The sequence below is a fragment of the Lonchura striata genome, chromosome 24, assembly GCF_050655825.1.
Source record: "Lonchura striata isolate lonStrDom1 chromosome 24, ASM5065582v1, whole genome shotgun sequence".
NCBI classification, from domain to species: domain Eukaryota; kingdom Metazoa; phylum Chordata; class Aves; order Passeriformes; family Estrildidae; genus Lonchura; species Lonchura striata.
In genome coordinates, this window is record NC_140726.1 from 4354853 (window position 1) to 4601985 (window position 247133).

At 46.9% G+C, this 247133-nt stretch overlaps 3 protein-coding genes and 1 long non-coding RNA gene across 13 annotated transcripts; 2 read left to right on the top strand and 2 right to left on the bottom strand.

Annotated features, from left to right (window-relative positions):
• Window positions 1-15750: 15750 nt before the first annotated feature.
• ATP12A (ATPase H+/K+ transporting non-gastric alpha2 subunit) lies at window positions 15751-37497 on the bottom strand. Its single transcript, XM_085560393.1, has 23 exons — window positions 37356-37497; window positions 35489-35635; window positions 34069-34128; window positions 33098-33301; window positions 32439-32552; window positions 31771-31905; window positions 31143-31260; window positions 30351-30619; window positions 29440-29638; window positions 28906-29015; window positions 28052-28186; window positions 27597-27789; window positions 27220-27395; window positions 26044-26180; window positions 25254-25404; window positions 23036-23204; window positions 22305-22459; window positions 21335-21458; window positions 20890-21035; window positions 20190-20323; window positions 17065-17166; window positions 16436-16527; window positions 15751-16229 (listed from the first exon to the last, which is right to left on the bottom strand). The coding sequence occupies exons 1-23, from the start codon at window positions 37362-37364 to the stop codon at window positions 16201-16203; spliced, it is 3108 nt and encodes a 1035-aa protein (XP_085416519.1). The 5' UTR covers window positions 37365-37497; the 3' UTR covers window positions 15751-16200.
• On the top strand, window positions 21001-42901 carry LOC110468197 (uncharacterized). The gene is made up of 4 exons (XR_002465042.4): window positions 21001-21120; window positions 21277-21344; window positions 22190-40388; window positions 40580-42901. It is a non-coding gene; the product is annotated as an uncharacterized LOC110468197 (long non-coding RNA).
• A 22166-nt stretch (window positions 42902-65067) lies between these two features.
• On the top strand, window positions 65068-74155 carry SCN3B (sodium voltage-gated channel beta subunit 3). Its single transcript, XM_021525829.4, has 6 exons — window positions 65068-65332; window positions 66733-66896; window positions 68533-68758; window positions 70275-70413; window positions 71412-71508; window positions 71938-74155. Exons 1-5 carry the CDS (start codon window positions 65278-65280, stop codon window positions 71473-71475), a joined length of 648 nt encoding a protein of 215 aa, XP_021381504.1. The 5' UTR covers window positions 65068-65277; the 3' UTR covers window positions 71476-71508; window positions 71938-74155.
• A 3-nt stretch (window positions 74156-74158) lies between these two features.
• GRAMD1B (GRAM domain containing 1B) lies at window positions 74159-186217 on the bottom strand. Of its 10 annotated transcripts, none has more exons than XM_085560395.1 (20): window positions 185234-186216; window positions 171034-171108; window positions 118514-118724; window positions 110928-110948; window positions 101663-101747; window positions 99143-99246; window positions 98223-98318; window positions 97822-97902; window positions 95270-95385; window positions 93285-93441; window positions 92533-92722; window positions 91479-91622; window positions 89857-89975; window positions 88400-88542; window positions 87704-87807; window positions 86704-86907; window positions 86466-86556; window positions 83090-83197; window positions 81306-81423; window positions 74159-80425 (listed from the first exon to the last, which is right to left on the bottom strand). In XM_085560395.1, exons 1-20 carry the CDS (start codon window positions 185593-185595, stop codon window positions 80336-80338), a joined length of 2619 nt encoding a protein of 872 aa, XP_085416521.1. In that variant the 5' UTR covers window positions 185596-186216; the 3' UTR covers window positions 74159-80335. The 10 variants fall into 10 exon arrangements, with proteins under 10 accessions (XP_085416521.1, XP_085416520.1, XP_085416525.1 ...); XM_085560394.1 differs by having other exon boundaries at window positions 171034-171111; window positions 185234-186214; XM_085560399.1 differs by lacking the exons at window positions 171034-171108; window positions 185234-186216 and adding exons at window positions 154674-154717; window positions 160144-160312.
• Window positions 186218-247133: the final 60916 nt, after the last annotated feature.

Sequence of the window (247133 nt, forward strand, 5' to 3'; positions counted from 1 at the left end):
GAGTGGCACCTGTGCCACAGAGAGCTCCTGGTGCTGCTGGTGGCACCTGGGCTGCCCCCGGGTATTCCAGATAAAGAGTTTTAAATGCTGGGGGAAGAAAATCTTGGAACTGACCTCGGAGCCTGGCTGGGTCATTCCGTGGTGATACCCTGAATTTGTTGGGTAGAGCCCTGAGACAGCCTCATTCCTGAAATCCTGGTCTCAGTGTGTAGATACCAACCTGAACAGGGAGACAGAAACAGCAATAGTTTCTCACAGTAGCTTGTGAGCATTTTTAAAGAGTTATAAAAATGGAAAAACTTATTAGAATAATAAGTAATTATACAGGTAGTGTTTTTATACAAGTAATGTTTTTATTATACAAGTAGTGTTCTCACCTATTTTTTTTCAGAAGGCTGAAGGATGGTTTTATTAAAACTATACTATAACAATTAATTGTTATAGTACATTAATGTTGTATAATACATACTAAACGATAAAATTGTTATAGTACATTAATTATTCTACATTAATATATTATTTTAAGATATACTATTTTATTTTGCATATATACTTCTTACTTGTTTAACTTCTTACTCACAAACTCACGATTGACTGCCAAGAGTCTGAGACACAGCTGGGTCTGATTCTCACAGTAGCTTGTGAGAATTTTTAAAGAGTTATAAAAATGCAATAACTTATTAGTCTAAACAATATACAAGTAGTGTTTTTTCAGCTTTTTTCAGAAGGCGGAAGGATAGTTTTACTAAAACTATACTATAACACATTAATCTATTATTTTAAGGGATACTGTTTTATTTTGCATACATACTTCTTACTTATTTAACTTCTATCTCACAAACTTGCTGAGTGAGAGTCTGAGACACAGCTGGGTCTGATTGGTTATTGAACTTAAACAACTTTTCCTAGAATCTAATCAAGCAATCACTTCAGGTAAATAATCTCTATACTAAATTCCACATGGGGAAAACCAAGGAGCAGAGATAAAGATTGTTTTCTGTTCTTGTCTCTATGCTTCTCCTGAGAGACAGAATTGTGTCTCTCTGTCCAGAGAATGTGAATGTCACAGTGCAGCAGGAAAGCACTCTGGAGGCGGGAATACTCCTGTATTAAGCTACCTGATAAATTAATATATTAAAATATTAGGCTACCTGATAAATTCCCCGTGATGCTCACAGGCACAGGGCCTGCCTGGCAAATCACACTTTGGCACAAGAACGAGCTGCAGCACTGAGCTAACTCATCTTTCACACAGTAATTCTATTTCTGGCACTGTTGAAGTGTTCAATTAACAGGTTCATAGTGCTTTTATCTTTTACTCCACCTGCTTCTCTAATTCACTTTATAACCCCTGAGATAACTCCTATCTTCACGTGATGGACCCTGGCCCAGCACTCACAGACCTGTTGATTCATCAGTCCTGCTGATTTGCTGTGCTGAGCACTTGGATATCTACCATGATTAGAAACGTGTGTAAAACTGTAAAAGCTACAGATAGACCTTACTTCCTCAAGGTTTCTCCTGAAAAAATAAAACAGGTTGTAAAACCTCATTATCAAGGGCAGAGATTTTCTCTCTGCACCACCCAGGGGCTCGTTGATCTCAGAAATACTCACAAGCAATTTTAAAGTTGCTGCGCTTGGTTTTATGCAGCTTTTTTTGTTGCTGTAAATAGTTCTAATGGAACAAAAACATGACCAAATGTATTTTTTCACTGTGGTACCCAAATAAGCCAAGGGCTGTTGGGATTTCCCAATAAGATTCACTTGCTGGTGGTCACGGAGTGAGAATTCCCTGTGTTTATGTGAAAATTATGTGAGAATCTTGATTTTAGCTGTTCATGTCCTGAGAAATTGGTGTCCATATTTGGTACAAGGAGAAGAAATTAAGCAGGACAAAATCTTGTCTTAAAATAAATCAGGTTTCCAGTCCAGTCATTAGAAGAACTGGAAGAAACACAAACTAAGGAAGAAGAAACTTGGTTTTCCTTGTTGCCTTGTGCTGTTTGGGAGTATTAAACCCTGAATAAGACAGACCTGGAAATTCCATTTTTATCCACCACAAGCAACGGGCCTCGACTCCCAATCTCCCCCTCACCCATCTGCCAGCCAGTGCAAGTTCTGACAAATCAAAGCCCAAAAATACCTCCAAATCTGCTCCCTGGGAGGAATCTGCTGCATCCATCGCTGCTCCTCCAGTGCCGCAGAGCGAGCAGCCCTTCCTCCCACCCTTCCCAACCCACACCTCTGGGAGCCAGATGGGCAGAAAAGCTGCCAATAAACCCATTTCTTGGCAAGGCAAACACAGATAAGGTGCAGAAGGTTCTCCTCGTGCCCAGCTCTTCCTGAATTCCCCTGGACAGCCCAAAGGGTTTGGGGCTGACCTTTGCCAGCGGCGCCAGGGAGGTGCGAGCTGATAACGGGGCTGTGGTCAACAAGGAAGTCAACGTGTGGTGTGTGGGTCAAAGGCCTCCAGGAACCCAGGTCAGGCCCTTTGCTTCCCCAAATCCTGGAGCACCAAACTGCCCAGGATGGGTAGATTTTTTGTAGAGAGGCTGGTCTTACCTGTCCTCAAGGAGGATGTACTCTGGTGGGATGTGTGGCTCCCCCAGGCTCCTCCATCGTGGCTTCCAGCTCTTCAGGGGGCTCGTTTTGGGGCCAGCAGGCTGGAACACGATGGCCAGGGTGCTCAGCAGCAGCACGAGGAAGCCCAGGGTGAAGAGGATGGCTGGGGAACACAGGAGGGAGGGAGAGAGGAGAGAAACACCAAAAAACCCATCCAGCACCTTTCTTGCTCACTTCACTTCTGCTTCTTCTGGGAGAAGCTGGGGCAGGTGGATGAGGAGCAAAATGTTTTCAGAACTGAAGGATCCTGTTTGTAACTTTTATAGATAAAATATGTATCATTATATATTACTATTATATATGTTATATATAAAATCTATTAAAATATATAAAAATACACGTAAAAATATGTCCAGGATGCAGGTGTGAGGTGAAGGGCAGGAAGGGAGAGTGGCCACAGCCCTCGATAGCCTGGGCTGGCAGAGGGGAATGTGCTCAGCAAAGATGTCAGGGAGGGATGGAAGGGAAAAGGGACAGGAGGTGGGAATTGCAGCTAAAAACAGACATGGCTCTCTCTTAGGATTAGAGTTAGGGTTAGGGTTAGGTTTTGGTTAGGATTAGGGTTAAGTTTGGCTTGTGGTTAAGTTTGGGTTAGGGTTAGGTTTGATTTAGAGTTAGGGTTCAGGTTAGAGTTAGGTTTGGTTAAGGGTTAGGGGTCATTTTGGGTTAGGGTTAAATTTGGTTTGGAGTTAAGTTTGGATTAAGGTTAGGTTTGGGTTAGGGCTAGTGTTAGATTTGTGTTATGGTTAGGGTTTGTTTTGGGCTAGGGTTAGTTTTGGTTTAAGGTTAGGTTTGGATTAGGGTTAGGGCTAGGGTTAGGTTTGTGTAATGGTTAGGGTTAGGTTTGGGTTAGGGTTAGTGTTAGGGTTAAGTTTGGTTTGGGGTTACAGTTATGGTTAGGGTTTTGTTTGGGTTAGGGTTAGGTCTGGGTTATGGTTAAGGGCTAGTTTCAGGGTTAGGTTTGGTGTAGGGATAGGGTTAGCTTTGGGATAGGATTAGGGTTAAGTTTAGTTGGGGGCTAAATTTAGGTTACAGTTAGGTTTAGTTTAGAATTAGTGTTTGGGTTAGGGTCAGGTTTGGCTTAGGGTTAATTTTGGGTTAAGGCTAATGTTAGGTTTGTGTTATGGTTAGGGTTAGGTTTGGGTTAGGGTTAGTTTTGGGTTAGGGTTAGCTTTGGATTAACGTTAGGGCTAGTGTTAGGTTTGTGTTACGGTTAGGGTTATGTTTGGGTTATGATTAAGGGCTAGTTTTAGGGTTAGGTTTGTTTCAGGTTTAGGTTTGTGTTAGGATGAGGATTAGGTTTATATGCCCAAGGAGGGATCAAGGGACAAAGAGGCAGAAGTTGGGAATTCAAGTTTAAAGTAAACATGGGTCTCTCTTAGGCTTAGGTTTAGGATTAGATGTCCATGTAGGGATCTCAGGCATAAAGGACAGAATTTGCAAATTTTTAGTAGAAGACCATGACTCTCTCTTATTAAGTGCTGCTGGGAAGTTGGATTTGCTCCACCTGCATGAAATTTTAATATCCTTTGCTATAAAGGTCCTGACCTGTGCAGGGTTTTTGGGTCTTGTCAGAGGAGGCAGAGTTTATTTTTCGTCCTGTAGCCAAAGGAGGGTTGCGTGCTGATTAAACAGTCCTTGACCTCGTTCCTGGGCTAATAATTTGAAATTTAAGATGTAAATGTTATTTGGATCCAGATTTAGTCCATCAGCAAATGTCTCCCATCAATGATTTACCACCCTATGGAGCTTTCCTGCAGTGTTTTTATCTGTGTATTTTAGGTCAGCAGTAAGTAAGAAGGAGCAAGACTTTGTAGTGTCATAAATCCTTTGCTTACCTTGGCTTCTTCACCTGCCCTTAGCAAACTGCAGCTTCAAACCCCTTAGCCAAGCTCAGAAATAAAGTGTTTGGGCAGGGAATTACTTCTCGTGGGTTTTATTCTTTTGTACCCCCCTTTTTTTTTTTTTTTTTTTTTTTTTTTCCTTTTTTTTTTTCTTCCTGACATGTTCACCTTCTGCACTGGGAGGGAATTTGAGGCTGGCTTGAGGAGATCCTGCTCTCAAGGAGAAATTCACCTTGTGGAGGGATTTAATCTCAGAACAAGCCGGACCCAGCAGCTCCTTCCCCTCCGAGTTATTCTTCAACCTCCCTGGGAGGTGCTGGGGGGAAGGAAAGAGCACTGACAAGAAATCCCAGTTGCAGCTGGGCACTGGGAGGTTGGCCTTGGGAACGTTCTGTGTGCTCAGGGGGGGAATGAACTTTCCTCCAAAGCAGCTCAGACCTGACAGAAACACGGGGTAATTGAAACCTAACCTGGAAGAGCTGGTTTGGACCCTTGGGAATTTAGTGCAAAATTCCTTTCAGCCACGATGAAGGGACTGGTTCTGGCCAGGGCTGTGCTGCTCCCAGCTTGGTGAAGATTTAAAGCACAGAGAGGTCCCCAGCTTCCCCAGAATGACTGAGTTGGACACCCAAAATGCAATAATAATTTAACATCATTGCACTTCTGACCTCACCCCTGCACCTGAGCAGGGGGAAGCTGCTCCAAGCTGCTGCTCTCCCTGGTTCTGCTGCTAAAGCTGCTCATGGTTGTGCTATGGGAGCATCTGGAACTGGTGAAAACTGGTGATGCCTTTTTAGGCTACCTAAAAACAGAGGCGAGGCTAAATTAAGAGAATAAAATTATTTATTGAAGGGCCTTCAGGTACATTTAGGGCCGACAAAACCCACCCAAAAATGGACAATGGGTCACGAGTTTTCATACATTTATAAATTTGGTCCATTTGTATATTGGGGGTGAATCTGCCAATTCCAGCTTCAGATAATCAAGTCATTGACCCCAAATTTGCTCCCCCAACTCCCTTTTGTTTCCATTTCTGGCCTGAGGCAGTGAGGGGTCCTTGATTGCCAGGCCTGGAGAGGAATTGTTGTGTCTGTCCTAAATGGGGAAGCAGCAGCTCACAGTGGATATGGAGTTTAGAGTTCTACACTAAAGAACTGCAGGTTACAAATAGGTGGGAAATAGAAAAGCTAAAATCCTAAGGCACCAGCCTCACTGCAGGAGCTGCAGCTGGGAGCTGGGAAGCTGCTCCTGGCTCCTCTCCCTGGTTCTGCTGCTAGAGCTGTCCATGCCTGTGCTGTGGAAGCATCTGGAACTGGTGGGAAACTGGAGCTGAGGTTGCTCGGGCTGTTGGCACAAGTTCACACCTGGTTTGGAGGTGAACAGAGCCAGGTTTACAGCATTACGTCACTGGGGCTCCAGGCCTGGACTGGGGCAGGCATGCTGGAGCTGCTCAGATGAAAGGCTCCCTCATCATCAGGGTCCTGCCAGCACACCCAGTGAACTCTGTCTTTGTGTGACAGCACTGTAACTCATTAAAAAAAAAAGCTGGTTTAGCCCTTCAGGTAACAGGCACCTCCTTTATCTACCAGGCAGACACACATCAATTTTCCTGCTGTAAAATCCCAGTCTGGACTTCAGTTATTGCCTGTTACAATCCCATAGGAAATGACATTTAAAGTGCACTTTGCTCTTAAGTCACTCATTCAGGATGACTTCATTTGTGGGGGAAAAATAAAACACTGCATGGGGGAAAAGATAGTTTTACTGGGTAGATTGGGGTTGCTACGGACAGTGAAAATGGTGGAAATGATCAATTTAGATCTAAGGGAAGCTCCTAAATGGCTGAAATTTAGGAATTGGCAGTTTTAGACTGGAATAATCTGAAAGGATGTCAGTGCAGTGTCATTTTTGTGCTTAGTGTTTTTTGGTTAAAGCAATGACCTGGCTCTCATGCTCCTTGTGACCAGGGGAGTCTGCAGAAGCTTTTGCTGTCTCCAGTTTGCTTTCTGCAAGGTTTTGATGTGATCTCTGCGTTCTGGTGCCCTGCTCCTCCTGGCCCAGCCTGCTTTGGCTTTACCCTGCTCAGTGCTGTGCTCACGTTTCTCATCTCACACACACTGAAATCCTCACCGAGCAGCCTCGTCTGTAAAAATAAAAGGAGAAGGCTGCAGGCATCTTCAAAAATAGCTCTCTGTGTGGTTTTGCTCCTCGTTCTGCCACAGAAGCAGTGCTGCTGCCAGCCCTCCCTGCAGGCAGAGCAGGACCCAGCTCAGGCTCAGCTGCAAAGCTCTGCTGGGAGCTTAACCCAGCTTTAACTCTCCCCTTCCCCTCCTCTCTGGCTGCACTTTTTCCCCCCAGGAGAAGGAAGGGCAGCTTCTGGAGGCTATTGGGCTTTCTGCTTTATTTCCCTGCTGAGGAGCTGAATTATTCCCTCACAATATTCTGATTTTTATTTGTGCAGCACTTCTGCTGCGCTGTTCCACAAGCATTTGCTCCCACCCCTCTGGAATCCTCCCTCTGTCCCCCTTTCTCCCATCCCTACAGCTGCCAGGACCCTGCTAAATGCATTTTAGACTTTATTTAGGATTCACACTTCAGGACTGTTGCTGTGTAAGTGCTCACTCTGATTTACAAAAAGAAAATCAGAAAATCATTGAGATTTTGAGTTTACCCCTGGGTAAGCTTCACTGCTCCACCAGAAATCCTGCTCTGGGAGAGGGGAGCAGGATTGACAAACCTCTCAGGAAATAATTGAGATTTTGAATTTACCCCTGGGTAAGCTTCACTGCTCCACCAGAAATCCTGCTCCGGGAGAGGGGAGCAGCCTCACAGGGCTTCAGGCCTGGCCAGGGTAAGAATTTCTGCTTTAGAAGCAAGACTTGCATGGAACAATGTGGTTTTTCCTGTAATTTCTCAGTTGCACACCCCCAAAAGTTGTCTTTTTTTTTTTTTTTTTTTTCCAGTTTTACAAGAGTGGTGGCTGGAGAAGCTCAGGGTTGGAATGGCTGAAGAAATCAGAGCTTGGAAAAATAAATAATGCAACCACTTCCAATATTTTTATTGTCAAGATAAGGAGATTAGGATGTTTCTTGCCTGCTGGCAGAATAAAATACTGATAAAATACTTTTGATTTGATCCCCCTGAGCCTGGAATGAGATTGGCTTTTTGATCTAACAGTGGGGTTCCACCATAATCTATAAAAGGGCAGTTAGAGGGTTTATTGGGGTGAAATTTGTAGGGAAAGGCTCAGCAATAAGCTGAGCTGTGTGTGGAGCTGAAGGCCCTGCTATTTCTGTCATCAGAGCTATTTCCAAATCTATTTTTCTTGGTGCTACACAAGGCCCAGTTCAGCTGGGTGTCCCCAGGTGTGGTGCCAGCACCTGGGTTTGGTGCCTGGCAGAGCAGAGATTTCACAGCTGCCCAAGCCACTTCCTTTGGCAGAGGAATCTGTCACCATTTTTAGAATTTTTTTTATCTTTCCTGCTTATTTTGCACCTCACTACACATTCTTTGTCCTGAAGAATATTTATTCCATTAATATTTTTTTCCATTCCCCTTGACATCAGGAAAAGCTTCCCCTTTAGGGCTGGTGAGTCTCGCTGGTGAAGAATTCTGATTTTGGCCTTGCAGGCAGCTCCAGGGGGCCGTGTTCTTGCAGGGAATTAAACAGAATTAGAGGGGAATTTGCTCATTGTCCATCTCTCTGCTGCTCTTTGGGAATGGCTCTGGTGTCCTGCCCCCTCCTCCAGGGAGGTTTTTGTAGCTTTATAAAATTCCTAGTTAACCTGGAAGGTTTAGGAGGATAAATACTGAAATATATCTGCTCCAAAGGGTGCTTATTTAGGGAAAAAAGGCACAGGAGCCTTTCAGAGTGAGGGGGTGGGAGACACAGGCATGTCCTGGCTGGGATGGGCAGGACAGGCCACTCAAACTGGGCACAGCCTCTTAAACCTGCAGCAGTTGTGCTCCCAAACTCCCCCTCAGAGATACCTGGCTGTTTTTCAAGATCCTTCTGCTTTTTTTCAGACAAAAAAAAACCAAAAACAAACAAACAAAAAAAAAAACCACATTATTTTTCTTGTTCATTTTAGATTTCTGCTTGTAATTTTCATGAAACGGAAGAAATCAGTCTTCCAAATCTTTGCAAGAAAACAAGTCACCACCTGCTGCAATTCATTTTCCAATGAAAAGGGTTTTAGTTAAAAAGTTAAAAACCACAATGGTGTTTTAGAGTAGGTTGTCAAATAAAAGACACGGTTCTAGACTGGTTTTTTCTAGGGTTTTCTAGAAAAAATCATGTTTGTCCTTAAGTGCAACTTATTGTATTGCTGTCCTGGGCATTCTCCTTGAAATTCTTAGGAAAACATCCCAAGGGTTTTTAGCAGCACCAAACCAGCTGAAGTTGATTCCAGCTGAGCTCTATTTCCTAAACAGCATTTGAGAAATGTGAGCAATTAAATGAGCTTTGAAGATATCATCTCTCAGCTTACAGGAGGAAACTGCTGCTGTGGGGATGTGGGGTAAAATCTGCTGGGGTAAAACACCTGCAGTTTCTCTGTTCTTTTGGGTTTCATTCATGCTTTGCACCTTCAGATTGAAATTCATTTTCAAGGGTTCCTGAGGGGTTTTCTGCTGAGGAGTTGGAGGCAGCTCAGTGGTGCTCTGAGCAAGAAACTGAGTGTTATTACAAATGTAAACTTGCTGCTGCCTGGAATTCGATGGGTCGGGTGATTAGGGGGTGTGCAGAGCTGCCAGAAAATACCTGTTCCCAGGGAGGTCCTTCCTGCTGGTGGGTCTGAGCCAGTTTTTCACTCATTGCAAAAGGATATTTTGGGAAAAGTTCATGAACAGACCTAGCTTGAGCAGGTGAAAAGATTTCTGAATTATAAGCAAAGACAGCAACAGAATTTTTAGATTTTCAGTCCTTCCAGCTGTTGTTTCAGTAAACTGTAACAACGAGCAGTAATTTTAACTCTTACAGTCAGTATCCCTGTAGTAATTCAACCAAAACCTATCTAGGCTAAGCCTAAAATTCAAGTTATGGCTTCGTATCCTTGCTTGCTCTTTTTTGTAACTTTTTCTACCTTCAGACTTTGCAGCTGATTTTAATTTATCTGCTCTTTCTGTTTCCAAGGCCTGCTTTCCCATCTTGCTGAAAATCTCCTTACCTTTATTTCCTACAGGATAGGGAATGACTGAGGAGGGGTTTTCCCTCAGAGAAAGCCTCTGGGATCAGGAGAAATTAATGGAGTCAGTTTGGGAGGAGCTGTCAAAGGACAGGGCTGGAGCAGCTCAGTGGGGTCTCTGTAATGCTAAAGAAATTCCTGACAAGGTGTGAAGGCCCAAGAGTGACAAAATAATCCATTTTTTTCCATTGAATATTTTCTGTCTCCTCACAGTTTGGTGTGAGTTGACTTTGCTGCACTCAGAGAAGGGGCTGCCCTCAGGAGTGGCCATCCCAGTGACCTCTTGAATGTGAGGAATAAATCCAGGCTGTGAGCTGGGTGTGACTTTTCAGCATCCCCATGATCAGTTCTATTTCCAGTGGCTGCTGACACCGCAGTGAGAACAGCTGTCTGCAGATGTTCGCATGAGAATGTGAATTTCTGTGTTTTCCTTCCTCTCCTGGCAGAGATGAACACGGGCCAGGAGTGTCCTGGTGTCTTCCAAAGAGATTTCCAAAAAAAAAAAAAAAAAAAAAAAGTTTTCCATGTGTAATTTGGCTGCAGTTTTTATTTGGAAAGGTGAACTCCTCCCCACAAGTTCATGACTTTACAGAATACAAATCCTCTCTGTGCTCCTGTAGCTCTTGCTGAAGTCTCAACATGACAAATTCTTCCAGTTCTTCATCTCTTCAATCCTATCCCATGGTTAAAAATGCAACCCAGGCAATTCCCAGTTTCCAGGGATTTTCAGTGTCCCACAGCAGGATGATTTCCAGGGAAGGGAATGTGCTCTGCAGATGTCACTGAGAGTCTCCACACCACACTGAGATCCCTCACATGGCTCTGCTGCTGCTGCCAAAATCAGATTGGGGTTTGATCTCAGGGAAATGCAGCCCTGGCACACAAAAACAGGAATTCATCCCTCCCACTGCCCTGGTAGAGAACAGGAATTATTCTGGTGGAGCTTGCCTCACTCAGGATAAACAGCTCTGCCTCGATCAGAATCCCTGTGTTAGGAGGAAAACCTAAAATCCCACTAACTCCAGCATGAAGTCTTGCTATCAGTTTTGATTTCTGAGGCTCAAGAGACAGAGCAGCCAGCACAATTCACCACCCTACACAGAATTTTACAGCTGCACTGCACAAAGCTTTGGCCTCAAATTCTCCCTTTCACTGTTGTAGTTGAGATGGAGACAACACAAAGCAACACTCCATTTTCAGAAAGCTTCAAACCTGTTTTTATTACAGCATGCACGCTTTTTAGACATTCTTTAAAAACTCATAAATTTGCACTTATTGGTCAAGAAAGACAAACAAAGTGCTCATTGGAATAGGCAGGTGCAGGTTTATCTTATTTATCCTTCTTTCTTTCTTGGTTTCTGTGTCAACTTTCTATTCTTGGTAGGGAATTCTTTCAGGGTTGAATGTGGATCCTCTTCTCAAACTTCTTCTGGCTCACAGAAGTGGCTGTAAACCCTCTTCCACATTTCCCCTTTTATCTAAGCCAGCTCTCCCTTTTCCCCTGGCTGCAGGAATTGCCGGTGACACCGAGGTGAAAGGGGAAAGTGCTGGGATTTTTTTGGAGCTGGGAGGGGGAGAGCTGGTTCGGACTGGGGGAAACTGTGCCAGGAAAATGTTGTTCAGCAGCAGGAGGTGAAGGGAAGCTGGGGAGCTCAGGGCAATCAGCAGGGACATCAGACCTGCCCAGTCTGGCTGAGGCTGGAGCGAGAAAGGGTTTTGTGCTCAGCAGAGATTTCTCAGTTTATGAGGTGGGGAGTTAACTCTTGGTTTGCTTGGAGTGCAATTGTAGCAGGGAAAAAAAAAATAATAACCAACAAAAAAACTCCACTCTGCGTGGAGGGTTCAAAATCTGCTGCACTTCTTGGCACATCTTAAAAATAAATTATTGCTTTCACGTGGCTGAGAGCAATGTCTGCTCCTGCTGAGGCTGCAGAACTGATCTGAGGAGTTTACAAGTAAGAGATGAGTGGAGGAATTGCATCTCCTGTTTGGTGTTTATCACAGAAGTATTTCTCATGATTCATTTGTTCATATATGTTTCCCCATCTTTCAAATTATGATGATAATAATAATAAAATGTATCTATCTGGTAGTAAAAAAAACTCATCTAAGGTTGAATGTTCTGTGTGAGGCTGAATGAAAAAGCCAAACATAAACCTGACCTGGAAAACAAATTCTCTTCCTTCCCAGCTAGCATATAAGGAGCTTGCCAGCTCAGTTATTCAGATTTTGGATTATAATGTGTTTATTCTGCCCAGATTTGGAATTTAACTAAACCTCTCTAAGATTTCTGATCTGGGAGGCACCAGGACGTGAAGATGCCACGGTGAGCATCTTTAACCTGCTCACAAACAGGAGGCAAAGCAGATTAAAGGGAATAAATGATGCAGCACTAAGTGTGAGAATTGATTTGTGATGCTGCTGCTTAAAAACCCCTCCTGAGGCTGGGGGGAAGGTGCCTTTGTACCCTCCCTTGTTATTTGTATTTGACTTTGCAACTGGATTTTATCATCTTCTCTGCACTTCTCCTCATTTAACCTGAACCTTGCAGTGCTCCCTGAGTTTATGGGGTTAAAATTGGGTTCTTGCATCAGGTCCTAAACCCTCCTGCTCTAATCAGGTGTCAACACTGGGCAGGGAGGTCCTGCTGCTGCTCCCTGTTTGTGCTGCCATGCAATGACCTGTCCTGCCCTGGGCTGTAATTCCCAGCCCCGCTGGTTCCAGCAGCCCCACGGACAAGTGCAGGGCTCATTCTTCCCCTGCCTCTGGCCTGGTTTCCTCCTGTAACTCTGGAAAGTTCCTTTTTGAACATTTTCCTTCTGTAACTCTGGAAAGTTCCTTTTTGAACATTTTCCTTCTGTAACTCTGGAAAGTTCCTTTCTCTCCTTTTTCCTTCTGTAACTCCAGCAAGTTCCTTTTTGAACATTTTCCTTCTGTAGCTCTAGAAAGTTCCTTTTTGTCCAGGCTCCTTTTGTAATGCTGGAAAGTTCATTTCTGTCCTTTTTCCTTCTGTAACTCTGGAGTGTTCCTTTATTTACATTTTCTTCTGTAACTCTGGAAAGTTCCTTTCTGTCCATTTTCCTTCTGTAACTCTGGAAAGTTCCTTTTTGAACATTTTCCTTCTGTAACTCTGGAAAGTTCCTTTCTGTCCATTTTCCTTCTGTAATTATGGGAAGTCTCTGAGATTTAGAAACAGCCAATCTGTCTTTAGGCGTTCACGGGCTCTGCCCTTGTTGAAAATGATGTCAATATTCTGATTTCTTTGCAAACCTCTCATCTGGGCTTTCTGCTCAGGCGTGGATCGGGTAAAACAGATGGCAAAGAACATTTTGTCATCTCGGGGAGATATTGGTGTGATTGAGTCACAGGCACAGAGCTCTGGAGCTCTCAGGGTGAATAAAGATCTCTCTCAGCCTTTGAAGAGAGCTGTGACAAAGAAATCTTTGAAGCACAAAGAAGCATCTGTTGTCAATCCTTGTTAAAAACAAAACTGACCCTACAGGTACAAACTATTTCAGGAGCATTTCCTGGGTTAGATGGAGGTGTTTGCTCCAGATAATAGCTGCCTTTGATTACTATTTTTAAATTTTTTTTTCTTTTTTTTTTTTTTGCTCTTACTGATCTTTTGGGTGACTTTTCCCCCCTGGAATGGTTACAGGTATGGGAAATGGGAGTTCCTCCCCATCAGCCTTGCACAGAGGGGACATGGAGACCCTCATTTGGCAGCTCCCAGTTCCATCACAGGAGGCAGAATTCCTTTGCTCTCCTCTCGGGAGCATATGTTGGTGTTTAAATGGATTGATCCCATCTGGCTTTTAAGTTTTCTTCTCAAAATTTCATTTATTTCCCCCTCTTCTGCTGCTGAGTTTTTTCCAGCTTCCTGTTTCTTTATTTGATTTTTTTTCAAACCCAGAGCAGCCAAAGTTCCCTCTGATGATGCATTTCCCAGGGAGTGAATGGTTTGTTGAATTTAAAAGAGTATTCCTGGAAATACAACCATGAAGCCAGATTATTTCCAGAGTTACAGCTGGAACTGTGTCCCTTGGCCCTGAAATCCTGGGAAATCCCTTTCCTGTGGCTCTGTGGTTTTGTCCTGCTGTGTTGGGAGATCCTGAAGACAGAACCTCCTGAGTATATTGGGTTTTTATTTCAGTCTTGGCAGCAAAATCTGTTGGCTGTTGGTGCAGCCAGCAGTGCTGAGGTTTTCTCCAGGTGACAACGAGAGGCAGGAAGAAAACCAGGAGCCAAAACCCCCCTGTCCTTGTCCAGGGATGTGTTTATGAGGTGGTTACTGCCAGGAGATAAAGCACTACACCACAAGGTCCTTTTTGTAGTAATTCTTTGTAGATTTGGTCTCCAGCCAGCAGGGAAAAAACAGATTTTTACTCTAGAAATGATTTTGCAGAGCAGCCACTGTGCTTTTAATCTTGGATATTCCACACAACCTCTCCAGGGGTATTCCAGAAAACCTTCCCAGGGGTATTCCAGAAAACCTTCCCAAGGGTATTCCAGAAAACATCTCCAGGCATCTTTCCCATGGGTTGTTTCAAGGAAACATGGGTGGATTTTTTTGTTTTAGAAATAAATAATATATAAAATATAATAATAGATAATAAAAATAAAGAAATACTATATAATATATTATCATATACAATCCTTCTTCTCCTTCTTTCTTCTCCTTTCTTCTCCTTCTCCTTCTTCTCCTTCTTTTTCTCCTTCTTTCTTCTTCTTCTTTCTTCTCCTTCTTCCTTCTTCTTTTTCTCCTTCTTCTTCTCCTTCTTTCTTCTTCTTCTTTCTTCTCCTTCTCCTTCTTCTTCTTCTCCTTCATCTTCTCCTTCTTCTCCTTCTTCTTCTCCTCCTTCTTCTCCTTCTTCTCCTATCTCTCTTTCTTCTCCTTCTTCTTCTCCTCCTTCTCCTTCTTCTTCTTCTTCTCCTTCTTCTCCTTTCTCTCCTTCTTCTCCTTCTCCTTCTTTCTCTCCTTCTCCTTCTCATTATGTATTTTGTTTTAAAAGTAAACCAAAAGCAGCTGCATCCTCTCCCAGCAAATTCTCCCCTCACACTGAATTTCCTCTTCTCCTTTCCTCTTCCTGCCTCTCTTGGAAGGGGAATTTTGGCCAAGCCACAAGTGCTGGAAGTCAGCTCGTGTTGCAGCTTCTCTCCTATCTCTGCTATCGTTGAAACAAGATAAAATAAATCAGCGCTGGCTGCTGGCGGGTGCCGAGGTGTGAAATGAGTCAGGCTGGCACCTGTGCCCTGCTGCTCCAGGATTGCATCACCAGCGATAAAAGCACATTTATCTGCAATTTGGGCCCGCCCCGTGTTTACCGGTTCATTTTCTGCCGCTCTTCCTCCTCCCTTGGCAATTCCTCTTCCTTTTGTCTCTCTGGGAAAAGCGCTGATTCCCGGGATAATTAATAATTAATGCCCAGCCAGGCACAATGTGAGGGGAAGAAGGTCACAAAATGCAAAGTGTCTCCTAGCAGGGAAGGGAGCAGCTTTAGATTGGAAATTTAAACTTTAAATTTCCATTTTATCTAAATTTCAATTTATTAAATTTTAGATTTTATTTTAAAGTCCATAAATGTAAATTTAGATTGATGGGAATGGCTTTAGATTGGAAAACATTCCTCATTGTCCCATCCCTCAGCTCTTCCCTTGGATTTTCTCTCTGTTGCAACAGTTCTCCTGCTCCATTTCTTTTGCAAAACTTATCTAAACTTGTATTTAAAATAGAAAAGGCAATATAATTTTATTTTTGCTTGAAAATTGGGAAATCTTTTGTCTAAACAAGAAGTGGGACCTACTGGTTCCTGCAGAAGTGACCTTTCGAAAATAACTTTACCTGTGCCTAACTAATTCTAAATTCTAATACCTATTTTCCCCTGGAGATTGTCACCTTTGGGAAGTGAGCATTGAATTTGGGGTCTCAAATTGTTCAAATGTGGTTGTGCCTTGATTTTCAAGACACTTTTATCTGAATGGGGTCAAGTGTTGTTTGGTCTGATAATGGGGGTAAAAAAAGCAAGGCTGCTCTTCTTTCCTCTATGATCCGTTTCTCTCAGTCTTTATTAAAAAAAACTAAGACAGAGAACAGTTTTCTGGAAAAAAAAAATGTTTTATTATCAAATTATTCCTATACAGCACAATTACCCGTGGCAAGGTAAAACAGATCTAGGTGTGCACTCCCTTGGAATTCAGTTCTACCAGCACAAAAATCAACAGACAACTCCTTCAGTGCAAATTAATGCCTTGGATTGTGTGGAATTCCTGTCTTCGTGTTGTTTTCCTCTCTGACTTCTCTCCAACTCCATCTTTGAACGAGGGAAAGTCGTAGCAGTTACAAAAATAGGTAGTATTTCAATTTCTAGGCTTTACAGTACAGTGGGAGGTAATTTCTCAGCCTCTAAAGTCCTTATTTCTTCATAGAATCCATGAAATCTCTTCACCCCAGCACGGGATGGATCCATGCTCGATATTGCACAGACAGGACTCGAAAGCAGCAGAGGCTGGGCCAGGTGGGGAAGGAGCTCTCCTGTGTCAGACTCCTCAGTAATACATGTTCTTGTCCCACCAACCTGCAGGAGAAGGGAGGGGATAATAATTTAAAAAAAGAAACACAAAAACTTGGTTATTTTTCCTCAAAAAGGAAAATGGTTGGAGAAAAACGATTCATTTTCCAGCAGTCACCTGCGAGTGGCAGCTGAGGTGGGGGTGGAAGGGTGGGAAAAGACACACGAAATGAAAATATTCCATTAAAATTCAGTTAGAGCAGGGCACTCACTTCCTGGGTGTCTCCTGATGAGCAGCTTTCGGATTTCATCGTAGACCCAAATCAGGATGGCAAAAGGCACAGCCACAAACCAGTACTGGAACCTGGGAGTGGGGACAAAAGGTCTCGCTCAGAAACACCTGAAAACATCTCAGCTGCACTCCTGGGGTCTCTGTGCTGTTCCATGTCACTGAAACAAATCCTGGGCCTCTTTCCATTTTCCTAATTAATCTCTCAAATTGATGAAGAGCATGTAAAACCTCCCAGTTTTAAGTGGTCACTGAATTAATTAATTCCAGGTCCTATTCAGAAGGAAATTTTGCCTGGTGTTATCACAGCAATAAATCACCTGACTGGTCTATTTAAAAGAAAAGTTAAATGCTGGCTGTGCTCATCAAAACCTTGGAGATGCTGGAAGAAATATTTAAATGTTGGTTTTGCACAAGTGGGTTTTTGGATCCTCAGTAGGAAATCCAGTAGGAGAATGTGGAAATTATGGCAATAATGGCCTTTTTGGCCAAGAAATAGTGATGAATATAATGATTTTTAATAATATTTATCCTGCAGTGGTGCTGCACGGGCTCCTGCTCCCTTTTGTGCCCACGAGGAGGGCAGGGGAGCTCAGTGGCACCAGAGCTCACCTGAGTGGAGTGAAGTTCAGGGCTGTAACGTGTCCAAGGCCATAGGTGAGAATCAAAGCAATTCCTATCTGGGAAAATATCCCCACCCAGATCACTTTGTTCCTGCAGGAAAAGCAGAGAGGACCAGTTAAATCCCTGTGAGAGAGTTGAATTAACCTCAAAATTAAACCCCTGTGACAGAATTAACCCCACAGTTAAACCCCTGTGAGGATTAAATTAACCCCAGAGTTAAAACCCTTTTGAGAGAGTTAACCCCAGAGTTAACCCACTGTGAGGGTTAAATTAACCCCAGAATTAAACCCTGGGAGAGTGTTAAATTAACCCCAGAGTTAACCCCCTGTGAGAGGGTTAAATTAATCTCAGAGTTAAACCCCTGTGAGAATTAAATTCACCCCAGAGTCAAACCCATGTGAGAGTTGAAGTAACCCCAGAGTTAAACCTCTCTGAGAGGGTTAAATTATAAATAATATTATGTAATAATAAATTAGACCCATGTGAGAGAGTTAACCTCAGAGTTAAACCCCTGTGACAAAGTGGACTTAACCCCTCTGAGAGGGTTAAATTAACCCCAGAGTTGAAGCCCTGTGACAGAACTGAGTTAACCCCCTGAGAGAGGGTTAAATTACCCCAGAATAAAACCCTGTGAGGGTTAAATTAACCCCAGAGTTAGCCCTCTGTGAAAGGGTTAAATTAACCCCAGAGTTAAACCCCTGCGAGGGTTAAATTAACCTCAGAGTTAAACCCCCGTGAGAGGGTTAAATTATAAATAATATTATATAATAATAAATTAGACCCGTGTGAGAGATTTGAAGCTAACCTCAGAGTCAAGCGCCTGTGACGGAGTTGATTTAACCCCTGTGAGAGGGTTAAATTAACCCCAGAGAGTTCAATTAACCCCAGAGTTAAACCCCTGTGACAGAACTGAGTTAACCCCCTGTGAGAGGGTTAAATAAACCCCATAGTTAACCCCCTGTGAGAGGGTTAAATAAACCCCAGAATAAAACCCCTGTGAGAGGGTTAAATTAACCCCAGAGTTAAATTAACCCCAGAGAGCTAAATTAACCCCACAGTTAAACCCCTGTGACAGAAGTGAGTTAACCCCCTGTGAGAGGGTTAAATTACCCCAGAATAAAACCCCTGTGAGAGGGTTAAATTAACCCCAGAGTTAAGCCCCTGTGAGAGGGTTAAATTAACCCCAGAGTTAACCCCCTGTGAGAGGGTTAAATCACCCCAGAATAAAACCCTTGTGAGAGGGTTAAATAACCCTCAGAATTAACCCCTGTGAGAAGGTTAAATTAACCCCAGTGTTAACCCCCTGTGAGAGGGTTAAATTACCCCAGAATAAAACCCCTGTGAGAGGGTTAAATTAACCCCAGTGTTAACCCCCTGTGAGAGGGTTAAATAAACCCCAGAGTTAAGCCCCTGTGAGAGGGTTAAATTAACCCCAGTGTTAACCCCCTGTGAGAGGGTTAAATTACCCCAGAATAAAACCCCTGTGAGAGGGTTAAATTAACCCCAGAGTTAGCCCTCTGTGAGAGGGTTAAATCACCCCAGAATAAAACCCTTGTGAGAGGGTTAAATTAACCCCAGAATAAAACCCTTGTGAGAGGGTTAAATAACCCCCAGAATTAACCCCTGTGAGAAGGTTAAATTAACCCCAGTGTTAACCCCCTGTGAGAGGGTTAAATTACCCCAGAATAAAACCCCTGTGAGAGGGTTAAATTGACCCCAGAGTTAAGCCCCTGTGAGAGGGTTAAATCACCCCAGAGTTAAATTAACCCCAGAGTTAACCCCCTGTGTGCCTGCAGATGCTCCTGGATCCCTGCAATCCCTGCCCTGGGCAAGCTCTGCAGGCACAGGGCTGGGCTGGGCACCTCTGTCCCGCACCCCGAGTGCTGCTGCCTCTCCTGGCAGCATTCCCAGCCCAAATCCAGCTGCGGGAGACTCCCAGCAGCAGCTCCTGAAGGCTTGTGCTGCTCTGGGACTGTGCTCGGGGTGACTCAGGTGTTAATGCAAGGAGGAAGAACACATAGGTGTAGGCCCTGTAGCTGCAGATAAAGGATGGAAAATAAATTGCCCTGCTATCAGAAAGGCTGGGAGGCAATGCCAGCTCTGCTGCTGGCCTCTGGCCCAGCTGATATTTGGAATTCTCCTGGGACTGGAGGTTTGCAGAGGGCGGCCAGCACTGTCTGGGGCAGTTTGGCCAGCTGGTATCTCCCTTCCCAGAGCCTCAAGTTATCTCAGGGAAGTCCAGACTTGCTATCTCTTGATAAGGAGTTCAGAAAGTAATCTGGAAGAGAAACTCCCATTTTCTGCTCGTAAACATTTTAAAGAATGGAAAGTCAGTTTTAAGCTGGTGCATTTTCAGAATAACCAGCACAATGTCTTTAAAGAAAATCCCTATCCTGAAGTAGAAAATGGGCTGAGGGGAGGTGTAATAAAATATTTGCCTGAGATTTGTGATTGTTTAAGGCCAGGCTTAATCGTTGTGCAAAGACTGAAAGTGAGAGGGCCAAATCACTGAGCTCACCTGCTTCTGGAGGGAGCAAGAGGCTAACTTGAACTGCAGGTTTAGATTAGATAGGAAAAAATCCTGTCCTCAGAGGGGAATTCTCCCCAGGTGAGGCCGTGGCACAGGGAAGCTGAGAAGCTGTGGCTGCCCCTGGATCCCTGGCAGTGCCCACGGCCAGGCTGGAGCAGCCTGGGTTGGTGGAAGGAGTCCCTGCCCATGGCAGGGCTGGGATGAGATGGGTGTGGGACTTAGATTCAGTTAAAGAAAGAGACTGAGAATTTTTAGCTAGGCAAAAGCTTAGGAAAGAGCTGGATAAGAATGTAAATAATTCTTTATCTCTCTTGTTTTTCACATTGTTTATAGTTGAGTTCTATCACTGTGCATCAAGCACTTTGCACCAATGGTGTGGGTTGTTTTCACTTCAAAACCAATAAATTTGGTCCTCACGAAGCTCTGTATAAAAGAGCAGTGTATTTTGAATAAACCAGAGATTTACTCTCACAGCCTTCTGAGTCAGAGTCCCTTCATTCCCGTCCTGCCTTGACAGCCACAGATGGGCTTTAAGGTCTCTTCAACCCAAACCATTGTGGGATTGCACCTCTGCAAAACTCACCTGAAGAGGCCCTGGCGGAAAATGGAATTTCTGCGCGTTTTCCTGATGATCAGATCAGCCACCTGCTGGATGGTGATGCTGACAAAGAAGGCAGTGTAGCCAGTCCACTGCAGGTATATGCGCTGGTAGTGGGTCTGCAGAGCCAAGGAAACACCAAAATCTTTTTAAATCAGACCCTCCCACCTCCCCAGGATGTTCAAACCTCCGTGGGAGGCTTCGTTTCAGCGCCCAAGGTGTGAACGCGGGGTTACTCCAGATTTAGACACAGAATGATCAGATTTGGGCCCAGCTTTGTTCCAGGACTGAGTCACAAGGTGCAGCACGAGGGGTGTTTATATGGATTTATCAGTGCCTCCTGTGCCTTGTGATTCTGCAGGGGAGGCAGGGGGAGGCTGCAAGGACTCGGCAGAGGTGCTGCTCACCAGCAGGGCTGGGAGAGGATGGTGAGGATTGATTTTTAACCATCAAAACCAGAGAGGAAGGTGCGTCTGCAGAGGGTGTGAGCGAGAAGGAGGCAAATGGTGGAAGAATGAATGAAAGAGCAGAGGCTGATTGAAAGAGCTGTGTGGTAGGAAGCCCCCAAGAGTCTCTCCTGTGAGAACATGGGATGAAAAACTAATTCTATTTGCATTCCCTATGCCTTTATTTTGGGGAATGTTTGAGCAAGCAGGTGGGCAGGGAATTTTCAGGGCTGCCTTACCCATTGCTGTCCGTAGGAATCCTCGAAGTCATTGATGGCATTGCTCTCCCAGTTCACTCTCACTCCCAGCAGCGTGGAGGGCAGGAACCCCTGCTCAGCATAGACGGTGAAATAGGTGACGAAGGCCCCCACTGACTGCATGATTCCTGCAGAAACAAAGGGGCAGGAATGAGGAAAAACCGAAATTAAGGAGCGCTGGCGGATGTGCTGGATGCATGAAACATGCTGAAGGTAATTTGAGAGTGTTGCTGCTGTGAATTTCGTGCCCTCTGTAGATAAAAAACTCATTTTATTGCCGAATAACGAGCAACAGGAGGGGGCTGGTGGGTTTGCAGAGGAAGGGGTTGAGTTTCATCTCCTAAATTTAGTTTTTTTTTTTTTTTTAAGTGAATCAGCTTGAGTCTTGCTTTGCTGACACGAGAGAGCGTTGGGGAGGCCAACCCACCGATCTGCAGGTAGGAGTAGACAGCCAGCTGCTGGTTCACCAGCCGGTCTCTCCTCTTGTTCCGAGGCCTCCTGTTCATGATGTCGCTCTCGGCTTTCTCGTACGCCAACGCCACCGAGGGGATCTGCAAGAGAAACAAACCCTCAGGGGCTGGGGCAGCATTTCCCTGATTCCCGGGGGTTTCGCAGCAATCTGCAGCTCCCAAGTGGTTCTCATGAATGGTGGCAGGACTGCAGGAAAGAGAGGAGGATCTGTGCAGATTCCTAATAAATTAATTCCTATTAGTTAATTAATTCTTATTAATGTGTAAAGGGTTTGGGGGAAGGCTGAAACTTGCATGGATCTGGTGATCAATACAAAAGGCAAGAGGAGGTTAATGATAATTGAATATTTCAATTAAAATTAAAGGGTCTTCCAGGCCCCTTGGGCTGGGCTGGATGTAATCCCTCTGATCTCTTGATTAAAACATAAGATATTCTAATTGTATTACATTATATTATGTTATATTGTATTGTATTATATTGTATTATATGATATTATATTATATGATATTATATTATATTTTATATTACATTACATTGTATTGTATTGTGTTGTGTTGTGTTGTATTGTATTTTGTTGTATTGTATTGTATTGTATTGTATTGTATTGTATTGTATTGTATTATTATTATATATTATTATTATTATTATTATTATTATTATTATTATTATTATACATAATTGTTCACTGCTGATTTTAGCCTGCATCAGATGTCTTTGCTTTCTGCTCCCCCCCTGCAGGATGTTGTTGTTTTCTACTCTTCTTTCCCTCTACCTGGCTGCTTTTAATCCCTTTTTTCGCTGCCTGTCTCAGCTGCAGGATAAAGCCTCAAAATCCCCTGGATTTTTTCCTGGGTGTGCCTCCACCCCCAGCCCCTCTCCCTGGCAGGATATTCCAGCAGGAAATGCCTTTGAAGCTCCCAACTCACGATGTCCGTGCCCAGGTCGATGAAGAGGATGGTGATGGTGCCAATGGGCATTGGGATGCTGGCAATGATGTAGATGAGGAAGGGGCAGAGCTCAGCAATGTTCTTGGTCAGGGTGTAGGCAATGGTTTTCTTCAGGTTGTCAAAAATCAGGCGGCCTGGGGGAAGAGAAAATTCTTCTGTTAAAGGGAATTTTTATCAGAAAAAATGTTTAAATTTAACTAAATGAAATGGAAACATTTACTGCTTATTTCTACTTTCCTTGTGTGTTTCATCATTTGGTTCTGTTGGGGTTTTTTTAAGCTCCCCTCCCTTAGAGCCTTATGAAAACTCAAGTGTAATAAAACATTTCTTTTGGTGAGGAAGTTGGAGGGGAAAATCCCATTCCCCAAAATGCTGTGGTTGTGATGGAAACACAACTCTTTACATGTGGGCTGAGTGCTCCTGTCTTAGGTGGAGAACAGAAAAGGTGGAAAAAAGAATTTGTATCTTTGTGAGGCTTTGGAAAGAGTCAGGAAGTGCTTTTATCTGAAGCTTGATCAAACAGAGATAGCAAATCTTTATTATGTGTGAGACAGGGAGATTATTTCCTTATTCTCTGATTGTCATGTAGAAATAGAATTCATTCCCAGCTTTCCCAAATATCAAATCCACAAATCCAGAAAGAGAAGAGGGGAGGGCAGGATCAAGGGGCAGCTTCCAGCTCAAAAAGTGGGAAACAACATTTTCTTTACCTTCCTCCACTCCTGTGACAATGGAAGCAAAGTTATCATCCAGCAGGACCATATCAGCTGCATTTTTGGCTGCATCAGAGCCAGCAATCCCCATAGCAATCCCAATATCAGCTTTTTTTAGGGCAGGGGAGTCATTGACTCCATCTCCAGTCACGGCAACCACAGCTCCCTGGAAGACACAAAAGCATCCAGATGTGGGTTTGGAAGGAGAGGTGAATGCTGCCATCATCAATCCTTACATTTCTAACAGGAAAATATCAGCAATCCCAATATCAACAATCCCAATATCAGCTTTTTTTAGGGCAGGAGAGTCACTGACTCCATCTCCAGTCATGGCAACCACATCTCCCTGGAAGACACAAAAGCATCCAGATGTGGGTTTGGGAGGAGAAGTGAATGCTGCCATCATCAGTCTTTATATTTCTAACAGAAAATTGCTGATAGGAAGTTCTGAATCCTCCCTGTGTCAAACACAGCCAGGGATCAGGAGGGTGGTGGGCAGGGCTAGGAGAGCAATCTCAGAGTTTTGTGTGCTTCCCCTTACAGTAGAGACCTGGAAAATTCAGGGATGTGATTCACTTCATCCCGAAGAGTAGACATCTCAATTAGATGCATTTCAAATGCCATTAATCTGATAGTTTGGTATAAAGAGGATTTAAGATTTGGATGTCTGCTCTATGTACGTGCTCCATCCCTGTCTGAGCAGAGCCAGGCTCACCTCTGACATCTGGGGGAGGTTTGATTAACACAAAATATCCTGCTTTTTTTAATGAAGTGCTACAGAAACAGCCAGGCTTCATCTGATTCATAAATTATGTAACTGTTGAGTTAGAGCCCGTCCTCATCCTATCCCAACAGCTTCTGGCCAGCCTGTCTGTGCTAGAATTTCTCTACTAATCCAAAAGATGAAAAACTCTGATTATCCAACCCAGCTTCTTTGTTATCTTCCTGAACATCTCCTGCAGCTCCAGGCTCTGCTCTGGCTGATGCAGAAGTTTCTGGCTTGGTTCAAGGCAGGGTGTTCAGAGTGGGGGCAAAGCCTGGCAAACTGATGAATCAAATGCTGAATTTCCTGTCCCTGGGGGGATTGAGCACAGTGTCACTACCTATAAATAATGCCATGTTCAGAAAGGCTTATAAGCTCTGAGTACTAAACATAGCTGGAGACTGGCTGGGGGAGGGTGTTCCTTTCCATCCCTAAAGAGCCAAATCTGCCAGGAGTGTGGGAGTCTGAGCAGTGCAGAACACGTTTACCCACCGTGTGCCTAACAGAGACCATTCAAAAAATAAAAACCGCACCAAATTGAGAAGTTTTATATCTTTTTTTTTTACTCTCTAGAGAGCCCTCCAGGCTTAAACCCAAAGAGCTGATAATGCTGATTGAGAAGCTCAGTGCTGGCACGACTACAAAAATAAAATAATATCTTGTGTCACATCTTCCTCTCTACAAAGTCCAGGCACAGCACTAGTGTGGCTTTAATTCACAAAATCTACTTGGAAGGTGTCATTTTTGAGTCGAGATTCTTTTGACAGCAATTTTCATCTTTGAGCTCTGTATTTTTTTTTCCTCCTGTGCTGGCTGCACTCCAGGCTGCTTTACATAATATTGTCCATGGATGGGACAAACTCTCCTTAAATCCTGCTGCCTGATTTACAGCCCTGGGAAGTAACACAGATAAGACTTGGTGGTACATAAATCATGTTCTGGCATTCTGTGGGGTTCATGCCTCAGAATCACAAATAATCTAGGCTGGAAAAGAGCTGTGAGTTCAGCTGTTCACCCAGCACTGCCACTAACCTGTTCCACTCCCAAACATTCCTGTGGGCAGGAGGACATGGCTCTTGAGTGGCCACAAGAGATAAGAGGAGAGGATGTGGCAGCAGCAGTGCTTTTATCTGGGTTTAAAGAATTCCTGGGGGAATTCTCCTTCCCAGACAGGGCACAAGAGGCTTTTTGTGTTTCTCAGAGTGACAGGGACAATCCATGCTCTGGCTACAGCTCCAAACCCAGGCAAAGCTCATTTTGTCACCAGGAGCTGTGTCTGCAGCAGGAATTTGAGCGCCTTGGATCGAGTCCAGGCAGCGTTTGTGGCAATCTGTTAGATAATGTTCTGGCATGGGGGAAAAGAGTATAAACAGAGCTTAGGGAGGGCTGGGAATTGGCTCCCAGCCTCTCAGCCCTGGTGGCTCTGTGGGACCTTTGCCACGCCTGCCTCACCTGCCTCTGGCAGCCCTCCACGATGATCAGCTTCTGCTGGGGCGAGGTGCGCGCGAAGACGATCTCGGAGTGCTCGCGCAGGATCGTGTCCAGCTGCTCCGAGCTCATGTCCTTCAGCTCCATCCCGTTCACCACGGCTGCCGTGGCTTCCCTGCAACAGCCACGGGCAAGGCGGGGGAGTTTTCAGATTGGAAGGGTGAAAATGGTGCACTCGTGGGACGGGCGTGCAGCTGGATGGCAGGAAAGCGGCAAATTGAGTTAATTGCAGAGGCGTTCGTTGTTAATCAGCGGGAGCTGAATGAAAGGCAGAAATCCAGAGTGGATCACAGTCGCCTCTGGATACAGAGGGGTCTCATTAAAGCTTCAGAAAATGCATTTTGAAGAGGCCTCTCACTGGGAGGAGCAGGGGAAGACATCACTTCTGCAAAGAGCCTTTATCCTTCCCTTGTGATGTTATTTTTTCCCCATTTAAAGGATGAAGGAGGAATTTGCGCTGATGGTCCAAACTGGGTCGTGTGATGCTGAATTTTGCTCTGTGTGTGTGTGTGTGTGTGCATTTAGTCAAACAGTGACAGTGACTTCCACATGATCTGCAAAGTATAATTCGCCAGATTTTCTTCACGGGCAGCACAGATGAAAACCACTGAGTGGACACATTTAGGTGGAGATGACTCAGGAGTGGGAATGCGTCATAAAAAAAGCAGAAAGAAGCGGGGATGTAGAATAAAAGCATTGTGGAAGGAGCAGGGAAATGAAGCCCTGGGTGCTGCCAGGCTCTGCTGGCCCTCACCTCCTGTTGACCTGCTCCACGGGGATGTTGAGGCGCTTGGCAATGTCCTCCACGGTCTCGCTGGTGGCTGAGATAATGCCCACGCTCTTGGCGATGGCCTTGGCCGTGATGGGATGGTCGCCAGTGACCATAATGACCTGAGAAAGGGACAAGTGAGTGCCAAATGGTGGAGGGAGATAAGGGGCAACATCAGGTTTTGAGGAGCAGGAAGCACTTTGGGATCAGAGCAGCGCTGTGCACACAGCAAGGGGAGATTAGGGGCGGTAATTGCCCAGCTCTGTATCAACATCTGGGCTCTGCCTCTCTTACTGAGCTGCTTTATCAGGGCTCTGAAGGAAGAACTCGTCACAGGCAGCCAGATTAGAATAATGCAGAATAAAGGAGCCCTTATATAAGGATCTATATTAGGTATGTTCAGTGGAGAGGGTTTGTTGGAATATTGCATCTTAAAATGGATCCTTGTGACTGAGGTGTCCTGACAGATAAGCACAGCCTTTTCTTGAAGAAAAATTGCCAGATCTGTCTTCAGGCTAGGGAAAATTTCATCAGGGTTGGGGTTTGCGATTCATCTCATCTAAGATATGTAATTCCAAATATGATTTTCCTTGATTTAGATAGGTTTCACCTCTCCTTAGGGCTGAAAGTTTACTTGTGGGTCCCCAGGGAGTGAAATTAGGAGAATGGGCTGAAAGTTTATTTATGGGTCCCCAGGGAGTGAAATTAGGGGAATTACTGCTTCAAGTTCCACTTGAATAACATTGAGATTAATGATTCTTTTGGCTAAATGTCCAAAGCAATGCCCTGATGCCTTCTCTAGAATTGTTTCTATCACTCTGTTTCCCAGCAAGTAATTCCAGCAGGTGTGGGTTCTGTATTCTAGAAATGGATCTGATGAGACAGTATCTGAGCTTTTTCAAATTTGGATTTCCAGGTTTGAGGGTTTTGTGCAGTTCCTATAGTTTGATTCCCACTTAAATGAAAATGTTGTCTCTGGGGACTTTCTAAATTGAAATTATAGGATGGTCTTAACTAAAGTTAATATTTTTGGTAGTTGTTGCTAGAAAGATAATTAATGGCAATGTGGCACAAGATCTTAAATTTTAAATAATACCTAAAATAATTCTAATTAGTCTTTCTGGAGTGGACCCACTGTGTTTTTCTCTGTAAAATCCTTACCTTGATGCCAGCACTGCGGCACTTGGAGACGGCGTCAGGCACCGTGGAACGAGGTGGGTCAATCATGGACAGGAGCCCCACAAAGCACAGGTTGGAGCTTGGGAAGTTCATGGAATCTGTGTCAAACTGGAAGGTCTCTGGAAACTCCTTCTCAGGCAGGTACAAGTGGCAGAAACCTGAAAAGATATTTAGGTTGGTGTGATGGGCAGGAAAATGTGGGAGAAAGAGGAGAGGCTCTGCTCTTGCCCATGGAACTCCAGGATTTAACCATTTCTCCAGGCATGCTGGATGTGCCAAGACTTTAAACTCCATTTCACAGGTTTTACAGCTGGATTTTGCCCCATTTTCATTTTTCCCCCATTTTCCCAGGCACTCACCCAGCACTCTTTCCCCCATGCCCCCCAGCTCCATGTAGGCTGTCTGGAAAGCTTCTGCCTTCTCACTGTCCAGAGGCTCTTCCTTGCCATTGATCATGATGGTGCTGCACCTCTCCAAAATCCTCTCTGGGGCACCTTTCATCACCAGCAGGAAGCGTTTGTCCTGGGGGTCGTCGGTCTCGTGGATGGAGAGCTGTGCCACAAACAGGAGAGGTTGGAAGAGCTCAAATTGTCCTCATTTGCTTCTAGTTCTCCATGGGATTAATTCTCTTTTCCATGAAGAAATCATCATTTCCATCAAATGGAATGAACTGTATCTATTATAACTTGACTTTCCTGTTGTTGAATTACCCCATTAAGGCTTCCAGCTCACCCATTGTTGCAACAGGCCCAGTGATAGAAACAATCTGGCATGATTTCCAAAAAAAAAAAAAAAAAAAAAAAAAGAAACACACCTGGAATTTGTTGGTAGAGTTGAAAGGGATTTCAGCCACTTTCTTGTTCTGTGCTCTAATGCTCATCACATCCCCCAGAATGACCTCAGAGAATTTCAGCAGAGCTGTCTCAGAGGCATCTCCAGCCACCACCCTCTGTGGGCACAAAGGAAGAAAACATTTTACTTTTGTGTTTCCACAATTCCATGACATGCCACGCACTTCACAACAAGGAATCTACATTTTTATGTTCAAGTTGTCCCGGAAAAATATTGAAGTAGAATTTGGGGGTGTCTGCTTTGCTCTTAGAGTTAGAGCTGAGCCACAGCAAACACAGGCAAAGAGCATTTTTGCTGCTCTAAAGCGGATTTGGGGTCACACTCAGGTCACTACAGGTGAGCTGAGGCACAAATGCAAATTAATTTGGGGATGGCATTGATGAGTAAACAGCAGGTTTGTCCTGGTAGTCCAGTCAGTAGAATTTACTACCTTCAAGCAGTCATGTGGAAAGACATCAATTAAGGTATGTTTACCTTTGCTACAATAAATTAACAGTGCAGTAATTACTGTTCCTGCTAGTTGTCTTGCCTTTTTCCTGGCAGGCACAGCTGGGTTTGGACAGTGCACAGGGGTTCTTGGGGCTGTCCTGTGCAGGACCAGGAGTTGGGATTGTGGATCTCCTCCAATTCAGGATAATCTGCATTTTTATGCTCTTGGCTGTGTGGGTTTTTTTATCCTGTGTTAAATTTTGTGAGCGTGCAGCAGTAAAACCACTGTCAGTAGGAACTTAGAAGGCTGGCATGGTAAAATGGAGATTTTTGAGAAAATGGCTTTTTCAGAGGAAGGGAAATAAGCTGGTGTGAAGTCAGCAGTACCTTCATGATGGGGAGGTTTTCCTGTCCTGGCCGGAATTCTGCCCGGTTGCAGAGAGTGACAATTTTTGATAATGCTGTCCATGAAGGGGAACTTTGATCAAAGGGCTGGGCTGAGAGAAGCAAAGCACACATTGCATCCTTTAGCACATTGCATGACACAAGTAAAATCTTAACCGTGAATAAACAGAACTGACTTATTTGCAGAAAAAAAATATTCTTTTGACTGCTTCCTTTATGGAAAAAAAAAATTGATATAAATTTTCCCTCTGGTAGTGCTGGCAAAGAGGTTTGGATTATTTTTGTTTGCTTAATTCCTACTAAATTTACTCTTGACAAAAGGTTCTGGAGTAGAACCTCCTTCAGGTTTACTTCCTGTGATTGTAATTCAATATTAATTATTTTTTCACATCTCCACATGGCTAAGGAGGGATTTCCATGTGTAGAAGGAAGACAGGTCTGATTTAGCCACCAAAAGTCAGCATCCTAGGATGGATCCAGGTGTCCCCCTTCCCACACCCCCATTTTCCCATTTACTTGTCTGATCTTCGCTGGTGTCGGCCGAGTAGATCTGGTTGTCAAACCAGAGGTGGGCAACAGTCATCCTGTTCTGGGTGAGGGTGCCTGTCTTGTCGGAGCAGATGATGGAGGTGGAGCCCAGGGTTTCCACGGCCTCCAGGTTCTTCACCAAGCAGTTCTTCTTGGCCATGCGCTTGGCCGTGAGGGACAGGCTCACCTGGCAGGAGGGAAGGGGTCCAGTTCTCACCAAGGTGTGCTTACACACAGGTTGTGTTCTCCTGGTAGATCTTTTGTGGGGTTTGATGTGTGTTTGGTTGGGGGTTTTAAGAGAATATTTAAAATCTGTCATTTTTGTTGGCTGCAGTGCATTTTTTTCCTCCCTTTTTAAATTTAGAATCTGAGGTTTGGCTGTAACTAGCACAGGTAGATTTGCTGCTGATAGGAACCTGCTGCCTGCCTCTAGAAATAAGGATGTCTTATCAGTTAAGAGGTTATTTGAGATGCAAGAACCTACAACGGGCAGGGAGCTGCTGGTCACCAGCTCCGTGACTGCAATGATTCCCTTCATTGTTTGCTGCTGGGGTGCTTTGGAGCCAGCAGTGCTTATCAGGTGTGCTGCTCCTTAGGCAGGGATTTTAGTGCTGGAAAATTGGTAATAAGTGGAGTTTTCACGTGACTTTCAGGGTACAATGTCCCCACTTCCAAGTGGGAGTGGGTGGTGGGGAAATGCGTCACGTCATTGTACTCGGCAGCCATCGAGGCAGAGCAGCACTTGAACTTAAACCCCAGCTGGGTTTAAGATGAATGACTCAGTTACACCAGAATTCCCAAATGAAGGGTTTATCCTTGGAATAAGAACCCCCACCCCTCTTCAAACCCAACCCAGCCAGAGCTGGAGAGGCAAGCAGAGAACCCCAGCACAGACTCACCGTCACCGTGGCCAGCAGCCCCTCGGGCACATTCGCCACGATGATGCCGATGAGGAAGATGATGGAGTCCAGGATCTTGTAGCGCATGGAAACGGAGATGATGAAGAAGAGGACCCCGATGGAGATGGCCACTCCTGCCACCAGGTACACGAAGTGCTCGATCTCGATGGCGATGGGCGTCTTCTCGTTGCCCACGCCCGAGGCAAGGGAGGCGATGCGGCCGATGATGGTGCGGTCCCCGGTGTTGATGACAATGCCGGTGGCAGTGCCTGCAGGGACAAAAACTGTCACCTCCAGGGCACACAAACACTCAGAGGCAGTTGCAGCCTGACATTCCAGCAGGTATTGATGGAAAAACTGCAAGGAAACTGCCGTCAGTTCAAATCCAAATCAATCCATCGATTGGTGCACCCATAACCACGCTGCGTGTAGGAACAAATGCTAAACGTGACCATCCCCAAGGTCACGCTTTAATCTGCTCAGATCAAAATTCATGTGGGCAATTAAACCTTTCTGAAGTTCCTCAAAGCAGAATGGCTCAAATGGGTTAGCAGGACCAAGCAGCACCTCTGCAGGTGCTTTTATGGGGGCCCTTCTCTCTGCACACTGATAAATAATAAAAATTAGAAATGTTCAATTACCCTGAAGCTGCTGAATAGAGGTCAAAGCCTAAATAGAAAAAAGATAATAGGAGGTAAAGGTGTGCACACAGGATGATAAACGTGGCTGGAGCCAGTGGAGAAACAGAAAAAGAGGATGAAATGGGATTTCCATGTTCCAGGATCAGCTCACCTTCCACACAGGTGGTGGAGTAGAAGGCAATGTTCTTGGTCTCCAGGGGGTTCTCGTGGGTGAAGTCACAGGAGCGGGACTGTGGCTCTGACTCCCCTGTGAGTGAAGAATTGTCCACCTTTAATGAAACGGAGACATGCCCAGATTAAAGTCAGCAGTACACAGGGGTGTCCAGCCCGGGAGGTGAGGTGGCAGCTTCATTCATAATATGTGACATCAACATCACCCAGTGCTGCTTCTCTGAGCTGCTGCTGCCCTGACAGAACCTATTTCTGTGGGAATTCAGGTCAGCCAATGCTGGGTGTCTGTCGGTGGGACTTTCAGCAGCAGCCTGAAAAATCCCACAGTTTTGAGGATCTGCCTCCAGTGAAAACTCTCAGTCGTGTATTGATGCATCTGGCAAAGAGCAGAGCCAGAACATGGCATGGACTTCTTGGATGTCCAGGGGGGAGGTGTCAGTCCTAGAGGAGCTCAGCATCACATTCAGGCTTCTGCTCTCTGACTTCATTACTTATGTCCAATCAAAGCTCTAATAACCCATATTTGCTGTGTAGAAATTTTTCCTATGTAACAAACCTCTCCAAACTCTGTTTTCCTTCTTTCCTTTGCTCTTCCAATCCCTGTTTACCTTGCAGCCCTGAGTGAAGATGAGGCGAATGTCTGCAGGGATCCTGTCCCCACCCTTGATCTCCACGATGTCCCCAACCACCAGCTGGTCTGCTGGCAGCTCCTTCTTCTCGGCATCCCTGAGGACAACAGCTTGCTGGAAGAGAGAAATGGAACAAAAATTAGGTTTGTGCCACCTTCTACACTGAGATCCTCCCCTCTCTGTCCTGGGAAAGAGCCAGAGCAGGCTGATGGAGAGGAAATGGGAGCGGATTTGGCATCCAGCTGGACTGCTCAGGCTGGAATTTGGGGGATGTGAGATGGGAAGTGGCCTTGGAGGTGGGGAAATGCCTTCCAGGGATGTGCTCGCATCAGGTCTGTGGGTAAAAGCAGTGGGCTGCAAAATGTGGAAGCCAGCAAACTTCCTCTTTTTTACAGGTTTTACAATTCTTTACACCCTTTTCACAGTTAACCCTTTTTACAGGTTCATACTGGGCACTGAGGGAAAACAAGGATGTGCATCCTACAATTGACAGGTCCATGAAAGCAACCACTGTGTGCTTTTTAGCAATGGTTTGTGATTCAGGATGTTTATCTGGGTCTTTTGCCAATAGATAAATTCAAGTTGGGCTTGCTGGGCTTTCCTCCTGCATTATTGTGATTAATTTTTGCCTCAGTTTTGGTTCTCACCTGTGGGATCATCTTGCTGAAGCTGGCCATGATGTTTGTGCTTTTGGCTTCTTGATAATAAGCAAAGATGCCAGTGAGGATGACAACCAGAGCCAGGACTACTCCGAGGTAGAGCTGATCAACAAAAGATATAATTGGGTTAATTTAAGACAAGTTTTCAGCAATTTCTCTGTTAGAATGAATCAGTTCTGTGTTGCTTTAAAATGAAGTTTTGGCCAGGTTAAGAAAAGGATTCCTGGTGTTGGTCTGCAAATGATCAATTAAAGCTTGTTTGTGTGTGTGAATAATGAAAGGTTTTGATAGTTTTAATAATCTAAAATCCTTCTCTAAACTGATGCAATCCTGAACAAATTACAGTGCAACAAACAAATTAAAAAAATAAAATCAGAGTTTAACTCAATTGGGAACTAGTCAGAGACTCTTAATCTCTGACTGAAGTCAGAGTCTAAAGTCTTTAGACATTTTACTGCTCTCAGAATTCTCAGGAATTGTGATTATGCCCAGAGGTTATCAAAACCTTTGCCCAGGCACTCTTTAAGCGAGTGGTGTGGCGGTGTTTGTTTGTTATCAGAAGTGGTGAGAACGAGAGGCCTCCTTGCAGTCCCTGTGTAGGATTTAAATCCCCGCGAGCGTGGCGGAGTGGGAGCTCATCCACTCACGTTGTCGAAGGCTGAATCCACCCCCTGCGCCAGCTGGATGCCGAAGGAGATCCAGGAGAAGCCAGCCCCGATCCACAGGAGGATGGAGAAGCCCCCGATCATCTGCTTGAGGAACTTCACGATTTCAGGGGTGGCTTTGGGAGGAGTGAGCGCGTTGGGGCCGTCCCGGGCCAAAATCTCTGCTGCTCTTGCGCTCGAGAGACCCTGCAGGAGGAGGTGACACGTTTACAGTGAAATCACACACAGATTTTTACCCCGTGCTGCTGCCTCCTTCAAGGCTGCTTGTGTCACCAACCAGCTGCAACTCTGATTTCCAAACCTGATTTCAGGGCGGCTGCTATCAGTTATCTGCTTATTTCTTATTTCTTCTGGAGCACTGAATTTGGGGCCACATCAGGAGTTTCCATTCCGTTGGTTATCAATCAAATATACCTGGACTAAGTGTTTGGAAAGCCGGGGGCAAACTGACATTCTTTTGCTGCTGTTTCTGGATTTCCACAAGGTGTTTGTAGCTCAGGAGGTTCTTGAAATTCTTCTCTGGGCTCTGGCCACGTTCAGTGCTTTGATATTCAAATGTCAGGTGTTAAAGGGATTCAGGTGTAGTTTCTCAACTCTAGATTTTCCTTCAAAATCAGCTCAATCCATGCAGTCTTGGCTATAAATGGTTACCGTGAAAAGTGAATTGTGGTGAAATCAAAAGATCAGATAACAGCTTTAGAAAAAATGAGGTCCTGGTGCAAAACCCTGAGGTCCCATTTTTGATTTCAAAGCAGCAGCTCAGCTTTCTTCAGACTCGAGAGAAACTCCACTTTAAATCCAGGGCAGTGCTCCTTGGCTTGCTGGTTTAGGCTTTACTGGGAGCATCAATGCAGGCACCCCCACACATCTAAAAATGAAATTCCTGCTCCTGGGGAGCTCTGGGGAGGCCAGAGGCACTGAGGCAGTTCCTTAAGGGAGCCCTATGCACTTACTTTGTCAATGCTGGTACCGTACTTCATCTCCAGCTCCGAGGGGCTGAGCCTGTGGTCATCCTGCATCCCAAGAGAGACAGAAAAGGACAGTCAGCAGGGCATCAGACTGCTGGAATTTTTATTTCCAAACTGCCTAGATCTGGCAACATGGATGAGGTTGCTTGTAGGACACCTCACTTTCATTAATTAGACAAATCTGCATATCGATAAGCAAAATATCTTCCACTGGAAGATGAGATTTTTTTTTCTCCTTTTGATTTGCAGAGTGCTTTTGTAAATAGCTCCCTCCTCCAGCAAATCTGTCACAAGAACAGGGTGGTGTGTTCATGTTTCTGCTGCTTGCCACGGGGGGCTGAGCTTCTTTTGGCTAAATCATTTCTGCCTGCATGCTGCAGGGCTCAGAGTGTGTGTGACAGCAACCTCTGCCCTTGATTGCCAGGGTAGGGAATGTGAATTATCCTCCTCAGTCTGGTGGAAAGAGGCAACAGGTTCTAAGCACAGTTAAAAAGGGTGTGGGAGAGGGAAATCTCAAAGCTCTTCTCCTTGGCCTCAGTGACACCTCTGTGGTATCACTGGCCTAATTATATCTTGTGCTGAAGTGGCATTTAGAAGCCAAGAATTTGAGAGATCTCCCAATTGTTTTCTCAGAGTGATTCATGGGTACTTGGGTGAGTCAATTCTCCTGTCTGTGCTTTGGTTTCTCTTTAGAAACACGGGAGTGGAGTTACATCCCCCAGTGGCAAAGACAACACAGAGAGAGATATTTACCTTTACCTGCTGCCTGGCAGATCTCGGAAACGTGCTGGGGGAATGGATAGGAGAATCATGGAATCAATACCTTATTTTGGTGTTCTTTGAGCTTTGAAATGCCATCCAGCCTGTAAATAGCCTCTCCTCTGAGCTGCTCTCACAGCAATCCCAAAAAGAGGTCAGCATAATTAGCCTCATGTTCCAGATTGGGAAACTGGAATGCGTGGAGAGGAAGCAACATTTCCAAGAGCAGGTCAGTGGAGAGCCAGGAGGAAAACACAAAGTTCTTGAAGGCCAGAGCAGTTGGTTTGGGTAAAAACCCTCTGTGTTTCAGGCTCAGAGCTGCACTCAGCTCTGGAATCTCTGGAGCACAATGCCAAGGTCCTGCCCATCCCTCTGACTCCTGGCTGGCTGTGCAAGTTGTCAGGAAATTCTGATGGCAGTGACTCCATCTGGGGAATGGCTCCTTTTTGGGCAGATAATGTTCTGTACCATTGCTGCCTTAATTATACCAGATTCATCCTCTCATTTGAGGTATTAATCTTGCACAGGGCTTTGCTGGCACACTCCAGGAGTGTGAGGAAGCAAATCCTTCCCTGTGCCAGGATTTTCAGTGCAGGACACTCCCTGGATTTCACGGAATGTGTAATGGAAGCTCAGCAACACTCACCAGGTCCAGTTCTTTCTTAAGATCTTCTGCCTTCTTTTTCTTCTTGTTGCCTTTTTGGTCTTTGTGCTTCTCCTCTTCATCTTCGATCTCTGTTTTATGTAGATCTTTTGTGCCATAGATCTCAACTGAGTAAACATCGGACCTTTTCTGTAAAAGACCACAAAAAAGTCAAAATTTTGCAGATCTACTTTTTCAGAAAAATTTATAAATTTCTACTGTCACTTTCTCCTGGCTACTTCAGGTGTTTTTTCCTGTCTTATCCAGACATGCATGATGTTTGTGTGACTGTGACTGTGGTCAGGACTTCATCAGGTGCAAATTACAGGGATTGCTTTAAAGATGTGCAACACTTCCAGCAGTTTATTATCTGAAACAAGTGTAGGAAACTACTGTCCATTACCTCAGCAGTGAAAATTACTAATTTATTTATCAGCTCCAAGAAGAGATCAGTGGAAAAGCAAAATATTCATGAAAGGAAAGGGGAGGGGGGAAATTATCCATTGAGAACTTGCTTGTTCCTGGAGCTTTTCAGATCCATAACTTCACAATTCAAATTTTAATTACAATCAACACTTACAAATACATATTTTCACTGAATCAAAGTGAGGAATGGAGGCAAGCACCAGACTGAATGCCAAGGAGGAGCCGCTCTGTTCCTGCTCACACGGAGCTCAGACCTGGCAGGGATTTAGCCAACAATTCACTTCTTTTTGGCAGTGGAATATTGGGCACAGGGAGCTGTTGACCCAGGGAGGCTGCTGCACCTCAGGGAATGTTTTGCTTTCCGTGATAACTCGGGCACTGTGCTGTTTCCAAAGGCTGGGTTAACTCTGCAGTGTGCAGGGCAAACTTCCCTCCCGTGCTGCTGATTAATCATAACGTTCCAGCTCCCAGATTATCCTGGAAGCAACATGCCAGACCTTGGGAGAGCCACTGGGTGACCCCATTCCAGAGGTTTCCTTCTGGATTAAACCCCAGGAGTTCAGGAGAGCCCCCCTGGATGTTCCCTGATGGGACAAAGCACAAAGGGGCTCTGCCAGTGCCTGGCTTCCTGAGAGATCTCACAGCAATGAGGGGAGATCTCTCCATAACATAAAGAAAGCTCAAATAATGGAAGCAGCAAGAAAAAAACAATCATAATTGGGGGGTCTTATTATTTAACACTGTTCTGAACTCATAACATCCTATCCTCAGCTTTCCTGTAACTAGAGGAGTATTTAAATCTTGACATTGTCTCTTGATGAGGGGAAAGCAAAGAGCTGCTGAGCAGTTTGAGGACTTTAAAGACTGAAATATTATTCCTAAACACTTGATTTTGCTTGGTGATGCACATCCCAGAGACAGGGAACGCCTGTTATAAGTTCTGAATTTTTCCCTGCCATGGTGAAGATTCACAGTCTGTTTTATCTATTGGGATTTTTTCACCTTCCTCCTCCTCCTCTTCTTCCTCCTCCTCCTCCTCCTTCTTCTCCTCTCTTTAACTCTCCAACCCAAAAAATCTGTTCAGCTTTTCAAATCCCCATAGAGCACAGAAACCAGGAGAGAAAGGCAACACCTCTCTGCTGGGAGAATTTAGCAGATGGAAGAGAAAAATAAAGAAAATCGATGAATTTAGTAAAATCTGTTGCTCACTTATAAGCATGACCTATGTTAACCTTTAACCTTCAGAGTTTCATAAAATCTCCAGCTTTGGCTCAGATTTTTGGCTCAGCCAGTCCAAGAATTCTTCCCAAGAATGCAAACTGTTAATGCCCAAGAGCGTCTGGTGTTAATTCAAATTTTAACTTAGCCACTACTTAAAGAATAGATTCACAAGATAAAACATAAGAAGAAGCACCAGGGGCAGTTCCTTGGGCACTGTACCCACCTTGACCATCTTGGTGAGTTTATTCCTTTCCTGACGGAGGGAAGCAGCCAAGCCAAAGCCTCTGGATCAAAAGCCAAAATCTCTGGATGACAAGCCCAAGCCCAGCTGGGTAGTGTGGTGGCTCAGAGCAGTCCTGGAGTGCAGAAGCTCCCCGAGGTGGTGGGTCCCTCTCCTGTGGCCAGCAGATGTTAGCTGGACTGCTGCTCCCACCTCGGCATCCTTCAGGCAGGACCAGCTCCCTGTCCCAAGGCTGTGGAGAAAGAGCTCTGCTTGCTGCTGCTTTATAAATCAGCATCTTGGACTGCCACTCCACCCCTCCCCTTCCAGGTCCAGCCCATCTTCTGTTTCACCTGGAGTAGGTGGAAAAATACCACAGTAATGGCCATGTGGGTTTCAGGTCAGATAGGTTCTAATTATTCCTTTGTAGTGTTTGCTCACAAGTAGGGAACAGGTGTATTATTCATCTTGCTGGAAGCAAAGAGTTTCCTCCAGAGACTTTCCAGCTCCAGGCTCCCCTCGGGATCCTGGGCTAGAGGAGGGCTCTGCACCTTCTGTCTCACCTGCCCAGGTGATGTTCTCTTTGCCTGAGGCCCCTCCAAGTTGAATTCCTTCCTCATTTGGCTGCTGGCAGGGATTTAGTGGAGTGGTGCCCTTTGAAGTGTCATAGCTTGGACTTCACTCTGAATCCTTGCCTTGTATTTTGTGTGTTTTCCACCTTCCTGCTGAGCTGGGAGAAGTGAACTTCCTGGTGCTTGCCCAGCAGGGCACTTACCTGAACAGTTCTTGGTTTGTCTTGCACCAATTACCAGCTTCCAGGTAGGAGTGGTAATGAGATTTGTGACACTTTTGGAGCACTCATTAAGTCCATCACTTAGGAGTAAAGCTGCTTCTTCACCTCTGAGGCTGATGAAAAGCTGAGTGAAATGCAGGGAATGCTCTTCTGGAGTTTAACATTATTTGGGGAAAACTTTTCTGTCATCCATCTAAATGTGCTGAGCAACAATATTTGGTTTTAATATTATAACCTTTACTCTTCGCTGTTAATAGTCTTTAATTCTAAGTAATCCATAAACTAAATCCACTGGAGATACTGTGTGGTGCCACCAGTGAATGACTCAAATTGTGGTCACAGATATGACGTGTTGATGGAGATAATCAATGCCAGCTTTATCAAAACACAGATAGAAGCTGTTAGTGGAGGGGAAAATCCAAGGACATCATCATTACCTCAACAAGAGCAGGACTAATTTATACTCAAATGAAGTTCACAGGAATTTGAGTTCAATCAGACCTCCTCAAGCTGCTCCCACTTCACAGTTTATGTGTGTTGGTCTTTTTCCACAGCATTCTTTCAGCCTGGAACGTTGCGCAAGGTGCACGAGTGGGTCTGGAAAGGTTTCGGGTTCAGTTTCTGCTGCTTGATGTGTTCAGAGCTAGGTTTTGTCTTGGAATATCAACCTTTCCCTACGTCTGAGAGTGCTGGAGGTTTCCCAAGGTGAGCAAGGGCAGGGATGAATTGGTTGTATCCAGGGAATCTGTGTTGTGTGATACCCAGCATTGAGATCCTCCCCTCTGTCCTGGGAAAGAGCCAGAGCAGGCTGATGGAGAGGAAATGGGAGCAGATTTGGCATCCAGCTGGACTGCTCAGGCTGGAATTTGGGGGATGTGAGATGGGAAGTGGCCTTGGAGGTGGGGAAATGCCTTCCAGGGATGTGTTCGCATGACATCAGGTCTGTGGGTAAAAGCAGTGCGCTGCAAAATGTGGAAGCCAGCACACTTCTTCTTCTTTACAGGTTTTACAATTCTTTACACCCTTTTCACAGTTAACCCTTTTTACAGCTTCATACTGGGCACTGAGATCTCTAACCCAGTGCTAGAGGGAAAACAAGGATGTGCATCCTACAATTGACAGGTCCATGAAAGCAACCACCGTGTGCTTTTTAGCAATGGTTTGTGAATCAGGACGTTTATCTGGGTCATTTGAGCAGTTTTTGCATTTGACTTCTATAAACCGTGAAGGATTTTGCCTGGGGGCGAACGTAATGCAAATGAACGAAGTGTTTGGCAACAAAGCACGAGGTAACCCTGCTCCTCACCGGGTGCTCACCCTGGCACATCTGCCTGCCCAGGGATGTGCTCTGAGGCCAAGGAGCTGAGCTGGGAAAGTCTCTGCGGGCACTTCCGTGGCTCAGGATTTACAGAGGCTTTGCTGCTGGCAAGCCACCTGTGTGGAGCTGCCAAGTTCAAAGGACAAATTTGAAGTTAAAGCGCTGTGGCCAAAATTCTATTCAGCTGAAGGGCTTTTTCTTGGCCAGTGACAAAGGAAGGATGAGGAGCGCTGTAATAAAAGACAAATCTTGTTTTTCGTGAGCCAGCACACGGTGGTTGGACAGCTGGAATCCTCCTTGTTAGCTGGGTTCACTTGTCACGGCAAAATTTGTGCTTTGTCACTTGGCTGTGCTGAAAAGGTTGCAGGAACAGAGCCCAGATGTGAACTCAGGCTGAATTTCTGTGCAAGGGTTGCTCCAAAACCAAATCCTGCTCCGTGCTCTGCAAGACGTGGCATGTCCTGAGAGGAACATACCTGAGGCTGGGATTGTCACGTGTGCTCCTGGTGTGTCACAACAGTCACAGCTGGGCCCTGTGAGGGGGGAGAATGAGACAGTGTTCTGCTGGTTCCTAAAGATCAGTCTAGAAAAATAACGTGGCCCTTCTGGATTATTATGTCTCATATTTATGCACTGGAATTAAGACCTATTTGGATCCTATGTGAAAAAAAAAGACAGCCAGGAGAATGTTTGGATGTTTTTAGCACAGTGAGGCCACATTTCTTAACTCATAGCCGCTGCTCCCAGTGCTCAGATTGTCAAATTCCTTCAGGTTTCGAAGTAAAAGTGTGAATGTTTGTAAAGCATTTTGGGGTAAGGAGAATGCAGTGTCTCTGCCTGATGAGCTTTACTGTGTTGTCTACATGTCTTGGATGAAGCAGGACGAGCATGAGCGGCGGAAGGACCTGAAGCCGCAAAGAGGGAGGTAAATCGATGCCAAGTTTTGCTAAATTTTGCTTAAATTCTCGCAAGTTTGTTTAAATTTGCTTCAATTTGCTTTTCTCGGGGGTGGTGCGGGCTGGCTGCACTTCCCGGGCATGCCGGGAGAGGGCGCACGACTCGCTGCGCTCAGCGCTTCCCTCGCTAATTCCTGCAAAAATTCCCCAAATTCCCCAGAAATGAGCCCGAATCCGCCTCGGTGTCCCGGCACATCCCCGCCACCTGCCCCGCAGTGCCGCCCGAACACGGGAGGGACGTGGAGCTGTGGCAGCGAGGCCAGAGGAGGCTGCGGGATGAGGAGAAGTTGAAGATTATTCAGCTTTTTCCTGCAGAAGAGACCAGGGGTGGCTCCATTGTGACCTTGGTGTGCATGAAGTGACCCAGCGAGAGAAATTCTGGAGTGACAGGACAAAGGCGAGTGGCTTCAAACTGACACGGAGAAGGTTTCGATGGGATGTTGCGAAGAAATTCTTCCCTGTGAGGTTGACACAGGGAAGCCGTGGCGTTCCCTGAATCCCTGGAAATGTCCAAGGCCAGGTTGGATGGGGTTTGGAGAACCTTGGGAAGGTGTCCCTGCTATGGGACTGGATGGGATTTAAGATTATTTCCAACCCAAAGCATCCTGGGGTTCTGTGATTCTACAGAGAAAGGATTTGTCGGGTTTGTTTGGGGTTTGTTTGATTGATTTCCCTCCCTCAATGCCAAGGATAAAACCGACCCTGAACTCTCCAGTCAGACAAGTGGAAGGCGCTGAGAGTTTATTCTGCGTCCATCCCCTACCCAGGAGAGAATTTCTGAGGGTTCCTTGTTTTTCTGCTGAGTGCAGAGCAGAAATCCCCCTTCCCTCTAAGAGCCAAGTGCTAAATCTTCCCTGTTTTTGTCCTTAATTTAACCCAAAGATGATAAACCGTAACTCGGAGGCCACAAGTCATGAGCCAAGCACCTGTAAAAACCTCCCAGGAGCCAAATTAAGGCAAAGCTTAAGTGGTATTTGGACAGTGGTAATTTGGGCATTGGCTGTAAACCACTCCTTGTCTGAGCATTCACCTCCCAGCCATGAAAATCTCAATTTCTCTGCTTTTTTCCCCCTCATTTCTCTATTCTTGTTATCAAAGACGAGTAGGAAATGCTGAGGAGCAAAGGTTTAATTCCCAGCTTCCAGGCTGGCATTTTGAAATGCTGAGCTGTGCCATAACCTCACTGTAAATGCCATGATGACTTGGTGTCCCTGCAGCCCTGGCACAGCCACCACAGCTTTGGGTCATTTCAGGGCAAGGTTGGGATTTCCCTGAAGGATTTGGCTTTTCCCTCGGCCTTTTCAAGCCCACAAAGAGATGGCACAGGTGGAATTCAGCATTTCATGTCTATATATTTCCATGGATTTCTTCCCATTATTATTATTATTATTATTATTATTATTATTATTATTATTCCCATTATTCCCATTATTCCCATTATTCCTCTTATTCCCATTATTATTATTATCCATGGATTTCTTCCCATTGCTATTATTCTGTTTATTCTTCACATTATTATTATTATTATCCATGGATTTCTTCCCATTTTTATTATTCTTCCTCTAATTCTTCCCGTCCCCTGAAGAAGAGCTGATGAATCCTGGGGAAGGTGACTGGATTTTCACCTCTAGCCCTTGTTTGCTCAGGGTTTCTGAGTTTCTCCAGCAATATTTCCACTTTTTCACGTTGAAGGCTGCTCATTTCAAACACTTTCATGTGGGCCATCAAAAAGTCATGGCTGTCTTTAATTTAATTTAATCTGCCTGCCCAAAGGGAGTTCAAAACATCAGACTTTGCACAATTCTTCTTAGAGGGAATATCACTGAGAGTCAATTTTCTGTTGATGTTTTCTGTCTGTGAAGAAGAAAAACAAATCATGAGCGAGTCACAGCATCCAGGACTATTTCAGTCTTCTTAATATTTTCTCTTCCTGCTTCCTCATGCTCCTAAATATAAACCATTGCGGGATTCACATTGCTTTAAAAAACATAAAGAAAATTGATTTTCCTCCTTGTAACTTCCTGGAGCTGTCAGGAGCAGCCAGGACTGGAAATTGGTGCAACAGCAGAGAACTTTCTTTAAACATGGCGATAGTCCCAACATTCCATGATTTATAGGAATTTGTATATTTATTTATTAAAAACATCTATTAAATTATTAAATATTATATATTTATTTCTAAAATATGTATTATTAAAATATAATATAGTAGATATGTACATTTATTATTAAATATGTTATATTATATATATTCATATATTAAATTATATAAAATATTAAAAATACATATAACAGATAATATGGATAGTGTTATATATTATATATAATATATCATGACCATTTATATTATATAATGTAAAATATATAATATGTAATGTAAAATATATAATATATTGTAAAATATATAATATATAATGTATTATGTATTATATGTAATACATAATATATAATGTATTATATATAATATATAATATATGATGTATTATATATTCTATATGGTGTATTTTATATTATATTATATTATATTATATTATATTATATTATATTATATTATATTACATTAATTATTTTTTTTTCCTTTTAAAATATTATCTGATGGGCAGGATAAGGAGCTCAGAGTGTTTTGAGCTTGCAATCAGAATCTGCTGCTCCAGCACAAACCCTGCCTCATTCCTGCCAGGCATCTCAGCCCGGAGGGTGGCAGAGGCAGGAATTCTTTGGGATGCCAGCAGGAAAATGGGATGGTTAAAGGAGGGATGTGAGCTTGAGCCGCTGTGCAGCTAAAGCTGGACGCACAGGAAGAAAAATGGGATTTTTTCAGGGGTGTGTTGACCCCAAAGCTCCTCTGCAAAGCCATGGGAGGAAGTGGGCAGGCTCGTAAAAGCCCTGGAATGTGGGATGTGTCCTGAGGCACCCCAACATCCCGGAATCCGGGAATCCTCGGGGTCACAGGGACCTTGGAGCGGGTCCCCTTGGGGTGCAGGGGCACCCCTGTCCCAGCTGCTCCCAGCCCTGCTGCTGCCCAGGGACCACAGAAACACATGCCAGCCTCTGCCAGGGCCAATTGTTCACCAAAACATCGCTTGGGTGGCCAAGAACTACTCCTGATTTCATGTGGGACCAACCCGGGTGTTGTTTGGCAGAGATTTGCTAAAAAAATCTCAGTTCTGTGGCTCTTTTGGGGATGGAAAGCAAACCAGTGCAGCAGTGTGACTGCACAAAGAAATCACAAAAAAATCTAACCATACCAGGCATTGTTTTGGCAAAGATTTGCTATAAAATCTCAGTTCTGTGGCTTTTTGGGGGTGTTTTTGTATGAAAAGCAAATCAGTGCAGCAATGTGACTGCACAAACAAATCACAAAACAATCAAACCAAACCAAACATTATTTGGTCAAAGATTTGCTATAAAATCTCAGTTCTGTGGCTTTTTGGGGATGGAAAACAAACCAGTGCAACAGTGTGATTGCACAAAGAAATCACAAAAAAATCTAACCAAACCAGGCATTGTTTGGCAAAGATTTGCTATAAAATCTCGGTTCTGTAGCACTTTTGGGGTGTATTGGGGATGGAAAGCAGGTCAGTGTATCAATGTGACTTCACAAACAAATCACACAACAATCTAACTAAACCAAGCATTATTTAGCAGAGATTTGCTATAAAATCTCAGCTCTGTGGCTTTTTAAGGATGGGAAGCAAACCAGTGCAACAGTGTGACTGCACAAAGAAATCACACAACAATCTAACCAAAGCAAGCATTATTTGGCAAAGATTTGTTAGAAAATCTTGGTTCTGTGTCTTTTTTGGGGTTTTTTTGGGATGGAAAGCAGGTCAGTGTATCAATGTGACTTCACAAACAAAAAAATCACACAACAATCTAACCAAACTGAGCATTATTTGCAAATATTTGCTATAAAATCTCAGTTCTGTGGCTTTTTGGGGGTGTTTTGGGAAGGAAAAAAACCAGTGCAGCAGTGTGACTGCAGAAACAAATCACAAAACAATCTCACCAAACCAATCATTATTTGGGCAAAGATTTGTTAGAAAATCTCGGTTCTGTGGCTCTTTGGGGGTGTTTTTGTATGGAAGGCATATCAGTGCCACAATGTGACTGCACAAACAATTTCCAAAACAATTAACCAAACCGAGCATTATTTGGCAAATATTTTCTATAAAATCTCAGTTCCGTGGCTTTTTGGGGGTGTTCTGGGATGGAAAGCAAACCAGTGCAGCAGTGTGACTGCACAAACAAATCACACAACAACATTTGGACAAAGATTTGCTATAAAATCTCGTTTCTGTGGCTCTTTGGGGGTGTTTTTGGGATGGAAAGCAGGTCAGTGTATCAGTGTGACTGCACAAACAATTTCCAGCTGCTTCAGCAGGACAAGACTGGCAGGATAATTCCCCCTGGAAGGTGGCTGAGGTGCCACAGCCAGATGTTTACCAGCTGCGTGACCTGGAAAGGGATTAAACCTGACTCAGTTGGATGTGGGTCACCCCAGCCCCGTCCCCTTCCATGTCCTGCCGTGTCACCCCGCTGAACTTGTCACTTTGTCAGGCCACAGGTGGCCAGGGTTTCAGCTGGGAATGCCAAAATCCTGGCTCACAGCTTGCAACAGCTGCTGGCAGAGCCAGGCAGGGCTTTAGTCACGGCTTGCAGAGGCTGGGACTGGCCCGGCTCGTGGCTCTCAGGAGCTGCCAGTGCTGGCACAGCCTCACCTCGGCCACCCCCAGCCCTGGCACTGCCAGCTTTGCAGGAGGAAGCGAAGTGAAAATGCCAGGAATTGAGCAGGGTGTTGAGAAGTGTGGGTTTCAGGGGCTCAGTGGGAGAAGGAAGTGAGCCACGTTGAGGAATGATGGGTTTAAAGCTATTTTTGTGGGTTTGCGTTCCCAGAAAAGTGTGTGGATTCTGTGGAGCTGCTCCCGGAGCAGGCAGAGCGGAAAGCATCTATGGAAGCATTTCAAGAGAAAGCTGTTTCCCCCTTTTCCTTATTTTCCTATTTTTATTGTGTTTTTCTCATTTCCATGCATTATCATCACAGTGGAATTCTGTTGGCTGCTTCCAAGGAAAGTAAGGAAAACATTCTCTCACTCCCTTCATACATTCTGAGAAGGTATTTCAGACAATGTGTATTTTATTTTTCATTTGTATTTCCTCCTGCAATCCCACCCTCTGGAAATTCTATCCTCTAGAAATTACATTGTCACTGCAATGGTCATGTTTGTGCTTTTGAGCAAAATTCAAAGAAGGCTCCTGGGGTCAGAGAAAATGGTCTTGAAATAGTTCAAGGTGTTGCACAACTGGGCTGGGATCTGAGCTTGCAAACAGCATTTTCCCTGTGGAATTTGAGGATCACGTGGGTTTGTTGCACAGCCCAGTGTGAAATCCTACCTGCACTTGCACTTGGCCTGCTGCAGAAAATACTTGGGGTCAAGAAAAACTTGTTTCATGTCTGCCAAAGCCGTGGAGGGGCTGGGAGCTGTCAGAGCACCCCGAGGTGCCACAGCATCCTTCCACCCCGTGCCTCGCTCAGGTGCTGCACTCTGGGGTGGGACATCAGCAGCTGAAGGTAAAATGAGGATGTGGAGAAAGGACTGGTGCTGTGAGAGTGAGAAATTCACAGGGAAAATCCTCCCCTGCCTCTGGAAGGCCAAACATTTCACTATGGAGGTTTGGGGTGCTGTGGGTCCCTAAGGCAGAGCTGAAGGGATCCATTCCCTTGGAATGCCATTCCCTGGTGTGGGAACACAGGGCTTCCCTCTGGCTGCCCTGGGACCCTGCAGGGTCAGGAACCCCCCTGGACAGAGCCCTCAGAGACAGTTTGTGATCTCTGGCCATGGAAAAGAGTTTTCAATCTTACAGGATCAATTACCAGCTCTGAGTGTTTGATATCAGTAATAATTAAGTGTGGCACAGGTGCAAAAGTAAAATGTTAGGATTCTAGATGAGGGGTCCAAAGGGGACAAGATGGAGGAAATTGGGTGTGCCTTGTCCTTTTTCTCCTTCTTCATGCCCTCCATGTCTCACTGTGGTGTTGGCATTTTTCTGTTGGTTCAGGCTGGGGACACACTGTCCAACGTAGGTGACAGATATTGGCACGTTCTTGTAAATGCAGCCCAGGGAGTTTCTGGTATTGAATGTTTGTCACATCCCACTGAGGGCAGAGCCCCACACGCTGCCCTGCAGGACAGAGCTGGGCAGGGCAGCAGAACATGTGAGAGATCAACAGAATAAACAACCTGGAAACCAGCACAGACCAATTCTGGCTTCTGCTTTGGCAGGGGGCTGACAGACAGAGACTTTCTACAATCTCAGAATCATCAATACCCCAGATTCCTACACCCTGGAGTGCCAGCTGCTCCCGAGGCCCTGGGAGGTGGCAGAGGTGCCCCAGGCAGGGTTTGCCCTGGCTGTGAAGAGAGGAAGAGCCTCCAGCTGTGCCCAGCAGTGCCAACCTCAGCTGGCCCCATCCCTGGGCAGTTTGCACCTCCCACGTTCAACCTTGAGGCCCCTCGTGCTGCAGGAAAATCCAAACTCACCTTTGCCCTCCTTTCCTCCTGGGAAAATGGCTTTACACCAGGCACTGCTGAGAACCAGTCCAACCACCTGAATAAAGTCACTTCAGTAGGAAATACATAAATCTGCAGGACTGGGGCTTGGCTAGCAGTGAATTCCCTGATTTTCAGTCTGCCTGGCTTTGGAAGTGGCTCGGGATCACGTGGATAATGTTTTGTAAAGGTCTTCTACCCACAAAGGATGCAGAATTTTTAGCTGCAGGATGTGCCTTGGTGTTTCCTAGCCTTGTTTTAGTGAAGCATTTTGTGTTGGGCAGCCCTGAAATGTTAAATAGAAAAGGTTAGCTGGGTTTAGATTTTCTCCCTGCAGCTCTTGTTTTGTACATCTCATCTGTGGGATCTGTTTTTACTCTGCTCAGTTGGGGAGGGTCACAGGTTTTTTTGTCATGGTTAAAAAAAGCATTTTAAAATGCCCTTAGTGAGTGAGAAGTAACATCTGTGTTAGGATTGGGGTTCTTTTCATCAGTAAATCAAGGAGGAATTGGCAGAGGAAGTTGGGAGCATCATCTCCACTCTGCAGGCAGAGGAAGGAGAGGCAGTGACCTGTGCAGAATTAGCCAGAAAATCTGGTTGGGAATTGTGTCCTCTCCCTGTGTGACCCTCAGCCAAGGGTCCCAGTGCAAGGAGGAGCCCTGACTCTCCTCCCTGCCTCTTTTCTGTGTCTTTTCCAGCTTAATTTGCCAAAGAGCTGCAGAACACGGGTACAGAACTGCTGGGATGGGGTGCAGCTCTTCTGATTTAACTCTGCACTCGTCACCCAGGTTGTCTTTGTAGCCAAGAGGAAGAAAGCAGCAGGGCAGGCAGAGAGGAGATGAAAATCACCCTGTGGAGCATCCCAGGCAGCCAGCTCCTGTCCTGAGGAACAAATGCACAGGGGTGGGTCCAGATGCCATGTTTTCAATATTAAAACAAGTTTTGGGTTGGTTGGTGTGTTCAGACGTGTCTGAGCCAGCCCCAGGCAGGAGCACGCAGCTCCTTGGCCTCCCTGGGAACACATTTTCCTGGGGATTGAGTTTGTGCTGGTCACACTGCTTTGCTGCAGGAATGCTTGCAGTCAATGCTGACTTTTAGTGGAAGAGGATCTGGCAAATCCCATCAAGTTTTGCTCCAAGTGGCAAATATTTTGAGTGCATCAGGGCTGAGATGATTTGTGGAAAAGCTAAGGATGAATGAAAAGCTCCCTGTGTGTCACCAAATCCATCTCGTGTGTGAGGTTTTGTGATGAGTAAGTGACTCTGTTGGGAGCTGGCAGCCAAAATAGAATCGCAGGCTGGTTTGGGATAGAAGGGATCTTAAAAATAATCTCATCCCACCCCCTTCCACAATCCCAGGCTGCTCCAGCCTGGCCTTGGACACTTCCAGGGATGGAGCAGCCACAGCTTCAGGGAGGAATTTCTTTGGAATATCCAACCTAAAGCTGCCCTCTTTTGAGGAGAGGGAAAACAAAGAGAGTCCTTTTGGTGGTGGGTCTGACCCAAGTGGTTCCCAGTGTGCAGGAGGCTGTTCCTCCCCTGGAACAAACTGCTCCATGGCTTTGGAGGTGGTAGAGAGGAGTCAAAAGAGAACCAAATTACAGGAGGTGCTCTGAGCTTAATAAAGTGAAGGACTGTGAGGTGCAAAAGAAGTTTATGTTGTTGATAACCCTGAGAAAATATGGAAAAAGCAGGGGGTAACTGAGTTATCCTGTCAAATGAGCTTTGTTGTGTTTCCCTTGCAGAGCTCCACGCAGCACTGGGCTGCTGCAGTGTCCAACCTGGATGAATTTGGGATGCCAGTGTGGATGATTATTGAGAGTCTCTGCCTGCAGACCCTTCCCAGGGCAGTGTGAGGGTTCTGGGGGTCACAGGGCAGGGATGGAGCTGCAAGCAGCAGGGTCCCAGCGGCCGTGCCGGGGTTAATCCTCAGGAATTGGTGTGTGCACAGCACTCTGCAGATGGGAAAGCAGTGCTGAAATGCAAATGATGAAAGGCTGGCTCCAGCCTGCTCTGGAGCTGGCCCTCTCTGCTGATGAGGCAGGCAGGCTCTTGGGGTGAGTGGAAAATACAGGGTTGGATGAATCTGTGACTGGATGGGCTCAGCCCCTTCCAGAGCAGCTGAGCTCAGGAAACTGCGGAGAGGAAGGTGCAGCATTCTGGGATCTGATTGCACAGAGTGCCCTAAAAACCACGGAAAGAGCCATGGTTAATCCTGTGTGAGCTCTTGTGCCACCCGGGTTGGAATGTTTGAGTTTTCACCCTTGGTGCTGACATCCATTTAATTCTGGGGATGGGCACAGCTCATTCACTGACCCAGGGATTTATTTGGCATGAACCATGCTCTTCTCACCAATAACAAACTCCATCTTTAGCTCCTTGGGATTGTTTTAAACTGCAGAGCAGCACAGAGAGTGCAGTGGGATGACTAAAAAATATATAAAATGTGTGTTGTTATTATTATTATTATTTCTCTCTCCTATGAAAACTGTAATCACAGCAAATCAAAATACATGAGGTAGTGCTCTCCTCCTTGGAAAGGAAGTCAGATACTTTGATATTTCATGTGCACAGAATAATACTTTCAATTTATCTGTTGCGGAACCCTGAAAATTTACCCTGCTTGGCACTGGCTTCCCAACATGTAGGAGTTTAGGCTGCAGATTACTCTTTAACATAATGTATTTTAATATTAATAATTCCAGAAGTTTCTGGGCATCCATTCAAGAGACCAGCTCCTTGGAACAATGTCTGGTTTTATTAGGTTATTGCAGAAAATCAGCATTGCATTCAGATCTTGCTGTCTTGCAGCATCACCCTGAAGGAATTTATTCAGCTACTGAAGTGATACTACAAAATGAGCATAATTTTACCACCATGTGAAACCAACCAGCAGAAAGGAGGAATTATATGCAATGCTAGCAGGAAACAAAGGCTGCAACACAGCAGTGAAACAATTTTGCAAAGTTCAGAAAAGGAAAATTGCATCATGAAGAAAATCAGGCTTAATTAATTACCAATCCTGTGGGAAATGTCTTGTACTCTGAGAAGTAATTCTGGGTATTTTTTCTCATCAGGATGATGAATGGGCTGGTTCTGCCTAAGGGAGCGTGTTTAAGCACAAGGTAAGCACTAAAAATGAAAGCTCTGTCTTTCTGCAGCTGCCTTTTGTGAAATTGGCTTCTCTGAGGGAGAAGCAGAAATTAGGGTGGCTCCAAAGGAAGCTGGGCCAGTGAAATCCAGCAGTTTCATTTTTTTCCATCAGAGAGGGACAGATTATCCCTGGAGAAATCCCTGGCTTATGCCAAATCACCTCAGCTACCTCAGGCACTTGATTGTGGGCTCAAATTAGGAGCCAGGAGCTTTCCAGTCTCCAGAATGTGGCAGCAGCCTTTGGGTTCACACAAACCCCAAGTGAGGGGGAATGAGATGGAAACCATCTCCTTCAACCCTTGAATTCATGGGTTTCTTTTCTGTGGCAGCAGCAGCCTTTAGGTTCACACAAACTCCTTAGTGAGGGAGAATGAGATGGAAACCATCTCCTGCAACCCTTGAATTCATGGGTTTCTTTTCTGTGGCAGCAGCAGCCTTTAGGTTCACACAAACCCCTCAGCCAGGGAGAATGAGATGGAAACCATCTCCTGCAACCCTTAAATTCATGGGTTTCTTTTCTGTGGCAGCAGGTGGCTCCTGAAGCCCTGTCAGGTCCAGGGTTGTGGACCAGCAGGTGATTTTTGCCTGCTTGGCTTCCTCTGGGGGTGACTCAGAGGCTGAAGAGTTTCAGCCCAGTTTCTATTTTAAGTTGCTCCACCTTGTTGGTTCCTCCTGAGAGGGGCTGGATCTCGTAGCTGATATCACTGACATCTCCAGTGATAATCTGGGTGTCAGCAGGGTAAAAATCCCCAGCTTGGGCTGCAGCAAGTGGATAAAGGCTGAGCAGGGCCCAGCTCCTGGGGGACAGTGACTCCATTTCCCCAATTCCCACCTTTTTGGGGGGTGTTCTCCTGCTGCACTCCTGACATAATTTCTCTTTTTCAATTTTAAAGAGTTAAAATTGTTCAATTTTAACTGGACTGTTAACACTTTGCAGCTGGAAGAGAAATCACATGCAGGTGCTGTGACCCTACAAATGCTGCTGTGAGTTCAGAGATACATTTGCAGCCACGGCAAGCCTGAATATGGATTTAATTTTGTGCATTTTCCCTGGATTTTTTTGCTCCAGCAAAAGCCTGGCTGTGGCACTGGGTGTGCTGTACAGGAGAGGGAGCTTTCACTTTTGGGTGTTACATCCCTGGTTGTGATGGATTCCTTTGGTTTTGTGAGTGTGTGGGGTTTGTTGCATTACAGAGCTTGTTTAGGGAGATAATCCACTTATCAGGCCAAGAACACCTTCTCTCCCTAGCAGACAACAAATTAGTTCTTCCCTTTCTGAGGGAGATAAAAAGGGATATCCTAACCCAGAGGAACAGGGCTGTGGCATGGGGCTGACAGGACCAGAAACAAAAGGAGAGGAAGAAAAAAGAAAAAACACATTTGTTGAAGAATAGCTGCAAAATCTGAGTGATTTACTGCAGCAACTCATTCATCAGGGAATTTGGCCTTGCCTCACTCTAATCTAAATTGAATCTAATTTAGATTCCAAGCAAGGGATGGGAATCCTTTCCTGAACCAAAACAAGCTTTGCCACCTCCTACCTATTCATTACTCATTCCTTAATTTGTTTGGGTTTGTTATGTAGGGCATTCAGGAAGAATAGCTTAAAGCTGTGACTGCTGGGCTGGCTCTGGTGCTATAATCTTCTGCTTTGCTGCACATGGGGTTGATTTTTGATTCAGTTCTGATGCAGGGTTGGTTCCATGCCTCTGCCTGGGGCCCCCAGGAAGTGGGGTGTGAACATCTTCCTTTTTTTCCTGAGGGCTGAACTGCCTGGGAGAGAACACTGCAGCCTGGGGCTCCAACAGTTCCTGGTTTTTCATTAAAAACCAGCTCTGCTGATGCAGAACCACCCATCAGAGCCAGCAGGCAGAGCCCTCCTGGAAGGAGGGGCTGGAGGATGGTTCTCTCCACCTTTTGGGTGTCCTGCCTTCTGACCTACTTGCAGTTCTTGCTTTATAAGTCAATAAACACAAAACTTGGCCTCCCAGTCCGTGCCTGTCTGGGAATGGCATCATCCCTTCCCAGGGCTGCCAGCGCCTGCGCTGGGGCTCAGGGCAGTGACCAGGCCTCCTTCAGGACTCCCTTGCTGCTCCAAATGTGTGCCACAGTTTGTTCTGAGCCTGTTTCCTGGGGACAGATGAGATTGGGGCATTTTTTGGGCATTGATTCCAGCAGAGGCTTCTGTAACCTGGAGGAGGTCAGGGCTGCCTTGGAGCATGGCACAGAGCACGGTGCTGCCTCCTAATTTTTGAATCCCATGCCTGATTCTTTGCTTCTCTGTGTCTTCCCTCCCTCCTTCCTGGGAATTCATCTCAGTTCTGAGGTGTTTGCCTCCCTGGGAACACTCTGCTGCCTGCAGGGATCTCCTGTGACCCTGTGGGGATGTGCTCCATGGTCTGGTCACTGTCTCAGTGCCATAAATCCTCTCACACCCACAGACATCATTCCCATTAGACTAATTTGACTCCTGCTGACTTGGGCTGTGCAGGCTGTTAAACCCCAAGGATAAAGGTGTGGATTGCAAATTCAACACCTGGGAAAAACCCTGCCTGCAAGCAGTGAGGAAGTGGGAAAACGGGAAAAATGAGCAGCACAACCAGGGTGTGAGAGTGGCTTGGATTTGGGGTTATCAGGAGAATTTGCTGGAAGAAAAAGCAAATTATCAATTTCCCCGCTGATAGGAAGGGTTGGAAAGCCCCAGTGGAGCAGAGCATGCATGTTCTGTGTGTGCAGCCCTGGCTGGCAGGCGGCTGTGCCCTCTCTGCCCTGCTGCCCCTCTCCGTGCCCAATTCCAAGCTGCCTCCTCAGGGACAGCATTCCCAGGCAGGGGGGTGATAGAGCTCAGGGAGCTGCTGGTGGGAATGCTGCTGCTTCCTCCCCACTTCCTACAGCTCCAAAACAAGAACCTCCAGCACACGTGAGCAGCTCCAGGCAAAGGCTGGGGAGCTCTGTTGTGTTTGCAGGAGGAAATTCCAGTGGAAGCCAAGGCTGGCTTTGACCTCATTAGAGGCAACCAAACACCTCCTTTGCCAAGAAGCTTTTCTTGTTGCCGAGGTGAGTGCTGGGGTCTGCTGCTGCACTTCTCCAGGCACTTCTCCAGAGCAGGAATTCTGTCTTCTCCCCCAGCCTGCTTTAGTCACGTCTCTCTCTCCTGCTTTTTTCCCTTCTGAAGTTTCCTCCCAGCAGCTGCTCGGCTCTTGGATGCAGTTTGGCACATCCAATCTGCCGTTTGGAGCTGAAAGGAATTTGCATTTTGGTGTTCAGGGAGATTTTTCAGGCGTGTAGAGCCCCCCCGTGAAATATGAGTTGGTGGAATCGAAACCGAATTATGTTTTTCAAATTCTTAATAATTACGTTGAAGGGATCAGCATAAATTATTATTATTTTAAGAAAGTGGGTTTAAATTAGCTCTAAACCAGCTGGAGATAAGGAATTATGAACTAGCAATGTTATCCTGCAGCTGGGGAGTTTTCCTGCTCTGATTAATTACTAGTTAACTAAGGCAGGTACTTCCCATGGTTCAATCTGAGATCTGCTGGGTCAGGCAGGGCTGGGGTTTGGGTTGGCCCTTCCAAGTGATCTGAGCTCTTGTTTTTTCCTGGGACAGACTTTCCATGGGATCAGGAAATGCTGCCACTGCCAGAGTGAGCAGATCCATTTGGTGGCAATGTCAATGCTTGGAGCAAAACCAGGACAGGACCAGGAGGCAGCTGCTCCTCACAGCTTTGTCCTGTATGGACCTCCTGAGGCAGCATTTTGGCTTTGAGACTAAAATAACCCACAGGAGGATCTATATTCTGCTGGAAATGCTCCTGGCTGCAGTAGGTCTTCCTGAAAACCTCAGCCTGTGTTTGGAGTCATGCCTTGGATTCCCAGATCTCCCTGAAATCTTCAGCCTGTGGAATCATGCTGTGGATTCCCAGATCTTCCTGAAAAGCCTCAACCTGTGTTTGGAGTCATGCCATGGATTTTAAGATCTCCCTGAAATCCTCAACCTGTTTTTGGAATCATGCCGTGGATTTCCAGATCTCCCTGAAATCTTCAGCCTGTGGAATCATGCTGTGGATTCCCGGATCTTCCTGAAAAGCCTCAACCTGTTTTTGGAATCATGCCGTGGATTTCCAGATCTCCCTGAAATCCTCAGCCTGTTTGGGATCATGCCATGGATTCCCAGGTTTGGGGTCAGCCTTGCTGCATTCCATGCTGAGTCTGAGTCACAGAAGATCTTTCAAGCTGCCTGATGAGCATTTTTTGCTGGCAAACACTAAATTAGCAGGACATGGAGCCAACTTATAGAGAATTGTGGTTATTTTCATATTTAATAATTTGCAAATCATGAAATGCAGGTGATTTGATGCCCCAGGAAGGAAAAATGCATGGGAAGAGAACAAAAACCACAATGAAACTTACTGCCAAGAGGAAAGCTGATTTTAGTGCTGGAACCCAGTCAGTCAAGGCCTCTCTGAAGTCAAAAAGACAAAAGTTTTCAGTGCTCTAAAGCACTAAAGTGCTCCCTGCTGTGTGCTGGCTCCTGTCTGCCCCGGGAGTGTGTTAGGAGGTGGGGAAGAGCCCGTAAAGCTCTGCCTAGAAAGGGAAATGAGGTGAGGAGGTTTTGCTGAGCAAGATGAATGATGAAGGCGAAAGACTGACATTGCTAAAGCAGCCCTGGCGTGGTCATGGGGCAGCAATGAAGGAATGGGGGTCACTGTGGGGGCGGAGGTGCCATAAACTGGTCATTACAGCAGGAAACGGGAAGCGCAGGGCCCTCACCCCAAGCTTGGGTTTAATGTGTGGCCTTGAGCAAATCACCTCACCTTGATTTACCCCTGCTCCCACTCCTCCTCCTGGCAGGGAGGGTTTGACACTCTGTGCCTTCAGGAGATAAAGGGCTTGATTATTTTATGGATGGATGTGCACCCAGTGCCCGGAGGAGCAGCAGTGACCCTCCTTGTGTGCGTTGTCTCTGTAGCTCAAATTCAATATTTATAGAACCCAGAGGAGCTGGGAAAGGAAAATTGTCACCCTGCCCTTTAAAAAGTTTTAAAGGCCTTCTAAAAGTTTTCCATACATTCTGATGTTTACATATTTCTACTAGAGTTTCTCACACACTGTCAGGTAAATCATGATTGTTTTGCATTCTTCTTTGTGCGAAGAGAAAATGAATAAACTGTTAAGTTAACCAGTGTGGCTGAAGAAGTAACAATTTCTTCCTCCAATACACAGTCACTTTTAGAATTCTGTATCTTATGAGGTTAGAAATAAACTTCCTCTCTTTTCCCTCTTTTACATCTAGCATGAATGTGTGAGTTATTTTGTATCACAGTGCAACAGAAAATCATCTTTAATACTCTTAATACTTAATACTCTTTATTCCAGCTGAGGAGCTCTGGCATTTTAGAGGAAGGACATTTTTCTGCAAATTGAGATGAGCTTCCAGCTTTTCTTGAGGATGTGTGAATTTTCCTTGCTGCTGCCTCAGAAATGGCTTCATCCTTGTGCCTTCAGAGCGTGCACTAATGTGCTTGATTGCCTGAGTTCTCACAGAAACAGCCAGCGCTGATATTTATTTGTGTGCTGTTGCCCTGAGGTGCTGGGAAAGGGTGGTGATGCCTTTGGTGCGGAAGAAAAAGGCTTTTTTTAGAGCACCTCATTTCTTGGAAAGTGATGTGTCCATTGCTTGTCTGATTTGCATCGGGATGGGAGGGAGGAGGAGGAAGGACTTTTGTCCAGGGGCAGGGAGTTGCCCTCTGTGGTGGAGAACCTGGATATGAGGTGCAGGAGATGAGAACCTGATCCGTGCCAGACAAACAGATCACACTCCATTTTTGCTCAGCTGGCTGAGCACGTCTGTGAGGGCTCCCTTTATGGTTCATTGCTTGGCTCTTTTTGAAATGAAATTTCTGGCGTAAAGCTTATGTATTTTATAGAACACGTCGGGTTTTTTCTCTCCCTTCCAAAGGCTTTGCTCAAACATATTTGTGACAAAAAAGTGGACACTCCTCCATGGTTTTCTCAGCACCCCTGAGGGTTTGGAGCTCTGCCTCCCTCAGCCTCCCTGTGCAGAAAAGCCTGATAACATAAAATATTATCTTCTATTTTATGGGGTTTTCCAATGAAAACTGTTCTTCCAGACATCTTTGTCATCGAGGATTGTTTGCACTGAGTGAAGAAAGGTGAATTAGGTGCTGTAGATGTGCTGTGAGCATCCTGAGTGCAGGAATGGCCAGAATTCAATAAATAACTCCTGTCCTGCTGTGTGGAAGAGGCTTTACAGCGATTTCTGTGAGCCAGAGAGAAGATTGAGAAGAGGATCCACGTTTAGCCCTGAAAGAATTCTTTACCAAGGTCCTTGACATAGAAACCAAGAAAGAAAGAAGGATAAATAAGAGATAAATAAGAGATAATTAAGAGAAACCTGCAGCTGCCTATTCCAACGAGCACTTTGTTTCCATTTCCTGACCAATGAATTAAGTGTAAACTGAAGAGTTTTGTAAGAATGTCTAAAAAGCGTGCATGCTGTAATAAAAACAGGTTTGAAACCTTCTGAAAATGCAGTGATGCTCTGTGTTGTCCCCATCTGAACTACGACACTGCTGGGCTGTGTGTGCAGTGCCATTGGAATGGGAATGGCTGTGCTTTGTGGGTCACACCAGTGACCTCTCACCTCCTCCTGGGCTTTTCTGGCCCTCTGGATGCTCCCAAGTTTCCCATTTTTATATGAAAATGTCTGGCTCCCTGTCACGGCTCAGCTGTTATCACTGGCTGGTTGTACCTGCACAAGGATCCGTTGGCGCCGAATAAAAGAAATAAGGAAATGGGGAAATAATTTGAATAAAACAAATAAGGAAGAAAAAGAGATTAGAGCCCAAATGGTTTCCATTTTGATAATTCCCAGAATGAAAGAATCACAAGGTTTGAAGAGACCTTTAAGATTCAAATGTATGCATTAGAATAAAGAAAATAGGAAAGTAGCAGAAAAAATTTCACTGTTCTCTCAGGACAGCAAAAACAAAACCTCATTTTTTTCCCCATTAGTAGGAATTTTTGCTCATAATAAAAACCTTCTGAGAGCACGGTGCTGATACTCTGCATTTCTCTGTGTGTGAGGGTGATCAGGTGTGACCCTCACGGGTGTCCCTTTATTCTGGAGCACCTCCAGCACCAGAAGAAAACTCAGTTTTTCCAAAGTACCACCCAAAAAGGTGCTTTTGCTGTTGTTAAATTTGGGGCAGGGCAGGCAATCAGAGCACCATTAGGGCCTGGAATGCTCCTGGATCCCTTGATTCATCCCCCACACATGGCTGGCAGCTGGCACCAATTTTTAGTCCTGGCCTAAGGAGAGGCTGGGCTGGTTCCAGCAGCCTCGGTGACCTGCAGAGATTTCTGTGTGCTCCCTGTGCTCCGGGGATGCTCTGCTGGAGGAATTGAGTTATTCCCGAGAAAACCATTCCTGCGGGAGGCTGAGGAGGAGCAAGGAGCAGGGCAAGCACGTGGAGCGGGGCAGGGTTGGTAGCGGGTGCCAGGGTTCAGCTGGAGAGGAATTTCTGCATCCCTCATGCTTTTGTTGTGCCATAGAAATCTAATCCTGAAGGTTGCTCAGAGATGATGATGATGCATCGCTCAGGCCCTTTATGGGCAGATGCTTTTAGGATGTGTCAGAGCTGCTCTGTCGCAGAAGTTTCTTGGCTTTGCTAAACCAAGAACTCAAATCTTTGACCTGAGAGGGGACAATTTCCATTTGCTCACTTACATATTAATTACTGCAGCTGATTATTTGCCATGTAGATTTGCACCCTCAATGGTTTTTTTGGTATTTTTTTGAGAGAATTGATGTATTCACAGCAACTGGGGATGCAGGCATGCAGGATGCTCAGCTGCTGGTAGATAAATTAGAGTTTTCCTAGAGAAGCGATTTCCAGCTGAGCATCTCAGCCACTAAATCCTGGGATTTAGAAAGGCTGCGCTGCGCATTTAGGGGTGTGTAGAGTTTCTGTGGGTGCTGGGGATCCCTGGGGTGAGCCCGGAGCCGCGGCTGGGTGCGGGCGTGGAGCGCAGCCCGGCCCCGGGGGCACAGCGCTATCTGCCGGGAATGCGGCAGCGCTGCCGGCCGCCAGCATCCCCTGCCCTGCCAGTGCTTCTCCTGACCCCCGCGGGGCAGCTGGGAGGCGCTGGGATTTGTTTTGAGTTATTAAAGAAATATGGATTTATTCTGAGTTTATATTGGAATTTATTTCTGAGTTATTAAAGAAATATGGATATTGATCTAGTACCGATATCCAGCTGTGATGGACAGAATCTCTCTAACAGTTTAAAGTTAGACAGTGTGTGTTTATTGAGTGTTGGATCGCTCCCAAATCCACACCGCAGCTTCCAGGTGATTACAGAGCCCTTTTATCCATACAAGTGTTGAATACCCAAAATACAAATCCATATTCATCATTTTGGTACATCCCATTCCTCCCTTCCTCTGCTGATCACTCCAAAAGCCATTCAGCATGCGTGGTTTGTTCCTTGGAATGGGTCGGTGTCCCTTCCATGGGGAGGGGTCCCAAAATGAGGAAGTCAATGAAGTCTTCCTCCTTCTGACCTTTCCACCTTTTCAATGCCAATATGACAAATGAACTCTTGGTAGAACTCCCATTCCTTGTCTCCAGTTGGTTTCAGAACAGAGGAGGCCACAATTGTCTGATGTTCCTAAAAGCAATTTATCAGTTTATATTCTTCATTATAAACCCAGCTAACTCAACATTGTGCTGACAAGCAATCAATTATGAGTTAACTACTAACTCTTAACTTCATCAAGGCCTACTCATTTATTTTAATTAACTAGTGAGGCTTATCACTAACTCAAATCTTAGCTCTTCTAAAATCTCTAAATTCCTTAAAGTTTGTTTCAATTCCATTTTCAGTCTCATGAGAAGGGTGATACAATACAGGTGTTATAATTCACATTATCACAATCAGAAGCTGACTATTTCCAATACACAATAAACAGACTGTAGCAGAACACCCAGCCAGGAGGAGGTGCCTGCTTAGATGCTGAAGTGTCAGCAAGGAACTCCCTTTGGAAAATTAGTGTTTTGGGGAAAGAAAATGAGATTTTACAGATTCAAAGCTCTGGGTAGCTTCTGCTGTTTTACACAGCAGCTTTAAGTATGACCAGGGAGATGCTCTTCACTGACAGAAAAAAGAAGACCTTTCAGTTCTGTCGTATGTAAGCTGGAAACTGTTTCCTCCTTCCTCGTCCTCCTTCTTCCTCCTCTTCTCTGGTGTCTAATTTATTTCAAATGTATTAATTTATTACAAATGTATTTGTCATTTTCGGTGAAAGAGGCTGACAATGTGCTACGAGGAGGACAAAGCTGGGAGCCCCCAGATGGAGGGTGCAAAACAGCCAAAATCCCCAAAAGTTTCTGTTTCACAATGGGGGACTGGACTGTGCAAAGCAATAAGGAGCATCCTACCAAAAATCTCCATTGCGACGTCTCCTGGTCTTTTTAAGGGATGTGGGAATGATTTATGTCCATGTTTACTGACAGCTGGGAGCAGATTCAGCTTTATTTCCTTTATTCATGGTTAAGGAAAAGCAGCAGCTAAGGTAAGACAGCGACATTTGCTGAACATTTCCTCCACAAAAACACAATCCACGCACGGAGCTGGAATAATTGATGCACTTGTGCGTTTTACAAGCAGCGCGAATCCCAAAATTAAATGAGCAGATGTGAATGAATATGTGTGGCAAGCTGACACACTAATGGCTTTCCATCCAGGGCTGAGGTGAACGAGCTGAGGAGAGGCCTAAAAGCAAATCTGAAAGTGCCACCTCATTAGGCTGGGATGGGGAAAGCAGCCCTTCACTTCCAGCACACAAAGGCTTCCCTCCGTGCCTGATTTTCTTGGCATCCAGTCCCAGGAAACAAAGCCCAAAAGCACCTGGAGCAACACCAGGACGTAGAATTTCCAGCATGTATACAATAACACACCTCTAAATATGGCCTGGGTTAAAGGTCTTGGTGGGGGGTAAAAGAAAAAATAAAATTTGCTGATTGAATTGCTGGCCACAGCGTGCTGGCAGCGTGCAGGAATGTGCTCCGTGCTTGTGCACAGGGAGGGGGGAATTTTCAGCCCAGCCTTCGGAGCGTGGCTGCTCTTCCAAGGAATCCCTGACCCTGCCAGCGCCCTGTGCATGCGCAGCTCTGCCTGCCAGGAGGCTGCTCCTCGCTTGAGAAAGCGTTTCCCTGGCTCTGGAAGGCAGGGAGAGCTCTGGGAATGCTCTGGGAATGCTCACAGGCAGGGCAGGCTGCTGGCAGGGGCAGCCACTTCTTGCTGCTGGCTGAAATCCAGCCCTCCTGGTTCCGAGTGCTGATGGAAAAGCAGAGCCAAGGATAAGGAGAGGAGGTTGGACACACCAGGGCTGTGCCTGGGAGAGGAGGATGGCAAAGGAACTGTGACTTGTGGGCCCTGGGGGGAAGCAGGGAGAGCAGTAAATCAAGGACAAGCTCAATCTGTGCCTAACAGAGAGAGGTCCTGCAGGGTGCGTGTGACAGAAACCACGGATTTGCTCAGGATGGAGCAGAGTTTTTGGGAATCATGGGGATATTCACACTGTTGCACTCCATGGGGAGGTAGATTGGCAAAAAAAAAATGATGCAATGCTGGGTTTTGGCTTTTTTTTCTGCCTCTGTCAAGGTTGGGATGGAAGTGCTCAAGATGGTATTTCATGTTCAGACTCAGGTGTTTATTATTTCTTATTTATATCACAGTCTTACCAGTCCTGAGTTCTACAGCATTCTACTAACAAGCTACAAAATGGCTCACTACCCTTCTCTACAAGGCCTTTTAAGGCCAAAATATCCAATTAAGAAATTACAACTAAATGATTTTCACTTTTAACCCAAAGCTCTCGGTATCCAGGATCCAAAAGAGCAGCACAAATGCAGGTGTGACTTTTGTTGGGCACCAGAGGCACTCTGGGGACCTGCATCTAAAGGCGTTCATGAGGATCCATCCACCCCTGGAATTTGGCTGGGAAGGGGCTGGGTGCACCTGGAAACTGCAGATCGAGTCCTCAGCATTGGAGCTGTGCATCAGCTGGAAATGAAGGTGCAGAGGTGTGTGAAGAGCAAAGCTGGAGCTGCCTCCAGTTTAGAGCGTTCAGAGGATCCAGGTGTTGGCAGGTACGCAGGGAACTCACTTTAAACCTCAAGTGTGAAAAGAGAAAACTGAACGAGCCTTTCTAAGCCCCCAGGCACCCTGTGAAAGCAACCAGAGAGAGAGAGCAGCCCTCCCTTGCTGGGATTTGTGCAGCACGGGTGTTGGAGCGCGTGGGAAGGGCGCCTACATCTATTCAACCCAGCATCTCTCAGCTGGCATCCATCATCCTGGGGGCTCCTCTGCACAGCCCTGCTCGCTCCATCCTGGCTGGAGGCTGCTGGGGGGAGCAGGGTGAGGGGCACAAAGGGGGTCCCTCCCTTTGGGGGCTGCAGGGCAGGCTGTGGGAGCAGCTGATGCCGGCGGTGGCTCTGCCGTGTCCCCTGGCTGATGTGATGGGGATGGCAGAGGAAGCCAGACACGCAGGGCTCTGTGCCCACTGCCCTGTCCCAGCCTCAGGGACCATGACAGAGAGGGATTAGTGGGGGCAGGGTGCTGAAATTATTTTTATCTCCTTGTCTTGTTGTGCCTGTGCACAAGTGCCAGCCTTTTCAGCCTTTTTTTCTCCTTTTTTTTTCCTCCTGTGAAGCATTAACTGGGTGGGTTGCCATAGCAACCCCCACATGATAAGTTGGGCTTCTTCTTGCAGAGATTTCTCCCTCAGCAGTCAAGATTTCTCTCTCTCTCAGCATTGCATCCCTTTCCAGTGCCCTAAAGGCCATCCCTGCCCTGCAGCCAGCTCACTGCAGGCACAGGGCTGGGGCAGGGCAGGAAGGAGCAGCTTCTGCATCGTCCTGGCGTGGGATGGGGCTGGAAGGATCCCTGCTCCCCATCCCTTGTGCAGGGCTCAGAATTGAAACCAGATTTGAGTGTGACATCCCGATTCTTTGTGAGTTTTCCTCATGAGGGCAGGGAGGTGTTTGCTGCTTGTCCTGGAGAGATTCCCAGCTAAACCCAGATTGTGGCAAGAGTGAAACGATGTTATCCTTTCATTCAGCCTCTCTGAGCGAGCCCAGAGGGGTTTGCTTTGAAAGCAAAACCCAGCACAGCTTGTGGCAGGTTAGGAATCTGGGTGGACTAGAGATGTTTATTGCAAATCACCTTGGATCTTGTGTGTGGTAGGCTCGAGGTGAAGAATAAACTTCTCCAGAGCTAGGGAAGAGGGTATGACCACCCTGACATGTAATTTTTCATCTCAAAATCCACCCAAATCCAAGGCCAGTTTCACCAGAGGTTTTTCTTCACCTCAGGGCCCCATTTCCCTTCTTTAAATAGCAGCTACAACGCTCGTCTGGAATGAAGTAATTGAGGTTGGTACGTGAGTGATTCTGAGGGAAAACTCATTACTTTTTCAGGATGTTTGTTTGCCAATATCATTTGAATTGTTTGGCAGGCAGGCTCTGGGGTGCCTGGGGTTAGAGGAGAAAAGGCTTCTGCTTCTACCCGAGGAGCAGCAGGCGGGAGCAGAAGGGGCTGGGGGTCACTCAGTGACTCTGACTGAGTCAGTTTGGTTGAGCTGCTGCTTCCTCTTAATCCTCTTGGCCCCTGAGTCTCGTCCCTGGCAGGATTCTCTGTAATAGATGTAATTAGAGTGGCAGCAGCACAAACAGCCCTGCTGATCCCTGCTCTGCGCTCTGCCAGGGCACCTGCCTGCCTGGGAATAGCTCTGATTTCCATGCTGCTCTGTGAAACAGGTGGTTGTCAAAGGAGACAGCCAGGGACGTTTTCCAGCAGCTCCTGGGGCTATAAAAAACCCACCCCCAGCACTCATCTGCTCTGCACACGGTGGATTGTTCCAGAAGGGTTAGGAGCAAATCCTTGTGGCTTAACCTGCCCTTCCCCTTGTGATGTTGTGATGATAACAAGGGGACAAAAGAAATGGCTTGATGTCCTTCATGCAGCTCTGGGTATCGCATTTGCTGTTTTGCCTTCCCAGGGAGGAAATCAGATTTTAAGATTTGTATATCCATGCTGGATGACTTCTAAGGGGGGACGGGATGATGGCATCAGCAACCTGCAAGGTGCTGCTCTCCCTGGTCACACCTGGTGCCTGCAGGTATACATGAAATGGGTTTATTTTCTTCTGGTGGGCTGCTGGAAGAGTGCACAGGAAGCCAAAGAAATTCGGGAGCAAGAGGGAACAGTGAGGACAACCTGACAGCCAGCACGTGGCTTTGGCCAGTCCCTGCTGGGATACTTCAGGCTGTAAAGATTTCGGGAATCCCAGTCAGCTGTGGGCTGGACCAGGGCAGAGCAACGAGTGCAGTCAGCACAGAGAAGCAGAAGGAGGCACCAGGAGGGTGTCCTTAGCTGGGAATTGCTTGGAGCAGCCCCAGGAGCCTGGGCAGGCTGACGTGCAGGCAGCTGCTGTGTGTGGCCGCTGGCAGATGATGAATGCAGCCTGCTGACACAAACACAATTAGGTGATGTCTAGGAAAAGTGTTGGCTTTGTTCTGTGCCTGCTTCGCTCCAGCAGTGCAAGGACCTGATCCCACATGATTTCATCCCCAGGAGGCCACAGAGCTGGGGCAGTGGCCACCAGCAGCAGCGTGTGCCCAGCTGAGAGCCTGAGTACAGCTGGAGCTGGATTTTCTGCTGCCTGCAAACATCTCTGGGTGGGTCTGGCCACCTGCACGCTGAGTTTTGGCACTGCCAGTCACTCCTGTGTCATTCTCATGCTCAGGTTTAATTCAATAGATTGTGCTGTGTGTGGAGCTGCAGAAAAGAGAACATGTAGCAAATGTTTCATTTCCCCCTCTCTGTCCACTGTGACCTTCAAAGCTGGAGGAACCCTCCAGGGCACGGTGGCTCCCATCCAAGGAGAGAAAGCCCAGCCTGCTGCTGGCATTAAATTCCCTGGAATCAGGCAGGAACATGAGGCGAGAGGATTTCCCAGTATTTCCCACTGTGACCTTCAGAGCCCTGCAACTGTTAGTATTAAACCTATTAGCAGCAGAGGCCGTCCTGTGACCCCGCAGGGATAACTCCCCCCATTTCCCCCCCACCCTTTGGCTTTTTTTGGAGGCAGGACAGTGATGCTGATCTGTAGAGACTGGACAAGGAGCGAGGGGTACCAATGGAAAGAGGGGAAATTCAGATTTTGGGAAGGAAAGCTTTGCTGTGGGGGCGGTGACAGGGCATCCAGGGAGGTGGTGGCTGCCCTGGACGTGCTCGAAGGTTGGATGTGGCTCGGTGGGAGCTGTCCCCACACATGGCAGGGGGTGGGACCGGCTGAGCTCTAAGGTCCATTCCAACGCCTTAACACCCCGCGATTATGTGATATCCTCCGTGTGGTGTCTGCAGCCAAGCTGGGCGCTGCCCGCGGGACCACCGGAGCCCCGGGCTGCTTGCGCTGAGCCGGGAGGAGCCGGGCGCGCCCGGGGCCGGGGGAGGCGGCCGCGCATGTGCCGGCCGTGCCCCCCGCCCGGGCTCCTCCAGCATCCTGGGCATCCTCCTCCTCGGCATCCTTCTCCTCGGCATCCTCCTCCTCGGCATCCTCCTCCTCGGCATCCTCCCCGCCGGGCGCTGCGCTCCGCCGCCCGCGCAACAAAAGCGCCGCGACCGCGCCCCGCGGAGCCGCTCCCGGTGCGGGGCACCTGCTGCTGCTGCTGATCCACCGCTGCTGCTGCTGCTGATCCACCGCTGCTGCTGCTGCTGCTGCTGCTGCTGCTGCTGCTGCTGCTCCACCGCTGCTGCTCCACCGCTGCTGCTCCACCGCTGCTGATCCACCGCTGCTGCTCCGCCGCTGCTGCTCCGCTGCTGCTCCGCCGCTGCTCCCGCTCCGCTCCGCCCGCGCCCTGCGCAGCGCCGGCCGCGCCCGCGGAGCCGCGGAGCCGCGGAGCTGTCCGGGCTCGGTCCGTGCGGCTCGGGGCTCGGGCTCGGGCTCTGTCCGCGGTGCTGCCGCCCCCGCGGCCGGCGCAGCCCCCGGACCGCGCCCGCCCGGCATCCTGTTGCGCCGGGAGCGGGGGCAGAGCATCCTGCCGAGGAGCCCGGGCGGAACAATGGCTGCGCTGCCGCGGCTGCTCTGCGCGGCCGCGCTCGCCCTGCTGCTCTGGGGTAGGTGCTGCCATCCCCTCTCCCACCCGCTGCAAAGAAAGGAGGATGCTCCCTTCGCGCCTGCCCTCCGAGTCGGGCTTTTGTTGTCGGGAGAAGGGAATTAACCCTCGTGCGGAGTCGGTGTGGGTGTGAGGGACTGAAAACACCTCAGCGCCGAGCACAAAGCATGTGCTGGTCCCTTACTGTTTGCTGCTGGTCTGGGGTTTGCAGCGTAATTCGACATCGAGTTGCCTCGGGGAGGGTGTGCAGCCCATTAAGAGGTGTTTTAGTGCCGCTTTCCCGTGCAGTCTGTGTAAACTGGAGTTAATCAATCGATTGCAGCTGCAGTTTGATTCCTGCCACGAGCAGAGGTTGGGTGGTTTTGCGACATTCGATGTGCGTGTGCCTTCAGCCCTGTGTGTGGGTGCCTGTCTGTGTGCACAGATCTCGTTTCTCAGAGTAAAGCAGGATCCAGGAGCTTTCCCTTATTTCTCCCTGGAAGCTGCTGCTGTCCGTGGAGCTGGTAGTACGGGAGAATTGGAACCAGGCTGCTTCCAGGAATAGTCCCGGGAGAATATGTTGCTTGAGAGAGTGGGTTAATGGTGCCTCAGAGGCTGGGGAGGAGGGAGCAGCCAGCAAAGTCAGCGTCTGGGCTCTGGAGACAGCCTTGGACAGACAGAGCCCGGGATTGTTCAGCCCAGGGGACAAATGTCAGCAGGGATTTGCTCGGAGATGTGGTGCTGAAGCGATCCCTTTCTGCTCGAGCGTGTGGCTTCACATGCAACGATTTCTGTCCTCTTTGCAAGAGCAGGATTTGAGAGTTGCCAGCCTTAGCACAGCTCTGATTGGAAGCGTTTTGAGCAGGAATGCCTGGGAAATCAATAACTCCTCCTGCTGCCAAATTCACTCCCGTCCAAGCCCCTCGGTTCCCAGTAGTGCCCAGGGAGCCCAGGGATAGGAAGGGTGCTGGACCCTCCCAGTTTTGCTGAATTAAAGCATCCAGACCTTCCAACTTAGCACAAAGAGCGAGCTGTTCCTCCACTCTGGAATTCTGGGCTTCTCCTCATCCCAGACTGTAATTGCTGCTCTAACAGGAGCATGCCCAGCATGCATGGGAGGCAATGAACAATGCCTTTATAGTGGCATTAATTACCAGAGAAAGATGAAACCTGTGGCAAAGCAGATGCTGGAGAGGTGAATCTGTGTGAAGAGATCACCCTCTGTTAATTATTCTGAATTATTAATATCTCAGGAGAAGGAAGCTTGGTAAAATTTGACATTTGAGACTTAATCTGTTATCAGACAGCGCTAGTAGCAAATCAAGCCATTTTCCATTAGGGACATTAATGCCAAGATGTGAATAAGTGATGCTTCTCTAATTCTGTCTTAATGCTTCTTTGTCTGCTTCTCCTCTCCCGCAGCGGGATTTTGTTCCTCCGTGTGTGTGGAAGTCCCATCTGAGACAGAGGCTGTCCAAGGCACGGACATGAAGCTGCTCTGCATCTCCTGCATGAAGAGGGAAGAGGTGACGGCCAGCACGGTGGTGGAATGGTTCTACAGGCCCAACGGGGGAAAGGATGAGCCTGTATGTACCACTGGGAGCTGAGTCCTTTCCCTTTCTTTCCTTGCTTATCCCATTTCCACACCCGGGCACAGCACGAACTCCTGGCAGGAAAAGCTGGAATCAGTTGTTGAATTCCAGCATTTAGATTGTAGATTAATCAATGCCAGTTTCCAGTCCCATTCCCTCAATACCTCAAGCCCAGTATCTGAGGATGTTAAATAAGATTGACACTTGGCACCCTTGTCCGAATCAGTTCTGAATCCCAAAGCTGTTCTTTTGGAGGTGAAATAAATCTGCAGGGCAGGATTTACTTCTTTTTGCCTCAGAGAAAGCAGTGTTATCCCATCTCCAGGAGGATCTCTGGGAGTTGCTTTGGATCCCTGTCAGGAAAAGGTAAAATTGATTTTCAGAGTGAATCAAAATGGAAATTGGACAGATGAGGAGCAGCTGCAATTCAAGAGAGAATGGTGAAATGGGAACTAGATAAAGGCTGAGTGCACGCTTCTTTCTAGCTATTTTATCTGAGTCTGAAGCATTAAATCAATGGCTATGATTGAGCAGGGCCACACAGGATGACAAATATTCTCCTGTCTGAGAACTAAAGGGACCAGGCTAAGGAATGAGAGATGGGAATTCACTTCCAGGGTCCCAGGGGATCCATTTGCCAGTGGCAACCCGAAGAACACCAACCAAAGTGAGCTGGGGTGAGCAGGGTCACGATGGGGACTGTGGTCAGCCAGAATGTCACACTGTCATATTTGCTCTGCAGCACTTCCATCTCAGCTCAATACCCCAGGGCTTCCCAAAATGGGCTGTTGGTCTTCCCTGAGGATATTCTGTGGTTCTTTCCTCAGGTGATCTGACACAGGCACATTGCTAGGCATGAAGAATCCCAGCTTTCTGTTCCACTGCTGATTTTTTGTGCCCACGTGCATCTGCGTTTTGCTGTGCCTTAGCTTTTCTCCCTCTCTGGTGGAGATACTGGATTCCTGATCACTCATTTTCCTGTCTTTTGTAAAGTCACCTGATACTTTGAGGCAAAGGATGATGGAACATGAATAGCTGCTGTTACCAAGGGAGCTCAGAACATCCCTGAGTGTAGCTGGAGGGGGATGCTGCCCCTGCTTGGTGCCGTGGTGCTGTCCGAGGCAGAGATTAACCAGCACATCCCTTTCTATTTCCTCACAGATCGATATATGCATCTATCTATGTATCTATGTATCTATGTATCTATGTATCTATCTATCTATCTATCTATCTATATATGTATGTATGTATGTATGTATCTATCTATCTATCTATCTATCTATCTATTTCTCTATCTCTCTATCTATCATCTATCAATCTATCTATATGTCTGTCTATCTCTCTATCTATCCCTCTATCTATCCCTCTATCTATCTATTATCTATCATCTATCTATCTATCTATCTATCTATCTATCTATCTATCTCTCTATCACCTATCTCTCTATCTCTCTATCTTTCTCTATCTCTATCTCTCTCTATTTCTCTCTTTATCTATCTCTCTCTCTTTATCTATCTCTATCACCTATCTATCTCTCTATCTATCATCTATCTCTCTATGTCTCTATCTCTCTATCTATCCATCTATTCCACACAGATCTCTATATCTATTTCTCTTCATTTCCTCACAGATCTACGAGTACAGGAAAACAAACCACGAATTCCCGAGCCGCTTCAGCGGGCGGATACAGTGGAACGGGAGCAAAGACATGCAGGACGTGTCCATCACCGTGGTGAACGTGACCCTGAACGATTCGGGCATCTACACCTGCAACATCACCCGCGAGTTCGAGTTCGAGATCCACCGGCCGCTCTTCCAGAGCTCCAGGGTGATCCACCTCACCGTGGTGGAGGAGGGTAGGAGGTGTTCTGTGCCGTCACTGGCCGCGGGTGTCACCCGGGGATGGAGTTTGTCACTGCGCTGCCGGAGAGGGCTCTGAATATGGCAGTGACAAACACTGCTCAGGAGGTGTCCTAGTTTCGGGCAAATTTGGGGAAAACCCTCTGGAAGGAGCCCCCAGAAAACAAACCCCACGGCCCCTCCCCACCCACCTGGTTCGGGAAAAACTTCTCTGAGAGAAGTGGAAAAGAACCTGTTTATTTAACAAACAAAGCACTCCCCAGCACCAAAAAAAGTAACACCAGATGACAACAAAACTCTTCCACCACTCTGAGGAGATGAACAAATCCAGAAAGTCTCTCCTGGGAGTGAGCACTGGGGATTGCTCTGGGCACTGGGGATGGCTGCTGCAGATCACAGAGTGCAGGCTCTGGGTGTTCCTTGGTGTTTCCAGGTCCCAGTCCGGAGCAGGTTGGAGTGATATTCAGGAAAGGGAAAGGAAAGAAAACAGTCCAGGGAAAGAATTGGACTGCTTAGCTAAACTAACTAGGAAGCAAAAGCAAAAGCAGAAGCAAGTAAAGCAAAGCAAGCCAGCCAGCACTGGCCTCTTCTAGACAGCAGATCATGGGGGGAGGTGAGCCAGCTGATAACAAGGCAAAACAAACCTTCACTTTCAGAGTCAGTTCTGAGAGCACAGAACAGAATATCAAACATAACCAGAACACACGACTGGAGATACAAACACCATAACATCACCCTAGGACAGGAGGAAAAACCTGTGGCTTGTTTGATGGCTGGAGGCTCTTTCTGGGCCCAGGCTGGTTGTGTGTGAGTGTGGGGAGGCGCGGTGAGCCGGGCACAGCTGGGCACAGCTGGGCACAGCTGGGCAGGGAGGAGCAGAGGTTTCCAGCTCCTCCCGCGGCGGCGCTGGATGTTCCAGCAATGCCTTTCCCAGGGAGCCGCAGCGTTTCCTTGCTGCTGCCCGCTCCCTCCTGGAACAACGACTCATTCTCCATTTTGATACCCATCTCCTGCTTCTCCTCCTTCCCTTGTGGTGCTCCTGAGTCCTTCTGTTCCTCTGGGTGTTGCTGGGCTCGGTGCTGAAATCCCGGCATGTTACAGCCAGCACAGGGGATTGCGCTGCTCTCTCCGGAGCGGCCCGGGAGTTCATCCCTTTGTTCTGCCCCTTCCCCTCCCTCTCCCCCACCAGCACCTCGGGGTTTGATCCTTTCCAAAGCACTGGCGGCACAGCAGAGCCGAGTAACACCAGCGAGTGGGACACGGGGAGGAACCAGGGGTGAAGATGAGCTAGGTGAGCAAGCCGTGAGGGTGTGGGGGTGGCACAGACGGGGCTGTGCGTGTTGGATCCCTCTGGGATCCCTGCCGCTTGCAGGTCCCTCTCGTTTGCCCCCTCACAGCCTAAAGGCACCTGGAGATTCTGACAAGGAAGGATGACACAAGGGTGGGGAAAAAAAAAAAAAAATCCTTGGAGCTGCATGGAAATGATCAGAGGTTATTTCACTTTATTCGCAGCTGGAGAAGACTTCACCTCTGTCATCTCAGAAATTATGATGTATATTCTGCTGGTCTTCCTCACGCTGTGGCTGCTGATTGAGATGATCTATTGCTACAGGAAGGTCTCCAAGGCAGAGGAAGCTGCCCAGGAAAACGCGTAAGTGTGGAACCCCTGGAGGTGAGATCTGTCCTGAGCTCTCAAATGTGTATAGACCCGTGCTAGTACAGGAGAATCAGGTCTAAAATTGGTGATTCTTTCTTCCTGATGGTTGAATAAATAATGTAATACTAATTCCTTCTGCCTGACCTCACGTACTGTAAAACCCCAAGGAACTGGTTCTGTACCAGCAGCAATCTGTGCCTGTGGGGTGTCCACAACATGGAACATACCCTGTGCAGTTTGCCAGAAATCCTCAATAATGTTGACAAAGTGAGTAGTGATTAAAACAGGCTGGAAGACTGCAGGAAGACTGAACTTTGCTATGGCATGGGCTGGTTGGCGTTTCACACAGAATCACAGAATAATGAGGTTGGAAGAGACCTCTAAGATCAAGTCCAACCCATGCCCTGACACCTCAATAGACTATAGCACCAAGTGCCATATCCAGTCTTTTTTTAAACATATCCAGAGATGGTGATTCCACCACCTCCCTGGGAAGACAATTCCAGTGCTTTATTATTCTTTCAGTGAAAATTTTTTTCCTAATATTCAACCTGCACCTTCCATGACATAGCTTGAGACTGTGTCCTCATGTTCTATCAGTTTGCTCTGTCCAAACTCCTTGCAGTGTTCAGGAGCACCAAGACTGTGCCCCCTTGCACCACACACCAGGTAGGGAGTGAAAAGTATTCCAGGTTTGGCCCATGTGGAGATGCTCTCCTAGAAGGTCTGGTTTCATCCTGCCCCATTCTCACCTTTCCACACATTTGGCTAGGGTTAGAGCACTCTTTGTCCATGGGAAGGCTGGGCTGGGTGTGTAGGATTGTGGAGCAGGGAAGACTCGGTCTTTGCTCCTGCCTATGCCAGAGTTTCCCTCTGTGAGCATCTACAGGTGATGTTTGTTACCTCAGAGATGCTTCCAGGCGTTCAGCAAAGGTGACTTTACCCAAACTGGGCTTTACATTGTGTGCTTTCCTCCTTCCCTCTAACCACAGGACAGACTATCTGGCAATTCCATCGGAAAACAAGGAGAACTGTGCTGTGCCTGTGGAGGAGTAGCAGAGGGGAGGCAGCGGAGTGAACGGCACCAAGGTGGGTCATGAAGAAGTGGTGACTCCTTGTGTCTGTCCACCCCTCACTTCCTTGTGCCGGGGCTGGAGACTCCTGGAGCGTGGCAGAGCTCCTCTGGAGCTTCCCCAGCAACCTTAGAAGCCATACGGGTGTCTTTAGGTGTGGGGTGTACTGGTATTGTTTGAACCCCCAAACCAACAGGATGTATTTATGCCTCATTTACCTACTGCTGTGGAATTGGGAATCTTCACTTTCCCCTGCACACGGGGCCTGTGCCATGAGGACTCTGAGGGCTCTATCTCCAAAGGAAACACGTTTTAGGAAGGAGTTTGTGTGCTACAGATTAAAATCTGGATCTTTCACCCTCAGTTCACCTCCCGTCAGTTCCTGTGCTAACTCTGTTGCCCTCCTCGCTCCTGTGAGCTCCAAGAGGAATTGTCTCCCTTGCAGGGGCTCTGAAGGCAGGAGGACCACGCCACGCCAGCCAGCTTTGAGGGGAGCTCTGCGCCGTCGGGAGGAACACGGGGAAGTGTAAATTCTCTTCCACTGGCCTTGGACTCTGTACAGCCTTGACTCTGGTCCTGTGACCCACCTGAGCTGCCAGCCCGGTGCTGAAGGACTCCTCTGTGGAAGCATGCTGAGCAAATGGCACAGGGTGTGGGCAGCACAGCTCCTTCCCCAATTTCAGTTCCACCGTCACCTCAATGGCTTTGTAAATGTTTCCTGTCACTTCTTAGCTGCTCTCACCACCACCTTGATTTGCTAAATATGCTACTTCTCCACTGCAGAGGTTAAGGGTACATATGGCACGTTGCTCTGAGCTGCAGGACTGTGAACAAGGATCTCTTAGGGGGTTAATCCACCACATACTGCGGCCCAAGCAGTTTTCTTGGTGTTAAAACAGGAAGAATGTAATTAATTAATGAAATCACTCTGAATTTTAGGCTGTCCATGCACAAGCAGAGTAGGGTGAGGACTGTAATGCACTAAAATTAGATATGTATAGTAGGAAGCACAGATCCCTGTGCCACATTCACACTTTCTTCTGGAGGGAATTGAGAATACAGATCCTGAAGTATTCCTGCTTTGGGAAGCAGGATGATGTAAGTATAAGAATCCCCTGTATCCCCCTCATTTATCAAGTGTCAAACTCCTCATCCCCTTCCACCCGCCTGGCACAGCAGGTTTGCTCCTGGAGTACACAGTGGCAGGAGGAACCTGCAGCAGGACAAGGCAGGGGATCCACCTTTTTCTGGGAAACCCCAAAAAGGAAGGCAGCCTCATGCTGGTAGGCAGGAGAAATAAATAGGATGCAAAGCCCTCACAGCTTAGCAAAATGGTTGTAGTTTTATAACTGTGATGGTTCTCTGGTGCTGTAGCAGCACCATCTAGAGGGATAGACAGAAACCACCCACTGTTCCCAGTTAATCCTAATTCTCTCTTGAGGTAATTAATCACCAGTATAAATAGTCTGGATTTATCCTAAATGATCTGGTGCCAAGGAATCACCCTGGAAATTCCATCTTTCCTATGCAAACATAGCTTTTCTGAGGGTTAAGCAGAATAAAAATTGTTTTCTGCCCTTCAATGCAGATCAGTTGAGCTCAACAGCTGGGATTGGAAGGGGGGGAAAAGCAGAACCATTGGCCAGGGTGGGATTGTGCTGTAAAACCAGGTGGGGAAGGTTTGGGTTTGTTGCATGGCAGAGTTGTGACATCCCTGCTGCAATGGAGCCTGTGCTGCTTTGCCAGAGTTGACGAATTCTGCCCCACTTTTAAGTAGTTCCAACGTGCTCGTGACTCCAGGCATGCTCCCCACCCACGGAATCCCCTCTGCTTTGTTCTGCTGCTTTTTATGTGCTCGCTAAAATCACGGAAATTACCCCATTTGTAATTCAGGCTCAGGCCAGATTTCCAACTGGCACTTGTTCAAAACCCTTTTTTTAGAGTGGGTGTCGACTTTAGCCAAGTACTCCAGTGCTGTCTTGGTAGTAGGACTGCTCCCAAAGCCAGCCAAGCCTGGCAAGGGGAGCACATTTTCCAGATGAAGTCTGGGCACCAGTTCCCAAAAAACCCAATATCCAAAAAGGATTTCCAGAAGAATATCCAAGCATCTCCTCTTTGAATTCAGCTGGATGTCATCTTTCTCCCTATGCCAGTTTGCCTGGCAGAATCTTGAACTCAACAGAGGGACTGGGGTATAACTCTGGGGTTTCCAGCACTGAGCCCATGGTGAATTTTAGGACACCTCTCTCCCACTCCAGCTTTGCTCCTCAGTTCCTGTGAACCACAGACAACCCTCTGGTGTCATACTGTTAAATCAAAACAGGAGTGAACCCAAGAAGTTCTTGAGAGCTACCTCAGGTGGTAAAAAAGGGCCATCCCCTTGTCCTGCACCTCCCTGTATCCCACAGACATCTTCTGGATGCTCTTTTTTTTTGGATAAACCTTTCATTTTCCCAGTTCCTGCAGACAGAGGTGACCATTGCCACATAGTGTTCCAAGCAGGAGGTGCAAAGTTCTGTTGAAGAATCTCGCAGGGAAAAAAAGTATAAAAATTTAAAAATTGGTGATTTTTCAAGAGACGGTCCTGGCAAAGACTCTGTGTATGTTTAGAATGAGAGAGGAGACTCTGCAATAGGCAGGATAATAAAAAGAACAAAGAGCCACGCTGGTTGTTGGATAGATTTTTTAATTGATACCGTACTTCCATGGTACTAACTACTTACACGGAGTTTGGCTGCAGAGCCTGTACAATTCCTACATTCCAGCACGTACGTTCCAGTATCGTTTTCAACCACGGGTTGTTTTTTTTTTTGTGTTGTTGTTTTTGTTTTTTTTTTATTTTTGCGCACAGCGCAAAGTTTCTGACAGTTGGGACAACTCCTAAAACAAACCCACAATCCTTCCCCCACCCACCCCAGAGTCACCTCAGCCATCAGCTCCCTGCTCCCTGGGCTCTGGAGGGGATTCCAGCAGGGAAGCCTCTGGTGGTCGCAGGCTGAGGAGAGCAGAGCCTCCTTGATCATCACTTGTGCACAGGAATCGCGGGACACGGCTGGGGACAACACGGCCCGGGGTTTTAGCAGCTTTCTCCAGCCCTGGAGCACGTGGTGGGAGATGGAATCCCACTGCAATGGTGATGCCCCAGAGGTGCCACGGCCACGCCAGGCTGCTCGTGGGAGGTTGTGATGCTGCCACTGCTCTGCTGCTCTTCCCCCCCTCCGCGTCCAGCCCAGAGCCAGGTCGGTGCTTCCATCCCTGCTCTCCAAGGGCCATTTCCCAGGAGGTGGGGATGTGGAGATGAGGATGACGTGCATGGCACAGGCTCCACCTCCCTGCTGGATGGAGCTGTAACAGCTGCTCTCCCACATCCTAATTCCACCGGGCAGCTCCAGGAGCTGAGCTGCACATCGGGGTTCATTCCCTCCCTACTCGCGGGGTCAGGGTCAGGGAAGGTGGCCTTGAACATTAGCAATGGAATTGGCCTAAATGAGTGAGGTAACAGAAACGGCCAGAGGAGGAACCCCCCCGAGCCATGTGCAAATATAATTCCTTCAGCAGAAGGAAGTCCTTTTCCCTACTGAAAAACAAAATAAAATAAAACACATTCACTTGAAGAGCATACAGACTGCGGGAGGGGAAGGCAGGCAGGGACAGCACCAGGTCAGACCATCTATGACACAGGTAATGATTGTCCAGCAGCAGAGGGGGCAGGGGACAGGGAAAAGCCAGAGCAAGCACTGCAAAACGTGTGGGAGAGGAGGAGGGTATGGCATGCCACGGATCCGTGCTAAGAGAAGCCCATGCTGCCTGCCTAGACCAGGGAATGGCCTTGAGCACAGCCACCCAAGACACGAGAGCATTTGGCCAGTGTGCACATCCAGAAAAAGAGAGGTTTTATGGCACAGAGAGACTCGTGCTGGAGAGACTGCAAAGCACAGAGATCAGAGCGTGCCTGGTGGGAGACAGGCTGGAAAATCAGCACAGGAACCACCCTGGCACAGGTGTTCTGTGAGTCAGAGACCAGAGAGCACAGGAACCACCCTGGCACATGTGTCCTGTGAGCCACAGAGATCAGAGAGTGTCCAGTGGGGAACAGGATGGAAAATAAGCACAGGAACCACCCTGGCACAGGTGTTCTGTGAGCCACAGAGATCAGAGTGTGTCCAGTGGGGAACAGGATGGAAAATAAGCACAGGAACCACCCTGGCACAGGTGTTCTGTGAGCCACAGAGATCAGAGTGTGTCCAGTGGGGAACAGGATGGAAAATAAGCACAGGAACCACCCTGGCACAGGTGTTCTGTGAGCCACAGAGATCAGAGTGTGTCCAGTGGGGAACAGGATGGAAAATAAGCACAGGAACCACCCTGGCACAGGTGTTCTGTGAGCCACTTCCCTCGGGGGCTTTGGTTCCAGAGTCTCTGTTCTGAGCTGTGTTTTAAGCAAGCCCCTGGCAGGTATTTTTGGTGGTGCTGAGACTGAAAAGACGAAGCCAGAGTCCAGGGGGCTGTGCCATGGACCGTGCCAGTGGCAGCCTGGCAGAGATCCGTGGGCAGAGCCCCTTGGAGCTGAGCAGGCAGTGCAGAAAGCACTGATCTGTCAAGAACTGGGGGTGGCAGCAGCTGCCTGGGCAGGCAGGACAGAGCTGCCCCCCCTGAGGCAGGCACTGCTGCTTTAAACAGTGATTTTAAGGCTGGTTTTCTGTGTAAGGTGGAACCAGGCAGCTCCAGCTGTAAATCAGGAGTTTGTTTCTGTGCTCCTGGGGAGAGCAGCTGCTGCAGCACACCAAAGCAGGTCCTAAAGGTCTCAAGTACCCTGACCAAAAGTGTCTCCAGCCACTCTCTGGAAAAGAAACTTCTACCTTCCTGCATAAAGGTAAGAATGAACTCCTATGTGACTACAGGACAGTGTTGAGGAGCCAAGGAGGCTGAAAAGTCTGTCCTTATCTACACCCAGGTGAGCTGCTGAAGCTGTCTGATAAGGATTAGCATTCCTAGAGGGGATCTCCCAATACCTGCCCTGTTATCTCAGAGGCAGTTTTGTGCCTTCAGGGCTCTAAATCCAGCAAAGCCTTGTGCTTTGAAACCTTTCCTCTCCCAGCCCAGGGTCATAGTGCACTAGAGACGTTTCCTGTGCCTGAGGTTTCTGTTTTTAAGATCAGAAGCATCCAAGCAGGGTCAGGTGTCACCCAGCAGACAGGGACAGCTGTAAATGCAGCCTCTGTGTCACACAGGCAGCTCAGGGGACATCGTGTGCCTCTCTTCTCCCAGAGGACTCAGGGAGGCAGGAAGGGGTCAGACAGAAGTTAGTATCAGTCAGTATGAGTTCATGGCACAGTTTTGTCACTGAAGAGTGCCTGGAGTGCAGAGCACCCAAAAAAGGTCATTATCCTGTTAACCACAGCTAACTCCTCCCCACTGCAAGTGCCTCTCTATCTCTGTTTCCCTATTTACCATCTGGAGTGTGCAGGCCCAGCAGTGCCCCTGCCTCGGGCAGCTCACCACCTGGAAAAACCTGGTTTTTGGTCCTTCAGAGACTTCACAGGCAGGTGCTGCTGTAGAAAACTCTGGTATCTGCTCAGGGAATGCTTCTTTGCACAGCAGTTATCCAGAACTCAAATCCACTCATCCCAGCTGCCAGAACTCTAAGATAAACTAAGCTAAGGTGTGTATTTATCAGGGGTGAGGTTGTGCAAGGTCAGATCAGTGAGGATGTCACAAACTGGTGGATCAGAGCCTCCTGCTCCCCCTTCTCCCTCTTCCCAATAGGAAGCATCTTCCTTGGCAGGAATTAGCCTACAAGCTGTTGGCATTACTTTTGCGTGCTTGGCTGGAGAAATGCCTTTTAAAAAATAAAAATATTTTTAAAAATCCCTGTTTTTGTGGTTGTTCAGATCCCGCAAATCAAAGCCCAGCAGATGTGCAGGTGGAAGGGTCAGACTGGGAGGGGAAATGCACCTGCTGTGGGAAGAATCCAGGGGGATTTCTGATGAGTGAGCAAGGGGAGAAGCAAAACCCTGCTGGGGGAAGCCAGGCTTGGCTGTGAGTGCTGTTCCCTCTGTAACATTATTCAGGCCTCTCACTCCTAGAAAGTGTTACTGATCCCTCCAGGAAATGTAATCCAAAATTGACTCCAGAAGGAACTAACCTGTCAGCTGGGACTGCTCAGGGGCAGCTGATTCCTATCCCAGCTCACCAGAGGAAGTGAAAACCCTCCAAGGTTTTCTTTAAACCCTCACCCTCAGTGCCTTAAGACTTTACTTTTCCCCTTTTTCTACTACTGTGAGAGATGAAGAGGCAAAACAAGATTGTGAATCCCATCCCAACTCCAACCCAGACTGGCTGCTGAGTGGGAAAAAGAAATAACTAGGAAAAAAACCAAAGGCCTCAAAGGGAAACCTCCCTCAGTGTGAAGGGCACTGCAGCACCAGGTTCTGCCCTTGTGCTCTTCCTGAGGGATTTCACATTGCTGAGTGTCAGGATAGGTGTCAAACAGGTTAAAACCCCACTTTAATGTGCAGGTAGGACAAATTTCAGTGCCTGGCCTGGTCTGATTTAACAGAGCTTGTGCAGCTCTGTCCCTGGGGCCCAGCCTGAGGGAACATCAGCTGGGAATCTGCACAGCAGAAAGGACTCAGGATGACAAAAAGGGCTCCTTGCCTCCCTAACAGAGAGGATGTGAGCAACAAACACTGATCAGCAGCATTTATCTGTGACCCTCTCTGAATTCTCTGTCTCCAGGTGGAGGAGACCCCACATCCCAGCTCCTCTTTCCTGGCAGGGTGGATCCCAGGGCTCCCTCTGGGTCGTCCTGCTTGCTGCTTGAAATTAAATTCTAGAAGAGGGGCATTCCAGCAGCAGCAGGGGAATTCTGTGTGCTTAGTAATTGTGGGAGTGACTGAAAGGGGAAAGGGGACTCTGGGACAGTCTGGCAAGTCACAGTGGGGAAAATGAGCCCCAGAAAGGCCTTCCCAGGCCCTAGCACCTCAATTCATGGTACAGCAGCCATTTCAGCAGCCTCCCTGGAAGAAAGTCAGGGAGCAGTACAGTAGTCAGCAGCATTAAATTAAATAAATAGTCATAAATAGCCTTTACTCTCTGGTTTTCCCCAACTGGACTTTGCTTTCACAGTCTGGAATGTTTTGGTAGCCTGGCTCCATCCATGCTCCTGCACAGGTGAGGCATGTGGAAAAATCAGCAAGTTATTCCTGCATCCAGTGCCTCTCCCTGGTTGGAAAGTGGGAGCTTAGAGGGTTTTCCTCAGGCTGCACTGAGGATATTCTGTGCTACAGAATGGTGTGAGACCAATTATTGATCCTGGAGGAGCTACAACTGCACCATTTCCAAACTGGGAACGTGCAGCTGCCTCCCTCCTGCCAGTCAGAAGGTGGAAAAACGCCAGTGCTGGACAAAGTGGGACTGACATTCCCTAACCCACCTGGCTGGGGAAGAGACCAAAGCCTTTATTAAACACCTGAAGGAGCAGCCTGCTTCCCCACCCCAGGCCCCGTGGAGTTTGTGCATTGCACAGCACAAGCTGCTCCTCTTCCCCATCTGGCTGCTACTGGAGTTTGGAATTATCCCCCAGAAAAAGTGAAAATGCACACTGGCTTTTTTTTAGTGCAGCTCTACCAGCTGGCTGCCTCCCAGGGCTGCAGAACCCAGCTGATGGAGACACCCCTCAGGTGCTCACAGCAGCTCTGTCCTGCCACCCTCGGATGGGCCCTTTTTCCTTTCCTCCCTGTGACCTCTCCTGGATTTTTGGAAGCCTTGTTGCTCCACAGATGCAGTCATGTAAATAACCACAGTGATGGCTCTTGCTGCATAGATACAATTATGGAATTTATCCCAGGCAAGGAAAGGAAGCTGTTGTTTTTCCCCCTGTTCCCTCCCAGGTTCTGGGACAAGAGCTGGGTGAACAAACAGGAGAGAGATTTGCTGAGCTGGGTAATGGGAACGCTTGCAAATCAACCCTAATTTTGGTTTTGTGTTGAAATTTGGGTCCTCCCACCGTAGTGATTCCAGCACCGATGCAGACCTGCAGCACAGGGGTGGCTCAGTGGCAGGGGCCCAAGCACAGAGAAAGCAGAGGACAGGGCAAGGGGACACTGTCACAGGTGCCACTCACCTGGGAGGCAGACACTGCCCTGGCTCTCACTGCAGCACAGGGGGTTTGTGGAAGGGATTGCAGCTCTGTGCTTTGCTCTCTGAGCCAGCCTGGCCACCCTGACAGCAAACTCCTGCTCCCAGGAGAGGCTGCCAGGGGGATCTGCCCTCCACAGAGCCCCAGCAGCTCCCCCTCCTCTCCAAAGCAGTTTTGCAAGGGATTGACAGCGACTGCCAAACCTCTGTGCCCCAAAGGCAGCACGGTGAGGGAGGTGACAGTGTCCCCTGTGGGACAGCAACAGAGTGAAGCAGGGATCTCCATGCAGGGAGGGGATGGGGACGGGCAGGGGGGGCACTCACGCTGATGCTTCCCTTTGAGACAACAGAAACAGACCAGACAGACAGACAGACAGACAGACAGGAATATTACAGAGGAGCAGTGCACGAGCCCAGGGAGCAGAGCTGGGCACGGCCCTGAGCACACCTCAGTGCTGGGAGAGCACAGCCCTCCCACACACACACCCCCCACACTCCCAGAGACCCTCCAGTTCAGCCAGTGTTGGAGGTCGCTCCTTCCCCTCTTTAGGCTTTTTTTCTTTTTTTTTTCTCTTAAAATCTGTATATAATATATATATTTATATCTGTATATATATATATATATATATATATTTATATATATATTTATATATCCTATTTACACATATTGCACACCGTCCTCTGGCCTCCTGCATTCCTGCCTGTTAATGGAAACGTTTCCTTTTCTCCTCTGGATCTGACCCGAAGTCCCGGGACCCGATGCCATTCTGGAGATTTATTAGAGAATCCTTCATCTGCAAGACAAGAGATTTCTCCACTGTGGTGCTACCCTAGAGGAGAGAACTTGGGGATTTCCTTTTTCCCTGTATAAATCCATAATAACTGTGTATTGATATCATAATTGTGGTTTTGGGCATGGAGAGTCAGGGCTGGGATGCACAAATGGGGACTGGGAATGTGGGGCACCATTCTCCAGGAGAAGGGGTGAGCAGAGTCCAGGGTAAGAATAAACACCTGTGTGACCAGCAGGACAGTGCTGAGCAGCCAGGAAGGCTGAAGTCTGTCCTTATCTACACCCAGGTGACCTGCTGAAACTGTCTGATAAGGACATGGATTAATATTCCCTACGTTTTCTCTCCTTAGGGGAAAACAGCTCCTATTTAGGGCCTTTTGAGGGAGCAACTTTCATTTCTGGCCTGTGCTCTCAGCAGCCCTGTGTGCTTTTTGGGAAGCACAACCTGAAATTCCTGGACATATGAGGGAGCAGCTCTCATTTCTGGTCTGTGCTCTCAACAGCCCTGTGTGCTTTTTGGGGAGCACATCCTGAAATTCCTGGCTTTTGTGTCCCCTTCCTCCCTGAAAGCTGCATGTAAATCCAGGGTTCAGCTCAAACCAGTTTGTTCTCCAAACTGGGATGACAGATTAAATACCGAATGTGCCAGTATGAGGTTTTTGGCCCTGTAGAGTTCTCTCCTTGATGTGCATGGACCCCTCTGATGGGAGAGAGCAGCCGTGGCCCTTGTGGTACCCACCAGCAGCAGGAGATGGATCTAAGGGAGCTGGCACACCTGAGGGGCTGTGGTGGCAGCAGGAGATGCTGAAGGATGGGGAGCAGGACTGGGAGGACACAGTGACACCCAGGTCACAGCCCTGCCTGCAGCTCTGCAGTCTCACCTGGTCCAGGAGCATCACGGAGGATTTGATGATCTCACGCCACTTCTGCAGCTCTGAGTCGTGGTACTTCTGCTGGGACTCCAGCAACTGGGCCCACTCTGTCTGAGACTGGGGTAACCTGCCACAGAAACACAGGCAGGAGTCATAAAAACACAGTTTGTACAGAGATTTCCCTTTCACAGAATCACCAGGTTGGAAGAGACCTTCAAGATCATTGAGTACAACCCAGCCCCAACCCCTCAGCTCAACCCTGGCACCCAGTGCCACATCCAGGCTGGTTTTAAACACACCCAGGGATGGTGACTCCACCACCTCCCCAGGCAGGCATTGCAGAACTTTATCACCTTTCTGTAAAAAAACTTTTCCTAATATCCAGCCTGTATTTCCCTTGGTGCAGCTTAAGGCTGTGTCCTGTCATTCTGTCAGTTCCTGGAGAAAGAGCCCAACCCCACCTGAGCACAGCCACCTTCCAGGGAGTTCAGAGTGTGACAAGGTCACCCCTGAGTCTCCTTTTCTCCAGGCTGAGCACCCCCAGCTCCCTCAGGGGTTCCTCACAGGGTTTGTGTTCCCAGCCCCTCTCCAGCCTCCTGGATATGCTCGAGTGTCCCAAGGTTCTTCCCAAACTGAGGGGCCAGAGCTGGGCACAGCACTCGAGGTGTGCCCCCACCAGTGGGACAGTGACCTCCCTGCTCCTGCTGGCTACACCATTCCTGGTCCAGGCCAGGAGCCACTGGCCTTCTTGGCCACCAGGGCACACTGCTGGCTCATGTTCACTGCCCTCAGGTCCCTTTCTGCCTTTATTGTGAGCAATAGCTGCTCTGGCTCTGTTTTCCAAGCCTTTCCCTTCAGGCCCATTTAAACCCCTGAAGCAGAATTGAGGGGAGGGAAATCAGGACAGATGGAAGCATTCCAGGTGCTTGGATGGATTCATGTGCTTCCACAGCAGTCGTGGCTGCAGCAAAAAAAATTACCCACGTGGAGCCACCCACAGAATTCCAGCACTTGCACATCACACTGTGCAACCAGATATAAGTTCTGCACTTAAATACTATTGTAGTAGTCTAAAAATCGCCAAGAGCACCACAGAAAGATAAAATCACCTAAAGTATCTATAATCACTTAAAGTATCTATCTGTGTAGAAGGGCTGCTATAGGGAACATAGTAATTCCCTTTCCCAATGAGGAAAAATGACATGAATAGGGCAAAAAATTCCAAGACAGTGGTAGCACATGGCTATGAATGCTTGAAGTGTAGCAAGGGAGCAACTGGGACTCCAAAAAAGGGACACAAGGGGACAAAAACACCTCAGAAAAGTGGATGTAGGATGTTCTCAGCCTCTAAAAATAGACCAGAGATCATTCAGGCAGCACATGTGCATGCACACCTTCCAAAACACAAACCTGACAGACCGTGTGTCCCAGCCCCAAATTCTCCTCTGATACAAAGGGACTATTCTAAGGTGCTGCTTCCCATACAGGGAAAATTTTGGCCATCAAAGGAGGGGAAGTGACCTCCTCAACCCAAAATTGCTGAACATTTATTCACAGAGCATCCTCTGGCCATCAAAGGAGGGGAAGTGACCTCCTCAACCCAAAATTGCTGAACATTTATTCACAGAGCATCCTCTGTTGCCTTCACTCTGCTCTTCAGCTGCAGGGGAGATGCACACAGCCCTTCAGCTTCACCTGTTTTACCCAAAAGTGAGAGCCCAGAGCTCTGGTGTGACAGGAACGCCTCTGACACCCAGGAAAACCAAGGAGAGCCCCAGCAGGTGTGGCTGTACCTCTCCTGCAGCCTCAGGCCCTGCCACGCCGTCAGCGTCTGCGTGGTGTACTCCAACATCCAGAGCTTGTAGAACAGCATCATGTTGAGAATGACCAGCAGCACCAGACTGCAAGGAAAGCAAGGGAAGAGCCACTTCAGGAGCATCCCCCAGCCCACTGCTTGCCAGGAGCACCTGGGACAACACCCAGGACTTCAGGAAGGTGCCTGAGGCCCAGTCCATGCTGTGAGTGGGGATTTCATCCGAGTGAGCAACCAAAACTTCACCTCGTGGAGGAAATGTGTGAGCCAGGAGGACAGACAGACAGAACAGGCTGGGTGAGTGGATGTGCTGAATGCAGAGAAAGGGAGGGAAATGGGAGAGTAAAGAGGTAAAAAAAGAGAGAGACAGTACCTGAAACAGATCCTAATGGGAGCAGGGAAGAGAAAAGACGGAGCAGCTGCAGGTTAGAAACGGACCAACACAAACTGGGCTGGAGAGGAGGCTCAGGCAGTGCAGAGGTACGGGGGAAAGGAGCAGAGGGAAGAGAGGCAGGAGGGACAGACAGGGATCCGTGAGCCTGCACTGCTGGTGAAGTTCCCTCAGCACAGCCGAGCTCCTGGGGACAGCGGGTGGCTGTGCAGGCACTGACACACACACACACAGACACACACACACAGTGCTCACACCCAGCTTCTCCCATTCCCAGTGAGCACTGACACACACACAACACACACACACACACACACACACAGTGCTCACACCCAGCTTCTCCCATTCCCAGTGAGCACTGACACACACACACACACACAGACACACAGTGCTCACACCCAGCTTCTCCCATTCCCAGTGAGCACTGACACACACACACACACAGTGCTCACACCCAGCTTCTCCCATTCCCAGTGAGCACTGACACACACACAGTGCTCACATCCAGCCTTCCCCATTCCCAGTGAGGCACTGACACTGACACACACACACACACACAGTGCTCACACCCAGCCTTCTCCCCTTCCCCACTCCCAGTGAGGCACTGGCACACACAGTGCTCAAATCATGGCACTGACACACACACAATGCTCACATCCTCCCCACTCCCAGTGAACACTGACACACACATAAAGTGCTCACATCCAACCTTTCCCACTCCCAGTGAGCACTGACACAAACACAGTGCTCACATCTCCCCTTCCCCACTCCCAGTGAGGCTCTGACACACACACACACACACACACACACACACTGCTCACATCCTCCCCATTCCCACCCCAGCACTGGGAACACACCCCAGCCATGCCCTGCCCGGCTCCTCTCACCCCCACCATGCAGAGGGGCATTTCTGCTCCTCCCCAGGAAGAGATTCCAAAATGCCAGGCTGGTGCCTGGCTCTGAATAGTGCAGTTATTTTGCTGGAAGAATGGCCCACTATGACCAGCTCAGTCAGGAGGATGGCAAGTGGCCAGAGGAATATTCTGGCAACATCACAGAGGGCTCTGTGACCCAAGTGAAGCTGTCAGGAGAGGCTGGCACAAAGCTTTGGTACCTTTGTGCTGTGTTCTCATCATGACAGTACCTTACACCACCTCATTCATCACTGGCTGGGTGCTGCTGCAAATCTCAGTGTCTGTGCCCCCTCTGGGACCAGGGAACACAGAAAGGAGCTCACCTTGAGCTGTCATTTCAGCCCTGAAATCCCAGCTTCTCCCCACCTCTCTAAAAGCTGAGAGGAGCTTAAGGAAAAGCTGAACCCAGGTCAGAAAAGCCTGGATTACTGCTTTAGGCTGTTCTGCTCCACAGCACTGCCCAGTGAGCACTGCAGCACTAAGTGAAGCCTGCTGTCAGCCCAAGGGCAGAGAATAGTAAAAACAGTGACCTCTGGTATTAAACTAAACCACAGGGATGTGAGGGGCCCATTCCCAGCTCTGGGAATGGAGAACACATCCCACCCATCCTGAAAGGTGTGGCAGGAAAGACCCAAACCAAACAGATCCTACTGCTGAGCTGATGAAATCACTCCAATCCCCTGTGCTTCAGCTGTTTCTGTACTCATTGTGCAGAAATCTCATCTCTCACGGGTCCAGCTGCCTTCTGGCTGTGCCTCTTATCAAAATCGCTGCCCAGAACCAGAATGGAAAAGTTTTGCCTGACTAGATGTGACAGAATCCTCACAGACACTGAGCCCTGTTGGGGCAGCCCAGTGACTCCCAGAGAGCTTTGCACAGTCATTGTCCATAATAGCAGCTGGTGTGTCAGCAATTAAATTCCTTGTTTTAAATTACCCGCACACACAGAGCTTCTACATGTCATTAGCATCTGTAAACTGTATCCCTGACATAAAAAAAAAAAAAAATTAAAAATAAAATGCTTATACTTGTTGGATTTCTTCTCTTGTAATTATTGAGTCCTCTCTTCTTGCACAGCTGCCTCTGTCCTGATTGTCACTGTCCCAGCCAGGTCCCAGACCTGCCTTTAGGACTCCCAGAACTGACCTGCAAAGCCCATGTTTGGCTAAAACAAGGGCAAAACCGAGGGGAAGGGAGAGAAGGGAGCACGGTGTTGGAACTCAAAATGTCCCTCAGACATTTTTGGAGATTTTGGGTCCAGATCAGAAGCATTTGAGACCCTGGCAGGCAGCTGGAAACAGCTGTGATTTTGGGTTTGAGCCATGGAATGATTTAACAACCTTGCAGGAAGAACAAGAAGTCACGAAAGTTTAGATATTAGAGTAGAAGTAGTGACAAAGTAGGGGGAGGAATTTTTGAGTGCTGTACAGGGGGGTTTTGGTTTTGTAATTGGGGGTCAGAGGTTTTAAGATGGATTTGGGATCTGGGCCTGCCCTGTCCTCCCTCTTTCTTCTTCCTTGCCTCCATGTTCTTGGTGATGTTGGCACTCACAGATTGGTTTAGAGTAGAAAATCACCATTTAATATAGGTAATAGGCATTGGGGAAAAACTGTAACCATGTAACATGTAATGTACCATATAAAAGATAGAAAATCACCATTTAATATAGGTAATAGGCATTGGGGAAAAACTGTAACCATGTAACACGTAATGTACCATATAAAAGACAGCAGCAGCCCTGGGTGGGAGAGAAGAAGCAGTCGGGGTCAGAGAGGATGTCAGGGTGTGTGTGTGCCTCTGCCTGAGCTCTGAGCAAACCACAGCAGCCCAGAAGAAAATCTTTTAGATAACTTGCAATAAACTGCCTTGAGACCCAACAACAGAGACTGCTGAGCCTTTCTTTGGAAGCTCAGGTTGGAGGAGGGAGTTTTCCAACCCACGGAACCCCTGAACCAGGCCGGGGTTCCGTCAGCACAGAACTCCAGGAGCACAGATAAACCAAAGGTATTTAACGCTGGCTGAGAAGGAAAACAGGAAAAATCATCACTTACACAAAGCTGATGACAAGGAGCAGCTTGGAGACACTCTGAAGGTGGAAGCCACTGGGGCTCTCCTCCGGGATGTGCCGTGTCTGAGTGGAACCTGAGGAGATGGGATGCATTTGGGATGGGAAACAGGGAAGAGCCACCCCTGCTGTTCTACCCACCCCTCCAGCTCACCCCAACAACCCCAGCACTGCCCCTCTGTGACAGCACCCCCGTCTGTCACCATCCCCAGGGCCCTGCTCACCTGCCACGTGCTTGATTCGATGGGCAACCTCCTCGTCCGTGGGGGTGGTCACGGGGCTGAGCACCTCCTCCAGGTGTGGCACCCTCAGGTGGGCGTGGGCGCGTTTCCGCCGCCGCACCGTGGATTGCTTGCTCACCTTCTCTTTGGGGGATTGTCTGTGCACCTCAGCCAGGTACGTGCTCTCTGTTTTGGTCAGCTCGCTCTCTGCAGCACCAAGGGGGAGCATTAGAAGTGTGGCTTTGCAGGGAGAGAAAGGTTGAACCCCTCTGCTGTGATGACTTAGTTTATTTGAGTTAATATTTTAGTTATTATTTATTTTAGTTAATGTTTTTGTTATTCTTTATTTTATATTTGCCATCTATTTGTAATCCTGCAATTCTTTAGTGTAGAACTCTAAACTCCATATCCAGTGTGAGCTGCTGCTTCCCCATTTGGGCAGACACAACAATTCCTCTCCAGGCCTGGCAGTCAAGGACACCTCACTGCCTCAGGCCAGAAATGGAAACAAAACTGAGTTTGGGGAGAGCAATCCTGGGGTCAATGACTTCATTAGCTGAAGCTGTAATTGGCAGATTCACCCCCAAAATGCAAATGGACCAAACTCGTAAAAGTGTGAAAACCCGTGACCAGTTGTCCATTTTTGGGTGTAGTCCTGGAGGGCTTCATCTACCCTAAAGGTACCTGAAGGCCCTTCAATAAATAGAACTGCTTTTTATTCTCTTCATTTTGTCTGGCCTCTGTTTTTAGGCAGCCCCAAAAAAGGCATCAGCTGGGCCAAAGCAGCTGGCAGGGTCTGAGAGATTTGTGTTCCACATTCCTTGCACCTTTTACCAAAATTTGACCCCAAAGTGCCTGACAGGGAGCAGGATTTGATGCCCTGATTAATTCCAGCAGGTAATTTACTCCAGCTGTGGTAGCCCCTTTTGTAAACCACCCCAAGGCTGAATCATGCTGCCCACTCGCAGGGAAACATGAGTGCCACTGTCACTGCTACTCTTACCCAAGTGACGGAAATAATCTTCCAGGCCACTCCAAAAATTCTTCTCAATGAAGGATTTCACCAGCCCCCAAGGCTGTTTCCTGTAGCGCAATTCTGTGGAAACCCTGTGAGGAGGAGAAGGTCAGTTATATTCCCCTGGTTTTGCTTCCTGGGGGTGATGTCAATTCACCACCTTTGTCAGTGTAAATCCAGGAAATAATCATGTACACTGTTATTTCTGGAATGCTCTCAGCCCTTCATGCTTCCAGAGGAGAAGCACTGCTGGAAAAGTCCTTCCAAAGGCAGGAAGAGCCCCTCCCAAGAGTGCTGCAGGGCCATTTGGCAGACATTTAGATTATCATTATTGAAGTCACACAGAGTCACATGGATATAACTTTGCCCAGTACCCAATTCCTCTGCTTAGTCCTAGCAAGTTCATCCTGTGTCTATCACAGTCTGCAGATAACAAGCTCTGCAAACCCCTGCATCTAAGAGAGAGGCAAGAAAAATCTGTAAATCCTCTCCCTTATGCAGCTGTAACTCGTCTGCACTGACATCAACCCCGCAGGTGAAAATCCTGCCCCTATTCTTGGTGACAGGAATGTCCCAGCAACAGGACAACGAAAAAACCCCCTCAACCCCTCCTAACACACCCAAACAGCAAAACCCCTTCCCAAAAGTGCTTTTTGCCCATCATTCCCTCTCCAGGAGAGGTACCTGAGTCGGCTTTTGTTTCTGGCGACACGAGTCAACGTGTAGCGGTTAATGGTGTAGAAATAATCGTGGTAGGGGACGTCGTGAGTTAGCACCTCTGCATCTATGACATAGCACTCGCTCTCCTGGCTGGCTTTGTACATTGTCTGCAGGAAAAACAGCATGCAAGGCAGCTCTGAGTGTGGTCAGGAGGCTGCTCGGAGAGATTGGCACCTCCAGCAGCACTTGGCAAACAGGAGACACCCCCACACCCCAGCCCTGCCTCTGCAGCTCTGCTGTGAGCAGCTCACCCCGAAGGGAAGGCAGAGGAAAACAAGGGTTTCACCCAGATGCTTCTCGTGGGCACATTTTAAAAAGGGCATTCAGCTGCTGCCTCCAGGATTTTGTAACAGAGGTGTTACACACAGTGCCATGTGGGGACTGGCTCACTGGGACCTCTCTTCTGGTGTCTGCCTTGTCATGGACTCACCTGAGGTTTGAGCAAAAGTTCTAGCTAATACATTTTCTGGCATAAATGATTCTGTGATTCTAAACACCATAAAAGCACATGGCTTTCTTGTTTGAAGTGCTCCTGGTGTGTTTTTCCCTTTGCTCCAGAGCAAAGCTCGCCCAGAGGACAGACAGACACAGCTCAGCACAGATCCCTGGACAAAGCATGGCTTTTGCTGCAGGCTGCTCCCACTCAGCTCTGCAGTGAGGACACACAGGGGGTGATTTGGTGCTTGAGCCAAACCAGAATTACATAAGCCATGGTTTGTTAGCTGAGAGTGTGCTGTTCCCTTTGCTCATCCCGTTCTTCTCCCTTTTCCTTTCTGCTCCCTTCACCTTTCCTTCTCTGCAGCCCCTCTCCTCACAAGTCCCACCTTGCTGCTGGCATCCTCCTCTCTGAAATGTGGTGCTCAGACCCCTTTTCCTGGCTCTCTCTTAGCAATCCCTAAAGCTCACTCTCAGTATTTACCCTTGGCCACTTGAACACATCTCTGGACATGGAAAGAGGCTTTTCCTCCCTGCTAGATACAGCCAGCCTGGCCCCTCCCAGTGCACTGAAGATCTTCCCTTTTGTATCTTTTTAAATAGATCATCTCACTGTCCTCACCACAATAAAAAATCCACAACACCCTGTAGGGTGTGAGAAGGACAGGTCAGGCAGTAGCTGACTTCCTTGAGTAATATCTGCTGGGCTGAGCACAGCTCAAAAAAACACCAGTTTGGGTGAGAAAAACACTGCCTTGTTCACAAACTCAGCTGCTTTTGGTGGGAAATTTGTGCTGCTTTCATTGCAACCCAAATTTCACTGCTGGCTTAACTATTCATGGCTGCAGTGATACTGGGCAGCAAGTTAAACCAAGGAAATGTGAACAGGAAAATGGGCAGGGATAATGAAAACATGCTCAGGACAAGAAAATAACTCTCAGAGAAGTTTCTACCAAGCGTCCCAGCCCTGCTCCACTGTCACCTACCTGAGTCTCAGTGACTGTGGCAGTTTTGGGGGCCAGAGGGTTGGTGAGGGTGATGGTGTACAGGATCACTCTGGTCTGATTGCCGTTTTCCTCCTTCTTCCAGGGGTGAAAGATAATATCTGAGAGGACAAAACAACACTGCAGTCAAGTAACTGGGGAGGGATCTCTGGTCAGTCCCCTGGGGAAAGGCACAGCCACATAACCAAGCTGGGGATGGGGTTTCCTTCCCCTTGGGGAGCCTGGCTGCTCTAGAGCTCAGCTGAGTGTGAAATAAACAGTTCCTTTGCTAAATGTAAATATTTTCACCTCTTTCAAGGGCAGGGAAATGGGGAGAGCCTGGGGATTTATCTCCCTTAGCAAATATACAGTTACAGGGAAAGGACTATGACATGCCAAAGGATTCTCTCTGCAGCTCTGTCCATGTCAGGTGTGGAGCTTTTCCCTCAGACTGTTAACCCTTGAACAGAAGATCAGGCCTTACGTGATGATAAAATATTAAGAAAATCAGCTTTTTCCATAAAAACGCTCTTCCAGCTGTTGGAAAATGAAACCAGATGGGCACACAGTCCTGCTGCTTTTGGCTACCACCAGCACAGGCCATGTTATCCCAAAATCTGCTCAGAATGTCATCCAAACAGGCAAAATTGTACCTCCGATGTTGGAACTCAAAATGCCCCTCAGAAACTTTTGGAGGTTCCAGGCCCAGGTCAGAAGCACTTGAGACCCTGGCAGGCAGCTGCAAACAGCTGTGATTTGGGGTTTGAAACATGGAATGAGTTACCAACTTTGTAGGAAGAACAAGAAGTCACAAAAATTTAGATATTAAGTAGAAGTAGTCATAAAGTTGAGGGAAGAATTTTTGAGTGCTGTACAGGGGGGTTTTGGTTTTGTACATGGGGGTCAGAGGTTTTAAAATGGATTTGGGATTTGGGCCTGCCCTGTCCTCCCTCTTTCTCCTTCCTCACCTCCATGTTCTTGGTGATGTTGGCACTCACAGATTGGTTTAGAGTAGAAAATCACCATTTAATATAGGTAATAGGCATTGGGAAAACTGTAACCATGTAATACGTAATGTACCATATAAAAGATAGAAAAGCACCATTTAATATAGGTAATAGGCATTGGGAAAACTGTAACCATGTAACACGTAATGTACCATATAAAAGATAGAAAATCACCATTTAATATAGGTAATAGGCATTGGGAAAACTGTACCCATGTAACACGTAATGTACCATATAAAAGATAGAAAATCACCATTTAATATAGGTAATAGGCATTGGGTAAAACTGTGAACATGTAACACGTAATGTACCATATAAAAGACAGCAGCAGCCCTGGCGGGGAGAGAAGAAGCAGTCGGGGTCAGAGAGGATGTCAGGGTGTGTGTGTGCCTCTGCCTGAGCTGTGAGCAAACCACAGCAGCCCAAGGAGAAAATCTTTGAGATAACTTGCAATAAACTGCCTTGAGACCCAACAACAGAGACTGCTGAGCCTTTCTTTGGAAGCACAGGTTGGAGGAGAGACTTTTCCACCACACGGAACCCCTGAACCAGGCCAGGGTTCTGTCACTCCAAGGCAGAGCCCTTCCCCTGCAGCCCTGGGCAGCTCCAGCAGCTCACCAGAGAAGCGGCGCTGCTCCATGAAGTCCCTCTGGAACTGGGAGTCAGTGAAGAGCAGGTCGTAGAGCTTGTCCACGCTGAAGTTGAACACCTCGTTCACGTACTGGCGGCCGTTCAGGTCCTCGTAAAAGGCTTGGACTTCCCCTGTGGGGAAAGAGAGACTCAAGGTCCAGCCATGACCCTCCAGGTGATGAAAAATGTGCTTCCACAGCACCAATATTTCAGAAGAAATCTAAAGGAGGGAGTTCAACTGATGCCTCAGGTTTAACTTTTATACTTTTCACATTCTGTGCTGCTTCAGTGTGTGGGTCTGGGTTTCACATGAGGGGATGCTGAGCTCTCTTCACATAGCAGAGACAAAACAATTCCTGCTCCAGCTGGGCACCAAGGACAAATGATCCAAACCTCAGCCCAGGAGCACAAACACCGTGGGCTGGAGAGAGAAAAACAAGCAGGATGGGACTGATGGGCTGAAGCTGGAATGGGACAATGAACTCCAAGGTGCCAATGGAGCAGAACTGATCCCAGGGAGAGCCCCGGGAGCGCTCGTGCATTTTGGGACCATTTTGGTTCATTTTGGGACCATTTTGGTTCATCTTGAGCTCATTTTGGGACCATTTTGGTTCACCTTGGGTTCATTTTGGGACCATTTGGGTTCATCTTGGGTGCAGCCCTGGCTGGGCTCTGGTGCTGCCCAAGGTGGATCCATGGAGGAGATCCTTTGAATAAATCCCTGCTTTATTCTTTAGCTCTGCCCAGCTCTGTTCTAGGCCAGCCTTCATAAGGCAACAGAACTCTTTTCTTGCACTAACCCCAGGGCAAGAATCTGGGACATAAGAAGGGACAATTAATTACACTGCTTATTTTAGGGACACCCTAAATTTTTTAGGCACATCCTGAAATGTAAACACATTTACTTTCTGCAGCCCACAATGGGAATTCTTTGCATCTGCAGGGTCCAGAAAAGATTTCAGTAGGCACCACTCCATCCCCTGACAGGGAAGGAAGGGATAAGGCAGGAATAGCCCTGATGGAGTGGCCTTTGCCCACGTACCTTCATCGTGGGTGTCTGAGGAGTCACTGAGCTCTGTGGGAATGTCTTCGTTGTCATTGAAGTCCAGGGAGGGGGAGTTCACAGGGCCAATGATGTCGATCTTCTCTCCCATGATGTTGGCAATGCCAAGGTCTTTCTCCACAGGACTCTCTGCCACTGCCTCCTCCTCTTCTGGGAGCACTCCATCGAACTGCAGCAAGGACAGGGCACAACAAGGGCAAGATCAGCACCTGGAAATGGGCTTTATTTCAAAATACCTCACATCTGCGAGCCAATTTCTGAATATTCCTTGAGACATCTGGAAATTAAATAGAGAGAGGAGGACATTTGCCATACATTGTTTGTAAAACCTCCTCTCAAAAAAATCAGTGTTGAAGCTCTGGACACCACCAGGATTTTTGCTCAGACAAGCACAATATTGTCTAATACTGGGTTTGTTCCTGAACAAGCTAAAAGAACCTGAGGTAATATCTAAACAAGGTCTGCTTTGCCATAATACCAGGAGGGTACACACTGTTTTCCAGGGAATAACTGAAGGCAGGGAAGGAATTATAACCCTTTTATATCCAAAACTTTTCATGCAGAAGTATAGAAAGGAAAATGCTCTCACTGCTGAGAGTCCCAGTGACAAAATCACTGACCAAGGACTGAAATCAGCAGGAGCTGGAGGATGAACAAACCTCATACGACCCACGGGGTGTTGGATTTCAGGGAAAACAAATTCCTGCTGCCAGGAGAGGGAGAAAACTCACCGAGGCTGGGGCTTCACTGCTGCCCGTGGAGGTCAGGGTGCTGGCAGTGACAGATTTCTTTGGCAGCTGAGGGCTGGCTTCTGGCTTGGCCTCCATGCTGCTCTTGGAGGAGCTGTCGTTGACTTCATTCTCCTCCACGGGGATTTCTTCGCAGTAGCTGGGACGCCACAGAGAACACAGGTTTTTATGGTTACCCCTCTCACAACAGCTACAGCTGCACACACAGAGCAAGTGAGAATGTTTCTATGAAGTTTCCAGGCTTCCAGAAGCAGGAATGGCTCAGTGCTGAAGAGAGCAAGCCCCAGTTTTTTGGGTGTTTATACAGGGACTGACAAGCATCAGCATTTTTTGGCCGTGCAACACTGCCTGGCCTTGTGACCAGTGGGGTGCTTTGGCATTTCTAGAATTGCTCAGCTGGCTCAGCAGCCATTTCAGTCCCTCCCAGTGTGCCTTAAGTTTCAGCTTTTATATTTTTCAGATTCTGTGCTGCTTTAGTTTGTAAGTCTGAGCTTCACATGAGGAGATGCTGAGCTCTGTGCACAGAGCAGGGACACAAAACAATTCCTGCTCCAGCTGGGCACCAAGGACAAATGATCCAAACCTCAGCCCAGGAGCACAAACAGCGTGGGCTGGAGAGAGAAAAACAAGCAGGATGGGACTGATGGGCTGAAGCTGGAATGGGACAATGAACTCCAAGGTGCCAATGGAGCAGAACTGATCCCAGGGAGAGCCCCCGGGAGCGCTCGTGCATTTTGGGACCATCTTGGGACCATTTTGGGACCATTTTGGGTTCATTTTGGGACCATTTTGGGTCATCTTGGGTGCAGCCCTGGCTGGGCTCTGGTGCTGCCCAAGGTGCATCCATGGAGGAGATGCTTTTTATAAATTCCTGCTTTATTCTTCAGCTCTGTCCAGCCTCTGTCATTAGTATAGATTAATATAATCTAAGACGATATAATAATGCAATTGGTCAGCCTTCTGCAATCATGAAGTTAATGTTAATTATTAGTAGCTAATGCTAATTATTAAACATAATATAAGATGATATAATAAAGCAATTGGTCGGCCTTCTACAATCAGGGAGTCAATGCTAATTATTAGTAGTAAATGCAAATTATTAAATATAATATAAGATGATATAATAAAGCAATTGGTCAGCCTTCTGCAATCATGAAGTCAATGCTAATTATTAAATATAATATAAGATGATATAATAAAGCAATTGGTCAGCCTTCTGCAATCATGGAGCTAATGCTTATTATGACATAATAAAGCAATTGGTCAGCCTTCTACAATCAGGGAGTCAATGCTGATTATTACTAGTTAATGCTAATTATTAAATAGAATAGAGGATGATAGAATAAAGCAATTGGTCAGCCTTCCGCAATCATGGAATCAATGCTAATTATTACTAGTTAATGCTAACTATTAAATATAAGACGATATAATAAAGCAATTGGTCATCCTTCTGCAATCATGGAGTCAATGCTAATTATTACTAGTTAATGCTAACTATTAAATATAAGATAATACAATAAAGCAATTGGTCAGCCCTCTGCAATCATGGATGCAATGCTAATTATTACTAGTTAATGCTAACTATTAAATATAATATAAGATGATACAATAAAGCAATTGGTCAGCCCTCTGCAATCAGGGAGTCAATGCTAATTATTACTAGTTAATGCTAACTATTAAATATAATATAAGATGATACAATAAAGCAATTGGTCAGCCCTCTGCAATCAGGGAGTCACAATGCTAATTATGATACAATAAAGCAATTGGCCATCCCTCTGCAATCAGGGAGTCACAATGTTAATTATGATACAATAAAGCAATTGGTCATCCCTCTGCAATCAGGGAGTCAATGCTAATTATGATACAATAAAGCAATTGGTTATCCCTCTGCAATCAGGGAATCAAGGCTAATTATCCCCCAGCTGGGGTCCGTGGCCCCCTGCCCCGCAGAGCCCCGCACTCACCCCATGGTGTTGAAGTCGTCGTCGGGGGGCACGTAGTCCTCGTCGTCGCTGGTCAGCCCCAGCTCGTTGCCGTAGCACTGGTGCACGAAGTGCCAGAGCTCCTTGGGGCACAGGGGCTGGCGGGACACAGGTCAGCGGGAGAGGTTTCAGTGCCAGAGCACACCGGGAAAGGGGATTCACTGCCGGGAGCAGCGGCTGTGCCCTGAACCCCCGGGGAGTGAGGGGCTGAGAGCCCAGGGCAGAGCCCTGCTGTGGGAGTTCATTTTATTTTATGGAATTCACTGTTATTTAATTATTAGAAATTGAGGGGAGAGCCCCACTGTGGGCAGGCTCAGAGAAATCCTATTTTATGGGGTTCACTATTATTTAATTATTATAAATTGAGGGGAGAGCTCCGCTGCGGGCAGGCTCAGAGAAATCCCATCTTATGGAGTTCACTATTATTTATTATAAATTGGGGGGAGAGCCCTGCTATGGGCAGGCTTGGTGAAATCCCATTTTATGGAGTTTACTATTATTTATTATTATAAATTAAGTATTATATAATATAATATAAGAATCAAAAGGAGTTTGTGTCAGCAGACACCCCTGTGAAACATAAAAAAAAAAAAAAGTAAAATAAAAAGAAAATCAATTATCAAAACCATAGAAAAAAAGCCCAGATTTTAGGGATGCAGGTCAGTGATCACCACATGACTGTGACATGGGGCTCTGAAAAATGGGGCAGGAAAACTTGTGATTTAAAAATGTGGTACAGGGATGAAAGGGGATTTTTACCCCGAAGAAACTTATGACCAACAACAAAGATTTTTTGGTAATGAGGGGGAAACAAACCCAGTGAACTTTTTCTGAGTTGCTGGCTTGAATTTCCTCCCGTAGTAACTGCATGGGATAAGGCAGGAATTTTTGAATTTTTTAATCTAGCTCCCCACAGGAGCAGCCAAAAGCATCAGGGGGGGAAAAAAAGCCTTGTGACTGTTCCACCTCCTTCCCACACACATCAACGCACATCCACGTGTGATCAGGAAAACTGCCCATGGTAAGGTGATCCTTTTCCTCCTAAATCCCAGCCCAGTTTTTGGGACAGGGTTGAAATGTAAATTTTAAGGAATTTAAAGATTTTAGAGGAGCTAAGATTTGAGTTAAAGATAAGCCTCACTAGAGTTAATTAAAATAAATGAGTAGGCCCTGATGAAGTTAAGAGTTAGTAGTTAACTCATAAGTGATTGCTTGTCAGCACAATGTTGAGTTAGCTGGGTTTATAATGAAGAATACACAAACTGACAAAGAGCTTTTAGGAACATCAGACAATTGTGGCCTCCTCTGTTCTGAAACCAACTGGAGACAAGGAATGGGAGTTCTACCAAGAGTTCATTTGTCATATTGGCATTGAAAAGGTGGAAAGGTCAGAAGGAGGAAGACTTCATTGACTTCCTCATTTTGGGACTCCTCCCCATGGAAGGGACACCGACCCATTCCAAGGAACAAACCACGCATGCTGAATGGCTTTTGGAGTGATCAGCAGAGGAAGGGAGGAATGGGATGTACCAAAATGATGAATATGGATTTGTATTTTGGGTATTCAACACTTGGATGGATAAAAGGGCTCTGTAATCACCTGGAAGCTGCGGTGTGGATTTGGGAGTGATCCCACACACAATAAACACACACTTTCTAACTTTAAACTGTTAGAGAGTTTCTGTCTGTCACAGCTGGATATCGGCACTAGATCAATATCCAGATTTTTTAATAAATCAGGGTATTCCCAGCGCTTCATTCCTCCAGCAGGGTCTGAATTCCAGCCTGGACACCCCGAAATGCTGGGAGCACTGCAACATCAGGTTTAGTGCTGCAGGGAGGCCAGAAATCCTCTCCCCACTGTGGAACAGATACTCGGATCAAATCCAGGATTTACAGGGCCTCTGGCACAACAGGAGCAGATTTATTTTAAAATCCAGCCCTCACCCAGGGCACCCTGCACCCACAACTGGTCTCCCTTGGATTTGGGATGCCCTGAGCACTCATTTTCTGTCTGGACCTCCACACTCCTGGAGCACAGATTTACTGAGATCTCTGTCTGCACAGTGAGTTATTCCTGCTGCTTTTTGAACCACTTTCTTGAGGGCTGCATCACTGTGGAATTACAAGAATTAAAAAAAAAAAAATTCCCTCCTGAGACCCTGATTCCTCAGCAGAGGCAGAGTGGCACCTACTGTGTGTGATTTACCCCAGAAAATCGGTGATTTCCCCCAGAAAATTGGTGATCAACCCCAAAAACAGGTGATTTACCCCAGAAAAGGGGTGATTAACACCAGGAAAAAAAAAAAAATCCTTGCAAAAAGAGGGAATTGCATATGCAGTCAAGAGCCTGCTCTGCCTAAACACTTGTGTTTAATGTCCCTACTGCCCAAAACCACTTGTTTAATGTCCCTACTGCCCAAAAACACTTGTGTTTGCTGTCCCTAGGTGTTTTTTCAGTCAGAAGTGATGCTCCTGCCCACATCCATCCCCAGCCTTCCATCCCACCCCAGCTCTGAGCTTTCTCTCTGTACCTTGTCAAGCAGAGCATTCTGCCAGAGTCTGAACATCATCATGTACGTCCTGTCTCGAGCCCCAAAGGAAGTAAAAAAGTGCTGGATGGGGAGAGAGGGAGAGAAAAATCAGCTCAGGAAAAGCCACAAAACAGGAGAAAAACACAACAAGGCTGTTTGGGGTCACTTTCCAGCTGGAGTGAGCCGTCCATCCAGCACAGAGTGAAGCTCTCACTAGGGAGTGAGCACTGGAACAGCTCTGTTAGAGATGTGCTGCTGTAAAACCTGGATATTTCCCCTGGCCCCACACCCCCCATCTGAGCTCCAGCCTCAGCCCAGCTCAGCACAAGCCCTTTTCCCATTTTGGAAGAATCCCTCACACTCTGAGTGCCCTGCCAGCCACACAGGGGTGGCCTCAGTACCTTTTCAGTGTCAGTGCAAACTTGGATGGCATTGGGAATGAGCCGTGCTGTCTTCTCCTTGGTCATGGAGCAGATGTCCTTCAAGCGAACTGTCAGCTGCACCAGGCAGGGAAAAACACCAGGAAAGGGAGAAATTCATGAGAAAGGCAGCAGAAGAGCCAATGTGAGCACAGGCCCAGGGTGAGCAGCAGTGGGAGAGCCTCACCAGTGTCTCCCAGCAGGGAAAAACACCAGGAAAGGCAGAAATTTATGAAAAAAACAGCAGAAGAGCCTTTCCAAAGCCAATGTGAGCACAACCCCAACATCAGCAGCAGTGAGAGAGCCTCACCAGTGTCTCCCAGCAGGGAAAAAAACCAGGAAAGTGAGAAATTCATGAGAAAGGTAGCAGAAGAATCTTCCAAAGCTACTGCGAGCACAGCCCCAAAAACAGCAACAGTGAGAGAGCTTCACAAGTGTCTCCCAGCAGGGAAAAACACCAGGAAAGGGAGAAATTCATGAGAAAGGCAGCAGAAGAGCCAATGTGAGCACAGCCCCAGGGTGAGCAGCAGTGGCAGAGCCTCACCAGTGTCTCCCAGCATGGAGAAACACCAGGAAAGTGAGAAATTGATGAGAAAGGCAGCAGAAGAGCCCTTCCAAAGCAAATGTGAGCACCGCCCCAAAATCAGCAACAGTGAGAGAGCTTCACAAGTGTCTCCCAGCAGGGAAAAACACCAGGAAAATGATAAATTCATGAGAAAGGCAGCAGAAGAGCCAATGTGAGCACAGCCCCAGGGTAAGCAGCAGTGGCAGAGCCTCACCAGTGTCTCCCAGCAGGGAAAAACACCAGGAAAGGCAGAAATTTTTAAAAAAGACAGCAGAAGAGCCTTTCCCAAGCCAATGTGAGCACAGCCCCAGGGTGAGCAGCAGTGGCAGAGCCTCACCAGTGTCTCCCAGCGGAAGATGTTGCTGTAGAAGCAGATCCAGTTCTCGGAGAGGTAGAGGCGGCCCTGCAGGAGAATGTCTCGCTGGAGGGCACATGAGTAATCTGTGGGAGGACAGCACGTGGTCAGTGAGGAGCAGAAAAGCCACACGGTGCCACTGATGCCTTAAGGTTTTTGTGGTTTTCAAATCCTGTGGTGCATTAGTGCATGACTCTAAACTCCATATAAAGTGTAGTTAACTCTTCATGTTTTCGTCACACAAAACAACTCCTCTGGGCCTGAAACTCAAGGACACCCTACAGCCTCAGGTCCCAAAAAGTATAAAGTGGAATTTAGTATATAAAGTATAAAATGGGGTTTAGTGGAGCAGCAGACATTAAATAGAGGCACAGCAAAAGAAAAAAGATTTGGGAAGGGAAGAAAACTGGGGGAATATGACTTCATTACCTGAAGCTGTAATTGGACAATTAACCCCTGATATGCAAATGGACTAAACTTATAATTGTCTGAAAAATTCGTGACCATTTTGGATGTAGCCCCTTGGGGGGGCTTTGACTGCCTTTAATGTACCTGAAGGCCCTTCATTAAATATATCCACTTAATAAATATATGCTTTAAACTTTGTCTGGCCTCTGTTTCCAGGAAAGCCCAAAAAAAGGCATCAGGAGAGCCTAAAGGTGAGGATGAGCATCAAGAGAAATTAACTCTGCAAGGCAAAGGCAGGGCCAGCAGGAGCTGAGCCCCAGCTGCTGCCTGTCCACTGGGCTGTTTCCTCCAAGGGCTTGTCCCAGGCAACCTCTGTCCCTGACTGATGGTCCTGCCTTATCAGCTGCTCACCCTGCAGCATCCCACGTGCTATTTCCAGGCTTCATCTGTCTTTTCCTTTCTGTCTCTCAGTGGCAGTGTGCATTTTCCCCCCAGTTTAAGCAGTGTGGGGCACAGGAAGGGATCACCAGTCCTGTCAGACACAGGAGCAGAGGCATCTCTGTGGCAGGCACATTCTTCTGTCTCTCAGGATTTTTTCATAGAGGAGCACAGAGGAAAGAAAGAGAAAACAATTTCTATTTCTGCTCCTTGTTTTTCCTATGTGGAATGTGTGTGGAGAATTGTTTACCTGGGGTGATGCTTGGTTGGATTCTGGTGAGGATTGTTTGAGCCTGGTGGCCAATCCAACCCACCTGGGGCTGGGCTCTCAGAGAGGGCCACGAGTTGGGAGTTAGATATGGTAATTAGAAAAAGTAGGTTTGTAGTTTTAGTATCTCCTTTAAATAGTATATTAATGCATTATAGCATAGTTATAATAAAGAAATCATTCAGCATTCTGAGCTGGAGTCAGACATCAGCATTTCTTCCCCCCAGGTTCCCCTGCATTTCCAATCCACCTCACCAGCTGTGCAGTGAGGTTTGGGAAGGGCAGTCATGGGTGAGCAGGAGTGTTGGGAAAAGGGAGAAGAAAAAGGGAGGAAAAGATCACATCATCCCCCCACCGAATGACAAAAACCCATCAGAAAATGCAAAACCCATTGGAAATGGGGCTCTGCCTGTGCTCTAGGCTTGTGTCAGTGGCAATGTCTGGACATGAAAGGAGTGAAGGATTTCTCTTTACATACTAACTGTGGTTCTGCTGGGAGATAAACCCAGCCCTGAGAGATAAAAGAAACAACAGGAAGGATCTCATTGATGAATGAATGAAAAGAATGAGAGGGATTTGTTTTTCCAAACAAACTGTGGGGCTGCTGATAAATAAAATTGGACACTGAGAGATGAAAGAAACAATGGGAAGAGCCATAAATTCCATAGGAATTCCACTGATGGACACAAGGAAAAGACAAAATAAAAAGGGGGGTACACATTAGAAAGGGGTTTGTAGTAGGGAAGTCTGAACCTCTCAAGTAACTCAGCTAATGGGGAAGAAAGGGAAATGTGGCTGGGAAAATGGGATAAAAAGGAGGCTGCGTCCTCTAAAAATTGGAGAGACCCCAAGGCAAATGCCCCATGGCCTCTCCCTTTATTCCAATAAAGTTACAGGACTCCTCTGTCTCCTTTTTGGACATAAATCCCTGGTGTTTGTGGATGGATTTCCCGTCCAAGAACTAAAACCTGGCTGGATATGTGCTGCTCTCCTCCCCAAAGCTCCTCAGGGGCTGCCCTTACCTGTCACTATTGGACACGAAATGAGTACACAGAAATTTGCTAAGTTTGAAAGAGAAAAAGACCCAGTTTTATTCAAACATCTGGTATTTATAGAATTCCAAAGGTGACTATGGATTAGAGGATGGAATTACCACTTCTTTAACTACACTGGTCTAAAGACCAATCGATCATTTCTCTTTACCCACAGAGAAATATGTAAACTATTCTATTTAGAAATATGTAAACTATTCTATTTATACATGAAATAGTGTGGGAACTCTGACTCTCAAACATGTAAACATTATTAGAAGGCTAAAGAAATTTTATGAGCACTTAAAAACTTTCAAAAGCAAACGTAACACTTTTAGAAATCAGGGCAACACTCACCTACGATGAGGCGCTCCGTGTCCGGGAGCTGCTTGAAGAGTTTCCTGAAATCCTCGTTCCGCTGCTTGTACGTGGGGCTCAGCACCTGCCAAAAAATAAAGGGGCTGGTGAGGAGAGGGGCAGCCAGGACAGCTGGGACAGGAGTGGGGGAAGCAGGGCCACCTCAGGGACACCAGGAGAAGGGGGGCAGAGGCGTTGAGGAGCTCCCATCACAGCCCAGCGATGGGAGGGTTTGGGTTTTTAGGGCAGGGAGTGAGAGGAAGAGGAGAACCTGGCTTGGGAGAGCCAAGTCCAGGCTGGAAAAGCTGCAGCAGAGAGGAATTCTCTGTCCAAGGTAGGACGTGTGCTCTGCGTGCAGCTACCCCAGGAAATAGGAGATTCATCCCAGAAAATGGGGGGTTTACCCCAGATAATGGGGGATTCAGCACAGAAAACAAGTGATTCGGCACAGAAAATGGGGGATTTATCCCAGAAAATGGGGGACTCAGCAGAGAAAAGGGGTGATGTATCCCAGAAAATGGGGTATTTACTCCAGAAAATGGGGCATTCAGCACAGAAAATGGGGAATTCAGCACAGAAAGTGGAGGATTTGCTCCAGAAAACAGGGGATTCACTCCAGAAAACAGGATGCAGCACAGAAAATGGATTTACCCCAGAAAACAGATGATTCAGCACAGAAAATAGGTGACTTATCCCGATAAACGGGTGATTTATCCCAGAAAATGGCTGATTCACCCCAGAAAATGGGATATTTGCCCCAGAAAACAGGGAATTTATCCCAGAAAAGAGGATTCGGCACAGAAAATAGATTTACCCCAGAAAACAAGTGATTCAGCACAGAAAATAAGTGATTTACCCCAAAAAACGGGGGATTTACCCCAGAAAACAGGGAATTCATCCCAGAAAAGAGGATTCAGCACAGAAAATAGATTTACCCCAGAAAACAAGTGATTCAGCACAGAAAATAAGTGATTTACCCCAGAAAATGGGGGATTTGCCCCATAAAACAGGGGATTCACCCCAGAAAAGAGGATTCATCGCAGAAAATAGATTTACCCCAGAAAACAAGTGATTCAGCACAGAAAATAAGTGATTTACCCCAGAAAATGGGGGATTTACCCCAGAAAACAGGATTCAGCACAGAAAATAGATTTATCCCAAAAAACGGGTGGTTCAGCCCAGAAAATGGGAGATTCAGCACAGAAAAAGGGGGATTCATCAGAGAAAATGGGCGATTTACCCCAGGAAACAGGTAGCTCAGCCCAGAAAAGGGGGATTCACTCTAGAAAATGGGGGGTTTGCCCCAGAAAATGAGTACTCAGGCCTGCCAGAGGAGTTTGAGCAACCACTGTCACCGAGAGCTCAGGGTTCCCCCTGCCCACCCCTCTCCTTCACTTCTCAAAAGGCTTCTCAGTTCTCAAAATCCTCCAGAAAGGCTCTCCCGGGTCCTGACCCGTGTCCTGCCCTTGTTTTGTGCCCTGGCCTCAGGGAAGGGCTCAGGGAAAACGGGGCTGGAGGGACATCGGGCTCCTCTCTGGGGTTTATGGTGACAGCCCACACCTCCTACAGCTGCTCCCGACAGCCACAATTCCTCCTGCAGGCTCCAGAACAGAGGCAGCTGCAATTCCACACCTCCCAGAGAATCTGCAATGCTCCTTCTCCCACAAATGCAGAGAAGAAGCCACCTGGGGCGCAACATTTCCCCTCTTTATCCAACAATCCAGAGGCAGTGATCTCCTAGGGTAGAAATGTGGGAGTGTTCCAGCAAGGGCCCCAAAAATCTGAGATTAGAGAAGGCAGTTTCTGCTTAAGAATGGTGGTGGAGCCACAGGGGTGGGAGGAATACAGAGTTAATTTAGAATTAGCCTCACAGCACTGCAAAAAGCTATGGAGGATCTACCCCAAAAAACAGGGGATTCTCCCCAGAAAACAGGATTCAGCACAGAAAATAGATTTATCCCAGACAACAGGTGATTCGGCACAGAAAATAGGTTATTTACTCCTGAAAACAGAGGATTTACCCCAGAAAACAGGATTCAGCACAGCAAATAAATTTGTCAGATCAGAATTTGTCAGATCAGAAAATGTCAGATCACGGCAGATTTGATGTTGGTTGTCAAATCAGACAACCCCTCACCCCCAAAAGCATTCCCTGTTCCTCACAGCAGCTTAGTGCACTAGAAACAGAATATTCTAGAATATTCGTAGTGCACTAGAAACAGAATATTCCAACAGTTGCTCCAGCACCATGGGCCCAGAGGAAGGGATCTCACTTGGAGTAAAACCTGCCAACCAGCTGATGACAGAAATATGAATTGTACTTACCAAACTCCCAGCCTGCACATCTGGAAAAGATCTTGGTCTGAGAAGGGCTCCAGCAGAAGCCCAAGCCCAAGATTTCCAGGAACAAGCAGACAGGAGGGGGACGGAGCAGGGAAAAGGGATTATAACCCCTGCAGGGCTGAGCTTTGGGCTCAGTGCAGCCCAGCTCAGCAGGAGCTAAAACCTGTCCTACCCAGCAGATCTGCCAGGGTGCAAACAGCTCCGTTTAGAGACACTCACAGCTGGGATTTCATCAGCTCCAGGGCTGGCATTTCCTCGAGAGAAGTCCACGAGTGCCTCTGGGTCCCACGGCAGCCACGGCAGCTCTTGATCCAGGAAAAGATCCCAGAGGGAGCCACACTCCAGCAGGGAATCCATCTCCTTCCCTCCTGCCCAGCTCCCCAGCTCCACTCTGCTCTTCCTGCTCCCACTGCTCCTTGTTTACGTCCAAAGTCGAGAGGGGTGCAGCTCGGCAGGAGTTTGGGTGACGTTAGGTGCCTTCCCCTGCTTTCCTGCCCACATCCAGCTGGTGCCCTGAGGATCTCAGCCAGGATTTGCCCTCCGGAGCACTTTTCCCAGAGAGGCTCATCGGGGTGATTGTGCTGCTGGGCACCCTCTGTGCTCTCCTGCTGCAGCCTCAGCGGCTTCTTGCTGCGGGCATCCCCTGCAGGAGCCCTGGCAGCTGTGAGCAGGGCAGCACCAGCAGCCCCCAAATATCCAGAGTGCCAGATCCGACCCCAAACAGCTCCGGCTGCGACTCACGACCCGGCAGGAGGCAAAGAGCTCCGAGCTCAGCTGTCCCCTCTTGGGAAGCAGAAAAGCAGCGATTCTGCCCCCTCAGGCTCTCCCCTCTGCTCTCCAAGGCAGCCTCAGCCTCTGTGCTTCTCATGGAAGGGAAGATCCCAAAATGACTCGCACACGCTGGGAGTCACTGGAGCCGGGAACGCTGGCGGCCAATGCCCGGCAGTAACCCAGCCCTGCCTCCCAGCAGATGTTTCCTGTCATGGAAAGTTGCTGGACAGAGTGTGCTGAGGAGCTGAGGGGAGCCTGGGACGTGGGCTCCTGTCCCACTCCCTGCACATGGGCTCCTGTGCCACTCCCTGCAACCCTCAGCGCTGACTTTGCTCTCCCAAACGCAGGTGGGCCCCCCTTGATCTGCCCACACTGACTGGGACAGCAAATATTTCTGATATTCTAATATTTAGGAACACCTGAAAGAGGCAATTGGCTGCTGAGGGGCTGGGAACACAAACCCTGTGAGGAACCCCTGAGGGAGCTGGGGGTGCTCAGCCTGGAGAAAAGGAGACTCAGGGGTGACCTTGTCATTCTCTGAACTCCCTGGAAGGTGGCTGTGCTCAGGTGGGGTTGGGCTCTTTCTCCAGGAACTGACAGAATGACAGGACACAGCCTTAAGCTGCACCAAGGGAAATAAGGCTGGATATTCGGAAAAAGTATTTTACAGAAAAAAAACCTTTTCTGGAATGGCTGCCTGGGGAGGTGCTGGAGTCACGACCCCTGGGTGTGTTTAAGACAAGGCTGTATGTAGCACTGGGTGCCAGGGTTTGGTTGAGGTGCTGAGGCTGGGTTGGACTTGATGATCCTGAAGGTCTCTCCAACCTGGTGATTCTGTGATTCTCTAAATTCTGTGATTCTGTATCTTTTCACTGCCCAGGTCAGTTAAAGGAAGAAAAAAAAAACATTCAGGCGTGTGATAAATCAAAATAAAGGATGTGTCTGGGACGAACCAGCCATGGGAGGCCCACACAGGCAGAAATCCTGAGGGGCTGCACCTCTGAGTGTATTTTTGAGCCTACTCTTCTCCCTCAAAAAATAGGATTTTCTAGGATTCATTCATTAGTCAGGTCACTTTGCAAATGAAGGGCTGAATGAACTCCCTGCAGGTCCAGGAGATTTCCTGGGTTCTGGCACTCCCTGTGCCCCTCTGCCCTGAGTCCAGCCTCTCCAGCTCCCTGCCCAGGTGCAGAAGTGCCCACAGCAGGGCACCAGATCTGCTCAGCTGCGAGCAAACACTGAAATAAACCCCTCATTCTTCCAGAAGTGAGCACAGAGATCTCAAAAAGCACCAAGCAGCCAACCCAGCCCTGCAGCAGCTCTGCTTTGCTCCAGGCCAGGGCAGCAATTTGCTCACTGATAAGCTCAAAATCACTGAGGCACAGAGGTGTCTCCACTCAGCTCTGTAGCAGTGCATCCATCTGCACCCCAAGATAAGGGAATAACTAAAAAAAAAACATTCTCTAGCCTGTGAAGGACAAAGAATTGGCATTACAGCCACCTGCACTGCTTTACTGAATGACCCCCTTGGCTGGAAACTCCAAATGGGATTGAATTAAAAGAAAAACCTCTCCCAGCCACCTGCGTTTGCAGAGGCGGTGCCAGCAGCTGTGGGAAGAGCTGAGCTGGAGCTGGAGGCAGCAAACATTAACTGCACTGCAAACACAGAGACGGGACAGGATGGCACTGCCCAGGTGAGGGAACCGCTCCTGGGGAAATGGGGACACAGGGGTCACTCCCCGAGGTGGCATCTCCACAAGGCGACATCCCCATTCCACAACAAATCCTCCACAGGAAACTCCCAGCAAACACTGCTGGGGAAAGGGACAGGACAGGGAACACAAAACCTGAGGAATGCTGAGTCTTGGACAGCACAGAAAACAGGGAGCAGAGATGGCACGAGGCACACAGGAGAGTGGGGAGGAAATCTCAGCCAATTTTCATGACTGATGGACTTCTGTGATTTACATTGCTTCTGGGAAACTACTGGAATAAACAGAACATGTTTCCTGCTTGTGTGGGAGAGTTTAGACCCCACTGAGAGCAGGGCTGGTGTGAAAAACCAGCAAAGAAAGTGGCCACCTGTCCAACAGCACCTCCTCTAAACCCATTCTGGTTGCTCCGATTTTCCAATTTTTTTCCTTTTTCTCTTTTTAAAAGTGAATGAAAAGCAGAGGAAGGCGCTTCAAAGTAATCACTGGGGTCTGGGCTGAAAAATGGGTCTGAGTTCATCATCACACAAGCTTGCACTAAGAGTTTACTGCTGATTTAGTGACTCTACAACCCAGCAACTGGTAATCCACACACTGAAAGTCATGGAAAACCTGACAGGATGAAAAGTGCTTGAAAGGCAGGGAGTTCAGCATTGCTCCAGAAATAATCTGATTAAATGGTTACTGGGAGTTAAAAGATTGTGTTGATTTACAGAGAAAAGGGGGGAAATCCGACAGGATGAAAATACCTGGAAGACAGGGAGCTAAACATTGCTCCAGAAATAATCTGATGAAGTTATTACTGGGAGTTCACCATTATGAAATGGTTACTGGGGAGTTAAAAGGTGATTGTGCTGATTTACAGAGAAAAGGGCTCTTCAACACCTTGCTCACTCATCAGGCCTGGATTTTTGCATTAAACTCCGTTCCCATGATTGCTGCTGCTGAGGGAGCCTCAGCTGCCACCCCTGGGAACGGTGTTCCTGATGTTCTCCCAAAATGAGGCACAATTCCCCTCTGCCTTTATAGGGAACGTTTCACTCCTTCAGCAGCTGAGCTCCCCTCCACTGTGGTATCCAAGAGCAGACACAGCACTCTGAGACCAGCCAGGGCTGATTTCTGACCAGTCTTGTGATGTCTGAGTATTCTCCAGAAGCTCAAGACCTGCTCAGAGTTCCCCACAAAGAACGTTTGCAGCATCACAATCCACAACAGATCCTCAGCCAGCTCCTCCTGCACAGCCTTCCCCTGCATTTCCCCAGAGGACAACTCTGGCCTCTCCCCTTTACCTGCCTCCCCACTGGCATTTTGGGTTTATTTTTGAGACTCTGAGCTGCTGCCAGGCCGAGGGCTGCCCTGTGTGCATGGATTTGTTGGCAGAGCTGCAGGAGCAGGGCTCCTGTGCCACTCCCTGCAAATCCTCAGTGCAGACTTTGCTCTCCCAAACACAGGTGGGGAGGACTAGGCTCCTACTGATCTGCCCACGCTGACTGGGACAGCAAATATTTCTGATATTCTAATGTTTAGGAACAGCTGAAAGAGACAATTGGTGTCTTTTCACTGCTCAGGTCAGTTAAAGGAAGAAGAAAAATATTCAGGCATGTGATAGATAAAAATAAAGGAATACAGAGCAAGGCAGGCCTTGGGATGTAAATGCTAAAGTGAAAATATCATGGATTTAAATCTTATTTCTTCCCTGGTGTCAACTGTGTTTTCTTTAACTTTTCAAGTTCATCATAGTCATTCTCTTTTCTCCTGATGCCTGGTGCTGAATTTAAGAAGCAAGCCTTGCTGCAAGCAGAATAATGAGACACACACCCTGATTTTGGAGTAGGGAACTAGAAGGATTCACAGCCCAAGTGAGGCAGAATGAGGCAGGAAAAGCATGGAAAATTTGGAAGGCTCAGTGACACAGAAATGAGAGCTCTCCATGGTCAGAAATGGGGCCCTTTGCCCGAAACCCAGAGAAGAAAAGGAGAGAATGAGAGAGATTTTATCCCTGGCAGCAAAATATCTCCAGTTTGTCTCTCACTTGAATGGCATCTGCTGGGTGACAAGTGTCTTCTCCCAACAGCCCAGACAGAGCAGCTCCTCCTTGGTGTCCTCAGGGAAGCAGAACACCAATTTCCCACCTTCAGAGCACCTCAGGGGTACAGAGTAAGGCACATCTCTATTTCAGCAAACAGAACTACAAAGGGAGTTTAGCTTTAAGGCCTGAGGTCTGTTTTTATGATTTTTTTTTAAATAATAAATGAATTAGCAAGAATTCCCCACGCAGACACACAGCCCAAAGCAGACACTACTGATGGTTAAACCACAAGTGACCAACTGAGTTTTTTCCCCCCTACAAACCACAGTATTTCCAAACCAAAATCTCCATGTACACAGTTCCTCACTAAAGGTTTGAGAAGCACCTCAGGGATTTTTCCTTTCTACTGACCTTCTGCTCTTCCACCACGAGGACAAGAACACAAAGCAAACCCCAAAACTCTGATTGAATTTATTCCCAAACTGGGGTTCTCTTCTCAATCTCACCGTGCACCTGCACCAGTTTGCATCTGTCCTCTGCAAAGCCAAGCAGAGAAAGCACAACCAGAGAGAGGGGCAGCTCTGCCAAACCAACCCACGACCTCACTTCACCCCTTTCCTCCCACTTCTCCACGGGGCAGGGATGGCAATCCCAAAAAAGCACTGGTGGGATCGACAGGAGGACACACAAGGCAGGAGAAGTTGGTGGCATCTTAAGAAAAAAAAAGAAAAAAAAATAGAGAAAAAAGAATCCAGGAGAGGGGAAGGGAGGGTTCCTACTGGCAAAGAGGAATGCAGTGTTTCAGAGACAAAAAAACCAGTTAAAAGCAGCAAAAAAATGAAAACTGGTGATGCCCTGCAGATCTTCCAGGCCCATGTGATCTTTTAGGGATTATTTTTTGGGTTGGGTTTGCACAGTGCCTGGCACCCAGGGCTGCTGAGCTGTCACACAGAACAGTGTGGAGGGTGTTTGCCCTGGGCATGGTGGGGTTTGTGTAAAATGAGAGTGGGGGAAAGTGAGCAAAGGAAATGGTGAGGTTTCATGAAGAGGCAAATTCCTCTGATCCATTTCTAGAGCTGCCCTCAGAGGGGAGAGGAATGGAGAAACCAGAATGGTCCCAATGGCAGAAAACTTTGCCAAAATTTGCCTGGAAGGAGCTGGCAGAAAAGGGAAACTCTATCAAGGAGTTGCAATAGCAAATTTTTAATGGAAATAACACTGCCAAGTAGGACTGACTGACTTCCTGGAGTCTGTGGCTCATCCATATTTTCACACTGCTGCTTTTATCTGGCCAGAATGTCTCTGCTAACTAGAAAATGGGTTTGTTTTGTTTTGTTTACAAAGGAAAATAATGGGGTGGGGTGGGGAAAACCACAAAAAAATGCAGCCAGTGCTTACTCTCCGGATGTACTGTCTCTCATGCTGAAAATATATGGAGGAAAAACAAGAGAACAGAAAGATAAGATAGAGAGGACATGAAAACACAAGAGACCCACAGAAGCAGAGCACAGCAAAGCATCATGCAGCAGGGAATGGAGCTCAGCAGCTACAGGCAGAAGCAGTAAGAGCCAAAGTCACCTCTAGCCTGGTGACAGACAGGGTTTGGCAGCAGCCAGGTCAGACTGGGGCATCTGCTCAGTCCTTTATCTGCCACTTCTCCACCAGTTTGGCCCGCCTTGGTTTGTATTTTATTCTTAAAGTAAAACATTCTTATTCTTTCATTCACTGCCTCTGTCCCTCTCTGCCTCTGGGGTCTCTTCCTGCCCGTGCTGTTCACACCCAGCAGGTTCCTAACTCTGCCTCTGCCCTCTGTCAAACCCCACCTCGCTGTTTCAGCCAAAATCCCACATTCTGCTGGCCCCCATCCTGCTTTGGATGGCTGCAGGAGGGCAGGAATTGTGGCTGACCATGGATGGCTGCTGCATTTGCCTATGGCTACTTCAGAGCCTCGAGGGTAGGGGCCTGACCGTGCAAAGGTGGCACCGACTTTGTGCCCAGAGCAGAACCAAAAAACACCAAGGCAGAAGCAAAGGGTGGTTGGTGTTTCTCTGGGGTTGGTAGAAAATAATTCCTCTGTGGTCCCCACACCGCCCTGAGAGATGCAAAGGGTTTGCAGGGTGGCAGCTCTGTTTGTCACCACGTGTCACCACATCCCTGCCCCCGTGCTGGGACACCAGAGGTGCAGGATGTGGGGAGCACCACCAGAGTGACCAAAAGGACAAAGCTTCTGCTCTCTGTCTCTGGCATCCCTTTGCTCAGGATGCCAGCCCTCCTTTGCCAGTGCTGAGCCATTTCCAGCTCCTCCTTCTGGAAATGCTCAGAGTGCCCCAGTGCCACTGCAAAGCCCCTTGGCACCTTCCCCCCACCCAGCCCACAGCCACCCAGGGACAAGAGAAACGGGAGTACTTACATTATACCAACTCTGGCTTTTCTGTAAGGACAAAATAAAAGAGAAGCATTAGTTAGCACAGAGATCTTAGGATCAAAAAGAAAGAGGGACAGAGAAAGCAGGTCCAATCTGGTTGGGATCATTAGTGAAGTGAAAGTGGGATTAAACAGAAGATTTCAATGGGTTTCCCAGTGTGGTCTAGCACAGTTATCCCCAGGTACAGGAGCAAGGGACAAATCCAGCAGCAGGAGTCTGGAACGGGAAACAGGTCAGGCCAAGGTGTGCATGTCCACATGCACACACACACAGACATGCTGCCACCTTGTCTGCAGACCAGCAGTGCCAGCCAGCAACACAGGAGCTCATCATCACCACCATCATCATCATCATCACACCATCACCATCACGTCATCACTGCCAGCCTCCTCTTTAGGGGCTTCATTCTCCCAGCTGGTAACACTCACATTGCCCTCAACAGCCCTTGGAGCACTGATAAGGGCAGGGACACAGTTTGGCTCACAAAAGGCAAAAGTTCCAAGGGTATTTTGAATTTTAAAAGGGAGACACACACACACAGAGCCAGGAACAGTGCTGTAGAAAATTGCTAAAGAAGCTAGGCAAGGAAAAAAAAAGGCTGGGATTTTTTTTTTTTTTTCAGCATTTCAGCGCACAGTGTTTTGCATCATCAGCACATGTGATTTTTTTTTTCCCCCATCCTTATCATGGCATTTCAGATGGTTGGAGAGGACAGGCCACACGTCACATTGGAGCACACAAAAGAGCTGGCTCAGCTTGGAAAGTCAATTTTCAGCTAGAGGTGAGATTTATCTGCAGGGAGAGGAAGAAATGAGCTTCCCACTGCAGCCAGCCTGGCTTTCCAGCAGCAGGACACTGAGCTCCTGCATCCAGAGCTGCCAGCACACACAGGAATCCCCCTTTTTTGGGGGGATTTCCCTCATGGCAGTGAAGCCTGGGGGCACCAGAGCCCTTCCCACCGAGGGTGGGCAGCTCCAGCTGTGCTGTCCCCTGTCCCAAACACTTCAGTGGGAGCTGAGGATAACACACAAGGACAGAAGCAATATCTCACTGCCTTTCCTCCTCTGAAGCCATCTTGCTTCTGACCTTGGAGAATTTTCCAGGCTTTGCAGGCAGTTTGAAATAGGAAGGGAAACATTCTGTGCTGTGCCTCGCCACAGAGGCTGCAGGAATTTCACTGGGAATTCCCTGGAATATTCACAGGGGCACAGACTGCCCACCAGGGGCACAGAGGGTGTTCTGCCACAGGGAAGGAGAAGCGTTGATGAGGTCAGATTGGAACAGATTTCTGTGAAGACACGGGGGCTGCTCTGTTCCCACCCCTGGATCTCCCTGCTCCAAGTTCCCTGTGAGCCACTCCAGCCACAAAACCTCACTGGATCCCACTCTTGGAGCCAACCTTTCTGAAGGATCCATTGCAGAGCTCCCAGTCTCCCATGAAAAGCCCCATAGTAACACAGTACACAGGCTAAAATACAAAATTTTGACATTAAAAATAGAACACCCCCATTTCCCCCCAAATCCTAGGGAAAGGAGATGAGCTGGGGACTGAACACAGAGCATGGCTCATATCCCATACTCATTCCTCCAACCTGAGGAATTTCCTCTTAATTCCCACTCTTTTCCATACTTGGCCACACCTGATCCATTCATAAAGGATTGGGTGGAAGTCATCCCTCCCTGCAAGTAGGACGTGGAAAAAAGCCTTATGCAACCCAGACTAGACTAAAAAAAGAAGCAGGGTAATTAATCTGAGCCATGCACACAGCACCTTGTCCTCAGGAGCACAGGGCCTGAGATGGAGTGATTTTCCTGCAGATTTGTTTTGCCATCTGTCTGCCTTAATGAGCAAAAGGCGTAACTCAGAAATTCCTGGGGAAAAAAAGCTCATAATCAAACTATAATTGGCACACACAGAGCAGAGGCACTGCTGTCACTCTGCCTCCTAAATCAGGGTGCCCGTGCTGTGGTGTCAGCATGGCCCTACAGGATTTCAGTCCCCCCCTCCTGCATTCATTGCAGAACTATTTTTTTTCCCCTCCTCACATTTGAATTTCCCTGAATCAAGGGTCCCCTATAAAGGAGCTCTGCAGGTTCTTCTTTAAGCTCTTCCACACAAAAAAATTATACTGATATCCGTAATTATACTGAGGTCTATAATTTTACCAACATCCTTAATTATACCAACACTCAAACCTCAGCTTTTGTCTCCACCAAGTTCAACAGACTTGACCAAAATCCAAACAACCTCAGCCCTTAAATCTCCTTCTAATTTATCTTTGTTTTTTTAAACTCACTGAGAGAGAGATGCAAACTGTGAAAATAAAGAGACAATAAAATGGAGAGGGGGGGAAAAAAGAAAGAAAAAGGAAAAACATATTCTTACTTTGAGCAGGTTAAGTCTGTCATACTGGAAAAAGAAACCATAAGCATTAGAACTGAAAAGAGAAAATAAATAAGTAACAGAAGGAGGGGGTTGCACACAGACAGGGAGAAGATGGGACAGGTTTGCAGAGATGATGCTACAGGAGCACAGAGCAGAGCTCGTGGTTACAAGGGGGCTGTAACCAGGCAGAGCTGTGGGGGAGTGTGAAAAATGGAATATTTTCTCTAAGCCTTGACTTTTTGCCTCTAAATAGTCACCGTTTAGTGACCTGACAGCTGTGTGCAGTGCTGGGGAAGGTTACAGCTCTGCAGGGCACACAGGGCACACACCAAACCTCACCTGACAGCTCCAAACAGAGCTTCTCCCTCCCAGCAGCATCACAGCTCACTCCTGCTGCTCCCAGGGGAACAGAACCCTTCTGCCCAGTGAATGGTGTGCCACAGAGCTCTAGGAGCACCCCAAAATCCCCCTCCCACCAGGGCAAGCAGAGGCACAGAACCAGAGCTCAGAACAGACTCTGGAGCCCTCTCTCCTCATCTGTGCTCCTGTGAAAGCTACGCTGCCCACCCAGCTTCTAAATGGCCACAACTCCAGGAAATTGATGGAATTTCTCCCCCAAACCCTCACCCCAGCCCCAAAGGATCAGAATTTCATTCCCTATTCCCTAAAGGGGTTTTGTCCCACCCAGTGGGAGGGGTGGATGAGAAGACACAGCCAAACTCTTCTCATTGTGGCACACTGGAAGGACAAGGTGCAACAGTCATAAGCTGCAGCAGGGGAAATTCTATTTGGAGAGGAGGAAAAAGCCTGTTCACAAGAGTGGTTAAACACTGGAGCAGGGGTCTGGCCAGGCTGGGGGACCTCCAGCCTTGGAGAGCTGCAAAATGTGGCTGGACAAGGGTTTAGACCAAGCTGGTTAAACCCTGCTTTGAGCAGAGACCTCCTGAGATCCCTCATGACCTGAACTGTTCTACAGCCCCCAGGACTGCACCGAAATTCTTAATTTCCCCCTAACTTAATACGAATCCTCAGCATTCACCATTAGCTACAGGCATTGGGAAGAATCTGAAGGAAACCACTTTTATCCTTGGGCAAGAGCAAAATAGTCAAAAAATACATATTTCATTGTTGGTTACCAGCAGAAAGATGGGTTTTTCCTGAGTTTGGAAAGCTGTCCCAGAAAGCCTAAGGCTCAGTCAGACCTTGGTCTGTGGCACAGTGGTGGGGTCAGGGTGGCAAAGAGAGCTCTGGGAAAGAATCCCCCAGGATGCAACTCCAGTGCCTAAAAACCCCTGGTGAAGCACTCCCTCTGACAATTCTAGTGCTTAAAAACTTCTGATAGAGCACTCCAGTGTTTAAAAACTCCTGGAGAAGCACTCCCTGAGACAGTTCCAATGCTTAAAAACCCCTGGTGGAGCACTCTAGTGCTTAAAAATCCTTATTTGAGCACTCCAGTGCTTAAAAACTCCTGGAGGAGCACTGCCTGTGACAATTCCAGTGCTTAAAAACTCCTGTTTGAGCACTCCAGTGCTTAAAAATCCCTGTTTGAGCACTCCAGTGCTTAAAGACTCCTGGAGGAGCACTCCAATGTTTAAACCTCCTGAAGGAGCACTCCCTGTGACAATTCCAGTGTTTAAAACTCCTGGAGGAGTGCTGCCTGTGACAATTCCAGTGCTTAAAACTCCTGGTGGAGCACTCCAGTGTTTTAAACTCCTGGAGGAGCACTCTCTGTGACAATTCCAGTGTTTTAAACTCCTTGAAAAGCACTCCCTGAGACAGTTCCAGTGCTTAAAAACTCCTGGAGGAGCACTCCCTCTGACAATTCCAGTGTTTAAAAACTCCAGCTGGAGCACTGCCTGTGACATTTCCAGTGTTTAAAACTCCTGGAGGAGCACTCCAGTGTTTAAAACTCCTGGAGGAGCAGTGCCTGTGATAATTCCAGCGTTTTAAACTCCTGGAGCAGCACTCCAGTGTTTTAAACTCCTGGAGGAGCACTCCCTGTGACAATTCCAGTGTTTTAAACTCCTGGAGGAGCACTCCCTCTGACAATTCCAGTGTTTTAAACTCCTGGAGGAGCACTCCCTCTGACGGCAGCGCTGCAGCACGACAGAAGAGCACAGACAAAAGAGGGCAGGAGCTGAAGCAGATCTGTCAGCAATTGTACCAACACAGCAGCAAACTCATGGGCTCAAGCTGTTCCACCTCATTAGCCAGACAGGTTGGGAAAGCAAACCATTCTTCCTGCAGGAGATGGGTGGGGAGAGGAGAAGAGGCTGAGAAAGGAGAGTTTAGAATCTTTTTGCCCTGGAGTTTTTTTGTTCCTAACTTCTCCCTGTATGAGCAGACAACAGAATCATAAGTGTGGGGGGAAGCAGGGGGTTCAATGCCTGAAAATTCTTCATTTGTGCCAGAGGAAGCAGCTTGTGGAGCACAGAACAGAGCTCCAGGCTGCACACTCAATGAATCCTCGTGGATTCAACTCAGAATATTCTGTGTGAGCAGGGCAGAAGGCTCTGACTGGCTGCTGGGGGTCCTGCCTGGGATCCCCTTCCCTCTGAACTCATCTGGGCTTCTCCAGCTGCCTCATGGTGCTTGGGCTTTTCCCTCTCAGAGAAGAGAGGCTGGCTGCAGGCACCTCAGAGCAGCACTGCACACCCATTTTACACAGACATCCCCCTGATCCAGGCTTCTTCCCACCAATCCCTCTCCAAAAATCCTCTGCACCTCCAGCTCACCACAGCCTGTCCTGGCCCACACACCTCTACTCACCAGCAATCCTGCACTCCTGCTACTCCAGACCTTTCACAGCACTTCTTTCACACCTCACCTCGAGACTTCAGGCCCACAGTGCTCCTCTCACTTATCCAGCTACAGATACCAAGCACAAGACAATCTGTCTAACAAAAAAGACATCAAGAAGCTCCCAGCAGAACCATGCAAGGTCAGGCTGGTCACAAGGACCACGACCAAGGGAAGACAGTCAGCCAGCACTGCTCTCTGAGAACTTGCCTAGAAGGAAACCTGAGGCATCCACTGGGGAAAGGCCAAGACAAGGATTTTGTGGGTTTTTGTGAAGCCATCCAAGCCATTCTGCTTTCATAAAGTGGAAATGCCAACAGCCTGGCACTTTCTCCAACAACATCCCACCTGTGTTTCTGATTTTTCCACTCTTCTGAGGACAGCACAAAGGTGTGAGATCAAAGCCCAGATGATCTTATCTCCAATTCAAGCACCCACAGAGGGATCTTCCACTTATCACCTCTCAGAGCGAGCCCATGAATTCTCACAATTCATTTGGGACAGGTCTGTTCTACCAGGTTCAAGCTGGGTTCACTTGAAATCACTGATCTTTAATATTTACATCACACAGCAGAGCCTGCAAGGGCAGCAAGCTGAGATCACTGGCCACAAAAACGCTATTTATCATGAAAAGCAGGGAAGAAGTCATGGAGAACAACTCTTGTTTCTGAAATCGTGGAGGAAGAAGGAAAAAAAAGGGATCGTGGTTCTGTCCAGCTCTAGAGGATTTCTCCCTGGCAAAGACAGCAGGGAGAGGGGAAAGCAGAACTGAAAGGCTGAAATGATTTGGAAGCAGCTGCAGGTGTGTGATGAACAGGCCAGTTCTCAGTCTGTGTGAGCAAATACCAGCGAGATGCCAGTGATGTAAGTGAGCCCAGCTTCCAGCTACAGGCACGGGGCTGAGCTCTTGCTGACATTCTCACAGCCACAGCAGGAGAATGCCTGACTGGGGTCAGCACTCAGCACCACAGGGAGGGTTCCTGAGTGGTGAGACAGCTCTACAGTGGGGGACAGGAGAGAAAAAAGAAGGCTTACTTTGGAGAGGCGCTTGTGTGACTTAATCGGAGAGAAAGCATGCAGGAATGAAAAGAGAGAAATTAGGGAAAAGAAGAAAAATTACCTCGCAGATCAAGAGAAGGAGAACCCACACACCCAACAGAGAGCACTGAACCCCTCTTCCTTGTGGAAAGCACCAGGAATCAAAGTTCAGCTTCAGCAGTCACCGTGTTGGTAAAAATCTCACTCCCATGACCTCAGTTTTGAGGGCCAGGATGATGCAGCTCCTCTCTGTGTTCCCCTTCCCAAGGAGCCCCTTTCCCTGGGAGCACCCCCAGGGTGGCTCCGAGCACAGCGTGCCCTGCACCCTCCTGCCATGCCACGGCTCCCTTTGGGAACACACTGCTGGCAGCCCCGTGCCAAGGGTGTCACCCAGCGTGGGACGGGGTTTGTAGGTCACTGCGTGCACAGGAAGCCAGGCTGACCTCAAGGGCAACCTCAGAACGCCAATGATTCAGCTTGAAAAACCCTTTTTGCCCCTCTTTTGAACTCACAGACTCCCCCCACAGTGGTGAGACATCAGAATGTGGGCCACTGAGTCCTGTTCCCTCTGCGGAGTGGCCACAGAGGGGAGGGGATGAAGATTTCTGGTCTGTGACACAATCCAGCAATAAATCAGGCAAAGATCTAACAATTCGTTTTATACAAGCCATCAGAGTTCTGCCTGTGAAATTACCCAGGCTGAAACATCCCACTTCAAAAATCTGGGCAAACACAAGTGCTCCTGACAGCTGACACATCACTGATACCAGGGTTTATAATCAAAGGTTTGTTTGGTACCCCAGGCTCCTGTGTGTGATTTACCAGGCCCCACCGCTCACACAAAAACCTAGAGCCAAACCTGAAACCTTCTTCCCCTGCACAGCAAAGACAAGGCTGTTTCTAATCTGGTCCAAAGACACAAAACTTTCCTGGGGGAAAATATCAGGTATTCTGGGCAAGCCAGCCGTAACACTGCAGCCATGGAAGGAATGGGCAGAGGGTTGGAAAACTGATTCTGTGCAATTTGAATGATCCCAGAGGGCTTGGATAGGACTGGGGAAATGCACATGCCCTTCACAGGGGAAACCTTATTTATTTCATGATCCAGGTGATGAAAAGTAATTGCAACAGATTTTTGAGGTCTGTTGAAAATCCCTGGCGGAGGGGCTTTCCATGGAGACTCCAAGGAACAGGACCTTGACTAGAGAAGCCTCAGAGCTGTGCTGATGTCTGAGGACTCCGAGTTAGAAGAACCTTCAGAAATCCCATGGGGGAAGAGGGAGGGAAATGAGCCAGAGAAGAAGAAGAAGGCAGAGGCCAGAGCCACCGCCCTCTGCTCGCCCCTCACCTTGGAGTTCTTGGCCCCGCTGCGGCCGGACTGGGAGGAGCAGCTCCGCTGGACGCCCTGCTCCGGCGTGGACGGCGACTTGTCCGAGGAGTGGTCGGAGCCCTTCTCCACCATGGCGTCCCCCGGGGCGTCCTGCGGCGTGGGCGAGCGCGAGCGTTTGCGCAGGATCGGCGAGCAGGCGGGCGTGCTGCGGTTGGAGTTACTGGCGGTACTGCAGGGCGGAGGAAGGGGACAGAGAGCGGGGTTAGAGCACCTCCGAACCCCGAGCTGCTTCCTGAGCAAACCCACCCGCAGCCCCCCGTGGGTTTGGGCAGTTCTCTTTTAGCACGGCTGGAGGAACTGCTGGCAGAGCCTTTCTCCAACCACCCTTCAGCCCCTCAGACCACAGAGCAACGCTCGCGAGAGGGAACTCGTAGGCTCCGGTGGGCTCTCAGAGTTTCAAACGATGACCTGAGCTTAGAAAAATCCAATGTGCGCTCAAGAACGACAGAGGAGCCAGCACGTTCTCAATACAGCCTCCTTTATTAGTGCAGCTCTTCTCAACAGGATGCATGAAAATGGGGTCACATCTTTCAGAAAACACCCTATCAAAGGGCATCAGAAACGCTGGGGAGTCGTGGTGACATTCAATGCAACATTTCCTGTACAGAACCAGCTTTTTCCATACCAGTTAGAGATGGGCATGAAAACGGTTTGCTGTGACCCAAAAGCCTTTGTGATGAGAAAAAAAAATAAAAATTAAGTTCCTTTTTCACAATGGGAAAAGCAAGGCCTGTCTGAGTTTTACAGAAATTATGAGGGGAATGGAACTTCTCATTCTCTTTCCTCAGCAAATGCCCCAGCACACCTAGATCAGCAAGCCAGTAAAGTACAAACTAATACAGAACAGGAAAACTCGGATTTCCTCACTGCTCCTTCTCTTTTGATGCCTCTCCTTCCTGCCAGACTCCTCAAAATACCACACACTACACCCATTTTTCCCTCCGTCACTCATTTCCTTCAGGAGCCAAATCTATTTCTGACCAGACATCCTTGAGGCTTTTCCAGCTGGTCACAGAGGGGCCTGATGCACGGATTGGATCTGTGCTAACTTCTTCAGGAGCCTCTTATCTCATGAGCAACACCAAACAGGCCACATCTGACAGCACGGGCAGCAGGGAAAGGATGGAGGAATTACAACTGCAAGGGACTGAATTAAGGGAATTGTTACAATCAGGCTCTTAATTTAAGCCAAATTGCACACAGCAATCACAATGATGCTCAGCAAGGTACTCCAAATGGATCATTTCTTCCTTGAGGAGCTGAACACGTGCCTGAGGTTCCATTAATTCCCAGATAAAAACCATATCCATCCATTCTTACCTCTGAAGATGCCAAAACCATTTTACAAGCATTAGTAAGATATGAGCAGCCAGTGTAACACACTCCCCCAGCAGTCCCCAGGTTTGGATTGGTTTGGTTTTGGATGAACTGGTCTTGTAAATTCCCCTTTATTTGCTCACTGCTTGTGTCAATGCACAAGTGATGAAACTTTCCCTGAAGAGCCCACAGGAAGCACTCAGCCAAGCTGCTTATGCAAACAGGGCCAGAATCAGATTTCCTGGGAGCTGGCACCAGGCAGGAACAGCAGCATGGAGCTCCCCAGGAGCCCTGAGAGGATGCCTTCACCCCTACCAAGTGTGGAATTTCCTACAGATCTTGGACGGGCTTGGGAAAATGTGCAAAATGTTCTGTAGGCAGGAAGGTGGATTAAGTTAAACTCTGCTCTGTCCCCTGTTTATACCCAGTAGGATGAAAAATATAGATATAGAGCAATATAGATATAGAAATATATAGAGAAATATAGATATAGAGCAATAAAAACCTGTTCAAATGTCACCCAAACCCCGAGGCAGCTCCAGTGCAGAGCAATTCCCCCTTGTCTTGGGGCTCTTCACAAGGAGCAATGGCACATCCCCAAGGGAAATACTGTCACATCATCTTGTCCTGTGCCCTCCCTTTCCCTGGACAAGGCACAGGAATATTGAATGCTAAACCAGTGCAGCAATAACTGCAGCAATATTCAAGATTTAATCCCTCCAAATAATAATTGAAGCAAAAGAAAAACAAAAAAAAAATTATCTGGACCATTCTCCCAGAAGCACTGCCTGCCACAGTTTAGGTATAACACGAAGTAAAATTATCAGGGATGGCTGAGTTTATTGAAGTATTAAAAAAGCATGAGGTTCCTTCTCAGATTTTCAGCTGATCTAGTCAAAATGGGTGTCTGTGCTCCTGCTGCTCCTTCTCCTGCTAAACTCAATTTTGTCAGCCCAGCAGAGCTATCTTGGTAACTCCAAGTTCAGCAGCAGCAGTCCCAGAGATGGAAATGGTTCTGAACTGCCATTTTTATAGACTGTAGAAAAAGGAGACTTCTAGTTAAAACCTCTAAATTCCGAGGTCCTGCTTGCCCCCAGCGTGCTTGAGACAACATAAGCTGGTTTATGTGCGAGGTCCCCAAAAATACAAGGCAAGAATTGGAAGCCATGTCCCTGACTAGCACGTGTGTGAACACATGTACTAATTTTTCCTCTACAGCTCTACAAAACCTGAGTTTACCACACACAACCTCCATCTCATTTTCACTTTGTGCTAGTTCACAGTTTCACTTTGAGCTTGGGTTCAGAGCAGCTCTGTACAGACCAAGCCAAATTCAGCCCAGCCTCTGTTTGCTTTCAGTTTGAAATTGTGAGATTTTGCTGCTCCTTAATTAAAGCTCAGAACGAGCAGCTCAAAACCGGGGTACAGCTGCCACAGCATGCAGGTGGAGCTCAAAATGAAAAATGCTGAATAGTTTGGTGCTGTTTTAGTCTTTTTATGGTCTTACAGAGCTCCTCAAGGTTGTCAGAATGTGAGGTATTGATGATCCCGAGATTGTAGAAAGTCTCTGTCTGTCAGCCCCCTGCCAAAGCAGAAGCCATAATTGGTCTGTGCTGGTTTCCAGGTTGTTTATTCTGTTGATCTCTCACATGTTCTGCTGCCCTGCCCAGCTCTGTCCTGCAGGGCAGCGTGTGGGGCTCTGCCCTCAGTGGGATGTGACAAACATTCAATACCAGAAACTCCCTGGGCTGCATTTACAAGAACGTGCCAATATCTGTCACCTACGTTGGACAGTGTGTCCCCAGCCTGAACCAACAGAAAAATGCCAACACCACAGTGAGACATGGAGGGCATGAAGAAGGAGAAAAAGGACAAGGCACACCCAATTTCCTCCAGCTTGTCCCCTTTGGACCCTCATCTAGAATCCTAAAATTTTACTTTTGCACCCATGCCACACTTAATTATTACTTATATCAAACACTCAGAGCTGGTAATTGATCCTGTAAGATTGAAAACTCTCTTCCATGGCCAGAGATCACAGCCAGTGTCTCTGGGGGCTCTGTCCAGGGGGGTTCCTGACCCCTGCCAGGGTCCCAGGGCAGCCAGAGGGAAGCTCTGGGTTCCCACAGAAGGTGAGTTTTTATCACAGCCCAGCATGCCCTAGCACTGCAGCTGCACAGGAGCAGCATCAGCTTTGATGTTTTAGATCACTTAGATCATTGCTTGGAGCTGACAATTTTATTTTTGCCCAGCTCACACTGCCACAGCCAAAATTTTTGGTGCCAGCTGTGCCAAGCACAACCTTGGGCAGATTCTGTCTTCCAAAAAAAATAAACCCATCCACATGTATCATGTTAGGTGTGTGTGGATTCTCACCTTTGAAATAGGGGGAGGAAACAACATCAAGGGCTCCTTCTTTGGCTCTCCCTGAAGTCAGTGGCACAAATCTCAAACCCAGGAGGGCTGAATTCCCCTCCTGCTCTCTGATGGTTGGGAAAAGCTGAATATTTCTGCATGAAGGACTCCACAGGGAGAGCAAAGGAAGACTCTGTTAGCTGAGCTCCGTGGCAGCGAGGATGGGCACAGAAAGCACAGAAAGGGCTGCCCCTGCCCCGAGCCCCTCCGAGCTCTCCCTGCTGCTGGTTCCCTGGAGTTTGAATCCAGCCCAAGGCACAGCCATGACGAACGCTTTCTGCAGTTGCCATGGCGACCACGGCCTGCAATTGAACCAGGAATCAACGCCTGAAACAGCCTGACCCACTTTGAAAAAAAAAAAAAATAAAAAACAACCAAAATAATTGTAATAAATAACGCTTTAGAGACCTAATTGCCCAGAGTGCATTCAGGGCCTCACGTCCCCCTGCAGAGCAGCCTTCAGCAGATGAGACAGGTTAAGTGAGGGACGGAACACAAACAAGCCCACCTAAGCAGCAGCCCCTTTGCTCTGAGGTGAAAAACCCTGCACAGAGCATTTGAAGGCACAGAAGGCTGGGTTTGTCTCCTTGGTTTATGTCCTTGCTGTCCCTAAAGGGAAAACCTCATCAAAACCCCATCAGCAAGCATGGTGTGGATGGGAAGGGGCCAAACTCTGCTCAGATGTGGAGGAAAAGCATCAATATCTGCAGCAGTGTAGGAAAGAATCTGTAGCCTGCCAGTATCTTGGAGCTGGAGAGGGGTTTTTAGCAGAAATTTTAGTGATAGGACAAGGACTAATAGATTCAGAGTGAAATAAAGGAAATTTAGGTTGGATAAATGGAAAGAATTCTTCTCTGTGAGGGTGGGGAGGCCCTGGCAGATGGTGCCCAGAGAAGCTCTGGCTGCTCCATCCCTGGAATTCCAAGGATGGAGCTTGGAACAGCCTGGGAGAGTGGAAGGTGTCCCTGCCCATGGGACAGGTGATGTTTAAAGGCCTTTCCAACCCAAACCATTCTGGGAGTCTAGAAACTTTCCTTCAGCTGGTGAAAAAGAACATTTGGCAAGGCATGGACCAGCCCCTGAGACACCAGGCAAGACACAGAAAGGCCAAATTTCTCCTCCAACAGAACACTCCCTGTAAGGGTCTCAACCAGGTGATGAACAGAACTGCACCAAGCAGTCACTTCTGGGAAAGATATTCCACGAGTTGAGCTTGATGACCTTAAAACCATAAAGGAACTCTTTACAATGCTTTCATTTTCCACAAGAAACCTGGCTTTGCTGCAGTCTGATAAATGAATTCTGCATGAATGACCCGCAAGCATCCTGAAGTGACACAAAAGTCTGTCCATCCCAGCAGCTCTGAAACCACAGCCATCCCTGGGACTGACACAAGCAGCTCTTACCCAAACCACAGGTGCCCCAAAGCCAGCAGCCAGCTCCAGAAGGGCATTGGCACAGCACCTGTGACACAGCAAATCCCTCTGTGTCTGCCACTTGCAGGATGTGAATAAGAATTCAGCCAGAAGTAGGAAAAGAACCGAAGAATTTTGCAACTGGAGCAGCTCAGCTAAACAAGCAGCAGCCTCAGGTACACAGCTGTGGCCACCACCAGCTTCTCAGGGGCAGAAAAACACCACCCACACCATTCCCTGCAAGGCATTTCTCAACCCCTGGATTTCCTCATCCAACTCCTGATCTGGAAAGCTTAAAGGCCTACAAGTGTCCTCTCAGTTCTCAAAAGAATCTGCTTTCCAAGAGTCACACTGCAATTACTCACTTCTCCCTGCAGCACCGAGCTGGTAACGAGCTCTTCCAGGCCCAGAACTGGGGTCTGCTCTGCAATTTGAGCTGAGTTCTGGAAGTGCTGAGCAATGTGTCCCCAGAGCAGCAGAGATGCACATATTGAAGCACATATTGAACCCTCTCTCTCTGAAATCCATGGGCTGTGCAAAGTCGAGCCTGTGCCTACACTTCCCTGAACGAGACCAGAGGAGATCCTGGAGGACAACACAGAACTTGTGCTGATAGTCTGGAAAAGAGCAGAAAGGTCAAGAAGGCACCTCAGGCCTGGCTGTAGCACTGAAAAGAGTTAATTCTCCTCAGAAACAGCTATTAGAGGGGTTAATTAGACGCCTACAAAGATACTTTTCTGCCATCCAGTCTGACATCAGTGGAAAACGAGGAGATTCAGAAGCTCATTATGCAGTCTCCCAAACAGCAAGCAGATGGTAACAACTTTTGATCACCAACCTACACTCCCTTCAAATTGATAATCCAAGAATGAAAACCTGCACAGATCCTGGAGCAATTCCCTGGGCCCGCCATTGCTCTACAAGCAATAACAAAATGTTCTATTTCTATTACATCTCCCAGCAAGAGAGACAAAAGAGAAAGCAGTAAGTCAAAAAAGCAATGACACCTGCAGGGCTGTGCAGAAACCAAGGAGTGTTTCATGACAAGTGCTTTGAAAATAATCATAAAAATACTCTGCCGTCTGCATGTTTTTTTAGCAGGAAAGTCCAGCTTTGTTTAAGATTTACTCTGCCTATTTTGACATTTCGCAGAATGCTGTCCTCCCATGACATCCAATCACATGTTTACATATTCATGAAATAAAATTAATGCAATTATTATGCCTCAGAGGATTAGCAAATCACTGCAAGCATTAGGAAGGAATTTGCCTTCTGCCCACAGCCAGCAGCGCGAGGATGGGCAGATGCATTATTAACCATGTCATTGTCCCCTTGCATCACCCGATCCTGGTTACCACTGGAGACAGACCCATGGACAAACGGCCTCATCTCTCACTGAAACTCCCCCTCAGCCAGCCTGGAAGCAAGCTCTGCCTTCCTGCTTGGAGTGACTGCAAAAATCCCGAGGAGAAGTTGGAAAATGTTTCTGAAATGCAACAAGAGAGATCTTAATAATAAATCAAATAACGCACCAGTCGCAACTTGGGAAGGGTCGTTAATGCGCAGGGAACCACCACGGGTTATAATCACACCCCAAACCGCTCCCTCAGCCACAAATTATTATCATTCCATTTGCTCCAAAGGAAGGCAAGCCACGTAAAACGAAGTATGATGGATAATACAAAGAAATCTGGGAAGCAGGGAAGGGGAAATAGCAGAAGTAAGAATTTCACATCCCTCTGAAGGTGACAGACACAGCCCATCACAGTCACCTGCAGGTCACCCACTCTACAGCTGTACTTCCCAAGGAAGAACAGATCCAGGCTTTGTTTTCCTCTCCTCCCCACCACAAAGTCAACAGCCTTTGTAATTAAAAGCAAGAACAGCAATGTCTGATGCTCCCGTCAACATCTCCAAGTCTGGAACTTGGGGCAGGACAGAGCTCACAAGACTTGTTTAAAAAATAAACAAAACAACCACAGACACTGTTAAACCATCTTTGATGTGCGGGAAATTTTGCAAACCTGACAGCTCAAAGGATAAAAATAAAAATTAAAATAAATCCAAGCTGTTTATTTTAATCCTTGTCATTTCCAAGCTAACATCAGAATCTTTCAGTTCTTTGGGGGTGCAATGCTGCTGTCATATTTGCTTTATTTGAAGGGAGAGTGAGATAAAGCAACGAAGCTGATGATGAAGACCCAGGCCCACATTTGGGTGGGGATGTAGGTGTGATAGGACTCCCAGATTCCATCCAGAGGAGCTCAGGCACTTTTCCCTGCTGTAACTCCAGCAAGGCTTCATGGACTTTATCCCCAGCAGAGCACTGTCCCCCTGAGAACACCAGCCCTGGTGGCAGCGAGCCTGAGGAAGGCTCGAGGAAGGCTGGGAGCCCGTGGGGGCGGACAGGGACGCTGTGCAGCAGGAGCAGGAGACAAAGCTGGAGCTCTGCATCCTCCCACTCACTCCCACAGCTCGTCAGCACAGCCCTCACAAGTTAATGGAAGACGCTGTGATCGTCAAAGCTGGGATCAAACAAATTGCCTTTGTTCAGCCCTTGATGTTTCCTCCCTTCACCTTTCTGAAAATAACAACGCAACGATTTGTGATCCATCCCCTCCGTCATCCCCCCCTGCTCTGCTCCAGCCATGCAGCAGCACTGGCCAGCTCAGAGATACAACCACAGAGGGTCAGACCCCCTCAGTGCAAGAGCCACAAATGCCCTTTGTCCTGAGGACCTGCCTCCACCTTGTCTCCCCCTTTAACAGATTCCCTTCTGCTTCATCCAGCTGTGTATCAGCTGGGGGTTCCATCCAGCTGTGTATCAGATGAGAGCTTCATCCAGCTGTTTATCAGATGGGGGTTCCCTCCAGCTGTTTATCAAATGGGGGTACCATCCAGCTGTTTATCAGATGAGAGCTTCATCCAGCTGTTTATCAGATGGGGGTTCCCTCCAGCTGTTTATCAAATGGGGGTTCCATCCAGCTGTTTATCAGATGAGGGCTCCATCCACCTGTTTATCAGATGGGGGTTCCCTCCAGCTGTATATCAGATGGGGGTTCCCTCCAGCTGTTTATCAGATGGGGGCTCCATCCAGCTGTTTATCAGATAAGGGATTCTCCAAGAAAATGTTGGAGAAGAATGCTGGGGGTTCCAAGTTATTGCACTGCTGTAAAATACATCCCGAAAATTTGACCTAAAGTTTCCATCCTACTGAGTCAAAATCACAAGCTGCATCCTAAATCTACCCACTTCTCCTGCAGATGCTTGTGATTTAATGGAACAAGGGACAAGAATATATTCTCTTTTCTGAACCAGCATTTCCATGATGCACAGGACAATGCCAGCCACCAGGAATCTAAGAAAAAGCTATTTTTTAGGGCACTCAGCAGATTCTCCCTGTCTGTGAACACACACAGTGCAATGAATCCTCACTTCCTACTGTTCTCCCTTGCCAAAAAATATATTAAAAAAAAGCCACCTGTACAGACTCTGGAGCAGAGCCTGAAAAAGCGGCACAAACCAAATCCTGCCTCTCCCCATCCGTGCAAATACACAAACACCGGGAGAGGAAGGCAGAGCGGAACCACGAGCCCTTGTAGAGGCAGGAGAGCACATGGGCAAACAAATCCAACCATATTCCTGCAGCAGCTCCGTGACGCATCCAGCTTCGACCCCCTCCTGCCTCCCTCTTCCCCTGGACCCAGATGTTATGGCAGGAATAACTGTCCCCGTGGGAATGGGGGATGGGGGACAGTGGGAATGGGGGATGGGGGACACAGCAGGGCGTGAAGGGGAAATGAGGAGGGGTGAGGGGAATGAAAGCTGAGGAAAAAAAGAAAAAAAAAATTAAAAAAAAAAAAAAAGAAGCCAAACAATCAGATTTGCCCATTGTTCCGAACAATCGAAAAGGCTGTTTTAGCAATTCCGCCCTGCAGGAGAGGCAGGGCACGTGCGTGGGGGGAGAGAACAAGGAGAGGAAAAAAAATAAATAAAATAAAATGGAAAAAAAAAATAAATAAAAGGGATCAGCCGGCGGAAAGGAAAAGAAACGAAGCATCTCTGCACCATGATGTCACGCCGCCTGCTTTCCAGTCCCCCGAACGGAGAGCAGCAGCAGCAACCAACATGGACTCCGGCTTTAATCTGCCCGGAGCGCGCCTGTGTGCGATGGAGGAGCCGCAGGAGCCGAGTGACACACGTGTGACAGCGACAGCACTAACCTGGCAGCCATTGGGGAGCGTGGAGCGGCGCAGCAGCGGCAGCGGCAGCCGGGCGGGATTCACTGGGGATCGCTCGGCATTCGCGGGGGTTCATTCATTCATGCACCGTGCGGCCAGCCGGGAGGGTACTCACCTCCTGCAGCATGGCACGGCCCTTGCCCGGCTTCTCTCAGGGCCAGCGCGGCGCTGCGGGCACCGGACACGCTGCCCCGGCCGTGCCCATGCCCGTCCCCCCGGTGATGCTGCCCGGTGCGGCCGCACACGCTCCGCGCACACGCCTGCGCAGCGCTTTACATAACGAGCCCACCCCTGCCCGCCCCGCGAGCATCTCCCCCGCCAGAGAGACCCCCAAAGGCTTGAGAAATCGCTGCGGGTTAAAAATCCGACAGGTTGGAAACGCTGAGTTTGTCCTCCCAGTTTTACATAACGCGCTCACCCCTGCTCGCATCTCCCCTGCCAGAGACCCCCCCCCCCCCAAAGGCTTGAGAAAACGCTGCGGGTTAAAAATCCGACAGGTTGGAAACGCTGAGTTTGTCCTCCCAGTTTTACATCATGTGCCCAACCCGCTCACATCTCCCCCGCCAGAGAGACCCCCAAAGGCTTGAACAGACGCTACAAGTTAAAAATCCGACAGGTTGGAAACGCTGTGTTTGTCCTTCTCGTTTTACATTATGCGCCCACTCCTCTCCACTCACATCTCCCCCTCCAAAGAGACCCCCAAAGGCCAGAGAAAATGCTGCGGGTTAAAAATCCGACAGGTTGGAAACACTGTGTTTATCCCCCGTTTTCCACAATGTACCTGCCCCGCTCGCATCTCCCCCACCAAAGAGACCCACAAGTGCTTTTAGAGGATTTAAACACTACGAGTTAAGACCCCCAAAGGCTTTACAAGGGCTTGAACAAACGCTGCTGAGTTTTTAAAAATCCGACAGGTTGGAAACACTGTGTTTGTCCCCCCTGTTTTACACAATGTACCACTCGCATCTCCCCTGCCAAAGAGACCCCCAAAGGCTTGAACAACGCTACAAGTTAAAAATCCAACAGGTTGGAAATGCTGTGTTTGTCCTCCCCGTTTTACATTATGCACCCAGGAATGCCTGCCCGACTCTCATCTCCCCGCCAAAGAGACCCCCAAAGGCTTTACAAGGGCTTGAACAAATGCTACGAGTTATAAATCCGACAGGTTGGAAACCTGTCCCATATTTGTCCTCCCCGTTTTTCATTAATGTGCCCAACCCACTCGCATCTCCCCCACCAAAGAGAACCCCAAGCACTTTTTGAATATTTAAACACTACGAGTTAAAATCCGACAGGTTGGAAATGTGTTTGTCCCCACCTCTCTCCCTCCACACCCTGCTTGCATCTCCCCCAAGGAACCCCCAAAAAAAGTGACCCTAAATGCTTTTCAAGGACATCAACACACCCTAGGAATTAAAATCCACCAGGTTGGAAGCTCTGTGTTTTGTCCTCCCTGCCGCACACGCGCTTCTGGGAGAAAGTTGCAAAGCGTGTAAGCAAGAACGGGCAGGAAAATTAAACCCTAATTAAGTGGCCACGTGGATTATCTGAGCTGAATTAAACAACGCTCATTCAGAGTTAAGGTGACCTCAACTCAATTTAGCCGGCTCCGTCTAGGAAGCTAATCTGGTTTCTTTTTTTTTTGTTTCTTTTCTTTTTTTGTTTGTTTCTTTTGCCATGCTTATCCATGTGTAAACAGGCCTGGGATTCTTAAAGAAACATTATCAAGCAAAGTTTACAGCTTTTTCAGCGTTAGTAGGTGGTGTTTCTTTTGAGGACACTGTATCACTCCAAACCTGCTTGGGGACATATTTATGCCAGAATAAGGAGATAGACTTCAGTCCCTCTCAATACAATAAGTAAGGGACAATAAATCCCTCTCAGTACAATAAAAATTAAACTGAAGGATTAAAAGAGAGCAAAGCAATCACCCATCTTGCACTTTGCCTCCCAGCCTATGAAATCAGGCCTTGGGTGTGCAAGGAAATAGTGCAGAACTGAGCTGGCACTGCAGTGACACCCCTGATTTGAGCACAAGTGTCCACGTGTGGAATTACACTGAATTATTGGGCTCAGGGTGCTGTGAACAACCCCCACTGACAGCACAAGGAGCTGTTCTTGAATGCTGCAAATGCTGATCACTCTGCCCTTTGCTGCTCTTGTTGCATTTTGCCCCTTCCACACCCAGGGTTGTGCATTTTCTCTTCTCTTGCCAATCAGTCCCAGCTCTGAGTGCTAATTCCCAGAGGAGCATCTTCCCATCAGTGGGAGCAGGAGGTGCTCCAGCAGGCTCAGACCAGAGCGATTCCAAGGCTGCACATGATTTTAAACTAAAAACAGCACTACCATACACACCTTTGCCTGGATACCACAACACTACCATCACCTCATGTTACTCAGAGATTACACCTAGGTGCACGTGAATTCACTGTTTAAGTGCCACTGTTCTCATAAGTTTGTTGCACCCATCAGCCTGAGGTCAGCTTTGTTGTTCCAAATGCCTCCCAAAGTTTGCCAGCTGGAGAATTAGAAAGGTATTTTGAGGAAATGACATTTTAAATTCGAATTTTCCCACTCTCTATGAGCAGAGCAGAGCCAAGGATGGTGTGACTCCCACTGAAACAGCATGGCCAGGATTGTACCCAGGTTCAGTGAGTGGATAATGTGGATAAACTCAGAGAAGAGCAACCAGAACCAAAGGCAGTGGCACTACATCCTTTCAGCACAGCCTGGAGGCCAAGGAATGGCAAGATTTAAATGCTCACCTGGAATCCAGGCTTGATCCCACCAGGTATCAGCTGGAAGTGCTGAAAGCTGAAGCTGGATGAATCCTGACCAGACAAGAGAAACCTATTTTGGGAAGCAAACAAAACTAACCACTGTAACTAATTCAAGGCTCAATTACCCATCTGTGGCAAACATTATTATGCAAGGGTTTGTGTTCTCCCAAACACTGCTCTGTACCTCGAACCAGAATCAATTCAAGCCTCACACTTTGCATTCCACAGCACTTGGAATGAGATATCTGAATGGTCCCATTTTGTTTGACAGCCTATAGATGTTTCAGTGGTTTTTTTTTTCTCTTCCAGAAAGCAAGAAAATAGTTAAAAACATAATTCTCAGCCTCCACAAATTTTGATATGCTTAGTCTGGGTGAATTTTGAGGTTTGAACAGATGCTATTTTTCAACAGTCACATGAGTTACACTGACCCAAAATGATAAATTCAATATAATGGCTACCTCAGATCTGGAACACACAAAGGCTCAAAGCAGGTCATGGAGTGGCAGCACAGACATGAGGTTAGGTCTAACCCACCCTTCACACTGTCAGGAGAGAAGATGAACAAAACAAAAGTCCTTCTCCCAAAAGCACTGAAAGAGCAGTAGTAAAAATGCAATATTTACTTAGAGAAAATCTTCTTAGGATTATCTGGCATGGTTTGCAAGGAGCAGAGTTATGGGGAATTTGGAAAACCACGCAGCACCTCAAAAGCTTCACAAACTTGGTCACATCTGCAAAGTTTCACCCAAAACTCTTGGATGGACAAACAGTTTTTATATTTCTGCAGCACCATCCCTAGCACTGAAGACAGTTTTTTTTCATGGTAATAAAAGTTAAATAAAACTGCACTGAGAGAGGATCTTTAGGAGCCTTTAAGGAAGCTCTTCCTGACATAAAGCTGCAAGTTCCTGTCTTGTTCAAGAGCTGCAAGAATGCATTTTATGTCAGCTGGGTTCGCTTGCACGAGTCTGCTGTTCAAGACCCAAGACAAGGACTTTATTTCATGTGTGAAGGACAATGCCTGCTGAGCATGACACGGCACAACCCCCAGCCTGCACACCACAGCTCTACCAAGCCCTACAGCAGGACCAGAGCTGTTGGAACTCAAAATGTCCCTCAGACATTTTTGGAGGTTCCAGGCCTTGGTCAGAGGCATTTTAGACCCTGGCAGGCAGCTGGAAACAGATGTGATTTTGAGTTTGAGCCATGGAATGAGGTACCAACTTTGGAGGTGGAACAAGCAGTCACAAAGGGTTCGATAGGATAGTAAAAGTAGTTACAAAACAGAGGGGAAATTTTTTTAGTATGGTACAGGGGGGGTTTAGCACCTGTACAGGGGGCTTTTTACTTTGTACATGGGGGTCAGAAGTTCTAAGATGGAGGAAAGTGGGCTGATCCTGTTCTTCCTCCTTCTTCTTCCTTGCCTCCATGTTCTCGGTGATGTTGGCACTCACAGATTGGTTTAGAGCAGAAAAGCACTTTGTAATACAGGTAGTAGGTATTGGGGAAAAACTGTAACCATGTAATATGTAAAATATCATATAAAAGAGAGCAGCAGCCCTGGGCGGGAGAGAAGAAGCAGTCGGGGTCAGAGAGGATGTCAGGGTGTGTGTGTGCCTCTGCCTGAGCTGTGAGCAAACCACAGCAGCCCAGGAGAAAATCTTTTAGATAACTTGCAATAAACTGCCTTGAGACCCAACAACAGAGACTGCTGAGCCTTTCTTTGGAAGCTCGGGTTGGAGGAGAGACTTTTCCACCACACGAGACCCCAGACCAAGCCCGGGGTTCTCACACAGAGCCACATCTGGAGATCCCTGCCTGGGAGGATGCTCCAATTTCAGGCACATCTGTGTCAGGCTCTTCGGTGTCCCACAGGCAGCACCTCCTCCCTGCCCAAAGTGCAGTGCCTGCAGGGCTGCTCTGCTGCTGTAACACAAGCACTCTCATGCATATTGCATCTCCCAGCCCCGAGGAAATGAGGCACTGGCCGAGTAATTAAAGCCTGGGACTGGTGACAGATCCATGGGACACAGAGCAGGGCCTGGATGTCCAGGCCTGCAGAGCATCAGCTGGGGCTGGGATCAACTCTCCAGAGCAATCCTACCCTCCCTGTAAGCCACACCAGCGGTGCAGAACAAAAAGAAGCCTTTAAAATCTGTCTGCAGAACGTCAGGCAGCAATGTGCACCCTCATGTAGGGTTTCTCATTTCTCCCCCGTCATTCTTTGCCCACCTTTAATATGATCTGGTTTGAAAACTTAAAGCCACTGGGAGAGCTATTCCCCAACATCTCTGCTTCTCAGCTGAGTTCAGAACAGAACCAGGGGGACACACTTGCATTTTATTTCCAGCCTTGCCTTTGAAAGACATGACATCAGAAATGGCAAGAAACACTGAAGGAAACTGAGGGAAAACTCAGTGCAACAACCTCGAGATGTGCAAGCAGGATTAGCACTAGTGGGTAGCCTGGTGATAATTAGCATTTTGCACATATTTAATTTGCTTTTTTGCTCATCCGCATCTGTTTTTCTGCCATTCACTCTCTTTAGGAATGAATGGGTGGACTCCTGACTGCACAGCACGGGACAGGGGGAGTCTCTGCCTGGGGTGTTGGTCCTGTTTGATAACTCCTGCTCAGCCCACGGGTGCTACTCCTCAAACCCCACAGGATTCCCACCCTGTCAAGCAACAAGAAGCACTCTCCCTTTCCTCCTGGGGAAAACGGGCTCCTAGACAGGTGCCAGCCCAAGCAAAACTGTTTCTGAGCTGGCAGTGGCATTTTCAGAGTCCATGGATTCCTCCAGCAGTGGGGGCTGGAGGAGGCAGGGAATCATGTGCTCACAGGCATGGGGAGGAAGAGGGGGAGGAGGAGAACAAGGGGAGAGAGAGAACAAAGTGTCAACATCTTAACTGGGACACACAAAGAGCCAGTTCTTAGTAAGAACTTAATCCAGGATTAACAAGAGGTCAGCTACCTCTGCAAGGAGACTGCACTAAAAGGAGCTAATTAGCTCTCCTTAATTGCACAAAAGGAACCACACAGAATTAAAGACATTCACCAGCAGCAGGTCCCACCTCACCAGGAAACACAGCCCTACCTGCTGTCCCCAACACCAGGCTCAGCCAGGAGCAGGAGAGGTGCAGGGATGGATGGAAGGGTGGGGAGGTTCAGCATCAACAAGTGCTGGAGAGAGAGCTGGAGCCTCCACCAGCCAGGACAGGCATTTGTAGCATGGCCAGAATCTGTCTAGGCAGTTTCCTCATCACCCACTGCCATGGTCTGTCCCAAATCCCTGAGGAAAGCACAGCTCTCAGCTCACAAACAGTGATGCCCACGAGGGTGTTTAATGCAATTCTGGCCTTCTTTAAATCAGTGTGATCTCTGAAAATGAACAGGAAGAGCAGCACAAGGCAAACCAGTTTTTCCCTGTCGGTTGAGGCCAAGAGAATCCCGTCCCAACACGGAGAGGCACTGCAGGAAAGATGTCAGGAGAAATGGAGAGCACACAGCACCACGGAGAGGCAGCAGATCCCACCTGGAAGCTGCCAGTCTGGAATGATGCAGTGGGAAAGGCTGGCTGAGCTGCCACTCTCTGGAATTTCTAACCATGCACCACTCACACACCTGGAGATCCCTGTCAGCCTCTGCCTGGCACTAAATCCATCTGGTTTTTCCTGTGCATTGCATGTTCTGTCCTCCTGCACTGAGGTTCTTTTAAAAGTCTTAAAGTTCTTCTAAAAGTTTTCTATACCTTCTGATGTTTACATATTCCTACTAGAGCTTCTCATGCACTATCATGTAAATAATGATTGTTTTGCATTCTTCTTTGTGAGAAAATTGACGAACTGTTGGTTTGACTACTGTGGTTGGAGAGGTGGCAATTTCATCCTCCAATCCACTGTCACTTTTAGAATTCTATATATTGCAAGGCCAGAAATAAAGTTTCCTCTTTTCTCTCTTTCACATCCAGGGTGAATGTGTGAGTTATTTTGTGTCGTAGTGCGACACTGGGGCATCTTTTACCCCAGAAGCCTTTGCTCTGCACTGACAGATAATGGATCCAGCAGTCAGTGCACTTGAAAATGAAGATTAACAGGCACATCAATAATGCCAGCAGATGTCTCCGAGATGGAGCACTAACAAAAGGAACTCCTGCATTTATTTGGGTTATAGCACCGTGCTGAGGGCTGGGGAGAGCAGGCAGACAAGGACCTGAGTGCATCTCAGCAGGATCAGCTCCCCTTTTCAGGGAGGATGAAGGGACAAGCAAAACAGCTTTTCAGAGAAGGCTGCCCTACACACAAGGAAAAATATCAGAAACAGGAGCTCACCCTAATTACAGGTCCCTGTGAAATCATCACAGTAGTGCTTCCATTAGTTATCCCTCTTTTCTTCCCTCAGGACAGAGTTAAATGTTTTGCCACTGGACTTCCAGTGTCACTGCAGGGGCAGACAGAAGGGATCAGCAGCACCAAAATTTCACCTCAAACCCAACACAAACAATTCTCCACCTTAAGTTTTCCCCAGCTTTCCCCCCACAGCGCTTCCACCCCCACACACATTCCCCCATCCAGCCGCATCTCCATCCCAACATCTCCACCCCAGCATCTCCATCCCAACCCCGCGTCCTTTTTCCCGAGGAACCGCCTGACCTCCCAGCACACACACACACAAAGGAAGGATTCCCCCGCCTGCCTGAGAGATGAAAAAGGAGGATTTCAAGGATTCCACGGCCACCTGTTAGCGCATCGCCCTTCCCGGGAGGCGCCTGCGGCTCTTCCCCGCTCCGCTGCGAGCTCCCCGCGGCCCGCAGCGATCCTGCCGGGGGGAGCACCACGGAACCGCCCGGGCACCTCGCTGCTGCTGCTCCGAGGCATCTCAAAGCAGTTGACAAAAAGATTCCCCGCTCTGCTAACGCCTTGGCATGGCCGGAACAAAGCCGCCTTTGCAATGCGCTGCCCGGCTCTGGCATCCCAGCTGGCTGCTGCCCACCGGGCAGAAAAGCTCCCAGCGTGGCTGTAAGGATGTCCCGCATCGCCCGGTTAACCCGGCTGCTCCCGGCTGCCCTCACCGAGGAGAAACTGCAGGATTCCTGCTCTTCTCGTGCCCTCACCCATCGGTCCTGCCGCCCTGGTAGAGCCCTGGCAGCCCGAGCACAGCCTCATGAAATATTCGCTGCTGCTGCAGGGCCCTGGCATCCCGAGCAGAGCTTGATTAAATATCCCCGCGGCGCAAACCACCAGGGAGCACTTCTGTGACGCCAAAGGAGCAGAGCGGTCAGCCTGGACATAAACATCCCAATTACCTCGAAATTCCACTTCCTCGCTCCCACAAAGCTCTGGCTTTTCACCCTGAGCCTCCTAAACCTTCTCAGGCAACACAAAGCATCGATTTCCCTGCTAGGGAAATCAGGCAGCAACAGGAAATATTTAGAATAAATAGAAATATTTGCCTTCAACACTCGGGTATTTCCAAATACAAGCTCCGGGAAAGGCCTTCTCCACGGAGGTTCTACAATGCAGAAGGTAACAATGTGACTCATCTTGAAAGTGTATATAAACACACTTCAAAAACCTGCCTGGAGAAAAATAAACAGAGGCTGTGCCTGATTCCCGTCCGGGAAAGCAGGAACGCAACCCTGCTGCTGCCCTTGGCTTTGTACCTACTCCAGGCAGGTGCAGCAGAGGAAACAAAGCCACAGCCAGCAATTTAAAGAATTTAGAAAGCAAGAAAGAAGCATAGATGGACAGGGAAGAGCAAAAAGCAAATGAAAAATGTCCCTGTGACATGATATAGGAGCAGAGAGGATGATGTGACTCGGAGCTGATCAATCACCCCCCATAAATGATGAAATATTTGCTCTGTATGATCAGTTAATCCCAACCAGGAACACGCTTAGAAGGGTGGCAAAGAACCAGACAGATTTTCTTACAGAGCAACGAGTTCAAAGGAAAGCAACAAAAACATCACAGCACTCATGAGGCTCGTTTGTGAAAACAAACTTGAAGGGTAAACAAAGTGGAGTGGTCAACAAATATTTGAAGAATGTAAATATTGAAGAGAAAGAGAAGCTGTACTAAAAAGGTTTGGGGCTGTTTTATTTTTGAACAATGAGCAATGGGATTATATGAAATTGTGGGAAAGAAACAAGGCTGGAGTCAAATCCTCCCAGCCAGGAGCAGGAGAGAAGTGGGACAAACTCATTCACTTGTCATGGTCATGAACAGCAATAGGTAATTGTTAATAAAGAGAAACCAGACCCACAGAACACAGAATATCCTGAGCTGGAAGGAACCCACAAGGATTATTGAAGTCCAGCTCCTGGCCCTGTACAGGACACCCCATTGGCAGGAGCATGGGACAATACCTCAATAATATCACACTTTTTTCAGCCTCCAGTTCTGCTTTCCATTCTTTAAAATTAAACAATTTAAAACAATTTAAGTTATTGTTTTAAATTTAAATAATTTAAAACTATTATTTCCAGTTTTTAAAAGAGGCAGCGGCCCAGTTTGCAGCAATATAGGACTTCAAATTACTTACATTGATTACAAGCTATGATTGCAAAATTAGGGCTAGTTGAGTGTTACAATTTCAAGGATTGTTTTGACTTGCTGCATTTTTGTCCCCTAAACTTCCAAGACACACACAGACATCCATGGGATTTGGAGTTCCATGTGGGAAATCTTGCAAAGTGACATCCAAATCATCCCAAATTCCTAATATGGGCTGTAATCCTTGAAAGAACAGATGTCCTCAGGATAACTGTGGTATCTCCAAATACAAGCAAGGCACAGGTTGTTTTGGGACAGTTATAAGGATTCAGGTTGTTTTGGGACAATTACAAGGATTCAGGTTGTTTAGGGACAGTTACAAGGATTCAGGTGGTTTTGGGACAGTCAGAAGGGTTCAGCCCACAAGCTTTGAGCAAGTCCCCTGTGAGAAGTGCAGGAGATAGGGATGGATGTTTGCATTTCTCATCCTGGCTCTTACTTCAGTAGAGTTCGCTCTCTTTAGAGAATTGTTTTAGCCATAACAATTTTTTGCTCTCCTAAGCCAAGCTTCCAGTAGGGAATTAATACACAGCTATTCATAAACAATTAAAAGGAAAAACACCTTTAATCTCCATGAGCCTCATCTGCAAACCAGGACTAATTCCACTTTCTTTCTTCTACCCTTTGTCCATCTTGACTATTTGGGATGGAATTTCTTCCTCCAAACTGGAGGTGGAGCATGAAAATTTCCCAGCACATCAAATCTCTGTTTTCAAGAGCCTCTTTTGCTGTAAAACAACACAATTTTAGAAACAGCTCTATTTCCCAGATCAGTTGTGCTATCAGCTGCTTTTAAAACTGAAAAGAATCCATGGGGAACTTGTTCTTCCTGCTGGAAAAATACTACAGCAGGTATTTGAAGCAATGCTGCAGCTTTAGTGCCCTGGGGCAGGCACTGAATGTTGCTCAGGTTCTGTGAGCCCTGGCCTCAGGACACATCCTTCTTTCATGGCCTACAGCAAAGCACGGGTTTGCCTCCCAAACCTCATTCCCAAAATGTGCATCAGGCTGTGCATCACATTCCTCTAACAGCTGACAGCTCTGAAAAAAAACCCCAAATTCCAGCTCTGAGGGCTGCACAGCCACAAGCCAATCCCCTCCTGAGCACAGGGCACTTCTTCCACATCTCCAGAGCTGCTTTATTTCTGGTCCTGCGGGGTCAGAAGTACACCAAAATTACAGCTCTGCCTCTCCAGCAGCTCTCTAAAACTCCTCTGTCTCCATGCAAACCTTTTAGCTCACAGCATCTCTGTGTCCTCACTGCAGCTTGCAAATGAGCTCTGCAATGCTCGGCCTGGCCACCTCCTCCTGTCCCTTCAGCACAGCCTGATTTGCTCAGCATCTCATTAAGGGAATGACTCTAATTAGAGGGAGATGTTCTTGAACTGGATGTGCATATCTGGACATTTCTTCCGTTACCAAATCTTTGCTACTCCTCAAAATACACCTGATTTTCCCCCCAAAGTCCTTTTCATTCCCCTTCATTTTCTCCTCCATTTTTCTCCTTCCAAATCCAAGGCCTGAAATTAGCTGTGGTCCAAACCACATTCTACCAAACTTGCTATTCTGAGTGGTTTGAAAATTATTCAAAATATATACTCCAAATATATGAATCTCCCCCCCCAAAAAAAAAAAAAATCCACAAATTCCTCTTTCTCTGCTTGTCTGCCACATGCATGGAGTGGCTGTGACATTGTCAAAGGAGAGTGGCAGCATTTTGCATCTTTTTTTAGTTGGGAAAAAAGCAGAGCATCTGCCCTTGGATCACTTGGCTGTGACCACAGAGAGCAGTCTGTCCTGGAAAAATGGTTACAGGGGAATAAACCACTGGAAAATGCAAAATATAATCAACAGCACAGGCCTAAATCTGGCCAAAAGAAAAACTTTCAGAAAGGAGAAGATCAGAGAACATTCCAGCATCTTGTATTCAGCACATGGCTCTGCAAGGGCACCCAGAAGAAAAATGAGTTCTGTGCAGCATTTTGGGTTTGGTGTTTCCATTTCCTGAGCTTGGATATTCTATCCTTGGATATATTATTGCAACTTCTACAATTTACTTCAAACAGGTTCAAAATCCTGAAGTTAGCACTTAACAGTCATAAATAAGCATCAATTAAAATAATAATGCATTAACATGGACTTTCTAATCAGGGCCTGAACTCAGAGGAGTTCTGGGGAAGCAAAAACACAGCAGCTACTCAATCAACAAAAGGAATATTTAAAATAGAGAGGAAAACTGGAATTTCAGCTGGAAAAAGCAAAAGAGGCCTTGACCAGGACACAATGATTTTTCAGGGAGCACCACAAAGGTTTTGATGGCAATTTTTGCCTCTTCCAGGCCTTGCCCCTGCCCACTTGCTGAGCAGAAATTAAGCAGAAATTCCAGCTATGTGAGTGCTTCTCCTCAGTCCCACACAACTATCAACACACACGGGGTGAATCAGACACTTCAAAACGTGGGACACTGTCCAGCAGCTCCTTCCAGCACTTGTGCCTTGAAAATCTCTGTTCCAGGAATGGGGAAAAGGAAGGGGAGACTGATTTCTGTCCAACAGCTCATTCCCAAGATATGGGAATGAAAATCTGCTCCAGGCAGAAGGAGAATGAAGGGGAGACTGATTTCTGTCCAGCAGCTCCTTCCCAAGATGTGAGAATGAAAATCTCTGTTCCAGGAATGGGGAAAAGGAAAGGGAGACTGATTTCTGTCCAACAGCTCATTCCCAAGATATGGGAATGAAAATCTGCTCCAGGCAGAAGGAGAATGAAGGGGAGACTGATTTCTGTCCAAAAGTTCCTTCCCAAGATGAGGGAATGAAAATCTCTGCTCCAGGAATGGGGAAAAGGAAGGGGAGACTGATTTCTGTCCAAAAGTTCCTTCCCAAGATGTGGGAATGAAAATCTCTGCTCCAGGAATTGGGAAAAGGAAAGGGAGACTGATTTCTGTCCAACAGCTCCTTTCAGCAGCTGTCCCTCAAAAATCTCTGCTCCAGGAAGGGGGAGAAGGAAAGGGAGATTGATTTCTGTCCAAAAGTTCCTTCCCAAGATGAGGGAATGAAAATCTCTGCTCCAGGAATTGGGAAAAGGAAGGGGCAACTGATTTCTGTCCAACAGCTCCTTTCAGCAGCTGTCCCTTGAAAATCTCTGCTCCAGAAATGGGGAGAAGAAAGGGAAGACTGATTTCTGTCTCCTTCCAGCACTTGTCCCATGAAATTCTCTGCTCCAGGAAGGGGGAGAAAGAAGGGCAGACTGCTTTGCCTCATTTTGCAGGCAGGGAAAGTGGGGCACAGGCAACATCAGGATGAAAATGGTCAACGACAGAGCCAGGCACAATCAGGGCCTCTCGTCACCCCCAGCTCCCACAGGCAGCACCTTCCTTCCCTTTGGAAGGGACTGAGCACTCAAACAGCACCCAGCAGCCTCAGCTCCACGTTTTATCTCTTCCTGACTGAATTTTCCATGTTTTCAGGCTTTTCAGTGGGGCAAAGAATCTCTGGAACAACCCCACTGCTGCTTCATTCTCCTCAACTCCAGGCCCTGAGTGAGCAAAGGCTGCAGAATTCCTGAGCCTTTCCAGTTTGCCCTTCACTTGACATTTCTGAGGCCTGGAGACGGAAAGAAAGGTGATCTTGCTATCTGATAAGAGGGGAAGGCAATTTCCCATCAAAACAAACTATTTGGATTCAATTAGCCAAAATAATCCGAAGCCCAAGGAGAGATCTGGGGGAGAGATTCTGGGTGCTGCAGCAAACTCTGCAAAGTGCAGCTTCTTCATGGCCTAAGTCAAAGAACTGCTCTGTCTGCCTGTCTTCAGAGTGGTTTCAATCTTCACATACATATTAGAGGACAAAATTACAGATGTTTATCCAAATTTAAATCAAAACTTGATGCCAAGAACCAACCACACAAGAAACAAAGATATTAAAGGGATGCTTTTGCTAGTCTATTATCACACAGCAAACCCAGTCTCAGATCAAGGGTTGGAAAATGCCTTGGTTTTATTCCAAATGGTGTCCTTCCACTGTAACTTCATACTTTTACTAAAATAAAACTTGTGTTTCACAGCCTGTTGCCACTGCAGGTATTAATCCAGCGTGGCACTGTGCAGCAGGACAAAAACTGGTGCTGGGCTGATCCTGCTTCTATTTCTGCCTCCCTTGGTGCCCACGAGCACAGCCTGGCCAAGGGAATTGTGTGCAAAGCTTTTCCTTGGCTTTAGTGCACTCGGATTAGGCTACTCACTGCTTCCTAGGGCTTCCCACTGTGGAAAAGGACAGAAAAAATAACACCAAGGCCAGAGAAATGAGCACAAAACCTGCTAATTACCCCTCAGTGACTTCACAGAGCCATCTACAGAATAAACCTGCCAAGGCTGCTCCAAGCTGTTCCTCCAGGCACCTGGCACGACATCTTCTTGCTGGAAAAGGATAAAAACCTTACTTTATGGACAGCCAGAACATTCAGGACGTATGGCCAGGTCAGAATGTTCTGGATGCAGGGGAAGATGAGGGACCTGTTAATGAGGTTTGCTCTTCCTGCCGCAGCACCAGCCAACAGGAACATTGTGATTCCTCAGCTCCATTTGCAGAATTCATAAGGAGCTAAGGCCTCTCCTTTCCCAAATACCATATTTTATATGTATGTGGGTCAGCCCTGGTGGTTTTTAGACGGGGATTATCAGCACCTATTTCTTCCCCCTGAATAAAAGAAGATGTAGGTGCAGAAGAATCAATGAAGACAGGAAAGATGGAAAATGCAACATTTGAACCTGTAATGTGAAGGTCGAACAGCACAATGGGCACAGCAGCACAATTACGTAACTTTAACAGAACTATTTTGTGAATCTTCTCCAAAAATTGAGGAAGAATTGATTTGGAAATCCAATTTCATTCGGGATCATTTGCAGTGCCACAGGATGAAGTTCATCGTCGCTGCACGCAGACGTTCTTTAAGGCTTTGCAGCTTCACCATGCAATTGGAAGTGATTTAAGCAGCTTCATCATTTCCTGGGTAATCACGGAGCCACGAATCCCAAACACCCACGTTTATCACCCCTGTGTGTCACAGCGATGCCTGGAAGTGAGGACAGAGCCATCCCTCCTGTCCCTGTCTCACCAACCTGTTATTTTACATCTCAAAGAAGCGGCAAAGAGCAGAGCGGGGTGGGACAGCTCAGGAACCCCTCCTTCCCCTCTTCCACAGCCTGAGACATCGATTTCCAGAGCCAGGGAAGGGCAGGGCCAGCCTGGTGGAGGCACAAAGGGTCCCTGCAGCCTCCAGAATGCAGAAGTGAAACTGCCTGAAGTCAATCTTCACTGCTCCCTGACATCAAACAACTTCTAATTTTAGCTCTGCTGTTCTGCAACCCTACCTAGTTCCCATCCCACCCCCACAACTACATAAGAGATCCTTCCCTCAGATAAGTAGGGTGTTGGAACATTGAGAGTTTTTTGTGTTTTTTTTTTTTTTCCTCACCCACAGGCACTAGCAGAAAAATGAATTACAGATTTATTTTTAGTGGAGCCTTTGGCCCTTCTTTTCTCTGTAGGTTCCAGATCACAGGTTCTGCAGCTCAGAACTATTCCAACCAACACAGCAGCACAAGCAATACAGAAGGAACCACAAAAGAAGGAAAATCAGATGAGCAGACTTTTACTCTGCTCCCATTTATGGGACATCAAGTTCAGCTACCAGCTTGTTTTTGTCCCTGCAATGCTCTTCTGGCATTAGATTTCCATTTTTCATCAAAGATCTAAATTAGTTTCCATCTCTGCTGGAGCTCCCCAAAACTCCTAAGAAGGAAGAGCAGGGCAGGCAGCAGAGGCTGAGATGGAAGGGGAGGGAAAGGCTGCTGTGGTTTTTGGCTTTCTGAGATTTAGAGATTTAAAGCTGGAGGCCTGGCTGATTAGAGTCCCTGAGGAGCTGTGAGATAACACTGATGTCAGCCTGGAGGCAAAAGCTCTCACAACACCAGGTCACAATATAAAGACGGAGAGAGCATTAAAACACGAAAATGACCAATTAAACCAAGTCACCAGGCTGTGATGAGGCAAATCGCTGGTGTCATCTGTCCTGCCAGCACCCTCGGGGGCTGCAGCATCACTGCTGTGCTGGAGCAGTGTGAGGGACAGCCTGTCCTTCACTGCCACACCGGTGTCACCCAGCCCCTCTGGCTGTCCCCAGGAGCACCAGCCACCTGGGGATGAGATCATTTTGGGCAGGGTGAGGTGGGTGCTGCAAGAATGCAGGGCATGGCGTGAGGGAGCAGCACGCTGGCCTGAGCCAGGCCAGGCTCAGAGGTTCCCTGATGTCACACACTGCGATTTGGTGTCGTCACACAGCACGGGATGGACGTGGGGTCTGAAAAACGGGAAAGGTTTTCAGACAGGGAAAACTGAAAACTGGGAAAGGTCCAGTTCCTAAGGGTCAGAGCAGGCTGCTGCTGCTGACAGCTTTCTGTCCCTCCCTGGTACAGACAGAAATCATGTGTCTCTCTGAGCATGGCTCTGGGAGGAAATCTGGGTTAACCCCAGCAGTGCTGCTCCTGCACCAAGGACCAGAGGATTTGTTTGCAGGCCACGCACTGGATGTTTTTTCTTTATACAAACATTAACCCTATAAGCTCATTTTGCATGAAGGATGTCCAGCCCCCATTAAATACCCCGAGCAGGCTCAGAGAGCCCTGCATTCTTTCTGTCCTTAAATCTGTGCTCCTCCCATCCATCCAGCAGGGACAAACACACAGATTTGGGCAAAGCAGGACTTGAAATAACATCCCTAACTCACCCTCCTGTGCTGGATATTGAAGCACAACCAAATAAGCAAAATAACCTAGGGGGAATGGAGTGACAGCTGCAGAGATCCAGAATGCTGTATAATTAAATAAGGGAAGCAATCAGAATATTTGATTTTGGGACTGGGATGAAGTGGGATGCTGAAGAGGCAGAGCTTGGGTTGCACTTATCGAATGATTCCAGGGGAACTGATTGGCATTTTTATGGATTTTTATGGGGAACTTTATGGGATTTTTTGTTCCCAGAGCCCCCGGGAGGCCGAGGATCAGAGAGGGAAGAGCGTCACCTGCTGAAGCCCAGCCAGCACTTCCCCCAGCGCTGTAATCTGCTTATGTCCCCAGGAACCCCCTCCAGCCTCCCCGCTCCTCCTGCACAGGCACCGGGATGCTCCAGCATGGCGAGCCGGCACAAACTGGGATGAACTGGGATAAACTGGGACGAGCTGGGAACGTCACAGCTGCCCAGCCCCAACACCGGGATGCTCCAGCATGGCGAGCCGGCACAAACTGGGATGAACTGGGAAAAACTGGGAGGAGCTGGGAACGTCACAGCTGCCCAGCCCCAACACCGGGATGCTCCAGCATGGCGAGCCGGCACAAACTGGGATGAACTGGGATAAACTGGGAGGAGCAGGGAAGGTCAGAGCTGCCCAGCCCCGGCACGCAGCGATCTCCCGGCCGGGTTTGGGATGCAGCAGGGGCCATGTCACTGCAGAGCTGCTCCATCCCAGCATTCCCAGCATTTCCAGCACATGCTTTGCTCTCCTGCTACTCCACTGAGCCATTATGCAACTCCTCAGCACACAAGGCAGCAGATCACTGCGAGAGAGAGGCTTTCTTTTTTTTTTTAAGTAAAAAAAAAAATTAAATAGTATAATATTTTCAAATGCTAATATCTGTATCATTTGTACAGCCTGTGTGACACACAGCCATGTACACACAGGGAAAATTCAAAGGCTCTCAGAGTAATTAAATAAAAGACAGAATTAGAAAAATTAGAAAAAGAGATGACCTATTGAGTCATCCCTGGCTCGGGTCTGTCCCCTGGGGCCCAGTACAAGATGCTTCCTAGTGCTATACTGTAGTGCTTTTATTTTTTACACAGAAAAAAAGAAGATAAAATTAAAATAGCAACAATAAGTAAAATAACAAATGCAAAATAACTTTGCTGTTTTCTCACACTTTACAGGCGAGGATCTCAAAGCACCACATTCATCCTGATGCAAACTAGCGCACTTGAGAAGGAGGCTGTTATGTCTATGATTACTTCCTTTTTCATTACAGGAGAAAAAAAAAAAGGATTAAGGAAAAGAAACAGGCCTTCCCATTGCCCTTGTCATCCAATTCAACCCAAATTACGAAGTCACATTCCACTGTTAACTGTGGAACCGTTCCCATCTGATAAAGTTCTGGCTAAATCAATTTCATCATCATAATTCAAAGCCTATTTATTCCAACTAAGTGGTTTTGACATATTAGAAATTTTAAATAGTTTTGATATACTCGGAATTCTATGTAAGCCTTTGACGGTCAAGTTTATATTTTATATATAATTTAAAATTGTATCCTCTATTACATATGTATTACATATATATTTAAGTAGCCCTGTAAAATACAAACTTGACCAACAAAATTACTTACGTGGGAACATTTCAGGCACACACACACACACAGAGCTTTGTCAATTGCCTTTCACCCACACAATGTTTTCTTTCACTGCCCACTTAGCCAAACCTGGAGAGTTTCCCCCAAAACACCCAGGGACGATGAAAGAATTACCGAGCACTCGGGTACCTCGCTGGCAGCTCTGGGCTCCCTGGAACTCTGCCGTCTGTGTCCTTACAGCACCACGCCAGTGAGGAGCATCCCCAAAAGCCGCTGTTTAAAGGACAAGCCGAGCAGGAGCCATTCCACGCACGCAGCATCCAAAACACTTTTTTATCCCCCCACCTTTCTCCGGCCAGAACTGCCCGTGTTTGTTTTCTTGCGTGCCCAGGCACCCCGAGCGCGGGGGATGCGGCTCAGGCAGAGCCCGGCAGCGGAGCAGGGGAGGGGGATGCGGCCGGAGCGCTCCGCGCATCGCAGCGCGGCTGCGGAGCTGCCCGGACAGCAGCGGCCCAGCGCCGCATGCACCGCCGGAGCCTCTCCCGGTGCCTCCCTCCCTCCCCGCACCCAGATCCCCCCGGCGATGCCGCAGCGGCCGCGCCGACAACTTGGCGGAGCGCATTCCCTTTTTCCCCATTTCGGGGAGGGAGGGGAGCCGCAGCATCCCCCCCACCCCGCGCTTACCAGGCGAGCTTGAACCCTTTCATTAGTACAGCCACGAAAATCCGCTGCCCGTGTCCTTGTCTGCCCGCTGACAGCTCCAGAGGTCCCAGCACATATTGGAGCAGCCCCGGCCGGCGAGCGTGCCGCGGGGAGCGCCGAGCCCCATGCGCCGAGCCGGGGCGCGGCCGCCCCCCGCGCCCCCGGAGCCGCGGCGAGGCGCGCAGGGCTCCCCGCAGCAGCGGCAGCAGCGCCGGGGCTGGGGCTGAGCCGCCCGGCTCTCTGCTGAGCATGTGCAGCAGCGGCGGGACCGCAGCATGCCATGGCACCCGCGCCGCTCGCCACCGCAGCGCCCGGCCCCGCCGCGCCGGAGCCCGCGGCCCCTCCCGGCCCCGGGCTGCCCCCGGCTCTGCGGATGCCCCTGGGTCTGCGGCTGTCCCCGGGTCTGGAGCTGCTCCTGGGTCTGGAGCTGCCCCTGGGTCTGCGGCTGCCCCTGGCTCTGCGGCTGTCCCCGGCTCTGGAGCTGCTCCTGGGTCTGGAGCTGCCCCCGGCTCTGCGGATGCCCCTGGGTCTGGAGCTGCCCCTGGGTCTGGAGCTGCCCCCGGCTCTGCGACTGCCCCTGGGTCTGCGGCTGCCCCTGGCTCTGCGGCTGTCCCCGGGTCTGGAGCTGCTCCTGGGTCTGGAGCTGCCCCTGGGTCTGGTGCTGCCCCTGGCTCTGCGGCTGCCCCTGGGTCTGGAGCTGCTCCTGGGTCTGGAGCTGCCCCTGGGTCTGGAGCTGCCCCTGGCTCTGCGGCTGTCCCCGGGTCTGGAGCTGCCCCCGGGTCTGGAGCTGCCCCTGGCTCTGCGGCTGCCCCTGGCTCTGGAGCTGCCCCGGCTCTGGAGCTGCCCCTGGCTCTGGAGCTGCCCCTGGGTCTGGAGCTGCCCCTGGCTCTGGAGCTGCCCCGGCTCTGGAGCTGCCCCTGGGTCTGGAGCTGCCCCTGGGTCTGGAGCTGCCCCTGGGTCTGGAGCTGCCCCAGACTTTGGGGCTGCCCCTGGCTCTGGAGCTGCCCCAGACTTTGGGGCTGCCCCTGGGTCTGGAGCTGCCCCTGGGTCTGGAGCTGCCCCTGGGTCTGGAGCTGCCCCAGACTTTGGGGCTGCCCCCGGCTCTGGAGCTGACCCTGGCCCTGCGGCTGCCGCGGGTGTGCAGATGGACAGCGAGGCTCGGCTGGTGCCAGCTCCATGCCACGGCAGGGACAGCGCCTGCCACAGCGTTTTGGTCAACCTTGGACACTTCAGGGACCGGGCATCCACAGCTTCTCTTTACCCCTCTCACAGTAAAGAGTATTTCCTATTATCCAGTCTAACCTTCCTCTCTGTCAGTGTGAAGCCATCCCCCCTGCCCTGTCACTCCATGTCCCTCACAGTAAAGAGTATTTCTGATTATCCAGTTTAACCTTCCTCTCTGTCAGTGTGAAGCCATCCCCCCTGCCCTGTCACTCCATGCCCCTCAGAGTAAAGAATATTTCTGATTATCCAGTCTAACCTTCTTCTCTGTCAGTGTGAAGCCATCCCCCCTGCCCCGTCACTCCATGCTCTCATAAAAGCCCCTCTCCATCTCCCTTTTGCAGACTCCCCTCAGCCCTGGCCATGCTTCCCCATGTGTGCAATCAGTTTGTGGGGCCAGCAAGAACAGACAGGAGCTGTGAAGGCCCCTCACACACGTGGGTTGTGTTCCCTTGGCCTTGTTCTGCAGCGAGAGGTTTGTTTGCTTTTCTCTTCCAGCACAAGGTCCTCTCCATGCAGGGGAGCTGGAGGAAGAGGCAGAGCGAGCCCCAGTGCCCTCCTCCCTCTGCCAGAGCTGCAACATTTGGTAGTTGATGCTTCTGGGGGGATTTGCCAAAGCACCACTCCAATTCCCTGACAAGCCCAGAGCAGGGATGAGCTGATTGTTCAGGCCAAAAAAGAGAACTCCATCCCTGGAATGGATGCTCCTGAAGCTGGGACGTGTCACCTGGATTTCAATTTGCACCCATTTCTCCTGGTCCTGTCACCACAGCTCCTGACAAAGATCCCCTCTGCAGCTTCCTGAAGGAGAGAGAGTCAGGCCCCCAGGTTCACCTGAGTCTGTGAAAACTAATGGAAAAGTGAATTTCCAAATGGAAAACTGAATTTCCAAATGGAAAACTGAATTTCCTAATGGAAAACTGAATTTCCTAATGGAAAATCGAATTTCCTAATCAAAAACTGAATTTCCTAGTGGAAAACCTAATTTCCTAATGGAAGACCAAAATTCCTAATGGAAAACTAAGTTTTCAAGTAGAAAACCAAACTTCCTAATGGAAAACCGAATTTCCTAATGGAAAACTGAATTTCCTAATGGAAAACCAACATTCCTAATGGAAAACTGAATTTTTCAAGTAGAAAACCAAAATTCCTAATGGAAAACAGAATTTTCAAGTAGAAAACCAAACTTCCTAGTGGAAAACTAAATTTCCTAATAGAAAACAGAATTTCCTAATGGAAAACCAAAATTCCTGATGGAAAACAGAATTTCCTAATGAAAAACCGAGTTTCTTAATGGAAAAACCAAATTTCCTAATGGAAAACTGAATTTCCTAGTGGAAAACCAAACTTTCTCATGGAAAACCAGATTTCTTAATGGAAAACTGAATTACACGCAATATACGCTGATTTTCCCTGGAATTCTTATTTATCTCACGGGATCTGGGCACACTGCAGGCAGCAGGAGGTGGGGAGTGGGGCAGTGTATCTCAAATAATCTATAATTTCATTATTTAGCCATAAAGTTCTTCCAAAAGTGAAGGCTGGGAGTGGTGCAGGGATGGACATCCTCACTTATTCCACACAGCTCTGATGGGGTTTGGTCCTGGGATAGGATTATAAATCCTGCAGGAATTCAGCTGTTGTAGGGGTGGTAGAGGAAAGAGAGCAGGCAGCTGTGTGTAAATAAAGATTCTGCTCTCTTGAAGGGCTTTAAATGGTTATTTTGTCAATTTATTTTTTGTTTTTTGCACTCACACCCCCATCCCCGTGGCTGCAGATAATTGTGAGTGGAATGACACGAAAACCTCCATCTGTAAAATCTAAAATCACCTCCCCTTGTCCTGGTCACTGCTCAGGGGCCAGGGGGGCGCTTGGGGCAGTTCCACAGCTCTGCCCTTGCAACAACAAAGAGATTTTTTCCTGGTTCTCCCAAACCTGAAGAGATGAAGAGCAGCAAAGCTCCAGCTCTGCATTCAGCAGAAAGTCACTTTTGGAGGGCTTGGATCATTTCAGGACAGGTGAAATGAAACAGCAGCTCGGGGTGAAGTTTGAGAAATTGGGGGAGTAGCACTGAAATGAGGAGCTCTGAAGGGAGCAGGTAGGGACACCCCAAATCTCTGCTTTGGGAATTTGGTCCAACAACAACTTTCCAGCACGTTTTTTGTGTATTTCTAAACAAAATGCACTCATTTAACCATAAAGTCAGGCACAGAACTTTCCCCATTACAAACAGCATGGGAAAAAACAGCTTCAAATCCCACCCCACATAATCCCAGACTTGGCCCTTCTTAGGTGCCACCTCCAGCAGCTTGGGCCTGGCTTTGGGCTGTGTTGGAATCTGAGGTATTGATGATTCTGAGATTGTAGAAAGTCTCTGTCTGTCAGCCCCCTGCCAAAGCAGAAGCCAGAATTGGTCTGTGCTGGTTTCCAGGTTGTTTATTCTGTTGATCTCTCACATGTTCTGCTGCCCTGCCCAGCTCTGTCCTGCAGGGCAGCGTGTGGGGCTCTGCCCTCAGTGGGATGTGACAAACATTAAATACCAGAAACTCCCTGGGCTGCATTTACAAGAACGTGCCAATATCTGTCACCTACGTTGGACAGTGTGTCCCCAGCCTGAACCAACAGAAAAATGCCAACACCACAGTGACACATGGAGGGCATGAAGAAGGAGAAAAAGGACAAGGCACACCCAATTTCCTCCATCTTGTCCCCTTTGGACCCCTCATCTAGAATCCTAAAATTTTACTTTTGCACCCATGCCACACTGAATTATTACTGATATCAAACACTCAGAGCTGGTAATTGATCCTGTAAGATTGAAAACTCTTTTCCATGGGCAGAGATCACAGCCAGTGTCTCTGGGGGCTCTGTCCAGGGGGGTTCCTGACCCCTGCCAGGGCAGCCAGAGGGAAGCTCTGCATTCCCACAGGCTGGGCTTTTCTCCACCAGCAGCTTTGCAACTGTGGCCTGCAGGTTGTCAAGGAGGGAGGCAAATCACTGGAAAATGGGTCAGGAGACCTGCAAGCTTGGCAAATCTAGGACAGACTAATGCTGCAGAGTCACATGTTTGGAAATCAAAGCTCAGGCAAGAAAGGTATTAAGAGATAACCAGTCATGCACTTTTCCATTTTTTTTTTTTTATCCAACTAACGTGAGGGGTGGGGAAATGATCCAAGGAAAGAGATGGCTGGGAAGGTGTTTGTTTAATTGCCTGGCTGGCCACCTCTGTAATGTGCTGGCCAAAAAATCCTCCCAAAGCAGGAGCCTTGGAGGGACTGTGGCTCACCCCCACTGAGGTATTCCCAACCCCAAATTCTGGCTGATCCAGCTGCACCAGCTGCATGGATAAACCCTTCACTTTCCCCCCAGGAACTATTCCAGCGGGGAAAAGGAAAAAAAAAAAAGGTATTAAAGTTAAAATAAGGCAAGCCAAAAGCAGCTGTAGGTATCAGGAGGGATGGGCTATGCACAGCCACCTCCTCAGAGCTAAGAATACCTATCAGTCACATGCAAGATGAATTCCAGATTAATTATCTACCTACTCCATCCCACGCAAGGGGAAAATGGACCAAAAAAACCAGTCAGAGCTGTGGGTGGAAGGGTCCAAAACCATTTCTGGCCCCTGTCTTGGAAAGGGAAGCCCTATAAATCCCTGCTTCTCACTGCTCTGTGCAACTGCAGGTTGGAATTTTGAAATGGTTATAAAAAGCATCATTGTCCTCATCTGTATAAATGTCAATTTAAGTGGCAAATATCTTTCATGATCATGTTTTGCATTCAGAAGAGCTTTCCCAAGGCATTGGTATTTGGGTAAAAATTCTTTTTTCCATAAGAAAAATTAAAAATAGGCATAAAAGGGTAAACACTGGGTTTCCTAAGAGTTTGTTTTGATGTTTTGTGAAAATAAACATAATAGCTGAGCTGAACAGAAGCTCTGAAAGATGTGCAGGTGCCCTCACAGAGCCATAAATACATATTTTCACCATTTTCACCCTTCATACAGGATGTTAGACCAGAGGTTCATTTCCCCTTCCAGCCATAAAGGCTGTAAATCCAATGATTTTATCAGAATTCCATTTGGATTATTTGGGGGTGGGAATCTCATTTTTTAATTAGATGCATCATTTGCTCAGCACAAACAATGAATAAGAATAAGACAAGTTCATGTGGTTGTGTTGTCCTGCCTCATGCCTGTCCTTTCTCCCAGGAAAAAAATTCTCATAAACTTCAAAAAGAATTAAGATAGTTTGGATCTTGGCCTCATGCCAGTAACATTTTGAGTATTCCTGGTCCAGATGAAGAATTCCATTAATAAAACCTCCCTTGGGGCTCCTGGCTGCCTCCAGCACCAGTCAGGAGGAGGAAATCAAGCAGCAGGAGCACACACACAGACACTAAAAACAGCAGCAAAGCCAAAACCAGGCAGAACTTTCTCAAACTGCAGGAAAACTTGGGAGATCAGGAGAAGCAGAAAAAAATAAAAAAAAAGGGGGGGGGGGGGTTTGGAAAAAAAAAAAGACCAGATGTTTTCCTGTAAGTACAAACTGTCAAAAGGATTTTAAAAAGTTAGGTCTGGAATACACAAAAGCAGAATTATTTTTTTTTCCCTTGGCCCCCTACTTGGATGAAACAAATCTTGATGGTGCTGTGCAGATCAAACAGGGCTGGACATGGCCTCTGCAGAGGCAGGAACATCTGCACACAGGGACAGGCAGGCAGGAATTGGGGCTTGGTGCTGGAGGAAAAAAAAGGCAATTTTTGCACAGGATATTGCCACGCCCCGGGCAGGGCCTGGGGGGAAGCTGGAAGCACAGAGGCTGGAAGCACAGAAAGTAAAAGTTTAATATTTAGCAGTGTTTTATTCAAACACTTCTCTCACAGACACTTCTCCAAGCAATCCCAGCCTGCTAAAAGCCAAGGAAATCATCTCTAAAAATCTCTGGGATGCTGTAAAAAGGCACCGTGGCTGCCTGCACTCAGCACCCCCTAACAGCTCAGGAGAGGACATGTTTCCCCCAGGATGGAGCTCTGAAAAGCCCCAAGATGAGGATGAAAAATGAATTAAAATCGCATTTCTCCTTTTTTTTTTTTTTTTTTTTTTTGAGGGATGGACACACCATCCTCTGGCATGGCAGAAATGCCAGTTCTTGAGGCAGCCTGGAAGGTGCCTCAGCAGGGTGGCAGAGTGGAGAGCAGCTGTGGCAGAACATCCTGACATCCCAGGGGCCACTGCTGGAGTGTTCCAGCAGGAGGAAACAAATCCCTTCAACCTCCTCAGAAATTCCTCCAGACTGACCTCAGCAGAAAGTAAGCAAAATTAACAATGTCCTGTTAAATGCTCTGAACTCCTCACAGGGTAACTGGCTCAGAGTCAGCAAAGAAAACAGAATTTTGGGGTTTTAAATAAAGAATTGGGGACTAAAGATCAGCACTTGCTGAGGTTAAGTTGAAATAAACCTGTGCACATTCCAGGAATGCCTACATAACTAATTCCCAAGTTGTATCTGTTTTAGAAGGTTCAAACCCAAATCAGTTTTCCATTTCTCCAAAAAGATAAATAGATTTTTTTTCAGTACATTCACACTAAGATGGTGCTTTAACACTGTAGGTCACATTTCCCTTTAATTAAAACCAAAAACTACAAAAAACAGGTACAGAGAAAAACAATTTTCAAGTGACTCTGTTGTTTCTGCCATGGAAAACGTCTGTTTTTCAACCCACAGATAAAACTGAGTTCCCCAAAAGGCCACCACAACTCTAACTGAAATGCCACACACCCTTCAGCACCCTCAGTGGGTTTTTTTTCCCAAGCCCTACAGCTCGAAGAGGGTTTGCAGCAGTTGAGGTTTCAGCAAATATGATAGTGAGGATATATTCACCTTATAAAGCAACATTTATCCTGAAGCACAGCATACAATTTATTAATAAACACTTAAAAAACTCAAATGCTGCATCAAGGAGTAACCCAGTCCTGGGGCAAAACCTTCCCCAGCATCATCCAGGCTTTGGGAAGTGGAATTGAAGAGGATGGAGTGTTACAGCTGGAATAAATGTGCCAGGGAAAGCTCAGCTGGGATTCTAGCTATGAGCCCTGCAAGGTGTGACCAGTTCAACCATGAGAACTGTGAGGGGTTTAACCATGGAATTCTATGCCCAGGAAGGAATTTCTCCCTGGAATACAGCAGGCCACTGTGGCCATGCTGGAGGATCCAGCCAGAGCAGCCTCAAAAGCAGAGATTTTTAATTATTAATTAATAGTTCCTTCCCCACGCCCTGAAAGACAAGCTCCCTCCAGCCACGCTGAGCTTCATCACTTTGTGAGATAAAACCCCAAACTCATTTTGCAGACACATCCCCTGCTCTGATCCCAAGGAGAGTCCTTTTGGGTGGCCAGGAGACCAACCCTTGGCTCTCAGGGCACCGTGCCACGATGCTCAGCCTCTCAGCGGTGCCAGCCTGCTGCTCCCCAGGCCTCCCGGCCATTCCCACCTCACAAACCCCTCTGGATCCACCCAGTTCCACTCCCAGATTCCCAGTTTGCCAGCCCACAGGAAAGCAGAGCCCACAGCCCGGTGAAAGCCAGGCACAGGCAACAGAGAAGGCTCACAGAAAAGGGTGGATGCATCCATAAGCTCAAATTACTTTCTCGCTCTTGACACTCCCCCGACATCCTTTCCAAAAAAAACAGACAAGAAGCTGCCAGAAGGAATTTCTCCTCACACAACCGTCCCTGGGAGTGGAAAGCTGCCCCTAAAGCACCATCTAGTGTCACTCCCTCATCCAGCAGCATCCCTGTTCCCTCTTCAGATGCCACGGAGGGACCACAAGCCCCTCCATTTCCCTCCCTCCCACCTCCAACCTCTGCCTCCAGCATTCCCTCCAACCTCACGACTGTAACATCCTGCCAGGGTTCAAAGCCCATCCTCAGCCCAGCAGCAGGGTGCAGACTGATCCACTGGCTCTCCCAGCAGCAGGGAGGGTGGGCAAGGGGCAGGAAAAGGGTTGAGAGACAGAGTAAGAAGGTGCCAAGCGAAACCACTTACGCACAGTGAGGCCGGCAGCATTTCCATCCTACCTTTGCTGTCGCCATATCAGACGTCTCCATGCTTTCTGCTTGGCCTTGCAGTGAACAAGAGCAGCAGGGGAGAAGGGAGGGAGGGAGGGGAGAGAAAGGGAAAGTCAAAAGAGGATGAAGAACAACAGGCAAACAACCTGACAGGAGGATGAGAACAATGAAAGTCACTTTGGGGTTAGTCCCAAGATCCTGCCCTCCCAGAGAAGGGCAGAAAAAGCATCTCAAGCGGGTGGCCCCAGGTTAGGAACTTGTTTGGAGGCTGGCACAAGACCTGAGTCACTGTCACGCCCCCAGATCCTCCCCCCTGCCACCACCCGTGGGTCCAGCGGGATGCTGAGGGACAGAGAGGACCCTGCTCCTCCTCCTCCTGCTGCTCCTAGCTTCCCTTCCAGGCTGAGCTCCTGCAGTGAGCAGGGAACAACCCATCCTTCAGTGAGAAAGGGAATAACCCAGCCTGCAGTGAGAAAGGGAATAACCCAGCCTGCAGTGAGAAAGGGAATAACAGCCTGCAGTGAGAAAGGGAATAACCCAGCTCCCAGTGAGCAGGGAATAACCCAGCCTGCAGTGAGAAAGGGAATAACCCAGTCTGCAGTGAGAAAGGGAATAACCCATCCTGCAGTGAGAAAGGGAATAACAGCCTGCAGTGAGAAAGGGAATAACCCAGCTCCCAGTGAGCAGGAACAGCTGAGCCTGCAGTGAGCAGGGAACAACCCAGCTTCCACTGAGAAAGGGAACAACCGTGCTTCCAGTGAGTAGGGAACAGCCCAGACTGCAGTGAGAAAGGGAATAACCCAGCTTCCAATGAGCAGGGAACTACCCAGCTTCCAGAGAGAAAGGGGACAGCCCAGCCTGCAGCCAGCCCTGCATCTCCCTCTCACCCTGCAGGAAGGCAGAGTCACACACCACACCCCAGCCCACCCACCCCGAGTGGGCATTTCAGGAGCCGGGAGGCCAGGAAGAAAGCAGGTGGGTTCTGGGCAGTGCACAGGTAGAGGGGGAGTGCTCAGACACCAGGGGGATGGGTGTGGGGAGGCAAGAAAAGAGTGAGGGGGGACAGGCAGGCAGGTGAGGCAGCGGTGGTGCAGAACAGCCATACCAGAGGCGCGGAGCAGAACGCGGGGCGCAGGCTGCTCAGCAGCGTCCCCCGGGGCACACTCACCTCACACAACACTCTCACACCATTGGGCCTGACCTAGGAGCTCTCTGGTGCACGCCGAGCTCGGGCTGCAGGCGCCAGAGCCCCAGGAAAGGTGCGCTCGGTGCCAGCAGCGAGAGGCATCCGCAGCTGCGTGGCCCTGCCCGGATTGGCGGAGCACGGTGACTTCATGCCAACCCATTCATCCCCCGGCTTCTCCCTGCTGCTCCCCCTGGCCTGCTTTGCTCCAGTGAATCAGTCTGGAGGCTGCTTTGCTCCTCCTTGCCTGCTTTGCTCCTCTAAATCGGTCTGGAGGCTGCTTTGCTCCTGTAAATCGGTCTGGAGGCTGTGGCTCTCCCCCTTGCCTGCTTTGCTCCTCTAAATCAGCCTGGAGGCTGCTTTGCTCCCCCTGACCTGCTTTGCTCCTCTAAATCGGTCTGGAGGCTGTGGCTGCTCCTCCTGGCCTGTTTTGCTCCTCTAAATCGGTCTGGAGGCTGCTTTGCTCCTGTAAATCGGTCTGGAGGCTGTGGCTCTCCCCCTTGCCTGCTTTGCTCCTCTAAATCGGTCTGGAGGCTGTGGCAGCTCCTCCTGGCCTGTTTTGCTCCTGTAAATCAGTCTGGAGGCTGCTTTGCTCCTCTAAATCAGTCTGGAGGCTGCTTTGCTCCTGTAAATCGGTCTGGAGGCTGTGGCTCTCCCCCTTGCCTGCTTTGCTCCTCTAAATCGGTCTGGAGGCTGCTTTGCTCCTCTAAATCGGTCTGGAGGCTGCTTTGCTCCTCTAAATCGGTCTGGAGGCTGTGGCTCTCCCCCTTGCCTGTTTTGCTCCTCTAAATCAGTTTGGAGGCTGCTTTGCTCCCCCTGGCCTGCTTTGCTCCTCTAAATCAGCCTGGAGGCTGCTTTGCTCCCCCTGACCTGCTTTGCTCCTCTAAATCAGTCTGGAGGCTGTGGCTGCTCCTCCTGGCCTGTTTTGCTCCTCTAAATCAGTCTGGAGGCTGCTTTGCTCCTCTAAATCAGCCTGGAGGCTGCTTTGCTCCCCCTGACCTGCTTTGCTCCTCTAAATCGGTCTGGAGGCTGTGGCTGCTCCTCCTGGCCTGTTTTGCTCCTCTAAATCGGTCTGGAGGCTGCTTTGCTCCTGTAAATCGGTCTGGAGGCTGTGGCTCTCCCCCTTGCCTGCTTTGCTCCTCTAAATCGGTCTGGAGGCTGTGGCAGCTCCTCCTGGCCTGTTTTGCTCCTGTAAATCAGTCTGGAGGCTGCTTTGCTCCTCTAAATCAGTCTGGAGGCTGCTTTGCTCCTGTAAATCGGTCTGGAGGCTGTGGCTCTCCCCCTTGCCTGCTTTGCTCCTCTAAATCGGTCTGGAGGCTGCTTTGCTCCTCTAAATCGGTCTGGAGGCTGCTTTGCTCCTCTAAATCGGTCTGGAGGCTGTGGCTCTCCCCCTTGCCTGTTTTGCTCCTCTAAATCAGTTTGGAGGCTGCTTTGCTCCCCCTGGCCTGCTTTGCTCCTCTAAATCAGCCTGGAGGCTGCTTTGCTCCCCCTGACCTGCTTTGCTCCTCTAAATCAGTCTGGAGGCTGTGGCTGCTCCTCCTGGCCTGTTTTGCTCCTCTAAATCAGTCTGGAGGCTGCTTTGCTCCTGTAAATCAGCCTGGAGGCTGCTTTGCTCCCCCTGACCTGCTTTGCTCCTGTAAATCAGCCTGAGGCCGTGAGGCTCCCCAGGAGCGCCGCTCGCAGCTCCCCTGGCACTGGCAGGCAGAGCAGAGCCGGCTGTGAGGGAGGCAGGCAAGTGCAAGCCTCTGAGGGGAGAACATCGCTGCCTCAAAGTGCTTATTCATCCCCCGGCGCTCAGGCACGCAGCAGGAGCAGGCAGAGAGCTGCAAATGGATTTATGGCAGGGTTTGGACACACCGAGGGCAGCTCAGCCTCTGCACAAGCAGAGCACTGCTGCTGCCCGGGGCGCAGACACCGTCACACGCCCGCCCCAGGAGCAGAGCCACGGGGCTTGGTGCCTTCAGTACCTGACAGGCCTGGCAGATCCACGGGGGTTTGGTATATTCACTATTTCACAGCGCTATCAGACCCACGGGGGTTTGGTACACTCACTATTTCACAGCCCTATCAGACCCACGGGGGTTTATTATATTCACTATTTCACAGCCCTACCAGACCCACAGGGGTTTAGTACATTCAGTATCTGACAGTCCTATCAGACCCACAGGGGTTTGGTATATTCAATATTTTACAGCTCCAGCAGACCCACAGGGGTTTGGTACAATCAGTATTTTACAGCCATACCAGACTCACAGTGGTTTGCTATATTCACTATTTCACAGCCGTATCAGACCCATGGGGGTTTGGTACATTCACTATTTCACAGCGCTATCAGACCCACAGGGGTTTATTATATTCAGTATTTTACAGCCCTATCAGACCCACAGGGGTTTATTGTATTCAGTATTTCACAGCCCTATCAGACCCACGAAGGTATTCACTATTTGACAGCCCTATCAGACCCAAGGGGGTTTAGTATATGAAATATTTTACAGGCCTGGCAGACCCGTGGGGGTTTATTATATTCAATATTTCACAGCCCTATCAGACCCACCGGGGTTTATTATATTCAATATTTCATAGCCCTATCAGACCCACAGGGGTTTATTATATTCAATATCTGACAGCCCTGGCAGATCCACAAGGGTTTATTATTTTCAGCATTTTACAACCCTATCAGACCCATGAGGGTTTAATATATTCAATATTTTACAACTGTGGCAGACCCATGGGGGTTTAGTATATGAAATATTTTACAGCCCTATCAGACCCGTGGGGGTTTATTATACTCAGTATTTTACAGCCCTATCAGACCCATGGGGGTTTATTATATTCAATATTTCACAGCCCTATCAGACCCATGGGGGTTTATTATATTCAATATTTCACAGCCCTATCAGACCCATGGGGGTTTATTATATTCAGTATTTTACAGCCCTGCCACCAGCCTGCTCCTGCCTCGGCACACAGAAAATGTGGATTTTGCCACGTGTTTCATGCGTGCTTGCACAAAGCCAAGCTGGCACACCACACCTCTGTGCTCAGAGCACACAACTCCTCTGGAAGAGAGGAGGTTTGGATGGGCAATCCCTCCCTGGCAGGGTGGGGGCCCTGGCTGTGGCTGCCCCATCCCTGGCAGTGCCCAAGGCTGGGTTGGACAGGGCTTGGAGCACCCCGGCATGGTGGAAAGTGTCCCTGCCACGGGACTGGATGGGTGTAAGGTCCCTTCCATCCCAAACCACTCCATGATTCCATGAAATACAGACTTATCAGGGACATAAACCCCTCTCCTGAACACTTATTCCAACCTCCTAAGGCATCCAGTGCAGACACAGAGATCCACAAACAGCAAATCCACACACTCTGCTCCCCAGTCCCTCTTTCATTAAACCACTGATGTCCCTTAATGACATTTCTACTTCTGTAATTTTGTCCAAGCTCACAGCACTGTGGCAAGGAAAAAAAAAAAAAAAAAACACCAAAAAAAACAAAACCCAAACCACAACAGCTTCATTAAGGACTTTCAGCAAATCCTGAGCTAAAGAGTCATAATTTTGCAATTCAGAAAAAGTTGAAGTTCCACGTTTCAGCCTCTTTACAGCAGAGGCTCCCTGTGGCTGCAGCAGCTCCTGAGTTCAAAAGCAAACAGGAAACATCTCCTGAGGAAGTCCAGTGAGGAAGGGAACAGCCCACTGTGAAATGCCTGAGCTCTGGGTAGGAATTCCAGGCTCTATAAATAGCCACAGCCATGGTTGTGTTAGCCCAGAGTTCGAGCTCCTAATTGCATCCAAAATTCCTTGACAATTAGAGAACACTGCTTTTTGTAAGTATTACCCTTCAAACAGCCACAGCTCACAGCCAGCAGGGCATCCTCTGTATGGCTCTACATTCCCCCGAGCAGCCTCACCTCTCAAAGACTCCCAGGGACTAAAAAATTCCCTTTTTCAAGTGCCCATGCAGTGCAAACAAAGGGCTGAGGAGGCTCAGACAGATTAATTTGCCAGCAAAGGTGCATGACCCGAAGGCAGAGAATTCAACCTGCTGCCTGTGAGCACCACTTCAGCCACGCTGTGATTCTCCCATATGGTAAAAAAAAAAAAAAGCTGCAGGAGTTAGGGAAGCACCAAAAAAAAACCCTGTTTGGGTCTGTGAAATGCATGCAAAACAAAACCTGTTAGCGACAGAGCCAGTGGGAAGGGAGATGAGAAACAAATCAGGAAATGTTATGGGGAGAGAGGAAGAAGTGCTAGAGAGAATGTCAGAATGGAAAGAGGAGAGAGTTTCATTGGTATGCACCTTGGTTACAGGTGTACAGATCCCCAGGAAAATGTGGCAGGTGGGCACAGTCCCGCGTCCTCCCCGAAGGCAGCAGTGATCTGCAGCACTGCAGATGCCATCACAGCATCTGCCAGCTAGGGCACACCTCCATCTCCCTGGGAAAAAAACCTCAGCAGGGACTCCCTCTGTGCTGCAGCAGCTGGGAAGTCACATGAGGCTTCATTTCCAGCAAAAAAAAAAAAAAAAAAAATGCATTTCTCCATCTGTAGGCATGATGGGAGCTGTAGTTCCATGGCCAGGGCAGAGAGTGCCCGAGAGCCATTTCTGGCTGCAGCCTCTGTCCTGGAGTTTGGGCTCCTGGGAGGGAGAGAACAGTGGAGCAGCAGCACAGCACCTTCAGCTACTTGGAATCACAGAGTGGAGGAAAACAGCCCTCCATCAAAGGGAGACAAATAATTCCCCAGAGAGACTTGGGAATAGGAAGAATATTTGTGTAGGGAGAATGAGGGGCAGCACCAGGAAGGCAAAGAAGCTGGGATGATCCAGATTGTAACTGCTGCTTTCTTGAGCAATATTAGAATTTAAAAATCCTGCTTTCGTGCTCTCTTTTGGCTCTTTCCCTCCCCTCATTGTCCTTCCTGCTTGAACCCAACCTTCCTTTTGCCTGAGGTGGTGCAAGAACCTCTCCCAGCCCAGGAAAGGCTCAGTCACTGCAAAGAGAACAGAGAACTCTGTGACTCATGGCACGCCTCAGAGAGAAATCCCTGTTCTCTGGTCAATTCAGAGGAAAGTCATTTCCTAATTTCTGCCTTCACTGCCAGGAACTTGCAGCCACTGTGGGCAGGCAGCAAGACGTCACTGCCTCGGGCAGAAATTTTGTGGGCTGGTTGGTTTTGCGCTTAGAGACAAGGAGATTCTGAATTATCCCAGGGCCTGAAATAATTCCCATCACACCACAGCCCAACACCTGAACAGGAAAAGATTTTCACTCAGCATCACGCTGAACATGCAGACTCCTGAAACCAGAGTGATTTAAATGCCTAAATAAATCCTTTAGACCTATTGGAACCAAAATCTTTCCCATCCATCAACCTAAATCTTTATATGCAGTCCAACAACCTGGAGTTCCTGTGCTGGCACTGCCTGAGGGATCATCCATGGAGACACTGGAGAAACCAAACCTTCTGTTCCCACCTGGATCTGTGGGGTATCTCATGCAGCAACCTATTAAAAATAACCTCTGGTTTCAGATAGAGCGGTGAAGAACGCACACTACGATATTTTTTTGGCTTTAAGAATAAAAGCCATTAGAGGGATGACTGCAGGGGAGGAGAAAGATCCTGAATCTTCATCCCTGGAACCTGAGACAGAAGAAAGCAGCTAAAGAGCACAACTTGAGGCTGCAGAGAGGCATTTCAGAGCAGCACCAAAAGCCTCCCCCAGCCCCTTCAGGGGCTCTCTCGGTGACAGTGGCATCAACAACAAGGCAGAACAAAGGTTGGCAACAGGAGCAGAGGCAGAGGATGCCCCTAACCCACAGAGCCACACTCTCTTGGGGAGCCCAGCATCAATCCTGGTTCCTCAGGGCACTGATGGGTGGCAGGTGCTGCAGAAAGCCCAAACTAAGGAAGCCTAAGCCTGGAGCAAAGATCTTTTTCCAGAGTAAAGCAATAATGAACTCTTACAGCGCTGGAAGCTTTGCCAGACCCCCAGACAGACCCATATTCCCATGGGAATGGCACTGAAAGAGCAGGAAGGGGTTCAGCAGAGCCAGCACTCAGCAGCCAAAGCTTTGGGGCAGGGCTCATCAAGGCAAAGGAGAGCAGGCAGCAGGGAGAGCTCAAGGAAAAGAATTAGGTTGAAGTTGGAGGAGAAGAGGGAAAAAAAGCAGAGGGGCTCAAGGACAGAGCTTGGCTGGTGCCATCCCAGTGCCTGACCTTGTCCCACACACGCCAGCACCTTGTCACCAAGATGCACCACAAACACTCTGCACAGGCCAGGGGGGATGGACGGGGAGGCAGAGAAGCAGAAGAAGAAAGGCAGAGGTCAGCGAGCACTCACACGGTTACAGTCATCGGCAGGAAGGGGGGAGCCTGTCCCAGGCCAGCTCCCAGCACCCTGAGGGAGCGTCCCTGCAGCAGCAGGGGAGGAAACACCGCTGGAGCCAAAGAGGATAAAATCCCAGCCGGGTTACACACGCACAGTGGGGCAGGGGGCAAAGCAGCACAGAGCCGTGACCTCGGAATCCAGCGTGGAAGGGTGCAGCGCTGCCATGGGGCAGCCCTGGGATGCTTTTGGGGGTTGCTGTGGTCACGGCAGCCTGGCCCCAGAGGAAGCAGCAGTGACGAGGCTGATGAGAGGGCAGAGCTGAGCACGGAGCTCCACGGAGCCGGAGCTGCGCAGGAGGCACCGGGCTCTGCTCTGCTCTCAGATTTCTCCCATCACAGGCAATTCCAGTTTAAAGGAGCAGCTGCCTTGGAGCCTTCTGCCAGATGCAATGCTGCTGGGGGCTGAGATGCAGAGAGCTGAAAATGAATTCTCTGTTGAAACAGAGAGTTGGATGGTAATGGTCACTGGAATGAAATTCTCAAGGACAGAATGTAGCAAGCAGACTGCCCACTACCACTATCCCAGCTTTCCCCAAATCTCTTGAAACATTGGAGAAAAACTGGTGAAAAGTATGGATGTTGAGCTCAGAGGGAAGCCAGGGGATGCCCTGCAGAGGTAAAATCCATGAAAGGATGTTCCACGCTCCTCTTGAATGGTTGGTACCTCTCCTTTTTGACTGCTGACTATGAAATGTGAAGATGCTCATATTTCCCAAGGCAACCATTGCAAATCTTTTCATATTCCAAAGATTTACAGCACTGAAAGCACAGAACAGGCCATGGTGAGGTGTGTGTGTGTGTGCTGACTGCAAAGTCAGGAGAGAGCTGCTCTGTCCAGGGCCTCACAGTGACAGCAATCTCTCCAACACAAGAGCAGGAGGATCCTTCACCAAACCAGTGCAAAACACCTCGAATTCCCAGTTCAGAGAGGGAAATGTTTCTGTTCCCACAGAGAATGGAGAAGAAATGCCCTGCATTAAGCAGCTGCACTCAGAAACAGCTGATGGCTGTAAGACCCAAAGGTCTCTGTAAGGACAGCAGCACAGGCATTCCAGCTGAAGGAAGCAATTCCCAGATCCCTTCCCAGCACTCACAACCTGCCCCAGTCCCAGGGAAAGCTGAGGCAGCACCAGTGTGCCTCAAGAGCAAATTTCTCCTCCAGCTGCTTAGGCAGAAGGATCAGCATCCCCCTGTGCCTTCAGCTTCCCTCAGCCAGGGCTGTGACCAGCCAAACTCCAGTTTATTGTGGGCCCAGATCCTCCAAACATTCAAGGGGGAGAACAAAAGGAAATTTTTTCCTGCCCTCCAGTCCTGCCTGCCAATGTATTGGCTCCACAAGTGGGTTTTGTCTCACTTATCCCTGCACTCTTTCTCCTCACCTGTGCATTTATCCTTCCTATGCCCACTGCACATCAAACAAGTCACTACAAATTCACAGATTTTGCCCCATCTCATCCCCAAGATTAAGTGAAGCTTGAAATCTCTGAGATTTCATTAAAAGCAGGAGCAGATTAAAGCTGTAGCAACCCAAGGGGCTCCTACCTTGAGACACCCTTTCCACTCCACTGCTTTGAGCTAAAAATCTCTGTAAAATGGGAAAAGATGGCACTGACACCTCACAGACAGCAGCAGCTCCATCTGCTAACTCGACTCTTCAGCACAAGAAGAGACTCTGTGGTCCAGCTGGGATGTCTGACATCACATTTTACAGTTTTATTAAGTGGATACACATTTACACCTCCAAGGAAGACTTCTGAAATGGGAAACTCCCCTTTTAAACTGGATTTTGGCTGCAATAGAAGCTAAGGGATGTGTTCTATCATGAGCATTCTCACGTATCATTTGTCTTCTCTATTGGTTCGACCCACAAATGGAGTTCTGTGTGTCTAAGATCACTTTTCACTTCCCCTTAACCAGCACACCAGGTCTCACAACATCCCCTAGGAAATTCTACACCAAAATAATATTAACCAAATAGTTTTGCCACGACAGCAAACCGGATTTGCAATGATTCACAAGGAAAAGACGTCAGAAAAAAAAGGGTTCCTGAAGAGCTGCAGCCCATCCCACCCCATTTTACCTGAACACCACCTTCGTGCCACTGCACTGCACTCAGCAGTCACCCCACACAGGGTGGAAGCAAGGGACAAATGCACTCCCAGAGCTTTATTTTGCAGCAGCAGGAGCACCAGGCACCCTCATGGCGTGACTCACATCTTGCTTTCTGATGCCAGCCCAGCTGGAATGTTCCCAGCAGGAAGGAAGGTGGGTTTCTGTGACAGGCACACAAAGAGGGGGTGCCCCCACTCTGCTTTTTCTCAGGGAACTCCTTTCCAGCATCCATTCATTCTGCTGGCATGACTGGTACAGCCAAAATTCCCAAATCCTTTGGGTTTGTGCATTCTTCACCGCTCTATCTGAAACCAGAGGTTATTTTTAATAGGTTGCTGCATGAGCTACCCCACAGATCCAGGTGGGAACAGAAGGTTTGGTTTCTCCAGTGTCTCCATGGATGATCCCTCAGGCAATGCCAGCATGGGGACTCCAGGCTGATGGATGGGAAAGATTTTGGTTCCAACAGGTCTAAAGGATTTATTTAGGCATTTAAATCACTCTGGTTTCAGGAGTCTGCACACTCAGTTGATGCTGAGTGAAAATCTTTTCCTGTTCAGGTGTTGGGCTGTGGTGTGATGGGAATTATTTCAGGCGCTGAGATAATTCAGAATCTCCTTGTCTCTAAGCACAAAACCAAAGCAGTAAGGCTGGCAGGAGAGTTCTAAGCCCCTAAAGGCATCCCACAGAGCCCAGCTCAAGAAGGCATCCCCGTGAGATCAGGTGGGCAGCTCTGACCTCGACATTTACTGCCAAGTGTGCAATGCAAACCCCAAAGCAGCCCCTCCCTGCACCAACCTGGCCACACAAACAGAATTAACACCAGGCTGCCCTCTGAACCCTCCTTCTGTGCATCTTTGACAGCCCCAGCTCGGGCTGGGAGAGGCTGGGACCGGTTCAATTCTGTGAGACTCTCTGATGGTTAATTTTACAGCAGAACTGATGTTTCAGTGCTGCAACAGGAGCCCACAATGGCTTTGTCTCTCTTTCCTGTTTTTGCCTTTGATTAGGCCAACAATTGGAGCATTTTCAGACCATCTCAGAGAGCCCCAGGCAGGCTGAGTGGCCGCACATCCCCTCTCAGAATGGGCTCCTTCTCTCCTCGGTACCGGGCGGAAGGAGGAGCGAGCAGAACGAATCGGAATTAATCCCCTCAACAAGCAGCCCTGCTCTCCACAGCCAGTTGGCACCTCCCAGCAAGGGCTGCTTGGGAAACCGGCCCTGAGAGGGCGTGGGAGCAGGGCAACCACGCTAACATGGGACCCATCCTGTGCCATGGGCACTGCCCCACTGCAGGGCTCTGGTGGGAGCAAAGCCTGGGCACTGCCAAGCAGGTGAGCCACACCTGGAGACTCAGCGAGCGCTGGGAAATACCTTTGGGTCACTCACACTGAGAAAGAAAGCATCCCAGCCTCTTCTCCACCATCATCTCCATCCCAGCAAGCATCCCAGCCTCTTCTCCACCATCATCTCCACCCCAGAAAGCATCCCAGCCTCTTCTCCACCATCATCTCCACCCCAGAAAGCATCCCAGCCTCTTCTCCACCATCATCTCCACCCCAGAAAGCATCCCAGCCTCTTCTCCACCATCATCTCCATCCCAGAAAACATCCCAGCCTCTTCTCCACCATAATTTCCACCCTAGAAAGCATCCCAGCCTCTTTTCCACCATAATTTCCACCCTAGAAAGCATCCCAGCCTCTTCTCCACCATAATCTCCATCCCAGAAAGCATCCCAGCCTCTTCTCCACCATAATTTCCACCCTAGAAAGCATCCCAGCCTCTTTTCCACCATAATTTCCACCCTAGAAAGCATCCCAGCCTCTTCTCCACCATCATCTCCATCCCAGAAAGTATCTCAGCCTCTTCTCCACCATAACTTCCACCCTAGAAAGCATCCCAGCCTCTTCTCCACCATCATCTCCATCCCAGCAAGCATCCCAGCCTCTTCTCCACCATCATCTCCATCCCAGAAAACATCCCAGCCTCTTCTCCACCATCATCTCCACTCCAGCAAGCATCCCAGCCTCTTCTCCACCATAATTTCCACCCTAGAAAGCATCCCAGCCTCTTCTCCACCATCATCTCCACCCTAGAAAGCATCCCAGCCTCTTCTCCACCATAATCTCCATCCCAGAAAGCATCCCAGCCTCTTCTCCACCATCATCTCCATCCCAGAAAGCATCCCAGCCTCTTCTCCACCATCATCTCCACCCTAGAAAGCATCCCAGCCTCTTCTCCACCACCATGTCCATCCCAGAAAGCATCCCAGCCTCTTCTCCACTATAATCCAAGAATGCCAGTGTTCCCAGGACACGGAGCTGATGGGGTACCCATTGCTTCCAGCCTGGAATGAAGTGTGGCTCCACAAACCTCTGCTCTTGGAACAGGAAGGGAGGGTGAGGAGCCTGCCCAGTGCCTCAGAGAAGGAAAAAGAGGGGCATGAAACCCCCCCTGCATCCAGTGACAGGCACAGCACAGCAGGGCTGGTCTCATCTTGGCTAAACCAAGCCACAGGAGTCAGAACCAGCCCAGAAAAGTCCAGAACTTTCAAAAAAAAACCTGAAAAGAACATTGGTGGCATCTGAGGAACAGAGGGTACATGGTGTTTTCATTCACTGACTCTGCCAGGCTCACAACCCAAGGGGAACAGAGGTGAGCTTAAGCTGCTCTTGTCAGCCAGAGGTGAAAGGGGCAGAAAAAGGACATAATCTAAATATTACCCATTGTTTAAAAAAAAAAAAAAAACACCCAGCATTCTGGTTAAACTCAGTATTTAATATTAAGTCAAACTGGCTCAGAGTTTGGAGTTAGATTCAAATCCCAGCTCAATTCCAAGTTATTGCAAAAGCATCTGGGTTCTGATCAGGGAGCCTGTGAGAGCTCAGCAGCCTCCAAGTCCTGGCCAGAGCAGTTTTTAAAACCTCCCTGAAGAAGATCCATCTGTGAGGGGTAAAAGGGGTCTGAGTGGATCAGGACGCTTCCTACCAAGGATCTGTGCTGGATCTTTGCAGGAAAAGGGGCTCAGAATGCTGTGCCAAAGAGAAAAGGACAGAGGGAGAAAGATGCAGAATAAACAAGCCCTAAGAACATTAAAAAAATGGAATTTATCCATTTTCAAACTTTGACCTCTTTTCTGCTCTCCCCACAACTTCCTGGGAAAATTCAAGCAGGCAACAGAATTTCTTCAGCTTGTCTCTGTCACAAGCTTTCCCCCAATTCCCTTGCAAGCTGTCTTGTCAATTTGGATCCATTATTTGGGAAATCTTTATGAGATTGCTCAGAGCAACAGCAAGCCCTGCAGCCTGGAACTGCAGAATTAGGAGCTGCACAGATTAAGGAACTAGGATAAGATGTAGGCTATATCAAAGACAGAGATTTTACAGTTAACTGTGCTTCCCTATTTCCTCCATTAGATATGGTCTCTGTGTAAATCATTTCAATTTACAGCTCTGTAAATGTAAATAAGTTTGATTTATTTGGTTTTTTTGTGTAAATAGTTTTTTATTGTCCCTTATAAACTGCCACTCACTTCCCTCTCCTCCACTTGCAACCTTGTTTTCCATGCTCTCCTCTCTTCAACAGTTTCTCTCCTCCTTAGGCTGAGTCTAAGGACTGATCTTTCCTCTGCCTCAGTAGCTTAATTTTTAATTAAAACACACTTTGCATCTTTAAACCTGATGGGTGCCTCGGACAAAGAACAAGTCCTTGGATCAAGAAGGGACAGGCTCATGAATTTGGGGTTAATTTGGTGGAAAATCAAGGTAATTAACGCATAACTTTGTCTCCTTTCAGTGATTATGGGGTCTCTTATGTACACACATCTCACCCAAATCTGTGGCTCAATTCCAGCCTTCCCCACCCCTGGGATTATTTTAAATTGAGCACAATTATTTGGACCCTCTGCCTGAATTAGCACTTTCACAGAAGTGGTGTTTCAGCATCTGAGCAACTCAGACTTAATTCACCACCTCTGTTTCCCCTCGAGGTAAGAAAGGAATTCTGATTTCACAAATAGGACACAAGTGACTCACCCAGCAATCAGCAAGCAAAGAACCGAGCCCTAAATTCACACCAGAGTGTGCTGTGCCCTTTCCAGCACATCCCACTAAATTCCTCCACCTCCAAACACCCAGAAAGGAGATTGTTACCCCAAAAACGAAGCGAGGCTCCCTCTCAGCACAGCCCAGGCGTGGCAGAGACAGAACTTACATGGATTTGCAGAGGGAAAGTTTTTTCCTCAGGCAGGAGACGCAGGGGTGGCACACCTGCCTGGCCACCGTGCCACAGGATGCTGTGCCAGGGTAGGGCTTCTGCACCATGGCAGCACCTCCAGGCAGGCAGCAGCACTCACAGCTCCAGAGGAAGGGTTGCCAGAGAGCCCCAGATGCAGCCAGAGCAGGGAAAAAATGTCCAGTCTGCTCCTAAAACCTCCAGGAGCTCCCTTGGGAATGCCTTGCTGAGAAAGGAGCTCCATCAGCGGTGCCTTTGGTGAGGATCCTGCCTGGGAGGATTCCAGCCATCCTCACCTGTGTGTTCTTTGTTTTTTTGTTTTTTTTTTAATCTCAGAATCAGCTCAGCCCTTTGCTTTTGGCTGGGGCAGCTTCTCTCAGCACTGTCCCAGCTCATTCCCTGCTCTGAGCATCTCGGGCTCCTCCCGTTCCTGCCCTCCTCTGGGATGCCAGGGCAGCGTGCCAAGGCAAGGTGCACCTTCCAGGGCACAGCACGTGGCTCCCTGCCCTCCTTTCTGCTCACATCCTACAGCTCTGACGAAATCCTGGGTGGCTGTGGGGTTTTTAGGGGTTTTTTTAAGAGCTGGTGTACAATAGTCAATGGGTAAGGGACCAGAACTGCCTTGGAGTTCTTCAAAACAAAAGCTAAGAGCTTCCAATCTGTGCTTGGAGGAATCTTTGTTACTGGTAAAAAAAAAAATACCACTAAAAGCAGCAAAAATAAATGCTCCTCATTCAATTTCTGGGGGATCTAAAAGATTCAAAAACAACCTCAGAAACAACCTTCACCTGTATTATTTATAAGAGCAAACCACTCTGTCAGCTTTCTCACTAGCTCCTGTCCAGTTTACATTAAAAAGTGTGTTTGAGTTACTTTTTAGTAAAGTTTCATGAGCACAAACCACCAATATCCAAAGGAAGAATGTCCCAGCAGAGGCTGAGGGAATTACATCAGCAAATGAGACCAAAAACCAGGAGAAAAGATAATTTACTATCCCTCACGTGAATAATTTTGGGATCCATGCAAAGAGAGGTTAATTGTAATTAAATTTAGGCAGCAGGAACGTTGCTGGTTCTAAAGATAAGAGGTCAGAAGGCTCAGCATTGCTTTGGCTTTGCATAAATAGTTTTGAGATCTGCCTGTGCTGCTGAAATCTGCTCCTTCCAGCCAGGAAAATATTGTCATCACCAACCTAAACGCTCCTTTAAAATCCATCTGAAAGGGGCAGCACCTCCAAGTGATTCCCTCCTGCTACACCCAGAACTGTGTTAACAAATCCTGTTTGAGCTGTGAAATTCCAGCTGAAATGGAATTTCACCTCACCCAGAGCTGATGCCCTCAGAACCCCCTGCTTTGCTGTCCCACTCTATTTCCTGCAGCTACCTGTCAGCCAATTAGGGATGTTTTGTTAATTAGTCCAGGCTCCACAGCCATGGGGAGATGGATAATTGGAGAAAAAGGTGAGCTACAACTCCCAAGTGCTGATTCTGAGCCAAAACCCCTCGTGGGATGTGGAATTTTAATTTGGGATATTAATTGGCTCCTTCTAGTCACTCTCAAGTGAATCAGTCCCTGCTGTTTCAGGGGCTGGATGCATCTTCTCACTTTCAAGCTGATGAAAAATGCAGTTTTTAAACCAACATAAATCACATTTCTTCTTAGATGGCTCTGAGAAGCACAAGGAAAATAAATCAATGATAACTCAGGGCTCACAGCTCATGCCCAGCACAAGAAAACTCAGCAGATTCAGGCTCAAAAGTTGACCTAAAGATGCAGCAAAACTCCTCATCATGTGGCTCTAAGCAAAGCAACATCCATAAATCATGCACCAAAATGAACAACAAAAATCAGGTTTCCAACACCTTTTGTGCCAATGCTGCAATTTGAAATGGTCATTAATCAACCCAAATTAAAGTTTCTTCTGGAACTTCACAGCAGTTCTCACCCAGGTGCTGCACACAAATAAATCCAGCTTAAATCTAGAGTGCAGGACTGCCACGACACATCAAAAGTGAACAAAACAACCAAGCTCAGAGGTGTCTGCTGAGGACAGGATCCACCCAGGAAATTCCATTTGTCGGTTTTGAAGGATCAGAGGGGCTAATTTCCAGCACACAGCACTTCTGATGTTGCTGCAGCAGCTGGAGTTTGGGGAATGAGCCCCAAAAGAAAATTCTGGCTATTTCAGGAGTTGGATGCACTGTCCCAGATTTAAGTTTTCAAATTCAAATTTCAAACTCAAAAATGCAGTTTTTAGACAAAAATTCTGGCTGGATTCATTGTCCCATGTTCCAGGGGATGAAAAATGCACCTTTTTAGACATCGCTAAGACCAATTCAAATCCCATATTTTGATTTTTTTTTTTTTTTTTTTGTGAAGCAGCTGTGAGAACTAACAGGAAAACCAATCATCTGAGCAGGTGTGGTTTCACAGGTGCTCCCAGGCACAGACTCACCTGTCCTCGGGCACGGAGGGGCTCAGGAAGCGGGCAGAGTCATCGTCGTGGCTGCTCTGCTGGCTGCTCTGCTGGCTGCTGCAACACAGAACGGGCACACTCAGAGCTGGGCAACCTCCTGGGACACTCAGCTGCCCCCCAGAGCTCACAAAACGGCTTTGGGACCTCTGGGACACTCAGCTTAAATCCAGATCACAAAAAAAACCACAGATAGAGCTGGGTATCTTCTTCTAAAACACTCAGTTTAAATCCAGATTGAGGAAAACACAGATAGAGCTGGGTATCTTCTTCTAAAACACTCAGTTTAAATCCAGATCACAGAAAACACAGATAGAGCTGGGTAACCTCTAAAATGCTCAATTTAATCCAGATTGGGGGAAACAGATCTGTCTGACCTCCCCTGGGACACTCAGCTTAAATCCAGATCACAAAAAAAACCACAGATAGAGCTGGGTATCTTCTTCTAAAACACTCAGTTTAAATCCAGATTGAGGAAAACACAGATAGAGCTGGGTAACCTCTAAAATGCTCAATTTAATCCAGATTGGGGGAAAAAGATCTGTCTGACCTCCCCTGGGACACTCAGCTTAAATCCAGATCACAAAAAAAAACACAGATAGAGCTGGGTATCTTCTTCTAAAACACTCAGTTTAAATCCAGATTGAGGAAAACACAGATAGAGCTGGGTAACCTCTAAAATGCTCAATTTAATCCAGATTGGGGGAAAAAGATCTGTCTGACCTCCCCTGGGACACTCAGCTTAAATCCAGATCACAAAAAAAAACACAGATAGAGCTGGGTATCTTCTTCTAAAACACTCAGTTTAAATCCAGATTGAGGAAAACACAGATAGAGCTGGGTAACCTCTAAAATGCTCAATTTAATCCAGATTGGGGGAAACAGATCTGTCTGACCTCCCCTGCGACACTCAGCTTAAATCCAGATCACAAAAAACACAGAGCTGAGTATCTTCTTCTAAGATTGAGGAAAACAGATCTGTCTGAGCTCCTCTGGAACACTCAGTTTTAAATCCAGATCATAGAAAACACAGATAAAGCTGAGTAACCTCCTCTAAAACACAGTTTAATCCATTTTGGGGGAGATAGATCTGTCTGACCTCCTCTAGGACACTCAGCTTAAATCCAGATCACAAAAAACACAGATAAAGCTGGGTATCTTCTTCTAAAACACTCAGTTTAATCCAGATTCAGGAAAACAGAGCTGTCTGAGCTCCTCTGGGCCACTCAGCTTAAATCCAGATCACAAAAAACACAGATAAAACTGAGTGACCTCCTCTAAAACACTCAATTTAATCCAGATTCAGGAAAACATATCTATCTGACCTCCTCTGGGACACTCAATTTTAAATCCAGTTTGAGGAAAACACAGATAGAGCTGGGTAACCTCTAAAATGATCAATTTAATCCAGATTGGAGGAAACAGATCTGTCTGACCTCCTCTGGAACACTCATCTTAAATCCAGATCACAAAAAAACACAGATAGAGCTGGGTATCTTCTTCTAAAACACTGCTTAAATCCAGATCACAAAAAACACAAATAGAGCTGAGTATCTTCTTCTAAAACACTCAGTTTAAATCCAGACTGGGGGAGATAGATCTGTCTGACCTCTGGGACACTCAGTTTTAAATCCAGACTGAGGAAAACACAGGTAGACCTGGGTAACCTCCTCTAAAACAGTCAGTTTAAATCCAGATTGGAGGAAACAGATCTGTCTGAGCTCCTCTGGAACACTCAGCTTGGATCCAGATCACAAAAAACACAGATAAAACTGAGTTACCTCTTCTAAAACACTCCGTTTAAATCCAGACTGGGGGAAATAGATGTCTGACCTCCTCTGGAACACTCAGATTAAATCCAGATCACAAAAAACACAGATAAAGCTGGGTATCTTCTTCTAAAACACTCAGTTTAATCCAGATCACAGAAAACAGAGCTGTCTGAGCTCCTCTGGGACACTCACTTTAAATCCAGGTTGAGGAAAACACAGATAGAGCTGAGTAACTCCACTGGAACACTCAGCTGTAAACCCAGACTACAGAAAACATCTTTGTGACCTCTGGAACACTCAGGTTTAAATACAGATCAAGGAAAACACAGCCAGACCTGGGTAACCTCCTTTGGAACACTCATCTTAAATCCAGATTGAGGAAAACATCTCTGTGACTTCTGGAACATTTTGCTTTAAATCTAGGTTAAGGAAAACACAGAGCTGAGGAAGCTCCTCTAAAACACTCATTTTAAACCCAGATTACAACAGTTGAAAACAGCTTTGGACCTCTGGAACACTCAGTTTTAAACCCAAATTGAGCTGGGTAACTCCTCTGGAGCACTCAGTTTAAATCCAGATTACAGAAAACATCTTTGTAACCTCTGGGACACTCATCTTAAATCCAGATGGAGAAAAACACAAACAGAGCTGTTTGACCTCCTCTGGAATACTCAGATGTAAACCCAGATTACAGAAAACATCTTTATAACCTCTGGAATTTTAAATCCAGATTGAAGAAAACAGATCTTTGTCACCTCTGGAACACTCAATTTTAAATCAGATCAAGGAAAACACAGCCAGACCTGGGTAACCTCCTCTGGAACACTCAGTTGTAAATCCAGATTACAGAAAAATATTTATAAACTCTGGAACACTCAATTTTAAATCCAGATCAAGGAAAACACAGCCAGACCTGGGTAACCTCCTCTGGAACACTCAGTTGTAAATCCAGATTACAGAAAAATATTTATAAACTCTGGAACACTCATCTTAAATCTAGATAGAGAAAAACACAAACAGAGCTGTCTGACCTCCTTTGGAACACTCAGCTGTAAACCCAGATCACAGAAATCATTTCTGTGACCTCTGGAAAACTCAGCTGTAAATCCAGATCACAGAAAACAACTTTATAACCTCTGGAACACTCAGCTGTAAATCCAGATCACAGAAAACAACTTTATAACCTCTGGAATACTCAGCTGTAAATCCAGATCACAGAAAACATCTTTATAACCTCTGGAACACTCAGCTGTAAATCCAGATCACAGAAAACAACTTTATAACCTCTGGAACACTCAGCTGTAAATCCAGATCACAGAAAACATCTTTATAACCTCTGGAACACTCAGCTGTAAATCCAGATCACAGAAAACATCTTTATAACCCCTGGAGCACTCATCTGTAAACCCAGAGGGAGGAAAACACAACACTCACGTTCCACATTTGGGCTTGAAAGGAGGAACCAACAGGAGGCCTCGAGTTTAAATTGATTCACAACTAGCACGAGAGTTTGGGGTGTCAATCTCAAGGTGTGACACTTTCCTGAGAACTTCCTGAAACACAAAACTGACCTTGCACATCACCTGGACAGCAGCTCATCAATTCTTACAGCCAAACACCCCAGCCCCAAGCTGCTGGGTGTTTACACCTGCCCCAGTCCTGGGCAGAAGTAGAAAAGAGCAGAAAAAAATCAACTTTTCAAGCAGCCAGTGCTGAATTTCTGGCGAGACTTGCAAGCTGAGCCCACAAGATGTCACTGTGCCCCCTGAAATGGGCGTTTTGGGGGCGATAATTGAATTTCCTGCACATTTATCCTGTGGAGTTCTCCTCAATCCCCCTGGGGCAGCTCCAGGGGGTTCCTGCTGCAGCTGATTCTGCCTCCAGGTGAGGCTGGAGGGGCTCCTGGGCTGGATTCCATCCTGAAATCTCAGCAAAGCAGCAGCACAAACTCCTCTGCGAGCTCAGACTGGGATAAACGTCTCTGCTGGCAGGATCTAAATGATAAACAAATTTATTTATGTATCACTGCTTGCACTCACAGCTCGGCTGCGCTGCACACACACCTGCACATCGCAGAAATGCAAATATGGCACGAAATAAACCTCCACCAAATTGCACCTTTTCGTTCTAAACAGCAATTTTTATCCAGTCACAACAGTTTTGGGGCAAACAGTACCAAAACTGCAAATAGCACGTTTCCATGAAGTGTACTGATTAGACTTGATCACTGATAAATTAAATTGATAATTAAAACAAAGGGACGGGTTTTCTCCTCTCCCTTCTGTTTTTGCCAAAGAATTTGCAGTTTCTGCAAGGAATAAATCTTAATTTCATTTAGTATTTTCCTCAACCACCTTGATTTTGACCAGCTGCTTCTCTGGGGCCATCAAGGGCTCCACCTTATTAAAAATGACCTTTCTGAGAGCGCAGCACCTGGCCTGGGGACACATTTGGCATTTGGGAGACACCACCTGGCATTGCCCACTCTTTGTGACACTCCAGAGCACGAGACAGGACATTGTTACAGTCCTGAGAGAAGGCTGAAGCTTGCAGAAAAGTGAAATTAGTGATCAACAGTTGTAAAAATCCTTGGAAAAACCAATATAGATCCTTGGGAAAAAATCCTTGCAAAACCAATTTAATCAGCCTCTGAGGCTGGGCTTAGGAAAGCACAAAACTCCTGCAGCAAGAGAAGGAGAATTCTGCATTGGCTCCCAGCTGTAAATCAACAGCTGGGGAAGAACAATGCATTCCTAAAAGCAAATAAAATTTTTTCTTGCATTTCTGAGCTTCATGATGGCCCAGGGGACTGGGCAAGAGCAGAGAGGGAACCACATTTACCCTCCTCTGCCAAAGGAATTTCCCCTTTTGCGCAGAGGAAGCACTGCAGGGATTATTTCTCGAATTTCTTGTTTCTGCAGAGAAAACCCTCCCGCCCAAACTTCCCATTTCAGCTGAGCTGGAGCAGATGGAAGCAAACTTACCCAAGGAGAATTCCCAGACTCTCCCAGCCCAGCAGTGCTGGGAGCAGCACGTGCAAACTGCCTTTGGGACAGCCACAATGAACCTTAGACCTCCTCCTGTTCATGCACCCCATAAAGTTCACGTTCCAAATGAAGGTTTAAAATTTAACAGGAGCCAGGAATTGCGGCTCATTGAAATTCAGGCCCTCATATCCAGACCGTGAGCAATTAAAAACTCAGAGAAAAAAATCACTTTTTACCCACCTGTCCCTCCAGAAAGCTGTGCTTTGCATAAAACTTCGGGAGCTTTTCACACAACATAAAATTATTTCAACCTTCTGGCTGTTAGGCAGTGAAGTTGTTAAATTCACTAAAATGCTCAGAGTGGTTGAAATGCAGAGCCTGTTGTCTTTTTGTGATGTTTTTCAGTCCATTTGAGGATAACCTGCTATTAAGTGTTCCTTTAGAAGAGTATAGTGACAATTTAAAATATGGGATAATGAAAGGAGATGGGATCTGTTCTGAGGAATAACAAGGAAAGAAGTATTCAGACAATTTTGTAACCACAGAGAATGTCAAAAAAACTGGCTAAAACTCTCAGGAAATGAGCAAAACAAGCTGCTCTCATTCCAAAGCTCAGCAGTGATAAACTTGAATTTGGACAAGGTTTAAATCTTCAGCCCAGGGTGCCCCTTTTGTCCCTATAGCTTCTAAGAAAATGAAAATAAGGTTTGTGCCCTGTGATTTTTCCTTAATTCTCATGCAAACTCATTAGTGATTAGTTTAGAAAATGAAGAAAAATCCTCAACACAGATTAACCAGGCCTTTTAACAATTAAATTTGAAGATTCTGCTTCTAGCACTCCTCCACCAAGCAATTTACCCAGGAAACCCAAGCACAAAAACCCATTTTTCTATTGACTAAACCCAGGTGTTCTGATCCCACACACTTTGTTTGAAGCAAATTTGAATTTACTGTTGCTGCCTTAAATATTTCAATATTTCTCTTGTGCTTGGAAAGTTCTGAGCTATAAACTAGATTTCGTACTATTAATATTCATTTTAAAAGGCAGAAAAGGCATTTTATTCAGAGATTTCAGTCTCTGGAGGATAAGGCAGAGCCAGGATCTCTGATTTTCTGCATGAACAGCCCATCAGAGCTGAGCAGCTCTCCCAGAAGAGATTTCTCACAATTTCACAAAGTTCAGGCACTCAGGTCAATGTTTGCACACTAAGAACCTTCTGGAACTCCTGTGCCCTCCAGGTGTGGGTGATAAAGCCACTGTGCTTTTATACCTCCAGGTGTTTTTGGCAGAATTTTAATCCAAGAATTTTTTTTTTTTTATAGTGAAGAATGAGTGGGATAAGGAAATAAATAGGACAGAAAGAGCTATGCCCTAAATGGGATCAATTAAAGAGTTTGGAGCATTATCCCAAAAAAAAATCCCAGCTATTAGTGAGAACTCCAGGTCTGAACCCAGATGAGTCTTTTGTATTCACTTTGTTTAATTAACCCCTTTATTTGTTTGGGTTCAGTATTACCTGCTTCCAAAAAAAATTGAATAATTGACAATTGGCAATCGGATACAAATTCTTCAAATGTTTTCAACAACTTTGGCAACAGTTTTAAAATCTACCGAAAAATGAAATCTACCGAAATATTCACAACACATCAATGTTTTCACCGACAGATTTGGGAATTGAAACATATGCAAACAAATTATACACACATTATATGTTTATAATCAAACACATCAAGGTTTCAGTTAAAATTTACAAATATTTTTTGGTTATTTGGAACAACTAAAGGCTTCTTTTTATTCTCACAGCTTCAAGCACAAAGACTTGACTCTACTTGCCTTAAAATCTATAATAACAGTAAAATAAAATAATAAAATAATTAGGATGCCTGAAAAACAGCCACCAGAGAAGTTCTCATCATGCCTTTTAAAGTGTTTTGACAGTGTAAAAACAATTTTAAGCCAGAGCTAATTTTAAGTAAATCTAGAAGATTTATCATGAAAATGGAATATTTGAGAGGGTGATGTGCAAAGGGTCTTCATTTGAAAATTCTCCTGATTAATTCTTCTGGAAATTTTCTTCTGAAAAATTCTTCTTCTGGCCCATCTTTCCTTGCCAGCACAAACAGGGCAATAAAAGGAGATTGAGACCCAAGCCTTGGGTGTGGCAGAGGCAAAGTCCCTGTGAGTGTTTTCCCACAGGGGCCTTTAGGAGCTCCTCAAAGACAATTTTATCTTTCAATTTCAATTTTCAATTCCCCACTTTCACTCTGCTCCTCCTTGGCAGAATGCATCCCCCACCTTGGATTTCCTGGGGAGCAGCAGGAATATCCCTCCCATCCCTGCTGCCTCGTTATCCCTGGAAAATCCTGTACCCCAAACCCCTGGAAAAATCCTGTACCCCAAATCCTCTGTGGGGCAGGGACTGAGCCATGGCAAATGGCCGGGGACTCCTGGTGCTGGAGGAAATTCAGGATGGAGGGACACCAGGGGGAAATCCCCTTGGTGTCCCAGCCCATCAGGGTTGTCCTTTGGCAGCCCTAATGAAACGTAAATTTTAAGGAATTTAGAGATTTTTAGAAGAGCTAAGGTTTGAGTTAGAGATTAGCCTCATTAGAGTTAATTAAAATAAATGAGCAGGCCTTGATGAAGTTAGGAGTTAGTAGTTAACTAATAACTGATTGCTTGTCAGCACAATGTTGAGTTAGCTGGGTTTATAATGAAGAATACAAACTGACAAAGAGCTTTTAGGAACATCAGACAATTGTGGCCTCCTCTGTTCCGAAACCAACTGAAGACAAGGAATGGGAGTTCTACCAAGAGTTCATTTGTCATATTGGCATTGGAAAGGTGGAAAGGTCAGAAGGAGGAAGACTTCATTGACTTCCTCATTTTGGGACCCCTCCCCATGGAAGGGACACCGACCCATTCCAAGGAACAAACCACGCATGCTGAATGGCTTTTGGAGTGATCAGCAGAGGAAGTGAGGAATGGGATGTACCAAAATGATGAATATGGATTTGTATTTTGGGTATTCAACACTTGGATGGATAAAAGGGCTCTGTAACCACCTGGAAGCTGCGGTGTGGATTTGGGAGTGATCCCACACACAATAAACACACACTTTGTAACTTTAAACTGTTGGAGAGTTTCTGTCCATCACAGCTGGATATCGGTACTAGATCAATATCCATATTTTTTTAATAAATCACTAATCTTTCAGCCTGAAAATTCCAAGCCCAAACACCTCCAGAGCCAGATTCCCACAGGTGCTGCCGGCTGCCAGACTTGCAGAGCACGAGGAAAATCCCAGAATGGTTTGGGTTGGAAGGGACCTTAAAGCTCATCCCATTCCACCCCTGCCATGGGCAGGACACCTTCCCATACCCCAGGGTGCTCCAAATTCCATCCAGCCTGGCCTTGGACACCTCCAGGGATGGGACAGCCACATCCTCCCTGGGTAACCTGTGCCAGGGCCTCATCACCTTCACAGGGAGGAATTTCCTCCCAATATCCCACCTCTGAACCTGCCCTCTCCTTCAGTATAAGGCTATGCCCTGTTGCCCTGATTTTTTAAGATTTTCTAAAGCCTTCTGAGTTTTCATTCTTGTAAAAAACTTTCTCACACAACTTCCTGGAAATAACCTATTGTTTTGAATTCCTTCATAGAGGCAGAGAAATTTGATGTACTGGTGCTTTGCCCAGTGTGGTTGGAGAGGTGGCACATTCACCCTCCAATCCACTGGCACCTTTAGAGAAGTGTAAATGTTGGGAGTCAGAAATAAAATTTCCTCCTTGTTGCCTTTGCAATAGCAGCACCTCTTGTGCTTTCACGTTTCCTGTAGTGACAATTCCCCTTTGTCCTATCACAGAATTCACAGAATTCACCCCATTTCCTTGTGAAATGTCCCTCTCCAGCTTTGTTGTAACCCCCTTTAAATCCTGGATAGGCTCTGGGGTCTCCAAGAGATTCCTGAGAACCAAACAAGCACCTCCTGCTCCAAATCTTCCCATCTTAACTCAGTCTCACGGATGGGGAGGGTGTAAAGCCACGCTTGCAGTCTAAACCCGTTAGAAATGATCAAAAAAAGGCAAAGTATGGCTATAAATGTCACCTAGAGCCCCAAAATCAGTGTCACACTCAGAGCTGGAGCGTGAACCTGCAGTAAAATCATCACCTCTCCTTGCTGCAAAGGGTTAAAAGGGGCAGCCTGGCCAGAGTCCTCTCCTCTCACCTCATTCATTTCACAAAATAATAAACACCAACCTCCCACCCTGTCCAGACAAGCCCTTTCACCAACATCTTATTTACCAAGGCCTGGAAGCAGAATCCGTGGAAAAGCGCTGAGATAAGGAAAATAGGAATTAATTGGTAAATTCCACCGGCAGGCACAGATCTCAGATGACCCAATGGCAAATATTTGCTGACCAGATAAAATCAACAGTATTTCAGTCCCGGGCTGTTTGTAAATCACTCCTATTTAATACTCTTGGGTGACTGGTCGCCCTAAACCACACGAATACTGGAAGGTAAATATTTTAAAAGAAAACCACAAACTACTGCACAAAGGAATGAGATTCAGCCAAAAACAAAACAACAAAAAAAAAACCAGGGCTGGAGCAATTCAGTCACTTGGCACGGATTACCAGAAACAAATGGCAAGAAATCTGCAGTGCCAAGAACCACATCAGCACCCCCGGGAGACAGGCATGCAGCAGCTGAGAAAGAAAAAAATCACTTTTTTGGGAGCACTTTAGGCCTCATTTGAACCTGCAGGTTCAAAAAGGGAAAAGTTGCTACCAAGCCATCATCTCTGTGTTTTCAAATTTCGGATTAGAAGAGGCACCACATAGATATTCCTAAAGACTTGGATCATTTTTCCATCATGGAAGAGGATCTAAAGCCCTCATCTTGCAGGTTTTTTGTTTTTTTTACTTTTCACCATCAGCAGTTTCTTAGGGAAAAAAAAAAAAATCACATCACTCAGGTTTGTGCTCACGGGTTTTCCAAAGCCACCAAAAGCAGAGAAGAGCAGCTGCTTCCCTCAGAGACCAACAGCTTTCCCAAAAACCCTTCTCCTCCCAAAAACCTCAATTAACCAGCTCCAGTTACAAGCAAAAATGGGGGGGAAAAAAAGGATTTGCCTCTTCCATTATGAAATCCCAGTGGAGCCATCGGTTCTTTACACAAACGAGATTTTATCATGAATTTCAGCAGAAATGAGCCCAGAACACACCCAGTTCCCAATTCAGAGAGGAGCAGCCCCATTTCCTCCCCTCCGAGGTGAAAGTTCTGCAAAAACTGAAAAACTGAGAACTGCGAAATTTGGAGCTGCTCATTGTGGAACAGAGAGACCAAAACCCCCCAGGGCTGCCCAGGGCTGGAGCAGCTCCCTCTTCTCCAGGAAACTCCTCCATAATTTCCCTAAAGACTTGGATCACTTTTCCATAATGGAAGAAGATCTATAACCTTAATCTTGCAAATTTTGTGGTTTGTTTATGTTTTTTTGTTTGTTTTTTTTGGTTTTTTTTTTTACTTTTCAGCATCAGCAGTTTCTTAGGGGGAAAAAAAATTCACATCACTCAGGATTTTTCCTCCAGAAAATACCACAATATTTTCCACACATGTCAAAGTCAGAAAAAGGGCAATGACCATTAATTTATTCCCAGAAATGCTCAGAGCAAATTTCGATTTAATTAAGGAAGGCAAAAGCACAATGGGCTACTTGAAATTAAAGGCTAATTTACCTTTATAAGCCAATTCAAAACATCTAAACCACCAATTTGTAAATAATTTTAGCTCAAGTTCCAACAAATCAATTCACTGTTAACTAATTTATATCACTACAGGGATTGAGAGAAACTTTTTTTAAGGAAAAAAGGAAAATTTTTACCTCAGAATGCGAAGGGAAGCAGCCTCAGAGCCCAGTGCTGAGCAGAGCTGGAGCCTCCCCTCATTTGTTCCACATTTTGAGATAAGTTATCAGGATTTCATCTGAAAAACCTCCCCCTTTGCATAACTGGCAGTTCAAGAAACCTCCAGCTCCTCAGCACAGACACTTTTCTGAGCTGGGATGGAATTCTTCTCATAATACATTTCATTTTTAATGTGCTAGAGGCATTTTAGGACTTAGACAAGTCTTTCCTTTTGGATGGATCCACAGGGAGTGTCAGATTTTCCAGCAGAAAACCAACCTGAGTAAAATCATCTACAGAAGTGTCAAGATCTGCTGCACAAACTGCTCCAACAAAATCCACAAGTTTTGCACCTTTTGCAGCACCAACATTTATTTCATCCTTAACCAGTCCTGATCTTAGGCCAAAGGGAGAGCTGTCCTTAAACTGAAGCCTGAATGATCTACTCAGCAATTCTTGCCCCAAAATCACGTGCAGGTCCTGAAATTGCATGCAAGGGTGGCTTGAGGAGGTAAATAATAAATTAAAGCTGATCAACTGCCTGATGCCCACATCAATAATGCATGCAGGTTGCATGCACAGCAACCTGCCACCAGATTGAAGAAAGAAACATCAACATGTCTTAATTAAAAAAAAATAAAATAAAATAAAATGGTGCACCTGTGTGCAGGGTTCATGGTTTATAAAAGTAAATAACTTCATTACCTGGCTGGTAAATGATGGCTGAGGGGTAGAGGAGGAGCTGCCTGCATCCCTCATAAAAACCATCCTATTTATCATCTGTGCAGCAACCTGGAGGTTTGGGCCATCAATTCTTTGAGCAAGGACACGTTCCAGTGCCACCCCCAAGGAATCACCTTCCTGCTCTCTCACCTGGAGCACAGCAGTGGCAGGGGCAGGAGAGGCTCTCGCAGCTGTCCCTGGGCTTTAATGGAAGGAAAAGAACATTTTCCCTCCTGCTCTGGCAGCTTTTAGAGACCCAGCAGGTAAACAAGGCTACCAATCACCCAGGCTGTTAAAAACTAACCAGCACCTGGGAGTTTCCGCTGAGAAAAGCAGAGCTGGAGCATTAGAGACAGGTTTGGAGCGCTGAAAAAGGGTTTGTTTATTCACTTGGATGCTCGCTGTATGCTGATGGTCACAGAGCTCTTGCTCGGGGCCATGAGGGCAGAGCAAGGAGCAGCTCGGCCTGGGCACAGGCTGCTCTCTGCCAGCTGCCAGCTCTGCTGGGAAATCCCTGCCACCAGCCAGGTATCTGCCCACGGCACGGCCAGAAGAGTTACCAGCTCCAAAAATAACATTTCAGCAGCTTGATGGTAGCTCAGCCAGAGAAATGGAGCGATTGGCAGCAGTAGCCTGATGGCTGCTGCTTTCACCAGGTGAAATGTGGATTTGCAGAGCACTCCCAGCACAGGGTGGCACACCCTGGGGTCCCTGTGACACCCGGGCAGGCCTCTGAGCACCAAGGGAATGGATGGAATGAGAGCCTGGTGCATGACCTGCTGCACAAAACCCCTCAGCAGCTGCCCCTGCTGCCCTCAAACAAACACAGAGGTGGCATCTGTCACCAACAGCAGTGGCACAGCAGGACAGAGCAGGTGCCTCCCTGACCCTGCGAAAGCAGCAGGAGCAAACAGCAAATCTGTTTTAGAGGCAAACAGTTTCTTGCCCTACGAAAGTTGTGTTTCACTCAAAGCTCACACAGCAAAGTTTACCCCAGGGCTCTGCCAAATGATGCCACAAACCCCCTCGGGGTTTCTCCCCCTCCGCACAGATTCTGCTCCTCTGTGCCGGTTCCTGCTGCGGTGGCAGAGCCCAGGGATGCTCTCGGCACTCTGCCAGCCCACGGGCTCAGCACAGCGACCAAACCTGGCTTTTCCCTGGGCTGGGGAGGGAAAAAGCCATCTGAGAACGCCGTGCTTCCCGGGGCACAGGGGGTGGGTCTGGAGCCTGCTGCACGTGAAGAAAGGAGGTGCCACGCTGGCATTGGTGTGCCAATGCCACCTGAGACATCACACCTCGCCTTCTTCCCAGCCACTGCTTCGGAAACATCACCCAAAAATCCCTCGGAGATGAATAAGCAGGAAGTTGTCAGCATGGCGACAAATGTACAAGGAAATGTAGCTCGTAGCTCTTTCTTCTACCTTCACACCTAAAGCAACGTGTCTTGGCATGCCTGAAACTCATTCATCATCAGGAAACCCAAATTAAGCCCTCAGCTGAAGGATTGGATACTTCATCCTCTGAATTTCTGACCAGAACTTCGATATTGTGACACATCAGCACGTACCTCATGCATTATCTTTCCCATTTTGTGTGCTGTGCCTGAATCCCTGCTTGCACCACCACTGCTACATGAAAATCCGAAATATTTCCTAAATCAGAAATATTTCCTAAACCAAGAGATGTTGTTCAGTGTTAACTTGCTGAGAGGCATTATCACATCCTCAATGGCACGCATTCATTGATGAAAGTCCTTTAAAAATTAATAAGCTGACAGAGTGACCTTGCTAAAGGGACCTGATGAAAGAAAAATTATCAGCTAATCAGAGTGGATATTCCAAGCTCTGCCCTGCAAACACTCCAGCACCACAGCAGGCAGTGAGTCAGTGTGGTTTGGTGGGTGCAGAAATGCTGAAGGTTTCTGTTTTTCTGGAAGTGCAGCACATCCTTTAAACACAACCCCACAGATCAGCTGCACAGGGGCTGCAAACAGTGGAAGAAAACTTGGCCCACACTAACTCAGCCTAAAGGTTTATAAAATAGCCATTTCTTGGAGAAATCTTTACAGTGTCTTGTGTGTTTGGGGCCTTCAGGAAAGGCAGATTGTTAAAGGAAGAGTTAATTCCACTGCATGTGGGGTGCCCCGCAGAGGGTTATGTAAGGTGAAGTTTTATCTCCATGAGGCCACAAAATACAATGCCTGGGCATTAACTCCCTGTGCTGACAGGCTCTTGGAGGCTTTGGGAATGATTTGTGCCCGTTCCTGCCAAAGGACTGTGTGACTTTCAGGTCTGGAAAGCTGCCAAGGACTGAGCCCAGCCACCTTGACACACAGACCCACTGTGCTGCTTGGTGTCTCTCTTTGTGCCAACACTGAGCTCAGGATCTCAGGGGAAGTCTCAGTGGCAGGAACGAGCATCACCAGAAAAGACTGGCAGAGGTTTGGCACCATCACTGCCACACAGGTAGTGCCAGCAGAGAGGTCACTCCCCTCTCTCAGGGTCTCCTCAGGACACCATGGTGAGGTTAACTCTTCTCACCCACTGGCTCTGTGTCACCTGGAGGACCACGAGCAAGGACACAGCCTTGCCCTGCCATTCCCAGACAGCTCCCAGGCCTTCTCCTCCGGCACCAGCACATCCAACCAACACCACGCCACACTGCAGCCAACAGGCGAGGACAAAGTCCGGGCAGAGGCACATCCAGGGGAACAAGAGGCCCTTCCAGCAGAGCCTATTTTGGGCAGCATCACCTCGGGAGCAGGGAAGGGGAGCGGCCAGAGGACCTACCTGCTCTCACTGCACTCCTTCTTCTCTCGGACGCGCAGCCACTTCCGAAGGAGGAAGCGCTTGCGGCGCGGGGAGGCACTGGGAGTGGAGCAGTTGGACCAGGGGGTGTCCTCGTCACTGGAGGGGGTGATCTCAATGGATGGGAGCTGCAGGTATTCCTTGCTGGAGGAAGGAGACTCCTGGAACCTGCCGGCCTCCAGGCTCTGCTCCTGCACGTTCTTCATCCGCCTCATCTTGAAGCGCCTCCTGCGCAGGGTCGGGGTGGACGAGCTGGACCAGGCGCAGCCGCCCTCCAGCACCTGCTGCTCGGGGACCCGCAGCGCCGGGAGCCGCAGGGTTTCTGTCATGTTGGCAGCTGGCATCAGACGCCCTTTCTCCTTCTGCTCCCACCCCCAGGCACTCGTAGCTGTGATCTCGGCGAAACCCACACCGCCACAAAGGCGCAACTCGCCTTCCTCCTTCCTCCTCCCTGCGTGCCCGGCGCTGCCCTCCCTCTCAAGCAGGAAACCTCATGTTCTTCACGTGCTCTCATTGAACAACCGGGCGGTGGGAGGGGATGGCCGGCACACACACATGTCACACGGGAAGCCAGTCTCAAGTTTCTTTTCTCCTTCTCTCCCCTACAAAAAGTCCCTCCCCTGCCCGGTCTCTCACTGACACGAGGCTTGGCCGGCTTTCAGCTCGCCTCCCCAGCCCCCCTTTGCCTTCTGTTGGCTCAGCAAAGGAAAAGTCTCCCGGGGCTGCTCTAGGAAAACTCGGCTGCGGTTCTTCTCGAGAGGCCAGGCAAGCATGGAGAGGAGCGGCGTGGAGCTGTGGGGAGGGCAGAGAGAGAAACAGAGGGGAGGGGAGGAACAACGCTCCATAAAAATCAGGAAAAAGAGTAGCAGCAGCAGCTTGTGCTGTTTCTGTAGCGGGCAGCTGTCGCAAGTGTAACCGCGCTGCTAATCCCGAGAGACAGGGTTTGTGTTACCGAGTGCGCTGCTGCTACAAATCCGGGAAAATCCAGGGAAAAGGGAGAGGGAAGAGCCTCCCGGAGGAGCCGCTGGGGCTGGGCTGTCCTTCTGTCCCACCTTCCTGCCCACCCGAGAGGGAGGCAGCGAGCGAGCCTGGACTTTCAGCCTTCTTTCACAATAGTTTCTCCTTTTATTAATTTTTCTTTTTTTTTTTTCCTTTTTTTTTTGTGTTTTTGTTTTTTTTTTTTATTTTAATTTTATTTTGTTTTGTTTTCTGGGGGTTTTTGGTTGTTTTTTTGTTGTTGTTTTGTTTTTTGTTTTTGTTTTTTTTTTGTTTTTTTTTTTTTTTTTTTTTTTGTTTGTTTGGTTTTTTTTCCCCTTTGACTACTCGCCAAAGGAGCAGAGGGATTGATTGAGGAACAGCCAAAAAAGCAGCAGCAGCAGCAGCAGCAGGTGGCAGCAGAACTGGTCAGGCTTTTAGCTCAGTTTCACGCGAGTGAAAGCTGATTTAAAAGAGTTCTCTGGGGTGATGCTGCTTCCAAAACGCCCGTGGGGGATGGCGGGGGTGAGGTGCAGGAACCCACAGACACCGCACAAGGACAGCGACACGTGCAGAGCAGGGTTCACCCCGGGCCAGAGGCGCTGCAGGGAAATTCTCAGGCATCCACAGCCCCAGCAAGGGGCAGAAACCCGGAGCAGCAGCCACAGGACACGGCTTGCAAAATTCTGGTGACGAAATCAAATCAGGAGAAATGCTGTGACACATTCTCCATCAGTATCCTCTGAATTTCGCCGACTGATCCTGCACGAGGCCCTATTTTCATGTTAAATAAAATAGGATAGAAAATTAAAATCCTCTAAGGCAGTGACTAAAAATCAGCTGCGTGAATTTCGAGCGTGCTCAATCTCAAAAAAAAAAAAAAAAAAAAAATCAACACAAAAACATCTCTAAATCAACCTCTCACAGCTTCAGTTTTCATTGTTCAACAGCCTGAACGTTTAAAAATATTAGCTTCAGGTTAGAAAATATTTGTCAACCCAAATCAAAATAGTTATTCTTGCACGGACTGCCTCGGTTTTGTTTGAAAATAAACTTCACAGGAACTCTGAACATCAGAAACTGCCACGTAGGACAGAGCCAATGTGTCAGGAAAGGAAGATTTATAGCAGCAGGAACAAGGGGAAGGAAACATTTCAATCAAATGACAGAGCAGTTTAACTGCTCAAGTGCTATATTTAATTTCTGCACTGTCCTTTTTGCTCCCTTCATTCTGTAAGTTAATAGCTTGACAGCTCTTCAGATGGATTTCTGGAGAATCTGTCACCTTGGTATCCATGCACCAGGTGTACACACACAAACAGAATGCCTTCCACAAACACCCACTTAAAAAGAGAAACTCAAATAAATATAGTTTGTTGTTTTCTTTTTAAGTCCAAGAAGCAAAAATCCACAGTTCAGACAAAATGCCAATATTTCAAAAGTAGCTTGGGTAGCTTTGCATCTTCTCTGATCCCTTTTCTCCCACATCTTGTCATGATTTCTACCTTGTCACCACACAGTCACAAGCATTCCTGGCTACCTCATAATACCAAAAATAACATTTCACCATCTTTCCGTGGCTCTGGCAATCAAACCCCCATAGCGTCACTCCTGAATTTCAACCAAGAGAACGTGAACCTTCACACAACCACCTCCCTGCCCCGGGGAAGGCGCGGGCAGCCCTTTGGAGGTTGTCCTGAAGGTTTCTTCCATGTGTTAATGAGTTTGATCTCCCGTGGAATCTTTCATCAGCTGCACAAGAGCCTCATTTAATTGCAACAACAAGTACAAATGAGGGTCAGAGCTCTGGTGTGATCCTTTAGCACAGCGCATTGCAAACCCTCAGAATGCCCACAGCAATTGTCTAATGAATCCACAAGGGATTCATCCAGCTTTGGTAATGCCTTTGTTACCCAAGGAAATGCTGGTGCTGTCACCAGGCTGACTTTTCACCCTGATCCCCACTGAACTCCAGCAGAGCTCACTTGGAGAAAAGACCTTTTCCCATCTCCTTTATGCATGGAATAATTCTCTGTACCCGGGTGTGGGAGCCCAGCTCATCCCTCTGGCTGCCCTGGCTGTCCCCAGACCCTGGCAGGGGCTCAGAGACCCTGGCACAAAGTCACAAACACCTGTGGCTTCCATTTTAGCCCATGGGAAAAACTGCCAGCTCTGTATGAGGAATTACAAGCCACAATGGTTTGAGTAGTGTGGTAGTTGAGTTAACACAGGGTGAAAAAGTAGAATTTTGGGGTTTTTAGAATGGGGATAGGGGGAGAAGATGGAGGGATTTGGGTGTGTCCTGCCCTTCTTCTCCTCCTTCTCCTTCTCCTTCTCCTTGCCCTCCATGTCTTGCTGTGCTGGTGACACTTTTCTGTTGGTTTAAGGTACAGACACACTGTCCAACATAAATGACAGATATTGGCACGTTATTGCAAACATGGCACAGGCAGTTTTTGGTATAAAATGCAAACACCCCCTGAGGGCAGACAGAATGCCATGGCCGAGCTGCTGGACAGAGCTCAGCAAGTCAGAGAAAGAATGTTCTAGATAAGGGAAAATAAACAACCTTGAGAAGCTGATCCTGCACATCCAGACTCCTCCTTTGGCTGCAGGGCTGGGAAACGAGGATTTTACACTCTGGGGTCACCTCAAGACCCCAGGAGTCACCAGCACTGCCCCTTTAACTCCAAGCACTCCAGGGATCAGTGACCAAGCCTCATTTGAATTCCCAGCATATTTTTATCTGGAGAAGGGATGCACCTGCCTGATGCCCTGAGAGAAGCTCTGCCAGGAGAGCCAGCTCCAACACCTGACCCAGAGCGAGAGATTCCAGCCTGAGCCAGAACTATTTCTGTCCCAGCCACAGCAGCCTCTCCCAAGCCTCAGGAAATGACTGTTCCTGCACTTTAATGATCCATCTAACCATGGGTTTATTCCAGAAACAAATGGTTGTCGATGCTTCAGGTTGATCAATCCTTTCTCCTCCTCAGACATTCTGAGTGCTCCAGTGCTCTCACAAAAGGGCTTGCAAAGGAAGCAATTAGGAAAGAAAAAATTTCCAATAACAATATTAAAATCCCTTCCCTGAAGGAAGAACATGAAGTAATGGCAGCCCAGATTCTTTGGCAGACCTTTCCATAAGGGCTTTCCCATGGGTTCAAGGGATTGAAAAATGGGACATGAATACAGAGTAGGAGCTGGCACTGAGAGTACACGGTAAGAAACCAATTTTATTAATTAAAAGCAGTTCTTTTCATGCACAGGAAATACACTACAGCGTATTCAGAAGTTGAACAAGTCACTCTGGCCACATCTGGCTGCAGAAGCTCTGCCAGGCCAGGCAGGGAGACTGGAGCACTCACAGCCTGGGAAGAACTCGAGCAGAATTCCCCTTTTTCCCATAGTTCAACATCATTTTCCACTGATTTCCCTTCCTGTGCAAGCAGCTGAGAGTGGCAGGTTCATCATAAGGAGCCTGCAACTCAGGCATGACCCTGCTAACTCAAAATTCTGATTTCCCAAAGTTCAAAAACATGTAGGGAGTTAGTTTTTGGTTTTTGTTTATTGGTTTGTTTGGTTTTTGTGGTTTTTTTTTTTTTCTTTTGTTTGTTTTTTTGGGGGTTTTTTTGTGTGTATTTTTTCTGGTTTTTGTTTGTTTGGGTTTTTTTTGTTCTTGGTGGTGGTGGTGATTGGAGGATTTTGTGATTTTAAATGAAAACCCAATACATTTATCCACATTTACTTTCACATCCTAACCTCCTTCTGCAAGAACACCTGTTCTATTTGGAGCTGGATCTCAGACTGGGACTTCAGCCACATTTTGCTCTTTGCACATTAAATTAGATGAGTTCTATTACAATTTGACAGACGAGAATCTGCTGAGCAAATTCTCATTTTGGTGCCCCCCAGCTCTGCCCCTCAAAGGGTGCCCTCCCTGCCAGCAGTTGTCCCTTGCTTTGGGCTGGGTGACACCTGATCCCTGCACGTGTTGTTTTCTGGAATCCCAGCCCTGTTGTGAGGCAGATGACACAAATTTCACAGTCTGGGACAAAGAGAGGTCCACACATTCCTCTTCCCAATTCCTCAATTCCAGTTGAAGCCCATGCTTGCCTCAGTTTTTCCCTCCTCGGTGCAATATTTCAATCAGAACTCCATTCAGGGGGAAAATCAGCTTTTGGATAAATTCTGTCAATTCTTTCTGCTATAGAACTTGTATTTAACTGGGTTTTGGCCTCTGAATTAAAAGCAGATGTGCATATCCTTGTAGTCCCAGTGCCCACAAAAGCGAGGGCACCCATCCCAAAAAATTGGGAGCAACAACTCTCAGCTCCTACTGGGATCACAGCCTTGCCACCCCCACCCTTGTGAGTAAAAATTTGTGCCCAATCTCTGCTGTGAGAGCCACAACTTGATGAATATTTATTCCCTCACATATTGGTCCCTGCCCATTTTAACAATACTTGAAAAGATGGCGGGAAAGGCCTTTCCCAGGGGTTAATTTATATAGATATCCTGTATTTATAGAAGGCATTAATTAGAGATTAATATCTATTTATGCCTTCCCTTTCACAGGAAACAATTCTCATGTCAGCAACAGCCATTATAGACTCTCAGCCATGGATTGTTGCTAACAGAGCACCACCTTCACCAGGCATTTCAGCTGTGCCCTCGTGCACAGCAGCAGTCCCCAGACACTTCAGAGACCCCCCAAAATGCCAGGAGCTGTCACATTGATTCCAGCAGCTCGGCACACGGAGCGTTTTCCCAGCATTAAGGCAGTACTTTCACAGTTAATTTCTCCAGGCGCTGTTCTCTCTCCAAATTCAAGGGGACAGTGGAGCCAAAGATAGCAAACAATACAAATTAAATCAATGTCATGGCTTGGCAGAGATAATCCATCAGGAGACAGCAGCAGGGCACAGGTTTCAGAACCTGTTTGACAGTCTGAGCTCTCTTTACCTTTTAGAAGTGAAGGGAATGATTTGGCACTGCCTGGTCATGCTGATCAAGGGATTCTGCTGGAAGGGAAGCTCATTTCTCCTCCTCAATCTAACGAGGGGATCAAGGATTAATTAAAGTCAGTCCATCACAGGACAGAGGGTGATCCATCAGGGTGAATTTCCATTGCAGCCTGGGATTCCATGGAATTCCTCTCCCTGCACAGCACTGGCCTAATGGATCACAGCACACCACTGAGCACCCCACACAAGCCTGGGAGTACAGAAGGGCTCTGAACATTTTGCATTTCCCCTCTCCAGGTAAAATCCCTGCTCCTCCAGCCCAGCCAGGCTGGTTTCAACCCAGGCAGGAGCAGCCAGCTTGGGGGGTGTGCTCCCATTCAGCACCTGGACCAAACAAATACTTCCCAAATTAAAGAAAAAGAGAGGCTTTGTTACAGAACACCCTCCAGATCAGAGATTGAGGCTCTCACAAGATCAGTCATTCCTCGTTCCAGGGAGATGCAGTGAATTATTTGTACAAAGAGCAGCCGGTGTGGAAGGGCTTGCCCTGACCAGCAGAGCTGAGAGTGGAATTCCAATTCCTGCATCCCATAAACAGGAGTGATGTGGGTCTGCTCCCCATCCCAGCCCTTGTCTCAGCTCAGAACAAAACCCACCAGGTGCTTTAGCAGTGCTGGATTGGCCTGTTGGGATGGCCTGACTCCAATTGACATCCGTGCCTGGCCAGAGCTGGGACTTGTTCCCAGCTGTGCCTTCCCTGCTGCTGCCCTGGCTGAGCCACAAATTCAGATGCAGAAAATGCAGATCCAGGAAACCCAGATCCAGGAAATTCAGATCCAGGAAACCCAGATCCAGGAAATTCAGATCCAGGAAATTCAGATCCAGAAAACCCAGATCCAGGAAACCCAGATTCAGAAAACCCAGATCCAGAAAACCCAGATCCAGGAAACCCAGATTCAGAAAACCCAGATTCAGGAAATTCAGATCCAGAAACCCAGATACAGGAAACCCAGGGCTCTACACCTGAGGCTGAAGAGAATAAATCACTGTTACTCTGGGTCATTGTTTTCTACCAACAGCATGGTTGGAAGTGGAGTGTTCTGGAGTGTTTCTGCTTTCTGTCTTATGTTTAAGACAAAAACAATCCTGAAATGAGTGTCATCATCTTCCTCTGTTGAATCTCAAGAGGAAGAATACATCTTTGTCCTACAAAAATACCAGGGAAGGGAATGTCTGCCAGGAAAAGATTTAAGTTTTATTCTGCACAAGGCCAAAAATCAAAACTATCTCTGAACTCCTCAGACAAAGAAAAGGTTCTTTCCTATCATGGGTAAACTCACTTTATACTAAATATATATGCATTTATAAATACCATTCCTGCCCATCACCTCAACCCTCCACAACTGCAGCAAAGCTGCTGGAGCCTGTGCCTCCAATCAGGGAAATGCCTGAGGACATCTGTCAGTGCTCCTCACCATCTCTCCAAGATCACTTTCAAAAAACACAACTGAAAAACCCTTCTCCTCCAGCTGCCTGTGCCATTCACACCCCTAATCCTGCACTTGTGGTGTGGAAATGAAACCGTGCCAGGGCAGCTGCCCACCCCCAGCGTCCCCTCAGGGCTCACAGAACACACATCTCTCTCTCAGTGTGTATGACGTGCCCCAAAATGTGCTTGCTGCATGAAACACGCACAGAAAACATCCCCATGGTTCTGCTTTGTCAAAAAATATACACATTTTTATAACAGTGTGTGTTATAAAACATACAGCAGTACATGTAAGGCATTCCCTTGTCTGCAGCATCAATTTAGGGATAATTAACAATCCCCAGCCAGGCTGAGGTTACCCTAAATGAGTGTGGGAAAGCTCTGTCACAAAGTAAATCCCAATTTATCAACTGGGATTGCAATGTGTGTGATTTGAATTCACTGAACTGAATTCCTGGGGCAGGAATTTTAACCTGAGCCTGCACCTGCAGCTGTGAAACACCAGAAAAAACACAGTGAACATCCTGAATATTTTAAAAACAACCACAGCTATCGCCCAAACAATCACCACCCTCCTGGCTGCATCTTCCCAGCTGTGATTTTCCTACGTTTTGCTTTGCCAAGGATGCCCGGGGTGGGTTCCCCTGCGGGCACAGGTTGTAAATAATCTCAATAAACACATACAGCTTCAGCGCCAGAGCCTCTGTGACCCAGATCCCAGCAGCTGCTGGGGATGGTGTTTCACAGAATGGAATAGCTTGGAGCTGGCAGGTTGTGTCACCAGAAAGCTGCTTTTTTTTCCCCCAAAAAAATTATCATTTTTATGTTCCTGTCAGGCTCTTGGGGGAAACAAGATCAAACTCTGCAGAGACTCTCGACCAAGGTCAGAGTTGGGAGCTCACACTGAAGTGCCCAGCAGGACTCAACTCCAAGAGATACAAACTCCACTAATAACCATCAGAAACTAATTTTGTTTTCCCCTTTTCTTCCCTTTGAACATACAAGTAGCAACAGAAGCCAACAGGCGATGCTTCTCCAGCTGTTTGTGGTTTTAAATCACATTAAATAATCATAATTCCTATTTTCATATACCAAGATTTGTGCCCAGAAATGATGTTTTGAGTAGCACCAAGAGGTTTTACCTGCCAGGGAACACCACACATCACCTGCCCTGCCCTGTAAATAAACAATTCAGGTTTGTAACCAGTGCAACTACCCCAAAATATCTTTATTTTTCCTTAAAGCCAGGCAGACAAGGCAGGAGAGCCTGAATATCAGTTCCTGCATTTTACTCCTTTGTCCTTCAGAGAAAGCCATTTCACATTTTGTCTCAATTTCCTTCCAGATAACATTGAGATTAAGCACTGCCTGATGTACTGGAACTGTGCAAGTTTAATTTAAGAAAGAACACAGGGCACGTGGTGATCTCCAAAGTCTCTCAGAATGTACAGTCCAGGAGATTCCCAGAGTTCTGGGAGCTGAAAATTCCATGTCCTGTCCCCCACGAGAACAACTTCCGTGCAAAACCAGCATCCATTTCACGGTGGAAACCAGAAAATAAATAATTCCTTATTGCTTCTCCTTCCTGATCACAGCTAAGGCAGACACTGGCATCCAACTCCTTGTGAGCTAGAAAATCTGTTTTGCTGGAAATGAATAATTCATGTGTCTGACAATCTCCCTGCCCCTTTTTTTTTCTTTATTGAATTTAGGTGGGGGGTGCCACCAGTGTTTGCTGAGCTTTAATTCCCAGATTTCTCCAATTCTGTCATACACATGATGGCAATTTCTCTCCTACCCTGTCTGAGCCATAACTCAATTTGCAGGCAGCAGGAAAATATTCTCAAGTTCAACATCAATCTGGCTGCTTCAATATTGCACCTCTGCTGGTTTCGTCTCTGCTTTTTGTTTTGTTTTGTTTTACAGCTCCTACCAAATTTCATGGTAGGAGAAATCAGGGTAATCATGGTATGTGGGTAATCCTGGTATGTGTTTACCCTGATTTCCAGGCACGGGGAAGTTCCCAATGAATTTCCCAAGGACAAGAATTTAAGTTCAAATTCCATCATTCCATGATGAATGCAAGGTGATGTTATTTTATATAACACTGTGTGAAGAGAGGAAAAGCAGATAAACTCAGAAATAATCCAAATTAGTCACATTTAAACTTGTCTTATTTAAGAGTTTATTGTGTTGAGGTTTTTAACTCCTTAACTTCTACATAAGGCTATTTTCAAGTTTGACCTAAGAATTCACAAGCAGAATATATTCCAGGCTCAAATTCCAGCGCCAGCCAGGAGAGGTGTGAGAGAAAAAGCCAATTCCAAATGATGCCACTCCATTTGGCAAAGCAGGGATGAAATCTTTGAGCCACAGGTTCGGCTTTTTGAAGTTCTGACTCCAAGTTACAAAATTATTCAGCCCAGACTCCGCATGTGAGTCAATAACCTCTGCAGGGATGAATGCTGAGCTCCTTGCAGCATCTTTTCATTAGTTATAAATACATCTGCCATTCATCCTTGCCTTCGTGCTCTTTCACTCCCACTTCTTCCCAGCCAGCCACTATTAGATCTGAGCAAACAATGACATTTATAGGATTATTCTCTAAAAAATCATCTTCCTGGGCCCTTTGGGCTAAGCTGCACAATGACACCTTGGCAAGGTTGTAATAAAAAAAGCAGATATTAAACAGAAAGAAAAGCCCCAGTAAGTGGAAGCTCAGCGAAGCATCAGATAAATGTCTTTTTTAAGACACTGGAATCTGGCAATTACCTCGCAAATCAGCATGAATAACATACAGTAATTAAATCTAAGGCACAGAGCTGATCTAAGTGGCTGATTTGGGTCTAAAATAACCAATGGGATTTATAATTGGGCATAGTTACAGTGGTACTGAGAGCAGGGTGACTTCCAATTGCTCAAGGCAGCTCTTAAAGGTAAAACATTTTTATTTAAATATTAATTTGTGTAGCAAGAAAGAAGCAAATCTGTTCACTTTGGGGGATCTGTTGATTTTCTTTCTCTTCCACTTCCAAGAGAACAATCCAAAATTTCATCCCTAAGAGTTTGGACCGGTTGCATCTTTTATTTTCACAAAAAGATGTGAAATTATCTCTGTGATCACCTCTGAGTGTGTTCATGAGTTATCCCTGGGCTGAACCATGCTGAAAGCAGCTCAGGGCTTCAAGTTTGGACCATGCAAAGAATTATTATCAGAATCCAGGGAGAGTTTGCAGATGGTGAATTAAGCTTCCCCATCCAGTACAGCATAGGTAATTAATGATTCATTAAATGGTAATAGTAATTAATAATTTTACCTGTTTTTATCTAAACTGGGGCATGGGGGGGCAAGAAGATTTGTGTGTGTTCACAGACTTGGATCCTGCACAGTCATAGCTCAGATAATCCCTGAATTTTACAGAGCTTTCACCAAATTTCAGTGAAATTTCCACTTCCACACCAAATTTTTGGGATTGTCCTGGTTTTAGGACAGAGCTTGAGCACAGCTGGACTCCAAATAGGGATCAAATTGCTAATTGCTCTTACAAGGCCCTTGTGCTCAGGGCAGGAGTTGTGATGGGATTTTTCCAAGCTTAGGAACGGGCAAATTGAATATACAAAGAGCTGAGTGCCTAAGAGAGGAAAATGCATCCCCAGGCAGCTCAGAGCCCAACAATCTGCCCAATTCTCCCAAATTCAGAGCCCCTCTCGAGGAGGCAGAAGCCCAGACAGATGGAGGAGCAGGCTGAGTCTCTCCCCCTGGAGAAGTGAGGATTCAACAGCATCTGCTGCAGACATGCAGAAGGTTCCTGTCACACAAATAAAAACAAATCCTCATCTGCCAGCCCCGAATCTCTGCAGCACGGAGTCCCAGAGCTGAGATCTCAGCTCCAGGGGGAGTCAGCACACACCAGGGAGGGGGAATCTGCAGGAGTCAGGGAATCCCCGTCCCATTTTTACCACTTCAAACTCAAAGGCAGCTGCAGGGATTGCATATTTATTTCAGGGACTGGGTATTTATAGCAGAAATCGGGTATTTATTGCAGAAGTTGGATGTTTATTCCAAAAATTGGATGTTTATTTCAGAGATTGGATATTTATTGCAGGAATTGGATATTTCTTGCAGAAATTGGATGTCTATTGCAGGGGTTGGCTATTTATTGCAGGGATTGGATGTTTATTGCAGGAATTGGATATCTATTGCAGGAATTGGATGTTTATTGCAGGAATTAGATATTTATTGCAAGGATTTGATATTTATTTCATGGATTTGATATTTATTGCAGGAATTGGATGTTTATGGCAGGAATTGGATGTTTATTACACAAGTTGGATGTTTATTACAAGAATTGGATGTTTATTTCAGAGATTGGATATTTATTGCAGAAATTGGATGTCTATTGCAGGGATTGGATATTTATTGCAGGGATTGGATGTTTATTTCAGGAATTGGACATTTATTGCAGAAATTGGATGTTTATTTCAGGAATTGGATGTTTATTGCAGAAGTTGGATGTTTATACAGAAATTGGATGTTTATTTCAGAGATCGGATATTTATTGCAAAAATTGGATATTTATTGCAGAAATTGGATGTCTATTGCAGAAATTGGATGTCTATTGCAGGAATTGGATATTTATTGCATGGATTGGGTATTTATTGCAGGGATTAGATATTTAGTTCAGGGATTTGATATTTATTGCAGAAATTGGATGTTCGTCGCAGGGTTTGGATGTTTATTGCAGGAACTGGATGTTTATTGCAGAAGTTGGTTGTTTATTGCACAGATTGGATGTTTGCTGAGGGCAGCCTGCTAGGAACACAATTTCTCAGCAGGTGCCTCCACAAATCATTTTCTCTAATGAACCTACACCACAAAATCAACACCAGAAGAACAGAAATCCACAAATTACTTGTCTCAAAGGACCTTTTTTTAAAAAAAATAAACCATCAAAACACTCTTAAGTAAGGTCACCAACAGAGGGGGAAACAAATGGAGAGGTGGAATTAGAGCACAACACTGGAGTGTTCCCTCTCAGTGTGGCACAAAATGCCTGGAAAGGCAGCGGAGCTGTTTTTGGGATAACTGAGGCTCAGCCAGGGCAGTGGAGCTGTTTTTGGGATAACTGAGCCTCAGCCAGGGCAGTGGAGCTGTTTTTGGGATAACTGAGGCTCAGCCAGGGCAGTGGAGCTGTTTTTGGAATAACTGAGGCTCAGCCAGGGCAGTGGAGCTGTTTTTGGGATAACTGAGGCTCAGCCAGGGCAGTGGAGCTGTTTTTGGGATAACTGAGGCTCAGCCAGGGCAGTGGAGCTGTTTTTTGGGATAACTGAGGCTCAGCCAGGGCAGTGGAGCTGGTTTTGGGATAACTGAGGCTCAGCCAGGGCAGTGGAGCTGTTTTTGGGATAACTGAGGCTCAGCCAGGGCAGTGGAGCTGTTTTTTGGGATAACTGAGGCTCAGCCAGGGCAGTGGAGCTGGTTTTGGGATAACTGAGCCTCAGCCAGGGCAGTGGAGCTGTTTTTGGGATAACTGAGGCTCAGCCGAGGCAGTGGAGCTGTTTTTGGGATAACTGAGGCTCAGCCGAGGCAGTGGAGCTGTTTTTGGGATAACTGAGGCTCAGCCAGGGCAGTGGAGCTGTTTTTGGGATAACTGAGGCTCAGCCAGAGCAGTGGAGCTGTTTTGGGGATAACTGAGGCTCAGCCAGGGCAGTGGAGCTGGTTTTGGGATAACTGAGGCTCAGCCAGGGCAGTGGAGCTGTTTTTGGGATAACTGAGGCTCAGCCAGGGCAGTGGAGCTGTTTTTTGGGATAACTGAGGCTCAGCCAGGGCAGTGGAGCTGTTTTTGGGATAACTGAGGCTCAGCCAGGGCAGTGGAGCTGTTTTTTGGGATAACTGAGGCTCAGCCAAGGCATCCCAACCCCTTCCCCACCAGCAGCAGCTGCCAGGAACATCTCAGGAACGTCCTGGTGCCATCCTGATGTGTCCCCACATGTTGCTTCCCCCAAGGAGCCGCTTGTCCTGAGCAGCTGCTTTTGGGACAAAGAGATGTCAGAGGAGCTCATGTGACACAGAGAAGGTTCAAGACAGGATTTTTTGGGAGCAACCAGGAATTCCACACGTCCTTTCTCACTGCAGGAGGGATCAGCCTGACCAGGTGTGTAAAAACTTGAAGGGGTTTCTTCTCACCTCCCCGGAATTCTTTGTGGGCTGCAGCAGGAATTCGGCTTGGACATGAAAGGAATGAGGGATTTGTCTTTCCGAAAAAACTGGGGGTCTGCTGATAAATCAAATGGGACACTGAGAGATGAAAGAAACAATGGGAAGAATCATGAATTCCATAGGAATTCCACTGAGTGACACAAGGAAAAGAAAAAGGAGGGCACACATTAGAAGTGGGCCTGTATTAGGTGATTTGGGAAGTCTGAACCTCTCAAGTACCTCAGCCAGTGGGGAAGAGAGAGGGAAATGTGGCTGGGAAATTTGGTTTGGAAAAAGGCTGCATCCCCTAAAAACTGGAGAGACCCCAGGGAAACGCCCCATGGCCTCTCCCTTTATTGGAATGAAGTTACAGGATTTCTCTGTCTCCTTTTGGACATCAGCCTCTGGTGTTTGTGGGTGAATTTTCCTGACATTCCCAAGTTTCTTCACTTGCTGGCAATGAAAATCCACACCAGGGTGGCTGAAGCTCTCGGTGTGGAGCAGCTCCAGCAATGCCAGCAGCAGAGATGCACGTGAGGCTGAGCTGATCCCTTCCAGGGCCACTCTCCTCATTAGTCACCTCCAGCTCCAGAAAAAGCAAGTGCCAGGAACACAAAAGAGCTGCAGTTTCCCAGCAGGAGGCTCAAGGCTCACATTTTCCAAGGTTCACATCATTTCTTTAATGCAGAGTTGATGATCCACCTCCAGACACTCCAATGAATCCAGCACTTCAGCCAAACTCACAAAACTTGACAGAATTTCCCCTCTGTTGGTGAGCCATTAGCAGAGCATTCCCATTTCCCTCTCACTTAACTTCACTGGAATACAATCCCAAATCACTGGAATGGCACAGGCAGGACTGATTTCCTCGGGAGAGTTTCCACCTCCTTTTCCTTCTCTAGAATTCTTCAAAGGATGTTGCAAGATTAAAGATCACAGGATGTGATTCAGAAATCCCTGCCAGCGTCCCCTCGATGAGAACAAGAGAAACTTGAAGAATTGTGGAGGATGTGGGAACATGAACGTGGCTGCTCTTGACTCTTTGGTGACACAAATAAGAGATCAGAAGTTTTTGTTAAATATACAAATTCTTCCCCAGTCAGTACAAATTAAAGTTCAAGCAGCTGAGTGTTGTAAGAACGTGGCCAACCTCTGTTCCACAGAGTTTAAGACCTGCCCTCACGTTTCCTCCCAAAAAATGTGTAATATCCTTTTATAATCAGCTCCAACACAGATTTTCCACCAGATTTCCAGATTTTCCAGATCAACCCCACCACTCTCAGAGGCTCAAATCAGACCCTGCCCTTTCAGCTCCAGTTTCCTGATCTCTGCTCTGCTTCCAACACAAACCAGCTCCACTTCCTGCCTCTCCTGGAATGACACAGTTCTGCTGGTCCTGGCCTTTGCAGAATTTACAGGGAATATTTTACTTTCCTCCTCCTCCCAAAAAGATTGGAAGTTTTTCTTTTAAACTCTTTTCCTCTAGATATACAATCAGTTAAGTTTTTTGAACTAATTTATGTTTAATATATTTCTTCCAAAGCTCCTTAAATATTAAAACCCAAAGCTTATCTCAAGGAATCACTGCCCTCCTGGAATATTCCCTGCCACTGAATGAAGTTTATGCCACCGTTCCTTTTCCATCTCAAACATCTTTATGGCAACACATATGGCACAGCTAAAATCTTGATTTTTTTTTTTTTTCCCTTTTTGAACAGTGACTTTCAGACTTTGAGTTTATTAAGTCAGGTAGTCCCTCAGGCTTTTTTTTTTTTTTTTAATGTATTAGACAGGATCCAGAATTCCAGACGAGGTGACAGGGCAGGGAACAGTGCCAGGGGCACACAGCCACGCTCTGGGGGTACCAGGGATCACTCCAGCCTTGCTGAAAACATCACAGCCCGTCCCTCCCGAGATGTTGCCATAGAAACCTCAAATTATGTCTATAGGGGAACAGGAAAAAAAAAAAAAATGTTTCTTCAAGGTATGGATGAAGCAGCTCCATGGAAACCAGCCCTGGCTGTCAGAGAAGTGAAGGGAGGGGGTTTGTGTGGGAAGATGATCGGCTGAATCTGCCAAGTGCCAGCCAGGAGAGGTGGCACTGCCTGCTGGGGGCTGGCACCGAGCGCCAGGAGCTGCTGGCACAAAGCTGGGGAGCAGCTTTGGCCAGGGACTGCAGTGCCAGGGGCCAAAATACCCCAAACAATGACCAAATGGCCAAAATACCCCACAAACGCCTGTCCAAATGGCTAAAATAACCCAAACAATGACCAAATGGCCAAAATACCCCACAAACACCTGTCCAAATGGCTAAAATAACCCAAAAAATGACCAAGTGGCCAAAATACCCCACAAACACCTGTCCAAATGGCTAAAATAACCCAAACAATGACCAAATGGCCAAAATACCCCACAAACGCCCGACCACGGGGTCAAAATACCCCAAACAATGACCAAATGGCCAAAATACCCCACAAACGCCTGCCCAAATGGCTAAAATACCCCAAAAAATGACCAAATGGCCAAAACACCCCAAACAATGACCAAATGGCCAAAATGACCCTCAAACACCTGCCCAAATGGCTAAAATATCCTACAAATGCCTGACCACAGGGCCAAAATACCGCAAACAATGACCAAACGGCCATAATACCCCACAAATGCCTGCCCAAATGGCTAAAATACCCCAAAAAATGACCAAATGGCCAAAATACCCCAAAAAATGACCAAATGGCCAAAATTCCCCACAAACACCTGATTAAAGGGCCGAAATACCCAATAAACACCTGATCACAGGGCCAAAATATCCCACAAATGCCTGCCCAAATGGCTAAAATACCCCACAAACGACCACTTGGTCAAAATACCCCACAAATACCTATCCAAAATAACCCACAAACACCTGATCACAGGGTCAAAATATCCTACAAATGCCTGCTCACAGAGCCAAAATACCCCAAAAAATGACCAAAATGGTCGAAATACCCCACAAATGACCACTTGGCTAAAATACCCCACAAACACCTGCCCACGGGGCCAAAGTACCCCACAAATACCTGTCCAAATGGTTAAAATACCCCACAAATACCTGTCCAAATGGTTAAAATACCCCACAAATACCTGTCCAAATGGTTAAAATACCCCACAAACACCTGTCCAAATGGTTAAAATACCCCACAAACGCCTGTCCAAATGGCCGAAATGTCCCCCCAGCGCCCCTAAACCTGGGAGCAGCCTGGCACAAACCAAAGGTGATCCAGGCTGACAAGGCTTGGGGATCACCACCATTATTATTATTATTATTATTATTATTATTATTATTATTATTATTATTATTATCTTTATTATTATTATCTTTATTATTATTACTATTACTATTACTACTATTATTATTATTGTTATTATTATTATTAAGATCATCATCATCATTATTATTATCATTATCATTATTATTAACATAATCATTATTAACATTATAATTATTATTATTATTGTCATTATTATTGTCATTATAATTATTATCATTAATGTCTCGATTATTTTTATATTATTATTTCTATTCTACTATTTCTATATTTTCTATATTATGCTATATATTAAATATATATTTATGTTTCTATATTATAATAGATAATATTATATTTGTATAATATTTTTATATAAGTATATATATATTTATTATAGTAAGTTATTTCTCTGTCATTTATTTATATATATTATTTATATATGTAATTTATTATTAGATATAATTTATTTTTATATATTATTCATGTCATTTATTTATCTAATGTCTATATTATTTTTATATTATTTATATATGCCATTTATAATTATATGTAATTTATTTCTATATAATATTTATATGTCATTATTGAAATATCCCAGCAGCTGCTTATCTGAGCTGCCCTCCCCTGCTGCTCCCAGCCTCGCTCATGGAGCTTTGAGGAGGGCAAGGAAAGCATGGAAACATCCAAACAGATATGGGAGTGCCTGGAAATCCTTCCGGAAACAAAAAAAATATATATATCTTTACAGCATTTGGCTGCTTTATCACTAAGGAACATTTTGTCTGGTTATAAAAGGTACTGAGCTAGACACGTGTTATAATTCCAGTTTTTATCCCCATTTTTTTTTTCCTCTCTTTTCTCTCTTTTATATTTCCCTGGAAAGAGTTCTGTATTCCCAACACTGATTTGGGGATTCACATGAGTCCTGTAGCTCCTCTCCCCAGCTGCTCCCAGACTCATTCATGGAGTTTTGATGAGGGTAAGGAAAGCAGATATGGGAGTGCCTGGAAATCCTTCCAGAAACAAAAAATATAATTTCTCTTTTACAGCATTTGGCTGCTTTATCACTAAGGAACATTTTGTCTGGTTATAAAAGGTACTGAGCTAGACACGTTATAATTCCACTCTTTTCTCCCCATTCTTTTTCTATTTTCCACTCTTTTCTCCCCATTCCTTTTCTATTTTCCACTCTTTTTTCCCCCATTCTTTTTCTATTTTCCACTCTTTTCTCCCCATTCTTTTCCCTTCTTTTCTCTCTTTTATATTTCCCTGGAAAGAGTTCTGTGTCCAAACACTGATTTGGGGATTCACATCAGTCCTACAGCTCCTCTCCCCAGCTGCTCCCAGCCTCATTCATGAAGCTTTGATGAGGGTAAGGAAAGCATAGAAACATCCAAACAGATATGGGAGTGCCTGGAAATCCTTCCAGAAACAAAAAAGAATTGATAATTTACAGCATTTATCACTAAGGAACATTTTGTGTGCTTGTAAAAGATACTGAGTTAGACACGTTATAATTCCAGTTTTTCTCCCCATTCTGTTTCTATTTTCCACTCTTTCCTCCCCATTCTTTTTCCTTTTTCCACTCTTTTATCTCTTTTATATTTCCCTGGAAAGAGTCCTGTGTCCAAACACGGATTTTGGGATTCAGATTCGATGGGATTTGAAGGATTTGAGTGCAGGACACAGCCCTGAGCTCTCAGCCAGCCAGGCTCCGCAGGAGCTGCTCCCGTTTTTCATGAAGTTGATGTCAGGCAAAGCTTCTCTGTGGCAGGAGCAGAATTCCAGGGCACACAAACTTCCTGCCCTGCCCCTGCTATTCCATGGGTTTGCAATCCTACACCAGCCAAATCTCAAACCTCTTCCTGCCCGCCTTGGTTTCACATTCCCCCCTCTGCTTGCCAAAACCTAACTCACAGAACACTTTCTTTATAAAATTCCCCTCTCTCCAAGGCTCAGGAATAGCCTTACTTGTCTCAGCAGCAGATCCAATGTTTTAGCCCATCTCTCCACCCAGGTTTGCTATTGACAGGTGGAAAATTCTGCATGCTCCAAAAATACAAACTTTTAAACCTGTTTAAACCTATGTTAACCTTCTAACCAATTTAAATTTGCTATTGACAGGTGGAAAATTCTGCATGCTCCAAAAATACAAACTTTTAAACCTGTTTAAACCTATGTTAACCTTCTAACCAATTTAAATCTATTCACAGCTGGAAAATTCTGAGTTCTCCAAAAGTTAAAACAAACATTTAAACTTATTTAAACCTTCTAACCAATTTAAACCTATTTTGTTAAAACCAAATAAGTTTGTAATTGACAGCTGGAAAATTCTGAGTTCCCCAAAAGTTAAAACAAACATTTAAACCTATTTTGACCTTTTAACCTATTTAAACCTATTTTGTTAAAACCAAATAAGTTTGCTATTCACAGCTGGAAAATTCTGCATTCTCCAGAAGTTAAAAAAAAAAACAAACAAACTATGGGAAAAGGCATCACACACACACCTAAAAGAAAAATTATCACTGCACTGGAACAGAGCCATCAAAATTCCAGGATTTTTTCCATTGGGCAGCTCGGAATTGGTTTTCACCCTGTGCTTGTGAGGGGAATCAAAGCTGAGCTTTAGATGAAGGATCAGCATTGTCACAGCAAGAACTGGACTCAGGATTTTACATTTTCCAGGCATGAATGCGTGCAGCGTTTGGTTTCATTGAGACAAACAGCTTTAATCAGCAGCAGGAATAAATTCAGCAGTCAGACAAATCAATTCCAAATAACACCTCCCAACGCAGCCCTGCTGTGAGCAGCTGCAGGAGGTACCTGTGCTCCTCACACAAACAAGCCTTGCTGCTCTTGGCCTGCCAACCCCAGAGCAGCAGGGATTTTTGGATAAACAGCCAGGAGGGATTTCAGTGTCCTCCAAACATTCCCAGCTCTTGGGCTGTTGTGCTTCTCTCCTTGACACCATCACAGGAGTTAAAGAAACATTTTCCCTGGTGGGATGTTTCACATTTTCCAATGTGACATTCGCGTTCTCTGGACAGACAGACAGAATCCTGTCTCTCAGGATTTCACAGAGAGAAGAAGAGGAAACAATCTTTATCTCTGCTCCTTGCTTTTCCCCATGTGGAATGTGGTGTGGAGATTGTTCACCTGGGTTGGATTCTGGGGAAGTTGTTTGGGGTCAGTGACCAGTGGGATCCAGCTGTGCTCTCAGCAGAGACATGAGTTTGAGTTATATAAGTAACAAATAAATATCTAGAATAAAGTAGTATCTCTTTAAATAGTATATTAATGTAATATAGTATAGTTTTAATAAAGCTATCCTTCAGCCTTGATCTAAAACCAAACATCAGCATTTCTTCCCTGAGTCCAGGGTCACTGTGTTTTTATTCTCCAATTCACCTGAATTTTGCTCACCAAACCCTTTTCCCGTTTTCCTTGTAAAACTCAAAGCCACGAAGGGGCTTTAAACAGAGAGGAATTTAAGACAATTAAAGCACTGCTTACTCTGCCCCAAACCTCAGCAGGGTATTCCTTTCCTGACTATTTACACCCACCTACTCCTGAAAATTTAAGATATCTTGTCAACATAAATGTAAATCTTCACAAAGGTGAAATTCAGTGTGCAGGACAAACCCCGGGGCTGAGCACTGGAGGGGACCTGACACAAGGTGCTGTTGTCACAAAACACCTTCCGATATTTCTTTGGAAAGAAATACAGGTACAAAATCCATTTTTTCCTCCCACTTTCAAAAGTATTCTCACTTTCAAATTTGTATTCCACAGCTTCATCTCCCAGCCAGTGCTTCACCAGCTGAGACACCAATTCTAAAAGGAAATCCCCTTTTTTATTCCAAATGTATCAGTTTGTTGCCCACGTTCCTTGGGCTAGCGCTGCAATTCCAAACGTTTGATAATTTATTGCACAATTGCCATGAAATGGCATTTTCACCACGGAGGTGGCAGCTCAGAGCCAAAAGCAGGGGCACTGCCACAGGTTTGCAGTGGCAACCAGAACTGCAGCCCAGGAAGAGCAGCCACCCTTCAGGGCTGCCTTTACCCGGAATGACCCTGACAGACTATGCCGTGTTTATTTGTTCTGCTCTAAATCCATCTTCTCCAGACTGCCACGTTGTGTTATCTCCTCATTTCCCTCCTTCAATCACTTCATCATTTCCATTTCTCTCTGATGCTGATACATGAACTTGCATCTTTTGTTGCTCAGTTGTAAAACCTGAGCTCTCCCCTTTTAATGAGAATCTTTGACTTTTTAAACCTTTTTTCCTTTTTTTTTTTTTTTTTGAGCTCATTCCTTAATCCTTAATTCCTTTTTTTTACTTTGCTTTTTTGGGGGGCCTCATTTCTTAATCCAAAACACTCAGGGAGGTGTAGGAGTTCCTGACTTCATTTCCTCCTCAGATCAGAGTTCCAGTAAAGCAGAATAATTAGCTGAATTAACCCCTCTAAGAATAAAAAAAAAAATCATCTCAGGAACTCTGCTTGGGGGCCAAGGGTGCTACAGAAAGGAACAACACACAATAATGATTAGCAAGTTCTGCAGAGCTCTCCCAGCAAACACACAGATGGCACACAGACAGTCAAACGCTACACACACATTTCATGACATTTTGGAAGCAGCACATTTGGATTTGAATACCCCAAGCTGTTACTCAGAGCAGCTTTTTTCTTTTATTCTTTTTTTTTTTCTTTTTTTTTTTTTTGCCACCAACAAAACTCTGCCTCGTTTATTTTCCTATTTCAGTGCACCCACAGCACAGATCTTTGAGCATGCTTGTAGTAAAACTATTAACATGGATTTGGATGTTGCTGTGATCAGTTTGCTTCTCCCTCTTTTCTGGAGGGAGCCAGAAGAAATGGAAATAGAAAATCAATGTGTAAACCCCTCAGGAAGAGACCTAAAGGATCAGACCTCTTCAGAATCTCTTCTTATTCCTGGAAGTGCTCCTTGAAGTGGCTTTGAGGTGCCTCTGCCAAGTTGTTAAAGCTCTGTCAGAGCAGACCCAGCAGCCCTGTGCTTTCTTTGCCCACCACAGAGATGGGTTTTGCCATTCTCATTCTTCCCAGCCCATGCAGAAATGAAGATGCCCCAATTCCCCTTCTAAAATCAGATTCAAACCCTCCCTGGCAGTTCTGCAGCCAGCACAATCCCACTCCATGGCACTCAGACATCAGATTTGTGAGTACTGCAATAAATTTATTAAATAAAAGCCGCCTCACAGGTTTTATAAACAGTGGGGTTTTACTGAGGAAGCAGAGCTGGCCGTCCACCAGCTGCTACAGCAGCGAGGGATAGGACACAGAGATGGGAATTTCTGAATTTTATCAAGCAATTTTATTCCAAAAATAACCCAGCAGCATCTGCTCTGAGCCCAGAGCTGTGCAAAATCATCCATTCGGTCACCAACACTTCTTCAGAAGGGAATAACCCAGGAGATGCTGGCTCCCAAAATGCTGCTGTAAACCCCAACTGTGGGGATAGCCTCAGTTCAGTCAGAGAGAAAAAGAGAAAGTCTGGGGAAAAGAGAAAGTCTGGGAAAAAGAGAAAGTCTGGGATAAAGAGAAAGTCTGGGAAAAGTCCAAGAGGAATGTAAACAATCTATTATCATGTTTGTTCATATTGTTTATCGATATGTTCTACCACACTGACCTAAGCCCAGTGCACCAATCAGGTGAAATGTTTTTACTCTAAACCCAATGGAATTAACGTTCATGATGTTCTCTATAAAAGAGAGACGTGCTTTTGAATAAACTTTCATTTACCTTCTGAAATCGTGCGAGTCATTTTGCCTGTCCCTGCCTCAAGAACATCACAACTGCATCGAGCTCACCTGGGCCCTCCTGCAGGGCTTGTGCCAGAAATCAGAGACTTGGTGCTGCCAGACCCCAAACACTCCCTTTAGCTACAAATCCCACAGCTTTATCTAAAGTTTAACCACATCTCAGAAAAAACCCCAAAAAAAAAACAAAAAGAAAGCACTCCCTGTGGGCAGGGTTTGTGCCAGAAATCAGAGACTCAGTTACTGCCATACCCCAAACAGTTCCTGTAGCCACAAGTCACATTTATTTAAAGTTTTATCACATCTCAAAAAAGCAGAAGAAAACACTCCCTGGTGGGCAGGATTTACAGGTTTTGGCCTCCAGCAAATCTCATTTCCTGCTCACCCTTCAGGAAGAGGGGATGTCTCCAGAGAGAGCAGAGCATTAGTAAGCAGATCATCACATCTGTAATTACACTTGGCATTCAAAGAATCATTTAAGCCCAGAATAATTGGGTTTGGGCCTTCACTGACTAACAGGAGAAATAAAAGACATCAATAACCATCATGGAGGGACGACAGGCTGGCATCAGAGCAGAGCTGAACTCCTTCCATCCCTGCTCTCCAGGAAATCCATGTGAATGGGGCAAGGGAAGGTGCAAAAGCCCAGCCTGGAGAGCTCAACTGCCTCTGAGGCACAACCAGCCTCAACAGCCACTGCAGGGTCTCTGAAAAGCAAGGTGAATTCAGCAATAAACAGTAGTACTGGGTTAGGAACAGGTCTAAGGGGCTGTGAAAAGCAAGGTGAATTCAGCAATAAACACAGCAGCTCTGGGTTAGGAATGGGTTTAAGGGGCTGTGAAAATCAAGGTGAATTCAGCAACAAACACAGCAGCTCTGGGTTAGGAATGGGTTTAAGGGGCTGTGAAAATCAAGGTGAATTCAGCAATAAACACAGCAGCTCTGGGTTACAAATGTGTTTGAAGGGCCTGGAATCTGAGCCGTGGTACTGAAGACACCAGCTTTAGCAAAAGCCTCTCCAATTTTGTGTTTTAAACACCCAGAAGGTTTCTTGTGCTGTCCTTACAGTGCCAGTCTAAACCCTTCTGTGTTTAACCTGAGTGCTCAGTGTTTAAACAGATCTTGAGCCATCTCCCCTTTCACATCCAAATTTGAGAAGCTTTGTTTGCTGTTAGTTGCCATTTCAACAAGTCTGAGATACAATCAACTTAGGAGCAGCACTTAGAACGATTTTAAAATTATTTCTGCCTGCAATTGTGATGCTTGCAGGAAGCAATAAGCCACATTATGATATCCATTATCTCAAATATATGTAATATATAGAGTATAGGGTATAGGATATCCCTTTATCTGGTTCCCACACGCATTTTGCTCTTCACACCCCATAAAGCACTGCCAGGAGCCCACCTGGCTGCTCGGTTCTCTCTCAGTTTCGGGAATTGCCAGCCAGAGGAGACATTGAATGGAAGGATGCACAGAGGAACCCCGCCGGGAGCACATTAAAAACAAATCCCTGGAGGAGAGGAGCAGCTCCATCGATTCCAGCAGAGCTGCCCGAGTGCTCAGGAGCAGGGGGAGCTTTTTGTCCCCCAGCTGCAATCCAGATAAGCTGTGCTCTGCTCCAAGTGTGCTCCCCTGGAAGAACACAACAGTGCCGTGTAAACCGCTAAGGAGATTACAAAGCTCCTTTTCATCTCTGATGAAAATTCCTCCTGTCCATCCCCCCCTCACGAACCCAGGGATGTCACCAGCCCCAGGACAATGCCATGTTTGTGACAAGGAGCTCCTGGCCAGGCAGGGCCTGACATTTCAAATGTTGACTGCTCCTGAGAGCCCGGCCCTAACTCAAAGACACATTAGGAGATAAAAGGCTTATCTACACAAATAGTAAACATCCAGCTGGCCTGAGCTGCTCACCCCAGCCCTGGGATTAGGAGGGCTTGGAGAGGGAGCACAAAGTGCCCTGAGATCTCTGAGGGCTTGGAAAGGAACAGAAAGACCCCTGAGCTCTCTGAGGGCTTGGAGAGGGAGCACAAAGTGCCCTGAGATCTCTGAGGGCTTGGAGAGGGAGCACAAAAACCCCTCAGGTCTCTGAGGGTTTGGAGATGGAGCACAGAGACCCCTGAGCTCTCTGAGGGTTTGGAAAGGAACACAAAGATCCGTGAGCCCTGTGAGGGTTTGGAAAGGGAGAATGAAGTCAATCCTGAGATCTCTGAGGGTTTGGAAAGGGGCAGAGACTCCTGAGTTCTCTAAGGGTTTGGAGAGGAACACAAAGTTACCCTGAGCTCTCTGAGGGTTTGGAAAGGAGCACAAAGACCCCTGAACCCTGTGAGGGTTTGGAAAGGAGCACCAAGACTCCTGAGTTCTCTGAGGGTTTGTAAAGGGAACACAAACCCCTGAACCCTGTGAGGGTTTGGAAAGGGAACACAGACCCCTGAACTCTGTGAGGATTTGGAAAGGAGCTCAGAGACCCCTGAGCTCTCTGAGGGTTTGTAAAAGGAATACAGACTCCTGAGCTCTCTGAGCATTTGTAAAAGGAGCACAGACCCCCTGAACTCTGTGAGGCTTTGGAAAGGAGCACCGAGACCCCCGAGCTCTCTGAGGGTTTGTAAAAGGAACACAAACCCCTGAGCTCTCTGAGGGTTTGGAAAGGAGCACAGAGTCACTCCTGAGATCTCTGAGAGTTTGGAAAAGGATAACAAAGTCCCCTGAGCTCTCTGAGGGTTTGGAAAGGAGCACAGAGACCCCTGAGCTCTCTGAGGGCTCCTTAGCTCGGGGCCTGCACTTGGTGCAGAGCATTTCCAGATCTGAGGTGCCACAAACAGCTAAAAATCAGACAAAAACGGGGATGGAAGGTGATCTAGCAGGGCAGGGGCCAGAACATTCCCTGTCCAGAGCAGCCCTGCCTCACACAAGTTGGGAATTAAAGCTTTAGGGACAGCGCCTCGATCTGCTCTCGCCCAGGGATGATAAGTGGGAGATCAGCTCCTTCTGCACCCCAAGGTCTCATTAAAATAAAATCAGAAGCTTCTGTAAGATTACCAAGGCAGCCCAGAGCCTCTGCCCACACCAGGCATTTTTTAAACTTTCCCTTCCTTGTGGCACAGGGGAGAATTCTTTCAACACTTAAGCTGCTCTAAGACTAAGTAATTAAGATTTCCCCCTTCTCTATCCAGCCTTGATCCCCAAAGCTTTCCCTGGCAAAGGCAAGGAAGAGCAGATGTTCAGTTCAGATGAGATTAAAGGGAAATGTCCCATACTGGTTCCCCCATCCTGTAAAAGAAAAGGTAGAGACTAAAATGAGAGTAAAGGGAAAAGATCTCAGATTTGATAATTGGTTCTGCTGTTAAAAGTGACAAGAAATTGGCCAAACGTGGCAGGACCAAAGAACATGGCTTTAAAAATTAGCTTGGCCTGAGGAACTGGTTCCACTCTATTGATTTTACCTTGCCAGCCATTCATAAGTCTCAGAAAACAAAATGAAATCCTAATTATTTTTTGGGCACCCTAGAGGCAGGAAAAGTTACATATTAAAGGAAAAGAATAATGGCAGAAAGAAAAAAAAAAAAGAACATATAAAAGAAAAGAGGAAGGAAAAGGAGAAGAGAAGAGAAGAGAAGAGAAGAGAAGAGAAGAGAAGAGAAGAGAAGAGAAGAGAAGAGAAGAGAAAAAGAAAAAGAAATCAGGAAGAGCAAGGAGAAATTGATAAATTAGGTTAGAATAAAAAGTTTCTGTGGGTACATCTGGGCTGGGTGACTCATGAGATAAAACATCACCCAGCCTATGCAGTTGTTTGAGGAAGTCTCCAGGGAGGGAAGCAAGGAAAAACGGAATAAAAATGAACCAAGGCAATGATGTGGATGTTTCTTTCAGTCACAACACAGCCCAAGTGGAGGGTGGGAAGGTAGGCGAGGTGAGTGGGTTGACACACAAACAAGGATTAAAGGCATTTTGTTAAACCTGGAACCAGATAAAAGTTTGCAATTCCCAGCCTGGTGATCTGAAACAGATTATTCGGTGTCATTCCAGCACAAAAGGTGGAACTGATGGTGGAAAGGAGCCATTATTCCCTGATTTTCATTAGGGCTGGGCCAGCCCTACCACAACCGTGGAAAACAGCAAACACTCACATGGGTGGGACCAACGAGCTGCTGATTTTCTCCATCCTGCTTTCCCAACTTTTCCCGATGTCCTGTTTCCTGCAGAGCTTTTTCTAGCCCAGGGTCCTGCAGTCCTGAGTGGGATCAAAGACCTGCCCTGGTCATGAAACCACGTCCAGAAAGATTCTCTCCAGCAGGGCTGCTGGCAAACCTGCCTGGTTTGGCTTAGGGGTTTTGAGCACACTTCTGTCTCCAAGCTTTTCATTTTTATCTCTGCTAATCCCACTAATCTCTCGCTCTTTAGTTAAATTAGGCCCTCAGTAGTTACCAGTATTTATGCTCTGAAGATTCAGAATGCAGTTACAGCAAATCCAATTTCTGTTCCCGCCTGAGTGAAATCTCAGAACTCTCACTAAAGCAGGTAAGAATTCCTAAATTAACTTTTCTGTGAGCTTCTGAAGCACCCCACAAAGGAAATCCCAAGAGAATCCACAAAAAGAAGGGCACATACCCCAAAGAGAACAAACTCTGGACACCTTAACATGAAATTACACAAATTAAATGCTCTCTCTACCAATTTCCTCATCTGTAAAAGGGGGAAAGCATAAAAAAGCATCAGAACTACAAATTCTAGGACAAAGCACCAGCACTGAAAGGCAATGCTGCTCCAGACCTAACAGAGCCGTCATTTCCCTCCCCAGAATTTCAGGTTTCAGGGCTAAAACTGGAAACACAAAATGGGTTTGCACCTGGCAGGCAAATGCAGAGCAAGCAGGTTCCAAGTGTGAGGAAAGGTGTGAGGAAAGTGTGAGGAAAGTGTGAGGAAAGGCTTCAGAGGAAGGACAGTGAGGGCACAGGAGCTAAAACTGAGCAGAGGAGGGAGCAGACAGCAGACAGGCTGGGAGTAAAAATAGTTTGGGTGAGTTTCTCCTTTTGTTTGCCATAAACACATTGCTGAAGAAGAAATCACCTTAGATGAACGCGTTTCTGATTCTCTCAGAGCTGCATCCAACAAAAGGAGTTTTCAGAGCAGCTCACGGCTCCAGCCTGATTCTTCCTCTGCCTGAAGTATTTACTGGGCAGGAAGTTCCTATTTTTGGCTTCACAGGTGCCTTGAGCTTCTCATTTCCAGCCCTGAGAGACTACCAAAACCACACTTTCAATTCTCCCAGTCGCTGCTCCAAGGCCACAATTTCTGACACAAATTCTCACTAAGATTTTGTGTCACAAAATCAGATTTGGTGTCACAAAATCCGCCTGGATGCGACTTTGCCAGGTTCCAGAATGCGATCTAAACTTGGGGTGCAAGGCTCTGGCATTGCCAGGAGCCATCCTTAATATCTTTAATTATATCATGGAGCTAAAAAGGGGGATTGTCCTGTCCCCTTCAATATGGACATGACAACGTCAGATTAGAACAAGTTGTTTCCATATTTATACCCACAGGAAGAGCACCCACTCCTTGTACCTTGAAATTCAGATCCTCTTTTAGAAGCAGCCACTTTTAGACCCATCACTTAACTGAATTTGAGCTCTCCCTTGCAATAATTAATTGTGCTGGGGAAGTTTCTGGAAAGTGCAACCCAAGCCCAGAGTTGGTGCCTTGCATGTGGATAATTGCAGCTGGGGAAGTGCAATAAGCATTCCTCACTCATCTCCCTCGCTTCCTAGCGCTTGCAAATGCTCTGCCAGCAAATCCTGGGAGCTGAGAGATCATTAATCACTTGGGTACAAAAAGAATATTAACCCAGCAGTGCTCCCTCCTGGGACTGAGGCCTCAGGCAAGGAGCGAGTCATTAGCTGGACTCTGCAGCTCCACCTCACTCACAGCAGGGCACCAGAGCAGCTCCTTGATTAATCTTTTATTTCAACACAGATTATCTATTAATGTTTGAGGCTATTTGTCCATTTTCCCTGCCACGGAGTTAATTAAAAGTGTAACAAAGAGCAGCACACAGTTCCAGGAGTGAGTTTTTCCTGTGGTGTTGAAATAAGAGATTTTTGGAATTCACTTAAATTAGCAAAACGAATTAAGCATTTATATTTTAGTTTGTAGAGTTATGTGTTGAATTTTAACCTTTTACTTAAGAAACCTCTGCCATAAGTACAAAAGGACATAAGAATATGCAAATTTCTGAAGCTTATGAACTCAGGATGCAAAGAACCCAGATAAAGCTTTCCTGTCTTCAAGCCTATCAAGACTGACAGATGTACACAGATAAGCACCTAAGGACTAAAAGCACAGAGAGGAAGAGTTCTAAAGTTCAACCATGAAGAAGACCAAAATCTTCAGCCTCAAGAGACCCCCACAAGACCACCACAGCAAACCAGGCGTGCCCAGAAGGGCGTGGACCTATTTACCATGAGAGGCGAGGACAGGCAGGGCCAGGAGTTGAATATGCATGAAAAATTGTGCAATATATTGCATATGGAACTTTCTAAATAGAAGTTTGGGTCAGACTAAGGCTCAGTGCAGAAGTCTTGGAGATCTATCTCACTGGACAATACATACCCACTTCATAAGTACCCCAGGTTGTGGAGCCTGTTTATTTATTCCGTATCTCTTCAGTGTCATCACAGAACCTAACATGTAGATTATGCCAAGTCCCTCCTTCCTGACCGTCCAGATTCTCACAAGAGCTACTTCAAATTTTTTATTTAAAGTATTTTATTTTATTTTATTACTCTCTCTTGTGAGAGTAGCTCTCTATTCATGGACAGAGAATTGGGATGGAGCAAACCTGTGGCCATGCACAGTCGGAGCCCTGCCAGCCAGGCATGGGTGCTGCACATGACCTCGTTAGGAATGGAAATGTGAGCAAGAGCTGCAGAGATCTCCCACTCAGCCCACCCCTACCTCGGCTTCCACTTCCCTGTCCTACCAAGAGCAGAGAGTCCCCTAAATGGCACCAAAAGTTTGGGTTCTGACTTTGGGTTCTGCAGCTCAGCTCAGCAAAGCTCAGCAAAGCTTGGGGGAGGTTCCATCCTCCTCCCCTGCATTGCTGCTGTTAGGTGTATTTTGGATAATTTGTGCTTATGAGAAACCGACTTATGAGAAATAGATGTATGAAATATGTTATGCTGGTAAGAAATATTCTTTTAAGGTTTCTTTAGTGCACCAAGCCAGAGATGGGGAGATTGCTTCATACCACAGCTGGGCGAGGAGAGAAGGACCTAATTTGCAAACGAATGAATGTGGGCCCCTTCTCCAAGATGATCCGAGGAACACCCAAGAGGTTTACTCGAGGAATAGTCGATAAATGTCTAAGATTGAGATAGCCAGAGCCATCAGGAAGACACATCTCAATGCCAAGTTCCAGTAACTCGATGATGGGCACACATCACGGTTTTGTTCAGCTCCACACAGACAAAAGAAACCACATTAATATGTGGAACTCTGAAAAGAAAAAACCCTGCCTCAGGCAGAATAGACAGTATAAGAACTGATTTGGGTGACAGACAGTATAAGACAGATTTGGGGTGAACAGAGGAGATCTGATGGATGCTGTAGAGGTCAGACCTGTGTTCACCCAGCGCCAATCCCGGGCTTGGCACTGTCCTTTTGGTTGTGGATGTTTTATGTAATAAAGCTAATTCACGTCGGTAGAATGATATGTATGTCATATTTTATATTATTAAGAAAATGTACAAGTCAGCACTGGGGGGATTGTCTCACAAATGTGGAAAATGGTCTCTGAGGAAATGTCATTTACAAGTTAATACACGTAGCCCTTTGAAGATGGGGAGATGGGAGATGGGTCAGATGGGTCAGAGATGGGTCAGATGGGTCAGATGGGTCAGATGGGTCATGGGTCATTTCTCAAAGGACCCAGGAGCTCCCAAGCAATGATTGACGGGCAACGACCCAAGATTGGAATCACTGGAACCACCCAGAGGGATACATCTGAATACCAAGTTCCTGTAACTCCATCGCTTCCCGGACACTGAATTGTTCAGCTCAACACAGAAAAAACTTTATGAATATGTGGGACTTTGAATGGAAAGAAAAAGCTGGTCGCTGAAATCCCGGCCTCGAGCAAAATAAACCCTATAAGAATCACTCAGACAGGGTGGGTGGTGTGGAGCACAGGAGACCCTCGGCTGTAGTGGTCAAACCTATGTCTCACCCAGCACTGATACCCAGGCTTGGCCCTGACCCTTTTTTTCTTTTTTGATAGTGGTTTTTCATTGTTATTCTCTAAATTTATATTTGGACCATTTAATACATTTTCTTTAATTAATAAATTGGAGCATTCATTTATAGCACGGCTTAGACCGAATCTCAGTGACTAAATAAAAATCTATTTTATTAATTATTAATTCGTCTTGATCAAATTTTTTAACATGTAACACTGCCATCCATATCCTGTGCAGGGAAGCTTGGGAAGTTTGGGAAGCCAGCCTGTCACATCAGCTGAGGCTGGCCAGGGTGGACGGGTCCCTCCTTGCTGCAGGGGGCAGGAGGGCAGCGAGGCTCTGCAGCCCCCGGCTCCCTGCCCTTTGCACGGTGCCATGTGTCACAGCGATGAGTGGCACAGCACGGGCAGGCACAGCAGCCTGCCCGCCCTCATTAGCTTCTCCCGGCAGACAGGAGGGCTGAAGGTGGTCAGAATTAGCTCCAAACAGGAATTCCAGCCTCTCTTCCTCCTTGGTACATGAGCTGACTCTCACAATTAAAAGGTCAGTATTATGGATGGTGTTACAGTGAGCTCCTGGCACTCTATTTCCCTTCCCGAGACCCTGTGGCTCTGATCAGATAACCCTGGACCCTCTTTCCTGCCCCAACGGGAGAGCCAGGGAAGCCCACCCTGTCCAAAGTCTCTACAGACCCCTGACATTTCCTGTTCGTCCTCTTTTGCCCACTCTCCCCTGGACACCACGGAATAAAGAGAGCTGAACCAACATATCTGGGGTAAGAGCCTCTTTTGGGAATCTTTGCCATCTCCTGATATTCCTCCCCTCACAGCCTCGGATCTCTGGGCTAGCCTGATATTCAGGGGGCTGTGTGAGGGGGGGAACGTCAGGATATGTTAAGAGAAGTTTTATAGGATTATAGTTATGTTTCACCTCCCTTGTTTTGTTATCAAGGTGTGACCTGGGTAGTCAGGACATCAAAGACACTGGACAGCAAAGAAGGAGTCGATTACAAGACTCTGAGAGAGGCTAAAGGGTTAAAAGGCAAAATATCCATTGTGTGGGTGAGCACATGGTAGGAAAATCCTCTGCTCCCAGTTCTCTAATATTTCCTCTATTCAGTCGCCTGTTGTATTTTTTGCTAAGATTTTAATAAACCTTTTTAAATGCTTTGAAAGTGAGTAGCATTTCTCACGCTCCCAAAATAGCAGGCGCAGGACAGGAGCAGCAGCAGGTTTGCTTCACGAGGAGGAGGTGGTGGAGAAACTCAGGGCAGCGGTTCAGAACTGGGGGGTGGGTCATAGAAAAGCCTAAAACACCAGAGCACAAAGCCAGAACACAACATGGGCACCTCCATCTGTCCCTCCTGCCTCTTCTGGGAGCAGATCTGAGACTTCCAGCTCCTCCAGCCCCGAGTTTCCCTGGTCAGCAGCAGCCACACAAAGCAGGACATTTCCCTTCCTTTACAATTGTCACTCCAAATTCACCTGGTTTACACAGCCAGGTGTCACCAGCCTGGCCCAAAGCAGGACATTTCCCTTCCTTTACAATTGTCACTCAAAATTCACCTGGTTTACACAGCCAGGTGTCACCAGCCTGGCCCAAAGCAGGACATTTCTCTTCCTTTACAATTGTCACTGCATCTTCACCTGGTTTACACAGCCAGGTTTCACCAGCCTGGCCCAAAGCAGGACATTTCCCATCCCTTAAAATTGTCACTCTAAATTCACCTGGTTTACACAGCCAGGTGTCACCAGCCTGACCCAAAGCAGGGCATTTTCCATCCCTTAAAATTGTCACTCCAAATTCACCTGGTTTGCACAGCCAGGTGTCACCAGCCTGACCCAAAGCAGGACATTTCCCATCCCTTAAAATTGTCACTCCAAATTCACCTGGTTTACACAGCCAGGTGTCACCAGCCTGACCCAAAGTAGGACATTTCCCTTCCTTTACAATTGTCACTCCAAATTCACCTGGTTTACACAGCCAGGTGTCACCAACCTTTCTAAAAACCCAATTCCTTGGTGCCCATCCTGCCAGGCAGCCAGGGGAGGAGGATGCAGAGGCGTGGGCAGGTGTGAGAAGTGCTGGGAACAGCACAGAGCTGATAACAGAGATCAAACTGTGCCTCCTCAGGAGCTGCAGAGGCTGAGAAACACAACAGCTCTGCTGGGTCTGCAGACAGCAGACACCACGTGGGACACACCACCCCCGTTTTTGGGGCTGGAATTGCAGAGCTGGATCATACAGCACCTCAGGAGAACCCTCAGACACACCAGGGCAGACCCCACAGCAGCAGCAGGGAAATCCCACAAACCCAGGGCTGGTAAGAAGCTGGGATATAATAATTCTCTGAAAAGGAAATCAGCAGGCACTGGCACGGGCTGTAGGACCACTGTGGGGTTTCCCATAGAGGTTTCAAGCCAAATCCCACAGCCAAACATGGGGATGGCCCTGCAAGAGGTCCCAAATTATCCAAAGGTAAGGAAAAGGGTTGAGGATTTAGCTCTTACAGACTCATTGGTTTAGCTGCAAGTAAGAAAGGAGAGTGTGCCTAAACCAGGCAAATTTAGGACATCTGGAGGAGAGCAGGAGGAAGGAAAAGCTGTAGTGCCAGTCTGGTTCCCACTACAACAGCAGAACATGTTTTGTGTTTGTCATTCCAGCATCCTCCAGGGCAGCCCCAGGCACAGCTCCATTCACTGAGCACTGAGAGAGCCCCAAAATCAACACCAGGACAGTCAACAAGTACCTGACCCTAAATGAAACCCCAAAATCAACACCAGCACTATCATCAAGTACCTGACCCTAAATGAAACCCCAAAATCAACACCAGCACTATCATCAAGTGCCTGACCCTAAATGAAACCCCAAAATCAACACCAGCACAATCTTAAGCTATCTGACTCTAAAGGAAGCCCCAAAATCAGGACCAGCAGAGCCATCAGGTGTCTGACCCTAAATGAATCCCAAAATCAGCACCAGCACAGTAATCAGGTGCTTGACCCTAAATGAAGCCCCCAAAACAGCACCAGGACAATCATCAGGTTCCTGACCCTAAATGAAGTCCCAAAATCAACACCAGCACAAATAACAAGTGCCTGACCCTAAAGAAAACCCAAAAATCATCACCAACACAATCATCAGATGCCCAACCCTAAAGGAGCCATTTCCTGCCCTTCAGTGGAGCAGGGGCAGAGCTCCAGCCTCCCTTTTTGCTGTGTAATAATTAATTTTATCTTTAAATTAAAGTTTAAAGCACGGATCTCGGCCTCTAGCAGCAGGGTGGGTCCTGTTGTTCATGGAGGGACAAACCCCAGGCTTTTGGGATGAAGGCCAGAATTTCAAACGAACTCCTCAAATAATTCCAAATAAACATTTGTTCATCTGTAGGGGTGAAAGAGAATTCCCCAGTGAGAGCACACCTGACCCACTCGAGTTTTGTAAGGAAATCATTTATTTCAGAGACTCCAGGACTAAACCCAAATGTTTTTAACTTCGTTCCGCACCTGCATGCTCAATGAAGATTTATCAGAGCATGGAAGCACAGGAGAGTTCCTGATTTGCATCTCATTAGCATGGATGTTTATTGCACTCTGCAGCTCTGATTCCAGGGCAGAATTGGAATAAACTTGTGCACCACAACCCTTGGGGACAGGCAAAGTGAGCTCCAGGTGAGCTCCAAAATGCAGGAGCGGGGGAAGATAAAAAATGGAAAATTGGAAGAAAAAAATGAATAAAAAATTGGAAATCATGGTGTTATAATCAGCAATTTTACTTTTTGGCTCAAAAAATGAAACATGACATAAAACCTCTGAAAAGTGACAATTCTTTATGGGGTTGCTGTGCTTTCTTCCCTCCTCTTTTCCTACTGTGTTTTTACTTTTTGCTGCTTCATATTTCTCCTCATCCCCAAACCAACTGAAGATTTTTTTTTACTTGACCAACTCCACAAGCCCACAACTCCAGCAACCTCAGCCCTCATGGCCATAAATCAAATTTGGTCCAAGAGAAAAGCTTGAAAATCTGTTTGGAATAAAAAAAAATCACTGAGAAAACACCCCAAAAGCCACAGTGGAGCGTGAATAGTTCTAGTTCTGTTAAGTAAGATATAATTCTAAATTCTTCATGTTTTTAAAGAGCAACATATGCTTTGAGTTCTCTGTAAAATAGATCAAACTCAGGGCTTAAATTCTCCTCTCACACATGCACATCACTGCCTAAAATCCACATTATTCACAGGCAATTCAACTGCCAGTTTTTTGTCTTTTATAAGCGGAAGTTTTGCAGAAATTTAGCAAAACCACAACAGGATTATTCCCTCTCAGGTGTTGCACTTCTGTTCCTCAGGGTCTCCTTCAGGACTCAGAATTTTTTGAAGACACCAGGGAGTCACTCCTGTGTTTGCTGCTTTCCAAAGCCTTTCCAAAAATATCTCATATTTGTCTATTATTAAATATTAAATGTAATATTAAATGAAATTTACAATTACATATTGTTCTATTATTCACTTGTTCGTTATCCTGGTCTTGACCAGGGGTCCAAATACGCTCCTGCTTCTCAACTGAAGAGTCAAAATCCTCTTTATTTTGTCCAATTAAAAGGAATGAAGACTCTGAGCCAGCAGCACAGGGTGGTGTTTGGAAGGTGAATGATGCAAACCCCACATATTCCCAAAAAATCCAACTTTTTCCACTCTTTCGAGGCTCCTCACTGCTACATCCACATATTTTTACATCATTTTCTTCCTCCATCCTCTCTGCCAGGAATTCCCCCTGACTCCTTGGCACACCCAGACCCTTCAGGAGCTCCATTTGTGCTCCCTCCTGATGTTCTTTATTCTGGGAGCCCCTGATCTCTGCCTTCCCAGCCAGGAACTGATAAATTGGCAGATGAATTTTAATATCTCCATTTGCAAAAGCAAATTGGTGCTCTGAGGTGTCCAGGCAATGTTCTTTTCAGGATAGGCCAAAAATTGAATTATTCAACTCTGCTGCTTCCATGTTTAGGGAGGAGAAAAGGCAACAGCAGCTTCAAGGCTCAAACTTTTGGTTTGCCAAGACTAAACTCTAGCTTTGCTGTTTATATTTACAAAATATAGGTTGTAAAAGGAAAAAATAATAACTATTCAGATCTCATCTAGTTCCAGATAAAGCAAGCTGCAGATCAGGGTCATTCATAAATAAATGAAATTATGTAAAAAGCTCTTCTTTATTTAACATTTACCCAATCGTTTCAGGCTTCTTGTGTGTAAAAGGTCAAAAGCAGATGATGGTAACAGCACCTGATATCTCCATATTGACCTTAAATTTCTTTTTCCCTCCTTGCCTCAGCCTGTTCTCATGAAAAATGCACAGAAGCATAATGGATTATATATATCAAATTAGAAATTTGGTTTAAGATAAATAAAAGACAAGCTCTGGTCAGCAATCAGCATTCTGGCATTCCATTTGCACACTTGCAATTGCTCCGAGCAACAGGGCATGAAGCTGTGGGAAAGATTAAAAAGAAAAAAGAGGGAATGTTTCCTAGATCTCAGGTGATGTTTTTTCCTTTCAGTGTGACATTTCTATCCCGATCCCAGCAGTGTGGGAAGTCTGCAATTCCTGCATCCCCTCCACACTTTGACAGCACATTGCTAATATTTCAGGAAGGTTTTTTGTAGAGCATCCAGAGAATCCCAGCTGGCCAAAACCCCGAGATTAACAGTGCCATCTTTTATTCAAGGCCTAACGCCCGCTCCTGAGGAGGATCACTATTAATGAGATTAGCTGGGTGTGCATTTGGAGCTGGGTGTGCTCACAGAATAATCAATGCCTGGCCAAAATCCTGGGCTAGGCTCAGCCCAAACTCCAGCCAAGGATTTTTGGCAACTGTTTATTGCTCTAAGCAATGCCTCCTCTCAATATTTGTGTGAATTCTATAACATATTTGAGTTCATTCTGAAAGCACACCAACGACTGGCTGTAAAAAGTGTGGTCCCACCGATGCTATTTGTGGCAAAAGCTGTTTTGAGAACTCAAAGGTGAGGTCTGGACCAACCTGAGCCTGCTAACTCCCATCTAGCTGCTATTTCCAGGGCAAGCACTTCCAGAAGGAAGCTAGGAATACTTGACAGACAGAAAAGCTGCTCAAGAAAAGAGAATCAGAGGAAAACCGCCACAGAATGAAGGTACAAGAGCAGAGCAAAAGGTTTGGGTTTAGAATTGAGTAGCTGCACAAGTGGTTGGGAATATCCAGGAGGTCCAAAAAATATTCTGTTATCAGAGTTGTCTGAACACCCCATCCTTCCTGTGCCAGCCCTTGGTTTGGAGGATTTTAACGCTCCCATTCCTGTCTGAGACACTGAAATCTTGTGGGATCAGCAAAGCCAGAAGTCGCCGAATTTCCAATGCCCTGCGAAAGCCCCATCACAGCCTGTTCCTCGGTCCATGTTAATAGCTTTACCAGCGGCTCGCAGCAGCTCCAATGCTCCCAACAAGCGCAGGATTCCCACTGCACCCTCCAGAGGGGCCGCTCCCCGGAGACTGGGACTTTTGATTCCCTCATTTCCCCGCCTGGCTCCGCACCAGCGCCGGTCCCGGTGCTGTGGCAGTGAGGATGGAGCAGAAACTCGGTTCTTACCTGGTTCCTGGTGCTGTGGCAGTGAGGATGGAGCAGGAACACGGATCTTACCTGGTTCCTGGTGCTGTGGCAGTGAGGATGGAGCAGGAACACGGATCTTACCTGGTTCCTGGTGCTGTGGCAGTGAGGATGGAGCAGGAACACGGATCTTACCCGGCTCCCGGTGCTGTGGCAGTGAGGATGGAGCAGAAACTCGGTTCTTACCGGGGTCTCGGTGCTGTGGCAGTGAGGATGGAGCAGGAACACGGATCTTACCCGGTGCTGTGGCAGTGTCTCCTATGAGGATGGAGCAGGAACACGGTTCTTACCGGGGTCTCGGTGCTGTGGCAGTGCCCGTCATTCAGGTCTCAGCAAGAACACGGTTTTTACTCGGGTCCTGATGCTGTGGCAGTGCCCCCCGTGAGGATGAAGCAGGAACACGGCTCTCACCTGGTGCTGTGGCAGAACCTCCCGTGAGGATGGAGCAGGAACACGGTTCTTACCCGGGTCTCGGTGCTGTGGCAGTGAGGATGGAGCAGGAACTCCGTTTTTACTCGGGTCCCTATGCTGTGGCAGTGCCCCCCGTGAGGATGGAGCAGGAACTCGGTTCTTACCCGGCTCCCGGTGCTCTGGCAGTGAGGATGGAGCAGGAACTCGGTTCTTACCCGGCTCCCGGTGCTCTGGCAGTGAGGATGGCAACAAGAACTCGGTTCTCACCCGGTTCCCGGTGCTGTGGCAGTGAGGATGGAGCAGGAACTCGGTTCTCACGCGGTTCCCGATGCTGTGGCAGTGAGGATGGAGCAGGAACTCGGTTCTCACCCGGTTCCCGGTGCTGTGGCAGTGCCCCCCGTGAGGATGGAGCAGGAACACGGCTCTCACCTGCCTCTCATTCATTCAGCGGCCAGCGGGGCATCCCACCGCGGAGAGGAGGATGCGCTCCGGGCTGCGGGGACGCTCCGGGGGGATGAGAGGCGGCCCAGGCAGCACAGCCCCCCGTGCCGGAGCTCATCCCAGCGCCAAGGACACGCAGAGCGCCCGCACGGCGCCTCGGAGCTGCTAAAAGCCTGTTAACCCTCGCCGGGCTGCGGCGCTGCCAGCGGGGCTCCCGCATCTCCGGGGATGCTCCCTCCGCGCCCGCCCATCCAGGCGCTCGCAGCCGCGCCTCTTCCACAGCAGGTGGGGGTTTGGCAGGCTGGAGGTTGAAAAGGTGTTAAAGCAGCGTTCCTCTCTTTTAAAAACCCCCAAAAACCTTGATGGGAAAGGTAGAAAAAGCCTCTTTATCAGCAGAACGAGGGGGTGCCTTGGAAAGGGGGTGCCTGGACCAAGGGAATCCCAAACACAGAGGTGGAAAGGCGGCTTGGATCTTACAGAGGAGGTGTCTGAGTATTGGTATTTCCTCCTCTCACAGCAGTATTAGAGAGGTTTTGAGCATCTGTGCCCACCATCTGCTGCAAGAGCACAGTTCTTGGGGAGTTTGAGGATTTCTCTGTTCCCAGAATCAGAGGGGTGAGGGCAGCACCTGAGAAGTGCCTGGCAGAACTGGCATGAGGAGACACAGATGCTGCAGCAGATCAGGTTATGGGCAATCAGGTCCATTCCAGCATTGAAGCACTTGCACTGGAGCACACCAGCCCTGCTGCCAACATAGCTCAGAGCTCTGTCTGATTCTCTCCCTCACTGTGACCACTTTCCCCTTGCACATTGCCTTAATTCAATGACAAGACCTATTCTATTTATCTCTCACCAATGTTTATCCTATTCTATAACATTTCTAAATCAATATTTCTTATCTCAAAGTTTATGTACAAATGTACATACTATGTAAACCTTCGGTCAAGCTTTAAAAATTCTCTACAAATTAATTTCCTGCAAAGACCAAATATTCCTTCCCTAAAAACACACCCTGGGGACTTGGATGCCAAACTGTCATTAACTGTAATGAATCAAAATCCATTGTGGGGGCTGAGGCTCAGCTGCCTGGTCCTGCTTTTAACCACAGCTCAGTAGAACACCTGAGACAGAAAGAACAGCTCCCATCCTGGGCTTGCCAAGTCTCAGGGGTTGTACAGTGTCAGAGTTTGTACAAAAACAGGCTGGTTTTTAGCAGGCTGGCACAGCCCACGCTAATCAGAGAAAGAAAAGATTCGAATTACAAAGCACATTTCCTCAGGACTAAACTCACACCACAGACGCACCAGGGCCAGGGAAATAAAACACGTGGGGAAGGCAGCAGATGGAAAAAAATCTTCACAAAGCAAACCCCAACCATCACATCCTTCCCCTGCAAGAGTCAAACCCAGGGCTTCCTCTCTGCTGTTTGTTCTCAAAGCAAACCTCAGAGTTTGAAGACACTGGCAAACTCCAGCGTTTGTTCTCTGATGCCTGTGGGGGCACATGGCTGGGTGCAGCCACGTTTTGTGAGGATTTGAACAGACAGGAGCCAGGGATGTCCTGGAAAAACAACTTTGGCCAGCACAGGCTGGGGCTGGAGGTCCTGTCTGCTCTGCCAAGCTTATCTCAGGCAGTGAGTGCCAGCCGGGCAGAGCCAGAGCAGGAGGATCCTTCATCCTGCCCAGCCTGACCCCTTGGAGCTGCTGGCATCCTCGTGGGCAGAACAAGGAAATGGAAAATCTGATATTCCACAGCTCCTCCTGGTGGAAAAGAGAGTCTCCCCTAATCCCCAGGATGAGAATCCCACTTGACAGAGGGTGGAATTTCCACATTGCTCTGATTTGATGCTGAAAAGCCGCCGAGATTCACCAGTGCTGTGCACTGTAGAGCACTGACACAGTAAACCAGCAGCACACCCACCCCAAACACCTCACTCAGGTTGTTCCCTGGAGCTGTTAATCCAGAAAATTTGCTTCATTAACTTTTTTCCTGTGAATTTGTCCTCTCAGGAGCACAACCAGCGTGAAACCCATCACAGCATCCAGGATATATAATAAATATAACACAGCTCCATGCCTGGTGTCTCACTGAGGAAAATCTTGGCTTGGACTCCTTACAAAAAGCACAGAACAGCCCCACGGCTCCTCAGCAGACTGGGGGTGTAAAGCATCCCTCACTCTCTTCTGCAGGCAAAACAATCTGTCTGCAAGAAACCACCCAGCCACCCTGAAAATCCACATTTTAATCAGAGTTTTGGGTTAGTCTACCCAGACTTGAATAAAAAATGGTGCTGAGGAGCCAGAATTTATCAGGGAAATAGAGCCATTATTCAAACACAGCCCTCACTCCAGCTTGTTTGCTCGGTTATCTCCATCCCTCTTGCTTTGAGTGCTCCTCTATAAAAAGCAAAGCTGACCCTTTGCAGGAGCCAACTCCTTCATGCATCGCCTGCCAGCTCAGAAAAACATCCTTGAAGGGAGCTGTCAGTGCAGAGCTCAAAATATTCTGAGGGTGACAGAGTTACACGGGGATTTCCACGGGAGCAGACACGGCGGCTTTTGGAAGTAACAAATTCAGCAACAGCACCAAAAATCACATTTCTTGCGCTCCCAGCCAGCAGGAAATTGGACATCAGGTTTCCACCTGCCTGTTTTCACATCTAAAAAGGAAAAAGGGAAAAAAAAATCTGTGCCCTGTTTTACCTCCCCCAGGCTCTAATCTCTCTTCTGCAAAGCAGGGAGTCAACACAAAGCCAGCCCTGGGCTTCTGAGAAAGGAATTTGACCTCAAAGACTCATGTGGATGTTGATAAGCTGCAAAAGAAAAACAGTTTCACAAACAGGAAAAAAAAAACCCCAAACCTCAAACATTTAAGTGAGCCCACCTAGACACGGGATTAAGTCTGTCTGCACAACAGGTTTGTGTTTATTCCCCTCAAATATTGAGTTTTCTGCTAAGACTCAACTCAAGAGCAACAAAAGAACAAGTATGTGGGTTTTAACAAGGGAAAAAACAATAATGGGAAAAAATAATGGTAAAAAAATCACTCAAAAACTGCCTTATCACCGCACAACCAGAGTATTCTTTATTCTCTGAGCAGAATTAGCACCTAAATTGTCTCAAAATGCTGCAGCCCTTCAAGGCAGAAGTGCAGCACCCCATAAAGGCAGAAAACAAATCGGTGGAGATGGGATTAGAATTTAGGACCCAGCCCCTGCCCCTGCTGAAGAACTCCCAGTTATCCCATTGCTCTGCTTTCCATACATCATTTTTTTAGGGCCACACGTTGATTTCTGTCCTGCAGCAAGCAGGGAACACAGCTGGAAGCTCAGCCCTGCAAGAACAACTCCTAAATTATCCCAGCTCCACTCCTAAATTAAATTATCCCAGCTCCACTCCAAAATTATCCCAGCTCCAGCCCGAGCCAGGAACTGCTGCCATTCACTTCTGCAGCTGCCAATTTGAGGGAAAAGCCAAAAAAAAATATTAAAAAATAAAAAGAATTTGCAAGTTCTTCAGGGAGACCTGAGGGAAAATGAAATTTAGCCCTCTCATCCCATCTGGAAAGAGAGCTCTGGGGATTTTGGAAGGAATTTTGAACGGGTTAGAGGTGGGATTTCTGAGTTTTTTAGATGATGTGGTTTATTTTTCTTGTTTTCTGTACAGGGTGAGTTGGGTTTACATTTTTACTGTATGGTTTAGCAGGTCACAAGGCTTCTAGTTATAAGATTTTTTAAGGATTTGTTGATTAATAAAATATTGTTAACAAGGATATTTATGTTTCTGACTTCATTTTTAAATATTTTGTTTTATGGACTTACAGTGTAAGCTTTTTTAGCTAACCATGTTATGACACAAACTTATAGTATTGTATTTTAAACTTCTTGTTTATTTTTGTACCTACTTCTAGGTTTTTATTATTTCTTAAACCCTAAATTTTCTTCTACTTAACATGTTTCTGCTTTAAATGATAAATCTACATTATTGCTTTTAACACTTACGTTTGGAAATCTTTTCTAAAGATTTCAAATCTCAAATCAAATCTTGTGTTTAACCCTAAGCTTTAGCTTATGGACCCAAAATTCTGAGAGTTGCCTGTATTTCAGATTCCAACAGAGAGCAGTGGGATTTATCTCCCCTCCCAGCACCCATAAATTTGAATTTGAGGACTGGAGCAGGGAGAAAGGAAAGCAGAGCCCTGGAGGACAGGAAATTCAAGAAGGAATTGAGCAGCTTGTGGTGTTTGGGATGGGGACCAAGTGATTTTATGTGATTTAAGAGCTCATTGGACATCAACTCAATCCCCTTGGGCACTGGGCAGAATTGTCCCTGCTGGGGAGGGGTGGGAAATGTAAATCCAGTGTCCAGAAAAAAAGGATTCACTCCTCTCCTGGCAATGCACAGTGCACTCACACCCTGCTCTTGGACAGTGTTACCCCAAAATCCCTATTTTTTGCTAGCCCATATTGTACAAGTCACACTGCTCAAGCAGCTGCACAGAAAAATAAAAAGCTTGTTCAGCTGCTCACAAGGTTGAATTCACAATCTGTCAGCTCATAATTGCTACACAAACATAAAAGGAGCTCCTCAGAAATGGGATGTTTTTTCCTGAGAACCAGTGCTTCTATTAAAGAAGCAGGTCGCAGGCTTTGTTCCCATTTCCTTCTGTGTTTTTTTGCCATATGACCAAATTTCGTTTCAAATCAATCAGAAGACAAAATTTGTCTCAGTACCTGTGAGTGTTGAAGCAGAGAAATTAAAGCACATTTAGGCCGTGGAGAACTTGAACGCACAAATATTATTTTTCCCTCTGAACCATTTCCATGCAGCATTCTTGGTTTAGAATTTCCACAGAAGAATTGAACATTCCTCAGGTTGTGGAGGTTGAGACAGACGTGAAGAAAACTTCTAACAGATTTATATTCTGTCCAGTTCAACACTCTTTGTAGGAATACTCTGAATTTCTCCAGTGAACCATTCCACTGCTCTGAACTCATGTTTATTTGGGGGCACCACTTAAAACAAGGAAAAAAAGCCCAGATGAGTAACTGGAGGTAAAAAAAAAAAAAACAAAAAACCAAGAAAAGGCCTCAAGCCAACAGGGCTGGGCAAAACAGACTTGGCAGCAAAGGCTGTGATAGCTGTGAGGTGGTTTTTCTCAGGAAATAAACCCTTTATCTAAACCCTGTGTGCTGTAAATGCCTCTATCCTTACTCTGAACTCAGTGAAACTCCTGAGTATCAGCTCCCCTTGCACTCCTCAACACTTCCACAAGGAGAATAAACACAGATATGAAGGCAATCAACGCTGACACGGCCCTTTTTGATATGATAAGATTGTTTATTTACCTATTTTCAACCTCTGGCTGGGTGAAAAACCTGAAATCACACGTTCCAATTCTAATCTGATGTGTTGGCCCCCTAAATTCAGCTCCTTGGGGTGATCAAATCAAATCTTTTTCATCAATCTGCATCTGAAAAGGATTTTTCTCTTCCTATAAATTCCAACACTCAGATTTTAAGTGAATTACCTCCTGCATTGTTGAGGAACCTCTTCACTATCCCATTTCCTGAGAAATTTGGCTCAGTATTGAAGATCAAGCCTGGTTTAGAATCCAGCCAGGGCCTTCCAAGATTTCCAGCAAGAAAAAGATTTACATAAAACACACCTGAGGAAAAAGGGCCCCATCTCCCTTTGGAGCTTGAGCTGTCTGGACTTATCCAGGAGGATGACAAAATTCTGCTCAAAAAAAAATGTTCAATCACACCTCAGCATTTGGCAGCTTTAGGTCCAACTCTTCATCCTCAAATTTTACCTTTTTTTTTTTTTTTTTTTTTTTTGGTTTTTTTTTTTTTTTTTGTGAGGAAAGACAGAGCTCTGTGCCAAGTTCTGCACCAATAAAAACCTGGTGAGGCTCCAGGTTTAAATTCGGTGCACAAAAAAATTGATTCTGCTTTGTTGTGCATTGGGGAAGGAAAAAATAAATCCCAGTTTAGGGCAGAATTAGGAGCTGCCCTCTTGAGCCAGAATTCAAGTTATTTTCCCAGAGTAATGGCCAAAATTGAGGACTTTTCCTTTAAAGTCAGGCTGAGAAAAGAATCACAACATCTCCACTGTGGTCATTGCCACCGAGGCCAGGAAAAGCAGAAATCTGAAATTCTTCAATTACATCAGGCACAGGCAGGCAGCAGTAAACAGAAAATAGCAGAGATATAAAAGTTCACAAGGCTTCAAGGATTCTTCTTTTCAAGGGCTGGGGGGTTAAATAATAAATGGGAGATTAATACAGCTCTCCATCAGCAGGGCAGGCCCTGGGGGAGAATTCAGGGATGGAGGTTGGTTTTATTAGAGCCATTTAGAATATTCTGAGTGTCTGCTCCATCCCAAACCCGCCCCACAAGGATAAACACAGCAGCCAAATTTAGCTCTGATTTCCTCCCTCTTTCCAGCACTTCCACAAACAAAACCTTCATTAAAAAAAAAAAGGACAAAAAAAAGATTTTTGCAGCAGCAAAAAGAACAAAGAGAGTGGAAAAGCAGCAGGATATCAAGGGTGTTGCTCCTGCTAAGCAGAACTTATCTCCTCAAAATGAGGTGAAAATTCTGATGTGAGAGGAGAAATCACAGGGAGCATATGGGGACAGCAGCTGCCTTCAGAGCTCCAAATTCCCTTCTTTTATTGGAATAAAACCACAATAAACATTCCCCAGCCTGGCCTCAGGAATAAAATTGGTTTCTACAGAGACGCCAAACCCCCCAGATCTTAAAAACTTTAAAATTCCTTCAAGTCCTTATGACTTAAAACCTCTTTATTCCTCAAACTCTAAAACGTGCTTAGGCAGAAAACCTTAAAAATTCTTCATTCCTTGAAATCCAAGATCTTCTGAGGCAAAAAAAGAAAAACAAACAAATAAACAAACAAAAAACAAACAAAAAACATTTAAAATTCTTTATTCTTCAAACTCCGAAACATGTGTTTTGGCAAAAAAAACTTAAAAATTCTTTATTCCTCAAGATCCAACACACATGCTTAGGAAAAAAACCCTAAAACCTCTTTGTTGCACAAACTCTAAGAGACATAATTAGGCAAAAACTTTTAAAATTCTTTATTCCTCAAACTCCAACATGCATGCTTTGTTACTTACCCATCTAACTAACTACAAACTCATGTCTCTGCTGAGAGCACAGCTGGATCCCACTGGTCACTGACCCCAAACAACTTCCCCAGAATCCAACCCAGGTGAACAATCTCCACACCACATTCCACATGGGGAAAAACAAGGAGCAGAGACAAAGATTGTTTCCTCTTCTTCTCCCTGTGCTTCTCCTGACAGACAGAATTCTGTCTGTCTGTCCAGAGGATGTGAATGCCACATCATAACTGATTAAAAAAGTAATGAGAGAGGCATGCCAGCCTTAGTTATGGCAAGCTGAAGAAATCTATTCCTTAACACAATATACCTGGGACAAATAATCCAGAGCAGCAGCAAATTCGCTTCTTCTGGAGATAAAGATTGGATTATTTCAGTAGGAGCCAGAGAAAACTCAATATGAAATCTGAGGATTCTACTAATCCAATGCAAGAGACAAGCCCTTACATGGGAGAATTGAGAGAGAGAAAGCACTTGTCTGTCTCAATAAAAAAGCGGGAGAAGCCTGGCAGGAAAAATCCCCTTTAGTTCCTCCAGGATGAAGTGCAGGATTTGAATTTTAAGCTTTCCAGTACAAGACATTTACATGCAAATTCTCTCTTCTGTTATCCAGACCCAGGCTATCTGAGGCTGAGATTATTTATTCCTTGTTCACCCAATGGAAAGTGTTAATATTGCACAGTTTCATCCAGTAATAGCATTTCAGTCTGTTGAACAGCAAAACAAAATATTCACGGTAATCACTCTGGGAAGATCTATCAGCAAAGTAAAATATTCAAGCAATCACTCTGGTAGGATCTATCAGTAAAGTAAAATATTCACAGTAATGACTCTGGTAGGATCAATCACTAAAGTAAAATATTCACAGTAATCACTCTGGTAGGATCTATCAGCAAAGTAAAATATTCACAGTAATCACTCTGGCAGGATCTATCAACAAAGTAAAATATTCACAGTAATCACTCTGGTAGGATCTATCAGCAAACAGCCTGGATGAGGGGAAGAAAGATGTGCTGGCATTTGCCAATATTTCCCCTTCAGTGTGACAAATTCAAACTAAAACCTAAACCAGGAAAACACAGAGGCCACGTAACAAGTTTTTATTCACCCTCTACTTTCTATTCTACTTTTAGGTTCCATTTCCATGATCTTATGCACACTCAGGCCACACTGATCTTCCCCCAGGGTCATTTTCTGGGTGAAATGCTGCAAGAACACGAGTGTCAGCTGTCTGTAAAAGGCAGAGGCAGTGTTGAAACCTCCCTCATGGATGCCCCCTAAAAAGTTCTGAAAAACCAGACAGGACTCTTGGTTTTTCTGTCTTTAGGTTTTGTTTATTTTTCTCTCTTTATAAGCAGTTCTGCACGCCGTCTACATCTCAGACTTAGCGTGCAAAGAGAAGGCACCAAAAGTCACCAGACACTCGGGTTCAAGGTGTTTTCAAGCTGTTTTGTCCAATTAACTCTTAGAACGAGCTTTCTTTCTACCTTTCTACCAATAACTAATTCTTTTCTCTATTAACATCTGTATTGCAGCTCTTTCTAACCAATCGCTCTGTGCCCCCAACACTGCAGAAAATGGAGTAGATGAAGAAGGAGATCAGACAATGCCCAAAATGCTTCATTTTTTCTCTCATCCACCTCCAAACTAAAATCCCAAAACTCCAAGTTTTTCATCCTGTGATGAGCTGTACTTCTGTCTATTTCCCACACGTAGATTCCAATTCATCCCAAAGTCCTGGAAGATTTCCCCATGGATGAAGGTTAAAAGCAGCGTTCTCCTGGGGGTCAGGACATCTCAGGGCAGGCAGAGAAACATTCCCAGTGCCCTGGGTTCCAGCAAGGCAGAGTCACTCTGAGACTTCTTGCCAAAATTCACTTTTTCACCGTCCTTCCTTCAGGATTTGGAAGACCCAGAGCAGCCTGTTGGCCGACAGGAGGTTGGATGGCAAGAAGCATAAAGCTGTGTCTGCTGGAATCAAAGAGGAAATGTGTTCAGCCAGTCTCCAGAGAGCAGGAGGAAAATCAGGAGGAGATTTGGAGCCCTGGGGGGCAGAACTTGTGGCAGGCAGGGCCAGCAGCTCATCCCTTGCTTTGACTCCTTGTGGCAGCAGCAGGTCTGCCAGCCTGGAACAATCCCAATTATTTCCAGTGCTATGGCAAATTATGGACCTTCCAAGGAGGAATCCGTGCCAAACCATCCTTTCATAGCTACAGGGGATGCATCAAATGTAGAAGGATGAATTTTTTGCTGGTATTACCCAGACTTGTGTTCCTGCTGCAGCTGTGCCCTGCTAGGCTTTGTTACATAAGCACTGCCAGTGCTTTCCCAGAGGCTGAATTTCCTTTTTTATAGGGAAAAAAAAAAGGTTGAATTTCCTTTTTTATAGAAAAAAAAAAAAAAAAAAAAAAGGCAAAAAAAAAAAAAAGGCAGACGCACTCCTCAGGCTGAGTAGGGGGAATGAAGCTCTATCACATCAGTGCAGTGAAAATCTGCATTACCTTGACAATTTTCTGTCACAGACTCCAGCCCTTCCAGCCTCCTTCAGCAGATCCATGCCTGATCCGAGTTTATTTCTCTGGACTAGAAAAGGGAATGAGCTTTGCTACATTTTGCTCTGCAAAAAACTGGAGGAGGAGAGAAGCTTTGAATACAAAAATTCACGGGGCCCAACCTAGCCAGGTGGTCTGAAAAATAAGGAGGGACTTTGAAGCAAGTGATGTTAAATTTGGATTTCTACTGATCTTGTCCCCCAAATGCAACCCCAAAACACTTTTGTAGAAGCATCTTGAGTTTTAGTCAGCTGCTGAAGGCAGGGTAGTGTTGATGCTTTGTGCAGGCTGAGCTAGAACAGAGCTGGGCAGAGCTGAAGAATAAAGCAGGGATTTATTAAAGGATCTCCTCCTTGGATCCACCTTGGGCAGCACAAGAGCTCAGCCAGGGCTGCACCCAAGGTGAACCAAAATGGTCCCAAAATGAACCCAAATGGCCACAAAATGAACCAAAATGAACCAAAATGGTCCCAAAATGGTCCCAAAATGCACGAGCGCTCCCGGGGCTCTCCCTGGGATCAGTTCTGCTCCATTGGCACCTTGGAGTTCATTGTCCCATTCCAGCTCCAGCCCATCAGTCCCATCCTGCTTGTTTTTCTCTCTCCAGCCCACGGTGTTTGTGCTCCTGGGCTGAGGTTTGGATCATTTGTCCTTGGTGCCCAGCTGGAGCAGGAATTGTTTTGTGTCCCTGCTCTGTGCAGAGAGCTCAGCATCCCCTCATGTGAAGCTCAGAATTACACACTGAAGCAGCACAGAATGTGAAAAATATAAAAGCCAAACCTGAGGCATCAGTGTGACACACCTGGCAGCTCAGGGTGGGGAATTCTGTGTCCCCCTGGGAAAGAACACAAAATCCCTGCTGGGCAGGTCTGTCCTGGTGGGATTCTCTGACTCAGTCACAGTTTAATGTTAAAATTCTGGGGTGCAAAGGTCAGCTCTTCCCCCATTTTTGATCCACACCCACAGCATCTCTTCATCACTACCTTCCAGCTCAGATTTGCTTTCCTCTGGTGCTCACACCCTTCCCAGCCACTCTGGCTCAAAGGACTTTTGCCCAAAAAGCACAGGATTGCATGAACCTTGTTCAGTGCACAAGTCCTGGCTCCTGGGTTTGCCTGCAGGGTTTTTGTTGCACCCAGCACAGACGAGAGCCCAGGTTTCTGTCAGGTGTTTGCAGAGTGCTGGAGGACACTGCTGGGACATCTGGGAGCAGCTGAGGCTTCCCTGCCATCTGTCCCTGTGTCCCTCTGCAGGGAATGGCCATTCCAGGAGCATCTTCCTCCTGGGTTTGCAGGAATTCTCTTCAGAGGCCAAACCCTGGCACTTGGCACCAAAATTGGAGCACATTTTGCACCCACAGCAGCACTAAGGGGTTTTTTTAAACAGCACCAGTGCAGGCTACAAACACTGTAGGACAAAGACCAACCAATGTTTCCTTTGGGTGAAATAACCCAGCTGACAAGACAAAAATCTTTGAAATAAAGCAAAAATACTTCATTCAGAAGTGCCAACATAAATAATCTATCCTCAGACTTTCTGGGGTTCATTTAAAAACCTTTATTCACTTGTTAACCCAGGCTAGCCTTGCTTAACTTCCACTTCCTGATAAAAATCATGACCTAGAAAAAAATTTTTGCTGTGGGAAGCAGCAATGTTCATAATTGAAGTGCAGGGAAAGGAAAGATAAAAGCACTGGGGAAAGGCATTAAGTTTCTTTGGAGGCCTGGGGAGAAACATATTTAAGCTTTAATGTGGGATGACATGTGCAGACTTAATAAAGAGTTGTTAGATCATGATCCAGCTTCCTGCATCCTCTCCCCTGAATTCCAGGGATGAAGCACCAGGCTCTGGTCAGAACCACTTCTGTTTTCACTTTAGGAGCACTGGCTTTGTTTGCCAGGACATTTTTGTATTTTTTCATCGCTGCTCATCCCATACAGCAATTCCTTTATCTCCTGGATCAGCCCCTGCAAAGAAATGAGCTTTAATTCCTGCCCTTTCCTCCTTGCCCCACAAAACCTTCCTGGACTTGTTACTTCAAACCCTTCCCAGACATTTTGCTTCAGACCCTTCCCAGACTTTTTGCCCCAAACCCTTTCCAGACTTTTTGCTCCAAACCCTTCCAGACTTTTTGCTCCAAACCTTTCCCAGACTTTTTGCCTCAAACCCTTCCAGACTTTTTGCTTCAGACCCTTCCCAGACTTTTGGCCCCAAACCCTTCCCAGACTTTTTGCCCCAAACCCTTATTGGACTTTTTGCTTCCCGGGGTGTGTTGGGCAGGACTGGAAATGTTACATGCTACATTTCACAGCTCATTATCAGAGCAATGTACCGCTCTAGAAAAACATCCCAGCAAGGCACTTTTCATTTCCTGGCTGTCTTTCTTTGCTTTTCTCTGGAGCTTTCAGAAATAGCCAGGTGGAAACAGCTTAACCCAGCTTAAACCCAAGTGTCTGGTGTGTGTAAGAAACAAAAACGTTTACAAGTCCTTGTAGCTTCCATGAGACGTGAAATTAAAATAAAAAAATACTCGTATTGATGCCGGATGTTTTTATTATTTGGGGTTAGGGTTAGCTTTAAGTTCCACTTTGCAGAAGGTCCAGAGATTCCAGCTGGGCAGGGGCTCCACCTGCTGGGACACGGGACAGCCTCGAGCTGTTGGGACATTCCCAAAAAAGCTGAGGAGATCAGCAGGCAGCTCGGCAGCCTTGGAAGTCACAGCATCCACACAGCCATTCCTTTAAAAATGGGATGTCTGTTCTTTATTCAGGCTCTGAGCCCTCTTAAATATGATTTTTCATCCGCGAAGTGATTTGTGTTTCCCAGAGCATCCCTGAGTGAGAACCTCTGGAAGTCACTGCAGAGGTTCCTTATCCCACAGAGCTGCAGATCCTGGATGGGCAAAATCTCCATGTCCTGTATTTATTCGTGTTCTGAGCCTTTCTAAATCTCATTTTTCCCTGTGATTTGTGCTTCCCAGAGCATCCCTGAGTGGGAGCTGAGCACAAATCCCTGCTGGCAAGAGCTGGAGCAAAGCCCTCCCAGTCTGTTTTTGGGCTCTGGATTCCCCAAAAGAGAGATGAGGAAATTCAGGAGCCTCTGGAAGTTACGGGATCCATGGAGACATTTTTTAAAATGGGATGTCTGTTCTTTATTCAGGCTCTGAGCCCTCCTAAATCTCATTTTTCATCCGTGAAGTGATTTGTGCTTCCCAAAGCATCCCTGAGTGAGAGCCTCTGGAAGTCACAGCAGGGATGCAGAGGTTCCTTATCCCACAGAGCTGCAGATCCATGGGGCAGACCTGGATCTGCAGGACTTTACCTAAAATCTGCATGGATTTTACCTGGGTGGGTAAAATCTCCACGTCCTGTATTTATTCAGGCTCTGAGCCTTTCTAAATCTCATTTTTTCCCTGTGATTTGTGCTTCCCAGAGCATCCCTGAGAGCCTCTGGATGTCACAGTACAGATGCAGATATTCCATATCCCACAGAGCTGCGGATCCTGGATGGGCAAAACCTCCCTGTCCTGGATTTATTGAGGCTCTGAGTCTTTCTACATCTCATTTTTCCCTGTGATTTGTGCTTCCCATCTTTTTTTTTTTGTGCATCCTGAGTGGGAGCTGAGCACAAATCCCTGCTGGGAAGGATCACACCTGATTCCAACCTGGAGCAAAACCCTCCCAAACAGTTTTGGGTTCTGGATTCCTCAAAACAGAGCTGGAGAACCGAGCAGGAATTCAGGAGCCTCTGGAAGTCACAGCAGCAATGCAAACATTCTTGTCACAAATTGATTTATTTTTGAAAGTACAGTGCAGAAAAATCAAATTATTTCATTTTTCAAAGGCATCTCATCAATCCTGAGGAGTGGAAGTGTTTCAGGACAGACCCAAATGTTGGGAATATCAAGGAGCTCTTTCTCTATGCCTTGTTTTTTATCCATTTCTGCTGGATGTGGGATTGAACTACATTGATTAAAGTAGTTAAAAATCACTTTGAAATTTTCAGCAAAGACCCAGTGCCCAGTGTCTGTGTTATTAAAATTTCCAGCTAACAAGCTGAAGTTGGCACCACATTTCTTTGATATGGATCTGATAGAATTGCCCAGAAACTCCTTTGAAAAATGCAAATTAAAATCTACCAAACAGCTCTTGTCTCGCTACAGCCGTGAGAAGCTGGAAAGAGGAATAATAAAAAAAAATTGTTAACAAGAAAACTGTTGCGAGGGGAGGCTGTAAAATGGAATTAAAGAGCTGGGAGCATCCCCTGCTCCCTGGATTTCAGCCCTTCCTCCCGGCCGAGCCCACGAGGTGGCACCGTTTGTAAAAGAATAAAGGCTCAATGATTAATTATTTCATAATCCATTAACCAGTGGTCACACGCAACCCCCGAGCTTTGGTGGAAGTTGGGAGCTGCCTTTTTCACCCAACACAACAGCTTTTAAATCCCAACTTTTCCTTTGAACTGACACGGAGAAAGAAATAAAAAAGTCGGATTATCTGTTCTGCATTCCCAGAGCGCAGCAGAGAGCTCAGAGAGGCTCTTCAATGCCCCTAAAAATCAAATTACAGCCAGGCATGGGACGAGCCCCACTTCAGTCTCTAGAATAGAAATATTTTGTTTTAGCAGCAGCTGCTGCCTGGATCCAGCTTTAATTAACCTGTGCCTGGGGTGCCCCAGAGCTCTGCTCCCGTTGTGCATCTCCTCTCCAGCCTTAATTTTCATAACAATAACATCAACAGAAGCGCCCTCATCACTTCCATTGCTTTTGACATCTGCCTCAATATTTAATGATGGAAAAGGCCCCTGCCTTCCATCTTCTTGTCCCTCACTCCAAGCCTCAGATTTTTGCCTATTTCCATCTCCAAATGATCAAAACGCTTCCATTTTTTCTGTTGGAGCGCTGAGAAATGTTGAATTTCCACTTAGCAAAACAACACTCTTTTTTCCCCCTCTCCCAGGAGCAGTTTAGTGATGTCAGTACCTGCAGAGCATTTCCTGCAGGTGTTTAATGAAAATAAAATCACCCCCTGTCCTGGCTTGTAGGATCAGCATGGATTCTATTGCCATCTCTTGGAGGCTGGGCAGTTTTCTTATCTCTTCCAAGAGCAATGTCTCCCTCCAGGAGAGATCTTCTGTTAATCTTCTGCATGGCTGGTGAAGTTCCATCATCCCATGGTGAGATGCTCCACCCAGAGGGAGGAGCCAAGCATTCCTACCTGCATAAAATCAGCATTTTTGAGACACCACGGCAGTCACTTCACTGGATTCCCAGAGGAGCAGCTTCTTCCCTGCTGGATCCCCAGAGGAAGACCAGGTCCATCTCCTCCATCCCCAGACCTTCAGAGAAAACTCCACCCTTCTCCAGATCCCCGCTCCAGCAGCATTCCATCTGCCCCTCCAGGAGGAGCAGCCACCATTGAACTGGACTATCACCAACACCCTGACTCCTCAGGGTGTCAGGGTTCTGACTCCAGCACTAGTTTTGTTTTTACTAATTACATTTTTTTATTATTATTTTTATTTCGTTTTTCTCCTAGTAAAGAACTGTTAATCCCATATCTTTGCCTGAGAGCCTTTTAATTTTGAAATTGTGGCAATTCAGAGGGAGGGGATTTGCCTTTTCCATTTCACAGGAGGCTTTTGCCTTCCTTCACAGACTCCTGTCTTTTCAAACCAAGACACCCCCACCCAAATTAACAGAGAAGGAGGGAATTTAAACGCCTTCATTAAGTACATCTAATTAACATGTCCTAACTCCTGAAAATCCAACCATGGCGATGCCACCCTTGAGTTAAGCTCACCTTCAAAACCCTCAGCTGATACAAAGCTGAGATCAAAGTTAAAATCAGTCCTCGCCTTCACCTGGTTTTTCTGAGCAAAAGGGACAAGTGACACCTCTGTGGGTGAGTTATCCATCAATATTGCACTAGGAGGAACAGAGAATTTATCGTTGATTAACAAAACTAATAAGAAAAATAACAAAAAACCCAAACAAAAGTAATAATAAATAAACTAACAATAAATGAATATAATAATAAATGAATATGACAATAGAGAAATATAATAATAAATAAATATAATAATAAAAAATAAAAAGTGGTCTTATTTTATTTCAACTCCAGGGGATATTCCCAGCCAGGCTGAACAAAACTAATAATAAACTAACTATAAATAAATATAATAATAAATAAATATAATAATAAATAAATATAATAATAAAGAAATATAATAATAACTAAATATAAAATTAATAAATATAATAATAAATATAATAATAAATAAATAAAATAATAACAACATAAATAGTAAAAAATAAGAAGTGGTCTTATTTTATTTCAACTCCAGTGGATATTCCCAGCCAGGCTGAGCAAAACTAATAATGAATAAACTAACAATAAATAAATAGAATAATAAATACATAAATAGAATAATAAATAAATAGAATAATAAATAAATAGAACAATAAATAAATAGAATAATAACAAAATAAATAATAAAAATAATAAGTGGCCTTATTTTATTTCAACTCCAGGGGATATTCCCAGCCAGGCTGAAGAATCCCAAGGGTTTCCTGCGGAGCATGAAAGCTGCAGGAATGCCGAGTTTGTGCTGCTAAAGATCACCCTGCCCTTCTGCAGGCCCGCTGTAATCGATGTGACAGAGGAGAAGCTGAAACAAGGTGACATTTTCTACTTCACCGTGCAAAACACCAGCTGGGAGCGGGTCTGCATTCCCAAATCACCACGAGCACCTTTCCAGCCGAGGGGAAACATCCCGAGAAGCGCCAGGCGGGCGTGGGCACACGCACGGATGGCAAAGCCCTGGCACAGGTGCAGGGGGAGCTTGCCCTCCAAAGAAACGACAAAAACCCGGCCCAAAACCTGCTCAGGTTTTCCACATCTGTGTCAAATTCCTCTTTTTCAGCTACTGAAATTTTCCCACACCTCACTACATCCTTCCCCTATTGCAAGGCAGGCCGGGGGCTTCTCCTCATTCCTCCTCCCTTTGGAAATGCAGCGGAACCCGCTGGAAAGAATTGATGATGTGTGACTCCAGTTCAGAGGCTGAGAGATTTCTTTATTAGAACTATGCTATAATACATTTGAAACATAAACTTTAAGGAATTTAAAGATTTTACATGAGTGAATTTAGTATCTCCTTTAAATAGTATATTAATATGAATTATTAAAGAAATATGGATATTGATCTAGTACCAATATCCAGCTGTGACGGACAAAAATTTTAGCGATTTTAGTTAGAGAATCCAACCAAGCATCACCCCAGGGAAACAATTCTCCAAACATATTCCACATGGGAAAAACAAGGAGCAGAAATAGAAATTGTTTTCTCTTTCATTTCTCTCTATGCACCTCTATGAAAAATCCTGAAAGAGAGAAGAATGTGCCTTCCACACCTCCCTACCATTTTCCAGTTTGGAGCAGCTTTTCCCTGAGCTCCCGTGGAAAGGGGGACCCAAACATGCCAAAAAGCTGCTCCAAGAGAAGGGCATCCCTTCTCCCAAAATCACCTGTCAGGCAGAAAGAGTTAATGCCAAGACACAGCTGGATAAAGCAGCTTGGAGTTCTGATCTCATGCCAGACTGAGGGCAATGAAATAAAAGGGGAGAAGATTGTTCCAAGTCCAAAATTCCCACCAAACATGGGGAAACCCTATCTTTGAGGTGCACACCCAGCTTTAAATTCACATTGGCATCACAGTTTTGATCAGCCCAGGAGACATTAAATTATTCCCCTGCCTCCCTCCTCCATTTAATAACTCCAGCCCCTTGCTGCCCCTCAGGCATCCTCAGGTTTTTCTGCAGCCAGGTCCTGTCAGATCTGCTGCCAAATTATCTCCAGGAATGGCTGAACTGGGGCTGCAGAGCTGTCAATGCAGAGCTTGGAGTGAACAGCCACTCTCAGGGCATCAATCAACAGAACAAACCACAAAGCACCTGCCCCTGAGCAGGGCTGGGCTCTGTTCCAGAGCTCTCTTTGATTCCCAAAGATATTTGGGATATTTGCTGCTCCATCCCTCCATCCTCAACCCTTCAACAACAGCAAAGCTTTCACTTGGAAGTGACTGAACAGAATACAGGAGAGGGGAAGGAAGAGTGAGCTGCACAAAAGAGATTTTATCACATTTATGACCACCTGGACAGGTGAAATCTGTCTCAGCAGAAGGCCCCAGCACAGACCAGATTTCCTAGCAGATGGTAGAAAGCACAGCTGCTTTTTGCAACCTTCCTCTGGGTGGAATTTAAAATAAACTCTGGCTCCCCTCCCTTTCTGAAACTCAGGGGAATCATAACTCCAGTTATTCAGTGAAGGGATCAAAATCACCTGCCAAACATGGGTGGTGGTGCAGGAAAAGCTCAGAAGGGTTGGAAAAGACCCCAAGGATTATTAAATTCACTTTCTGGCCAAGCACCCTCTGATGAACCAGAGCAGAGCACAAGTGTCACGTTCATCCTGGTGGGTCAGAACAGCCAGGTAAATGTGATAGAAAAGTTGTAGTTAATATCCTTTTATTCTGAAAGTCCAAAATCAATTTAAACTCCAGGCTAATATCAGGCAAGGCCAGACCATGGCCTGTCCTCTGTGTCAGCAAAACCCCTTCCTTCAGGTGTCCACAGCAACATCAGTGATCCTGTGTCAGAAAATGAACTTTTCCCTGTTTCCCTCTCCCTGCAAGCAATGGGATGCAGCAGTAGGGAAAGGCTCCATCTGCACCCTCTGCAGTGCCAGAATCCCTCCCCTGGGTGAGACCACCCAGCATCCCGCTGCTCACACAGCAGGGCACAACTTCCTGCAATTCATCTCCCCAGGAGCTTCTTTGCTTCATCATCTCCCAGACATGTTATTTTGTCTTCAGCTCCAAAGGGACACACAATGTTCTGGGGAAAGATATTTGCATGTTGAAAGCATTTCCATTAACTGGCTTTTCCTCCTTTTTTTTTCTTTTTTCTTTTTTTTTTTCCTTTAATTTATTTTTTTTCCCTTTGCTTTTTGAAGGTCACATAAATAATTCAGAGCTACATGCTGAGAGAACATGCAAAGCTCAACTTTGGACACGGACTGGAGCTAAAGGAGAGATTTCCACGAGCAGAGGATCGCAGCTCATCTGAGGGCTGCTCCACTCAGTGTGGAAAACTGTTCCAGCACAGCAAAAATGCAGCACAAAAACACACACCAGGTGCTTCGAGGGGTCCAGTTGTGCACAGGAATCCTCGGTCCAGGCAGAGGGAGATCGGCCACCTCATCTGAGTGCAGGGTTAGGAGCACACAGTGACTCAGATCAAAACTCTGTTTATGCTGTGTGGAATTCCTCAGGAGTGCTGGCGAGGGGAGGGAGATAAAAAATGGAGCTGTACATAGAGCAGATCAAAATAATTTGGTTTATTTTTCATTTCCCCAGCTCTACTGAATGAAAATAGTTTGAAATTTTTTTCCAGTTTCTTAAGGCAGTGTACAGAAATTAGCTGTAAACTCTGCTGGTTATTAAGCAAAGCAGCTTCCTCAAAAAAAAAAAAAAAAAAAAAAATCAATACACAGGAGTTCTTCTGCATATGGAGCCAGAAAATTTCCAGATTACACCTAAGTTTTATACATATAACCAGGAGTTCTCTTGCATATGGAGCCAGAAAAATTCCAGATTACACCTAAGTTTATACACATATAAACAGGAGTTTTCCTGCATATGGAGCCAGAAAAATTCCAGATTACACCTAAGTTTATACACATATAAACAGGAGTTTTCCTGCATATGGAGCCAGAAAAAATCCAGATTACACCTAAATTTATACACATATACAGGAGTTTTCCTGCATATGGAGCCAGAAAAATTCCAGATTACACCTAAGTTTATACACATACACAGGAGTTCTCCTGCATATGGAGCCAGAAAATTTCCAGATTACACCTCAGTTTTATACATATACACAGGAGTTTTCCTGCATATGGAGCCAGAAAAATTCCAGATTACACCTCAGTTTTGCACATATAAACAGGAGTTCTCCTGCATATGGAGCCAGAAAAATTCCCTCAGTTTTATACATATACACAGGAGTTGGAGCCAGAAAAATTCCAGATTACAGCTCAGCGGTATACATCCCTTAAACTACAGTTCCAAAATTTGATTTTCTTCCTCTAAGGCAGCACTGCAGAGGGAGGAGCACTCCCTCCCAGGTGGGAACTTGCACACTCCTTGCAAGAGGCTGCCTGGAGCTGCTGCCAAGGCTGAGCTGGTTTGGCCAGCAGCTAAAGGGATGTTCCCCAGGGACTGGAGCTGCCCTTCACCCCCCGAATTCTGCAGTCACAGCACAGCCACTGTTACCTGCTCACAACCCTAAAAAACTCCATCTCATCCAGCCTGGCTTGCAGGGTTGATTAATTCCCTGAAATTCATCGCCGTGACAAAAGACACGAGTGCTGCCCAAGCCAGAGCTGTCGAGTATCTGCAAGGAGCAGGAAATGAGTCACCCAAACATGGGATCCACTCTCCTGCAGCATCTGTTCCTCATCTGGGGGCAGAGCAGTGATGCCGAGCATCATCTCACACGCAGGATGCAGGAGCTGGATCCAGCAGACACAGGGAGGTGCTGCTGGTCAGCCCGGAGGGTGAGCCAAAGGGCTGAGCAGCCCCAGTGACAGGAGAAGGAAAATCCTGCTCCCAGGTCCCTATTCCTGGCAAAGGCACCATGTTCTGAGTGACTGCTGCAGTGCACAAAGCACATTTCTCCCCCACGCTGAGCGATTTCCATTCCTGACCTCTCTGTCCTTTCCCTTCCCCTCCACCTTTTAAAAATATTTTGCATTTTAAGTCGGTTGCGAAAAAAAAAATGTTTGCGTTTGGAGATTTTCCAGGTTGGAGCCTTCACGTCCCTGTCAGCAAAAGCCACTGAGTTAAGAGAAAGAAATTTGCAAAAATCTGACACCTGCCACTTTCCATTGAGCTTTGGGTGGAAAATGTCCCTGGCCTCTTCCATTTTTAATGTCAGAGCCAGCCTGGCGGAAAAGATTACCTCAGGTAAAGTCATTGGGAACAGGAGCTGCTGCCAAAGCCCTCCCCTGCTCCACACAGCTCCTCCTCTGCCAGGGAAAATCCTCCACGGGGAGCTGCACACAGCGCCCACAGCCAGGATTTCTGCTCCCAGGGGGGATTTGGGAGCCCAGCACCCATTCCTGGTGGGATTCTCCTCTCCAGGAACAGGGCAGAGTGTCTTTGAAATTCTTCACAGGAACAACCAGCTCCTGTCAGGAGATGGAAGAGAACAGAAGAGGATTTTTGCCTCTCCTGGTTTATTTGGGAGCCCAGAACCCAGTCCTGGTGGGATTCTCCTTGCCAGGAATGAGGCAGGATGTCTTTGAAGTCCTTCACAAGAAAACGCAGCTCATTGCAGGAGCTGGAAGGGAACAAAAGAGGATTTCTGCTCTCGGGGGGATTTGGGAGCCCAGCACCCATTCCTGGTGGGATTCTCCTGTGCCCTCTGCAATTCCTTCACAAGAACAACCAGCCCGTGTCAGGAGATGGAAGGGAACAGAACAGAATTTCTTCCTCTCCTGGTGTATTTGGGAGCCCAGCACCCAATCCTGGTGGGATTCTCCTCTCCAGGAACAGGGCAGAGTGTCTTTGAAATTCTTCACAGGAACAACCAGCTCCTGTCAGGAGATGGAAGAGAACAGAAGAGGATTTCTGCTCTCGGGGGGATCTGGGAGCCCAGAACCCAGTCCTGGTGGTATTCTCCTTGCCAGGAATGAGGCAGGATGTCTTTGAAATCCTTTACAAGAAAACGCAGCTCATTGCAGGAGCTGGAAGGGAACAGAAGAGGATTTTTGTCTCTCCTGGTGTATTTGGGAGCCCAGCATCCAATCTTGGTGGGATTCTCCTCACCAGGAATGCGGCAGGATGTTATCTTTGAAATCCTTCACAAGAAAACACAGATCATTTCAGGAGACGGAAGAGAAAAGAAGAGGATTTCTGCTCTCAGGGGGGATTTGGGAGCCCAGCACCCAATCCTGATGGGATTCTCCTCTCCAGGAATGGGCAAGCTCTGTTCCCTCCCTCCCAGAAATTCCTTCCCAACAACAATCAGCCCCTTTCAGGGGCTGGAAGAGATTCCAATACAGGAACTTCCATTTCACAGATATTTAACAGCTTTTAAATGCCCTTTTTAGTCTTCAAGGAGAGAATCTCCTCAGGAAAATTCTGGTTTGTTCCCAAATCTATAGGACAGTGGATTTTAGCCTTCCCCAGCCCAGGCTGCAGTAATAATAAATGAACAGCCTCCTCTTCTTCTATATGTCTGCACTTCCAGAGCTTTTTTTGTGCTGCAAACTGGGGAAAAAAAAAAAAAATCTAAGGATCTATCAGATCTTCCTAGAGCGAGAAAATGATTGGGAATATTCCACATTTGTACAGAGACTGCTCAGCTTTAGGTTGAAATACATTTGGATCAGAAATGAATGGCATGGAAACACATGGATTCCCTCCTCAGTTTCCTGGAGAGATCAAAATCTCCAGCCCAGCAGAGACTGGGGACGTGACAGGGCAGAATTCCTCCTCAGAAAGGAGCTACAGAATCATCAGGGCTGTGCAAGATACCTGCAGATACCTGCAAGGTATACTTGCAGATACCTGCAAGGAAAGCAGACAATTCCAAATTAAAACAGTGCTGCCTCGGAGGTGATGCATTTCTGATTAGGGCTCAGTCCAAAGCCTGAAGGATGCCTAAATCTTACTAGACAACAACCAGATCTCACAGACATGAAAACCTGGGAGGAACAAGGAATTCTTGAAGAAACTCAGTAACAGAATAGTTGAAAAAACCTTGTACAAAATAGAGCAGCTGCGGCAGGACTAGAGCAAGATTTTACCAGATAACACAGTAAATAAGGCTCATCTAATTAGTACTGGGCTAATTACTTTTTAAAAACCTTGATCCTTCTGAAAACAATAGGATTTCCGTTCTGCCAGAGCTCCCATTCCTGGCACAAAGTCAGAAACACCTGTGGCTTTGATTTTAGCCCATGGAAAAAACTGCCAACTTTGTGTGAGGAGTTACAAGCCACAAGGGTTTGAGCAGTGTGGTAGTTGAATTAATACAGGGTGGAAAATTTTGAAATTTTTAGAATCTAATTCAAGGGGTCAAGATGGAGGGATTTAGGTGTGTCCTGGCCTTCTTCTCCTTCTTGTCCTCCATGTCTTGGTGTGATGGTGACACTTTCCTGTTGGTTTAAGGCAGAGACACACTGTCCAACATAAATGATAGGAACTGGTAAAGCAATTGTAAACCTACATACGTAAGTTTTAATATAAAAGGAAAACAGAGAGGGCAGGGCAGATGGCCATGGCCTCCTTGCTAGCCAGAGCTCAGCAGGTCAGAGAAAGAATGTTTAGATAAGAAGAATTAAACCTTGAAAGCACAATCAGAAGCATTTGAGGCTCCCTCTTTGGTTGTGTCTGGCTAGGGAAGCAAAGACTCTTTTCTGCATTATTAAAGAAATAGGGATATTGATCTAGTAGCAATATCCAGCTGTGACAGACAAGAACTCTCTAACAGTTTAAAGTTAGGAAGTTGAGGGATGGCCTCTCGTGGAGGAGCTTTTTGGCCTGTCTGGGGCCCCCTTTCCACACAGGAGCTCAGGGAAAAGCTGCTCCAAACTGGAAAATTATGGAGAAGTGTGGCAGGCACATTCTTCTCTCTTTTTTATAGAGGTGCACAGAGAGAAATGAAAG

What these genes read in the sequence shown, in the direction of transcription:
- GRAMD1B (XM_085560394.1), bottom strand. Translation starts at nt 185,595, where the DNA reads ATGCCAGCTGCCAACATGACAGAAACCCTGCGGCTCCCGGCGCTGCGG. An exon ending in AGAATGCTCTGCTTGACAAG is followed by an intron (nt 95,386 to 97,821) that starts GTACAGAGAGAA and finishes GTGTCCCGCCAG; the next exon opens with CCCCTGTGCCCCAAGGAGCT. An exon ending in GGCCTGAGGCTGCAGGAGAG is followed by an intron (nt 81,424 to 83,089) that starts GTACAGCCACAC and finishes TTTCTGTGGCAG; the next exon opens with GTTACCCCAGTCTCAGACAG.
- ATP12A (XM_085560393.1), bottom strand. An exon ending in TGGATTCAGCCTTCGACAAC is followed by an intron (nt 32,553 to 33,097) that starts GTGAGTGGATGA and finishes TTTGTTGATCAG; the next exon opens with CTCTACCTCGGAGTAGTCCT. An exon ending in CTGAACTTCACTCCACTCAG is followed by an intron (nt 16,528 to 17,064) that starts GTGAGCTCTGGT and finishes CCCCACTCCCAG; the next exon opens with GTTCCAGTACTGGTTTGTGG.
- SCN3B (XM_021525829.4), top strand. Translation starts at nt 65,278, where the DNA reads ATGGCTGCGCTGCCGCGGCTGCTCTGCGCGGCCGCGCTCGCCCTGCTG. An exon ending in ACGGGGGAAAGGATGAGCCT is followed by an intron (nt 66,897 to 68,532) that starts GTATGTACCACT and finishes ATTTCCTCACAG; the next exon opens with ATCTACGAGTACAGGAAAAC. An exon ending in CCTCACCGTGGTGGAGGAGG is followed by an intron (nt 68,759 to 70,274) that starts GTAGGAGGTGTT and finishes CTTTATTCGCAG; the next exon opens with CTGGAGAAGACTTCACCTCT.